This window comes from Schistocerca americana, chromosome X, assembly GCF_021461395.2.
Source record: "Schistocerca americana isolate TAMUIC-IGC-003095 chromosome X, iqSchAmer2.1, whole genome shotgun sequence".
Classification (NCBI taxonomy): Eukaryota; Metazoa; Arthropoda; class Insecta; order Orthoptera; family Acrididae; genus Schistocerca; species Schistocerca americana.
In genome coordinates, this window is record NC_060130.1 from 957,544,556 (window position 1) to 957,832,913 (window position 288,358).

At 39.8% G+C, this 288,358-nt stretch overlaps 1 protein-coding gene and 1 pseudogene across 1 annotated transcript; one reads left to right on the forward strand and one right to left on the reverse strand.

Annotated features, from left to right (window-relative positions):
* The first annotated feature begins 9,703 nt into the window (after positions 1-9,703).
* On the forward strand, positions 9,704-198,322 carry LOC124555269 (ATP-dependent helicase brm-like). Its single transcript, XM_047129138.1, has 23 exons — positions 9,704-9,830; positions 21,318-21,456; positions 30,985-31,140; positions 31,321-31,517; positions 37,325-37,469; positions 39,962-40,070; positions 52,181-52,354; positions 69,066-69,204; positions 69,680-69,761; positions 81,332-81,489; positions 95,035-95,212; positions 108,447-108,689; positions 126,564-126,730; positions 126,864-127,052; positions 136,108-136,438; positions 140,147-140,377; positions 145,080-145,268; positions 154,287-154,289; positions 154,343-154,453; positions 171,359-171,588; positions 180,144-180,270; positions 180,595-180,784; positions 198,145-198,322. The coding sequence occupies exons 2-23, from the start codon at positions 21,373-21,375 to the stop codon at positions 198,216-198,218; spliced, it is 3,507 nt and encodes a 1,168-aa protein (XP_046985094.1). The 5' UTR covers positions 9,704-9,830; positions 21,318-21,372; the 3' UTR covers positions 198,219-198,322.
* On the reverse strand, positions 55,146-55,263 carry LOC124557587 (annotated as a pseudogene).
* Positions 198,323-288,358: the final 90,036 nt, after the last annotated feature.

A 288,358-nucleotide genomic window follows, 5' to 3' on the forward strand; every position in this document is an offset into this window, starting at 1 on the left:
TGCAATTCAACTTCAAACAGATCTTGATTTAAAACTGTTCTCAGCTGATGTATAATCTGAATCCTCATCAAATACTCAGTTTTCATCATCTGAAGACTCACCAAGGACTTTGTAAATAATTCGCTCCAAATGTTTATCCTATTCACTACACATTTCAACCACAAAATCAACAAGAAAGCACACAAAATACACGAATCAAAGAGAACTCTAATGTCAGATAAAGCCTACAAAGCAGGTGACAATACCAAAGGTTTCAGTAATGATGAATGTTTACAGTAAAGCTGCTGCTGCCAGTTTTTAAAACTACAAAGCCTGTAGAACGAACACACTTTGTGGGTGTTTTAAATATACATATGATGCCATGGAAAACTGTCAAAATGGGGGTGACATAATATTACACCACCAAACATTCTTACTTCCTGTTGTTGCCGTAATATTATATCAGCCACACGGTAAGTCTTATACAATAGAAACCTTCAAATGCCTCTAAATTGTTAAACCCCAGGGGCATTGACCAGCATGGTTGAATATAGCTTGCCTGTCAATGGCATTGTTTTTGTTAGCTGCTTTTCATTATCTATGACTCACTTTGACATTTTGCTCAGACAAACCTATGGTAACTACACTGATAAATGTATTTTTATTTCATTTGTATTGCTCTCTTTCTGAAGGCATTACACTATCAATACAGGTTTCTGCAGGAACACCTAAAGTCAGGTACTTCTGACTTCATTTCCAGTTGGTAGATGGTGACGCAATTATGTAGTATGATACTATGCAGTGCGTACATTTTCTCTAATGAAACCAGGTTGTATTGTGGTCAGTTTGTAAAATGCTTTGCACTTCCAGTATAATGGAAGACTTTTATTCCACATGATAAATGGCAGATATGATCTTCTGTTATGGTCTGGCAAATGGAAGCAACCCTCTGCCATTTCCCATGTGGCATTATAGACTTCAATTATGCTGGTAAATCCAAAGATAAAACTATAATGTAAAAGCATGTCACATCCTTATCTCAACACAATCTGGTTCCGTTAGAACTGATTGATGCATTGCAATTACCCAGAGCTGTAAATACAGTTTACAGTAACAACACTGAACAGATGTTTACTGCATGCTTTATCTGTGGACAGAAACAGAGGAATGTGTGGGCATTTGTTTCGTGCAGCCTGTAAGTTGTTCATAATATTGAAGTGCTTGAGTAGAAGAGATGTGCTTCACAATAGTGAAGATGAACCACATCATGTCCCGAGTGTGGGTTTTGTCAGGGATTGAGTGAAAAGGGTTCATGCTACAGGCAATTCAGTTGGTTGATCGAACTGAAAAGCAGACATGATTGTCTGACTTAGGTTTCTTATATGGCTATTGAATTCATCGTAAGCCTTTCATTGGCTTCTCATGACATATTGTAGTTTCTGCCACAAGCCACTCTCTTTTCATCTGTACAGCTTTTTTTCTGATGTGGATGTAGGAGATGGGAGGCTGATGAAGAGAATAAGCACTCAAAAGGAATAATTAACCTTGAAGCTTATTCTGAATCTTGAGTACAAATTAACCTCCCTAGCTGAGGTGCCTTCATGCAAAAGTCAAATCCTTGTACAGAGAGAGTGACTAACACTGTTCTGTCTACAAACTGAAACCCTCGTCTGAATCTTTGTTCACCTTTTCCCTTAGCCCCTACTAGTCCCAGACATGAAGCAGTGTCTAAGGCTTCACATCACTTATTGGCTATATTCATTCATTATTCTTCAGTTATCCTTCAAATGCTGTTTGGAGCGGTTAAGAAGTCTGTCTGTCTGTCTGTCTGTTTGTGGTCATTGAATTCGTCGTAAGCTTTTCAATTGGCTTCTCATGACGTATTGTAGACCTCACCACAAGCCCCTCTCTCCTTCTCTTCTACAGCTTGTGTTCTCTGTCTTGTAGTTATTGCCTAAGGACCTTGTCTCATTAATTCTGTTACCTAATTTATTTTTGTTGTCCGAGGCCTTCGCTTCGATAATTCTGTCAAATAACCCATCTCTTATCTCTATAGAACTCCCAAGCCACTACCTGTAGCCCAACACATGTGGCCCTTATGGCTTCTGCCAGAGAAAAGTTTTGTCTTTACTATAACGTACTTCGTACTATCAGTATTTTTTCATAGGACTTTTTGTTATAAGAATATGGGACAAGTACTCAGAGCTCTCAGAGTATGCATTTTAGGGCCAATATTTACTAGACAGTTTTGTTTTGGCCCGTAGTGCCACATCTCTGAATATGGGATACTTTTTTAACACCCTTTGTGTGTGTGTGTGTGTGTGTGTGTGTGTGTGTGTGTGTTTCTTACCATTTCTAATTTCAAGATGGGCCATTGACAGAAGTGCGCACACACACTATGACCTGTTTGTAGAACAAAAATCTCCTTTGTAAAATTCAACTGAATTTTGCAAATAGAGATTTTGCGAAGCTCGGTTTGCTCTGTTCATTTATGAGATCTCGAGTGCTGTGGACAACGATGTCCAGTTTGATGCAGTCGTTATGGCTTGGCACGACATACTTTCAGTGCCTGCTGAGGGAGTTACTTCACAGCTGGTGGCATTCCTGGATCACTGGCCACCTTCCATATTACAGTGGCCTTGCAGCAACCTGACATGCAGGGTGAGATGATGGCAGGATACTCCTCATGTTCAATACCAATTAAGTAACTGTCAAGGTCACCAACTGCCACTCATTCACTGGGACCTAGGGTTCAAGGCACTCACCCCATTGCCCAGTACTATGGTTTCAACCTGCGACATAACCTAGCTTTGCTGGCATGGTCACCAGCTGCCTTCATCCCTGCTGACTCAGTGTCAGCAGCACTAACATAGCACTATCACAGCCTGGATTGAGCACCACAGAGCAGCCTTGCTTTTGTATGAGCCAAAGGTCAGTCTTACATCTCCGGCAATGTATGTGAAAGCTTATGGTTAATGAAGAGTTCAGCACAGCTGTTGGTGTCGTACTGATGGGTTCTCATTCTCCACAACCACTGATTGAACCTGGAATACGTAGGTGGGAATTAACCATGCCATCCTGATGGCAAAAGAATGGCTTCTCACCCCTCCAGTAGCGAGTTTACTAATCCCAACCTCGACACAGTGTTCCTTGAGTTACATAAAGCGTTTGATACAGTTTCTTACTGTTGCTTAGTAAACGAAATAATAGCTTAGTGAGTATCTCGCCAGGTGTATGATTGTAATTGGCAGATGTGATGGTGAGTTTAGGTTACCCCAAAAGTGTGTGTTAATGTTTACAAGATCCACCACCAAAGTCAGAACAAATTTAAATTTCCCCCACGTTGTTCTTCTACCAGAGGCAATTACTGGCATTGTGCTCTATCAATTACTGGTAGTTAACAGTTGAATGGTGAAGATGTTGAAATGAAATGCAGAATATGATAAAAGATTTGAAATTATTGAAGACCATTGTCCTGGGCGCTCAACATCAGACATAATTCGCTCCTTTAAATACATGAAATCCACAGTTTGTTGTTCTGGCAAACATTTGGCTTTAGTACACTCAAATAAATATTCTAGTGTTCCAGTGAAGAAGGTTCAGCAAGTTAGTCATGGTGATCATTGCTGAAGTTTCTAAGTGTAAGTGGGCAAGCAACCCATAGAATTTCTAAGGAGGATCTTCAAAACAAAACCTATGTTTTCTGAGACTAATAGGGCAAAACAATGAGAAAATAAAACTTAAGTCACAAAGGAAATGCACCATATACAGCAACAAAACACAGTGCTCATACAAGTGTCTGCCAACCAAAGTGTGTCAAAGGCTTTAGGAAGAATATGCGGTGCTTCCTAACAACAAATTGCCTCCGATGAGTGTGACTTGACAGCTGTTTATATTAGATTCATTTGAGCAGTTGCGGGCGGGCTCTTGCGCATGCACAGTTGAGTCACGTATTAGTAGTACCTTCTCCCACTTCTGGCTACAGATGTGCGGCTGGGTGCCACTATCTAAATTGCTCCGGTTCGGAAATATCGTAGATCTGGGGCGGATGCACAGAGCAGTCCGAGTTGTAGTGGGGAGGTGGGTAGTCTCCACGTGACCTGTGTTCACGTTTAGTGATTTTGCTGTTTCCTCTTAGTTTATTGCTCTCACATTAAATGAAAACAAAACAGATTTCTGTAGCCGGGAGCTACCAAATGAATTAGAATACGTTCGAATAATTATGGAAGGCTAAAATATGTTTTTAGTTTCAGGTTTTATTTCCACCTTTCTGACAGTCAAGCATTAATCACCTTGCAGAACAATAAAGTTATTTTTGTCGGTTTGCTAAAGAGCTTTGGCTTTTATTAATCTTTTGCGCTGAGGCAGTCAATTTAATTTCACACTGTTGGCTAGTTTCAACTTCGCTGCATTTCAAGTGCACGTTTTCCATCTTCTCGCTCGTATGGCATTATGCCATAATAAAAAACCAAACATGAGATAATATAGTAGTGGTACTCAAGAAAATTTACATCTGAATCTGGACATATGATTGTGCACTTTAAGCCGAATTATGCATTTTAGGATGGTTCACGAAATTCCGATGCTGTTGAAGTATCGTTTGGTGTCTTGTTTCTTTTATGACCTAATGCAAGATCTTTTAATGTTTTACACATACGAACATGCGGGCTTCCTGCGTCATCGTAGCTGCACTGGCGCAGTGATGTCTGTTATTTGGCGCTCTCTGGCAACTGCTGAAACAAACCAATTTCTAACAGGTCACCGGAAAATATTGCGAATGGTGGTTTGAAAAGTGTTACTTTCAAAGTAAATTTCGTTTTACGCAAGATGAACTATGTGCAAGAATGTACAATGAATTTCTTAAATCACAGAGCGTTTGACTCTCATTTAAAAATCAACACTTTGAGGACGACCATCTAGAAGAATTTCGAGCCTAGAAGATCAGACATTTACATCGTTAATAAAAATTTTACTGGCACATTTGTGTGATTTATCTTAGTGTAACACGCGCAAAAAGATCAGCATTATATGTGGAAGCTGAGCTTCTCTTGCAGCTTATTAATCTTTGAGAGAAATATTATTTGTGAAAGCTTTGTTTTTCTCGTAGCAACACTATGTATATTAATTTAAACCACTAACTTTTCTTTTTTGTGTGTTTGTGCTACTTAAGAGTGATCTTGCTATTGGTTGACTAAATAACATGTCTTATACTGTCATCAGCTGGCAAGATCACGTGACATGAGCTATGACTGGCTTACAAAAGCGCATCGCAGTCTCAATTTCGTTGCTTCGGAAAGTAACATGCAGCATTTGGTGGAATTCGAATTTATACCTCTGTAACACGAAAAAATGCAGTGTACATGTTGCTGCACATCAAAGATCTTTACAAAATGTTTTTTTTTCCCTGGGTTTCATTTTATAAAGTGCCGGAAAATTCTACGTCTGTGTAGAAAACCATAAACATTCTAAAGATTGATAAGTTTTACAGTGCCGAGGAAAAGTATACTGTCTCTTAAGATGGAAAAAGTGTATTTTCACCTGGGAGAAAGTGTATTTTCAACCGGGAAATCCAGGAAAAATCCAGGAATTTTTTTCCTTGTCCATGTATACACCCTGTGTTAAATTTTTCTTGATTTTGGATATACATTCAGAATAAATGATGATGTGGAAAATGTTGAAACTCGATGGGGCTGTTTGCGGACAATGCTGTTGTCGGTAGGAAGGTTACAACATCGGAAGACTGTAGTGAAATGCAGGAAGAATTGCACAGGATTGATGACTGGTGCAGGAACTCAGTTAAGCCTGAACATGTAAAATACTGTATGAAAATGGGCAAAGAGATCCACTACCACTAGGTTGAGATTCATTGGAAGAAACTTACAGAAATGTAAAAATAACTGGTGTGTGAAACCTGTTTGATCATTGTGTATTGCTCATCGGTTGGGACCATTATAAGGCTGAGTTAATAGGAAGGGGGGGGGGAGGGGGAGAGAGAGAGAGAGAGAGAGAGAGAGAGAGAGAGAGAGAGAGAGAGAGAGAGAGAGAGAGCACGGATTTGCTCAGCAGGCTCCAATGCAGACACTAAAAGAGAGGTGTTGTGCATCACTGAGAAATTTACTGCTGAAATTATATGAATGAGCATTTTAAGAATATCCAGGAAACATAATTATTTCTTCACAACTATGTCTTAAAAAACAATCGCAATGAGAAAATCTGAGAAAGTAGAGGTCATATGGAGGCTTACCCAAAATTTTTATAAAGAAGGTCCACAGTAGCTGCATTGTAATTATCAGTCTTTATTTCACAACAGATCTGTTATAGCTTACGCTGGTATTTTCAAGTAATGTGTGAATACAGTGTTGGTGAGATCATTTATGTACATGATTACACCTTGCACGTTTGGTTCATTGCGTATCGGTACTTAGGTCTTGGTGAACTTGAAATCCATATTACATCAAGAGTAAACTTTCATGTTACTGACAGTGTTCAGTTGCTGAGAAAATTACATAGTTGTAATATTTCTTATGCAGTGAATGTTTTGACAGTAATTTGGCAGTTGTCTTACTATGATGATACATGTTTACAGAGTATAAGAAAATAATAGTGATGATATTACCACTGGTTTGATTTTGACATAGGTTGTCTTTGGTTGTCGTGTGTTATTTGTTTTTAGTTTTATCGTTCTCATGTTCCAGTATATTTATAAAGTTTTCTAGGTTATAATTTATGCTTAAAATCTGTATGTTATTTACTATGTCTTGTGGATAGTTTCTCGTGTGTATATAAATTTATGATTCTTTAAGAATGTTCATAGTGGGACCTTTTTTATCCTATGTGGTATTTGCAATGCATTTTCAGTTTTATTGACCATGTGGTGGTGGTTTTTCAGATGAAAGAGGAAGCTCATTTGATTATTGTAAGTATTTCTGAGGTGGTATTTGAATTGGATGGTAAAATTTCATCCTGTTTGACCGATGTAGAAGTTATTGCAGTTGCTACACATGATTTTTTTTATATATGTAGATATATAATTTTATTCTAGGTGGTTGATAATAGGAAAGGCTAGCAGTATATTTGTGATTCTGAACAATACATTTATTTTGTTGGATATTTGACCTAGGTAAGCAGCCAGTATATACTTTGTGTTATGTATTATGTACATAAACGATCTCACCAACATTGTATTTGCAGATTACATGAAAATGGCAGTGAAAGTCAAAACAGATCATTTGTAAAATAAAGACTGATAATTACATTGCAGCTGTTCTGGACCTTCTTTATCATAATTTTATTATCTGGTGTATACTGTGCGACTGGCCCAAATGAATAAAACATTTCCCACAGTAGTTTTTCTCAACACACTGTTTGCGAGTGGAACAAAGAAGGTGGAAAAAGAACAGCAGTACCCATGACACATTGAGCAGTACATACTTCCAGGCATCAGAGATTGTGGATAATAGTACTCCCTAAAAGAAAGGAAAACTAGCAACAGATTGTGTTCCATTCAATGTCTTAATTTGGGGAACAAATTATCCAGCTTATGTTGACCTGTCTGTGAAGTGATGAGCGCAGTGTACTGAAAGTGCCATATGGATGTTTGTACTAGTTAAGTACAATTAATATGTAACGAGACTTAACTAATCAAAAGTTGTAATATTCTGTCGCATGCATGTTGGTATTGTGTAAATTTAGATGAAAACATTTTAGTGGAGGTAAGAAGCCTTATGGGGAAGGTACGTGGATTTATATCTACTGTGCATGCTGGAGGCACTGTAGACCAAAATTAGTGACTTTGTTCTATTCTACTCACGTATGAAGTACAGTAAAAATAATGTCTCTATACTTTGATGCACACTCCAGTGTCTATTATATTTACATTAATCATATGTGGTATATGCCATACAGGGAGTAAATCTGCTGCACCATCCTTGATGCCAGTTTCCTACATTTAATCAAGGGTGTTTGCTTTTTTTTCCTTAAGATAACCCATGTTGACTTTCAATGAAGATGTGTTATCTTAACAAAAAAAAGGCATATCATTTACTCCAGTGTTGGCCATGTGTCTTATCTTATGAGATACTGGAAGGAATATAGGTAACCATGTACCATACAACTGAGACATTGAGTACTGGGCAGATCCATAAAGAAAGGCTGAAACCATTGTGAAGCACCGAGTGAGGTGAGGCAGTGGTTAGCACACTGGACTCCCATTCGGGAGGATGACAGGTCAAACCCGCATCCGGCCATCCTGATTAGGTTTTCCTTGATTTCTCTAAATCGCTTCAGGCAAGTGCCAGGATGGTTCCTTTGAAAGGGCATGGCCAACTTCCTTCCCCATCATTCCCTAATCCGATGGGACTGATGACCTCACTGTTTGGTCCCCACTCCCAAATAAACCCAATCCAATGCATTGTTAAGCTTTAGGACAATGTCGTCCTTACTTGTAGCCCTGACACACACACACACACACACACACACACACACACACACACACACACACACACACACACACACACACACACACTCTAGATGGAGTGAGATAGGTTGTTTCATGAGCAGCAGGGCGGGGGGGGGGGGGGGGGAGGGAAGATAAGATAAGATAAGATAAGATAAGGAGGGTACCAAGGGGATAAGGGAATGGGGATAGGGATGTGTAGTGAACTTATCGTGGCACAGGTCAAGGAAGCTGCATGTGGCACACATGGAAGTAGAGGAATGGGGTGGAGTGAGAGAGAGGGAAGGGTAGAACACAGGAAAAAAAGACTGTGTAGAAAGCAGTTTGGGTATAGCTTAATGGAGTGGTGTGAGAAACTTAGTGGAAGGGGGAGATCAGGGTCTTAGGTAGGCTGTGAAATGAGTAATTTTCATCTACACGGATCGGTGGTGGTGGTGGTGGTGGTGGTGGTGGTGGTGGAAGATAGGAGTATGGGGGAGGGGGAATGGAAAACGGACGACACTTGTTGTGAAGCTGCCCGTGAAGTCAAGCATGTTGGGTTCAGTGCATTAGTGTATTTGCACTGGGTGTTATCTTTGCCCTTGACCACAGATTGTAATCTTTCATTCTGGCTGACAGGTGTTTGGTGCTCATACGCACATAAAAAGCTCTACAGATGTTACACCTCAATTGGTGTATGACATTAAAACCTTCACTAGTGGCCTTTCTACCACTGGGAGTTCACTGGAGTGTCCACTGCTAGCAGGGACATGAATCTACACTGCTGGTTACAAGATGTGCCACTTTTGATGTCTCCTTTGAAGAAATATCTGTGTATCACGTAATTTTCTGAACATAAGGATATGTATATTTAGTCATGGTTGATATCCTTCCCCTTCCTTGTCCAATCTGAGCAAGTGGTTCGTCTCTAAACGCCCAAAAACTGACTCAAGACATCCTGCCTATATATGTCTTTTAGCAGTATTTGTTGCAGTTCTTAAGTGTAGGGTAAATGTTGCCTGAAATTTTATGTAAATTTTAAAATGTAGTCATTATTTTTGTCATAGAGTTTTGTTGTATATGCCATAATTGTGATTTTATGACTGACTGACTGTGTGTGTGTGTGTGTGTGTGTGTGTGTGTGTGTGTGTGTGTGTGTGTGTTGTTACTGTTAAGCATTATGTTGGTTGATTGTCACAGGTACTACGTCTACACCTTTAAGCTCACAAGCTTCAAGTAGTTTTGGACCAGTTGCTGGGCCCAGCAATGTTCAGTGTGCTGATGTTACCAGCACTAACACTAATACTAGTGCTGCATCATCCATTCCACAGCAACCACAGATACAAAATCGTATTACTCCTGTTTCAAGGCCGTCAAAATTACCACCTGAACTTTTAACAGCTGAGCGTGAACGCAGGTTAGTTGAATCCTTTTCTAAAGCAATCATCATTGCGTTATACGAAATTGAGAAGCCTTGCACTTGTAACCCTAATTTAGTGTAAGGCAGCAAAATACAATTTGTTTAAATATCTACTGAGAATATTTCAGTGAGTTATAGTTTTACTGTATGCACAATGTATAAATAATTCATAACATTATCATTTTTCAGCATTGTATAGACTACTTTGGAGAACCAGTGAATACCACAAATTACATTAACATGTCTCCCCCCCCTCCCTCCCCCCCCCTCTTCCCCATTTTTTATTTCTCTCTGTTGTGCATATGTGCATATCTTAAATTATTAGACACTGATTTTGAGAATTGGTTAGAGAAGGTATTTTGCACAGTAAACTTTTCTGCCTGGAGCTGTTCGTACTTTTACAAGAAAATGAATGAATGGAGGAGAATGTATGAGAAAATGTGAGAGAGAATGTTAAACCTCTGAGACTTAACAGTGAATTGAAATCAGTCACAATAATACAATTAAATCACTCTGATATATAATTGCAGTAAATAGAAGTAACATGGCAAGACTTCGTTTTCTTGAGCTTGAATAGGAAATATTGCATTACATCTTGATTCTACCTCCTCATATTCATTGTATATACTGCACATCTTGGATCTGAACACCAGAATCCTCAGAACAACCCATATTTTGAAGTGGTGCTAGGGTATGACAGTTGGAGCAAAAAGAGCTAACTACTAGGATTTCGTAAGGCATTTGTACTTATCTGGCATGTATATATAAAATTACGAAGGGGCTGAATGGTTGGCCTGTATACCTTCAGTAGGTGAAACTCCAGTATTGTTAACAGGCAAATTTAAAAGTAAAAACACTAGTTCTAGCTTTCAGAACTATTAGTTCCTTCCTCAGGGCAGGAGGAGGTAAGGTTCGGGAATATAAGAAATGAGTGGCAAGTCACTCAGACTCTAGGATGAGACGGGCGTACCTGTTGTGAGGATAAGGGGGAAAAAAGATAACTGAGGGAAGGTGTCAGTTTCAGCTATTTGCATATTGCATGGACCATAATTGCAATATCTGACTATGATGTGGTACAAGTAAGTTGTACAGTTACAGTACACTTTCTAAATGAAAATGTGGTAACATGCTGATCGTTTACCTATCTTAAGTGTTTCCAATAAAACACACACACACGTATATATGTGTGTGTGTGTGTGTGTGGGGGGGGGGGGGGGGGGGTGTTTCATTTAGTGTTTGAAGATAATTTTACTAACTGTTAAATTCTTTGCATCGGTGGGTAGGTGGTCAAAGATTATTGTGGCTGAATGTCAGTCCTTTTTGTTCCACACTATGGTTGAATGAAATGACAGCAAAATTCGTTTCCCCTTCTGATATTATAATCATGAACATTACTGTTGTTTTCAAATTATGATTGACTGTTAACAACAAACTTCATGAGGGAGTAAATGTACTGTGAGGCTGTTGTCAGTGTTCTACTTCTTTCTGACTTTCCTGACGTGTCCCTCTCTTCTCCCTGAGGAAGGCACTAATTTAGTAAGTGCTGGTCAGCTTTTTTTTTGTAAGTTTGCTGTTGGTGTTGCTAATGCTGCCTTTCATTCAGGTAACACTACATGACCCATTAGTCATTAATCTGACATAGATACTTAACGTGAATAACATATGAAACTACAGTTAAACTGATGTGTGAGGTATTCATATTAGTGCCCATGTTTACTAGACTTTTTTCTGGTTGTGGTTTGTGCTCTCACCTCTCACAATATGGAATACTTTTTTTAATGACCTATGTATAACTAATCCACCCACTGTGAAAGGATTTTTCGAAATTTAACTCTTGAAGAGATGAAATGGACATTTAAATTTTGTCTAGGACATTGATGTAGAGTACTGCCTGTCCGATAGGTGTTCCTGTATATTTGGTGTGCTATGCAGATTGCATCTTGATCCCTGTACAGATTTAACAATGTCTTTAGAATCCACTATGAGAAACAAACATGTCATTGGACATTTGAAGTAGAAAGTATATATGACTTACATCATTATAACAACTTTGAAAATAACACAGACTTCCTTTCTCAGAAGCAGTTAGTGAAGGAAGGTTGATAAAGTGTCAGTCTTATTTTGATGTTTTCCACTCTAACAAGTAAAATTTTTCTGAAGTTTCAAATAATTGTACTTGAAAAGTAAATTGTGTAGTGAATATAAAATTACAAACCACTGTATTGATGTGTCGTCGTCATGTGTTTTTGTCAAATTATGATTGGCCCCTTTCGTTGAACCTTCTTCCAAGCAGTCTAATGTTCATACACCTATTTCCATGTTGGTATGTTCTGTGGTTTCTCTGCAGTGCAGGGCTAGATGCACAGACCGAACAAACTTAATGATTTGGAAATTTTTCACAAAACAAATCTGTAACACCATAAAGTTGCATCTACAAATATCAACATAGTTATCCAGTAATGCAAATAACATCATATTCTACTCTCTTGCAGTGTTGGGGGCTGTAGTAAATCCATGATTCCTTGCGTGTCGTAAGAGGAGTCTTATACCTAGTCCTGCTTCTACAGTTACGACTTGGTTAATATTAAGATACCTGTCAGGTTTAGCTCAGTTCACAACCTTTCCATCAATCTTTTTGGCTTAATCACTTATGGTCACCTTTCCTCCTCTAAAGCTTTGACCTTCACTTTTCTAAATTTCGCAGAAGTACGAGCTGTTTGGGTGTGGACACTGTAAATGATGCATAATATATTTACTGTGCACTGTTATCTTCTGCATGTACTACTAGTGTGAATTCATGTTTGAATTCATGTTCGCACTCTAAATCCAGCATGGTAGCCAATTTTCCGTGGGAGATGTTATGTACCCTCATGGTTGTAGCCCCCTGACAATGCAGGGATCACACTGTAACTTCCACATCTATACTGAAAAGTAGCTGCCCATCCAATCCAGGGCTCCAAGCTCCAAGCAACAGTTATTATGCCAGATAGCCTCTGCCTTGGGAGTGTGGCACCTGTGAGGACAGGCTCTTGATTAGAGTGAGTGTCATCAATATCCGTAGTGTAATAAATCAGACTCGCCTTTACTGTTGACCATGCCAACACAGCTGTCTCAGCAAATAGGAAGCAAGATTTTAATGCAGAAGCTGACAATCCTATGGTCTTTCTGTCTTCGGCTGTGCCATGGGATGAGAGTCAAGCAAGAAGAAATGGAAGTGGACAGTTCACCCAGTTCCTGGTATACTCCAGAACTTTTGGAGAAACTTTCGCAACATGAAGCAACTGGTTTTCATTGAAGATATTGAGGATAGGTTCAGAGCAGCATTGCAGACTGTTAATGAAGGTACGAGTGAGCATATGGAATAAGTTCACAGATACATGAGTGGCTCGAAGACTCATTAAGTAATAGAACCTAGTATGTTGTCCTCTATGGCGAGTATTCAACAGAGACAGGGGTATCATTAGGAGTGCCCTCCAGGGAAGAGTGATAGGACCATTGTTGTTATCTGTATACATGAATGATTGGGCCGATGGGATGGGCAGTAATCTTCGGTTGTTTGCTAATGATGCTGCGGTGTCAAAGTTGAGTGACTGTAGGAAGATGCAAGGTGACTTAGACAAAATTTCTGGTTGGTGTGAAGAATGACAGCTAGCTCTAAATGTGGGGAAAAGTAAGTTAATGCGGATGAGTGGGAAAAACAAACTTGTAATGTTCAGATACAGCATAAGTAGCGTACTGCTTGACACAGTCGCATCATTTAAATATCTGGACTTAACATTGCAAAGTGGTATGAAATGTAATGAGCGTGTGAGGACTGTAGTAGGGAAGGCAAATGGTTGACTTCGGTTTATTGGGAGAATTTAAGGAAAGTGTGCTTCATCTGTAAAGGAGACCACGTATTGGGTGCTGGTGTGACCTATTCTTGAATACTTCGAGTGTTTGGAATCCGTACCAGGTCAGATTGGAGGAGGACATTAGAGCAGTTCAGAGTTGGCCTATTATATTTGTTACTGGTAGGTTTGAACAACACGCAAGTCTGCGACGCAGCGTACAGTGGCTTGCAGAATATCGGTGTAAAAATGTAGAACTTGCTGCAATAGAGAATGTGAGCAATGGATCATTGTTGATCAAACCTTTGATTGCTAACCAGTCACAGGCACTTTAGTCCTGAAGTAGCTCAGAGATATACCAGTTACCATCTCTTCTCATCATAAATTCAACAAGATTCAAGGTGTCCTCTTCCATTGGGACCTAACAGTACAAACATATGAAGTGTATGCTAACCTGTAGGGGTATGGAGTACATTTTGTTTGTTGTTTTCAGAGAGGACCTAAGGACAATAAGGTGGATACTGGAGCTATAATCCTAGCCTTCAATTGAAGAGCTCTACCTGAGAAAGTTAAGATCGTGGTTTATAGATGTGATGTCAAGCCCTATTTTCCTTCTCCTGTCAGGTGTTTTAGGTGCCAGACATTTGGACACACGTCCTCCTGCTGTAATGATGAAGCTGCTTGTGGGACATGCAGAGGAACAACACATGTGGTTAGCCATTGTGAACAACCCCCTACATGCGTAAACTACCCAGAATACCACCACCCTCTTTCATTGACATGCTCAACTTTCAAGAGGGAGAAGAAAGTCCAGGAATATAAAATGCTTGACCACCTATCTTTATCTAAATGCTGAGACAAAGTTTGAATGACTCACTCAATTGATGTGACATGAAACGTTGCAGACATCCTCGCCTAGCACAATGGCAGGGTCTCAGAAAGCAACTCCTGGCCATAGCCACATTCATATACCTGCTTTTTTATTGGAGAAGGGACTGGAGCTTACGCGACCCCCAAGTCCATAGCACCCGTGGTAACCACCCCTTTGGTGCAGCCAGAGATGTCTCATCCTTCTCTAGCACTGTCAAGGAAGAGGACACCTGCCAATATGGGCCTCTCCCAGAACAAAACAGACACTCAGTCTACCACCAACCAGTGGCTGACAAAGCCACAAGCTGCAAGCTGTAGAAAAGAACAGTCTTCTTCTCTCACACAAGTCGAGATAAGAAAATCGTCACAGAAATCGAAACCTTAGAGATGAGAAGAAAAAATTGAGAAGCTTAATTCTGCTGCTGTGGTCGATCTGGCCCCATCTCCACATAGGTTGAGCCTGTGAATACTAATGAAAAATTACATGTTCTGGCAGGACAGTACTCATCAGCAAAGTAATTCATACTGCTGTTGCCCCTACACGGCTTTCTCAGATCTCAATCTGATGTTACTTCATTGGATCTACCATTGCCACAAGGCCAAACTTAGTCAATTAAAAGATACTTACTCTGCAGTTAGTGTGGAACTCCAGGGGACAGAGTTCTCAGAAACCAAACACTCTACTATTAAAAACTACAAATCGTGTGCTGTAAAAGTTATGTTAATGGTGAGAGGGCATCCAGAGGAGTCTGCACGCTCATATGCCCTGACACTTTCAATAAGAAAATGCCACTAACCACTGAATTAGAAGCTGTTGTTGTTTGTCTCTACCTGTTCGAGTACTGTATTTACTCGAATCTAAGCCGCACTTTTTTTTCCTGTTTTGTAATCTGAAAAACCGCCTGCGGCTTAGGATAGAGTTCAAAGTAAGCGGAAGTTCTGAAAAATGTTGGTAGGTGCCGCCACAACTAACTTCGGCTTTGAAGGCACAAAGATAAATACTGGCGCCAAAACCTCTGCGTCAGTAAATAAATTAAAAGAAAAGGTAGAAGAATGTAAACATTATGCCATGTATTCTTTCGTGTTTGCTGCTATCTCATTTAAATTCTTTATGCCTAATAAACTACGAAACTAGAGTGATGACAACAGCAAATGCGGAAGAATATACATATCATTTCATGTTTATATTCTTTTTATTCTTATGCTTAATAGTGATACAGTCAGAAATGAAGGACGGCAACTGACTAGATTTTTAAATTTAAGATGACTCTAATTTCTATGCAGAATGTAATGTACTAAAGAGGTGTCTGCAAAGATTTTCAAATGGAGAAAAAGTTTCGCTAAACTCTCATTCAGAACATCATCTATCATATGCAGTCTATTATTTGGTTCTTGTTGATCATCATCGAAGAAAGCAACGGTGTAAATAACAACAAATAGCAGTCTCTTGCCATTGTTTCGCTTATGAGACAGTTCCTCTCTCTCTCTCTCTCTCTCTCTCTCTCTCTCTCTCTCTCTCTCTCTCTTCTTTTTTTTTTTTTTTTTTAAAAAAATTGAAAGCCGTGGTAGCGCGCACAAAAGCAAGCCATGCCGCGAGTGGCAACAGGTCGTAAACACTCATTATCAGAATGCGACAAACAATGCATGACACAGTACAATAATGCATTTTCAGCTTCGAGTGACGTAAACACCTATAACAAAGAGAATGGCATTTATCAGATCGAAGCAAAATAAGCAATCGATTCAAACCAGATGAAGCACGTGTAAAAGGAAGGAAGGGGGCGGACGGAGCGCCTGACACATAGTAATGGCTACTTGGTAAAGCTTAACTGTTAAGCTTACGACTCCACCCAAACTACTGTAGCTGTATCTTCATCCATTAGACCTAAATTGTGTCTCGTGTTACAATGGACCAACTTTGTTTCGATTTGGAGGTACGGTCTAAAACTTCTCTGTCCCCTTGAATTTCGAGTCTAAAATTTCAGGTGCGGCTTAAGTTCGGGAATTCTTTTCCCCACTGATTTCGAGTCTCATTTTTCAGGTGTGGCTTGGATATGAGGAAATACGGTAACTGTATGTGATATCTATCCACCCCCAGACAGATCTAAATTGTATCACAAGTTGGGGGAGGTAGTGGAGCAGTTGCATTCACCCTTCCTTCTACTGGTGGACTTCAATTCTCACAGTCCTCTGTGGGGCAGCGAAACAACATCTGCGTGGGGCCAAATATTAGAACAATTAATTTCAGAACTGGAAGTCTTCCTACTGAAGACTGCAGATGCAGCACATATCAGTATGGCTCATGGAACATGCTCAGGTATAAATACACTGAAGAGCCAAAGAAACTGGTACACTTGCCTAATATCGTATAGGGCCCCCACGAGCACACAGGAGTGCTGCAAAATGACATGTTCTGGGCTCTACTAATGTCTGGAGTAGTGATGGAGAGAATTGACACCACGAATCCTGCAGGACTGACCATAAATCTGTAAGAGTACGAGGGGGTGGAGATCTCTTCTGACAGCATGTTGCAAGGCATCCCAGATATGCTCAATAATGTTCATGTTTGGGGCAGCAGAAGTGTTCAAACTCAGGAGAGTGTTCTTAGAGCCACTATGCGCAGTGCACAATGGACATGAATGGACACAGGTGATAAGACAGGATTCTTACGTACGTGTCACCTGTCAATCATATCTAGATGTATCAGGGATCCCATATCACTCCTGAACACACCCACACCATTAAAGAGTCTCCACCAGCTTGGATGGTCCCCACCTGACATGCGGGATCCATGGATTCATGATGTTGTCTCCATAGCCGTTCATGTCCATCCGCTTGATATAGTTTGAAACAAGACTTGCCCGACCAGGCAACGTGTTTCCAGTCATCAACAGACCATGTCAGTGTTGACGGGCCTAGGCGAGGCTTAAAGCTTTGTGTCATGCAGTTATCAAGGGTACACAAGTGAGCCTTCGGCTCCGGAAGCCCATATTGATGATGTTTCGTTGAGTGGTTCGTACGCTGACACTTGTTGATGGCCCAGCATTGAAATCTGCAGCAATATGCGAAAGGGTTGCACTTCTGTCACGTTGAACAATTCTCTTCAGTCATCATTGGTCCCGTTATTGCAATATCTTTTTCTGGCCACAGCAATATTGGAGATTTGATGTTTTACAGGGTTCCTGATATTTGCGGTACACTCATGAAATGGTTGTACTGGAATATCCCCACTTCATTGCTGCGTAGGAGATGCCATGTCCCATTGCTCGTGTGCCAACTGTAACACCATGTTCCAACTCACTTAAATCTTGATAACCTACCATTGTAGCAGCAGTAACTGATCTAACAACTGCACCAAAGATTTGTTGTCTTATACAGGCATTCCTAGCCAGAGTACCATATTCTGCCTGTTTACATATTTCTGTATTTGAATACACATGCTTTTTACAGTTTCTTTGCTGCTCCAGTCTATTGCAGTTCACAATCTGAGCATATCACCCTTGATCCAGTCGTATGTCAATGGCAACCTTTGAGGCAACAATTATCATTTTCTTATCACTCTCCCTTTCTCAAACTACCAACCAATGGAACACCAACAGTATTGGACACTTTGAAAAGCCAGCTGGCAAGCTTTTACCTATAGAGCAACTTTGGATCCAGTCAAGCAAAAGATATCAAAGGAGAGGTACAAGATACTATTGACATGATTATACATACTGTGGAAGCATTGATACCTTATTCTTCAGGCCCTTGCGCCCCCCCCCCCTCCTCCCCTCCCTGAAAACCTGTACCTTAGTGGTCTGATTAAATGTCTGCAGCCATCAGAGAGCGTTGAAGGGCACTTCAATGTCACAAATGCCGTCCTTCTACAGAGCATTTAAGAGACTTCAAGCAAAGGCATGGTTTGTAATAAAAAAAGAGAAGGTAGAATGTTGGGAACAATATGTATCAACTATCAGAGCCCACACCACAGTGTTTAAAGTGTGGACTAAACTCCACTGTATTTGCGGCCAACCACCATCCACAATAGTTCTCAACATGTTCTTCTATGGCGACATCTTTACTGATTCGTGGTCACTGCTGCTTGCATCATATCACACTTTGTCAAAGTGTCTGCTTACAGTAACTACCATCCTAATTTCCTGACCCGGAAATGTAAGGTGGAGCAAAACTACTACTTCTATTCACAAGGCTTTGAATCATACAATGTTCCATTTAGTGAATTGGAGTTCCATAGCAGTTTAATAGTGTGTCATGACACAGTCTCTGGACCTGATAAAGCCACAATCAGACGACGACTGCATAAAACACGTCCTTGGGTTTTTCAATTATATTTTACAGGAAGGGTGTTTCCCTCAGTGGTGGGACGGTGTTGTGTTCCTATCATAACACCAGGAAAAGATCCTTGAACTTTGATTACGTATTGGCCAATCTCTCTGATGAGTGGGCTGTGTAAATTATTCTTAAGATTGATCAACTGACAGCTGTGCTGACGCCTGGAAGCCAGAAGACATTTATCACAATTTCAAAGTGGCTTTTGTTCTTTATGCTCCACCACAGACAAATTGATTCATCTGGAATCCACAGTGCACAATACTTTTGTGCATCACCAATATCTTATCGTTGTATTTTTTGACGTACATAAGGCATAGGATACCACTTGATGTCATCATATCTTGTCTTCTCTGCATGAGTGGGCCTTCGTATCTCTCTGACTGTTCTGAGTTTGGTTAGGTTCAACCCTTTGCAACCAAAACATACAGAAAACTGGGGTCTCTCAAGGATCAGTTCTGAGTGCAACTCTTTTCGCTATTGCATCAATGGTATTGTTTATATATGCAGACTGCAGCAACTAGTGGAAATATGTACCAAGGCTGGGATCGAAAGATGGGGTTCCTGCTGACTAAGCAGATGCGCTAACCACTATGCCGCCCAGGCACAGTGGCATTACGCAAATGCACAGGCTATTGAAGCATGTGCCATCCAAGCCTCAGTCCACTTGGTATTCCCCCTAAACTCGAACAGAATTGCAGAGGCTGTCCAACTGTACTTAAATAGCACCTTAGCATTGAACAAAAGGGGCATCCTGCTTCAAACGCAGGCATAGGGGCCTCACTCAAATGAAACTATATGGTTCCAGAGACCTTTTCAAGTCTCTGTGATGTGTGTGTAATGGTATTGTGACATCAATGGGATCCACCTTTCCCCATCTTACAGCTCCATTTCATTGTGCACCACAGGATACTAACTTTAGGAGTCCATACAGAAAGTATGTAACTTTATTCTGAAATATGGATATCAGTTTTCTTGCACGAAACCTGATGTCTTACACTTTTGTGGACCCAAGACTGTGCATGTGCACCCGGGACTTTACCTCAGTAGCCAATTGTGTGAAGTTGTAGAATCTTCAAAATTTTTGGATCTTCTATTTCACAGTAAGTTAACATGGTATCCATATGGATACCAGCTCAAGGCAAATTGCATGAGGAAACTTAATACTATCAGATCTCTCAGCAGCACATCCTGTATCACTGACAGCACAGTTCTTCTGTGAATAAAAATAGATACGCTGACAATGAGATAGGTTGAGCACTTCGTCCCAGAAGAAAAGCGTCTGACAACATTCAGCAACAACAAACGTCAGCTGGAAGAGTTTTTCTTCCATTTATTTGCAATATTACGGACCATATTGGGAAAGTTCAGGCCAAGTTTCAAGTTGAAACAATCTTTAGACCCACCAAGAAGGTTAGTGAGTGTTTAAGATCGGTGAAAGATGCACGACATCCCTTAGCAACTGCTGGGGAGTATAAAATTCCTTTTGGCTGTGGGAAGGTTTATATTGGAACAACAAAAAGAAGTGTCAGTACCCATGTAACCGAACACAAAAGGAACTGTCAACTAGGACATACCGACGGCACATGTTTTTAAAGATGGTGATCATGAAATAAAATTTAGCGAGACAAGTGCTAGCTAGGACATCACTTTATTATGCACGTATGTATAGGGAGGCTATAGAGATTCAGAAACACTGCCACAATTTTAATAGAAAAGAGGAGGGTTTAAAGTTAGACAAGATATGGTGGTCAACTTTGCAACAACAATGTGACAGTTGATTACCTTTAATCGAGAATAATGATGTTTGTGAGAGATAGACTTACAGTTAGCCCCCAAGTGACGTACAGTGGTGCCCTCTGTGTGATCCATATAAATGGGACCTCCACGGCTTGGCAGCCAGTCATTGACTCACCTCGGAAGATGTTGCCAGCAGTTGGCAACGAAATGTCAGGAAGTAGTAGTTTTACTGATTGACCATGGCCTCTCAGCCTGGCAGCCCGGAAGTTTTAATTAATGAAGACGACGGCCGTAAAAACCTACATGTTATGAGAAACCGTTCATTAGTCTTTCGATTTACACTTCATATATGACTCGACACAAGTAGATAACCGTGTCCTCAGTCTAGATTCATGATATGCCAACCAATGTTAGTCCTGCAGCTATTTCCCATTATGACATTTTGGAAAATGGATCTACCATAGTGGGCAAAAGTATCAAGCTATAGCTGTAAGTGAAAAGTGCAAAACCATGTCGCTGGAGAAACAGTATACACTACAGTTATTTAACTTCTGCGGAGAAAAATAGATATTCAACTAGTTAATTATGTTCTTGTACCCTTCACTTCAGCATTAGTGTAGGTCTTTGTCTCATCCTTACCAATATCATCAGATGCTGGAATTTTTAGTATAGCATCTACTTTATTGAATGACTTTCTTGTGTTTATTTACAGGTTGAATGCTCGAATAGCACTGAGACTTCAAGAATTAACTAGTCTCCCAGCATCAATGCCAGAAGATTTGAGAATTAAGGCTGAGATTGAACTGAGAGCTTTAAGATTATTAAACTTCCAGAGGTCACTAAGAGCAGAGGTTTGTTATAGTTTCAAATCATATTGAAATACATTTCTATAATAAATGCATAATAATGGAGGAGGCTTATACTTCACATCCTGTTGAAATATTGTAAGTGTATTTGAGTGGTTGAAAAGGGGCGTGATTAAGTGCAGATGGTCTCCAGATAAGTTAATATTCAGGCTAGTTCTGAAAGTGTTAAACTGAAGTATTATGAGTCAGTAATTTCCAGTATTCGTGAGTTATTCTGTAGTCGAATGACTATACAGTACTAAAATACTGTAAAATCTCAAAGAAATTATCATAAGAACATTAAACCAATGCGTTATATGCATGAAAGTATGCAACACTGTAGATCTCTATATGTTTGGACTGACAGTCACTACCCCCCACATTTTCACATGTGTGATTTTTTTGTGTTAACTGAGTAATTACATTATATTACATTAGTAGTATGCCATGGGTACAATGGAGAGTTTTCTGTGAGATGTGGAAAGAAGTCAAAGATGTATATTTTAATTGCAGTACAGTGAAATGACTTTACATTAGTAAAGACTATTGTTTTACAGTGTTAATCATAATTATAAAAGACTTAAAATGATAAATTAAAGAGTTTCTGTGAAGACACTGTTCAATGAAGTAAAGAGTAGGTTTCCAACTGAAAGTTCTTTAATTCACTCTTAAATACCTCCATATTATCTACAGTACATGAAATTTAATGTGGTTGGGTAGGTTGTTGAATACATGTGTACTCACGTATCTGACTCCTTTCTTTGTGAATGTTAATCCCTAGAAGCCTCTCTAGATGTTGTTTTGGTCCTAATGCTGTATTCATGCTTTCCACATTTTATTTATTCATTTTAGAAAAGAGAAATATTGATAATGACTAAGCACCTGAAAATGTAGCATAAATTTTTGCAAATTTCACATCTATCTTTAGTGAAATTGGTATCTAATCTTTTTTTCTTTGTAAATGATTAAACATAGAAATTTAAAAGATTGTTAGTCTATGTGCCTGAAGATGAAGCCTTACAGTTTTGAAATTTGCTGTGAAAAGAAAAGTGATGACTGGGGACCTTTCTGACTGGAAAGTTTGCTTTTTCCAAAACACCAATAGTTTTTCCAAAATGGCCTTTTCTTGTTTTCTTCTTTTGGCTCTGTCTAAGCTTTCAACAAATAATTGTTTCTGTTGGGAAGCAGCAGCATTTTCTCGTTGTTGAACAGAGTACTGGTCTGATTTAAGGGGTATCTCGACATTATTTTTCTTTCCCCAACAGATTTAATAGTTACAGAGTCTGCAGAATATTGATTTAGACCTTTTGTAGGTATTTGTAGCTGTGTGACCCATACGTGATTATGCTACAGGTAGAACCAACAAGGTACTTAGCATAGAAGTAGAACCAAAAATAACTCTCTTCACATTTGTGGATAAAACTTTTGACATTGTCGAAAGTCACGAACGTGTTTTATTTTGAGATCACTAAAGTGCAGAGTGTGAACACTACAAATGGGCAATCAACCAGTTTTGTAAATGAACTAGAATTATCAAAATGAGAAAAGAAAACCCTCAGAAATGCACAACACAAAGCATTCTGTAACGGCTACCGAGCAATTGCTTGCTAATCGGCAGTGTCCTAAAAGAGGTAGTTCAGGCCTGACATCTACCAGTACTTGATGTAACCACAGTTCAAAACGTCTGCCACCTAAAGCTGCCACATTAAACTGTCTGCCTTATACAAACTTTTGAGCTTTAGCTAGTAGACACACAGGTTTCTTTGTTCTGTGATGCTAGGTCCAATGGCTGAGTCCTACATTGCATTACGCAGCATGTATCTTATACAGACAGTTGAACCACCCACAATTGGTCTGTCACCAGAGCATCAAGAACATTGATATATTGGTGTATTTGTGCACTTTTGATTTTGCAAACACAATGTTACACACATGATCTTTCCAATGTGGACTTCATCAAAAGATGTGCACAGGGTGTATACAACCCGGGAGATCCGGGAAAAACCTGGGAATTTTTTCATCCGGGAGAAAACTGGGAAAAACTCGGGAATTTGTTAGAATTCCAGGAATTTTTCGTTGTTTTAGTTTTCAGTTAATTTTTAGTAATTTTCACTGGTAAGAATCAATACTCTAACAAAGGATATTACTGTATCCTGCTACTGCAGAATAATACTGCAACAATAGAAGGAGAAGGAGAATGAGAAAAAAATATGAAAATTAAACATAAATTGGATGGGAAATGTGCCATATACAACAACAAAACACAGTGCTCATACAAGCTGTTTGCCAACAGCAAAATGTATCAAAGGCTTTAGGAAGACTATGCAATGCCTCTTAACAAAAAATTGCCTCCGATGAGCGTGACGTCACAACTGTTTACATTAGATTCGTTTTAGCAGTTACGAGTGGCCTCATGCGCATGTGCATGAGTGGCATATGAGTTGTACCTTCTCCCCCTTCTGGCTACAGAAATGTGGCTGTTGGCTGTGTAAGCAGCCGCAGCAAGCAGCTAGATGCAACCGGGAAAAATTTTCCTGCTGCGCCCAAGCTGCTAGATTCATGCATGCGCAGTCTCTATGAGGGTGGCGGTGGGGAGGAGGAGGGGGGGGGGGGGGGTCAGACAGAGGTATCTGACCCGGGAGACAATTGCGGGGCGGGGGGTGTCGCCAAATTCACATTCATAAGGAGAAAAAAAACCTTGTTTCACAAAGCGCCTAGCATCCAGCGCACTCATATGATTTTGAAACGCATCAGTGTTGGTTTTTGAACACACTCTAAGTTGATTTCTGAATGATTCATAAGTTGATTTTTGAATGCGTGCATAATGTACGTGATGATCATCAGGGGAATCCTCCTCGCATCTAGAAATAAACTTTCCAGCAGGCAGAAGGGGATCGGGCTATACGTGCTGAGCGGAGTAAAGCCGAAAGCATTAATGCCAATCGTTGTCTGATTATGTTGTTGATTGGGTTTGCAAGTGATCAGCGTTGTTATAATTACCAGGTAAATCCATAGTCAGACTACCAGAGTGGAAATAAACGACTAGCAGAAATAACAGGTAACAAAGATTACGTATTATCTTCTCGGTGTATACAAGAAAATGAAATTTTGTCAGAAAGTTTTTGGCCAGATCGCTACACTGGTAAGGGCCAGTTGTACAGTCCCCGTCTAGCAGCAGCGTAAGTTCTATTCTGGAAGTAGCACAGAAAAGGATTTGTACGAAAATAACAATGCCTAACCGGAGACTAATCAGGGATAACTAAGCCGGTGATTCTGGCGGGGTTAGTGAAGTTAATCGGCGTATAAGTTTTGACAAAGTCAAGAATAGTTCCAGAATTAGTCATGACAAAATTGTTTGTTAGAACAGGTTTGGAAATATCGTAGATCTGCGGCTGATGCGCAGAGCAGTCTGAGTTATAGTGGGGAAGTGTGTAGTCCCCACATGACCCGTGTTTACATTTAGTGATTTTGCTGTTTCCTGTTCGTTTACTGCTCTTAGGTCAAATGAAAACAAAACGGATTTCTGTGGCCGGGAGCTATCAAATGAATTAAAATACATTTACATAATTACGGAAGGCTAATGTGTGTTATTAGTTTCAGATTTTATTTTATTCCCACTTTTCTGACAGTCATGCGTTAATTGCCTTGTAGAACAAGGCAGTCAATGTGTTTAAAACGAAGTGTTTAGTATCATACTATTGGCTAATTTCAACTGCTCGCTGCATTTCATGTGCACTTTTCATCTTCTAGCACATATGGCATTATGCCGTAATAAAGAATCAAAAATGAGTTAATACAGTACTGGTACTCCAAGAAAATTTACATCCCGAAACCCACTCTGAAAAGCTTAATATCAGGTCGAGGCCTACTTCATTGGGAATCTGGATATACGAGTATGCACTTTAAATGTGCCATTTTAGTATGGTTCACGAAATTCTGATGCTCTTGGAGTATCCTCTGATGTCTTGTTTCTTTTATGACATAATGTAAGATCTTTTAATGTTTTACACGTACGAACATATGGGCATCCTGCATCATAGTAGCTGCCAAAGCGCGGTGGCGCCTGTTATCTGGCACTCTCTGACAACTACTGAAAGGAACCTATTTCTAACAGGTCATGGGAAAATATTGGGAATCGTGGGTTGAAAAGCGTTACTTGCAAAGTAAATCTCCTTTTACGCATGTTGAACTATGTGGGAGAATGTACGATGAATTTCTTAAATCACAGAGTGTTTGATGACGAGCCATTTAGAAGTATTTCGAGCCCAGGAGATCAGACATTCATGTCGTTATTATGAACAAATTGATGTAGTGCTATGGGATGTTCCCTCTCCTCTGCGGTAGCTAATTTATTTGTGGAAAACTTTGAGGACAAGTCACTGGACTCGGCTAAAAATTTTCCTGGCACATTTGTGTGATCTATCTTAAAGTACAACACGCGCAAAAAATATCAACATTATATGTGAAAGCTTAGCTTCTCTTGCAGCTTATTAACCTTAGAGACCAATATTATATGTGAAAGCTTTGCTTTTCTTGTAGCAACACTATGTAGGTCTATATTAATTTAAAACATTAACTTTTCCTGTTTGTGTATCCGCGCTACTTAACAGTGATGTTGCTATTAGCTGAGTACAGCACGTGTCCTGGGTTCTGAATATCTGGTGTCAATGGCTGACGAGATCACGTGACATAAGCTATGACAGGCTCCTCAGTTCAGGGCACAATGATAGGTAATCAAAGCCTTGGCGAAGGATTTGGTTAAGTTGTTCTAGTTCAGGGTGGTATTGGGTGACAAAATTCCTTTGTGCCTGGTTCTTGCGGGTGGTGGGAGGATTGGTGCTGTGAGAGGAAATGGCACAGATCTGTTTGTGCACTAGGTCTGCGGGCTAGTGCCTTTCTGTGAATGCCTTGACGAGACCCTCAGCGTACTGGACAAGAAAGTTCTTGACACTGCAGATACACCGTCCCAGGGTGGCCATGCTGTATGGGAGGGATTTTTAGGTGTGAAATGGCTGACAGCTGTTGAAAAGGCAGGTACTGTTGGTAGTTGTTGAGTTTAATGTGAATAGAGTTGCAGATGGAGCCATCAGTGAGGATGAGGATGAGGTCAACATCTAGGAAGGTGGCACGTGTGTTTGAGGAGGACCAGATGAAGCGGGTGGGAGAGAAGGTGTTGAGGTTGTGAAGGTATGAAGATAGGGGTGTCTTGGCCCTGAGTGCAGATCATGAACGTAAGATGTCATCAGTGTACCTGAACCAGACTAGGGTTTGGCATTTTGGGAGTCTAGGAAAGTCTCCTCTATATGGGCCATAAAGCGTGCCATGTGGGTGCCCATGGCAGTTTCATGGATTTGTTTGTATACTGTCGTTTCAAAGGAGTAGTAGTTCTGGGTTAGGATAAAGTTAGTAAGATATATGAGGAGTGAGGTGGTGGGTTTGGAGGCTGAAGGATGCTGGAAAAGGTAGTGTTCAATAGCGTTAAGACCATGGGCATGAGGGATGTTGGTGTATAGAGAGGTGGTGTTAACAGTGATGAATAGGGATCCAGGTCTGGTTTTCGATGCTTGTTTGACTTGGCTTCCTCATCTTCATCAGCTTAAATGGAAGTGTTGGCTGCACCTCCTCAATGCCCTCCGCTGCCTGAGCAACACCAACTGGGGTTTAGATCGCTCCATGCTGTTGCAGCTCTACAGAGCCCTTGTTCAATCCCACCTTGACTATGGGAGCGTGATTTATGTTTCAGCGGCGCCTTCAGCATCGCATTTGCTCGACTGATTACACCATTGCGTAGTTCGACTAGCAACAGGAGCTTTTAGGATGAGTCCGGTGACAAGCGTACTGGTGGAAGCTGGAGTCCCTCCATTGAAGATCAAACATTCACAACTGCTCACCAGCTACGTTGCACACATTCATAGCTCTCCTGAACATCCTAATTACCGTCTTCTTTTCCCAAACCACGGCGGTTCACCTTTCACATAGGCGGACGAGGTCAGGCTAACGATTGCGGTTCGCATGCGATCGCTTCTGTCTGAACTGGCGTCCTTCCCTTCACCACCTCTCCTTGAGGTCCATTCACATACACCTCCGTGGTGTAGCTGTGGGCCAAAGCTTCGTCTGAACCTTTCGCGTTGCCCTGAGACTCCCTTAACCCTGCGGCTCTCCGCTGTCACTTCCTCTCAATCCTTGAAGTGTTCCGTGGCTCTGAAATGGTTTACACCGACAGCTCGATGTCTGATGGTCATGTTGGCTTCGCCTTTGTCCACGGAGGCCATATTGAACAGCATTCCTTGCCTGATGGCTGCAGTGTATTTGCTGCATAGCTGGTGGCCATATCTCCTGCACTGCAGTATATCCGTTCATGCCCCGAGGAATCGGTTCTTCTGTGTACTGACTCCTTCAGCAGCCTGCAAGTTATCAACCAGTGCTACCCTCTGCCGATAGGCTGGCCAAACAGGCTACGTGGAAACCGCTTCTGAAGATGGGCATCTCTGAACCTGACCTGCGCTCTGACTTACGCCGCAGGGTTTTTCAGCTTTGGGAGACGGAATGGCATAACAGTACGCACAGCAAACTGTATGTCATTAAGGAGACTACGAATGTGTGGAGTCTTCCATGCGGGCCTTTCGCGGGGAATCAGTTGTCCTTTGCCAGCTCTGCATTCGACACACTTGGGTGACCCACAATTACCTCTTGTGCCGTGAAGACCCGCCTCAATGTTGGTGCGGCGCCCAGTTGACAGTGGCCCATATTCTGGTGCACTGCCCTTTTTGACTGCCCAGCGATGAAATCTTGGGTTACCGGGCTCGTTGCCGCTCATTTTATCTGACACCACCACATTGGCTGATTTAGTTTTATGTTTTATTCGTGAGGGTGGGTTTTATCATTTGATCTAAGTTTCAGCGCATGTCCTTTGTCCCTCTGTGGCCTCCACCCTAGTGCTTTTAGGGTGGAGGTTTTAATGTTTTGCAGAGTGGCTGGCTTTCCCGTTTTATTCTCATGGTCTGCCAGCCACTGTGATCTGCCTTCTTGTTTTACTCTCTTTTGTTTCTAGCGTCTGTTGTTTTCTTGTCCTCTTTTGTTCCTTTTAGAGTTTGTTGCCTTTCCTTTGTTCTTGTGGTTTTTCCTTTCTTTTGTTTTATGTGTCTTGTCTGTTTTATTCTCACACTTGTGGCATTGTTTTATTAGGATCAAGGGACCGGTGACCTTGTAGTTTGGTCCCTTCCCCCCCCCCCCCCCCCCCCCCCCCCCCCCCCCCCTCTTCTAAACCAACTAACGAACCAACCATAAAATCATCTTGGATTTTTGGACAGGAGCATTTTCATGATACAGAAAATGCTTCATTGTAAACTGTTGAAGCATTGTGGAAAACTTACTGCTGTTTAAAGTTTTTATGTGAGAACCTTTGTTTTGATTTTTCCACTGGCTAAAATGTAACAGTGAAGATGCAAGCCAGAAAAATCAACCGAAGGCTGCCACACTGAATCCTCCAAATTTTTCTGTTATTCCAACATCTCTGGTAACTACTGTTCTCCAGGCATCCGGCAGGTTCACAAATGCTCATCTGAATGGCACATAAGGCATCATTACTAATCATTCCATAAAACTTTCCCCTGCCCCCACAAACAAATTACAATAACATGTGGACCACCCTAAGTGACACTGCACATTTGTTCATGTGAGTAGCGGCTTCTGGATGACAACAGGATCATGAAAGCAAGAGTCATTTGATTTCTTGATGGATAATTCTTTCTTTGACATCAGTACCTGACCTGCAGTGAGACTTCAAAATAGATTTTATTTGATATCTGCCTTGTACAGTTGGTGTAAGAATTCTACATTCCTTGTGTGTTAATGTCTTAGGCATGCAAGAGTGATGGTTCGATTTAGTGTATCCTCGATGTTCTCCCATCAAAATAACATTGTAAATGATGGACTACGGTTCATGGAAGTTCTGTGAAACTCGTCTGTTGGAATGCCCAAACTCATAACAGACCTGTAAGTGTGTGCTATCTGAGCTCTTACAAATTCTCTCCATTAACTCATTCTAACAGAAGACATGTTTTTCATGTTGACATGTTGCACCTGCATTAATAAATTCTTCTTTCATGAACTGACTTCACAAACAAATTTTTCGGTGGGGTGACCAGAAATTTTTGTACGTATGGTGTGTGTTTATGTTCAAATGTTGCACAACTGCTTCATTTTTATTAATGTATGAGGCAAGGCAACATTTGGTTAGCTGCTGTTGGGTATTTATTGTAAGATATACTTTATTTGTTCTTACTTTTCTTTTCTTTGTTTCCTCAGTAGTAACAGTTACAGAATCTGATAGGGATAGGATAGGTTATAGGATCTGGTAGGGATAGTATACGTCTGTGCATTAGTTCTCTGCCCCCCCCCCCCCCCTGCTCCCCCCTTCATGTGCAATGCAAAAGACCTCAAAAGACCTAAAGCTTTCGTATTGAAAAAGTGACCACATGTATGAATAATAATGTAAACCTAGAACTTTGCATAGACAAGACACAATGAAAGAGTTTTAAACACAACTGCAACCATCTTTCTGAAATGATGAACTGTTCATAATAATAATAATGGTGATTGAAATTTATATGTATAGGAAATGTTTTGAATTCTTCACGGGGGCTGCTTTTTCGAAGCTTTTCTGTAATACTGAGTTCTTGCTTAACTTGTTACACAAAATTCAAAAAATGTTTCAAACTTCCAACAATTATCCTTGTTTGCAGTCCGGAAAATCCAGAGACTATCAGAATGCGGATAAAACCTCTTTTTTTAAGATATCTCAATAACATAGTGTCAGAGACAATGCAAATCTATAGATATAAATATGATAATTGTGTCCCCTATACCTTCTACCTACATCTCAGCTTTCCAGTCCGGCCGGTTTGGCCGAGCAGTTCTAGGCACTTCAGTTTGGAACCGCACGACAGCTATGGTAGCAGGCTCGAATCCTGCCTCGGGCATGGATGTGTGTGATGTCCTTAGGTTAGTTAGGTTTAAGTAGTTCTAGGGGACTGATGGCCGCAGATGTTAAGTCCCATAGTGCTCAGAGCAATTTGAACCATTTTCACCTGTCTGGATAGCCATTTGTGTTAAAGTGCTCACTTCCGGGATGGGGAGGCATGCCAGCCTGGGATCGAATCTGCCCGGCAGATTAATGATGAGAGCTGGTGTGCTGGCCAGCCTGGATGTTACTTTTAGGTGGTTTCTCACATCCCTATAGTTGTATACTGGGCAGTTGTGTGCATCTCACCTCAGATACATGCTACACAAACATTTAGAAAATTTTCTCACACTTGCACATGGAATTCATTCTAGGTGCAGATTTCATCCTGGGGAGCAGATACGAGATTGATGCCCTAGATTTTAGTCTCCTTAAACTCGTAATCAGCAGCAGCAGCTTTCATCTCCTTCAAGAGTTTTCTTAGTGATTGTGCTATGTTTTCATGTTAAAATCATTTTGAAATTGCATGATAGAGCAGACTGTCAGTTTCATAGTTCTTATATTGGTTTCAGGTTATTGCATGCATGCAAAAGGACACCATGTTGGACACTGCTTCACTTGCAAAAAAGAGACCAAAAAAATTTAGTTTACGTGAAGCGAGGGCTACGGAGAAATTGGAGAAACAACAGAGGCTTGAGGCAGAACGAAAAAGACGCCAGAAACACCAGGTAAATAAAGCAGATTATACTATTCCTCACTTTTTATGATTTTATCAATTTTTCCTTTTCATTAACCCATTCCCCATATGTGAATGTATTTAGATGCATGTCAAGCAACGCAATTACAAGCATCTTAGTCTGTCTGCTATGTAAGTATGTAAAATATCTATGCATCTTTTATTTTTCAAGGAGTTCCTAAATGCTGTTCTTCAGCATGGTAAAGATGTGAAGGAATACTTCCGGAACAATTATGCGCGGATACAACGTCTTAATCGTGCTGTCATGACTCACCATGCTAATGCAGAGAGGGAACAAAAGAAGGAGCTAGAGAGGAGAGCAAGAGAGAGATGGAGGCGGCTAATGGCAGAAGACGAAGAAGGCTACAGGTTAAATGCCTTACTTTTAACAAATAATTTTATATACAATGTGTAGACAGTTATTTAAATGTAATCTTAAACTTGTTTAACCATTATGCTATATTATTTATTTTTCTGCAGTATACAGAAGTCTCACTTGAAATATTTTTATCACATGATTTATGTGGTAAAGCATTTTTCACACAATGCGAAAAGTCTATTTTAATTAATGAAAACTGAATGCTGAAACCAAAAGAAACCACTATGATTCCCTTATTGCATATGTGTAGTAGTTTTTGGTGCTTATCGAGAAAGGTCCTCTGCTTTCACAAGTAAACTGTAGCATTCTTAGACCTTTTCTCAGTGACATATCTACATGTATATCTGTAATCCGCTAGCCATTGTGTGGCAGAGGGTACTTAAGCATACCTGTCATGTACTCACTTCTCTATGCCTTTTGCGAATAATGTCCATGAAGAATAACTGATTGTGAGCCGTGGTATGAGCTTAAATTTATTGGACTTTACCACCCTGGTTGTACTGCTAAAGAGGCTGATGACCACATAGTTTGGTCCCTTTCTCCCCAAACCTACCAACCAATCATACGCCACCAGAACTGGATGAACATCTCCAGTTCACTCTTCCAGTTACTAAACGAGTCCATGAGAAAATGCACCACCCTTCTTTAAATCTGTCTCTATTAATTTTTCTTGCTGTGGACTAACAATTAATACTCAAGAACCATTAAATACAAAGATATTTATAAGCTACCTCTTTGATGGATGAATTAAAATTTCCTTATGATTTTTCTAATGACTCTGTGGCATTTGATTTTTCTAGAACTAATTTTATGTGACTGTTCCACTTTGTAATTCTGGGCACACACTTGTATATATTTAACTCTCTTGATTGTTCCCAGCGAGTGGTTTCGATTTGTGTAATCACGTGAAGTTTCCCAGTAATTGATGGCAGATAGTTTACTCAAACAATAATGGTTCTTACTAACTATTTTGTGCTATACAGTGCATTTGTTTATATTAAGAATTAAACACCAGTTCTTGTACCAAGCTCCTATCCTATGCAAGATTTCTATCATTTTGCTACAATTTCTGGTGTTGTGACTTACACCACAGCATCATCTGGGAACATCTTCATCCAGGTTCTGATGTTATTTGCCAATGTAGCCAAAAAAATTGTGTGTGTGTGTGTGTGTGTGTGTGTGTGTGTGTGTGTGTGTGTGTGTGAGAGAGAGAGAGAGAGAGAGAGAGAGAGAGAGAGAGAGAGGCTGGACTGAAGTCCATGGGCTTCCATTTTGGTGGGAAATGCAGAGTGTTCAGGTTGAGCAGCAAGTTATTCCTCAAGTACAGTCATGCCACATTGAAGGAAGTGTATGGAAATCAAAGTTAATTGTGAACACGTTCTGGATTAATGCAAAAGGCTTAAGGAGAAACATGAAATGACTGAAGATGATTCATGCACAGGATGACCGTCAGCATCAAAATCGATGATGACACTGCGAAAATTGGTAAATTAATCCATGAAAATCATCCTCTTAGGTCAGACAGTCAGTGAAAATTATTAAATCACGGTTCTGACTGCCGATCATCAATGAGTGAGGAGACAAAGTTCCTACTTGCAGAACAGTAAGTCCTGGATACTTCACGAAGATGATGTGCCAGCCCATTCTGCCTTGTGTCCTTGTCTGTAAAGACATTTGTTGCGAAACACATCACTGTGTTGGACCACCCAGTGTATTCGCTCAACCTGGCTCCCTGTTACTTTTTCTTATTTCCTAAGGTCACACTGGTGCTTAAGGGGGCAAGATTTAATAGTGTGGAAGGGGTGAAAGCAAAAGCGATGGAGGTTCTCAACAAGCAGAAGCTTGATGACGATGATCTCAGATGAAGACGATGATCTCAGATGAAGACGATGATCTCAGATGATGATGATGACGATGATCTCAGATGATGATGATGACGATGATCTCAGATGATGATGATGACGATGATCTCAGATGATGATGATGATGATGATGACGATGATCTCAGATGATGATGATGATGACGATGATCTCAGATGATGATGATGATGATGATCTCAGATGATGATGATGATGATGATGATGATGATGATGATCTCAGATGATGATCTCAGATGATGCTCTTGTGTAGATCACAACACCAGAAATTGTAGGAAAATGCTAGAAATGTTGCGTAGAATCAATGTTTGGTGCGTGGGCTGATATTTGATACATGAATGAGGTCTATTGCACAAAAATATTTGCAAAGAATCGTTATTGTCTGATTAAACTATTAGTCAGAAAACTCACTTGATTACACAGTTGGCCATCAATTACTAGAAAAAATCACATGATTAATCAAGTGACAACCAGTTGCTGAAAACAGTCACAATATTTAAATATGTACTAGCGTGTGTCCAGAGGGACTTAAAGTGGAACAGTCACATAAAATTAGTGCTAGAAAAAGCAAATGCCACAGAGTTACTGGAAGAATCATAAGGAAATTTTAATTCATCCATCAAAGAGGTAGCTTATAAAATCATTGTATTTGATGGTTCTTGAGTATTACTTGTCAGTCTACACAAAGTGGAATTAATAGAGGAAATAGAGATTTAATGAAGAGTGGTGCATTTTGACATGGGCTTGTGTAGTAACTGGGTGAACTGGAGATGTTCATCCAATTCTGGTGGCAGGCACTACAAGAGACACTGTATGTTCATAGTGTGTACATCCCAAGAAGAATCAGTTACAAATGACCATGTTGGCAAAATCTGAGAAATTTAAGCTTATACCAAGACGCACCATCAGTCATTCTTCATGCACACTATTTGCAAAAGGATAGGGAAACGAGTAAATGATAGTGATGCAGAAGTAATAATATTTACATGTCCAATAAGCTAGGTAAAGACCTAGCTTACCGGACATGTAAATATTATTACTTGTGTTAATTGCCATTTGTACTTCAGTAATAATTGCTGCTACAACTGCCTCATAGTCACTGATACCAGTTTCAATATGGATATCCTCAAAGAGATAATGTTTAGTTGTTGCCCTTAGGTGTATTATATGTACATTATGAGTGGGCTTCTGTCTGTTGTAGGTCATTCTCAGAGAATTTAATAAAGTTTCACAGGATGCCTTGTCACACCCACCACTTCCAAACTGTAGCTTTCCAAATTGATTGTTGGATGGTGAAAGGCTCCTCCAGTGATGACAGTACAATTTGGAGCACATACAGTCTTGTGAAGTTTTTTCAAAGAAATGTGTTAATTCGAAGGCGGGGGTGGGGGGGGGGGGTGGGAGAAGGGGGAGGAGGTTGAGTCTGGTGGTTCATAGAAATATCCATTTACAATTTTGTATCCGTCCTTAACACTGAGTCTTGTCCAAAAAGTCTCACGTGCAATCTCAGTTTCTATTCCGATGGCTTTGGTTTTTTTGTCTGAGAGAAATACACCACTCCTATGTCCTTTGCTATACTCTTAGATCTTCCTCAAAAATCTCACTGCTGTCAATTTCGAGATGTTGAAGATGTTGGTAATTGTAATAGAAATGAAACAAGAATAGCCTGGCTATGTAACCAGACAACTGGCAGAACATGGACTTAACGCTTTGCACTCCATAATGCACACACAGGGCATCTCCATGCACTCTTACTTAAATTGCCACCACCCGGACGACAAGCTTGCCATAGAGAATTGCACAAGTCTCTTTGTGGAAATTATGTCAGTGGCCAACAGTTAGGGTATACATTAAAACAAAAAGTGAGCTTTCATTAAGATACTTTTACATAAGAATAACAATTCAAAACTTTTAATTCTGTGATTTAAAAATTTTTTTTTTTCTTTTCGAAACTCTTCAGGGTGATATTTTTTGAAACTATTCAGGATAGACTCTTTTCATCATTGTTTCACATGAGTTGTTTACAAGAAAATCACTGACATCATCTGAATAATTACCACTCTCGTTTTCATTTAGATCTCATCCTCAGAAAGAACTGCAGATAAAAAACTAGCCATTTCACACCAATTAACGTGAACATAATAATTATAACCTTTCTCTCAACATAACTGCCACAGTTACACACTTGAGTTAACACAGGCTTCCCTAGATGGCAGTACTGTGCAGCATTGATGTCTAATACAGTCAGATTCAAGATAGAGCATGTGAGCTATGAAAAACTGTGTCTAATGATGCTTGACATCTGAGTGGAAAACAAAATTGACAGTTTTGAGCACCACTGGACACTGGAGTGGAAATGTTAAGGAACATCATTGTTCGATTCCTCGTAATAAGAAATGACACTGATTATGATCAAATACAAATATAAAGCTGTATTTACTGAAACTGTTCGTCATGTCATGTCTAGCTTTTGCGTATATGAAGTCTGTCGGCCAGTACTTCAGGAGAAGCATTAGTTTTGCGTCTGTGATCAGTGTGTTTATTAGACATGACATCAACATTACATTGCTGAACATTTTTCTAGCATGCGATAGCTGTGAAGTCCACCCATTACGTCTCAAGACTGATAATTATAGTTTGCTGAGTGCTTTAACATAAGAAACAGGCATGCCCGGTGCCTCATTATAGAGGTAAGAGTAATTATTTCAAACTACTGACATATTTATCTTTGTTGAGTGTACCGAACTCCCTGCACACCAGTGACAGTGTGTATAATATGGAAGATGTCATGTTTCTAATGAAAATGTTTCCACTGATTTGTGAAACACACTGTTGACAACACAGTTAACTGCCGTCTTGTCTGTCTGCTCTGAGATTTTAATTGTGATTTGCTTAATTCTCATGGGTTTTGTTTCCGTCAATGTTAATTGCAGATAAGAAGTGGTACAGTCAGGATTGTTTTACATTATCTCCTGGTTATCAAGAATATGAAACAGCTTATGGTGCATAGGCGTACAGTCTGTATGGTCACTGTAGTTAATGTTTTCAACAGCTTCTGTAAAGAAGCAGTACTGTATTGTTACACGCTGTATTGTAACATGTTCGTTGAGTTTACTCACCGTTTGTAAGTGTTTGGTACTTGTTACTGTGCATATGATAGTGTCCTACCACTGTCCAAGTTTGGGATGCCATGATTCAGAGGAGATCAAACCCCTCCAAATTTTTTACCAATGTGAATTACATTCTGTATTATATATACCTGCCATGGTCTGCATGTAATCTCAATTTAGTAAAGTCAAAAAGGAACTTGACTAATAAATTAAATGAATTATTCTGTAACAAGTCACCGGAAGTCAAGTGTTCAGTCTATGAAAACAACAAACAGTCATGATCAGTTTCTGAAAATCTATTGTTAGAGTTTGAATTTACTCTGCATGTAATTAATGTGGTACTGGGAAGTCATGCAAATCTGGGAATACAAATAATGCAAGGAGTAAAGATACCAACCCACTGTGTAATTAAGACATTGCCTGATCAGCTGGCACATAAACAAGATTGAAAGCACAATAATTTCAATCTTGTTCAAGTGCCTGTTACCCACTCAGTGGCTTAACTATATGGTGAGTGGGTACTTTTACTTCTATCAACATCTGAATAATCATTGTGTAGGTGGTATCTGTTCATTTCGTGGCCTGTGAACAAATATTAAATTTGTCTGAACTCATTACTTTGCTGGCCAATCCTGGAAAGTTTCTAGTAAAAATACTAGTAGTTTTCCCTCTTATTAAAGCTGTTAATTGCACAGTTAAGTGAAACTGTTTACACAAAGATGCCTGACACTAGCAAAAATTTATTAAAGAAAAATAGCAGCTAGTGAATGTTTGAGAAAACTTATTTTGTACCTTATTTCTGCCCATAGAAAGCTGATTGATCAGAAAAAAGATAAACGGCTATCACTCCTCCTCCAGCAGACTGATGAGTACATAGCAAATCTAAAAGATATGGTGAAGCAACACAAAGCCGAGCAGTATCGTAAACGGCGTGAAGAAGAGATGGAACAGAAGGTAAGTACAAAATTGTTAAGACTTTTGTGGCCTATAAGTAATGTATTGCTTGTTGGCTTTTGTTTCGGGATATTTGGCTGATGTTTCTTCAATGATTTTTCTCATGTTTTGCCAGCACAAGTAACTGGCATTGTCAAAGGTTCACCCTCCATTTGCTAGTGGTGGACTGGAGTCAAGGCTGCAGCTGGAGATGTAGGTACTATCACACCTAGGTCTGAGGGCTTTTCCCTGGTCGTTAATGATGTAGTTCTCCCCTTGTTACTCGCAATGGTAGTTTAGTGCAACATGGGAATCCAATATGAGAACCTGTGTCTCAGTGAATTTTATCATGTGTCGATCTCGCATGGCATGTACTCTGCCTTTGCCGATTTCTTCACCTGTCCCAATCAGCCATACATTTTGCATTTGATGAACCTGGTATTGATGGATCATCCAATCACTCCAGCATAGACTATTCCATGTGTACACAGCATGCAGTATATTCCCAACATTGCGAGTTGGTCCGTCTTGTCCTTTGCCAATATGAGACGCTATCCTATCTTCTTGGTTGGTTTGTAAATAGACTCAATGCTGTGTTTGCACAATATACGATCAATTCTGCCCATCACCATGGGGATGCATGGCAGCAAGGCCATCCACAACATTTTTTTTCTGATGTGTCACGTCATCAGGTGATAGGTTTCCTGAAACTTCTCGTGCAACTGGTGGAGCATGCTTTCCACTCAGAACACATTCCAGGTGTTGTATCTTACATCTGTCATAATGCAGGTCACCTTTCGTCTTGCGCATTTTGCGAGTGTATTGATTATTCTTCTTTCCTGACTTGGGTGAAACTTTCAAATTATCAAGTTTTTGAATCCATAAAATTCATTGTGATGATTCCTTTATTGGATCACCAGTTTCCTCAATATGATACTGGTGTTTTCAGTATTCCTGTCTTTCCAATGCTAGATGACCAAATTGTGTATACACTCAATGACAAATACTTACATTTCAGAAAAATTGGATGATTTATTCAAGAGAGAGAGCTTCACAAATTGAGCAAGTCAGTAATGTGTTGGTCCATCTCTGCTGATTATGCAAGCAGTTGTTCAGTGCACTATTGATTGATTGAGCTGTTGGATGTCCTCCTGAGGGATACTGTGCCAATTTTTTTCCAATTGACACATTAGATCATCAAAATCATGAGCTGCTTGGAGGGACCTGCCCATAATGCTCTAAATATTTTCAATTGGGGAGAGATCCGGTGACCTTTGGTGGCCAAGTTAGGACTTGGCAAGGACAAAGACGAGCAGTAGAAACACTCGACAGGTGTGGACAGACATTATCTTGCTGAAATGTATGGCAAAGATGGCTTTCCATGAAGGGCAACAAAACAGGGCCTAGAATATCGTAGATGTATCACTGTGCTGTAAGGGTGCTGCAGATGACACCAAAAGGGTCCCTGCTATGAAAAGAAATGGCACAATAGATTGTCACTCCTGGTTATCGGGCCGTATGGTGGGCAGTAGTGTCCCATTGCTGCCTGGAGTGTCTCCAGACACATCTTTGCTTTTCATTGGAGCTCAGGTCAAAGTGGGACACATCTCTGAAGACAACTCTACTCCAGTCAGTGAGATTGTCTGGATTCACCCTTGACACCGATGGGATATCAACCTGACTGTCGCCTGCCATATGGCCTGACAACCAAGAGTAATGGCCTAGGATGCCATTTCTTTTCATAACAGGACCCCTTTGGTTGTCATCTGTGGCACCCTTACAGCACAGTGGTATGTTGATGATATTCTACGCCCAATTTTGTTGCCCTTGATGACAAGCTGTCCAGGGCATACATTTCAGCAAGATAATGCCTGCCTGCACATGATGCGCATTTCCACTGCTTGTCTCCTAGCTCTCAGGGACATTGTTGTTGTTTTTTTGTGTTAGTCTATAACTAGAGATTACGATTGAATTTTTAATGCGGGCGTAATGATTTTTCTATAAAAAAAAAAGGTACAAAGTGAAGAAGAAATATGTAAATTATAATATTTTTGAATGTGGGTACTACCAATGCCAACAACAGTACCGCAACATGTGATTATTGATTTACAATTTTCCATGAGTGTAAATGGGTATATTGAACTATATTACTGATGTTTGTGAAAGACAGGGTATTAAGAAAGTTATCCTTTGAAAAAGTGTGATAATATTGAAGAGGTCTCTTACAAAAGGTATACAACCTTTAATCTTATGAAATACCAACTTCCTTTGCTTACAACTTTTTAACCATATTTTTCTATGTACTAGTAAGAAGTATTGCTTACTCATATTGGGGCAAGATTTGTTTGCTCTTACACAGAAGAGAAATTAATTTTTGTTTCTTTGTAGTTGATCATTAGTGTGATGTGCTATTAAATTCTCTCTAGATAATGGCAAAATGTATAGAACTACATGAGATTAACATATAACAAAGTGTTGTGTACATAATGTATGCATTGACTAAAATGTTTCAGAAGAAACGGAAGAAGTGGAAACGTGTTGTTGAACCAGAAATGATTGACAGTCTGCTTGATGAGAGTTCTCAGATGGCTGATAGAATTGCATTGTTACATACAGCTACTGGTTAGTAGTTCTAAATATATTAACTTAACATTATAACTTTGTGTGTTTTGTTTGTTTTTATGCACTTGAGTGTTACAATCTTTCTGGAGGCTGCAAATATCTGCTATAAGATCATGTTAATCCCAGCTCACTCTGTTCATTTATGAGACAGGAATGCCTAGGATGATACTGTGTTTCTTTTGACTTCTGGAAAGCATTTGGCACAGTTTGACACTGTCACCTAATTAATAAAATAAAAGTGTACTGAACATCAGACCAGCTTTGTGCTTGGACTGAATAGTTTATACCAAATACACCACAGCATGTTGTTCTTAATGGTGAGAGATCTTCAGATGTAAAAGTAATTTTGGGCTACCCCAAGGGAATATTATAGGACCAACACTATCTAAAATAATGGGCATTAGAAAAAGTGTCCCATATTCTGAGAGTTGTAGTATGGACCAAAACAGAACAAAAATGTCCAGTAAACTTGGATGCTAAAATGTATACATTAAAAGCTAAGAATTTTCACTATTGGGAAATGCTCTATTGCAAACTCTTTATTACAAATGACCTACAGAATGCAGTAAACAAATGAGAACACACTATTCTCTTACTGTGAAACAGCAGAGCTTCTAAAGTATCTGCTTGCTATTACATAAGACCTGCACTTGTGGGCCATTGCTAAAGGAGGTGCTCAATATGCTGTCCGTTCAAAGTAATTCATGTTTATGTCAGTCATCATAGGGAATGAGTACTGCCTGAAAAACTCCACGTTGGACACTGATGCAATGCCGGACATTGATTATGCATTCTTATAGTGTTTATACATACACCGAAGATTTCAAGTGGCCACATAACCAAAATTCCACAGGATTAAGATTGGGATACTAGCTAGCTAACACACTGGATCTGCCCTATCAATCCATAGCCCATTACATGTGTGTGTGAGGTGTTTTCGGACATTCCAGAGAAAATGAGCTGGTGCTCCATCGTGCATGAACCACATCTTCAGCTATTGTTGGAGGTACCTCATAGGAGATTCATTTGATAAGAACTGATGATATCTCGCACCAGTCAACCTGTTTGGTAGTATGTAAGATGCTATTAGTCTGCTGCCAATAATTCTTGCCACACACCAATTGAAAATTGGCACTAATGCCTTGCTTCTTCAATTGCTTGTAGATTTTCATCAGCCCACATATGTTGTTTATGAATAGTGCTGATCCCATTTGCCTGAAACAAGCCTCATATGTCAATATTATCTTTGTTCTGAAAAGTGAATTACCACCACCACATCTTTGCAACTGCCATTGGCAGAACTGCATTCTGACAGGGTGATATTGTGGCTGAAAGGCTTGAACAGGATGTCCATGATGTGGTTATAGGAATTGTTCATAGAGGATTGTTCAGACTAGAGGATGACTAACCCTGATAAATGATGGAATTCTATGTACACTATTTTCAGGATCCTCTTCCACTTCTTGCAATGCTCCCGCCTCCACAACAGGAGTATCAGTGGTGAGAGGTCTGCCACACACTGTTGTTTTGTATCTACAGAACCAGAGTCTGCTAGTATTTGGAAAAAATAACTAAATAATTGTGCAAATGGGACCCTGCATTCTGGATATTTTTCAGCATTTGACAGTTGCTTCTATTTGCCAGACCATAACAGATCATCATGTCTGCTATTTTCCTTGTGGGATAATAGGTTTCCATTATGCTGGTAAGTGCAAAGATGAAACTAAAATGTAAAAGTGTTTCACAAACTTATCAGAACACAAACTGATTCCATTAGAATTCAAGAATGTGCTGAACTTACCCACAACTGAGAATATGATTTACGGCAACAATGTTAACAGATGTTTACTGCATACTGTATCCATGGACATTAACAGAGGAATGTGTTGTCATTTGTTTACTGCATTCAGTAGATTATTTGTAATAACAAAGAGCTTGCAGTAGAAGAGATGTTTTGCTGATATGTCATAAGGTATGTATATAGAGACCATATTTACTGGCCATTTTTGTTTTGATTTGGTCCATACTACTACCTCTCAAAGTGTGGAATACCCTGTTTATAAATGACCAAGTGGATAACATTGGAACCTCCATGAAACTGTTTGTGAATGGTGCTGTTGTATATAGAGATGTTGCAATAATAGAAAATTATAGTGGATGCAGGAAGACATGATGAGAATGACACTTCATGTAAGGATTGGCAGTTGATCGTCAAGATACACAAATGTAATGTATGATGCAGAATTAGGCTGAAGACCCATAGTTGTAAGGTAACACAGTCGTTGAAAAATCCCTGGAAGCAGTTGTGTGCGTTAAATATCTGAGAGTAAATGTATAGAGCAATTTAAAATGGAACAACAACACAAAACGATCTGAGGAAAGGCGGATGCCAGACTGGGATTTATTGGGAGAATCCTCAGGAAGTGTTTTCTACCAAGAAATGAGGTAGCTTACAAAACCCTTGTTTGATACTTGACATGTGGTAGACTCCTCAGTCTGAAGCTGTAATCAGATGCTAAATGGGATTTACAGGTGAAATAGAGATCGTTCAAAGAAGAGCAGAAGTCCAAAAGTGTCACGGAGATTCTCAGAGGTCTTCCAACAATCATTCTTCCCATGCACCACTTACAACTGCTGCAGGAAAGGGGAAAGTGACAGTGGTATATAAAGTAAACTTTCAGAAAGGTGAAATGAATGACACAAATTTTGTACATTTTGGCTCTCTCCTCTGCCTCGTGCAACCAGCCATTCCTACCAAGGCTTTGTGTGTACACAAACAGGCAAAACAGTGAACATGCAATAGTAGAGTGAGAACGTTTATTGGATGGCAACTGGCCCCTACCACTCGTCTCTCAGAAATGCCAATCACCATGCTAATTTAATTGAAGTCTAGATGACAACATGATACTGAAGTAGTGGACAGCTGACACGTGGTAGACTTGTTTAAGGTCTTGTGTGTGTGCGTAAACTATTTGTCGTGTCTTCTAAAGGATGTCCTAAATGAACACTGCAGATGAGATGGCTATACATGGCTAAGTTGTAAGGAAGAGAGCACTTAGTGTAGAACGAGTGGCAGTTGTTGAAATGGAGGTATTGTTGCTGTTGATGAGATGGATTTGGATGAAGGTACTGATAGAGCCATCCCTGAAATGGAGGTTTGACATTGAGAAATGTGGCTTATTGGACCGAGAAGGTCCAAGTGAAGCAAATGAGGGGGAATGGGTTGAGGTTTGGGAGGAATGTGTACAGGGTGTTAAAACGTGTTTACCATTATACTCTCATTCTGTGCCATCTCGTAGATTTCTTCTTTCTCTCTTGTCTTAAAGGTGGATGTGGTATGAATGACAAAACTGACTTAATTGTCTTATGCAAGGTTTCCAGTTTATAACAGTTTCTTCTGACAGTAATTTTTTTCCGCTATAATCAAACTTCACAGAATACTGTATTCCACCACTTTTGTATCAATCTATATGTTTCAAAGCATAATTAAACTTTGAAACATTTCGCACTATCGACTTTCTTATCGTGTTCATGCAAATTATCTCATAGTCAAATTCTTGCTACCTACCCATGCAGTCATTTACTATGTATGACTCAAGCTGTCAATAGTGATAAACACAGGGCAAGACCTGGCCATTGTTGTGACCAGAGATAAGGTCTTACCTATCCTCACAACCCACTAATGCATATTGCTTGTTAGAGTCATATGCACATATTGATATTCACACAAGCTGAGAGAACAGTAACCTTACACCCTTGGAATAAAAAAGAAAATGTGGCCTTGTATCTTTCATTTAGATGAATGATTTAAAGAACAAAAACAAATATAACGTAAAATGGTCTGAGGTGTGGGACTTGTGCTGTGAGGGTTCTGTATGATCTTAATTACGTGTATTGATGGTTCATCCATAGGTTTTGATGAGTGAGTCTACAACTATAAAATATGTGGCATAAATGGCCATATCTTTTGTGTACATTGAGTTAGAAGCTTAATTTTTTTTGTACACTGCCAACAGACTGTCTACCTTAATATTTGACACAAGTAGAGGCATGATTTTCTCACATTAATTTCTGTATGATTTTGTGAGAAGGATACTGATTGACACGTTATTTCACGATGTAGATATTCCCATATCGCTTTAATTTCATTTTGATGCAATTCTAAAATTAATCATTAGAGGTTTCATTTTTGTGGTTCTGAATGATTTACATGAATTGTAGATGTACAAGTAAATGATAAACATGTAATATTGTTTTACTAGATTCCTTATTATGAGTACATAACACTTAAATTACATTGTCATTAGGCCATTCTGACCATGCCTTACTTTGTGAAAGATAACGTAGCACATGTTATAATCAGTCACTGACAATGAAATTATACTTGGAGAAAAAAAATCTGCTTCAGTGGGTGAATAGGGAACCCAAGCAACTTTAAGAGAGCATTTGCTAAGTTCAGTTGCATTTTTTTCAGTGCTTGCAGTGACTGAATTATATCAGCCTGTTGACTTTTTCCCCCCTAGTTTCATTTAGCAGAATATCTTCAAGAGTAAGATACCCAGATAATATATCAGACTGTTTTAACATTTTGAAGACAGATAATTTTTGTGCTTTTTCACTTACTGTGGAAATGTTTGACTGAATGCATTAACTGGATGAAATAACTCTGCCTCTGTGTACTAAATATGAAGTGTGCAGTGAAGGCAACAGAAAGTTGTGTTTTGAGCTTCTACAAACTCAAGATAATCAATTTATTTTTCCCAACTGCAGTAGAAGGTAACCGTGCAATGCACCAGCAACTGCATCATCACTCATTTTTGAAAAACAAAATCACAACAAAACACAAACAGTGACATTACAGCTCAGCAGTCAGCAGCAAAGCAGATGATAATGCAGTTAAAGAAGTTGATGGCACACGGCCCAGTTGTCAACGCATATTTACAAATCACTATGGCACAAACTCTACTGACTGTTGCCAACTGCTGCTGATCAGAACTACAGAGTTCGCAATTCCCACACAGTACTGACTATGGTCACTTTATTTATTTTAGCTGAACCAGGACGCCGAAATACACCAACCATTCGCGTGGTCAGCCATGCACCAGTAGATGTCATTAGGGATTTCCAAGAGTATTAGCACTGTAGCATGAGGAGATAGGCTGAGGTGGGATTATCTGTTGCCTCGAGAACAACATTCCAGACATTTCATTTTGCAGGAAGAATGGAGTCAGTCAACAATATTTGCACTGAATTACTTAGAAAGCACCTGGCCCTCCCTAAACCCTTTCAATCATCACTTACAGAGATTTTCGAGAATATTAAAGATAACAGGTATTTGTGTCCTGTTTGTTCTCTCCCCCATTTCTCTTAGTACATATAATCTTGGAAAAAAAAAATTTGAAGCTCATTATTCTCTACAAATTTTGCTCAAATATCATGTTTATCATGAAATAAGTATTTCATTTTAAAATGGCCTTATCACTTCAGTTCACAGAAATATTTTCTTAACCAGAAGCATATGATTCATAAATGCATCACAAAAAACACTTCGAAATACCTTTTGTAGTGTTTATCATTAATGCAAAAAAATAAATCATGTCTCGAGACAAGTTTCCAGAGGGAAAAGTGTATTGACAGACAGGCAGACAGATGGAGAGATGGAAAACAAAGTGATCCTATAACAATTCCATTCTTAATGATAAAGATATGGAAAATAGTAACTGTTAACCCAGGAAAAATGTGATGTTTCTATCACCTAAGTGCATATACAGTATAACCCCACTTTTACATTCCCAGAATTAACATTTTTCTGCTGTTTATGACACTTTTTATTGGTCTTCTCAAATTTCCTGTGCCTACAATGTTAATTTGCACCTGATTTTGCATCAACATATTTATAATTTTCCTGCGATTTACGCGTTATGAAAAAATGTTTGTGGAGAAAAAATGATGCTGGCATGGTGTTGGCCATCCAGTAGGGTTTACAAATATTACGTGGTTAACATTCTTGACACCGGGGCACTCTGCTCAGCGGACTTGAACTGGTAAACGTGTAAAAGTTGGAACAATTTGTGCCGTATCTCCCACCGCTGCTAAGCTCTACTTGGTGTGGTACCTAATGGGAGTAACTAGATTCAAATGGTTCAAATGGCTCTGAGCACTATGGGACTTAACTGCTGAGGTCATCAGTCCCCTAGAACTTAGAACTAGTTAAACCGAACTAACCTAAGGACATCACAAACATCCATGCCCGAGGCAGGATTCGAACCTGCGACCATAGCGGACTTGCGGTTCCAGACTGCAGCGCCTTTAACCGCACGGCCACTTCGGCCGGCGTAACTAGATTTGCTCAGATGAAGATATCATGACCAATGACAACCATTTTCAAACTCTCTCTACTGTGCAAACAGTTTTGTGGTTGTTGTGATCATCGTGACACTTTTGTTGAACCATATTTAACGTGTTTCGGCGTATGGCCATTTGGAGCACTGGTTGACACCATCATGCACTTTTGAGTTGCTCAAATGATTTTAGTGTAAACACAGTGCCGGTTATGTATTTTATTCATGCTGAGCAAAACATGTTTCGAGAATTTTTCTCATTATCAGGTGCGGTTTTTTCGTATGTAATTTTTTTGTGATGTTACAAACAATCAATGTGAGTGATAGTGTGTGTGTGTGTGTGTGTGTGTGTGTGTGTGTGTGTGTGTGTTTTGCAGGTTGGGTTGCTCAACACTGGTTATCAGTGCCCACCAAATAGTGGTAATGCATGAGTAGACCTAATAATGAATAAGACAATAGAAATGTGGGTAAGCTACTGTTAACAGCATCGCTATCCCATTATCATAGCCAAGATATACATGAAGCCAACACTCACCACATAGTACAAGTTTATATGCCAACTAGCTCCACAGATGATGAAGAGATTGAATGAATATAATGTAAGATATAGAAAATTATTTAGATAGTTAAGGGAAACAAAAATTTGTATGGGTAACTGGAATTCAGCTATAGGAAAAGGAAGAGAAGGAAAAATAGGACGACATGGGTCGAGGGAAAGAACCGAAAGTGGAAGCTGCCTGTTAGAATTTTGCATAGAGCGTAATATAATCATCATTATCGCTTGGTTTAAGACTCATGAAAGAAGGTTGGGTATGTGGAAGAGACCTGTGGACAGTGGAAGGTTTCAGTTCGATTGTGTAATGGTAAGACAGAGATATCGAAACCACATGTTAAACTGTAAGACATTTCCAGGGCAGCTGTGGGCTCTAACCATAATTTATTGTTTATGGGCTGCAGATTACAATGGAAGAAATTATTTTAATTGAATCAACTGTGGGTTCTTGGTGAAGCACATAAATTAACTAAACAAACAGTTGTGGAGGTATGTACTGTCTCTGCAACTAACTGCCTTCACTTCCACTACATACCTCCACGAATTTAGAGCAACTAAGGGAAAGATGGAAAAAAAAAAAAAAGACAATAAAAAACACTGTTTTTTGGCTTGTCTCACAAATTTTATTATGGTTACTGCACAATCTAGGTTTCAGGTTATAAGTCCATTTCAGTAATCATAATAAAATTTGTGAAACAAGGCAAAAAAAACTGTTTTCAGTTAATGGAAGAAATTATGAAAGTAGTTAAGGAGATCAATAAATTGGAGAACCAGAAGTTCTCGAGAGTTTCAGTGTGAGCATTATGTAACATTTGACTGAAACAGGGGAAAGGAATACAATAGCAGACATAGCTAGTAGCTTTGAGTGATAAAGTATGGAAGACAGCAGGGGACCACATAGGTAAAAATACAAGACCTAGTAGAAATCCCTATATAACACAGGAGATATGGAATTTAATTGAGAAAGGGAGAAAATATAAAAATCCAGGAAATGAAGCAAGTGAAAGGGAATAGGTACATCTAAAAAATAAGTGTGTAATGGCTAAGCATGAATGGCTAGAGGATGAATACAAGGCTGTAGAAGCCTGCATAACTAGGGGAAAGACAGATACCACCTGTAGGAAAATTAGAGAGATACTTGGAGAAAACAGAAGCATTTGTATGAATATCAAACCTCATATGGCAAACCAAACTAAGCAAAAAAGGAAAAGGTGGGAGTTAATATGTACAAGGTCTGTATGAGAGAAAGCAACTTGAGGACATTATTATAGAAAGAGAAGAGGAAATATGTGGAAATGAGATGGGAGATATGATACTGCAAGAAGAATTTGACAGAACACTGGAAGACCTCTGTGAAAACAAGGCACATGGAGTAGATGCTATTGAATCAGAACTACTGAAAGCCTTGGGAAAGCCAGCCATGGCAGAATTATTCCACCTGATAAGTAAGATCTAGGAGATTGGTGAAATACTCCCAGGAAGAATGCAATAAAAATAAATCCAATTTCAAAGAAGGCAGATGCCGACAAGTGTGCATACTTACCGAACCATCAGCTTAATAAGTCATGTTCAATAAATATTGCCACAGATTATTAACAGAATTATGGAAAAACTGGTAGATGTTGAACTCAGAAAAGACTGTGTTCTGGAGAAATGTATGTACACACAAGGCAATACTGATCGACCCTTTGGCTTACTGTAGAAGATAGATTGAAGAAAGGCAAACCTTCATTTTATAGTATTTGTAGACCAAGAGAAAAGATAGATAATGTTGACTGGAATGCGCTCTCTGATATTCCTAAGGTATCAGGGATAAAATACAGGCAAAAAAAGGTTATATACGTGCTGTACAGAAACCAGATGAGAGTTGGAGACCTGAAGAACATAAAAGGGATAGCCATGGTTATGAAGGGATTGAGACAGGGTTTGTAGCCTATCCCCACTGTTATTGGATTTTTACATTGAACAAGCTGTGGAGTAAACCATGAAGAAATTTGGGAAGGGAATTAAAGTTGATGGAGAAGAAATAAAAACTTTGCAATTTGCTGATAATGTTTTAATTATGTCAGAGATGGCAAAGAACTTTGAAGAGCAGTTGAACAGAATGTATACGGTCTTGAAAATAAATTATAAGAGGAACATTAAGAAAAATAAAACAAGGTTTATGGAATTTAATTGAACTGTGTGAAGCAGTGCTGAGGGAATTAGGTTATGAAATGATACATTAAAAGTAGTGGACGTGTTTTGCTATTTTGGCAGCAAAATAACTGATGATGACCAAATGTAGAGGGGTGTAAAATGCAAACTAATAATAGCTAGAAAGGTATTTCTGAAAAAAGAGTAATTTGTTAACATCTAAAAATAATTTAAGTATTACAAAATTCTTTCTGAAGCTATTCATCTGGAATGTAGTCTTATATGGAAGTGAAATGTGGACAATAAGCAGTTCAGACAAAAGGAGCATAGAAGCTTTTGAAATATAGTGCTAAAGAAGAATGCTGAAGATAAGGTGGTTAGATTGAATGACAAATGAGCAATTACTGAACTGAATTGAGGGAAAAAGAAATTTGTGATGCAACATGATTAAAAGAAAGGATGATAGGTGACAACCTGAGGTATCAAGTAATTGTCAATTTTTAGATGGGAGGAAGTGTCATGAGAGGGGGAGTGGAGGAGTTAAATATTGTAGAGGGAGACCAAGGCTTGAATACGGTAAACTGGTTGAAATGAATGCAGGTTGTAGTAGTTAAGCAGAGATGAAGAGGCTTACAAGGGATTGTCAGCATGGAGAGCTGAATCAGATCAGTCTTAGGACTGATGACCTTAACAACAGCAGCAAGAACAACACCACATGTACATCATGTTTTTACTAAGTTAACACAATTTTATTTAACGGCCTCACCAGTGTAAGTTTTATTTATCTGCTTACTTTGGATCACTCGTCTACTTCAAGAATCAAAGTCCACAGATTTTTGGTGTGGTTACTTTCTGTTCTCACATCCCATCTGAATATCAAAGTGTGCATACAAACCTAAGGAGCTTCAGCATCAGCAAGTTGTGAGAATTGCATTTCTGGGCAAAATGATTGATGGATGTTGTCCCGTGTTAAGTGCTGTGTTCAGTTGGATTTGGTTGACACAGTCTTTGGTCAGTGGTCATACTGAAAAATTATAAAGCTCGATTGTGAGAATTTGACTTACAGATGATTCACCTGTCAGAGATGCAGGCCTACATGCACATATTGATGTTTGAACTAATTCTGTGAACAGTAATCTTATAGTCTCCTCACTCTTCGTCTAGGTTATAAAAATGTCATCAGCGACTCTGGAGTTTGTATTCTGGGCGTCTAGGAAGGATTCCTATAGATGACCAATGAATAATTTGGCATATGTCCTGCTCCAGAAGTGATAAAGTTAGTTTCGTGCACGTGGTGTGCCCCCCGCCCCCCCTTTCCCCTTTCATGTCAACTGGCTGTTTCATAGTTATGAAAGGCTTTCTTTTGATACTGTGGGTCGCAGTGTGGTGGGATACACACACACAAATCATTCCTTTTTAATTCTTCTCCACGATGTTCTTCACACCAATCGCAATCAATTGTGGCCTGGTGACATAGCACATTGTCATGCATAAAACTTCCACCATTGTTTGAGAACATGGAAGTTCGTGAATGGCTGCAAATGATCTGCAAGTTGCTGAAAACATAACTTTTTCCAGTCAATGATCAGTTCAGTTGGACCAGAGGACCCTGTTCATTCTATGTGAACACAGCCGACACTGTTACAGAGCCATCACCAGCTTCCACAGTGCCTTGGAGACGACTTGGCTCCATGGCTTTGTGGGGTCTGTGCCACACTTAAACCCCAACATCTGCTCTTACCAACTGAAATCAGAACTCATCTGATCAGGCCACAGTTTTCCAGTCATCTAGGGTCCAACTGATACAGTCATGAGCCCAGGAGAAGTGTTGCAGGCATTGTCGTGCTGTTAGCAAAGGCACTTGCATCGGTCATCTGCTGCCAGAGCATGTTAATGCCAAATTTTGCTACACTATCCTAATGGATATGTTTGTTGTGTGTCTCACATTGATATCTGCAGTTGTTTCATGCAGTGTTGGTTGTTAGTTAGCACAGTTCTATTCAAACAACACTGTCCTTGATTGTTAAGTGAAGCCTGCTGGCCCCTGCGCTGTTCATGGTGAGAAGTAATGCCTGAAATTTGACATTCTCGACACACTCCGTACACTGTTGATCTCGGAATAATGAATTCTGTAACAATCTCTAAAATGAAATGCCCCATGCATCTAGCAAGAACTACCATTCCACATACAGAATCTGTTAATTCTTGTTGTGCAGCCCTAATTGCACTGGAAACCCTTTCACAGGAATCTCCTGAGTACAAATGATGTCTCCACCAATACAGTGCTCTTATATACCTGTGTATGCAATACAACCACCATCTCTGTATGTTCATATTGTTTTCCCATGACTTGTCATTTCAGTGTTATCTCTAACTTAGAAATAAAACAGAATCTAATACTGTGTTAATATTGTTAAATTGTCGTGCTAAGTTTTGTGTGTTTTTGATAGTATAAAAATTCTTTACCATTTATTTTCTAGTATTGTTATGGTATATTTCTAGCTTTATTTGTCCATGCCTCCCACAAATGTGAAGTGTGAGAAAGTATGCAGATGTTACTTCATCTCTCAAACAGTTAGTGCTCCCAGCTGAGTCTCGAAGCGTTTTAACATCTAAATTATGTAGCAGAATAATGACTTTGCTAGAATGGCAGTGAGAGAAACGGCACAATGAACTTAGTTTCAGTGTGGGAAATGGGGCTAAGAGTGCTGCTGTTCTGTCTTCGTGATTAAATTAATCAAATCAAGCATTTGAGCCAGTAGGACTGAAACCAAAAACATGGACACATGCATGCACACGCACGCATAGCTGTCATGTTCTTTATGCTTCTTTCACACTTAAATCTCCATATAAGGATTCTGTTGGTACCTGATAGACATATTCAAAATGATGATGAAAACGAACAAAAATTTTACACATTCAGATATCTCAGCCTTTTAGTTATTTTTTGTAAAACTGCATTACTATGTCTTGTTCTACTAATAATTACAATTATTTATCCTTATCTTTTTTGTTTTTGTAGATGTTAGATCTCTCTGCCATTATTTGTGTCCTTTCAATATGGAATCTTTCCCTTGCAGGTCAGATGTTGCGTGGGGACCAGATGCCATCAGGTGGTCAACTACAGACTTGGTTGGAATTGAATCCTGGATGGCAAGTTGTATATGACGATGAGAATGGTGCCGATGATGATAGTGACAATGACTCACAGCAAGATGAAGATTATCGAGGGTTGTGTGATGAAATTGTGCCTGGTTTGTGAAAATATACCAGGCATTTCTGTTTTAACTTGAATTGTCAGCTAATGTAAAAAGTTGGAGGGGCCATATTTTATCATAAGTTTATCTGTGGGTTAAAAGTTATCAAAGTGACTCTTTGTTGGTAGCACTGCGGTTTCTGATAGTAACCTTGTCTCCTACGTTTTACATACTTTGATAGTCTTTTATCAAATGACAAAAATTACTGTTCATATCTGTGGTGGGTTAAATACATTAATCAAACTAGTTTCCCATGTAGCACATACACTGGATGGTGTTGAATTATGTTCAGTATGTGACTGATTCTCAAAGCATTAGTGGGGTATATCATTGAAAGAGCTTCATATACAAGTGGAAATAACTGCTACTTGTAGTGCCATTTTAAAATTTTATATTATTCATTAAGTTATGACTATTGCTGTGTACCACATTAATTTCTAAAGCTCTCAAAAGTTCATATTATCTTACTCTATAAGGCCCATGGTATTTCCTGGCTATCATTAAAGTAAGAGGTTAACTACAAACAGTTTTTTAAGTTGACCTCAAAGCTGGGGAAAGACTGGAGATGTTAGCCTCCTTTATCATTCTACAGCAGCATTTCTTAGCCTCTTTTTAATGTGTACATTTCTCGTGGAACCCGTGATTTGTCCCTATAATATGTTTCCCTAACTGCATAGCGAGTAGAAGAGAGGAAGTACACTGTCTTACCTCATGTTAATACACATAGCATAGGATAGGTGGTGTGCCCACAAGCTACAAGCAGCCATGTCACTTGAGACTCAGCTTAGTACAATTCTGCTTTATCAAGCATTGTATTGTGTCCTCTTGTTTTGTGAATTTGCTAGTGGTGGTGTGTTTGAAGATCGAAGAGTTCAAATCCACAGCTTCTAGTTACTCAGCTTAACATGAGAAGCAGCAAAAGAAGTCTTCATGTTTAATTCCAGCGTACAGATCTGGTTTCAGAGAAATTAAAGGCAAAACATTTACTAGACCTGCAAAACTCAAAGAAGAATTTTTAAAATCTATTAGAGCAATTCCTCCTAAATAGAGAGGTCTGACTCACAACTGTTTCGTTTGTGACTTAAGTTTCATGGAGGAACTTGTTACAAAAACACACATGGTTATCATTGACCGCAACCTAGTTGAAATTCCGAGACAGAGATGGTCTCTAAAAGCCAGAGTTTTTCCTCATTTATATCCTTCTTACTAAAATATATATCCAAAATACTATAGAAAATAAAATCGCCAGTAAAACACTCACAGAAGGGAAGTTGTAACACAAAAGTTGGTAAACCATAAGAATTTGCATGTATGCCATTCTATCATTTGTCGAGGACAATATACAGAATAAACCAATACCAGGTGTAACAGCTATTCCATTAAAAAATCACATTGAAAATTAAGAAACTGAAAATTGTGCAATTATGTGATAAACGGAGAAGAGCAAATACCCAGATCAGTCTACTGCAAAAGCAGCTCACAGATAAAAAGTGAGAGATGAATCAGTGAGATCTACGTAATTCTGAAGTTAGTAAGAAACAAAAAATCATATGCGACACAATGTTAAAGAAAAACCAAATGAAAAATAATAAAGGATCGTGGTATGATTATATTTTTCTTGTGGACAGCGTGCTCTTAAAAATTAGTTGCCCAAAGAACAACTGTGCTGATATGTCACAAAGTTAAGTTTCAAGAAAAACTGCAAACGACTATAAGAATAAACATGCAAATCATGCTCTAGTGTTTATGTTTGTTCCTCTGCTGCATAATTGGATCCAACCAGTCATAGTGTATGCGGTGCAACACAACCTCTGGTGATGTCATCTTGCAGATACCGATTCAAATAATTATCCAGTTCTAACAGGCTGGAATTAGAATTATTGTATTCAATTCTGATATCAGTCAACTGAATAAAAAGGTTTCGTGATGTCTAACAATTTGTGACATAAAAAATAACTTGTTTTACACTGAAATCTAATTGATGAAACTTTAAGTTTATGGGAAGTTTCAGGTAGAATTCATTTGCTAAAGTGCTTAAAAATTTTTTTGTGATAAAGTAAATGTACTTTATAATGATAAAGTGTCAACTATAAATTCTTTTATCTACAAATTTAGCAACAGGATAATTTCGCTGAATTCATTAGGTTAAACATTTGCCCCCAAGTTAACTTCCACTCATTTGGATCTGATGTCACTTCAGTGAATGAACATAACATTAGCTTTGCAGTTGTTCAGTAACTCACTAGCAAATGTCAATATTCTTTAGGATGCAGGGAGCCAAGCAGAGGTGTGTGAAGTCAGGTTACCTGTTGGGAACTTGTGAAACATCTTCAACACTGTCGAAACATTATTAGAGTTCAATCATTTATTCACAGGGATTACAGTTTGTTGCTCTCCCACACCAGCCTTGGCTCTTGGGCATTCAGCTGCATGTTGGATTCTAACTGATGCCTGCATAGTCATCTTGGTGTCTGCATGCCCAGCAACCATGGCACGTGACGGGTTGCTGGCAAGCAGGCACGGCTGTTGCCCAGCATGAAGCGAGCTTGTGCTGGCTGCTGGAGTGTCCTCAGTTCCACTCCAAGTTCTAAGATGACCCTTATGTCCCACGGTACCGACTGGCCGCCTTGTCATCCTCAGCCCACAGGCGCCACTGGATGCGGATATGGAGGGGCATGTGCTCAGGACACAACTCTCCGGGCCGTATGTCAGTTTAAGAGACCGGATCTGCTACTTCTCAATCAGATAGCTCCTCAGTTTGCCTCACAAGGGCTGAGTGCACCCAGCTTGCCAACTACGCTTGGCAGACCGGAAGGTCACCCATCCGAGTGCTAGCCCAGCCAGACAGTGCTTAACTTCGGTGATCAGATGGGAACCGGTGTTACCACTGTGGCTAGGCCGTTGGCATGTTCAAATTAAGCTCCATGTTAATGACAGCTTTCCCCTACTATGATTTTGATAACTTCAATACCATTCTTGTAACTGGGGAATAATATTTTTTTTTACAGAAAATGGCTTCAGGTTGACCATGCAGTAGCTACCAGCTAAAACGACAGTTTTTGACAATTTTTAATTAGCTGTACAGCCTATTAATTTTGCCATTTGTGGTCTCCATCATTGCAAATACAATTGCAGCTGTCCCATTGTATTTTATTCTATAGGAGAAAATAATTTGCAAGACCAAATACTTCAACTTCAGTAGCACATTTTGGTACAATAGATATTAGCATGAAAGAAGATCCTCCAGTAACATTTTTCTTGCTGATACCTAACTATCAGAATGAATGCTGCAAGTCTAGCTATGTCACTGGGTTCTCCATTTGCAATGAAATTTTGAATAATTTGAGGTGAAGAGTAAGTTCATTCTCTATACTGGTTGCCAAATCTGTGGTGCAATAAGCTACTGTGTCTTACAAAAGCAGGATGTTACATATCTGTTTTGCTAATCTTTGACCTAAAATATTACCATTCCCTTGATGGAATGTTTAATAAGATTTTGTACAACTGAGAAGGCCTCGCCACATTGAGCTGTTTGACAGATCACTAAGAAGCCTTAGTTGCTTTTTAATTCACAATTTTTGTGGTTTGAACCATAAATATTGTTAATTTTAAGAGTTCTTTATGGTTTTGAATGTAAATTTCAACATTTTTTTTTCCTTTATATTCTCCACAAACAGATCCCAAGTGACAATACAATTTAGCTGTAATCATTGAGCTACTTGGGAGAATTTGTCGCAAATAATGCAGTGAGAATTATAATTGTTGTTCATGAATCCTGAAGATATATAACTTTTGTAATACTTCCTAAACCTTTTAGTAACTTCTCTGGATTGATTACTTGTAGAAGCAATAACTGGCCTAATTTCTTTTAAGGTAATTTCATGGCATCCTTGTGATTGCTGTCTTAATTAAGTCTCAGAAGAGCTAGTAGTTGAATGGGAAGGAGAATAGTCAAGTTCCCCAATAGAATGTTCAACAAGAGTGCCTTTTTTAGGTCATCTCAATGAGTCTTACAACAAAATATCAAAAACAGTTTGAAGAAAAAAAAAAAAAAATAAATAAAGTGGCAGCTACCCTTTAAGGCAAAGTAAAGTTTAAATGGTTACTTACACTGATCAGCAAAAACATTATGACCACCTGCCTAATAGCTAGTATGTCCATCTTTGGCACAGATAAGTGACAACGCCTCGTGGTATGGGAGCAGTGAGGCCGTGGTAGGTTGCTGGAGGGAGTTCATACCCCATCTGTGCACACAAGTCGCCTATTTCCTGCAAATTCTGGGGAGAGGATCAGTGAGCTCTGACACCACATTCACTCACTTCCCAGATGTGTTGACCGGGTTCAGATATGGTGAGTTGGGGACCAGCACATCAATTGGAACTTACCACTGTGTTCTTTGAATGACTCTTATCACACTCCTGGCCTTGTGACATGGCACATTATCTTTTTGCAAAATGCCACTGCTGTTCGCTGGTCTGCAACCAGTGTATGATACTGTGAATGTTCCCCAGAGTGTAATGGAGCTGCCCCCAGTACAGGTATCAAGCAGCTCTTCCCATGGAAGACGATGGATTCGCACCCTCCCATCAGCATGATATGGAGATATCAGGATTCATCAGATCATGCAATGCTCTGCCACTGTGCCAATGTCCAGTGCTGATGGGCATGTGGCCACTTGTAGTAGTTGCTGATGTCATGCTCTTAACATTAGCACGTGCATGGGTTGTTGGCTGATGAGGCCCATTGTGAGGAGTGTTCGGTGCAGTGTGTGCTCAGACACACTTGTACTCTGCCCAGCATTAAAGTGGGGTGATAGCTCCATCACAGTTTGCTGCCTGTCCTGTAGTACCAGTCTGCCCAGCCTACGATGTCCAACATCTTTAATGAAGGGTGGTTGCCAAATTCCACGACGTATTGATGTGTTTCACCTTGGTTTCGCCATGTGCTGAGGCCACTCACGACAGCAGTCCTCGACCACCTGACAAGTTGTGCAGTTTCTGAAATGCTCGTGCCGAGCCTCCAGGCCATCACAATCTGCCCCTGGTCAAACTTGGATAGATTGCGTGTCTTCCCCATTCTACACATGGACATCATGCCAACTGATACTGCACCCACCGTTTGTGTGTCTGTCTGAGTCACAGGGTGTATATGTTCCGGGACATCCAGGAAAATCCCGGGAATTTTTTCTTCCTGGAGAAAACTGGGAAAAACATGGGAATTTTGTAGAATTCCGGGAATTTTTCATTGTTTTAGACTTGAGTTAAAGTTTGGTAATTTTGACTGGTAAGAACTGATAAACAGCAAAGTGTGTCAAAGGCTTTAGGATGAAGGCTGTGGAATACTTAATGACAACAAACTGCAGCTGATTAGCATGACGTCACAACTGTTTACGTAAAGTTCATCTGAGCAGTTGCTCATGGTCTCACGTGCATGCCCAGTTGAGTTGTGTATGGGCAGTACCTTCTCCCACTTCCGGCTACTTGACATGTGGCCGTTAGCTGTATCAGCAGTAGCAACAAGCAGCCAGATGCTATCTGGAAAACATTTTCTGGCGCGTCCAAGCTGCCAGATTGCTGCATGTGCATAGCAGTCTGGGTTTTGGTGGGGAGGGGGTTAGTCTCCACGTAAACAGTGTTTACATATAGTGATTTTGCTGTTTCCTCTTCATTTACCCATTTCACATTAAATGAAAACAAAATGGGTATCTGTGGTCGAGAGCTATCAAGTGAATTAAAATACATTCACATAATTACGGAAGGCTAACATATGTTGTTAGTTTCAGTCTTCTGATTTTATTTTATTTCCATGTTTTTGACAGTCAGTCACCTTGCATATCAATGAAGTTATTTTTGTCAGTTTGCTAAATAAATGTGGCTTTTATTAGTCTTTCCACAGTCAGTCAGTTTATTAGAAATGAAGTGTTTCATTCCGCACTATTGGCTAGTTTCAACTGTTCACTGAATTTAAAGTGCACATTTTCATTTTCTGGAATGTATGGCATTATGCTATAATAAAGAACCAAAGATGAGATCATACAATACTGGTACTCCAATAAAATTTTCATCCCGAAAACAGCAATGAAATCTTAATATCAGGCTGGGACCCACTTCATTTTGAATCTGGACATATGAATGTGCACTTTAAGCCGAATCATGCGTTTTAGTATGGTGTACAAAATTCCGATGCTCTTGGAGTATCTTATTTCTGTTAATACTACATATGTATGAACATATGGGCTTCCTACATCATTGTAGCTGCCCACGCGCAATGACACCTGTTTTCTGGTGCTCTCTGGCAACTGCTGAAATGAGGCTGTTTCTAATAAGTCGCAGGAAAATATTGCAGATGGTGTTTTGAAAAGTGTTAGTTTCAAAGTAAATTTCCTTTTACGCAAGATGTATTATGTTATGTGTGTTAATGTGCAATGAATTTCTTAAATCACAGAGTGTTTGATACTCATTTAAAGCTTAACACACTGAGGACTAGCCACTTGGGAGAATTTTGAGCCCAGAAGACCAGGCATTAATGTTATTATTTAAAATTTCTGGCACGTTTGTGTGATGTATCTTAAAGTGTAACACACGAAGACCATTATTATATGTGAAAGCTTAGCTTTTCTTGTAGCTTGTTAATCCTCAAGACCAATATTGCGCATTACGATCTCTACTTCAATGCTTCAGAAACTAATGTGCTGTTTTGAATCTATACTATTGTTACATGAATACAAAAATGTGCAGTGTATTGTAATATGAAAATATGCAGCTAAATGTTGCTACACATCAGAGCTTTTCAAAACTCCCCCCAGAATTTTTTCATTTCCTGAAGTTCCACAGTGGTGTATAAAACATTCACCATTCAAAGGATTGATATTTTTACAGCTCCAAGGGAAAGTATACTGTCACATATCATGGAAAAAGTACATTTTTCACCTTGTAAGAAGTGTGTTTTCACGTGGAAAAAAAATGCATTTTTAACTGGGAGATCCAGGAAAACTCAAGAATTTTTTTTTTTTTGTTGTCCGCATATACACTCTGACTCATTTCTCACCACGTGATATAGCTATTGCCTGGATGGGTTTATATCAATAATAGGTCAGTGGTCATAATGTTGTGGCTGATCACTGTACGTTGATAACACTATTAATAGCATAACAACACTAAAACAAACTGTTAATAGCGGCAAATGTTCCATTTTATACAATTAGTTTGAAGTTACGAGAAAGGTACGGGAGGGGGGTGTCCAAATTTTGTGTAGACAATGACCTCCCTCTCCACCTAAATCCATGCTCCACAAGCCATCTTACAGTTTGTCATGGAGGTTGTCATTTCCCCCAATTCCTGTTACAGTTGTGAATGTCCATGTGCTTGAATCTCTGTACTTTTACATTCATGATCTTTTCACAATAACATCATCTGCCATTGGAGTTGGCTGAGCATCCCTGTAACACATTTATGCTTACTGAATGAACCTTTGATGAAATGTGCTGCTCATCTTTGGATCTTGTGTATTTCCTCGATCAATTATGTCTGATATGGATTTCAGACTGACAAGAAATATTAAAGTATTTGTCAAATGAGGGATTTTTAAGCTGCCTCCTTTGTGGGTGACCTACATCTTCTGAGGATTCTTCTGATGAATCTGTCTGGCATCCGCCTTAACCGTGTTTAGTTTTATGTGCTCATTCCACTTCAAATTGCTCAGTATGCATATTCCTACACATTTTGTGTAACATACTACTTCCAGTGACTGTTCTGCAGTCATGTAATCAAACAGTAATGGGTCTTTCTGCCTATTTCTACACTACATGCTACACTGAAGCACCAAAGAATCTGGTATAGGCATACATATTCAATTACGGAAATGTGTAAACAGTCAGAATATGGTGCTGCAGTCAGCAATGCAAATATAAGACAAGTGTCTGGCACAGTTGTTAGATCAGTTACTGCTGCCACAATCGCAGGTTATCAAGATTTAAGTGAGTTTGAATGTGGTGTTATAGTTGGCGCACGACCGATGGGACACAGCATCTCCAAGGTAGTGATGATGTGGGGATTGATGAATTATTCTCGGGTTATCAGCCAAGTGGTGGCGTCGTCTTGTCGCAACGTTTCAATGAGTTTCGTACCGATCATCTTCGCCAGAAGAATTCATCAGTGGAATGTGCCGAGAAAGACCGAAATTGCATAGATGTGGGGATTTTCCCGTACGACCATTTCACAAATGTACCGTGAATATCAGCAATCTGGTAAAACATCAAATCTCTGACGTCAATGTGGCTGGAAAAATACCCTGCAAGAACGGGACCAATGATGGCTGAAGAGAATCGTTCAACGTGACAGAAGTGCAGTCTTTCAGCAAATTGCTGCAGATTTCAATGCTGGGCCATGAACAAGTGTCAGCATGTGAACCATTCAACGAAACATCATTGATACAGGCTTTCGGAACAGAAGGCCCACTCGTGTACCCTTGATGACGGCACGCCACAAAGCCTTACGCTTCACCTAGGCCCGTCAACACAGACATTGGATTGTTGATGAGTGGAAACATCGTTGCATTGTCGGATGAGTCTTGTTTCAAATTGTATCGAGCGGATGGACATGTATGGCTATGGAAACAACCTCATGCCATGGACCCTGTATGTCAGCAGGGGACTGTTCAAACTAGTGGAGGCTCTGTAATGGTGTGGGGTGTGTGCAGTTGGAGTGATGTGGGGCCCCTGATATGTCTAGATATGTCTCTAACAGGTGACACATACGTAAACATCCTGTCAGATGACCTGCATCCATTCATGTCCATTGTGCATTTCAATGGACTTGGGCAATTCCATCAGGACAGTGCGACACCCCACACGTCCACAATTGCTACAGAGTAGCTCCAGGAACACTCTTTTAAGTTTAAACACTTCCACTGCCCATCAGACCCCCCCAGACATGAACATTTTGAGGCATATCAGGGATGCCTTGCAACATGCTGTTCAGAAGAGATCTCCACCCCCTTGTACTTCTATGGATTTATGGACGGACCTGGCACTACTCCAGACATTAGTCAATTCCATGCTACATTGTGTTGCGCGCACTCGTGTGTGCTCACGGGTCCTACACGATATTGGGCAGGTGTTACTTTTACGTCTGGAGACTTCTCTGTGTTGATAATGACATACTTTGGTCTGAAAAATACAGCCTTATTCGCTGTTGGTGTTGCATTCATGCTGGCTATCAAGTTAGTAAGCAGAAGCAATGGTTTGGTTTTTATTCTATTTTTTAATTTTGTATAGGCATATCTTTTTGTTTCGTTTTGTAAGTTACTTCCTTGGAAAAAAGATACATACGTTTCGAGGAATGTTTGAATGGCATCTTTGGGCCCCAGGGTTCCATAAAATACAGTTCAAGAAATGCTAGTCTATAATATTAAACTTCAACAACCAGAAGTATCAATTCTATGTTTAAATCCAGCTAGAGTCTTCTTGTGTCCAGTCTGCTTGTTACATCCTTCCCTAATTTTTATTTATTTTGAAACCCATTTGTGTTGTAGGAATAATTAGAATGAGTTGCATACGCCATGTTCATCCAATCAATTTGATTATTATGGGATAACATTTTCTTGGAACAAGGCAACCATCATAGTAAAATGCAAAGACATGCCACGCTAGTCATAGTTGCAGATGTGATTGCAAGGAGTTTATTCTCTTGTAACAAACTATGATTAGAAACTGAACTACTTCTGCACCTGGCAATGAATATGTAGTTCCTTTCAGTAAGATAATCAAGATAATTTCAAATACATTAACCTTAATTTTAGTCTACACAGTTTAAAAAAAGAGAGAGAAAAGGTGACCAGAAATCTTCTGCTCTAGACATATCCAAAGTGTCTGGAAAACAGTTATTGTTTCTGTTGTAGGATTAAGAAGCACTTTTTGTCCTTTATGGAATAGTTACAACTAACAATACTCAAAACTATGGAATCACACAGTGTTGATAAATGTTGTTTGGGGAACAAGTTGGTCAATTTTTCTTACTTGATTGTTTTCATTACACAATTAACAAGAGCTCAACAAATATGAGTAGTCTGTTATTTGAAGTAAACAAGAGAAACTGTTATGAAATAACTAATTTATCCACAATGATAAATTTCTCCTAGCTTAACTGATTTTCTGTCTGCTATTAGTAAGATAATTGTAGTGCTTATTTCCATAAATAACTTGTAGAACTGTTGTAAAAAAATATAACTGAAGTAAAACCAAATAATGCCTCAATATTGAGTAACATACATAAGGTACATTTTCATGTTGATCAGTTTTCAGATGGTTTAAAGTACACCACATGAAAATAGACACTGCAAAATTATGAGCTTGTGCAGAGAATTTAGTTGCAACAGATTCCACAGCCGTGATAAAGTTTTTGAAAGAAATTAGGTTACTGTGACAGCTGTTACATATTTCCATTTTATTATTTTGCGTACTATACCATTTCAGCTGTGTAGTCATTTTCAAGTAAATTGGGTCACAGGTTAAATATGTTATTTGAGAATTGCCTCAACTGAAACAGCATAGTACGCAAAATAATAAAAGTGGAAACAAATAACAGCCATTCCAGGAAACTTACGTCTTTCAAGAAACTCTTACAGAGACGTGCTATTCATGATAGAAGAGAAAAGGGGGAGAAAGATTGTGGCATTAGAAGCACCCTCTGCCAGGCACCATTAGGTGGATTGTGGAATATAGGTGTAGAAGCTGATGTAATACTTGGAATTGGATTCCTGCTATTTTAAGACACACAGAAGGCATTGTTTCTTTCTTCTTGTAGTGTGTTAAGTTGTTGGTATTTAAGCAAAATGGGTTGGCATGTAATTAGTGCTTTAGTTCGTCCCAAATAAATTGATGGAATCTGAGCAGGCAGGTCTAACAAAACTATTGGCTTTTCATTGAACTTTGTTGTGTTAACATCTTCCAGTTTTGTAGTCCTGTTGTCCTCAGTAGCAGGTAATATTATGGTATGTTGATAATTTTTTACTTTTGGCTGTCTAATTGCAACTGAATGAGACACAGTTTTCGTACCATATGCATTTTACCTTTATTCTTTGAAAGGTATCCTCAGTGGCAGGTTCCGTGGATGATGTTTTAAATGTTGTGTTTTTGTTCCATTTTTGGTGCTGTTCTTCTTCTTCTTATCATTGCCATTTGAGTTTTCGTTCTCCAGACTTCACAACATTAGGAATTGAGCATGTATTTCATTCAGCTGTAATTAGAAGGTCCAAAAGTGAAAATTATCAACATACTGTGCATTGTGTTAGTCTGTGTGCAGGGGACAGGAACTTTACCACATTGATACTGAGAAGGCCTGATTCTCAAATTCTATCACAGTATGGTGTGAATGCTATTGTCTGAAATATTTTCATAAACATCAACATCAGCCTAGAACAATCACCCAGCGCATTCAAGGAAAATCATCCCCAAATTATCATAACTTCTACAAAAAATTTCAGTGTTGCTCAACATTCTCGGGTAAATAAAATTCATCATACATCTGGGAGTGATACATACACTTAGCTGAGATCTACATCATGTATCACAATTCATCACTCCATAAAACTTCATTTTGTTGCTTCACTAAACAATGTTGCACCCTTTTTCTTGTGATATTACAGTAGAAGACCCTGATACAAAAGTGAAAACATACACTTTTTTGCAGCATGGCAAAAGTATTATGTTGTGTAAGGCATAACTTCCAGTTGTCAAAATTAGAATATTATTTGGAATTAGGAAAACAATTTAACAGCTGGTTTCTTTTCAGTCTAAAAAAATAAGAAAATGAGGTTGGGTTACAGTATTATGATGTAGGCAAATACAAATATTCCACTTTAATTCAAAGAATGCCACAAAACACTGAACATAATTTTTTGTGCAACACGTGTGGGTTTACATTAAGTTCAACTACTGGTTCAAGAAGTTTGTTGTTTACTTGTGAAATGAATATTTTTAGTAACAGTTGGAGTAAATGACTGATGGGATCACAATGAATATTGTGCATTTTTTACAGAACACGACTAATTGATGACACACTAAAATTTCTACATATAGTTAAAGATTTTGTTAACTTAGTTGATTACTAGTAAATGTGGTTCTTGTAACAGTTTTGTTCAAAGTTGAAACTGGTGCATTATGTAGTTGTTTGCTGACATTATCGTGCAGTGATAAAGTTCTGTTATTTCAAGAAGTGGGTTGCAGTCTGATTGTAAAATAGGTTGAAGTAAGTTTATGGGGATAAAATTGTACAGCCTATAAGACATTTTTTTATTTAAAAGAAGAAAAATGATTTATGGAGGCTCTCCACCAACATTTGACAGGTTTGCTCTTCTCTCTATGTATAAACTGAAGTTCTCTGCTCCATTCTGTCTGTATGTATTGGCTAATTTTAGGAAATACAGTAGGGATTTTGATTCGGTTATGACTTTCTTTTTACGTAGCAATTACTTCTCAATGATGTGAAAATTTACCAGAAATGAAACTTGTTTAGGATTCCACTTAAACTTTAGATAGCTTTTTCATGGATGTATAACTGGCTAGGGAGATGCAAGTCGCTGAAGTGGCATCCAGTTGAAAGACTTGCACCAGAACAATGAGCCACACAAAATTATAAACACAACCTGTAAATACAGTATTCTTCAGTATATTTTATAAATTAAGTCTGCCACCCTTTTCTGCCTATGTATGAAGGCTGATCTGAGGAACTACTGTAGGAATTTTGATAACATTTTCACTAACAGATATGTTGATTCAATAGGAAGGTTTGTGTGCTAATCACACACTTTAAATTGGCCCCTGTGTGGAGGCATGCTGAGAGTGGAAGCTTTCCATCAGCTTGCAGCTCATTTGTTGCTTGGACAAGCCCTATAACGTACACCTAGGGCAACGAACTTACAGCTTATGAAAGAAACAAACATGTAAAAGGTTAATGCATTGCAGAAGTGACAAGAAAGTTAATGGCCAGTCACTAGAAGTACTAGGTACCAGTAAAGCCTCTTCACTCATTTATGTAAATAATATCTACAATCATTAAACACAATGTCGTACATGAATCAACTCTAATCACACAATGGCTACTTATCACTACACTGCACTAACGTGTTATGTAGCTAATGTTTTTAAAAACATTCCGGAGCAGCTTGAAATCAGCTGACTTTTCCTGATCAGAGAGGGACCAAGTAAAAGTTTGTGATTAGTATTTAATTTATATATATTTGGTGCAAATTGGGTGAACTATGACGAATTATGGTCCCATGCTGCGTTTTGTGTCTGTATGTGAAGGATACTATCAGGAATTATTGTAGACATTTAGATACTCCCGGCAGACTGGCATGCCCACCCAGCTGTCAAATGAGTGGTCACGGAGGCACAGCACCTTTGATGCACAGTTTGCAATGTTAGCAGGTTGGCAGTCCACTCATACCCTTCAGCACTGTAGTAAACCTGCAAGTATCATGTGCTGCTTAAATCGTTTAATTTATATGAAAGTGATGCTATTCAGTTACATAACATTGTTCTCTTATTTTTAACCATAACTGTATGCACTACCCTGTCAACAAAATTGCCACTGTCACACACATCATCTGGCCATAGATACTTATTGCTACCTGTCCAAAGCTGGGACAGGTTGTAAGTTACCATATAAATAAAACTATTTTTTTCTATACAAACCTGTGAGTTTGTTGTGTTCTGTATACCAGAAGAGATTGTTTTAAAATCCATCATGTCATGAGAGACGAATTAAGAGAGACGATACATTAAGATTTGTGATATGATGAAGCTCAGCGCATGATAGATTTTGCAATTGGTTGCACAATGCCAAAATAGATTGAGCAAGGATCTTTTGGTCATGTGTTTAGGCAAGTTTAAGATATAACACAAATTATTTGTTTCATATTTATGTAACTAGGTGAAATGGGCATCTGCCATTACCTTGTGGAGGCACAACTGCTGTCAAAACAGTGGACTGGTAAAGGTGAAAAAAAAATGTGGATATAATTTTATTAGCAGGTGATAGTGTCTCTTTCATGGAAATTGTCAGGTTGAAACAGGAACAACGAAGATTAGTACACAAAAAAAGTGCATATACAGCATAACCATTTGCTATTTAAATGGTTAAAGTATATCTACAGAACTTTAAAATAATTTCACACTAACCCTGTTCTCCAGATATGACTTCATTCTTTAACTTAAAGACAGTGAATAGGAGGAATACTTGGAGAATATTAACCAGTCTTTGGTTGCAAAAGTAGTTCCTTTTCTTTAATAGTTGAGAATGAAAGTTACATCTGGTGACAGTTTCATTGAGTTGGAGGAAGGAAATTTTTGTCAAATGAATAAGCTATTTTTGTTCTATTTGATTATGCAGTACATAGGTGGATCCTTATAACTTTTTGGATTTTGCAGTTTCACATAGGAGCAGTAAAAAGAAAAAACTATTACTGGGCTGGCAATTGAAACGCACATTGCCAAGTAGAATGCAAAATATATAGTGCGAGTGTGATGCTGTTGATTCACACTTGAAGCTCCTTTCAGGGCAAGTGGGAGATGGAGGAACTGTAGTGATGTGCACGTAAGAAGGTGGCTATGTGATGTGTTCTGTGCAGAGAGGGATGGAGAATACTCTGTGGCATCACCATTGTGCTCTCCATCTCTGTTCCATGCCTCACACTTTAGTTGTTTCCTACCCTGGTAACTGGTAATGCTGGTGGTGAGAGCTATACTGGGCCACAGCTTCTGGTTCTGACTCTTCCTAGTAGAAAGTATAATGTGGCAGAATAATATTTAGAGGAATCTAATCAGAATGTCTAACGGAGAGGGAATAAAGGATTGGTGGAAATTTTTTGGCATGTATTTTGTTTTTAATAGCGGTCTGACATGATTTGTTGGGAATAAATAGGGCATAGCAAAGAAATGAAAGACCTGGATGTTCTTTGAATTTGAATGGTACAACAGACAAGCATAGTTGGTTAATTTCAGTTAATGATTTATTCATTCATTCATTCATTCAGCAGGGCTCATCTAACAATGATATAGTATTTGTTGTCACAATACAATGAAAATAAATAGCTCAAATATGCATACTCACAGAATAAATAAGTATGTTTATTCGGATGGGACAGTGGTGAGCCTTGTTGTTGCTGAAGGAGCCATCCTGGATTTTATCTGAAATAACTTAGGAGAACCACAGTAGACCTAAATCAGAGTGACCTGTCAGAGCAAACTCCATCGTATCAAATATGAAGTTTGTATCCCAACAGCTGCGCAGCATTATTCAGTTGATTGCTACTTTACAATGTTCATACAAAATGTGCACCAAATATCTTATAATAAAAACATGGTTTTGAACTTCGCTACTGCACACACAATGGAATCTTCTGGTGACTCAAGAACCACAAACATACACATGTCCATTTCCTCCCTTCAATTCGTCTGAAAAACTCTTGTCAGCATCCAAAGTGGCTCTTGTTCCATGGTTATTAGTAAAATAGTGTTTTTCCAGGTTTTTAAAGTATTTTTTGACAAGGACTTCAACTGATACTTGTAGTTATTATTCTTATGGCCCTTTTTGGCAGTTTGAAAACTGTGTCCATGTTTTGTATCTTTGATTCATAGAAGAAAATCCCATAACCAAGAATTGAGTATGTTATGTCACCAGAAGACATTGACTGTTACTAACCATTGCTAGAACCTTATGGTAGTAGAATTAGCAGGTGTTAACATTTTCCCACATTTTGATGCCACAGTTGGTATGTACCTGGTTGTCACAGCCTCCAAAAGTGATGTCAATATACATTTTCTTTTCATGAATTTGTCATGTATGTGCGGCTTGGCTGTGATCTAATTGCTATATTGTCAGACTTGTAACAGACAAACAGAAATTATCTGTAAGGAAGTGACTAAAACATGCATTTGTTGCTACATGGTTAACTTTGTGTGTTAATACAATGGTGAAAGAGAAACAATAATTAATTCAAGGATGGTTAGAGTCTGATGAGTGGCAGATATTAAAGTAATTGTGGTCACTTGAAGAGTTGCATGTAAGATATATGATGAAAAGAATGTGTGTATCTGGATTACATTTGCCACTGCAGAGTATGGAAGGGAGTGATTTTGTGTGAAGTACATTTTAGCTGTCTTTTTAAATAGACTTGTTTTAGTAATTTTTTCATCTCATTGGGCAGCTTGTTATTGTGTTTTTTCCCCCCTCTAGCTAAACATGGATCCAAGCTGACACTCTGACTGGATAATTGCTCCACTTTTTCTTGAGGGACAAAGTTTTTCCACATTTAATTTTACATTCCTCTCCATTAATGCTCCCTTGATTTATTTGTCATCATCCTCAGTATGTAATCTGCAACCATTATTGTTCCCCATTTCATTCCTTTCCCTCTGCAGTTTGTAGTCTGTGGCATGCTTCTTCCATATATCTGGACATGTCATTTGGTTCTCTCTTGGCCACATAGATCCTATATTCGGCCTAAGAAATGATTGGACTCACATACATATAGTTCACTGTAGATTTAGAGTCTTAAAAATGCTATTTTTTGTTGTGCCTTGTTAATCAGTCATCTATGTTCACGTTTTATCTCAATAGCTTATGGGGTCTGATGTATTTTGAATTAAAAATTTGAAAATAAAAGCATAGAAAGATTTGTTTCTTTGATATCTGTAAACATGTTCTAGATTTACACAAGAACGAAAACCAACACATGAGAACTGGAGAGAATTTATCAGATGAGGAGATGATGCAGGCAGTGATTCAGAAAGCTAAAGCTGAAGATGATGAATATAAGAACACTACCGAAGAACAGACATATTACAGGTAATTTAACTCAGTTTTTATAAGCCGTTGGATGGCCACATGCACGTGTGTGTGTGTGTGTGTGTGTGTGTGTGTGTGTGAGAGAGAGAGAGAGAGAGAGAGAGAGAGAGAGAGAGAGAGAGAGAGAGAGAGAGAGGAGGGGGCGGGATTTTTTTCTGACAAGCTGCTTTCTAAATGTGCCTGTCTGTCACTCAATGCCTCCTGTATGTGCTGAGTAGCAGTCTGTCCCGATCATAAAAAAACAATGTCTCTCATGAAAATAGTCCCCATTTAGAGAGTTAATGCAAACCAAATTTCACACTACTTGTGTGATGTGAGTATAAAATGAGCAAAGAATGATGGAATGGATTATAGAGTACATCTAGGATAATCATAAAGCATTAGAAATGAGGGTTTTGTTTCATTATTTATAATATAATTCTTATTTTATCTTCTAATTCATATGTTTAAATATATGTGCATTTTTCTTTTACAGCATTGCTCATTCAATTAATGAAAAAATTACGGAACAAGCATCCATAATGGTGAATGGGAAACTAAAAGAATATCAAATACGAGTGAGTATTTGTTTTAATGTTTAATGTCTACATTCTTCGGTTGGATGAAAAATCAGTGACCATTATATGAAATGTGATTAGGTTGATGTTTGTGAACCTATCTTTCCAAACAACCAATTTTTTAAAAATGTACCTGTAGTGCCAAAACAGTTCCTTTGTATACAGTTATCAGCTATTTTTATAAATTTTACAACATTGTAAATAATAGCTTGCATTATCTCTCACAATATCCTACAAACCATAGATAAAGGTCAGGTAGATTCCATACTCCAATATTTCTGGAAAGTACTTTATACAGTTCACACTGCAGACTATTAACAAAGTCCCAAGCATGCGAAATAGGTTCTCAAATATGAGTGGCTTGAAGATTTTTTTAGTAATAGAACCCAGTATGTTGTCCTGCATGGCAAGTGTTCTTCAGAGACAAAGCTATCATCAGGAGTGCCCCAGGCAAGGATGATGAGACCACTCTTGTTCTCTACATACATAAATAATTTATCATACAGGGTGAGCAGCAATCAGAAACCGTTTGCTGGTGTCGCTGTAGTGCGTAGGGAAGGTAGTGATTTGTAAACTTTCCGACATACATGATGTCTTGGATAGAATTTCTATTTGATGTGATGGGGGAGGGGGGGGGGGGGGGATAGATGGAAACAAAGGCTTGAATACAATAAACAGATGCAAGTGAATGTAGCTCTCAGTAGTTATGCAGAAATGAACAGATTTGCACAGCATAGAGCACCTCCATGAAACTAGCTATTAGATTAAATACCAAATTGACTTTTCCATCTGTCGTCTCAAATGATGAAATGTGATGTCTTCCAAAAATAAATCCCCTTTCTTGTTTTCCTTATGTTCTTGTTGGTTTTAGTTGTTACTTTTTCAAATTTTCATTATCTCTTCTCACATCTGCGTAAAATAAATTTTTGAATATTTTATGGAACTCAGTATGTTCTGAGATATAAAAACAGTTAAGGGGGGAAAGGAACATGAATAGGTAGCACTGAAAGTATGTTTATTGTGAACACCAATGTATAGACAGAACAGAAATGACCTCCTGGGCAAAAAGTGTCAGTGCTTATACAGACATTGAATATTCCACAATGCTGGTATTACACAAACATGGACTACTCCGTAATATACAAATGTTACAAACACAAGATATTTCAAGAACTTAACATAAATGATTTTTTTAAAAAAAGCTTGTGGTCAGGATTGAACTGGCTATCTGCAGTATGACAGTCATTGACGCTAACTATTACGCCACACAGCATACATGATGACTTGTGGCATTGCTCCCTCTCTTGGAGAAACAGCGACTTGCTGTTTCAGAACTACTCATTGGAGACAAATACAGCACCCTGGATTTAGATTCTGTCAGTGGTTCTTTGTATGGTGGTGTCGTCGGATCCTCATGTTCCGGTTGTGTTGTTACATCCTCTTCAGTATGATGAGCATCGAAGATAGTTCCTCCCGTCGAAGCTCTGCAATCGTTGAGTGTATCTTCAGTTTCCCTGAGCCTCCCATCATCAATCTGCCCCTCAGGAGAGTAGTAGGGCTTCATAACAAGGACATGACCAATGTTTCTATCATTTTTGTATTCATGAAGAGTCATAATCCTCAACTTCATAGGTGATATTCAGCAAGATACAAAAGATATGATACGGATCAAACGAACACTTAAGTAAGTGTCCTCGATTGCCACTTTCCACACAGGTGTAAAAATCCATACCAAGTCTCCTAAGTTGTATCTCACTAGTGCTTGGCATTATAAAGCACTCGGCCTGTCTCCTGGGCATCAGGGATCCGTATGTGACGCTGCTGCGTTGCTTATTACCTCTTGATGATGAGGTGTTTCATGTCGTCATCTTGAGTATCAGGAGCAGTGTAATGTGTCCATTGTTGTTTCGGCCTTACAAGTGTAGAGCAGAAAGAATGATGTGAAGCCTGTAGTGTCATGTTTTCCCATGCTGTATGTGAATGTCACTACAGGCGATATTGTGTGTGTGTGCTTCAGAATGATGTCCGCTACACGGAACCTCGCAATTTCCAGTGTTTCGGCAGTCAGCACAGCTTTGGTGACAGCGTAATGGGTGAGGTGGTCAGTACAGACCATTGATTCCCGTTTGGCATCTTCAGGAACTGCTCTAAAGATCAGTTGCATTTCAGTCGAATGGCACTGTGGGTGGGATTGGTACCAGATGCCCTAGAGGTAACTGCAGCATGTGCTGCTATTGTTGTCATTCCTTACAGTGGATTACACGGTGTCTTAACAGATTGATAGAAACCTCGCCAGTCATACCTGTGTCTGATTCTGTGTAAAGTCTTCGCAAATTCCAGGTGGCCTGATGTTTGAGCAATGTGGAAATACTTGAGGGTAGCTGGGCGTAGCTTAACTGGGATGGCAAACAACCATTTCTGACCCAGTGGCTCTTAGTTCCTCTTACACAGTGTTCTGTTTATTAATGAGACTTCTTCTTTGGTCAGTCCCTTTTCCTTCAAGGCTTCTATGGTTTTAAGCAGTGTTGGATCTTCACTCTGTTCAGTAGCACTGTCATTTAATGCAGCAATGACTAAGATTTCATCCATGGTGCTTTATTCCACCAAAGAATTTATAAAAAGGGTATTGGTGTCCTTGTGTTTATGTCCACATTTTGTACCATTATGACATCGTATTCCTGAAGTCTGAGTGACCATTTCGCCAGTCGACCTGCAGATCCTTCAGGTGAGTCAGACAGTATGGGGAATGGCAGTCCATCAAAGTGGTTAAAGACTTGTCAAATAAATACAGCCAGACCTTGCTGATGGTCCAAACAACTGCAAGGCACTGATTCTCAGTTGTAAGAGTAGTTCATCTCAGGCTTCAAGAGTACTCTGGAAGCATAAGCTATCACATGTTCAGCACCTTCCTGAAATAGCACTAGTACTGCACCTATCCTATTACAGCTGACACTGATGCGAAGTTGTCTCTTGGTATTTTTGTCGTACAATGCTGCGACAGGAGAATATGTTAGTGCCACATTTAGCACAAGGAAAGATCTTTCTTGCGCCTTGTTCTAGGGAAATTTAGGTCTTCTCTGCAGTAATTCTTGTGAGGGATGTGCTTTGGTATTAAAGTCCCTTATGAATCACCAGTAGCATGAGCACATTCTGAGAAAACTTTTCACATCACAAATGGGATGAGGTACAAGAAAATCTATGAATGCTCTTATTTTCTCTGGATTGGTATCGTCTCCATTAACTAAATTCAGAGGGAGGCTTGCAGTCTGAACTTGCTTCAGCACAGCTATCAGGTGGTCTGGATGTTCTTCAAATGCCTTTGAAAAATTGACTATGTCATCCAAATAGCAAAGCTACGTCATCCATTTAAGAAGTCAAAGCAGGTTCACCACATTCATTCAAAGGAGGCTGGAGCTTTACACAGTCCAAATTTCATAACTGCCAACTGATAGAGGCTGTCAGAAACTATGAATACAATCTTTTTTTTCAACCTCAATTTGCCAGTGGCCTGCTGCATGTCCACAGTTGAGAAATACTTTGCTCCGTTCCAGCAGTCTAGGGTATCATCAATGTGTGCAAGTGGATAAAAATCTTTCTTACTGATATTTTTCAGTTGTTGGTAGTTGATGTAGAAATGTTATGTGCCATACTTCTCCACAAGAACTACAGGAGAGGACCAAGGGCTCTCTGAAAGTTCAGTGTCATCATCTTGCATCATCTTCTCCATCTCCTCCTGGATTATTTGTTGTTCATCCAGCAGATGTCTATATGAGCACTTACAATTGGTGGTGATCCTCAGTGTCGATACAGTGTTTTACTATGGGCCACTTGGTCTATCTGTTCTTCACTGTGGATTTGAAAGCATCTGAAACTTGATGCACAATGACAATCACTCGCAGACAGACATTGTTCGTTGGTATATTCCGGAATATCCAAACATTATGAACATAAAATATTTCAAAAACTTTCCAGAAATGGTGAATACTAAATAATAAATGATTTCTTGTGGTGGGCTTTGAACTCGCAACCCACAACATGCCAGCTGGTGATGTTAACGACTACGCCACTCTGCATGCACCATAACTCATAGTATAAATAAAAATCAACTGTCAAAATCACAGTTTGTGTATCTTCTGCTGTGTCTGACACTGATGTCTGTACTAGCACCAGCAGGCCATCATTTGTGTGTTCATCTTACAAGCTTCTAAATAGAAGTGAGTTATGCATTTAGATTTGTCTGTGTGCTTTTGTACTTTAATCGTCAATTTCTTGTGTGGTGAAGTGTAGTGAATTTTTTCACTGTGTTTAATATGAATAGGGAGTTTGAATGCCGTGTTGAGATGCAAGCCGAGTTCGTGACCCTTCGCTCACTCCTCTGTGGTGCTGGATTTGGTAATGCAGCTTGAGGCTGTTGCCAATGAGCATCACTGTGGGGTCTCAGACATGGGAATCCAAGGGGTGCCCAGCATGTCCCACGTCATTTCCCCCCCCCCCCCCCCCCCCCCCCCCCCCCTCCCCAATCTATCCACTACTGTGGTGGGCCTGGTTTCTGCCTGCATTGAGGTTGAACTCTCACTTGTGGTCATGTGGGAGGTCATTTCAAGGTTTGACAAGCAATCAAAGATTTTTGTATCTGCAGAATGTGTGCATCTGCAGAAGGCTACTTGACACATTCAGCATGGGTACTTCACAGGCCAGTGGTGACTTTGTAACAACTGGGGAACAGATCCCCATGAGTGGAACAAACTCACCTTGTGAATTGAACTATGGGAAGTGGACCATCCGAACCCAGTTAGCTATGTGCATGGCAATACACACCATGTAGCTGGTGCAGGGAGCCAACAACAACTAACAACTGAGCACATGATGACTCACAGCATGAGTGCAAAGGTAGGTCCACAGTGGTTTAAATCTGCAGGAGCACTGGCCTGGTCTGCTTACTGCCACTCACGAATAAACACTTCTATCAGTAGGTCTGCACATATGTTGCAACATACGCACACCTTCCATGGAGGGTTTTTGAACTCCTCTACTATTCTACCCATGTCAGCTCATCTGCCTCCATTGGGACATCTGATGATGGGGATACTAAATTGCACCCCCCCCCCCTTTCCTGAAAAAGGCCACTTACGTCGAGAATGGCCAGGTTTGAGTCGCGACCTGTAGCATAGCTCCGGAGAGAATGCCATAGAGTCCGGCAGTGGACAGACTACAGAAGGAGGCAACACTGACACCACTGGCTCTGCCACAGAGCTGCACGGAGGCTGCAGGTTGCGGTGGGGTTAAGGCCACATCCATCAATGAAGGGGGAGAGGAAATGAAAAGGGAGGGGAATGAGTCGAAATCTGTGGGCTCCACCGTGGCAGGCGGAGGCATGAGCTATGCTGGGGCTCAAGGTTGCAGGCAATAGGAAGGCAGCGAAGGTTGCAGAGGCAATGGCAACAGTGAGGAGTGCTGCTGCAAGTGGGAGCCTGCTCCGGGAACAACGTGTCACAATCAACCCTGCTCTCTAGCTGACTGGAAGGCTGCCTCGGTGATGCTCCAACACAATGTGGGCACAACTGATTGACATGACGAGTCAGCTGTTCCCCACAGACATCCACCACAAACACGTACTGAACTTGGCAGCCCGCTACAACATCCAGCAGCCACCCCAGCTACTGACCCAAGGCCCAAATGTCAGCTCCAGGAGGAAAACGCGACGGGCCACAGTGGTCCGTGACATGCTACTCGGGGAGCAAAAAATCAGAGACTTCACGGCTGGTACCCATGTGAATGTTCTGCAAGACTGCACCAATTTACTGGGACACCCAGTATTTAGTCAGAGAAGTCGACATTGCATTGTAGCAGAAAGAGTCGGACACAAACTTCCTCATCTGGGTTTCGAACATATCCACAGAGTTCTCCACCTCAGAGCTGGGTGAAACAGGGCGGCAGTCAGATGCCGAATACAATTGCAGTTGCAAAAGTCTTCAAACTCCTGCAAAGCAAATTGCCTACTGTTACCAGACATGAGTGTTTGAGGGTATCCCTCAATGACAAAAAATAACAGACAGTGCGTGAATGGTGTGAGTCGACAGCGTGGATGACAGCTTGGCTGCTTACGGGAAATCTGACTACACGTTGACCACCAACAGCCACATGCTGCCCAAAAAGGGACCCGCAAAATAGACGTGCACCCAGTGTGAAGGTGCTCCAGGAGTGGCCAAGAAGATAACTGGCATGGTGGTGCAGCCTGGTTCTGTGCACAAACACGTACCAGATGTTCTATGTCACGATAGATTGTCGGCCAGTAGATGTAATGCCACGTCGATGCCTTCATCTGAGTAACAGCTCAGTGTGATGCATGCTGCAATTGGAGAATGCGAGAATGTAATGCCAGGGGGACAGTTGCTCGACGGCATTGCTCCTCTGTGACAAGCATGAGGACCCCCTGAACAATGTTGTAGAGCACCTAGGGGAAAAAACAATGCAACACTGGATCCACACCTGAACACACACTCCGGTCAACCCATCTGTACCGCTGAAATGATTTTCATGAAAAGTTGGTCAGCAGACACAGCGATCACAATCTTTCATGCTGCCAACAGAAAATCTGACAGGGTTTGCTGTAAGGCAGCATCCAATATGATCAGGAGAGCCTCTTGCCAGTCGGACTCTGGATCGAGCCTCCTTGATAGCTGTGAAAGTGCATCAGCATTGGCATGCTGGGTGGTGGAGTGTTAATGAATGTCAATAAGAATAGCTACTGAGAAAGAGGGCCCACCACTGCAACCAAAACGTAGTCCTATCCAGCGGGTTGGAACACGGGTCAAGTAAGGAAACCTATGGCTAGTGGTCAGTGATGAGGAGGAATCTCACCCTATACAAAATGATGCGAAACTGTTTAACCCTGAAAATAATAGCTAGCACCTCCTTTTCCACCTGCAAGTAGTTCCACTGCACAGCAGAAAGGGTCTTTGGTTTGTAAGTGATGGGCTGTTCGATGTCGTACAGGTTCCGATGGGACAGGGCGGCACCGACACAGGCAAAGATCAAAGAATTACCTCATGTAATGGAAGACAGACAGGGAGCAGATCACAAATGCTGCTTGAGACACTGAAAGTCTCATTGATAAGCCACAGACCAGACAAACTTAATGCCCTTCTGGGGAAGCCGGTTAAGAGGCTGGCAGTTGTGCACAGCCTGGGGAATGAACTGACCTTTATATGAAATGTTGCCCAAAACCGACTGAAGGTCCTTCAGGTTCTTGGGCGCTGCTAGGCTGACAATGGCCTTGATGTGGTTGTCCGTGGGGATGAGACCATCTTTATTAAGCACATGACCCAAAAAATGCATCTTTGGGAAGAAAAATTGCACTTTTCTAGCTTGCAATGAAGGCCATTCTGCAGAATGCGTTGGAAAACCAACTGAAGGTGCTGTAAATGCTACTCCCAAGTAGGGAAAATGACCCAGGTGTCATGAAGGTAATTTATGCAACAGGGAATGCCCTGAATGAACTGCTGCAAGTATCATTGGTAAAATACCGGTGCAGACGATATTCCAGAAGTCAAGCGATGAAACTAGTAAAGCCCAAAGGGAGCATTGAGGACCAGGAAAGTCCGGCAACTGCAGCCAAGTATTGCGCAAGTCAATGCGAGAAAAATACTGACAATGCCGCCCCCCCCCCCCCCCCCCCCTTCCTCCCAGACAACTTTGCCAACAACTCAGCCTGCTTTATAATGGGGAACAAATCTGTTACACATTGCATGTTGACTGTCTGTTTAAAATAGCCACAAAAGTGTACAGTGCCATCAGGCTTCTGAATCACCACCAGAAGGGTGGCCCACTGTCTCAATAGTATAGTAGAAACAACCCACAGATCCCGCCAATGCTGCAACTTAGCCTTTACCTTGTCATGTGTGGCAAAGGGAATGGGGCAGGGGTGACAATATTTTGGGATCGCCGATAGCTTATGAGAAACGTGTGCCTAGAAATTTTCTGCCCAGACCAAGCTATTCTCAAACAAAGAACTGTAGGGTTGCAGAAAGGAGTCAAATCATGAGAAGGAATGGATTGGAGCCCAAATTGTGAAAAAGTAATGGATTGAGACACTAAATGCTATACATCAGTGATCTGAAAGCTGAAAAATGAAAAGACGGCGAGCCCAAAGATATTTTGTGCGAACGGTGAAGTGACCACTAACAATGTAAATTGCTGTTCCACATTCTTGTAACATGCGAAGACAAAGAATTGCCCTCACAAGGAAATCTATTATTTACTAGAAGACACAACCTCATGGAGTGGCCATGTCCGGTGTGTACTCAATGTGCATACTGAGGGAGCCATTCCGCATATGGGTTGGGTTGTGCTGGATGCCATGAAGAGTACAGAGTGCAGCCAACAGCAGGTGGTGACTCTTTTCAGTATTAATGATGTGCTCGGATTTGGATCAGAAGAGATTCTCACTGGTTTCTGGTGGCTATCTGAAGTGGTCAATACTGCCAGCCTTGTTTGTATGATGGTGGCAGACCTCGCCACCTGTAGCATTGTTGACAGGACTGGCTGCGGACCTGGAGCTGAGTATAGGGTATGAATAAGAGGTTTAGACTGTTCTACTGTGTAGGGTGGTGATTCCTCGACTTGGCAATAGGGTGGTGGGATACTGGGTTCCACTTCTTAGATTAGGGGGTCCATTACTCAGAGGAGGGACAGTTATGTGGTTAGTGGGTGCTGTGTTGAGTGGACTGGGCAGTCTGTTATAAATTCAATGGTTGCAGAAGTGTAAAATAAGGGGTTCAATCTCAAGGTGTGTAGGTCAAACACAGGATGAGGGTAGACTTTAATTTAAACTGTCGTAGTTGTGTAAGGAAAGAACCAGAGCTCCAAGCATTAATAGAAAGCACTGAAGCTCAAATCATAATAGATACTAAAAGCTGGCTTAATCTGGACATAAGTTCAGCTAAATTTTTTGCAAATAACCTAATGGTGTTCAGAAAACATAGATTAAATATAGTTGCTTGTTGCGGTTAGAAGTAGTTTGTCTGCTAGTGAAATTGAAACGGATAGTTCCTTTGAGCTAGAATGGGCACAGGTTTTAGTTGGCAACCAGAATAAATTAATAATTGGTTCCTTTTATGACACTCCTGAGTCAGATGATACTGTTACTGGAAGGTTCAAAGAAAACTTGAGTATCATCTCAAATAAGTACCCCACTCATACAGTTATTGTTGGCAGTGACTTCAATCTACCCTTGATACATTGGTGAAAATGTGTGGTAGATGTAAAACATTGTCCAAAATTTGTACTACATGCTTTCTCTGAAGATTATTTTGAACTATTAGTTCAAGAGCTCCCTCAAAGTGTAAAAAAATAATTCTGAGCAAATAGGGAGCATTATGACAGATACAGGGATTAGAGCCCACCAGTTAATTGTAGCAGGTCTGAATACCGTAACATCTATATCCATCAAAAAGAAACACAAAAATTGCTGTTAAAAAAGTATAAAAATTCTCTCGGCGGTCTCCATTCCTTCTGAACTAATCATGTAAGTGTAGACCAGATGTGACTTTAATTCAAAGTAGTAGTATTGATAGCAATTAGGAAATCTACTAGGGTAGGTCAAATGACACCCAGACCAATCGGACAAAAGGCTATGCTTCAGCAATTTGGTTGGGAAACACTGCAACATCCTCCATGCAGCCTGAATATTTCAGTGTGTGATTTTCACATCTTTAGCGATCCGAAGAAAGACATTTGGGTGTAAGATTCAGTTGGACGAGGAAGTGCGAGAGTTGGTATGGTTTTGGATCCATCAGTGTCCGACTGCATTCTATGAAACAGGAATTGATCGTCCTGTCTCCCAGTGCGATAAATGTCTCAACACATGTGATGATTACTTTTTAATGGAGCCATCCACGGTTACATTGTGGCTGGTGTTCATTTTTCATTTTATTTCCCCTTATGTACCAAATAATTTAATGAGAGATAGAATACATCGCACAATGGTGCGTAAAACAGGTCAGAACACTGTTGCAGAGGTAATGAAAAAAGCAACTGAATTTAAAAGAATGCAATATGCCAAAGATTGTTGATGTTTTAAAGAAGTTCAAAATTTAGTGCAGACTTCAATATGAGATGATGTGGAATTGAATAGACAATTTTAATAGTTTCCATAACAAATAGCAATGATAATGTTACCGAAGAGAGTGCCACAAAACTGGAGTTATTAAACAGTGTCTTCCGAAATTTCTTCGCAAAGGATATGAAGTAAATTTTCCAGGATTCGAATAAAGAACGGCTGCCAACATGAGTAACTTCAAAGTATATGTCCTAGGTGTAGCGAAGGAGCTTAAATCACTTGATAAATGCAAGTCCTCTTGTCCAGATTGTATACCAGTTACATTCCTTTCAGCTTAAACTGGAGCTCCATACTTAGCAATCATATATAACTACTCCGTCAATGGACTGGACATTTGCACAGGTCACTCCATTACACAAAAGAAGTGGAAGTAAACTGCCAGATTACAGTTCCATGGTACTGACGTCGATTTGCAGTAAGATTTTGAAATATATGCGGTTTTCAAACGTAATGAATTACCTGGAAAATGCTGATCTATTGACAAACAGTCAGTTCAGAGTCAGAAAATATCATTCTTGTTCGATGCAACTAGGTCCTCATTCTCATGAGGTAATGAGTGCTATCGACATGGGGTCTCAAGTTGTTTCATTATTTCTGGATTTCCAGTAGTATTTTCGTCTGTTCCTCACAAACAACTTCTAATCAAATTGCATGTCTTTTGAATATTGTCTCAGTTGTGCAACTGGATTCGTGATTTCATGTGACAAAGGCTACAGTGTGTAGTAACTGGTGGAAAGACATGAAGTAAAACAGAAGTGATGTCTGATATGCTACAAGAAAGTGTTAGAGGCACTGTGCTGTTCCTAATATATGTAAACTATTTAGGAGACAATCTGAGCAGCCCTCGTATATTGTTTGTATTTATTGTATTTATCCGCCAGCACTGGGAAAAACACTTGTAATTGAAATGTCTCCCCTGTATGAGAATATACACAATGAATGTGGAGACACATTTGACAACATACAGAAGTTTGGGTCTGGCTGTGAATTGTTTTTGGCTAGCGTAATGGTAAGGTGACTGCTTGCGATAAGTGGGAAATCCAGGTTTGAGCCCCAGTATGGCATAAATTTTCATTGTCGTCATCCCATTATACAGCTAATGGTTGCCAATAAATCATGAAATATGAAAAACCAATGAAAAAGGTAATCAACAGAAGAATACATTTGAATGTGTAAGAGAGGACAGAGGGAAAAAAAAAGGTCCAGAAATGTAGTTGTAGGGAGAGGAAGGGGGTTGTGGACGTGGTGTAAACATGATTACTGGTGGACCCCTAGAAATAATGATTTGTTGCCTTTGAGTGTATTTTCTTTTAACTGTGGCCATTATTTCTGTGCTTACCTCATTTAGCCTGTTAATGTTTAGTAGTATATTTTATTTGTTGAGGAATTAGGCTATACAGTAACAATGACACTATTTGTGTAGTTTAATTTATTTATTTACTTTTTACAGGGTTTGGAATGGCTTGTGTCTCTGTACAACAACAGCCTGAATGGTATATTGGCTGATGAAATGGGTTTGGGAAAAACAATACAAACAATAGCATTAATAACATATTTGATGGAGAAAAAGGAAGTTCATGGACCGTTTCTTATTATTGTCCCACTTTCGTAAGTATAGTATACTGTGGTTTGATTCTCTTTCCCATATACAGCAAACTCCCAATTGTAAGGGAGCCGATTATCTGGATTGTTGATTATTCCGTATAGTTCAGTGATTTCTGAGAAAATAAAAATGTGAAGCATGAAGTATTCCGTTGCTATATGGATATTTTGTTTAGAATTCACTACGATGCATGTGACTCATCTTTTATTTCTGGAAAATGATACGTGTCCCAGTCTGGCTGTTGGACATCTCCGAAATATATTTTCTTTGTTTCCCATTTTATCTTCAGATAACTGTGGGGATTCTACCCATGTAACATATCTGTGACCAGTTTCTAGTCTACATGACTGCCTTTCTCCTTCCATAAGAGCTCAGTGTTGACAATCACCAACTTACCTAAAGCTGATAGTAAAAGAAAGTGATTTAGGATTTCCTCTGGTATGGTGCCCTTCAGAATTTTTGTTGTGCTATGATACAAAATGAAAATGCACTGTTAAACCTCATGAGGAGAAATATTGTTGATCATACTTTTCCTTTCCCTGTGCTCATTGCAGTCCAAGATGTTTGTAAGGGTTGGGACAACACGAAGATGTCTACAATAGCTTGACTGTGGAAGAAAATAGTAACACCATTCACAGAAAGGAGTTTTTGAGGTCATAATAGTGACGAATGTATTACTATTATTTTTCTGACTGATTTTGTAAAGCAAATTTCTGGTAGTGAAAACATAAACAGTGATTCATGTGAACTGGCATTTGAGCAGTTAAGTGCCACAGATGTAGTGAACAAATTGTGCTTTGTAGAGGAAGAGTGAGGGGAATGTGTTATCATCGACACTCAGGCACAGAAATGTGTTGAGCTGTTAGTAGAGCATATAGGGCAAAATTTGTTGGACTGAATCAATGTTTTGACACTCTGAAAAATGAGCACTGTTGTTAGAGAAAAAGGAATGGAAAACAGAGACAGAATAAGTTGGCTGATTATTTCCTGAAAGTGAACTGAAGGCAAGTGATACAAAATACAGCGTGTTCAGAGTGTAAATATTGGAAATAAATTGTCAGTTTTTGACAAGTAGTGTTAACTACTGTAGTGGGCTTTCAAATATGACCTGTAGCATGTTTTGTGAAGACAGTCAATTTTAATATCTGATATAAACTTGTGTTTTTGGTTATCCATGGTTTTTTTTTTTTTTTTTTTTTTTGTTATCTTTGTAATCCTGGCTCTGCATTAACCTGGATAACTGGGAGCTTTCTGTATGTCATGTATTCAGTGGTTCGTGAAATCTTCTCGGGTGATCAGCCGAGTAAAGGCGTCATCTTCTCGCAACGTTTCGAGGGGTTTCATACCCATCATCTTCAAGCGAAGATGATGGGTACGAAACCCTTCGAAACGTTGCGAGAAGACGCCTTTACTCGGCTGATCACCCGAGAAGATTTCACGAATGGAATACGCCGAGAAAGTCTCAAATCACATATTCAGTGGTTGTTTTTGTCTCCTTTTTGCAGTGATACATTGCCTGTCTTCCATATTTCTTGCTACTGTGTCATTCACACACAGACTAAGAAGTGTAGTAACAAATATGAAAGGTGGCTATTGACCTAGAGCTGTATAAAACATGAAGGCTGTGGCTTCCATTTATTGCATCTGATTCCTTCTCAGTTACTTTTTCATGCTTATTAAATAAATTAATAAACTATGTAAGGTTTTTAACTTTTTTATTGCTATCCACACTGTCATTCCTCAGTTTACACTCTCTCCTCCGCTCTCTTATCCCATTTGCACTCTTATGCTGCTGTGTTATTCTGTACCAATACCTCATATGTACTAAGCCTGTCTGTTTCTGAACACTTGTTTTTTTTTTTTCAATGCTTTTCTAATTTGTTGTTAAAGATGCCATTTCATGCCCATCTGGTGGTTCCTAATATGATAGTAACAAACATTTTCATTATGGCAAGATCACGTCAGTTTTTTCTACATTCACGTGTTCTCCGAATAAATTTATATCAGGGATTCACTGAAGTACTGTTCCAACATCTTGAACAATAGTTTTTCAACCTGTAATTGCTGATCTATGTTCTTTTCTTGGTCCATAGGTAACGTGTGCTTCACAAAAACTGTAAAAACTCCAAGATGTAAATGTTTATACATTCGTCTGTACAAGTTTGTTTACAGACAATGTTTCGCACTGCAGTAGGGCATACATTGTAATGAAACTTCCAAACTAATTAAAGTAATGTGATGGACTGGTACAGCTTGTGGTACAACTAAGAGTTCCAGGGTGCTGTTGGATCATTAACCACCCTCCATAAATTATGTTCTTCACATCATTTGAATGCTCTTGGCTAATGAAGACAGGCATAGGAGGAGTTAAATTTAGCGAACTGTGTGCATGGTTTCAAATGTCTTATAATACTTACCATTGGAGTTTACCTGTGAATTATTTTGATTGTTGAGAAATTGGTTTTGTTTAGATACTCTCCAGTTGATGCTTGTGCAAATTCTAAGTTTTTCACAACTTCTCTTAACTTCCTTTAACACACACTGCAAGTCAATCATTAACATTCTAGACTATGTCCATATGAACAGTCTGTATTACTAAACAGTCACCACCTGGTCACCCAGTTTCAGTTGCAGGTTGCCTGTGGAGTAGCTTTCAGGGAGAGCCAAAATTTAATTTTGATTTTTCAGTATTTCATATAACTGTTGACCAAATTTAAAATGCTATATAATGTATTCATTAAGGGGCATAGTGTAACATTAAAGGTTTAACACAATAAGGCAAGTATGAAAGTTTGAAACTTGTGCACATGTCTTGAGGCAGTTGAGCTCATGGTGCGTGTATTATGCAGGCTATATTCATCCAGTATTTGAGAACTAGGGAACTTGGCAACTTCTGATGGATGGTACACACTATTTCAAACCTTTTTTAAACTTTTTCTTGCAGAGACATCACTCACAATAGTGAAATGAAAAAGTTAATCGCTCACTGCATTTTTGTTCTTCAAGCAGTAAAACTTCAGCATTAGGCATAATGGAATAATTTATTAGTTCACATTTTGCAGACAGTATCTGCATATACCTCTGAGTGTACCTACTAAATTATATTGGTGTATCACACACAGTTCTCGAGATACACATGATAAACATTTGGACACATGGAAAAACTAGCTTTTTGTAGAACAATGCAAAGTACTAATACTATAAGTGTCAAGCTTGACATTTTAATGTGTTTAATACATGGGAGTTAAATCCTTTAAAAATCTAGTGTGTGTGAGTGTGTGTGTGTGTGTGTGTGTGTGGGGGGGGGGGGGGGGGAGATATAGTTGTGGGTCAAGAAGAGTCATTTACAATGTAAGTCTCTCTGACTGACAGTAAGTGTCAACTTTGATGTAGCTTCAGATACTAACCACAGTTGATTTTGATTATGCACTGTTAAGGTCAGTTAGCACTCTGTGGATATAGTCCCTATAGATTAAACAGCAGCACTTACTTATTGTCACAAGACTGGAATGACAATGTCAAATATTGTTGTAAGTAGTTTAAGTGCTGATGGTCACACTCACAGAACAAAACTGTGTCAGTCTCGTCAAGTAGTTTTGCCAAGAATATTTTGATGTAATATGTTTCCATATCAGTCCATCAGTGGTGGCCTGACTACTCTGTTCACTGCGAAATTTTTTTAGTGTCAAAATCCATTGTTCACTTGTTTATGTGATTGTGCTCTCATAATCAGATATGCGTTTAACTTCAGCACACTTATTTTTGTTGTTAGATTTTGCTACCATGTTTATTATTGTTGTTGTTGTTATTATTATTGTTATTTATTCTTCTTCTTCTTCTTCTTCTTCTTCTTATTGTTGTTGTTCATTTTTGTATAAATTTTTCTTGGTAGATTCATCACTTCAGTCATTTGAGCAAATACTGAGTATCATAAAGTATCTCTCTGTGAATAAATGCTTGTGTTATTATACAGGGTGTTTAACAAGAAGCGTTCTGTATTCTTACAGGAAGTGGTGGTAGTGAAAACTAAAAAAAGGTCATAGATGTACACTGAGGAACAAATATGTGTTGAAATAGGATTCAATCTGTCCTATGATAACCATCTGTCTGTTGACACTACAGGAGGTGTTGAATGTGGTTACAACTCATTCTTACACATCCTTAGCCCCCTTCCTCAAAGAATCACAAACTTTAGTTCACACATCTGGTTACCCTCCTCTTTCAGCATGTGCATATTGTTAATGGATGCGGAGTACTCCAATTCCTTTAAAATATTGCTAGAGCTAGAAATCTTAGTGGATTAAGATGAGGTTAACTGCCAAGCTATGCTACTGGACCCCCTTGGCCAATCTGTTACTCATTAAAAATTAATGCTAGGTACTGTTCAATGAAGCATAGAGTATGAGATGTAGCCTCACTGTGCATGAACCACTTTCATTGTCTTCTGTAAGGGTAGTGTTCTGTAGTAACATGGAAATTTGTTGCATATAAAACTGATGGGAAGAAATAGCACCTGTTAATTTGTCTTGTGAAGTGTTTGAACCTATAAGTCTACCATCATCAATTCTTGCCTACATATTGATAGTAATGTGATCTTGATGCTTTGCTTTCACGATCACTCAAGGATTTACATAGCTGTTGTTGTACTTTATTATCCCACTTTATGTCAATACCGCCTTTTCCCTAAATAGAATTCCAACTGTGAACTGTGGATCTTCACTGCTCCATGTTGGAATTCATTTGCAGAACTTTAAGCTGATCTGAGAGCTATAGGAGCTGTGGGTAAAGTAACTCCTCGTCCAGAATTGTTTTCAGAAGCTCCTTGTTGCAAATAATCACAGAGCTGCTTGTGACGTCACAAGAGTTTGGCTGTTACTTCAAATGTTGACACTCCCCGGGTCATTCCACGTCAAGTCATCCAGGTCATGGCTCCCATTATCTAGTTGTAAACCAAGATTTTGTGTAATGCTTTTATATCTAATATAATGAACTTTTGCTAATTTTTATTGCTTTATATACATTCTGTTGGTAAAAATTACTGAAAGTTCGATGCAACACATTACTTCAAAGCAAACTGTAAAAATTTGAAAACTGGGTGCAGTTTTTAAACAAAAAATAGTATGCTGACAGTTTTTTTCCTGAATATCCTTTCGGATACGTAGTTTCTGAAAACATGTTAGAATTGTCCAATAAAATTTTTGTAAATTAATTTCATTTAATTTTATTGTTAAATTAGTATTGCCCCCCCCCCCACCCCCCACCCCCCACCCCCTCCCGGAAAGTGATCTACAAATAATAAAGTTTCATCACAGAAAAAATCAGTTTTGAGTTTTGAGAAATGAATGGCACTGGGGGGAAAAATTAATTTACAATTACTAACGAAGAGACATTAACAACATAAGTGCACATAACAATATCGAAATTGAACAAAAATTGCAGTATATGAAACAAAATTACACATTATAAAATGTAGGGCAGCTTGTACATTACGACGTAAGAACACTTTCTTACCTCTGCCATAACCAAATTAACTCAATGTAAAAATACATAGCATTTTGTTTATAATATTTAAGCATTCTGTCAAAAGCCAATATTGTAAACACTTCACAAAATGCTGGTGCTGCAATATGCATTCAAGTTGATTTGGAACTACACATGTGAAAGACACTTTGATGCTTGGATAATATTTTTTTTGCATGAGAACTACTTTTCTTCCATCAACTTTGAGGACTCTTTGCTCAGAGAATAAGTACGACCTGTTGCTGTGGTGACATCAGCTTCACACAGACTATAAAGAAACATCACAAACATCATCATCAGGCCAATAGGAGGATACACATGGTCCATGAGGATGCATGAACCTTACTGTAACATCTCCTCCTTCACAGTTCACGTTCTCAACAATTACCGAATACCAAGAAGAGTCATATGCACATGCAACATAGCAGTTGGGCTGTACAGTGCATTCTGGCATTAGTGGCGGAAGTGCACCTGAAAAGTCATACACAGTACTAAAATCTGTATCACAGCTCAGCCTTTTTGCACCAATCTTGGTTAGTGATATTGGCACAATGTGATACATAGATCATGTTGCAGGAATTGTTTTTGCATTTGTGAAGTGTTCAGAAAGATAATGTCTGACTTGTACCATTTCATCTCTTGAAACAAAGAGATTTAAAAGATCTTGCAGGTTCTCATGACAGAATTCAAATGCCTGTGAAGCTGTAAGTATTTGATCTTTATAAACTCTCTGCAAACTTGTTTTTGTGACAAGTCTTTTAACAATGCCACCAATACCATCACAGGGAGATTTGCCATGGCTGGTAGCAAAAAAGGACCTGCTGCACTTTATGTAGAAGTCGTGTTCATGGTAGCAGATATTTCTGAAATTGTTACAAGTTTTATATTGTGCATCACAACCATCAGTGAAATATTCAACATACGCAAGATGAATTTCTGAAAATTCACACTTAAAATAATTCAATACAGTCTTCTGAGTCTGGTACACCAAGGCAACATCATGTTCCAGATCATCAGAAACAATACAAATACTTTTTGCATGCAACTGTTTGTTCTTTTTGTGATATGTATGGACAGTGTGAAGAGTGTAGTTGACATTGTTCCAATGGTACCCCTGTACTTCATCTTGAACAACAAAATTGAGATTTTCACTGAAATCCCTTAAAATTAACACCGATCCTTCATCAAGTTTTTCCTTCTTCATTTTCAGATATCAGATTGTGATTGAGAAATAAGAGTGTGGAGTAAGTTTTTCAATTTCCTTAATTAATGTGTCATAGAATTCTGATAGAGATGTGATTCGAACACTTAAAGTCATTCTATCAGTTGATACCCATTGACTGTACTGAGCCATCTCATCAGGATCATAGTATCTGTTTCATTTTCTAAGTGGGTTTGAAGCAATGAACTGGTGGGGCATTTTTCACACAGACGAAGCATACAGGCTCAGTTATTTATATCACATTTATTATTTTAATTAGATCTTGGTATGTTTCTTTAATAGAAATAGAATTTAGAAGCAATTTAACGTATTGGTGGTAAATGCACACACCTACAGTATGAGTTCCTGATGATCCTGCAAGTATACATTGTTTTGGTCGAAGAGAAGCAAATTTTGAGAATCCTACTTTGTCTTCAGGATACTTTTTTTTTTTACAGAGAGAATACAGTTCAGTCAAATTACTTAAAACAAATCGCTTTTGTTTGTATGTATTTTTGCTGGTGCTCACTTTGTCTTTTTTCTGAGGCATTATTCTTGTGTTTTCATCATCCAAATAAAAACTCTCTACTGTTTGCACTGTATCGTGTTGCAATGTCTTTCCTCTTTTCTGCTCAGCCATTGATAAAATACCCTTCTCCATTAAAAGAGCTCTTGCTTGTCGTACCAAATATTTAGAAACTTTCTGTCGAGACCAAGTTGGCGACACAAGAGTAAGTAACAGATTGTTTTCAGGATTCTTTGCATATTCAATTTTCTGTTTGATTTCGTTTATGAGTTCATCATGATGTTTTGCCGTTTCTTCCAGTTCTGTTAAATCACTGTCAGTGATTGTGCTTGCATCAGCAGCCAGCTCAACTTGATATGTTCGTGAAATTTTAGTTTTCAGAGCCCCAGCTGCTGATTCCAGTTTTCGTTTGGCTGCTACGTACCGACTGTGCCAAACAACTGAATGCAGCTTTGCAAGAGATACTCCTAAGCTAGTTAAGCTAGTATTGAGCACAGATTTTTCAGGAGTCTGCACCTTCACACTACTGTCATTTGTATAGTCTGGTGATGAATCGTCACTTGCTTGTTTTTCATTAATAATTTGGTACAGGTTGGGCACATTTTTCTCCCCAGGAATAATGCTAAAACCTCTCATTTTGAAAGTATTTGCCTTTTCTAAACTAATTTCACGCAATCCAGATGAAACAGATCATCTATGGCGCTTGAAGGGATTACAGCAAATTTTCTAATGCAGAGTGAATCTGTGCAGTTACCTGTCTTTGTGTTTAACACACACACACACATGAAACACTTAAATCACAGTACGAATGACTGTTGCTTCACCATAATAAAAGTTCTTGTTCTTCACTGGTCAGTTCATTCACACAAGTCAGGGCATTATCACATATATCTTGCAGATACTGTCCAAGAAAACACTGCCTACTTCTTCTTTCCATACTGCTTAAGTCATGAAACCAATATTTGTTGTAAATAATTCAAAAGATGATTGGTGTAACCTAAAAAGTAATTAAGTAATGAAAAATCACCCTATCCCATTGTTTCATTACAAAAGTATTGCACATTATTATTGTAACATTAGGGGGCTTACTTTTGTTTTGGAATGAATAGTTAAAAACTGCAACAATTGAATTTTTAACCAGTAATTGACTCTGGGTACAACTCATTACAAGAGCTCAGAACTGCATGCTCATTGAACACTTGACACAAAACAAAGGAACTAGATGATGCAATACATGTAGTGGCGATAAAACATATGATTTGTTCCTAAGGAAATCCTGTGTAGCCAACTTCAGCAATTTAGTGGTGACATGATAATCATGAACTAGCAACTTCAATATTTCTTTTACAATAATGTTATTTTTCACACTTCCCATTATTTCTACATACTGATTCTTTCTCTTTTGTATAGTCCACGTAGCCTCAATGCTGTTGAAGTAGAAGTCCGCTATGTTCACTAATGGGTTATTATGTGCTGCTTGTCTGTGCCAGAGGCTAAGTCTGTGACTCCGTCTCAGGGACACGCAGGAACTCCACAGCATATAGACTCGAAGCAACTGGTGTAACAGGATCGAACTGGCTAAACTGGCCCTCCAGTCCGTCCGTGGCGGCAATCCTAAATACTGGCGACCGAGAGGGCATTGGCAGCATGTTTCCAGCAAGTCTTGTTGTTGGCCTCTATCGATACTCGTGTAACCTCTGTGCCACATGGTATGCTGGTGCCAGCATACACCAGCACAAAACAAGTCAAGCTGTAGTGCTGGTGCAACTTAGTCAGCTAGGACAATGTAGCCTTACAGATGTATGTATGTACACGTATGTATGTATGTATGTACGTATGTATGTGTATTGTGTTAGCTCGGAAGGAGGATTCTTCCTAAAGGTTAGCTATGTTCTCAGAGTATTTAAATGGGTAGACGTAAATGTTATGAGGGAGTAAGAGTTCTTGTGTTAATGCTAATTAACAAACGAACAAGTGCTATTTACCATGCAATGTGCAAAGCCTTCTTTATCATTGATAGACATGCTGTTTCAGATGTTATGAAGTACATATCCCTTTTTGAAATCAAAGAGGTACTTAAGATAGGTGCCACATTGATTTGATACAACAGAAATAAATTTCGGACGTATTATGTTATTGTTTCTGTTTCATATAATATTATTCATATTTGAGTGAGGTACATGTTCTGTAGCTTGTTTGACTGATCCTTTCTTCAAAATGATGTGGAATGAGTCAGTTTATAGGATATGAATACATTATCATTGTTATCATTAATGAACATGTAATGTTTTAGTCCTATTCACACAAATACACTTAAAAAACCCTAGGCTTTTTTTTACAGGCTACTAGTTTTTTAAATAAAAAAATTCTCCTTGAAATCGGAGGAGTTGTCCGTGAGGAACAATTTTAAGTTAGATTTAAAACTGTCAGACATTTTAGTTTATTGGGCAAATGATCATACATTTTGGTTGCTTCAAGTTGAACTCCTTTCTGAGCCATTGGCAACATCAATAACTGATAATAAAGACCATATTTTCTTTTAGTGTTGCTGTTATGTACATCGTTCTTCTTCTCAAATTGTGATGGATTATTTATGATGAATTTCATTGGTGACAATATGTATCGTGATGGTGCAGTTAAAATGCCTAATTCCTTGAAGAAGTGCCTAAATGATGGCAATGGGTGAACATCACATATTTTCTTACTGCTGACAGCCTAGGGGGAGGGGGGAGGGCAATGCAACCCCCCCCCCCACCACCCACCCCAGGGCCTGCGTTCAGTGACACCAGGGTATAATATACACTGAGGGGTTGTAGTGTTAGTAATTCATTTGTCAAGATCATTGGTGATCAGGTGGCACTCGGGAGGCCTGTCTGTGCATCCTGTGTTCTGACTCTGTAGGCAGTAACTGCTCAGTTTAGTGGTGAACAATGTTTGTGACATTGAATCTGGGGTTCAACAATCCACTGCTATGTACTGCTGTTGAACAGCTTCATCCCTGTGAATGGGGATGCATTGTGTACCTGTGGGAAGCTGTATGGACGTATCAATGGATTGCTGTGCATGGTGGGCACGGTGTATTGACGATGTGTCATTGCTTTCACCAGTGGTCTGTGGAACATTCCCATACCTGTAGACCAGGTTCCACCCATTGAGATTGACACACTGTGTGAGCATTGGTGGCTGATTGAACATCATTGGGGACAAAATCTGGACACATATTGCACCTGCTGTGTTATCAGGGACCATTAGGTACCATCTGTTTCCAGCAGGATTGAGATCTTTGTGCCTCTGGCCAGGCTGCTGCAGACATCATGACACTGCCAAGCATGTTTACTCTGGTGTCATGAAAGTGTTGACTGGAGAGTAGAATTATACTTTGATGTCTTCAGTGATTTAGAGTAGGTTCTGTCTGCATGCAAGTGATGGATGTAAATGTGTATGGCATAGACCTGGTGAGCTGCCTATTCCAGAGTGCATTCACTCACAACACAAAGGTCCCACCTCGGGCTTCATGGTGTGGGGAACTGTTATGTACAACTCGTAGTCACATTTGGTGTTTCTGCTGGGTAAAGTAACCACTACACTGCTCAGGTAATTATCCCCATGCCATTGCCATATCTTTTATAGGAAGGTGGTGCTCTTTTTCAGCAGGACAGTGCACATCCATATACAGATCTGTGAAGAAATTTGCTTTCATTGTGTAAAACTACTGCCCCAGCCAGCTAGACTATCAGATCTCTCTTACCAATTGTATACATATGGGATATTATGAACTTACTCGTTCTCCAAGGCCTGCAAGAATCATTGCTGAATTACAAAAAAAAGACAACAGATGCTTGGGACAGTCCATTGCAGGATGCCATTCGGCACCCTTATGGTCATTTGCATGTGAGAATACAAACCTGTGTTGTCGCAAGAGGGTGGGTATACTGTGTATTGAGGCAACTGTTGGGGCACCAATTACTGTGACGTGTGTGTCGTTTGGTCTGAATTTTTTATCATATATTCCTGCAGTGATGAAGTACCTGTCACTTCACTTGTCAGTAAAATGACCTTGTCCTTGAGCTTATTGGATTTTTTTTTTCTGGCAGTGTGTGTCACGAGGTTGATTCTTGTTTCCAAGACGAGCAATTATATGGTTAGAAAAAGTCACTGAACTTAATGCTTAAGCAGTTCAGTGATTTGCTTCTTTTCATCAATATGTATGCCCAAAAATTTGGAGCTTTCTACCCTGCTTACTGACTCATTTTCATTTGTTATATCAATTTTGTGTATGACTCAATTTTTTTATGCAGTACTGAATATAGTGTGGTTCCTCAAAATCTAGGGGGAGTCCATTTTAACAGAATCAACAAATAATTGTTTGAAACACATCATTAACAGTCGGTTTGATGCTTTCTCTCTAATGGGATTTATTGTAACACTTGTATTGTTTGCAAAAAGTACCAGTTCTGCTTGAATGTTAGGTGGAAAGTCATTCACATTTATGAGGAATATGAGTGGACAGATTATTGAACCCTGTTGTACCCCCACTGTGATTTCTCACCAATCAATAAAATTTTATACTTTTGAAACATAATCTTAATTACCCAGCACAACTTCTTCCAATCTGTTGTTAAGTATGGTTCAAACTGATCATGTGTAAAGCCCTCTATTTCATAAAAGGTAAGTTTTTCTACAAGAGTAACGTGATCTATGCAATCAAACACATTGGAACAATCACAAAAAATTGCAACTGGGTGGTATTTTAATATTTCAGAATTGTAATATTTTGAGAGTGAATGTATAAATAGCATTCTCAGTTGAACAGCCCTTCTATAATTCGAACTGTAATTTGCTAAGTAAATTGTTTCTACTTAAATGTGTGTTTACTCTTCAGTACATTACTTTTTCAAATGTTCTAGAAAAATAGTCAGTAAGAAAATTGGACAATAATTATTTACGTCTTTCCTGTCAACCTTCTTATGAAGAGGTTCAACAGTCACATATTCTTATCTCTGGAAAGATTCCATGTGCTAGTGAAGCATTACATATATCAGGAAGGCCATTACTTGTTAAGTTGAGAAACTTGTAAGAATTCTTCAAAATTCCATTGTCATATGAAGTTTTGTGTTTTAAATTTTTTATAATTCTGTTAAATTTCAGTGAAGGTGATTGTTGTTACTTCTGGTTACTCAGTTTTGTAGAATGACATTTTAATATGTTCTTGTGCTTCTTCAACTGAACCATTTAATCCTATTTTTGCTACTACATTTAGAAAGAGATTGTTAAAAATTTTTGCAACTTGTGAATTATCAGCAACAACATTGTCATTTAGTTTAATTGTTGTTGTATCTTGTGCACTGATGGGTTGTCCTGTCTCGTGCTTCACAATTTGCATATATTTTTAATCCTATTACTTCCTGTGAGACAAGCATATTTCTGGAAATTGTAATTACTTCCCTTTAAAATATTACAGTATATTTTTTTTTTTTTTTTTTTTTTTGTAGAATCGAAGTAATACTGGATCTTGACTAACTCTGGCCTCTCTATAAATTTCCTTATCAATCGTATATGAAATTTTCATACCTTTCATTAACAGTGACTTACTAGTTTTTTAATGGACTTTCTGGATAATTTTGGAGGAAAGCTGCTTTCAAATATTGTCGCAAATTTAGTATGGAATATATCAAATATCACATTAACACCTCTTTCTGTGTATACCTCATCTCATACCACCTCTTTAACTTATTATTAAAACATTGTATCCAGTTCTCAGTGATAATCCTTGCTGCTTTGTGTGAATCTACGTCAGGGCTTTAAGGTGCTCTATTGTTTATTATTGTTAATTGTGCATAACGATCTGATATCCCATTAACAATTCGGTATACATTAGTTGTTTCAGTCTGGGCACTGTGTGTAAAAATATTATCAATCAGGCTGCATGCTTGTTGGGAAACAAACTACTGAAACAGCCAAATAATGATCCCAGTTCATTTCTCCAGCCAGAATCTTTTAAAAAATATACATAGAAGTCTTCACAAACTACTAACTGTTTTTTGTTGCCTGACAACTAGCTCAATATTGCACCTAGACTTCTCACAAATGGCTGAAAGTTTCCAGGAGGGAATCTGTAGACAGTTCAAATTTGAAGAGAAGTATTCTGCAGTAACAACTCTCAAGCACATGATTCTATGTTCTGATCTACACAAAAACTGCTTGTTTCGATATTTTTGACTTTGTGTCCAATTTCATATTTGTTAATGTTGGTGTTCAAATTGTAACAACATAGCCTCTGATGTACCATTGTATTTTCTAAAGCACGCTGTCAAATTGGGTGCTAGAATTCGAGAAGTGGGCACCATCAGTGTGTGTGGTAGCATACAAAGGATCCCCTTCCATTCGACGCAGTCTGCAGACCAAAATGCGAACTTCAAGATTTAATGTACTGCTAACAACCTATGAATACATAATAAAAGATAAATCAGTTCTTTCAAAGGTAATTATTTTCTAATTTGCATTTGTTAAATTATTATATATTTAAAAATTAGAACTTCACTTGATTGACAGAAAAGATTTTTATGAATTTTATCAAATGTTTTATTTATACCAGTCTCTATTTTGGTTTGTCTTATTGTCTCCATTATTGAATGAACAAATTGTAACAGCACAATATCATTAACTTTGTTGACTACTGATTCAACCTTTATTTTTGAACTTAAATGAAAATGTTGAAATAGCAAGGAAAGTAACAGCAGCTCATGTGCTTTTCAAGGTGCTGTTGCAACACATCAAATGGCAGGATGCATAGCTAATAATTTTATCGATACATTGAATGAGCGACATTTACATGTTTCTTTGTAGGCATCATTCTCAGTTTTTTCTATATAGTAGTGGAATTAGATGAGATTGGAAAATGATATCATAATGGTTGCCATTAGTTTTGAGAGGTGGTAATAATGCTGACTCTGATCATCTTTCAGTTTTAATTTTTGTACAACTGTTTGCAGTTTGTGCAGTTCTTGTATCCTTTTCTTTGTTAGCAACAAAACTCATTTTGTTGTTGTAACAAATTATCTTTGATTGGATTCCAGTGTTGTTAATTTCCTCTCTTACTTCCACGACTGCTTCTGTTTCTATGAGGTAATTTTAATAATAGAATATGTTTTCTATGTTTCATGGTCATTTTATGACATAAAACCAATTATTGCTTGTGTTTGTACAAGACACACACATACATACACATACACACAAAATAACTGTAAGCAATAAGGAGACAAACAGAGACCTGCACAGCTGCCTACATTGAAGTAGGAATGGTCATTATAGTGAGGGGCTATCAGAACGAATGTAGCACCAGTGATGATACTTAAGTTCACAAAGCTAAATGTATCTGTTTAGTAATAGAGAGAGACATGGTACATATACATGAAGACAGTATTTCCTTTGTTTCATCTTACTGACTGAGGCTATTTTACAGTTGACGCAAATCTGCTAGGCTTGTTTAACAAGAGATAACATCATAAAATTGTGTTAAAAACTTTACAGTAACATGTTCTTCATTATTATTATTTCTTCATATCAACTGAAAACTGTTAATTGTCAACAGTTTTTTTTTATCAGGAAAAGATGTACATGTCAGAGTGATTTTTTGTAAGTGAATGAGTGGTTACCCTGCTGAACAGGAGTAACTAAGTAAATATTGTCATTATAAGTTAGTTATTGCCTAATAGATTGTCAGATACTAATGTAAGTGTTGAGTTTTCATGTTGACTGTGTACAAATGGGATTGTTAAGAATCCTGCCCTGAAAAATATTGTATGTAAATGTCATGAAATGAGATTGCTTGGACCTGCGGTGGAGTTCATGCAGTTACATTGATATTAACATAGATTTTGATTTCTAATAATATGTTGAGTAGGGTGCCTTTTTCTTTGCTGTGTAAAATTTTTAAATCGGATTAAATGCCATTCGTAGTGTTAAATGCCGTTCGTAGTGTTCCCTGTGGCGATGATGTAGCAGCCATTTGCTGTTGTATTATTTGGTTTATAAGTGTGTTCTTTATATTGTGTGAAATAATTTCTGCCTATTTTACCAATGTATTCTTCATCGCAGATTCTGTACTGGAATTTGTACTTCCCAGAGTTCAAAAATTTCTAATTTTTATCACGTTTCATTAAGCTGCAGCTTGTTCCTTACTCTGTCTGTGACTTTTATTTTTATGTTCATGCGTTGTGCTAGTTTATCAAATATCCGTCCATCTGTTGTAAGTCAATTCACCAAATTTTTCACATGAAAAGTGTGTGTGTTCAGACTACATTAAAATGATAGTTCCTGTTAACTGTTGTGTGTGTGTGTGTGTGTGTGTGTGTGTGTGTGTGTGTGTGTGTTTTGTCTATTTTTTAAAAGGGCTTGTTGATGGAAAGCTAAGTTTCCGACAGTCTTTCTGTTGGGCCTTTCTGTGACTCAGCATCTCCGCTTTATGGTGAGTAGCAACTACCCATCTCCGCTTTATGGTGAATAGCAACTATCCTTTTTGTTATATTCTTACATTCCAGCCTGGATTTTTCGTTGTTTGATAGTTCATTGTTTTATACGTACTGGCTTCTTGTTGGTTTCTAGCAGTGAAGGCCTTAAATTTCTATTAATCGTGGCTCTATAAAGTGCACTCTTTTATACTGCTATGGGTGGCATGGTTTTGTGTTATTAACATAAGTACTCCTATGCTTTCTAAAGATTTGAATATGTGTTCAATATTCCGTTTATTTATAGCCGTGCTAGTGAAGTTAACTTAACTATTTGTTTCAATGTAAATAGTAAATTTAATTTGGGGGTGCATGGAAGACATTCTGGGCTGCTACTTCCACATCTATTTCATCATTTTTATGTAATAAAATTGAGTCATTAGTGTATCCGTAATACGGAAAAAATTCTTTGTGCAGTACAAGAAAATTTCTTTAAAAAAGCTATACCTTGGTGTTGATAAAAATTTCCTGCTTACAGCCCCCTCTTGCTGCATATACTGTATTTTACTAACTATGAGACGTACTTTTTTTCTTTGAAAAATTGCCTCAAAAATTCAGGTGCATCTTATATTCAAAATTAATATATAAATGTCTAGTGTTTGATTTAAAATTCCTGCCAGTTATAAAAATGGCGATACACTCGAGGCAGCAGGAAACCTCTCTCTATCTGGCAACATTGAATTCAACTCGCAGCATCAGTCCACCAATGCGATGAACATGAGTAGGGAGGATTCACAAGCTTGCTAACACTGTCTCCCTCCCACCCTGCCATCACAAATCTAGAACACTGTGTAGCCCATGATGTGTCACGGCAGTCTATGGTGCCAGTGAACTTGAATTGAATGTGATTTGTGTTATTGGTAACAGTACAATATTGTTGTTAGTAGCTAGTTTTGCAATGGAAAAAAATAAAAGGTATGGTATTCATATGATCCGGGCTATAAATCGAAAGTAATATCATATTCAGAACAACATGGAAACAGAGCAGTTGAGTGGCATTTTGGTGCTTCAACAACAGAAAAAAAACCATTTGCGATTGGCAGGCTGATAAAGAAGAACTGAAAAAATGAGGAAACCTAAATGTGCAAACAGATGAGTGAATGCAAAAAATGGCAAAAACTAGACGATGATGATGATTTTCAGTGATTTGAGAGGTCAGTTTGGTTTTATAAACTAAAATGTTTTTAGTATGGCTTTGCAGTCTAATAATAAAAATGATAATTTTTTAAGCAATTAAAAAAAAATGGTGCGTCGTGTAGTCCATAGTGTTAGAGTTAATAAAATACGGTAGATTCTTCTGTTAAATTCAAAAACATTCTATGACAGGACTGTTTCTAAAAGTTAACAGATTTCCAGTGCTTCATCAATCCTTACTTTTTTGTGTTGTAGACCATGTCAAATTATGAAATGACCTACCTACATTGCAGCTGCCATTGCAAGTGGCTGAATTGCTGATACTTTATTTTACAACATAATGTCGTCCAAAACACACAAGAATTTTATTGACAGCAATCGAGCCCATTAAGTCTGCAATGACAATTGACTGGACAAAGTTTGAAAATATTTCAGCACATAAACATTGTCTTTACTGGGCACAAGGGAGATGTACTGAGTGATATAGCATAGTTTACTGTTTACAAACTAAGCTGATACATAGTACACGACATAGAGCCAGGCACAAGCATGGTAAAAATGCAAATCAAGATGTCAGATTTATTTAAAGTGAAATACATCAAATATATACTGAAAATTGTAAAGGACGTTCATGTTTTTCAAATTTCTGTGTTTATTGAGAACTTTATTCTCTTTATGGTGTACATAATTTACATTTCAGTTTCATCGACAATGCCCATATGGTCATCTTTTCGCTTTTATGTGGAATCGTAAGATCAGTTTCTATACTCTTGATACCATACATTATTCTCTTCTATTTCAGTGTCTTAATGGTATATAATTATGATGTTTCTGCTGGTTTTTCCAGTATAGTGTGCTTCAACTTCTGTGTGTTAGATTTGATATGTACATGCTGCTTTCAAATTATTTCTTTTAGTATTTTATATTAGTATTTTACCCAGTGTGTTAGGCAAGAACATTTCACTAAACTGATTGTAACATTAATTTTGCAAAACACTGTGTTTCCTTTGTTTTTTCACCATAGAAAAAACATGATGCACATTAAATTTTGTGTATAATAATCCTTAACTGGTTAACAGTGTTCAGTATGAGCGTTGACTACACGTATTTCATTGACATACCTCTTGTAGTTCACTATCTTCTGCGTGTCTTGAAAATGCTCATCAAACAATCTGATTATGAGATAATTAGTAAATATGGTTGCAGTAGTGCTTGTGAATGAGAGTTTGTATTCGTATAAGTTTTCCATAAATATTATGACGAGTTGTCATGTAATATTAGTCATACTTAAAGTTGATTCACATTGGGCGTCACGGAATAGAGTGTGAAAACATTCCACAGTGAATTTCAAATGACAGCATTCACACAGACTACCAGTGATACAGAATGGGATGGAACAAAATGGAAGGCCAACATCAGGGATTCTCGGGAAGAAAATTTTGATCGTTTAACATTGATTCTGTAAAGCACAGTTTTCAGGTTGACTTGAAAATAGCCTGATATGAAGGTAAAATTGGTTAATAAAGTTCTTATTGCCAACTGGAGCAGTTTTGCGGTAATTAATAAGAAAATTTTAACATTTAAATTGATCGTGAGAGATAGATATCTTGTGGTAAGATCAGATGTTCAACAAAAAAATGTTAAAATGTGTGTGAAATGTTATGGGACTTAACTGCTGTGGTCATCAGTCCCTAAGCTTACACACTACTTAAGCTAAATTATCCTAAAGACGAACACACACACCCATGCCCGAGGGAGGACTCGAACCTCCGCCGGGACCAGCCGCACAGTCCATGACTGCAGCGTCTTAGACCGCTCGGCTAATCCCACGCGGCAAGATCAGATGTTAAACTACTCTCACTCCACTTACTCATGTTACTCACTGGTGTGCAAAACTTACGGACAGAAGTAACTTCCACATTATATGTCACTGCGAAGTAAGATAGCTTGATGAAATTTGGACCATACATAGAAACCCCGTGTACTACAGAAGATAACTTTAAGAAGTATGCAATGAGACAAACAGAAATTACATTTTTATTCAATGACAGCAGTTACACTGAAGTCACCATCATTTCTGATGGTCCCTTGAATGTTACAAAAGATGGGACTAGGTTCTTGAGGCTGTGATTACTGCATGCAGCAATGCATGCTCTGTGGTGTGCTCCCATGCTGGCCACAAGGTTGGTCTTCCCAACACATCCCACATATGCTCAGTGGAATTTGTTGGTGTTGGGCCAGGGGGAGGAAAGAGAGGAGGGAGTTTCTGGGCAAGTCAGACCGTTAGCCAAATGTCTTCTCATTCCAAGAGCTCATCCACCAGTGCAGTTCAATGTGGTCACACATTGTCATCCATTAAAATGAAGTCAGGGCTGAATGCACCCCTGCAAGGACACACACAGAGAAGATGTACACTGTCACAGTAACATTGACCAATGAATTTATCTGTCTATAATGACCACGATTTTGACAGGACATTAAAACCTAATCTTCTTTCCTTTCTTGTGCTGGGTGTACCATGTTAAAAAGTTTGAAGGTCAGTAATCCCATGCAACATTATGCCTCTAGACATTATAACACCTGACCCACCAAAATGATTATGTTTGACAATGTTCCTGGGTGCATTACATATTGTCATATGACGAAAGGTGTGAACACGTAATGCACACAGGATCATAATTGAACGTGATCATTTTGATGATTCAGCAGTTAGGATGTGGTGAAGCATAATGTTGCATGGGCGCACTGACCTCCAAATCTTTTAACGTGGCACACTCGTCAGTTAACATCATTGCGACAGTGTACTTCTTCCCAATATGCCTTCAGCCCTGACATCATTTGTATGCATCACAATGCATGACGACATTGAACAACACAGGTGTAGGGGGTCATAGAACGAGACAGCATTTGGCAAATAAACTAGCCTGCTCATTCTCCCAACTTAAATCACATTGAGCACGTGTTACATGCATTGGGGAGATATATTGCAGCGCATTCACATGCATGAACGATCATCCAACAGTTTTCATCTGTGCTGGTGGAGGAATGAATACTTACCACAAGAATTCCTTATCTACCTTGTCATCAGCATGGAAGTACATTGCAGAGCATGCATTGCCATCTGTGATGATCACGCACCCTATAAAGAACCAAGTGCTACCTTTTGTAAAGTCGTGGGAAAATTCTGTGCTATACCGTAGCAGTTCTTCCTTTTGTTTGGTCTAAGTTTTGTTGAGCTATGTTATTTGGCAGTGACATATCATGCAAAAGCTACTGTAGGGAAGCAGCCTACTCACGCTGTAGTAAATTCACATTAGTTTCCATCGTGTGCCAGCCAGTCTGCTGTAACTAGCTCTGACTTCATAAATGTTGCGCAATACCTTAAAAATCAAGCAAATGAACTAAAACTTTTCTAGCATGTCAAAAATAATACTAAATTAATGTGTGTTAAATATCAGTTCGATAACTTCAGCCATTTCCGAGATTTGGACGTTTTTCTGGAAAAATCATTGGCGCAACAGAAAAGAGCTAGAGACTTCAAAATTTATATTTAGATTCATCTTTCATAATGATTTAATAAAAACAGTACTTTGGATTTCACAAATTAAGACTTTAGTGGAAATTCATGATTTTCTGGTTTTCGTCTCAAAACTGAAGGAAGCAAGATAGATTAAGTAGGTTAATAAATAAGGCTAGGATGTTTAGATTTAAATAGGTTGGAGGTCCGCTATGATTATGAAGATGTGTAAAGTTTCTTTTTAATACCTATAAAATTATAGCGATAGCGGATCTCAAAAGGGACAGTTCAGAGCTCATCTGCTGCGTGCAGGGCAATTAAATTAATTCTCTCGCCTAAAGTATTTAACTTAGCCACGTCAAAATTTTATTATCAATACTTACCTGCGTGCTGAATGCACGTTTAAATTAAGAGATTCTTCGGCCATCAGCCAAAGAAGCTATAAATTATTATGTAACTTGAAGTGGTGCGTTACTAGCCCAGCGGCTAGTTGGGAGAGCGGAATTAATCAGGCGTTCCCTCAGCCGTCCGCACCGCGGCTTTATATATAAGAACACTGCGCGAGGAAGCAAGGCCCCAGTTCTCTCCAGACGCTGAATGACACGCCATCTGTGTCGGTAGTCGCGTCGCATCAGTGTATCTGCTACAAACAGCCTCGGGTGCCGTATTAAGTTACTAGAGATACGCGGAACTATGAAAACATTTCATGTGAAGTGTTAATTCTGGAATGATTTTCATTAACTAGCTTCAGTTTGCGTATTGTCGTATTTTCACGTGCCGTCGCGGGACAGACATTCTACCAATTATTTAGCGTGGCGTTTGATGAAATATTTTCATCAAATTATGGCGAGCATTCTTTTTAACATTTAATTCGGACATTTATAGTTGCATCAGCGCATTAGACTCTGAACTGTTCTGTTAGTTAGGTTGTAGGGATACTTGTGGTTTTTATTAGTGAATTTCAGAATATACTCAACTATTTTGGAAAACCGTTTTTGATTAGAAATCCCGGACAATCTCCTAATTCCTCAGAGCTATAAGCTGCAGCTATAAGAACATTCTCAGGTAAAGTGGGCACTAGGATATCTATTTACTGGCTCCAAGTTTTATTAAATCACTTTCTGGGGGTCACGGAGTAAATAGAGAGCCAGTGTTGAGAACGGCAAAAGACAGCAATAACAACATTCTAAAAGCTAGAAACTGATTCAACACGCAAGCGTTTATCCAGCAATAGATTAATTATTATTACAAAAACCATCCGCCGCCCCACACTACTTCTGTCATTTAGTGTTGCAAACAGGTTCAGTAGTAAGTATTGTGCTTCCGAATCCTTTTTTTTACAAATTGCAGAAGGTGCATGAAGATTTGGAAATTTTTCCTATTTTTTCCCTATGATTTTTCTTCCACAAAAGAGGCCAAATACATGAACAATGAAGAAGCCTGAACAATGCATAAATAAGAATATAAACAGATAAAGCAATTTCCTTGTGAAGGAAATAATAACTTATTGGTTAAGCACTAGTTAATTACAGTTATTAGAAGGTATATTACATACAAAATAAGTACAAAATGTTTAATTTGGTATCTTATAATGACAATTTTACTGCTCAAAATGTTACTGAAAAAGAATTTGTAATTTATGTTGCCCACTAGTTACAAATTATAGTTATTATAATCTCAAGAGTAGTTTATGCACAATGTGAGTAGAGTTTTCTGCTTTATATAGTATTATTACAATCTAAGCATGACAGTCTTTCACAATCACACAGGGATTTTTCTTCAGATTCTCCATTTTCCGCATTTGCTACCTGAAAGTCTGGGTTTACATCACTGTCATTTGTACACACAATGTTATATGTTTCAAGAAAATCTTCGTCTTCACTAAATTCTCCAATGTTTGTGTCATTAGCAGCTTCTTCAAGCAAATCACCCAGATTGTTAGTGTCAAAATCAAACTCAGCACCATCCCAGTTGTGCTAATTTCAGTAGCAAAAGATGAAATTAGAGCTGAAAAGGGGCAATTTGATACACAGTAACACTCTCTTAACTATGATTGTGTGATATATCACCTAAAATGCCACCCTAAGATAAATTCTAAGCAATAAAACAGTTATGCCGAATATTAAAAAACAAGCACATCATTACTACACATTTGTAATAGTTATGACAAAAGCACCAGTGTCTGCAAACTACTGGAGTTGGGTAGTAAATAATTCAGCCATTGTTAACGGTGAAGTTTCTTGTGAAAGTACTGAAGAGCACATGTCGCCCATGTGTCCAGATTCAGAGGAACCGCAAAGAGATTCCAACTACAATCGCAAATTTTATGAGGATTTAGTAATGTAGGGTTAAAAATGGACTATGCACGCCTTCAAAATTACAAGAATGTAAATCAATGAAAAACATTTTTAATTAAAATTGTTTTAAGGGGGCCTGTATTGTAGAATAGAGATACTGTTCTTCGTTGTTTCTTGACCCTCTTAGAAAGAAAACGGCATAAAAGAATTAGCAGAAAGGCATGATGTAAATATTGTATGAACATCATTTTGAAATGTCTGACATCATCATCTTTCTTCTTTCACAACTCAGGAATATGGAAACTTAAGAGCTTTCATCAAAAACATCCTTTATTAATTTTTTTTCACATTAAAAAATTGTACTATCATTGCTAATCCATTAATTCTGATATTATATTTGGATTTATTGTGTCATGGATGGTATCTCGTAACTTCAGTTTCACCGTTTGGTACTGGGCTAACCGAAGTGGTGGTGGAGGTGTTAAGGTTCTGTCAATGGTGAACACAGCTGCATTTGATGGCGATACTCTTTTCCATTCTATTCTATTCTATTGACATCCAGTGTGAATTAACCATTATACTGTGTCCAGCTGCTATTAATTTGTTTTGAGATACTTGTATGTTTTTATATTCAGTCTAATTAATGGTCTAGGGGCCAAAACTAGTTGTTACTATGAATACATTGGTATAAAGTTGGATCTGGTATGTATTCATATTGATTTTTAATAACTGCAGATATCCTATGTGCAAGAGGATGAGTATCATGAACCAAATAATGTTTTATAAAAGTTTTCGTCTTGCAGAGCACAAAATGTGATTCAGTAATTTTGCATGTTGTCCAGAGTCGTTTAATTGCTTTTAGATGAGACTTTGTAAGCCGTGCATCATGATTTCTGAGAATATGAATCAAGGAATCAGCGTATGGCAGGAAGAACTGGCACTTCTGACTGTTTCAACACAGATGTGCCTGCTGCAGTAGTGGGAAAACGTTTTACAAGTTGTGAGATAATTCACACAATGGAATATGTCATATAGATGATGATCTGTAACTTGCTGAAAAAAAAATGGCAACTGCTCTGACAATGCTGAAAGGCAGCCTGCAGTATTGGTACAATATGAATTCAGTGTTGATTCTTGTATGCTTCGGTGAGTCAAGGTTATAACTGAAAATATTATTCTGCTAGATCAAAAATTGTGAAGTGTTGATTGACTGCCGTACCGAAAGCGGTATTGGCAGTGGGGTATGAATTGATGATGGACTGTGTACTGACTGTAGTCTTGAAGTGGGTCTGAATGTGCAGTTTTAAACACATTTTTGACCTCCACATTTTATTTTTACTTGATGACCTGTTTTGTGGACAAACCAACGGTGTGGCCATGAGAGGTCCTTGTCCCACATTGTCACTCAACTTTTTTATGGGAGGATTTTCAAGACCAAGTCCTTGAGTCTACAGTTATAAAACCTTGCTTTATCAGGTACATGGAACATTAAGACTTCTGGTTTTTAGAAAATCTTATTATACTGATTTGAACCTGCGTGCTGACAGTTGCCACTACGTGGTCCATTGTATAGGGGGTTACACATCATTAATCCACCGTTCATGCTTACATGCTGGGCAAGGGTTCATAGAACCACTTTTGGACTATTTCTTGATTGAACCACTTAAGAATAGCACATGGTAAGAACAAACATCTAAATATTTCGATGCAGGATGTGATTTATTCTATTCAATGAGAACAGTCATTTCTTATTATATAGGTGGGAGTCAACAAAATATTTTGGCATTAGAAGGAGAAAGTTGTTGATTGAAATATTGGGAAAAGATCTCACCATAACAGATAATTACACACATCAAAAAAAGTTTTCCATCACCCCATTTCCCAGAACTCCTGAAGATAGACGTTGCCTGTGGATATTGTATCACAGACACAGTCCCTTTGAAAGTTTAGAGATGTCACTAAACCTGCCCAAAGATGTAAATAACCATGCATGAGGAGCACTTATTAGACAGAGGGTGTCCGACAGCCGATCAGTTCCAGTAATTCCACCAGGAAGGACGTACACGGCTCGTGTTGTCTGTAGTTCAACCACACCTAGACGGTCAATACCGTGGTTCGATCGCGTCCGCAATTTTAGTTTGTGCCAAGAAGGGCTCTCAACAAGGGAAGTGTCCAGGCCTCTCGGAGTGAACCAAAGCGATGTTGTTCGGATATGGAGGAGATACAGAGAGACAGGAAATGTCGATGACATGCCTCGCTCAGGTTGCCCAAGGGCTACTGCTCCAGTGGCTGACCTCTGCCTATGGGTTATGGCTCGGAGGAACCCTGACAGCAGCACCACCATGTTGAATAATGTTTTTTCATTCAGACACAGGATGTTACGTTACAACTAAAACTGTGCGCAATAGGCTGCATGATGCGCAGCTTCACTCCCGATGTTCATGGCGAGGTCCATCTTTGCAACCATGACACCATGCAGTGCGGTAGAGATGGGCTCAACAACATTCTGAATGGACCACTCGGTATTGGCGTCATTCTCTCTTCACCGATGAGTGTTGCATATGCCTTCAACCAGACAATCGTCGGAGATATGTTTGGAGGCAACCCTGTCAGGCTGGGGAGGTATCTATCGAAATATTGGTTAGACTTTTACGAGTATGTCAGACTTGAATACTGAAGCCAGGAACATATATATGTAGCTTAGATGCATCAGAAGAATACTCAACTTGTAATAGGCACAGCAAGATAAAAAAAAAAATAATAATCACAATTCATCAGTTGATCATGCTGGTTATAGCTCATCTTGTATACATTAGCAATTTACATATTGAATACACATGGAAAGTTTTGAAATGTGGTCTTAATTTGATAGTTCACAGTATAGCCTCTTATGGATGAGGAAGGAGGTCTTTCAGATTTTTTAAGTCCAGATCATTCTGTTTCTGTATCTGCTGATTTCTTTACCAATTCAGGAAAATGCAATTTTAGCAGTTTTCTTGGGAAATAACCCTCATAGGAGGTTCATCAGTCATCTGTATTGAGATTCATTGTGTGAGAACATTTGTTTGTGTAGGATTTCTCCTTTCATTTTGTCCGCAGCTCATGGTCTAGTGACTGGTGTTGCTGCCTCTGGATCCCACGGAGTCCTGCGTTTGATTCCCAGCCAGGTCGAGGATTTTATCTGCCCGGGGACTGGGTGTTTGTGTTGTCCTCATAATTTTATCATCATCATCATCATCATCAATGACGGTGGCTAGATTTGACTGTGTAAAAATTGGAGTGTGTGCGCACGAGTTGGAGTGTGTGCGCAGATCATCATCATCGTCATCATACTTTCATTTTCTCACATGGCTCACAGAACATAACCATCTCTCACGACCTCAGAGCATGTTAATACAATATTGTTACTGAGGGTTGTCGTGTACGACACTGACTCTTAGTATCTCAGTGTCTTGTACAGCAGAAGAACCCACCAGTGGCCTGTGATTTGCTGATCTCATTATGAAGTGTGTTCTTTGTTTGCTTTTAAGAAGGTAGCAGTAGGTTTTTCTATTATTATTTATGTTGTCACAAGGCAAACGTGATGTGCATTTGTTCCACTATTGTCCTGTGGCATCATTCTCCATTTTTTCATTTAGGCAGTGTACGCCATCCGTCCATAAATTTGCAAGACTAATTTTGTTCCTAGCATATAAGCTTCATTGTTCAATCACCTATGGGAGCAGCTTGAACTAACAATTGTAAACAATAGACATGCATTCGACAAGTCAGTCAGGAGCAGCCAGTGTTCAATTGTAGATGTGTGGCTGTAATATTGTCACAAATCGCTATGGAGCAATGTCTCTAAATAAAGTATTCAAGGCATTTTTCGGACTGTTTTTGAGAAAAGAAAATTGTGCACAAAGCTTGTCCTGCACATCTTGACAACTTACTAAAAATAATGACCCATGGGCACCTGCTGTGACTTGATTGAAATGAAAACTATGGACAGTGCATGTGCCCCCATGGTTGTTTTCATGTGGGGAGGGGTGGGGTACAGGGGTTTCTGTTCCTCCTGATGGTAACCTTATCTACAGAGCTCGCACATGATTTACACATCAGAAATTGAGGAAGGTGAGTGAGATAGCATAGTGTATTGTCCATTTTCTTTTGCTATTGGTCTGTAAAGTTAGAAAGTACTACAAGTTATAACAAGAAGTCTTCTTTGTCAGCTGGAAGTGTTACATAATTGATTTTATTATTTGTGATTTTTGTTTTTAGTTTCGGTGGAGGTTTATGATTATTGATGAGGGTCATCGCATGAAGAATCATCATTGCAAATTGACTCAGATTTTGAATGCGCATTATAATGCACCACACAGACTCCTACTGACAGGAACACCTTTGCAAAATAAGCTGCCAGAATTGTGGGCATTGCTTAATTTCTTGCTGCCATCTATTTTCAAGTCTGTGAGCACATTTGAGCAGTGGTTCAATGCACCATTTGCTCTAACTGGTGAAAAGGTAAGTAGCTTTCAAGATGTGATTTACCTTACAAATTTTGAAAGTTAACATTTTTATATCACACTAGCGAACCTAGAATGCTTTGCAATTGCTGATTATGTGTGGGAATTGGATATATGTCCTAATCTCCTATTGCCCCCTCACTCGGTCTATCACTTTATCCTCCCCCACTTTCTTTGTCTATCTCCTTACCCTCCCTCCTCTTTGCTTGTCCATCTCCTTACCCTCCCTCCTCGTTGCTTGTCCATCTCCTTACCCTCCCTCCTCTTTGCTTGTCCATCTCCTTACCCTCCCTCCTCTTTGCTTGTCCATCTCCTTACCCTCCCTCCTCTTTGCTTGTCCATCTCCTTACCCTCCCTCCTCTTTGCTTGTCCATCTCCTTACGCTCCCTCCTCTTTCTTTGTCCATATCCTTACCCTCCCTCCTCTTTCTTTGTCCATATCCTTACGCTCCCTCCTCTTTCTTTGTCGATATCCTTACCCTCCCTCCTCTTTCTTTGTCCATATCCTTACACTCCCTCCTCTTTCTTTGTCCATATCCTTACCCTCCCTCCTCTTTCTTTGTCCATATCCTTACCCTCCCTCCTCTTTCTTTGTCCATATCCTTACGCTCCCTCCTCTTTCTTTGTCCATATCCTTACGCTCCCTCCTCTTTCTTTGTCCATATCCTTACGCTCCCTCCTCTTTCTTTGTCCATATCCTTCTGCTCCCCCCTCCTTCTTTGTCCATCACCTCCTCTCCCCACTCTTTGTCCATTACCTCCTCTCCCCACTCTTTGTCCATTTCCTCCTCCCCTGTATCTCTCTCCACCTACTCCTCCAACCTTTCTCTGTCTATTTCCTTCTGCCCTCTATCTGTATCCATTTCCTTGTTTATTATTACTTCCAATGAATCCTTGATTGGTAACTGAAGTAGCTTAAAATGAATGGGTAAATTGGTTCAGATAATTGATGTATGGGATATGGGAGACATCAGCTGCTAGATCTGTGTGGATAGTAGCTTCATTGACAGTATTTCACATAGTTTTAATCTGCAAATTGATATAATTACAAAGTCTGACAATTCAGATTCCATAGTAGTATTATAATCATAAGACGATAAGTCATAAATACAACATTCCTGTTCTCTGTGAAAACCACCAAAACTGCACATTTTTATGGCTTAGCATTTTTCTTTCTTGAGGGATGTTTTAACAGAAAACTTGTACATGGTTGTTTAAAAAAATATGTGATCTTTCTTTGTCTGAATATTAATTAGAATGCTGTGAAGTAGCGTGTAAAAATTTGAGGTAAATGGGTAGAGATTTTTTCTGATGACCTTTCCCCTTTATATAGTGTATACAGTTGTACACTAACAAAACCGTAAAACTGCAGGGGTGGATTCCTACCTGGTAACGGAGGAAAAAAGGTCCTATGAACATGTGTCCAAAAATGGACTATGTGTATGCAATGACAACATATTGTCCCGGAGCATGGCACAGAACTGCATCACCTCCACGTCACTACAGATGTTCAAAGCGGCTTCCATGGTATTGGTTGTCCTGCAGGGTACACATAATCATACTTTAGTTTACACCATGATGGTGGGCAACTTGTCTGGAGCTTGTGCTAAGGTTTGTCTCAATATTATGTAGAACCCGGTCCTCCAGAATGTGGTGTATGTGCAATCCACTGCCTCCCTGCACATTCATCTGTCTGAAACGGCCCATGATCACACAAACACGCAAAAAGGGCTTGAAATGTTGTGTGATGTGGTTGATGTCTGTAAGGGTATTTGCTTTGGCGTCTACATCTACATCTACATTTATACTCCGCAAGCCACCCAACAGTGTGTGGCGGAGGACACTTTACATGCCACTGTCATTACCTCCCTTTTCTGTTCCAGTCGCGTATGGTTCGCGGGAAGAACGACTGTCTGAAAGCCTCCGTGCATGCTCGAATCTCTCTAATTTTAGATTCGTGATCTCCTCTGGAGGTATAAGTAGGGGGAAGCAATATATTCGATATCTCATCCAGAAGCGCACCCTCTCAAAACCTGGCGAGCAAGCTACACTGCGATGCAGAGCGCCTCTCTTGCAGAGTCTGCCACTTGAGTTTGCTAAACATCTCCGTAACGCTATCACGCTTACCAAATAACCCTGTGACGATACGCGCCGCTCTTCTTTGGAACTTCTCTATTTCCTCCGTCAACCCGATCTGGTATGGATCCCACACTGATGGGCAATACTCAAGTACAGGTTGAACGAATGTTTTGTAAGCCACCTCCTTTGTTGATGGACTACGTTTTCTAAGGACTCTCCCAATGAATCTCAACCTGGTACCCGCCTTACCAACAATTAATTTTATATGATCATTCCACTTCAAATCGTTCTGCACGCATACTTCCAGATATTTTCAGAAGTAACTGCTACCAGTGTTTGCTCCGCTATCATATAATCATACAATAAAGGATCCTTCTTTCTATGTATTCGCAATACATTACATTTGTCTATGTTAAGGGTCAGTTGCCACTCCCTGCACGAAGTGTCTATCCGCTGCAGATCTTCCTGCATTTCGCTGCAATTTTCTAATGCTGCAACTTCTCTGTATACTACAGCATCATCCGCGAAAAGCCGCATGGAACTTCCGACATTATCTACTAGGTCATTTATATATATTGTGAAAAGCAATGGTCCCATAACACTCCCCTGTGGCACGCCAGAGGTTACGTTGTCTTTAGACGTCTCTCCATTGATAACAACATGCTGTGTTCTGTTTGCTAAAAACTCTTCAATCCAGCCACACAGCTGGTCTGATATTCCGTAGGCTCTTCTTTATTTATCAGGTGACAGTGCGGAACTGTATCGAACGCCTTCCGGAAGTCAAGGAAAATAGCATCTACCTGGGAGCCTGTATCTAATATTTTCTGGGTCTCAGTAGGTTGATTCCTACAGAGTAGATTCTGGGTTTCCGGAAATGACATGATATATGAGCAAAAAACATGTCCTAAAATTCTACAACAGATCAGTGTCAGAGATACAGGCATATAGTTTTGCGCATCTGCTCGACGACCCTTCTTGAAAACTGGGACTACCTGTGCTCTTTTCCAATCATTTGGAACCTTCTGTTCCTTTAGAGACTTGCGGTACATGGCTGTTAGAAGGGGGACAAGTTCTTTCGCGTACTCTGTGTAGAATCGAATTGGTATCCCGTCAGGTCCAGTGGACTTTCCTCTGTTGAGTGATTCCAGTTGCTTTTCTATTCCTTGGACACTTATTTCGATGTCAGCCATTTTTTCATTTGTGCGAGGATTTAGAGAAGGAACTGCAGTGCGGTCTTCCTCTGTGTAACAGCTTTGGAAAAAGGTGTTTAGTATTTCAGCTTTACACGTGTCATCCTCTGTTTCAATGCCATCATCATCCCGGAGTGTCTGGATATGCTATTTCGAGCCACTTACTGATTTAATGTAAGACCAGAACTTCCTAGGATTTTCTGTCAAGTCAGTACATAGAATTTTACTTTCGAATTCACTGAACACTTCACGCATAGCCCTCCTTACGTTAACTTTGACATCGTTTAGCTTCTGTTTGTCTGAGAGGTTTTGGCTGCGTTTAAACTTGGAGTGAAGCTCTCTTTGCTTTCGCAGTAGTTTTCTAACTTTGTTGTTGAACCACGGTGGGTTTTTCCTGTCCCTCACAGTTTTACTCAGCACGTACCTGTCTAAAATGCATTTTACGAGTGCGTTGAACTTTTTCCATAAACACTCAACATTGTGAGGGTATTTGTTTTGGTACAGTTGGCTCGACCGTTTCCATCTGCTTGGCTTTACACTAACACCATCTCGGCTTGTTCCCGACATGAATACTGGACCACTCTGCTGCTTACAGTACACTGTGTCAATCCCACAGCCTGCAACACACAAGGGGGACACGGCATGTAGTCAGAGGAACATTCATTCAGCAGCACCATCTACCGTGGAAATGATGCTTTGTGGTCACATGTTTCTAGAAACTTTTTTTTTCCTCCAGTTTTGGTCAGGAATCCGTCCCTGTAGTTTGCCGGTTTTATTAAAGGTGGCCCTGTATATTTATGTACAATGTCGTCTTCTTCTTCTTCTTCTTCTTCTTCTTCTAGTGTTCAACCCAGAGGTTGGTTTGCAGCAGAGTCTGCCTTCCTCTTCATTTCCACATATGTGTTACATCCAACATCATTCATGACCTATTGCATGTTTGATATCCTTGGTTGCCCCCGCCAATTCCTTCGCTCAATAGCTCCTCCTGCTATTGTTTCAATGATGTTGTTGTGTCTTAGGATGTGCCCTACAAGTTTCTCTCTTCTTGTTTGGCTGTGCCTCCACAGAGATCTGGTTTCCTGTACTCTTCTAGGCACCTCTTCATTTGTTACTTTGTCTCTCCAGCTGAACTACATCGTCCTTCTATAGCACCACATCTCCAGGGCCTCTAGCTATCTTCTCTCTTCTCTTTCAACTGTCCAAGTTTCACATCCACATTGGGCCACACTCCAAATGAAAACTTTCATGATACAGTTCCTTATTTTCAGACTGATGTTCTTGCTGGTGAGTAAGCTCCTCCTCAGATTAAATGCAATTTTGTCCTGTTGTAGTCTGCTCACAATTTCTTTCCTTCTTCTACCATCCCTTGTGATTTTGCTTCCCAGGTAGGTAAATCCACTTATCACTTCCAGGTCCACTCTTGCAATTTTCATTCTTAGATGTTCACATTCTGCTTCTGTACTGCATACCATCACTTTAGTCTTTTTCTAGTTTATTCTCATTCCACACTGATAGCATAGAATCCTTTTCATTGTCCTAAGGACTTCCTCTAGATGAACTTTTGTCTCTGTGACTATAGCAATATCATCTGCAAAACGCAGCATGTCTCTCTTCTGCCCATTAATTTTGATCCCCACCTCAGTAGTTTCTCGAACTTGGTCTATAGTTTCCTGGATGTAAGCATTGAATATAAGAGGAGAGAGAGCACATTCTTGTCTCACCCATTTTCTAATATTTGCTTCTTGTTCCTGGTGATAGTTCCTAATCACTGCCACCTCATTCTTATAGAAACTGAGTATCGTGCAGATGTCATTGTACTTCATTCCACTTTTCCTCTGCACTATGAACATCTCTTGCCAGATAATGTTATCAAATGCCTTTTACAGGTCTACAAAGGCAATATAAGTTGTTTTATTTTTCCATAATTGCTTTTCGATTAGGAGTCTTAGTGCCAGAATCGCTGCTCTTGTTTCCAATCCCCTTCTGAAACCAAATTGATCTTCACTCAGCGTATCCTCCACCTTCTCTTCAATTCTCTTCAGTATTATTTTTATGAGAATTTTTGATGCATGTGATATTAGGCTTAAAGTTCGGTACTGTTCACATTTTGTAGCCACTGCCTTCTTTGGTATAGGAACAATGATGCATTTCTGGTGGAGTGTAGGTATCTCCTGTGTTATAGATGGACCTAACAAGTTTAAGCAGCATCATTTTCATGCTGTCACCAGCTTTCTTTATTAGTTCTCCAGGGATGTCATCATTACTCATTGCTTTGTTGCCATGTAGTTCTTGTAGAGCTTTGTCAAATTCTTCTTGCAGAATGTCATCTCCATTGTCATCTTCATCTACTTGCCCCTCATCCATAGTTCTCAGTATATCGTGTGAGCAAAGGGCAAGCTGTGTTTCATATTTGTGGTGAGGCTGTAAGTAAGGGACTTTTTGACAGAGTACTGGTGACAGCGGTCAAAGTAGAGGTACTGTTGGTGCACTTGACATGAATTAACATGTTTATCGAGCCATCTGAGAGGTGGAGATTGATGTCTAGGATGATGGCTTGTTGAGTTGAGAAGGACCAGGTGAAGTGAATTTGAGAGTAGGTGTTGAGGTTATGAAGGAAAGAGCGAAGGTTGTTCCTGCCATGAGGCCAGTTCATGGAAATGTGATCAGTAAATCTAAACCAGGCAAAGGGTCTTAGGTGTTGATTGGATAGAAAGGATTCCTCCAAATAGTACATAAATAAATTGCAAAAGTGGTGCCATTCAAGTGCCCATGGCAGTAGCATGGATTTGTTTATAGATTTGGCTTTTGAAGTGAAGGAGTTGTGGATCAGGGTGGTGTTGTCTAGGAGGATTACGGGAGAGGTAGTGAGTTTAGTATTAGGACGACATTTGGAAAGGTAGTGTTCCATGGTCACAACACCATGGACATTGGGAGTTTTGGTGTATAAGGAGTACACAGCTGCAGTGAGCAAGAATGAGTCTGGTAGTAACAGGATGGGAATTGTGGGAAGATGGTGAAGGAAATGAGTGGTGTCTTGAATGTAGGATGGGAGGATATAGACAATAGTTTCAAGGTGTTGGTCAACTGAGAGAAAACTAAGGGAGAGGTTTGTTCTGTGTTAACGTTGTACCAAGCCAGTATGGGATGACCAGTAGGAAGACCTGTCAGGGGTAGGGTTTTGAAAGTTCAGTGAGTAGGTAAAATGTTGGAGGAAGGGGGGGGGGGGGGGTTCCACTTCCTGGTGTGAGTAGGGAGGTACATTCAGGTGTCACGTTTTGGAATGGATCTTAGATCTTGAAAAGCTGCTGAAGGTCGTGTTGGACTTCGGCAATGGGATCATGGTTGTAAGGTTTGTATGTAGGGGTGTCAGAAAATTCATGGATACTCTTAGCCAAGGCACTACGGTTCATGAGCACAATGATGAAGCGTTAGTCTGTGGGAAGGATGATAAGGTATGGATCGGTTTTCTGATTAAGGAGAGCTGAGTGTTCTGTAGGAATGATTCTGGACTCAGCATGGAAGGATCTGAGAAAGGAAGATGAGGTGAGGTTAGAAGGAAGGAATTCCTGGAAGGTTACCAGAGGTTGACTGGGTGGAAGGGGAGGAGGAACTATTTTAAATAAGATTGTGTATGAGATTTTGGTTGGCTGTTGTCAGTGGCAGAAATGTTTCCACTGTAGTGAACAGGTAAAGGGAAAAAGGTCCTTTACAAGTCTGGCATGGTTGAATTTAGATTTAGGGCTTTAGAAAATGCTGAGACTTTTCCAAGGGTCAGGGTTTTGAATGAAGTGTTGACAACTATGGTAAAGGATGGGTTTGCTGGAGCAATGTGTTTCATCGAGGGCAGAGGAAGATTTTGGGGATGTGGAAGGAAGAATAAGTCAGCAAGGCAAAGTCAGGGAACTATGAGTGGTTGATGGGGGAGGAAGCAGATCAGTGTGGTAGAACCTTTCTTGACTGTAGGTTATCCCACGTGGGTGTAGCACGGGAGTAGCTGGGACAGCTTCCTCGATGGTACATGGGATACTGTTAAAGTGCTGAAGGGCAACAGTTTTTATTGCAGAAGTAGCATACATGATTTTGTGGTCACAGAAAGGATTGTACGATAGCAGTACAGGCAGTCAAGTGTGGTTTTAGCATGGATTGTATGATTATGAAGGACCAGATTGGTGAATGTTAGGGACCGGTGGAACTGAAAACAGCGAAGCTTCTTATGGTAGGATGGGTGCTCATTAAGTGGGATATCATGTGCCAGACAAGTTTTTAGAAAGAAGATATGTGGTTAGAGTTTTGCTACAGTAAAGGAGAGTTTTTGGAATTGGCAGAGTCATTAGAACGAGCAGGGATTGATGACTGGGTGGACGGGAGACAAAAGGAGTGACTGAAAAAATAGTAAAAGTAGTTTAAAAAGGTTGAAAATAAGCAGATGAAAATTAATGATTAACATCTTATAATGGAAATAAATCATATGTATTATATAGAGAACTCTATGGGAAGTTGGAAGGAAAGTCAGAAAATGTTTTGAAAAAGCATGAAGTAGTAGGCACACTTGAAAATCGGTATTTTCGATCGCAAATTGGCATGCACAATGGTAAATAATTGTGCGTGTTCGGCTAAACAGTCAAGTTGGGGTCCACAAGTTGTTAGTGGAGAATTTGTTAAAAAAGTCACTTGAATGAACCTACAGAATATCGTTGTCCATCCCTATTCCAGTCCTGTCCCAGTGCTGCACCCCATGGGTCATTTCCTTGTGAAAAATTGCCTGTTGGCTTTTGCCGCCAGTTCCTCAGCTGGCACCATAGATGGTGGTGTAAGCATCTTAATGTAACTGGGGTTGGCTACAAAAGACAGTGAATCACAATACAACAGCTATGGTTTGAGTTGCATGTTACACCATCCATACTTTTCAATGTGCATGACTGCACAAATTCAGCAGTCAACAGTTTGGTAAAGTCATCCACCGTGGCAAGGTCATACCACATTGAATGGGAAAAATGGATTTCTAATTCTTCTGATATGCCAAAAACCACATAAAAAGCAAAATGACATCAGTTTTTAATTCTCCTGGGGCCAAAAACTGCATAGAAAGCAAAATGACATTGGTTTTTAATCATTGTGAGACTGGCACAAGACATGTTCAGTACGCTGTCCAACACTTTCTGCCACAAGTTGAAATTAAGGAAGAGCATGTTGCACAGTAGATCGGAGTGTCTCGGGGGTCATGTTCAGAATGCATTAAACAATGTATGTTTTCAGTTCGGTGACATTAGTAATTGGAACACTGGACACATCTTTCAGATAACCCAACAGCCAGAAGCCACACAGATTAAGATCAGATGATCTGTATAGCCAGGCTGTAGGGAAATGATGGCTGATAATTCTAACACTTCCGAAATGCCTCTTCAGCAGCCACGTCACTGGCTGTGGAGCAACGCCATCGTGCATAAAAATGATCCTGCCCACACATCCACGCTGTTGCAGGTCTGTTACGGCTTTGGTGCACAAAAGACTCTCATAGCGTTTACCGGTGGTGGTACAGGTGACAGGGCCTGCTGGGCTCGTCTCCTCAAAAAAATACGGGTCTATGACAAATGATGCCATCAACCCGCCCCACACAGTCACCTTTGCAGAATGAAGTGGTACTGGTTGATGTGTGTGCAGATTGTCTGTTGCCCATATTCTGCAGTTCTACATATTGACATATCCTTGAAGATGGGAAGTGGGTTTCGTCTGTCTGTGGAATCTATTGTGTCAGTTCATTGTCCTGTTCAATGTGAGCCAGAAATACCATTTGTGTTGCTGGCGGGTCAGCAAGAAGCAAATCTTGAACGTTGGTGATTGTGCATGGATAGCAGTTCAGGATGTTTCATAGGATTTTATGCACTGTGCTCACGGGCATGTCCAATGCTTGGGCAGTTCCCTGTGCACTGCATGTTTGCACACCACCAATCAACCTCTCCTGCAAAGATGGGCCACATCTTCAACAAATGCTGAATCAACTGCTTTCCGCCCTCTACCGCAATGAACTTCAATAGAACCTGCCTTTTAAAATGTTGTAATCATTTTCTCCAGACCCTTAGCAAACATTGGGCCAGAGCCTTTTTTCATACCCTTAAATGTATGGAACTTCAGCAGGGATACTGGTACACTGTCACTGTTCTTGTAAAAAATCTTTGCCAGCAGCACATGATCCTTCTTAGAGACAATTGTGTTGGTTGTCTTTGACACAAACTGAGGAACAATTGTGTGCCTTTCATCTGTTGGTACGCTTATTCTGACGCTTGCAGCACCATCTATTGATCGAATTTTCATTAATATTTTTTTCATGTTGTGTCTCCCTGCCCTGTATATGCTGCAAGCTAACTACATACAGTACATTTTGAACATGAATTTAACAATGATGAATTGATAAATTATATTTCAGATGTAAATTTTGTCTTAAAACTAGCAAGACCCTTCTTGGAGAAAATGTTCGTGTGGACTTCAATTTCCTCTGACAAATATACTCTTCTGTAACTGGGATGTGGCTTCACTCCACTGGCCTATGAAACTTAACAAGTATAGGTCACGACGCTGGGATCACAGATTTACCTCAAACTTTGTACACCTTTAGTAGGCCATTACAACAACATAATGTGTAAGTAGTAACATGCATTACATCAGCTGTTCCAAGAAAATCGCAAAAGAAGTTTCATGGGTCTATTATATAGCTGATGTATCTGTGAGTGGGTGCCAGGCGTTAGTGTTGGAGTTTCATAAAATGAACAAATATGGAGTGACAGTTTGGTTCCCGCCCAGACCTTAATTTTTGTACTGAGAGTGTAACTGTTGTGATAGTCAAAAACTTTTCACCTGCACTATTCATTCTTGCTATGTTAGCAACATCTTACCACTATGCAGGTTAACTGCCAAATGAACCCTGCTTCTGTGTGTGCAGCTCAAAGCGTCGAGGTGGAACATAGTTCCAGGTACCTTACCAGAATTCATGTATAAGGGATTCTGCAAATCATGACAAGCATACATTCTCTGGAAAATTCAGTGTGTTTCTTTTTTTGTTTGTCGATAACTATGACTATGTTTGTCTTAATAATTTCATTAAAAATAGTGAGTAGTAAAATTACATGAAATTCACTAAAATTCATGCCAGTACACGTTTTTTAATTATATTGCTTCTCAAATATCATATAAATTAAATAATATGACCAGCGATGAAAAAATTATAGATTAAATATTAAGTTTGAGCGGTCAAACTGTCGTCTCATACACATTCATGTTATGTAGCTCGAAAGCTAACCACTTGACCACCAAGAACTCGGACATCCTGCACCAATGCACAGACACAGCTTGTACATAATACATGTGTAAAACTTCTCTTGAGTTTTTCTAGCAATTGTCAGAGTAGTGAACCTTACTATTTGCGCATTATGTTGTTTTAATGGCCTAGTGAAGGTGTACAAAGTTTGAAGTAAATCTGTGATCCCAATGTCGTGGCCTCCTCTTGTTAGTAGTTTACTTGCACTGGCATTGTTCTTTATGTATTTGTGTCTGTAGCTAGAGTATTAGTGTATTCACAGACTCTCTTGTTGTAATTTATTTGTTAGCTCCTTTTAAGTTGGTAATAAAGTCAGCAATATTAAATCAGATGTGACTACTTTCAATTCATGTACAAGAAGATTCAAGGCTGAAACCTAGTGAGGTGTTGCAGTGATAACCCATCTGATAGTCCAGATTTAGGATCTCCATGAGTTCTCAAAATCACTTGCAGCAAATTCTGTTTGTTTCTTTGAAATGAACATGGGCTATTTCCTTTCCTGTTTCTCGATCTGTGTGTGCTCTCCTGTGTTGTTTATGTTGTATGCAGACGGCTTTTCACTAAACCTACTTCACTTACAAGGCTTTGGGGTTTTTAAAAAAAACTGTCTGTACCTTGTCTGCCCACTTTGGGCAACAAGCATTACCTACGTAGATTCTTCTAGGTGGGCAATTATGCTCCCACAAAATGTTTCAATCTCCTGATGCCTGTAATAGGATATGTTTGATACACTATTTATTCTTTTAAACTGCTTACCTTTACTTGGCACTTCCAACAATCCCTATCTTTTTGGATCCTGGCCTCACTTGCCATGAATTATTGTTATTTTCATTTGAATATTTTCTAGTTCTCAAATCCAGTTGCAGCAGCTTCCTTGTTGTGTCCACCGGTGTTGCCTTTATCCTAATAATTATTGTGTTTACTTGAGTTTCCTCTTGTTATAACCTTGGTCAAGTGGTGTGATTGGTAGCAATTAAAATCACATGTTGCAGTAACAACTCTTTATTTATTAACCTTGAACTAAAGTCAGTACAGGTTCAGAGGACAAAAGTCCACACTTGAGTACAATTGAAGTCCATCTTGACGATGTGTAGTGGGTACCCATTAAGGTGAAGTCTACAGTCGTTGGAAGTGATGATGAAACAGGAGGTATCCTGGATGATCAACAACACTGTACTACGAGGTTGTAAGCTCATTGGCCCTTGTGACCCAGGTCCAGGTCCAGGTCCAGGCCCAGGCCCAGGAGCAGCTGATAGATGTCCAACAGCTGATGATCCCAGGGAAGGCATGAGATGGCACTGTCTGATGAGTAGCAAGTGATAGCGTTGTGGTCTGAAATGTAGAATCGAGGTGACTGATGGTTGGTCTGGAGCTCGGAGTGGAACTGGCTGTCGAGCGGCGACTTAAGTACTTGTTGGTGGGGGGAATACAGGCAGTGCGTCATGTGGACATGTGATTTCTTGGATGCAAATAAGTCTCTGCAACTGCATATCTGATTACCACGACCTTTGTGCTACATATTGGTGCAGCTTGTGCCTGCAGCCACTGTGGCAGTTGCAGGAGGCTTGGCGGTAAACAGCCCAGCAAAACTTCTGTTGAGGAACCACCTCTAGAGTAACAGCAGGGGCCATATCTGTCCAGTGAAGCACCATCAGTGAGTGCGGTGGCTGAATATGCAGGGCTTAGCCCTGCATACATTACGCATTCCTCACTTTTATTTCTTCATTAATTCATTAAAGGACGTCCCGATTCTTCCTTCCATTACTTCTCTCTGTCCATCATTTCTACTATCCTTTGCAGTGATAAAATTATAAATTGTGGTGCACTGCAATCATGGAAGTATATAGTAACCAAATAGCAGCTCCAGTTAGTAATCATATATTTCATAATTTAGCAAGATGTTGCTACTGCATAAACATTTTAGAGTTGAGTGTAAAATACTTTCAGATGACTGGATGCGTCATCTTACTATACAGAGGCACCAAGGAAAGTAATATTAATAACACTTAACTGGCATCTGCACTCGGTGTGTTTACTTTCGTTTCATCTGCTAGCAGTCCTTATAAGACACAAGGCAACAAACATCCAATGAAAAGATTGACATCCAAAGACATAAAATGTTTATAAATCCTCACATCTACTGCTCGCCACCACCCATAATGCTTGTGTGGTATCAACTTGGAGAATACCAACAATGGCCCAACTTTGCCAGAATTATGAATTAATCAGTGTCTGGCTGGGCCTGCTGTTTGGTTACTATATATTTACACCATTGCAGCACACCATGTGACAAAGTAATCTTGCACTAAACAGTTTATAATTTAATCATTGCAAATTATATTAGAAATGATGATCTGGGTTAAGTACTGGAAGGAAAATTTGAAACATTTAATGAATCAAAGCAGAAGTAAAGATGAGGAAGGAAACCATAGTAAATGCAATAATTAGTAAAACAAAGGAGACATTGACAGATAGAACAGAGAAGTTGCAACAACTGAATGTAAGAAACGTAACATGTTCAAATTAAAATCAACACTATTTCACAGCAATAGAGGTCAGGTTTCAAAAACAAATAGTGTGTTTATGGGCATGTCAAGGAAAGGTAACCACTTTGAAAAGATAAATAGTGTACCAAATGTAGTATACCACAGGCATTAATTCTTTCGGGAAACTTCAAGATGTTTAAATATTTACTGAGAAAAAAAGTACCCACCTGTAGCGATTTGTATAGGAATTCCTTGTTTGCCCAAAGTACATGGGTGAACAGATGAAGTGCTGAACAGTTTAGTATTGAACACTGAATATATTTTGTGGAACATGCAGTGCACTGTGAAGTTAACCTGTAAGAAGACTTTGTTTACCTTTGCTAATACTCATTTCTCTTCTTGCTTTCAAAATGATGTTCTTCTGTCAGTATTGTGTGGACACTTTAACATGGAAACTTTAGGTGGAAGCCATTTTGAACTATAGTTGCATAAGATACTGATAAAGTTAGACCTGTAATGCTTCATTTATGCCACTGACAGTCTCATTAAGCAATTACAGTAACCATTATCAAATGCTTTGTGTACTTTGCCATGTATTGTTTGTTGTTTTTTCTGTTCCATTTTGAAATGAGTGAAGAGATATATAGTAGAATTTGAGTACGATTCCAAAAAAAAAAAAAAAAAAAAAAAAAAAAATAATATGGCGAACACTATTGCAATGTGTTTCGTTGAAGTACAAGATGTGGCTGTAGACTGCCAGCTTGCTGAGAGTGAGGCGGCACTTAATTCCTCACACTGCTTCTCTCCCCAAGGTGGTCCTAAGCCCTTCTTTGTTCACACTTGCTGCCCATTGCCATGTTAAAGTGTTCACAACAAATCAATATTGTAACTGAGTAGACAATATGCTAGTTGCATTATGTCAGTACTACCTTTAGGGTCACTCACTACATCATCCCTCAGGAGAAATGTCAGTGTAAGGAAATATAAATGACTGGTATAACAGCATCAACTGGATTGAATGTTTGCCATTTGTCTGCCATTAATCTGGGAAGATTACCATACAGGGGGGTATTGTGGCAGATCCAAGACGAACACAAAAGATGACATTTTCCTTGATTTTTGTTTTCTTCAGTGCTACAGTTTTGCAGCAGCTCCAGAATTTTTGGATAAACCACTTAATTTCCATCCTTTCCGGTCTGTCACCGCAGCCATGTTCACAGCTCATGAGAGGTGCTATATTGCCATACTCCTGCCCATACAGTGGAAAGCCAGTGAATGACCCTTGGGGCGCAGGTGGTGGCACACAGTGGAAAAGGAAAAGTGATAAACTGCTCTTGAAGTCTAGTTGTATATGACTAATTTTTCCAGAATCATTCATGGGTTTTGTGGGGAAGTTAATTTATTTCATAAAACAATAAAATTCTACTTTTGTATCAATCACCGTGGTAATAATATTGTTAAAAAAGCAATGAATATAGAATAGCTGTGTAAGGTAAATGATAATCCCTTATGACTGTTACAGCCTTAAATGAATAAAATTGCTCCAAATAAAGTTTCTGCTGACATCAACTTGTGTTTTATAGTCACTGAATCTCCGTATTGAACATAAGAATTCAATATCTTTTACTTTTTAGTTCATTACTGATTCTGATGACCTCATATTCAATGGGATGTTAAACCCTAATCATCCTTCTTTCTTTTGGCACAAGTTCTTGAGCTTTACTAGTTAAAAACCACTTTTAAACTGAAGTCTTGTGATGAGCTTTGTGAGGAAGATTTGTTTCCACTCACTGCAGAAAAGATATCGTGCACATGCGTGTGATTTTGAATGGGTGATCAATATTACACAAAAGGTTGTTATCCATATATATCTATGGAATTATTTTCAGTCAGGCATCAACAGAAAATAGAACTGAGAACATGTTAAACATTTTCTTTGACTTGTGGATGTCCTGAAAATGTTTCTGAAGTGGCCGGAAATATCATTTAGTGTGAATGGTTATCTTTCAAAATTTCTCTATGTTCAATGTGTGTTATAAATTTTGGAGCTCTAACAAATTTAGTGCCTCTCATAAAAATACCAAGAAACCAGTGCTTTGTCTGACTATAGCCAATACACCATCCACATCTACAGATATCTATTACAAATCCACATTGTCAGTGAGTAATGCATAAATGCAAGAATATCTGCTTCTGCTCTTGTGTCTTTCTTTGAAACTACTCCATTGACACAATTGAATGATTAGGCTTCTATCAGCTCTGTGGATATAAACTACCAAGTAAGCAATGCTAGAAGGGATGACACATTAATTCAAATCTAAGAAACTGCCATACAATTTTATGAAGGGTGTACAATTTTCTTTGTAATGTTATTAGACATTTCTTGAATTGTGCACTGTAAGAGTTTGACAGCTCATGTTTGATCTAGTGTAGATAAAGAACATGTTTTTCACAAATTTTCCCCTACTGTGATGATTCTGTGCTGTATTCTTGCAATCTGCTGAATTATTTCTATATTTTGGTGAATTGTAAAATGTGTCATTTTTGTTTGTCATATTTGGAAGAAACGGCCTCATTTTTCTCTGTTGACTTTGTGCTGGGATTGCAACCTCCCCGTCACTTATCGACCTTAATGACAGTGAAAAATTAAACCGCGTGTACCTAATGGAAATTTGGGAAAAGCAATCGTCACCGAAGTCAATTTGTCGGTAAAGAGGGAGGAAAGGGTTACATCTAAATGAAAGGAAAAATGCAAATGAAACTGGCGGAAATTAATTTTGAAAAGGGGTAAAGTTAATAAAGAAAGTAAATGTGCGGCCGTTACGTTAACAATTAACTAGCGGTAATTAGATATTTGAGATTTGGGGGAAATTACGGTCGCCAGTCCTAAGGACAATTACTATAGTAACTGAAAAAAGAAAGGTTATTACACATACAATTAGCACTAGAAGCATGGCAACTGAAGGTTGACACGTGTAGTGTGAAAACTGAAAATTTGTCAGAAGTAGTAAATTTTGCTACACTCTGACTTGATTTAGCAAAAGAATTAATAAAACCGGAAAATCGAAAGTTAATTTAGTGACTGAAGTTAATAGTGAGCTTTCTTTCTGAAGCACATCGAAATTCAGTAAAATACGGTTAGTCTTGGACTACCTCAACAATCATTTCAAAAGCTACTTGAATCTACGCAATTTAGAAATAAGAGATTTAACTTTGAACTTGAATTAAATGATTCTGAACAATTAACAATAGTAAAATTTAGTACATACCAAGCTGAGCTGCAGTCACAGGTAACTAAAATACGGTAACAAAACTCACACTCTTAATTTGTGCTTGTGCAATCTAAATATTGTAGCCAGCTATGAATACCTTAACTGAACTTTGAAATTAAAGCAGTGAAATCGAATGATGCTGGCGTTTGAATTTCAACAACACTCGGGCTCATTTCAGAAAAGGAAGGGACCCTGCTTGGCAATGCAATTGGGACAATGAGCAACAAAGGTTCATGCTAAGTTGCTGTAATTTTGTGATGCAACAATTTTAAAAGTTTGAAAAGCTGAGGTCTGCCATACAGTTCTAAAACTTGACGTGCTTTTAGTCTTCCTTGTTGGCTGATTGAAGGTTTGAAGCCGTCGATTGAGGAGGTGGCGACAGTCACTCATTGTCGGCCGTCGCTGTTGCAGAAGCTGGATGTTGGCGCGCCTTCTTCTCGACACGGTCACCAGACGAAACGGGCTCTTGATGTGCACCAGCTAATGCTTCCCATCAGCGACACCATGTCAGAAACTATCATCGCAAGTCGAGCGCAATTACATGCTGCCAAACCCTGAAAGTGCGGCAACTCGCGGGAGCTTCACACCACACACCTGCTCCACTGCACCACCCCAGCCAGACTCCCTCTGCTCTGCCCACGCTCCACGCGGCAGAGTTAACACTACCAAAGATCCTAAACACTTTGGTTCTCCACACGACCTATCGGTGTAATGGTTCGATAGCATAGTTTCCCTAGGCCAGACCCAACGTAAAAATACAAATAATCTTTACACAACAAACCAATTATGCATCGACATAAATGCATATATATACAAATAGTAAAACAATTACAATATACAAAGACACAGAAACGTCATATATTCAGGTAACAAAATAAGGAAAAAAAAATTATACTACCATAGATGGAAATACGAGGATATGCATTTCCGGCGTTACAGGATTACCAATTAGTAAAATTCTTAGATGGGAAAATACATAAAATAAGGGAAAGGCAGCCATTCAAATATAGCAGACAATGCGTGTAGGCCAGTAACACAGAACAGAAAACAGCATTCACACTAGCTTTTGAGTACTTTTTCTAGCAGTAGTACACACACACACACACACACACACACACACACACACACACACACACACACTGTGTGTGTGTGTGTGTGTGTGTGTGTGTGTGTGTGTTATTACTAGACAAAGAGCAAGTGCTCGAAAGCTGATGTGAATGCTGTTTTATGTTGTGTGTTACTGTGCTCCATGCATTAATCTGCTGTGTGAGATCGGTTGCCTTTCCCTTATTTTATGTAATTAGTCTAATTCATAAGTGTAATAGTGAAAGAAGCTGTCATATTTTAAGGAGTTGGTTTTGTGTAGTTGATATGTGACACTTCTTGGCACTCATTGCACATACATCGCTGTGATAAATGTTTCAATTTAGTTGATTTTCAAAATTTGATTCATGAATGAGTTATTTGTGCAAGACTACTCTATAACAGATACATTTTGTGGGTTTTATATATTGTAAGAAATACTTCTTTGACAGGTTGAATTAAATGAGGAAGAGACAATACTAATTATACGTCGTCTTCACAAAGTTCTACGCCCATTTTTGTTAAGACGACTGAAGAAAGAAGTGGAATCTCAGTTACCAGATAAAGTTGAATATATAGTTAAGTGTGACATGTCTGGACTTCAGCGTGTTTTGTACACGTAAGTAAAGTTCACAAAGTGTTTTTTTGTAGTGTAATGGATATATGCAATGAATGAGCTGTGAAAGTATATTTTCATATTATAGAAATTCATTTTTACTACATTTTTTAAAACTGTTTTATTTCTTGTTCAGTCACATGCAGAACAAGGGAGTGTTGTTGACAGATGGCTCAGAAAAAGGAAAGCAAGGTAAAGGTGGCACAAAAGCACTTATGAACACCATTATGCAACTTAGGAAATTATGTAATCATCCTTTCCTGTTTCAACACATTGAAAAGGCCTACTGCGATCATATTGGTTATCAAGGAAGTGTTATAGTAGGGTAAGTAGTTACAGATTTTGTGTCAATTGTAGATCATTGTGACATAGTTGGTCACTTGCAGTGGTCTGTCACGTGATAGAAAAAATCAATTTATGTTTCATTAACTGAATTTGTGTTTAAATATTAAATTGATGTACACAAGTTGAATCTGAACTTTGATAATATATCAAGAGTTTGCCCAAATATTTTTCCTGAATATTTTTATATCTACAACACTGATCCCTTTATGTTATTGTTATGCAATTTTTAGAGTCTTGTATCCTTTTAATTGTTGTTTTCAAAATATAAACCATTACAATGTCAGAAAAAGCTGTGAGAGTATTGAAATACTCTGTAGTATGCAAATTCCCTCATTTGTTGCTGAACAGTGTGTTGGGATTACAGAGATCAGGATTTTGAATAGCTGCTAGAGAGACAATCATAAATTAATTTGTAATATTTTTCTTTATGTTGTAATACAACTGATCTGACATAGACAGAGGGTACAGTAAACTGAAACGTTTTATTGTTGTAAGGTATCTAAACAATTGGTCTACATTCCTGTATAACCCCACAAAATTTGGTGGTCAGGTGTGTGTTTACCTTTATTATTTATTTAGATTATACGTAGTTATTATTTTAGTATCCGCATTAGAATGATGTCAATTTATTCCAGTTGTTGCTGTTTGATGTTTATCCATGATTTAACTATGGCATTAAAATAACTTATATTTTAGCACTAAAGGTGATTTGTATGGAATAGATCTAGATCCTTGGGGTTTTTTTTTTTTTTTTTTTTTTTTTTTTTTTTCCCCAGCATATTTTGGTGAAAGAAGTTGTCGCTGTAGCTGGCTGGTATAAGTTACAACTGAGTGATCTACATTACACGAGGGAAAGATGATCAGTTCCTTGCACAATTGCAGCAAACCGTGATGCAACACACTCCTTTTCATCTTCTTCTTCATCATTGTTACTGCAAGCTCTTACCTGCATTCCTTTATTAGCATTTCACGTACATCAGACTCAGGTGTGGAAGTCAAGATGTCCTCATCACGACAATATCCTGGAATATTGCATTTTTTAGAAATATCACTTTTGCTACTCCATTGTTCTACTTGAACAATGTCATCATCAACAGCAACTGATGTACCACACCTAGCCCTTGTGAAACTATGTAACACATTCTGCTGTGTTGAGAAATTCCAAGCAATAACAAACATATGCATAGCCTGTACTCTGCTGAGCCTCATTACTTCCTTCCTCTCAAAGAATGAAACTGACTTCTACTCAACTGCTACGCTGTATTTGGCTTTAACAGAATGTATTCTGCGAAGGTCCAGAGGCTGCAGATGACTTGTGCAGTTCCATGGGATATACAGAGGTTAGGTCAATAATAAGTACAGTTTTCCTTCCTGCTGCACTCTTCTTGGCATCCTAACACCTGAAAAGTTGTGAAGAGATATGATGTCTCGGGGGACTTAGAAGTACAAAGTAGTATTTTTATGTTTTGCAAACATCTGGGAATCAATAGCACAATAGCATTGTCTCGATTTCTTCAGTTTTTTTACCTCCATGGGATTTTCTTCCCTTGACAGAATATGATTTTGCAGAGGTGAAAATGTATGAGGACTCATAACCCTGTATCAATTGTGGCAATGTAATGCTCTTCCAGTAGCTCACCTTTTCTGTCACCAGAGCCTCACTTTCTTCTTTGAAACAACATATGGTGGTGGTGGTGGTGGTGGTGGTGGTGGTGGTGGTGGTGATTTAAAAAACCAGCTGTTTGATGCACTGAATGTTTCAGTGACAATCTTCAGAGTTATTTCATGAGACTTCTCTTGCAGTATGTTTCTACTTATAGGAATTCTTCTGCTTCTTAGTCCTTGCAACTACTTCAGAAGAATATTTTCCACATAATTGAATCCAAACATATGAGTGTTCTTCGTCTCTGTATCCACAGGAATTGTTAGCTTCGCTGTTTAAGAATACTTCATTAGTTTTGAAGGTGCCACACATGTAGATGTGCTAAATTGTATTCCTTCACCATGTTGTATGATTTATTTTACAAGTGTAATTGACATGACGGATGATTGTCAGCTTTTGCTGAACTGTAAGCTTTCTACATTTGCTGATCACAAAAGTAAAATCGATAACTTTGACACTTCAGTAAACAAACAATTACGCCTTTAGCCTTCATACCTATAGACTCAGTGACTGTGATGTCAGATCACGTGACCTCCAAAGTCACATAGAAATCAATTTCTGATTCTTTCAATGCGTGTGCTTGTAACGCTACAAGGGAAGTGACAGTTACTGCCTACGATCTAGGTATGTGTTGACTACTGAATCGATTGGCATTTACTGCATCACACGACAAAAAATATGACCTTTGTGAAATGAGGAACTCTCAGACATGTTAGGAATTACGTAAAAGTTGGATTTCAACTTGCAGAATGTTTCGTGTTTATTCCGTAAAAGTGACTTTTTCTTGAAACAGGGTTTGGTAAAAGCAAACGGAGATAACATTATTCTTACGGAGTTTTGCTGGGACTGACAGAATTATTTGTTAAAAGTGGGATTTATTTAAATGTGGGTTCATTAATTCAGGGTTTTACTGTACATGTTAATTTACAAATGGCTCGTTTCTATGTCTTGCCCAAATTCAAGCCCCATCTGGAGCAAATTTCAGTTTTCTGACTTTGAGTCTATAATTGCCATTCCCTATACTCCTATAATTCAAATTCCTCCTATCAGTTCTATTTCTGTTTGGATCATTTGCCTCAGAGTTATTCCTCGGACCTCCATTATTTGTTCCAGAACCTAGTCTACTCACTCTAACAACATACACTCCTGGAAATGGAAAAAAGAACACATTGACACCGGTGTGTCAGACCCACCATACTTGCTCCGGACACTGCGAGAGGGCTGTACAAGCAATGATCACACGCACGGCACAGCGGACACACCAGGAACCGCGGTGTTGGCCGTCGAATGGCGCTAGCTGCGCAGCATTTGTGCACTGCCGCCGTCAGTGTCAGCCAGTTTGCCGTGGCATACGGAGCTCCATCGCAGTCTTTAACACTGGCAGCATGCCGCGACAGCGTGGACGTGAACCGTATGTGCAGTTGACGGACTTTGAGCGAGGGCGTATAGTGGGCATGAGGGAGGCCGGGTGGATGTACCGCCGAATTGCTCAACACGTGGGGCGTGAGGTCTCCTCAGTACATCGATGTTGTAGCCAGTGGTCGGCGGAAGGTGCACGTGCCCGTCGACCTGGGACCGGACCGCAGCGACGCACGGATGCACGCCAAGACCGTAGGATCCTACGCAGTGCCGTAGGGGACCGCACCGCCACTTCCCAGCAAATTAGGGACACTGTTGCTCCTGGGGTATCGGCGAGGACCATTCGCAACCGTCTCCATGAAGCTGGGCTACGGTCCCGCACACCGTTAGGCCGTCTTCCGCTCATGCCCCAACATCGTGCAGCCCGCCTCCAGTGGTGTCGCGACAGGCGTGAATGGAGGGACGAATGGAGACGTGTCGTCTTCAGCGATGAGAGGCGCTTCTGCCTTGGTGCCAATGATGGTCGTATGCGTGTTTGGCGCCGTGCAGGTGAGCGCCACAATCAGGACTGCATACGACCGAGGCACACAGGGCCAACACCCGGCATCATGGTGTGGGGAGCGATCTCCTACATTGGCCGCACACCACTGGTGATCATCGAGGGGACACTGAATAGTGCACGGTACATCCAAACCGTCATCGAACCCATCGTTCTACCATTCCTAGACCGGCAAGGGAACTTGCTGTTCCAACAGGACAATGCACGTCCGCATGTATCCCGTGCCACCCAACGTGCTCTAGAAGGTGTAAGTCAACTACCCTGGCCAGCAAGATCTCCGGATCTGTCCCCCATTGAGCATGTTTGGGACTGGATGAAGCGTCGTCTCACGCGGTTTGCACGTCCAGCACGAACGCTGGTCCAACTGAGGCGCCAGGTGGAAATGGCATGGCAAGCCGTTCCACAGGACTACATCCAGCATCTCTACGATCGTCTCCATGGGAGAATAGCAGCCTGCATTGCTGCGAAAGGTGGATATACACTGTACTAGTGCCGACATTGTGCATGCTCTGTTGCCTGTGTCTATGTGCCTGTTGTTCTGTCAGTGTGATCATGTGATGTATCTGACCCCAGGAATGTGTCAATAAAGTTTCCCCTTCCTGGGACAATGAATTCACGGTGTTCTTATTTCAATTTCCAGGAGTGTAGTAATCACTCCTTGGTTGGTTCCCATATTCAAAATTTCTCACACTGTCTGCTACTATGGGTCTCACCCATTCTACTTTTCACACATGGTTCAAAAAACCATTCCTCCAAAAATAAGTTTTTAAATTCTTCCAGTGAATTACAAGTGCCTACAACTTCAGCTGTGCTTTTACGAAACCCCTTATGAAATCAGTTTACTCTTTATAACTCCAATTTTCAGCCAAATCATTAAAGCTGCTGAGAATTTTTTCGGGTTGTATGGCCGTGGTCCATAGAACTCTCCAATCCGTGACATTTCATCCAAGGCTACGCTGGACATCTTCAGAGGTGCTCCTGGTTGTGCTGGAGTCGGCAAGACTCAGCATAACCAGGAGCACCTCCGAAGATGCCCAGAGTAGCCTTGGACGAAACGTCAGGGATTGAAGAGTTCTATGGACCACGGCCATACAACCCGAAAAAATTCTCAGCACCTGAAACATCTGGTCATAAAAGCCTCCATTGTACAAATCATTAAACTCTCTAATAAAATCAAAAAGATGTACATTACCCTATGATTCATAATCATTAAACTTCCTACACCTGATAAAAGAAGCTGCTGTGTAGACACAATAATTTTTTTTTTTTAACCTTACTGTCTTAATAAGTTTCAACAAATTAAGGAATCTACATTTTCGTTGAAATCTTCCATTTTCTCTTCAATAGTAATTGGACACTTATTTTCTAGTTCTCTTCTTACTGTCCGTATTTTATTATCCAGATCTGTTTTGGTGTGTTCAGTTTCATTCTCAAGCTCATCTCTATTGTCAGAACCAAATTTCTTTTCACAACTTACACAATTTTGCATCTCTTATCTTCACATTTTTGTAACAGTCTTCATTTTTAATTTTTTTCTTTTTTTTTTACAAATTTTATGTTTTTGTTACAATTTTTAAATTCTTTTTTGATGTCACTATTACATTTGTCCATTTGTGCCCTTAAATTATCGACGTTACTGTTCTGTTTGCCCAGTTTTACACTTAGACTGTCCATTAATGACCCTGTAATTGACTTAATGTCATTGGTCCCAGACTTGTCTTTGCATACCTTGCTTTTCTTCACGATTCCTGTTTTAACATTAACTTGTTTCACCAACTCTGCCCTGTCCGCTTCCTCATTCAGACTACAGTGGACAGTGGGCTAAGCCCATCACAATTCATCCATGATTGGCTAGCAGTAGCATCACTACAAAAACTAGATTCCTCTAATTTTACTCCACTATCATCTTAAAGTTCACTTTTAACAGCTACTTTATGTTCCTTTACAGATTTTAGTTCCTCCTCTCTATCTTCAAACACACCATCGTTATATTCTCATTGTTTACTTCTTGTCCCTGTCAAACTCACTGTCATTTCTTTCCTTGTCACTCATTTCAGTTAATAGTTAATTACATTCACTGACAAAATGTTTTACCTTCAAATTGTTGCAGCGCCAGTAGCTGCTGCTGTCGAAGTTTGTTGCTGCTGCTGTCGAAAATTGTTGCTACTGCTTGTGCTAGCAAATCCCATGCTGCCTCATTCTTAATTCTGCACCAGGCTGTTTTGTTTATTGTTGGACTCCGCAGTTTTGTCTTCCCATTGGTGGAAGTTCTCTCTGTAATGGTGTCTGCTTCTTGCCATCTTTCATTCAGTGTAATTCACACTGTCCCAAAAATTGTCCATCCACTGACTTGTTTGCATTCAAAACACAGTTTTAGTTGCTTTGTACCATGCAAAAATATAGTTCATTTGTCAACAGTCTCTCCACCACTATCAATAAAGAGTTCACTACCCTTAACGGTTTGAGTTCTTTTTAATTGTTTCAGGATACAACAATCCTCATTCATGAATGTTCTAATTGTGCCATGGTGGGACAATTCCTCGCCTGATAGGGGGCCAGATGTAGTGTTAGCAGATGTAGTGTTACTAACCTAACGTTCATAATGTCTCCTTATTAGCACAAACTTCTGATCACCTCAAAGGTGAAGGTCTAAATAAGTGTAGGACAGAACCAAATCAATACCTACACCTACCTACCAATACTTCTGTGACAAAGTTTATTATTCTATGTTAGACACAAAAAACTGTTCACATTTCCATGAGAAAGTCACAGCTCACAATTAACACTATCTTGTTGTAATTTATAAGAGAAAAATACGCTGTGGTTGTTCAGTTAAGTCACTCTATAATGAGAATATCACCATGTCCAACAATAACTTGCTCCAGTGACAGTGACATCACACACCCTCTTGTAAGTTACAGCACAGTTAACTTAAAATGTTCATTCATCTGATACAGAAACAACTCAAAAGTTATTAAACATTAATGTTACCCAGTTTTGTTGATATTGGTGCACGTATTTTTGTGTGCAGAATGTGGATGACAAAATCAGCAATGGAAACTGGTAATAGTCTGGAGCTTTAATGTTAATCATTGTGTATGATAATTAATTTCAGATCTTTCAAAGTACCTTACAGGAAAGTGTGACTCCCAGACTTACTGTTGTTGTGTGTCACCTTTCTCAAATATCCTGATTAGTTCATGGAGTTTTGCATTTTATGAACTGTAGTACTGACATCAATCAGTTATCAAATTATGAGTGCCCTAACAAAAATTAATTACATCCATGGAAACAGAACAATGAATTCAAGTGAAATTAAGTCTAAATCAGATACCGAGAGTTCCATGTGTTACGTGCAAATAGATATATTATTGAAAATAAGATAAAAATTAGCAAAAAAATGGTTATTTATGGGTGCAGAAAAACATAACAGATGGGAAGAATTCACCTTGTTTTTGTTGTTTCTCCATGCTACTCTATCCCATGCAAGCTCCTTCATCTCCCAGTACCTACTGCAACCTACATCCTTCTGAATCTGCTTAGTGTATTCATCGCTTGGTCTCCCTCTGTGATTTTTACCCTCCATACTGCCTTCCAATACTAAATTTGTGATCCCTTTAGATCTCAGAACATGTCCTACCAACCGCTCCCTTCTTCTAGTCAAGTTGTGCGACAAATTTCTCTTCTCCCCAGTTCTATTCAATACCTCCTCATTAGTTATGTGATCTACCCATCTAATCTCCAGCATTCTTCTGTAGCACCAAATTTCATAAGCTTGTATTCTCTTCTTATCTAAACTAGTTATCATCCATGTTTCACTTCCATACATGGCTACACTCCATACAAATACTTTCAGAAACGACTTCCTGACACTTAAATCCATACTTGATTGTAACAAATTTCTCTTCTTCAGAAAAGATTTCCTTGCCATTGCCAGTCTACATTTTACATCCCCTCTACTTCGACCATCATCAGTTATTTTGCTCGCCAAATAACAAAACTCATCTACTACTTTAAATGTCTCATTTTCGAATCTAATTCCCTCAGCATCACCCGACTTAATTCAACTACATTCCATTATTCTTGTTTTGCTTTTGTTGATGTTCATCTTATATCCTCCTTTCAAGACACTGTCCCCCTAAACTCTCTACAACCTCTGGTTCTGTCAGTTCATCCAGGTCCCATCTCATTAAATTTCCACCTTGATATCTCACATAATTTGTGAGGAAATGATGTTTACGTGAAGTTGGCAGGCAATTTAACAAATCACTTCATCTTTAAATGTAATTTCACCGCAGAAAATTATTGTGTGTCTATACTGCCTGATTATTTATAGTTTTTCTTGAGGTTTTTGCCTTCATCTGCATGTTTCTCTCTTGCAGGAATGTACACAAAAATGCAATACATGTTTTTAATGAACAGCACTCATTAGTTCAAATATCAAACGACAGAAAACAGTGTTGTTTATGTTCCTGCTGGGTTTTTTGTTCCTGTTCCTGTTCAGCTGTTTTCCTACTCACCCCCAGGCACCAAATTTGAACTTCGTTTGCAGTGTCTTTTATTGTATAGTTCCTTTAATGTGCCAAACACTGTGCTATTAGGTAGCGACTGTTTCAAGAACCATATGTACACATAAAACAGCTACATGGCAACATCAACAATTTACGTGTGGAATTCCATCTCACAAGAGAAACAAACAGACAACACATTAATTTTTTTAAAACCTTGCCATACAAAGAGTAATCAGCACTTGTGTTTTCATAATATATAGAAAACCCAAAATCACAAGCACCAGTGTCCACAACCAATCAAACCACCCATTGACACAAATGAAGAAGATCCAGGTTCATGCTCCATTAAACAGAACACCCATGTAACTCTTGACAGTCAGTATTCATAGCACAGACAGCAGAAATTTCTAAAAAAGATATTCTGAAGGCCTTGGAGGCCTAAGAAGTAATATCTGACGTAACATAATTGCCAGCACTCTGTGGTTCACAGCCACTACCCGACTAAACCGACACAAGAACTAAAAATACAAAAATATAGCTACTACTTATACCAAAAGCTTATAATAGAAGAAAACTTCTCTTTATTGGGGACAATAACAGAAGGATAACTGACTATAAATGTTTACATTCTACAATGCAATGGCACACTATGTGGCACATTAAAGGAGATATACAAAAAGCCAAAAGATATTTTCTTTTGTTGTTAAAATTAAGTGTGTTTTACCTCTGATATGAGCTGTGTGAAACACCAATATGTTCCTTTGTATTAAATTTAGGTGCTGTGCTGCTTAATAATCTCTAAAAGACGAGAATGTAGCTATTGTAACTATCCATTATATGTAACCTGTAAACAATTCGTTCTACATTTTGATAGATATTGTGTCAATGATATATGTAACATGGTAATAACTAACTTAATAAATTAATTTCCTTTTTATTTCAGACCAGATCTTTGCCGAGCTTCTGGGAAATTTGAACTTCTGGATCGTATCCTGCCAAAATTGAAGGCAACAAACCACAGAGTCCTTCTGTTTTGCCAGATGACACAACTCATGACAGTTATGGAAGATTATTTGGGATGGAGAGGTTTTCGTTATTTACGCCTAGATGGAACAACAAAGGCTGAAGATAGAGGAGAACTTTTACGGAAATTTAACGATCCTGGATCAGACTACTTCGTCTTCCTGTTGAGCACTCGAGCTGGTGGTCTCGGCCTCAATTTACAGTCAGCAGATACAGTTATTATCTTTGACTCTGACTGGAATCCTCATCAGGTAGGAAAAGTGTTATTACACTGAGTGGTTATAATTAAAGTGCAGCAACTCGTGAAGGTCCAGTGTGGGCTGTAATTATCATGTTGCAGCAAAACTTGGTAGATATGTGGCAGCAAAACTTGGTAGATACGCTAATGCTTTAATGCGGAACTGATTTATGTTTGAAAAAAAATTCGTTTAAATTTTGGCCACCAGATGCAAATCTGTTGCTGTACAGAGTTTGTATGACAGTATGACATCCACACTATCATTTGATTAGTCGTAACATGAGTGAAACTGTTTCATCTGAACGACGGCAATCGCAGTCCTGCATTGGGAGACTGTTGCTGATTGAAAGGTCTGAGGAGAGGCCTTATGTAATTAAGTGGTTTACAGAAGATGGTAACAAAATTCGAAAACATGGGAGAACAAGCTCTGTCACATGGAAGAGGAAGGCATTATATTTCATTGGAATTTATTGGTGAGATTCCTGTTGCTGTAACTAAACATTCAGCACGTGCCCTGGGTGGTGCAATGCTTCTTCATAGGTTTTGCAGATGCATGGTCTTGCAAGATCATCTGATTTGAATCCGTATGATTTCTGGCTCTGGGGATCTAGAACAAACATATGCTTTCCCTGTGGTAAATGGATTATCTGACCATGATGCACAACTGATTAACTTACAAAACTGAACAGGGTGTACACTTCAGAAACCATTAAGTAAAAGTGTGAAGGTGCTCAACCCAGTATCTATAGATCACTTCAGAGAAAGTTTAGGAAATTGGGAAGATGTATATAATGAGCCAAATGCTAATGATAAATGCAGAATATTTTTGATAAATTTATATCCCTTTTTGAACATTGTTTTCCAAAGAAAATTACTAAATGTAACACCACAAACTTTTCAAAGAAACCTTGGATTACTACAGGTATTAAAATGTCTTCAGAAAGAAAAAGAAAACGGTATGAGACAGCAAGAACTAGTAACGATCCAGAAGTAGTTTTACACTATAAAAATTATTGTAACATAGTGAGAAAAGTTGTAAGGAAATCAAGAAATATGTATGTTAGAGAAGAAATTAACAACTCCAGCAATAAAATCAAATCAATATGGAATGTTGTTAGAAGGGAGACGGGAAAAGTAACCACTGGGGTAGGTGGTATTACTGTTAAAGAGAATGAGACCATCTTAACCAACAGTACAGAGGTGGCCAATGTATTTAACAGTCACTTCTTAAGTGTAGGAGAAAAAATTGGTGAGAATAGTTCAAAAGAAAAAGCCAGGCAGTACATGTTAGGGTTAGTTTTGAAAAATTTTAGTCAGATTAAGTTTCATCTAACCACCTCTTGTGAAATAAGGAAAATTATTAAATCTTTGAAAAATAAATGTTCTGTTGGAGTAGATGACATCTCTAATAAGATATTAAAACAATGTGGAGCAATTACAGCTGATGTTCTGAGTCACATATGGAATGCATCACTAACTCGAGGTATTTTCCCAGACAGGTTAAAATATGCCATTGTCAAGCCTCTCTACAAAAAGGAGGACACCACAGATGTCAATAATTATTGGCCAGTATCCTTGCTTACAGAATCTTCAAAAATCTTTGAGAAAGTAATGTAATCAAGAGTGGTTATCCATCTCAACAGTAATGGGATACTTAGTAAATCACAGTTCAGATTTCAGAAATGCTGTTCCACTGAGACAGCAATATAAAATTTCACTGTCCACATAATAGAGTTTTTAAATAGTAAAATGTCACCAATAGGAATTTTCTGTGACTTGTCCAGAGCATTTGATTGTGTGAACCATGACATTGTGTTAGAGAAATTACAATTCTATGGTATAAATGGAACAGCATATGAGTGGTTTAAGTCATATCTACAGAACAAGAAGCAAAAAGTCTCTTTATATGCTTCAAGTGATTCAAAGGAGTTAGCCACATCATCTAACTGGTGTGAAATTACATTAGGTATTCCACAAGGTTCGATCATGGGTCCCCTCCTGTTCTTGATATATGTGAATGACCTCCCTTCTTATGTGAAACAAGATGCTGAACTGACACTGTTTGCTGATGATACAAGTATAATTATTAAAACAGTAAAAGAAAGTCCAATAGAAAATGATACAAATAAGGTCTTTGGAAAAGTTATTAATTGGTTTTCTGCGAATGGGCTTGCTCTGAACTTTGAAAAAACACAGTACATCCAATTTTCTGCTACAAAAAGTATAATTCCTTCAATAAACATAACGCATCAAAAAAAGTCAGTAGCCGGGGTAGAGCATACTAAGTTTTTGTGTGTACATATAGATGAGAATCTTAATTGGAAAATTCATATTTTGGATCTCCTAAAGCGACTAGGTTCAGCAACTTTTGCAATTGGAATAATTGCTAATTTTGAGGATGTAGAAATTAGTAAGCTAACATACTTTGCATACTTCTTCTCTCTGATGTCGTACAGAATAATATTCTGGGGCAACTCAACACGTAGGCAAAAGGTATTCACTGCTCAGAAGTAAGTAGTTTGAATAATGTGTGACGTTCATAGTCGCCAATGTTGTAGGCATCTGTTTAAAAGGTTAGGAATTCTTACAACTGCTTCACAGTACATTTAGTCAGTAATGAAATTTTTTCTCAACAACATGGACCAGTTTAAAATCAACAGCGACAATTATGATTACAATACCAGAAAAAAGAAAGACCTACACTGTCCTTTACTTAACCTGTCTTTGGCACAGAAAGGGATAAAATATGCTGCTATAAAACTTTTTGAAAAATTACCAGATGAAATAAAATGTCCGACAGACAGCAGTAATAGTTTCAAAAACAAATTAAAATCTTACCTCCTTGACAACTTCTTCTATACCATAGATGAATTCTTGAATATGAGTAAATAAATCTGGAGATATAATATATGCATTTTGTGCCATTTAAGGGAATGGGATAGATAATAGAAATATTTAGGTATAACTCTATAATGTAAAAAAAAAAAAACCTTGTTTCCTGTGCACATTTCTTGTGCATTTGACACATTCCACATCATAACAGTTTTTCCATGCTATTGATCAGTGGAACATGTAACTATCTATCTAAAAGAATGCCATCACCAGGGACATGTTCGTTCTCTACTTCATCTGAATGTCAGTATACCAGAACACGTTTCTCTGATTCCACCTGACCAGCTATGAGCAGCTGTTGATCATTCCATTTTGTGGATGCAGCATCTCGTCAACGTCTCCAGTGCTCATATTGAACAAATTGTGTAAGCATTGTTTTATAATAAAATCAGTATTATGCCTTTTCATTTGTTTGACTTTTTTACCTTTTCTGCCCACATGCTTTTCCTAATCCATTACACGTGAAAACATTTTTATACATATTTCTTGCATTCACGGCACCAAATTTGTGCATGGTTGCCAAAATTGGAACTAATTTTTTCCAGTGTAAATCAGTTTTGCGTTCATGCTTAAGAATATTTATCAAGCTTCACTGCCATACAATAATATCAGACACACACTGGATCCCTGTGTGTAGCTGCACTGTAATTATAACCACTCGGAATTATTAAGACTCTCCAATAGTTCAATGAATGGCAGTAACAAATGTTACATTAAAGAGACTGAACTTACAACCTTTCATTGTATTTAAATATTGATACTAAGTTAATACTTTATAAGCCTGATTTTTAATGCTGAAATTTAGTTGTTTATAAACTGTTATTTGTAGGATTTGCAAGCTCAAGACAGAGCACACAGAATTGGTCAGAAGAATGAAGTCCGTGTCTTACGTTTAATGACTGTTAATTCTGTAGAAGAACGTATCTTAGCAGCTGCTCGTTACAAATTGAATATGGATGAGAAAGTTATACAAGCAGGGATGTTTGACCAAAAGTCCACAGGTTCTGAGAGACAGCAGTTTCTGAAGAGCATACTACATCAAGATGAAGCAGATGATGAGGCAAGTGATAGTTTAAACATTTAATAATTGTGAACTGTAGGTGTTAATCTTCCCAAGCAAAAATTGCATATTATACATAGGAGTGAACTAAACAGTGGTTACTCGTATGTCTCGATTGTGATGAATTCGAGGAGAAGCTAGCAAAACACACCTTTCTTTGGAGTCTAGTGTGAGAATAAACACTGTAAATTTTCTCCTGCCAGATGCATGCTGTAGCTATTCTATCCAGCTTGTCCACCCAGGTCACAACTCTTCACAGTTACCTACTTTATGAAGAAAATTTCTATTGATTATTGTGATGACGTTGAGTTGCAATGGCAGAGTAACAATAACAACAGCTGCTACAATCCAAAAAATATTACACTTCCTGGTTATAGTACAGAACAATCAATCTAAATTGGTCAGATGATTACTCAATTCAGAGTTATACATCATTTAATGTATACATGCAGTATGATAATTTTCAGATATATGAGTCATACCGTATATATTTTTCATCATATAGACAAACATCCAAAACTATAAATATCTTTTTTTAGTTAAAAAAAAAGCAATGTGGCACAGTGGTTATCCCTCTGGACTTGCATTCAGGATGACAATTCTTCAAATACCTATCCAGCCACTCAGATTGAGGTGTTCCGTGATTTCCCTAAACCAGTCCAGGCAAATGCTGAGATACATCCTTTGAAAAGGGCCTGGCCAATTTCCTTTCCCATCCTTTCCCACTCCAAATCTAATTACCATACTGTCAATAGAACATTAGGCTCTAATCTTCTTCCATTTTCTGTGAGTAAATTTAAAATATGTTCTAATATTAACATTAGAATGAATTTTTGTCTTCATTTTTCTGGGTGCCTGCTATTATTCTCTCTGTCCACGTGCTAGTGACAATAATACAACCAAAGGAAATCATATTATTAGATTTAAATTTTAGTTGATGCAAGAGATAATGTAATTTGACAAATGAACACTTTGCACTGGTAAACATATGATAATATGTCTAATCTTTATTTATGAGTTTGATTGATAAATTTTGAAATATGCATGAGGCGAAGGGGAAATACTTAAGACTTTATGTTCAGTTGGATAAACATTGGATTAATAGTGTCTGAGTACATTTTTATTCCCCTAATATATGGCCAAAGTATTTTGGCTAACAGAACTAGAATCATGTTGACTAGGCCTCAGTTCATATTAATTTCTGCATTGCAAGTGTTAATCATGGCTGTCTCTTTATTGGCAAAAATTGCTGATGATGCCATGAAACCAGTAGATTAGTGGTGAGGTCCGATGTGCTGACCAGCCTGTAGATGGTTTTTAAGGTGGTTTTCCATCTGCCTCGGCGAATGTGGGCTAGTTCCCCCTTATTCCGCCTGTTACACTGTGTCGGCGATTGCTGTACAAACACTGTCTCCACATATGCATACATCATAATTACTCTACCACACAAACATTGGGGTTACACTCGTGTGGTATGAAATGTTGCGGGGGAGGGGGCATTGATAATTACCGTTGGGTGAGGAAGGAGCTGAAACTACTCCAGCCTCCTGGTATCAGTCCATGAGCAAGACTGATAATGAAGACAACTCTACAACTATCTGGCTATTAAAGTGCGTGTGAACGGCCTAATATCTCTCATCCTGTATTTTCAGCTGATAATTGTATGGTGACTTCATTACTGACTCAGCAGTTGATGTGACTTTCATTGAAGTGTATTGTTCTGTTGATGGCTTTGTTGCACAAAATCTCCAGTTCACCATCTATTCTGTGTCTGCAGGGATGGCAGATTTGCTGTTTACCTACAGAACTTTACTACAACTTGAGGAAGAGTAGTTTGTATCACTTACAGCTACTAAAAAGCATAGTGTCAGTGGTTTTGCATTTGTGTGAACCACTTGTAATTTTAAATAATACAGTTTTTTTTTTTTTTTTTGTTACCCAAGTAATTCTGTACCTATGGTTACTATGTTTCCTTTTCTCCATTTGAAGTTTTGTACCATTATTTCTACTCCGTTAAAAACACTGAATATATTTCAGTATATTATACGACAATTACTATCTCTCACTGCAAAATATGCTTCACCCACATGGCTGGCTTACCTTTTCTACTGAAAGTAGATAGATGGATCATAACAACTCACAAATACTAAATTATTTTATTGGAATGTGTATGCTCAGTTGTGATTTCAGATTCCTGGGATACCAACCATGTATAGCATACAACGTTCTGTGCTTATTCTGCAAGTGCTGAAAGTTTCATTGGATTGTCTTATGTTTAATTTTGATCCACTGGATGTATCTGGAGATACAGATTGGCTTATGGAACTTGTTTCATATCACAAGTAAACAAAATCCAAATGCTTGGTATTTGTGTCCTCAATATGAAAAATCAATAGTTATTTAAAAAATTGACTGAATGCTTCTAGTATGAAAGGATGTAATGGTAGAAACAAGGAGAAATGTTTAAAGAATGATCTCAAAATTTTGAGTTAAAGAGCTAATGGTTGCAGTTTAAATAGGTCTGAAAAAGAGGCTGCACCTATCAAAATTTAGAGCTAATATAGAGCTCAGAATAACTACTTGTTCTTAATGATTTGAACTAAGTTTTATCTTTCTTCCACACTATTCCATATTCTAGGTAGTTTTTAAACCACTAGGTGTGTTTTCATAAGGGTACTACATTGAAGTGCCAAAGAAACTGGTGTAGGTTTGTGTATTCAAATAAATAGATATGTAAACAGGCAGGATATGACGCTGCGGTCAGCAATGGCTATGTATAAAACAAGTGTCTGGTGCAGTTGGTAGATTGGTTACTGCTGCTGCAATGGCAAGTTATCAAGATTTAAGAGAGTTTGAACATGGTGTTATAGTCAGAACACAAGCGATGTGTGACAGCATCTCCGGGGCAGCGATGAAGTGGGAGTTTTCCCATACGACCATTTCACAAGTGTACCACGAATATCAGGAATCCTGTAAAACATCCAATCTCAGACATCACTGTGGCCAGAAAAAGATCTTGCAAGAATGGGACCAATGACAACTCGCGAGAATCGTTCAATGATACAGAAGTGCAATCCTTCCGGAAATTGCTGCAGATTTCAGTGCTGGGCCATCAACAAGTGTCAGCGTGTGAATCATCGAACGAAACATCATTGATATGATCTTTCGGAACCGAAGGCCACTCATTTACCCTTGATGACTGTTGATGACTGGAAACATGTTGCATGGTCAGACGAGTCTCATTTCAAATTTTATCGAGCGGATGGGCATGTATGGGTATGGAGACAACCTCATGAATCCATGGACCTGGCATGTCAGCAGGGGCTGTTCTAGCTGGTAGAGGCTGTGTAATGGTGTGGGGCATGTGTAGCTGGAGTGACATGGATGCCTCACAGGTCTAGATACATTTCTGACAGGTGTTACATACGTAAGCATTCTGTCTGATCACCTGCATCCATTCATATCTGTTGTGGTGCATTCCAATGGACATGGGCATTTCCAGCGCTACAATGCGACACCCCACACGTCCAGAATTGCTACAGAGTGGCTCCAGGGACACTCTTCAGAGTTTAAATACTTCCGTTGGCCATCAAACTCCCCAGACATGAACATTATTGAGCATATCTGGGATGCCTTGGTACGTGATGTTCAGAAGAAATCTCGACGCCCTTATACTCCTACAGATTTATGAGCAGCCGTGCAGGATTCCTGGTGTCAATTCCCTCCAGCACTTCTTCAGACATTAGTTGAGTCCATGCCACATCATGTTGCTGCACTTCTGCGTGCTCGCGCGGTCCTAGACAATATCAGACAGGTGTAGCAGTTTCTTTGGCTCTTCAGTATATTTATACCAAACTCAATTATTACAATATTGTTTCAATGTAGTGGCTTTTGAAACTTCCTGGCAGATTAAAACTGTGTGCCCAACTGAGACTCGAACTCGGGACTTTTGCCTATTGCGGGCAAGTGCTCTACCATCTGAGCTACCGAAGCACGACTCACGCCCGGTACTCACAGCTTTACCTCTGCCAGTATCTCGTCTCCTACCTTCCAAACTTTACAGAAGCTCTCCTGCGAATTTGGCAGAACTAGCACTCCTGAAAGAAAGGATATAGCGGAGACATGGCTTAGCCACAGCCTGGGGGATGTTTCCAGAATGAGATTTTCACTCTGCAGCGGAGTGTGCGCTGATATGAAACTTCCTGGCAGATTAAAACTGTGTGTCCAACCGAGACTCGAACTCGGGACCTTTTTGAGTCTCGGTCGGGCACACAGTTTTAATCTGCCAGGAAGTTTCATATCAGCGCACACTCCGCTGCAGAGTGAAAATCTCATTCTAGTGGCTTTTGTTTTTCTTTCGCTCTGTGTTACAACAATATTATTTCTGTTTTCTGTATTATGCAAGTTATCTGAAATATTACAGCCTCACCAACTTGTGCATTTGTTTTAAAAATATAGATCCCTGCCTTTAAAGTGAAATAGCAATAACTCATATTTTTTTATGTCTAAATTTAAAAATCACAATTTGGTGAAATATGTGCCATAGAGGTTTATGAGATCAGCAGACAAAAACCATTGAGATACTCGGCTTTCCCTTTTGCTTTGTGTAATTTCATGGAAGTTTCAGTATAGATGAGTGTAAATGTAATAAGCCAATTTTATAAAGATGATAACCATTAGATAATTGATATTTGTTTCTCAGGAGGAAAATGAGGTACCAGATGATGAAACAGTCAACCAAATGATAGCACGTGGCGAATCTGAGTTTGAGCTTTTTCAAAAGATGGATGCAGAGCGAAGGCAGACAGAAATGAGCAGTGGTGGACAGTGCAAACCTCGACTGATGAGCGAGGATGAACTTCCTGCTTGGCTTGTGAAAGAGAGTGATGAGGTAAGGAATTGAAGGTGGTGGTTCATGTATCAGTGCTTATACATCATTATCAATGAGTTAAATTTTAGTAAGTGGGAAATAAATGAACAGCAAATGGAATTTTTATTGTTAAGTTTTTACTATTGGAATTCCATTTTATTCAATTAAGAGTGCTAATTCACGGTTTCAGAGAATTCATCTGTGCTTTTATCAGTTGCATTAATACCCTATAGGTTTCCAAGATCAAGTACCAGTTATGACATGTGAAGTTGCAGGACTATATTCTAATGAAATCAAGACAGCAGATAAAATGATAAAATGGAATGCTGTAAGGAACAGCTTTTACAAATTAGGGATGAGGAGAATGAAATATGATTTCATCTACATCTACGTGATTAGTCTGCTATTCACAATGAAGTGCCTGGCAGAGGGTTCAGTGAACCACCTTCAAGCTATCTCGCTGCCATTCCTCTCTCGAACGGCGCACGGGAGAAACGAGCACTTAAATTTTTCTTTGCGAGCCCTGATTTCTCTTATTTTATTGTGATGATCATTTTCCCCTATGTAGGTGGGTGCCAACAGAATGTTTTCGCAGTCGTAGGAGAAAACTGGTGGTTGAAATTTCATGATAAGATCCCGTCGCAACGAAAAACACCTTGGTTTTAATTATTATCACTCCAATTCACGTGTCATGTTTGTGGTACTATCTCCCCTATTTTGCAATAATACAAAAAGAGCTGCCCTTCTTTGAACTTTTTTTCGATGTCAACTGTCAGTCCCACCTGATGCGGATCCCACACCACACAACTATACCCCAGAATAGGGCGGACAAGCATGGTGTAAGCAGACTCTTTAGTACACCTATTGCACCTTCTAAGTGTTCTGCCAATGAAGCACAGTTCTACCCACAACATTATCTAAGTGATCATTTCAATTTAGGTGATTTGTAATTGTAATCTCTAAGTATTTAGTTGAATTTACAGCCTTTAGATTTGTGTAACTTATCGCATAATCAAAATTTAATCCTGCCTCGGGCATGGATGTGTGTGATGTCCTTAGGTTAGTTAGGTTTAACTAGTTCTAAGTTCTAGGGGACTAATGACCTCAGCAGTTGAGTCCCATAGTGCTCAGAGCCATTTGAACCAATCAAAATTTAGCGGATTTCTTTTAGTACTCATGTAAATAACTTCACACTTCTCTTTATTCAAGGTCAATTGCCACTTTTTGCACTATATAGATACCTTATCTAAATCATTTTGCAATTCGATTTGGTCATCCGATGACTTCACAACAGTAAATGACAGCATCATCTACAAACAATCTAAGACGGCTACTCAGATTGTCTCCTATGTCATAAATATAGATCAGGAACAATAGAGGACCTATAACACTTCCTTGGGGAACGCTGGATATTACTTCTGTTTTACTCAATGACTTTCCATATATTGCTACGAACTGTGACCTTTGTGACAGGAAATTACAAATCTATTTGCACAGCTGAGGCGATATTCCATAGGCACGCAGTTTGGTTAGAAGATGCTCGTGAGGAACACTGTCGAAAGCCTTCCGGAAATCTAAAAATATGGAATCAGTTTGACATCCCCTGTCAATAGCACTCATTATTTCGTGAGTATAAAGAGCTCGCAGTTTGGTTAGAAGATGCTCGTGAGGAACACTGTTGAAAGCCTTCCGGAAATCTAAAAATATGGAATCAGTTTGACATCCCCTGTCAATAGCACTCATTATTTCATGAGTATAAAGAGCTAGTTGTGTTTCACAAGAAAGATATTTTCTAAATCCATGCCGACTATGTGTCAATAAATCATTTTCTTCGAGGTACTTCATTATGTTCGAACACAGTATATGTTCCAAAACTCTACTGCAAATCGATGTTAGTGATATGGGCCTGTAATTCAGTGGATTACTCCTACTTCCCTTTTTGGGTATTGGTGTGACTTGAGCAATTTTCCAGTCTGCAAGTACGGATATTTCTGTGAGCAAGCGGTTGTATGTAATTGCTAGTTATGGAGCTATTGTATCAGCATACTCTGCAAAGAACCTGACTGGTATACAATCTGGACTGGAGGCCTTGCCTTTATTAAGTGATTTAAGCTGCTTTGCGACACCGAGGATATCTATTTCTATGTTTCTCATCTTGGCAGTTGTTCTTGATTGGAATTCAGGAATTTTTACTTCTTATTTGGTGAAAGAGTTTTAGAAAACCATGTTTAATAACTCTGCTTTAGTGGTACAGTCATCAGTGAGTTCTCCATTGTCATTGCTCAGTGGTGGTATTGATTGCATCTTGCCACTGGTGTGCTTTATGTATGACCAGAATCTGTTTGGGTTTTCTGCCAGATTCTGAGGCAGAGTTTCACTGTGGAAATTATTAAAAGCATCTCACATTGAAGTATGCGCTTTCTGCACAGCCCCCGCTATCCGTGTAGCAACTTCCTGTGTGTAGTAGGCTCCTGACCTATTAAGCGGAACCTGGAAACCCACCACCCAATGGCCCAAGTCAAGGAATCTGCAGCCTACAGTGTCACAGAACTGCCAGAGCTTCTGACTTAGACGCTCCACTCAGCTCTGCACCATAGGACCACAGTCGGTTCTATCGACAATGCTGCTGATGGTGAGCTTTGCCTTAATCTCACAAGCAAGACTGACAGTCTTTACCATTTCCGCTAGCAGCCCGACACCAGAAAGAATCTCCTCCGATCCAAAGTGACATGTCATTGGTACCGAGATGAGCTACCACCCGCTGTTGGCTGCACCCTGTACTCTTCACGGCATCCAGAAGCACCATTTCCACATCTGGAATGACTCCCCCAGTATGCACGTGGAGTGGACACTGGCTTCCTTCCTCTCCTTGGCAGCCATGTTCCTAAGGGGCACCATTATGTGCCTAATATTGGAGCTCTCTTGTAAAGAAATTTGTAGTTGTTGGGATGAATGACATTTATGGTGAGTGTGCCAGCAGTCAGCAAGGCCTGCAGTTCACCACACGAGGTGTGATTGCAGTGGTATGGTGGACAGATACCAGATGTCTATCCAATGTACTGTCATAAAAACAGCAATGACATGTACTTACTTATTCCACGTCAAAATACAACATTTGTAGTGGTACTAGATGGTGACCAATTCCCTCAAAATGGGCTTCAACTCGAATGGTGATGCGTGTTCATCTCTGCAATGGCCTGTTATCACAGTTAGTATGTGGCATCCCCCTGGGCAGCAGGCAGTGCCCAAGCAAGGCATTGTGGTTGGCACTGCAGCAGTGGCGTTGACTCTGGCCAGGGCGGTGAGTGACGGCCAACTGAGGCAGCCGTGCAGGCAGACACAGATATGCAGCTCAATGCAAGAAGCACTGGAACTTGTGGAACCAAACCCCAGTGTGGATGGCGGCAGCTCACAGTAGTGATGTGTGCCCACACAGGCAGTGATGGCTGGACAGCTAGATGGTCCAGGCTCAAACCATTGGCCCCCAGAGTAGATGGCCAGCAGTGGTTAGAAATTAGTCAGCCAGGTGACCCACCAGATGCAAGGCATCAAGCTGACAGCATTCAGATTTAGCGTGGACAGCAGGTCTGCAGCTAGTGAAGACGGACACTGACAATGGCAGCTTGTTGGCCCATTTCAGCTTGTAGACTGGTATAGATCTCCTCTTGTTACTGGCTGGTGGTGGTGATGACTGCGGTAAATATGCAGGCCTGGCCTGCTTTGGTTTTAAAACAGTAGCGTTTTTGCCAGCTTTTTCATAACAGGATTGAGGCAAAAGGCTTGACGTTGAGCAACCGTGACATTATAGTTAGTCAGCTTTTCTGTTCTGTTGGCAGCCACAGAGCCCTGGCTGTGTAGTAATTTAGCCCTCCAGGGTTGGTTTATATAGTGTCAGCATAAACTTCTTACAGCGCTTCATGCAAAAATACCTAACAGGCATTTACTGTGGCTTCTTGCGTCACCCTGGTGTGATGTCTCCTGTCAGTCTTAGAAATCTTATGCAGGGAGAGATGGAGCTGTGGCACAACAAATATTATGAATTATAAGGAATGCCCAAGCAGTATCAAAAGTTCTCTGCTGCTATTAGGTGAGGAGTACTGTGAGTGAAATGGAGTACAGATCACCATGTGTTCATCTTGATTAAAGTTTTCTGTGATTTCTCTGAATTGTGTTGGTGAATTGCCTTTCCCTTATCTAACTACACTACAGTCATTTCTGCAAAGGCAGTTGTTTAAGACACTCTTAATTTTATTTTCAGAGCTTCCATTGGTGTTATACATAGATAACTAAAGATTATTCATAGATTTTATCCTGGTGACTAGTTTCTAAAGGTGTGTGAGATGATATGCATTTTGAGGAAGATGTCTGTCATTTGAAATTTTTCACCATAATTACTCTCTCCCAACAGCCAAACAAGCTCCTAATTCATGGAAGTATGTTCAGTTTGTGTAACTAAATGAAAAGCAGTTTGTTTTCTGCCATATGCATTTTGCTTCTGTTATTTTTGAAGCATCTTCAGTGGCATGTAATACATGTTTCTTTTTGTACATGTAATAAATGTGCTATTCAGTAGTTACAGTTTGTTACTATTTACAGTGTGTTACTATTTACAGTGTGTTACTATTTACAGTGTGTTACTATTTACAGTGTGTTACTATTTACAGTGTGTTACTATTTACAGTGTGTTACTATTTACAGTTTGTTACTATTTACAGTTTGTTACTATTTACAGTTTGTTACTATTTACAGTTTGTTACTATTTACAGTTTGTTACTATTTACAGTTTGTTACTATTTACAGTTTGTTACTATTTACAGTTTGTTACTATTTACAGTTTGTTACTATTTACAGTTTGTTACTATTTACAGTTTGTTACTATTTACAGTTTGTTACTATTTACAGTTTGTTACTATTTACAGTTTGTTACTATTTACAGTTTGTCACATTTCCCTTGTTTTTCAGATTAGAGACAAATTTTGTAGCACAAATTTCATGAGGTCAAATTATTGTGTGGTGGTACTTAAGATTTCCAGTGTTGTTAGTCCATATAGGTGGTCCTGGAGATGTGTTCATTCGGTTCCTGTGTTCCAGCTGGTCAATTCCAGTTTTTCACCCACATTTATCACAACGCATCACTTGCGCTTTTTGTTTTGTGATCAACATGTGTGTGAGTGCGTAGTGTTGCCAGCTGGCGCTGTGTGTTTATCTTACATATTGTGTGTGTGTGTGTGTGTGTGTGTGTGTGTGTGTGTGTGTGTGTGAGATGACTTTGAGGGCTTTGGTTATTTCATTAATATATCTGCAGGTAGTTTGTTATATGTAAGCAAATGTTCTCCAATCAGTTTTATTGTGTCTACAGTGGTTATCAAGGTGTACATGTTCTTTGTGTTGAAAGAGATGAGTGATGCTGTTTGTGGACTGTGTAAGTACTGTAATGGTGTTAGGAGTTCATTTGTGTTATACACTGTTCTGCTGTTCTTCATTTTATAATGTTGCATTATGATTTTGTTTACATCTCACAATTACTTCAAATTTGAAAGTAATTTTACTTATAAAAAGATAAGCTTCCAGTGGGATCCCCAATATCAGGAACATTGGCGACATATTCATCAGCCACATAGAAAACAGAATCATTGATACAGTCATCACAAAGAAAGGATATAAAATTGTTTACTGGTGCAGGTATGTGGATGAAATAATCTGCATGGTAGATAACCAACAGAGAAAATAGATAACCTTCGTGTAGACATAAACAGTCTATATAAAAATATTCGATTCACCATGGAAAAAGAAACACAAAAGCAAACACATTTCTGGGATGTAACAATAAAGAGAGACAGCAAGAAGCACACATTTGACATATTCAGAAAGCAAACAGCCACAGATAAAATTATACAAGCTTCATCCAACCATCCACAAAATCAAAAAGTAGCAACCGTATGACACGTGTTACATAGACTAAATAATATTCCACTCACCAAAGGAAACTACGAAAAAGAGTTACAACCAATACAGGTCATATCCAGAAACAATGGCTACAACACCCATATAGTACAAAAGACTGAACTGAAAAATCAAAATGCAGCTAAAGAAAAATGAAAACAAGCAGAGAACACAAACACCAAAGAACCCCACAGACACTACAGACCACACAGAAACACAAAACAGTAATGCTCGTGACATGACTAACAGAAAGAAAAGGTACACTTTAACATACACTATGTCATCAAAAGTATCCGGACACATGGCTGAAAGTGACTTAAAAGTTTGTGCGCCCTCCATCGGTAATGCTGGAATTCAATATGGTGTTGGCCCACCCTTAGCCTTGATGACAGCTTCCACTCTCACAGGCATACATTCAGTCACGTGCTGGAAGGTTTCTTGGGGAATGGCAGCCCATTCTTCACAGAGTGCTACACTGAGGAGAGGTATCAATGTCGGTTGGTGAGGACTGGCATGAAGTCGGCGTTCCAAAACATCCCAAAGGTGTGCTATAGGAGTCAGGTCAGGACTCTGTGCAGGCCAGTCCATTACAGGGATGTTATTGTCATGTAACCACTCCGCCACAGACCATGCATTACGAATACGTGCTCGATCGTGTTGAAAGATGCAACCGCCATCCCAGAATTGCTCTTCCACAGGGGGAAGCAATTAGTTACTTAAAACATCAGTGTAGGCCTGTGCTGTGATAGTGCCATGCAAAACAACAAGGGATGCAATCCCCCTTCATGAAAATCATGACCACACCACAACACCACTGCCTCTGAATTTTACTGTTAGCACTACACACACTGGCAGATGATGTTCACTGGGCATTCACTATACCCACATCCTGCCATCGGGTCACCACATGGTGTACTGCGATTCGTTACTACACCCAATGTTTTCCTACTGTTCAATCGTCCAATGTTCACGCTCCGTACCACAAGCAAGGCGTCATTTGGCATTTACCGGCATGATTTGTGGCTTATGAGCAGCTGCTTGACCATGAAATCAAAGTTTTCTCACCTCCCACCTAATTGTCATAGTACTTGCAGTGTATCCTGGTGCAGTTTGGAATTCCTGTGTGATGGCCTGGATAGATGTCTGCCTATTAAGCATTATGACCCTCTTCAACTGTCGGTGATCTCTGTCAGTCAACAGATGAGGTTGGCCTGTTCACTTTTGTGCTGTACATGCCCCTTCACATTTCCACTTCACTATCACATTGGAAACAGTGGACCTAGGGATGTTTAGGAGTGTGGAAATCTCATGTACAGATGCACGACGTAAGTGACACCCAATCACCTGACAATGTTCGAAGTCTGCGAGTTCTGTGAAGAGCCCCATTCTGCTCACTCGTGATGTCTGATGAGCACTGAGGTCACTGATACGGAGTACTCGGCAGCAGGTGGCAGCACAATGCAGCTAATATGAAAAATGTATGTTTTTGGAGGTGTCTGTGTACTTTTGATCACATAGTGTAGAAACACAAATCAACATACTGGATAGCACATTGCTTACAGAACAAGAAACACGCTCCAGGCACATTTACAAAGAACAACAGACAAACGACATAAATACCAAGGAACAGGTGTATACTTGTTAGAATGTCAATAATGTGCATCTGTACATCTGGGGATGATAGGCAGTTATTTCAAAACTAGGTATAAAGAACATGTAAGAAGTTGGAAGTATGAAAATAGCCATTCTACCTTTGCTGAACACCTGATAAAACAGTCATGAACCATCCAAAATGGAACAAGACATGGAAATTATTGGAGTGCCCCCCCTCACCCCCTTCTCCCTCTCTCCCTCTCTCCCTCTCTCTCCCTCTCTCCCTCTCTCTCCCTCTCTCCCTCTCTCCCTCTCTCCCCCTCTCCCCCTCTCCCCCTCTCCCCCTCTCCCCCTCTCCCTCTCTCTCACACACACACACACACACACACACACACACACACACACCCGCGCGCGCGCTTAGAAAGCAACAACCCTATCAAACCACACACTCATAACACAAACAAAAGATGAAAGATAAATCACAGCAACAGCTGGCTACACTTCACACTGTAAACACAAAATGATAGTTTAACCTCATAAAATTTGTGCTACAAAAGTTGTTTCTCATCTGAAAAAACAAGAGGAAAAAATGACAAATGGAACATACTAACATATTGTAACTACTACACCGTATGTTTGTTGTATGTATAAAAAGAAACATGTATTACAGGCCACTGAAGGTGCATCATAAATAAAAGAAGTGAAATGCGTATGGCAAAAAACAACCTGCCTTTCATTTAATTGCATAGTTGGAACATATCTCCATGAATTTGATACAACTAAGGAACGGCAGATAACAGAAAAAATGACAAACCTCCCAACGTTTTAGTATATTCTACTTAACATACCCTTGATATACGCCATTAGTCTGACTTGATTTAAATGCCATATTATGCTCCATCTCCAGTGACCTGATCACCGACAGGACATCAACCCTTAATCTTTCTTTCCAACCTCCCTTGAGCAATATTCTGGTGGGATTTCAGCTGTTTTCTATAGTTTCCAAAATACAAACATTTCTTCTACAAGCCGATGGCAGAATTCTTTCTTATCTGCGTCCATTTGAGTTCATGATGTATGTTGTGGTTTTCAATGAGACATTAAACTCCAGTATTCCTTCTTCCCTTCTAAAGACTTGCCATTGCTGAGTCATCAGATCCTAAACTTCTTGCATTTAGAAACTGACACTCCCTATACTGTCCCCTTCATGCATAAAATTTGAGCAGTACGTTGGTAGTCTTCTGGTGCAGAAGTGGACTGATTGAAGGCTCGAATAGCCAAAATCATACCCCAGAGTAAGATCAAGTTTTTCTCTTAAAATACAATAATTCTATGTTCCATGCAAGGTTTGTATCCAGTGGGGCTATTGAAGACATTCTAGAATGTTCATATCTTGGTGCCCTTAGAACTACATCTCTTTGACCATGTGAATGAACACTTGTCAGTGGTATATTGTTGTACACTCTGTATCTGTTGTATTTTCCATAAAGATAGGTTGAGGAGGGGGTATTATTTATACACTGGATTTATGTGTCTGACATTTCTTTTGATGTTAACAGGTAAAATGGACTGAGGAAGAGGAGGAAGATGAACATAGTTATGGAAGAGGTTCAAGACAGCGTAAAGAAGTTGATTACTCTGACCGTCTTACTGATAAAGAATGGCTTAAGGTAATTATTCAGAAAGTCACATGGTTTTCAGGCTTGAAATTCATGGAGGTAAAGCTGTCATCAATAATAATGAAACTTCTTGGCAGATTAAAACTGTGTGCTGGACCGAGACTCGAACTCGGGACCTTTGCTTTTCACGGACAAGTGCTCTACCAACTGAGCTACCCAAGCATGACTCATGCCCTGTCATCTCAGCTTTACTTCTGTCAGTACCTCATCTCCTACCTTCCAAACTTCACAGAAGCTCTCCTGCGAAACTTGGAGAACTAGCACTCCTGGAAGAAAGGATATTGCAGAGACATGGTTAGTTCTGCAAGTTTCGCAGGAGGGATTTTGTGAAGTTCGGAAGGTAGGAGATGAGGTACTGGCAGAAGTAAAGCTGTGAGGATGGGTCATGAGTTGTGCTTGGGTAGCTCAGTTGGTAGAGCACTTGCCCGCCAAAGGCAAAAGTCCCGAGTTCAAATCTCGGTCCGGCACACAGTTTTAATATGCCAGGAAGTTTCATATCAGCGCACACTCCGCTGCAGAGTGAAAATCTCATTCTGGGATCAACAATAATGTTGCACTGAACACCATAGTGCTTTACTGGCATCATTCTATTGGAGTTAGCATGTCCTTGTCTTCCTCCAACCATTGTACTGGCTTACCCAGTCAGTTATTTGGGGACGTACAGTTTAACAGTGTCTTTAAATCATGCTGCAGCTCTTCATTTTTCATATTAACAATGTCAAATGTCAAAGAAGCTGTAAGTGACAAATAAAAATTCTAAGATTGACCAGGGACAGAACCCCAGACATTTGGATCCTAACCTGGCACTTAAATGAGTCACATCAGAGCCATAGAAAGTAAAGTATTAATTTGCTGTTTCATTGTTACACCTGGCTAAAACAAAGAAACTGTATATATACTTGCTATCATTGTAGAATCTCTGGTTATAGTTGATGTAAAATGTTTTAGGTTGGTAGGTTCTTCAAAATAGCGGCATAAATCAAGAATGGCTGTGATGGAAAGCTGGCCAAGAAGGAGGTATGGAACTGCGTTTAAAATAATTTGAAGAGTCAGTAGCCGTACTAGAAACAAGGTAACAGAAGGAAGTGGGAATTATGAAGGACCAAATGTGTAATAGTCTTCAGTGAGTGAAAGACCCACAATGCTACAGCAAATGAAAAATGTAACTCCGGGAATTGACAGCCTGGTGATAGAACTACTAAAACAAGATGGAGAAGTGTGCAGAAAATATGGATTGGTTCTGCAGTGTTGAAGAAATGAGAAGATGGCAGAAGTAATCATATATCCAATATAAAAGAAAGGAGAAGAATTACAGAGGGGTATTATCATGATGCAGTGTATAGATCATCTTCATGCACATTCTTGTGGAGCAAACCTGTGAACAATACTAGCTCAGATGTTGAAGAAACACGTTAGTGTCAGACTAAAATATCCATACTCACAAGGAGATCACACAGCAATTGAATTTTTATGATTCTTTATGTTTATGGCACATCAAGTTCAGAACTGGAATATCAATATGCCAAAGCAGTTTGACGCAACTCTCAAGAATTCTCTTGAAAATGGACTTTGAAATTTTTTTTAGCTTCTTGAATTTGCTAAATCTAGTTCAGCTTTTTATTGGACCATGTGGCGCAGTAAGCAACTGCTTACCTGTAAAGTGTGCAGCTCAGGTTCAGTAATATAAATTTTCAAACAAAGATTCTTGCATTTCCGGGAGAGTAAAGTATGTAAAGTTGCAATAATTTTTTAGTTTTTTTTTAAATTTAAACTTTCTTTACTAACAATGTTTTATAAAATATCAGTACCTAATCAAGAACTTATATTTGAAATGAAAACTGAAATTTTGTGTGCAATATGTAATTACAAATAAGATGACATGTATTTTTCATAGTAAATGACAATTAGGTATTTGTTAATTAGTGTATATTTGATAAATTATATACTTAAATTATTAGTCATTTGAACTGAATGGGGGTGGAGAAACAACAACAACAACAAGAACAAGAACAACTTGAACCAGCAATTACCAGTCTCAAGCACTACCACCTCTGCCTCCCCCCATCTCTCTCTCTCTCTCTCTCTCTCTCTCTCTCTCTCTCTCTCTCCTCTCTTCCTCTCCTTCCTTCCTTCCCCCCCCCCCCCCTCCCCCCTGCTCATTCTTGTGTGTTTTATATTTCACATAAATGATCACAGAACATCCACTTTTGTTTAAAAATTTGCACGGACTGGGTTCGAACATGGGCTGCCAACATGGCAGGTGAGCGTTCTACCATAGAGCCATGTGGCCCATTGAAAAATCCTCCTACCTTTAGCTTAGAAAATTTTAAAGTTAATTTTCTTGAGAACAGTTGAGAGATGCATCAAACTGCTTCATGGGATCAATATTTGAGTTGTGAGCTTCACGTACCATAAATAAAAAAAAATAATTCAAAATTCTAATTGCCATGTGGTCTAAGTGCCAAAGAAGTGATTTAAAAGATGTTAGGATTTTAAGAAGGTATATTGTATATTTATAGACATGAAGAAATCTTATGATAGTATCAACTGTGAATTCGTATCTAAGATAATGCAGGAAAGAGGAATACTTTTGAAACTGATCAGTACAACAAGAAAATGCATCGAGGAAGCTAAGTGTAAAGTGAGGCTTGAAGGCAGTGAATCTGAATGTTCTATGGTTGAGACCGGTGCAAAGCAGGGAGACTACATATTCAAAAGTCTGTTGAACTTCATATTGCAGAAGGCACTAAAAAGGCATCATTAATTGGCAGAGGTATGAGTATAGGTGATTGGGTGAAATTACTATCTTTTGCTGATGATAGTATTCTTATAGCAGAGGAAGAAAACAAATTAAGAAGGGCATCTAGGAAAAAAAATATAATTCAAAATATGACCCCAAAGCTGGGAATAGAAATGACAAAAGTAGCCGAACCTAAATTTCTTAGCGGTCTACCATATGGTTGTTTCAGTGTAAGTTTTCATCAGTATGTAACCAAGAACTTAGAATTTTATGCTTGTTTAACAGTTCTTGTTCGTATTTAGTATACTAGGTTAATAGGAAAGGGGGGGGGGGGGGGGGTATATTTTTGGCAGTACAAATCTGAGCGAATTATTATTATTATTTCAAAAGTTGAAAGCAAGCGTATTTTTGCCACACCATTCAATAACTTTCACAAAAACATCATTTTCTACTTTCTCTGTGACATTTCTTTGCTTGACTCTACATTAATGCTTTTATAATCAGCAAACAGGACACATTCTACTTCCAGATTCAAATAAAATAGCAGATCATTAACATAAAATGAGAACAGTAGTGGTCCCATGATCAAACCTTGTGGCACTCACATTGTAATTTCTCCTCATGCATGTGGTGGAGGGTCCCTCTTTGTATTACTTGTTCAACCTAAGGCAACTTTGTACATTCTGTTTCTTAAATAAGATCTAAAACAGGCACTGCTGAATTATGTAACCCATAAAAAGCTCACTTCAGTAATAGAATATTATTATTATTATTGGTGCAGTCAAATGGCTTCGATAAATCACAGAAGATCCCAACTGGTGATTTTAATTATATACTTGATAAATGTATAAACGGCTGACTCAGTGGAATTGACATTTTAAAATGCAGACTGTTATTGGCTAAGTGTCTCATTACTTCACATGTGACAACCCTGGAGTACATTACCTTCTCAAAACTTTTAGAAAATGATGTCAGTAATGACACTGTATGGTAGTTACTGATGTTTGTGAGCCACTCTGTTTATAGGCAAGTCTAACAATGGCATATTTCAGTCTTTCTGGGAAAAACTCTGAGTTTACATATTATAGGACCACACACTTTTAGTGTCTTCCCAGAGACATTATCCATCCCATAAGACTTCTACTTTTCAGTGTCATGATGATGATCCTTATTTCAGAGGGATTGTGAGATTAATTTTTAATTCACTGAATGTTTTCTATATTGCTGCTTTGGTGTACTGTTTTGCTTTCTCTTCTGAGTTTCTTGCACCACTTTCCTTACCTATTTCTAAGAAGCAGTTACTAAAAAAATCTGCTACAGTTGGACTTCCTTTTACTATGTTCCCATTGTCTTTAACAGAAATAATGTCTTCTTCTATGGTTTCTTTCTGTCTCTCTTTTAACAGTATTCCATGTCGATTTTACTTTATTATCTGATCTGTCAGTTTCAGACAAGATGTGAATACTGCTGCATTTTCTTTCAACTTTTCTTAATATGTTAGAGTACTGCTTACAATCAGAAAGTGTCTCTGGGTCATTTTTACTTGTTTTGGCTATTTCGTACAACTCCTTTTTTTCTTGTGAAGAGAATGATAGCTGTAGTGATCTAAGGTTTCTTTAATAAGTTGCTGCTATTGCATTTAATTAGTTTGTTTCAGGAAAGTTGCTTTCAAAAATGGATAGAAACTCACATTGCTGTTTAGTCAGAACAAGAAGCCATGGTTAGCGTGGAGGGTGGGGGCATTCTTTCTATAGCTTACCTTATTCCATTACTGAGATGGGAGTAGGAGGAAGGCCACTCTTACATGTCTTCACAAAGACAGTGGACAACACACTCTGATGCTTGGCTTTCCGCCTATAATATGCATGTCTATTTTACTAATGGAAAAGAGATTTTAGATTTTTTACAAAAGATTTCAGTTGTTACAGTTTATACTATGGATGTAATTTTGTGTTAAATTTCTTGTTTTTTATCTATGCTCTTCCTGGTTGACTTTAGTCCCTAATATTTGTATGTAATGAGTAATATTACATAGACATGGGCTACATATGTTCTTATTGTAATCTAGACCTCAGGCATGGTATTGCACTTTTCATCTTATATCTTGCTGCAACCTAGACCTCGAGCTAATATTGAATTTTTCATGCCGGCCGGAGTGGCCATGCGATTCTAGGCACTACAGTCTGGAACCGAGCGACCGCTACGGTCGCAGGTTCGAATCCTGCCACGGGCATGGATGTGTGTGGTGTCCTTAGGTTAGTTGGGTTTAATTAGTTCTAAGTTCTAGGCGACTGATGACCTCAGAAGTTAAGTCGCATAGTGCTCAGAGCCATTTGTATTTTTCATAGATAGGCAGTGTCCCCCCCCCCCCCCCCCCCCCTTTTTTTTTTTGAGTCATCAGTCTTCTGACTGGTTTTATGCAGCCCACCACGAATTCCTCTCCTGTGCCAACCTCTTCATGTCAGAATAGCACTTGCAACCTACATTCTCAACTTTTTGCTGGATGAAACTTCCTGGCAGACTAAAAATGTGTGCCGACCGTGACTCAAACTCAGGACCTTTGCCTTTCGCTGTGAGGACAGGTCGTGAGTCATGCTTGGGTAACTCAGTCGGTAGAGCACTTGCCCGCAAAAGGCAAAGGTACCGAGTACGAGTCTTGGTCCTGCACACAGTTTTAATCTGCCAGGAAGTTTCATATCGGTGCACAGTATGCTGCTGTGAAAATTTCGTTCTATTTGCTGGATGTATTCCAATCTCTGTCTTCCTCTACAGTTTTTCCCTCTGTAGCTCTCTCTAGTACCATGGAACTACTACTTGTCAGTGTTTTCCACAAATTCCTTTCCAATTCTGCACAGAACTTCCTCATTCCTTACCCTATAAGTCCACTTAATTGTCAACATTTGTCTGTAGCAACACATCTCAAATGCTTCCATTCTCTTCTGTTCTATGTTTCACTACCATACAATACCGTGCTCCAAACATACATTCTCAGAAATTTATTCCTCAAATTAAGGTCTATGTTTAATACTAGTAGACTTCTCTTGCCCAGCAATGCCTTTTTTTCCAGTGCTAGTCTGCTTGTGATGTCCTCCTTGCTCGATCTGTCATGGGTTGTTTTGCTAGCTTAGCAGAATTCCTTAACTTCAACTAGTTCGTGACCATCAATCCTGATATTTAATTTTTCGGTGGTCTCATTTCTGCTACTTCTCGTTCTTGGTGGCCAGGGTAAGTGTTTAAACTCAGAAGAGGATTCCTGGCGCCACTCTGTAGCAATTCTGGATGTGTGGGGTGTCGTATTGTCCTGTTTTAATTGCCCAAGTCTGTCGGAATGCACAATGGACATGAATGGATGCAGGTGATCAGACAGGATGCTTATGTACATATCACAGTCGTATCTAGACCTATAAGGGGTCCCATATCACTCCAACTGCACACACCCCACACCATTACAGTGTCTCCAGCAGCTTGAACAGCCCCTGCTTACATGCAGGGTCCATCGATTCATGAAGTTGTCTCCATACCTGTACATGCCCATCCACTCGATACAATTTGAAACGATACTTGTCCAACTAGGCAACATGTTTCCAATCAACAACAGTCCAATGGCAGTGTTGGTGGGCCCAGGTGAGGTGTAAAGCTTTGTGTTGTGCAGCCATCAAGGGTTCACAAGTGGGCCTTCAGCTCCGAAAGCCCATATTGATGATGTTTCATTGAATGGTTCGCACGCTGACACTTATCGGTGGCCCAGCACTGAAATATGCAGCAATTTGTGCTAGGGTTGCACTTCTGCCACGTTGAATGATTCTCTTCAGTTGTCCTTGGCCTCATTCTTGCAGGATCTTTTTCTGGCCTCAGGGATGTCAGAGATTTGATGTTTTACCCAATTCCTGACATTCGTGGTACACTTGTGAAATGGTTGTATGGGAAAATCCCACTTCATCGCTACCTCAGAGATGCTGCATCCCATCGCTCATGTAAGGACGATAACACCACGTTCAAACTTGCTTAAATCTTGATAACTTGCCATTCTAGCACCAGTAACTGATCTGACAACTGCACCAGACACTTGTTGTCTTATATAGGCATTGCTGCCCCCTGTGCCGTACTCTGCCTTTTTGCATATATCTTTGAAAACGCATGCCTATACCAGTTTCTTTGGCGCTTCAGTGTATGTGTTAGCCCAGTCAATGAAGACCAAAAAATGTTGATTGGGGAAAAAAATTGTACAGTCGCAAATTTTTGCAGAGTGCTAGGAGGAAGTGTCCTGAACAACACAGTAAAAGCCCTGGTACGTGGGGTGTGAACATTGGGGTGGGGGTGTTTAAAGGTCACTTTAATGTTTTCTCTTGAATAACACAAAAACCACAGCCTGTAGCAAAAATGTTTCCCAGTACAAAATTAAACTACAGTACAAATCCTACAAGAAACATCCTGTACAATTTTTCTCAAGAAAAAGTAGTTTCTGCACTGCAGGTGATGGATAAATTGCAGATTAGTAAAAATATTATTTTAACTAATGTAATGTTTATCTTCAAATGAAGTGGGATTACAAGAAGTTTTATATGTGTGTATCATATGTAACTTCAGTAGAACCATATTATGGGATAAACTGTGTTCTTGGGGGTGTAACAGGGTGATATGGGTAGTAGCACAAGGGAAGGTACGTCACCAGATTGTGTTCATGAACATCCCTCCTTCATACGTCTGCACATTGAGGATTGAGCAAGTGATTTCCCACTCTTTCTACGCCACAAAAAAACAACTACAGGGTGTCTCACAGTGTGATGTTGAACTACCACAGTGCATCTCATGGATCACTGGGAACCATGCCTGGGGAATGTTTATTTTCCACAAAATGTGGATACCACTAATGCAAGAAATGCATATGGACAGGATCTACGTAAATCTCCACACACTATTCTACACTGCTAGAGAGGAAATTCATTGTTCGTCGTCATGTATGGCAGCTGTGGAGTTCTTCCGGGAAAGGCAACGTACCCCACTTTGAGCACTGCTGAATTTTCAGTTTACAGACAACTATATCTCTCCAGCATTTTCTGTCCAGTTCTCTTACAGGAATAGGCAAAATAAATCCACTGAACTTTTGTTCATACAGGGTGTTTGTAAACTGCCATTACAAATTATGGGACTTGTAGAGAGGAGCGAGTACATAATATTTTGAGTAGGAACCCATGTCCATTAATTTACCGTTTCTATTCTACAACAGTTTCAGTTCAGATGTGTAATGCATCCACGAATGTTGAGGTGAAAGAGAAAAGAATCAGAGTTGCTTGTCGCAGCATGAAGTAGGGTATACGACATGATGTATACTGTGTCAGACGGTCACCTGATGTCACTGAATGTCTGCCTTGCCGTGAGACCTATCCAATGCCTGTGCATCTCCGGTAAAGTAAACATGGTGTGGTACATGTTTTCAGAATACACAGTGATGCTCCTTGTGTACGACAAAGTTCAAGGTAACAGAAGATCTGCTACAATCTGTTCATCATAAGAATAAACCTGATGTAAACATTGCGCTATGTATTCTCTTCCGTGTTTGCTGGAACATCATTGGATTTCCGTTTCACGTGGAACTGCAGCCAAGCTGTCTCAAATACTGTTTAGTACGATAATAAGGGTACATTTTGTGCTGTGCATTACGCGCACATCAACTTGGTGATAATAAGGGACAACAGCTTTACTGGCGCATTTAACTTGGGCAGCACTGGTCTGCAGTGACATGGCCAGCTGCAATTCACACTTAAAAAGAGTCAAGCAGAGGAGCAATACAGCTGTGAATGTCATTTAATTTTTAATCAGAATTAAATAACACACTGCAAATTTCCCACAATACCCTCCTTAGACTACTAGGCGAAAACCGCAACACATTATCATTTTTACCTAACGTACTATTGTAATTAAAAACAAGAATGATGAAAATTCCTGACTTAACCACAGGGTAATTTTTCTGCATTAGCTGTGTGTAACGTAAGAGAGTATTGAAGGATTTCACCATATGTTTAAATATTGAAGCCACTGAAGGTATTACTTACAGTCAGTCATCTTGTAATCTCTTAGCTCTTTCCCTATCAGACTCCAATAAATACATGTCAGTTCTGGAAGTGTCACCTTCTATGTTGATAATGAGCCTATCAACAACAGAATCGTTTATGATGAGCCATTCTATATCCTGCCAGCATTCGGCAGTGACACGTGAAAAAGTTGCGTTCGTTAGTTCCAGTACGTCTGACAGCTTAACAGTCTTGTTACTTCTCGGGCCAAATCCCGCAGCTTGGCTCCAGATCAGTTCTGTTGGGTTCATATTGTGATGGTACAGTAGAAAATGTAAAAATGCAGCATTTATATGATGTGCTCGATGCTGTGAAAATGATTTTTTTTCATGTTTCTACGATACTTATCTACCTCTGTGGACAATGGACATAGTCCAAATAAAGAGGATTTGGTTTTCATTTTTGCCTTAAAAATTAAATTGTTATGTTTTCTTAATTTAATCAAATTTTGTGAACAGTCTTTCATAAAATATCGATAATTAAGAATTTGTATTTGAAATGGAAACAGGAATTTCGCGTCCAGTATGTAATTAGAAACACAAATATGTGCATTATGCATAAAAAATGATGATGAGTTTTATAATTACGAGATGTAGGTATTTAAAATTGAACGAGAAAAAAAATGATACTGAGGAGATTTGAACCAACGCACAAATTAACGGAGTAGCTTCACATGCCATTACATGACAGACTGGACTACACATTCAATATAGATTTGATAATCAACTGCAGTATATACAGTGTAGGGAAAACTTCAAAGCCGATTACCTTCGTAAATTTATGAAAAACATTAAGAGAACAGCCTATTTCTTGGCGCTTTTTAACCATTTTCCATGCCCGTGTTTCACTACAAAACAGAAAGCAGCCTCAGCCATTTTCATACTGCGTATTAACAGCGCGACAATCAGAGCACAACGTTGCAGAGGCTGTGACTGTACACAAATTTTGAAAAAACTACGTAGCTAAAGCATGATTAAGAAAAACGTAGATGGCTGTTAATACATTTGAATATCTTAAAGTTTCATTTAATGTAACTAAGTAATAAGATATCTAATTCATAAGCAGGACCTACTTCCAAGAGTGTAATACCACCAGTGTATGTGTGCTATGGCTTCTGACCAATCATCACGTTTGTGTTTGTTTACATCAGGTTTATTCTTATGATGAACGGATTATAATCAGCTGTATCATAAATGTTTTGTGCAATATAGAACGTCACTACACAAACTTTTTGCCCAAGTTACACAGCTGCTCTGAGAAACAGGTACCTTCACCATGAAGAGGCAGGACTGTGGAGCTTCACGGCAATGCTGCATGCCCAAATTTGAAGCTAATGTACTGCATTGTGTTGAAGAGAATGTGGCAATGACTACTCTAACAATTGCTTGTCACAGCATTGTTTGCGATGTTCTGCATGAGCAACAATTACATCCATACCATTTACAAAGGGTACACACTATGAGTGCAACTGATTTTTCCACAACACGTTGCTTGCTGCATGTGTTTTCTGCACCACTGCATCGACACACCTGTTTTTCCGCATCGAATTCTGTTCACGGATGAATGGACATTCACTATGGACCATATTCCGAATTCGTGAAACAGCCATGTCTGGGCAAATGAAAACCCTTGTGCCATGCATGTTCAGGGATCTTGGCACTGGTTTCGTATTAACATGTGGGCAAATATTCTGGATGGGCCATACTTCCTGCCACTCAAGCCAACTGATCGTACATACTTGATATTCCTACAAAACGTATTACACCTGTTCTTGGAAGCTGTGCCACTGAATGTCTCTCAAGAAATAGGGTTTCAGCATGATGGTGCACCACCTCACTTCTCACATACAGTTCGTAGACATCTCAGCAGACAATATGCTGGAAGATGGATAGGTGGAGATGGTCCAACCACATGGCTGCTGCGATTACCAGGTTTAACTCCTACGGACACCTTCTTTTTGGGCAATATGTGAAGTTTAACTTAAGAGACTCCTGTAGAGACTGAGGAAGGTCTGCTGGTGTGGGTTCTGGCCAGTGCACTATGAATTGAAGAGACACCAGATGCAATGGAGAGTGCGTACCAGAACAGGCTTCATATTTACAATGACTGTAACATTGTTGGTGGTCGCCACATTGAGCCGCTATTGCAGTGCATCAGTACTTTTCTCTACGTACAATATGCTGGGTTCTTTTTTCTTTTGTTTGTATTAATGTGAAAATACAATGTTGCCACAAGAAAATTTGTTTGAGTGATAAATTGATGTTTTGTTACTCTTCCTTTCGAATTGTTACCTAATAATTGTGCTGTGTCACGCCTAATCCAGTTCCTCAACGAGAAGTGGCTGAGTTAAAGATCTGAATTGAAAGTATCATAAAATGGAAAGTGTTATTTCTGAACATGGGTTCCTACTCAAAATATTATGTACACTCTCCCCTCTGCAAGTCTGAGAAGTTTATAATAGGAATTTCTGAACACCCCATATAGTGGAGTTATTTTCAGTTTATTAATTGTTAAGTCAGCTATTATGTAAAAAAGCTAAACAGCAGGAGTTGTCAGCTGTTTACCACACTGAAGAGCCTGTCCCAAATGTAACATGCTGCTGGTATGTCTTTGACAAAATCGATTTCATTATGTCCACTGTCACTGTCAGAAATACTTTCCACAGCATGGGGGGTATCCAGTGCGTCACCCCAGCCTCAGCTCTCCCAACATCTGAAGAGACCCAGAGGCTTAAATTGCACCCCTCTAGAACAGAAGTAGGTCCATAGCCATTATAAAACTTCAGATAGTTCAACATAACTCAAGGATTGTATTGCAGCAGATTACTGTTTTAGACTTGGAACATGACCGGTCACATTCCACCAGAGGCATTCACACCCATCTTGGAAGATAAACTGTGCATTGGTGCAAGTGGTGATCATGTATTTCAATACCTCAGATAACTGGTTTACACCATAGTACATGTACAGGGTGTTCCTTGATAGTGACCGGGCCAAATATCTCCCGAAATAAGCATCAAACGAAAAAACTACAAAGAACAAAACTCGTCTAGCTTGACGGGGAAAACCAAATGGCGCTATGGTTGGCCCACTAGATGGTGCTGCTGTAGGTCAAACAGATATCAACTGCGTTTTTTTTTAAACAGGACCCCCCCCCATTATTTACTACATATTCGTGTAGTACGTAAAGAAATATTAATGTTTTAGTTTGACCACTTTTTTCGCTTCGTGATAGAGGGCGCTGTAATAATCACAAACGTATAAGTACGTGGTATCACGTAACATTCTGCCAGTGTGGACGATATTTGCTTTGTGGTAAATTACCCATGTTAAAATGGACCGTTTACCAATTACAGAAAAGGTCGATATTGTGTTGATGTATGGCTACTGTGGTCAAAATGCCCAACGCACGTGTGCTATGTATGCTGCTCGATATCCTGGATGACGACATCCAAGTGTCCAGACCGTTCATTGGATAGTTACGTTATTTAAGGAAACAGGAAGTGTTCAGCCACATGTGAAACATCAACCATGACCTGCAACAAATGATGATGCTCAAGTAGGTGTTTTAGCTGCTGCGGTGAGAATTGGGAATCTCAAAAACATCGGTGTTGAGAATGCTACATCAACATCGATTGCACCCATACCATATTTCTATGCACCAGAAATTGCATGGTGACGACTTTGAACATCATGTAAAGTTCTGCCACTGGGCACAAGAGAAATTACGGGACGATGACAGATTTTTTGCACGCGTTCTATTTAGCGACGAAGCATCATTCACCAACAGCAGTAATGTAAACCGGCATTATATGCACTATTGGGCAATGGAAAATCCACGATGGCTGCGACAAGTGGAACAGCAGTGACCTTGGCGGGTTAATGTATGGTGCGGCATTATGGGAGGAAGGATAATTGGCCCCCATTATATTGATGGCAGTCTAAATGGCGCAATGTATACTGATTTCCTACGTAATGTTCTACCGATGTTACTACAAGATGTTTCACTGCATGACAGAATGGCGGTGTACTTCCAACATGATGGGATGTCTGGCACATAGCTCGCGTGCGGTTGAAGCGATATTGAGTAGCATATTTCATGACAGGTGGATTGGTCGTCGAAGCATCATACCATGGCCCGCAAGTTCACCGGATCTGACGTCCCCGGATTTCTTTCTGTGGGGAAAGTTGAAGGATATTTGCTATAGTGATCCACCGACAACCCCTGACAACATGCGTCAGCACATTGTCAATGCATGTGCGAACATTACAGAAGGCAAACTACTCGCTGTTGAGAGGAATGTCGTTATGCGTATTGCCAAATGCATTGAGGTTGTCGGACATCATTTTGATCATTTATTGCATTGATGTGATATTTACAGGTAATAATGTCGTGACAGCATGCGTTCTCAGAAATGATAAGTTCACAAAGGTACATGTATCACATTGGAACAACCGAAATAAAATGGTCAAACATACCTACGTTCTGTATTTTAATTTAAAAACCCACCTGTTACCAACTCTTTGTCTAAAATTGTGAGCCATATGTTTGTGACTATTACAGCGCCATCTATCACAAAGCAAAAAAAGTGGTCCAACTAAAACATTCATATTTCTTTATGTACTGCACAAATATGTAATAAAAATGTGGCTTCTTATTTTAAAAAAACTAAGTTGATATCCGTTTGACCTATGGCAGCACCATCTAGCGGGCCAACCATAGCGCCATCTGGTTTCCCCCTTCAAGCCAGACAAGTTTCGTTCTTTGTAGTTTTCTCGTTTGATGCTTATTCCGTGAGATATTTTGCCCAGTCATGATCAATGGACCACCCTGTATATGGTGAACCCATACTGCACTGACAGAATTTTTTAGGTTGTTCAGGGACATTTTCTTAGGATTTTGGTATAAGGGGCCATGGTTTCTGGTGGCTCATTATAGAGTAATTATGTGTTAATAATTTATACAGGTACCTTTGTTCCTGTGAAAATACCTTCATAGCAGTGAAAGAACCTGTAATATGCACTCACCAAAACATACTGTTTATTACTGTTAACATACAACTAAAAAACAAACTTGATGCAGACTGTGCATTGTTGAATCCCAACTTGAGAGCAAATAGTAAATTGAGCATTACTGTTGTCAGCAGCAAGTGCTGTCAGTGGTTTGTTCCCAAACAAGACACACAACTTATACCGCTTACATTTGCACTGTTGAGCAGATACTTTCAGTGCAATATAGATACAAAGATAAATGAGGGTAAGAGATCAAACAAAATGCAATTACTCCATAACAAACCACCGGAAAATTTTCATATACCAAAACATTCAGAAAGTACCCATGTCTACATACAACTTCCAGAATTTTGTCTGTGTACAACCTACAATATGTAGGTGCTATCCCTAATAACTTCATTGTTGATGAGACATTAAACCCAAATCGTCTTTCTTCTTTTTCCTCAGTTACTTATGTTTTACTCATTTTGGATGTATTCATACTCTGTTACTGTGATTCCTTTGTATTTAATGTGATGAGTTTGCTTCTTCTACAAAGCAGATGTTATTAAGTGCATATTATTTACAGATAAATCACAGAAAGTAATAGTTCGGGACTCTTTTGAAAATGTTAAATGTGAAAAATTTCTGGGGGTGGATACCTCTTGGCCAACACAATATTCTAGAAGTTTGTTGAATAACTCTCATGTTAGTCTAGGTTTCAGACCCCTCATTTGCTGTTATTGGTCCTTGGGGCAAGTGTGGCAGATCCCTCCTGCCAGTATACGAGGTGCTATCCAAAATTTTTGGGACTGGTGCTGCCATCTCTTAAAAACCTTACCTTTGGACTATGGTCACCATCACCCTTGAAGTAGTTCCCATCCGCATGTAGACACCAGTCCCAGCACTTCTGCCACTGGTCAAACATTTTCTGGAATTCCTGTTCTTTGAGGGTGTTTATCTCCGCGATGCTTATTGAATCCTCTCTAGAGTGTTGAACTGACAGCCTTTCAACTGGAGTTTCAGTTTTGGGGATAACGCAAAGTTGCAAGGTGCCAAATCAGGTGAGTACAGTGGGTGGGGTACAACCGCCATGTTGCTTTTTGCCAAGAAGGTCCTGGTTCAGCAAGGACGTGTGACAGGGCGCATTGTCGGGATGCAGCAGCCAGTTCCCTTGGCGCCAAAGTTCAGGCCGTCATCACCGCACATTTTCACGGAGCCATCGCAAAACGTCACAGTAGTAGGCGGAATTCACTGTTTGGTTGGGTGGGACGAATTCTTTGTGGACAATTCCCTTGGTATCAAAGAAAACGATGATCATGCTCTTCACTTTGCTCTTCACCTGTCTCGCTTTTTTGGGTCTTGGAGAGCCTGGGCTCTTCCACTGGGACAGTTGTTGCTTAGTCTCTGGGCCATAACTGTAAGTCCGGCTCTCGTCACCAGTGATAACCCGTGGCAAGAAGGTTGGATTATCAGATGCGGTCTGCTGAAGGTCCGTGCTCACTTCAACATCCTGTGCCTTCTGATTGGCAGTCAAGATCCAATGGTTCGACGTTGATCCGCACAAACCAATTGTTGAAGTTTGCCAACAATGTCTGGCATTGTGCAGCTAACAGGTCTTCCAGTGTGAGTATCATCTTCGACGTCTGTACGGCCGGCCCTGAACCGAGCATGCCACTCACACACACATGCATGGCTCATGCTCTGTCCTCCAAACACTTGTTGAATCATTGCAAGGGTCTCCGTAGCACTTTTCCTGAGATTCACACAGAATTTGATACACACGCGCTGTTCTGTTCGCGGACCCGTTGTAAAATCGCCACACACCAAACACAGGGTATTATGGAAATCACTGTGGACACACAACACGTCCTCCCAGCTGAATGCCACTCCGCACACTAATTCATCAGATATGCAGCTCTTGCCACCTAGTGGTGCAAAGATCTACTACTCCTACTTTCCAGATGGCAGCACCAGTCCCGAAAGTTTTGGATTCCACCTCGTATTACCTAGAGGCAGAGTGTACCCTGTATGGCACGAGTGGAGTTGGTTCAGGTGCTCACAAAGGATGCCTTAAGGTGTGATCGCCAGGACTAGCTGGCAGCCTTGCATTGCACTGATGGTTACAGGTATCCAGCCAGGTATACTTCTGAACATATGAGAGCAGACAGAAATGCCAACTGTGCAGGGCAGTGGTTTTTCTATCTGCACTGTAAACATTCGTGAAATACATTCAGCCATGCCATTGAGGCAGGGTGAAATGGAGGTGCAGCAAAATGTTCGATTCCCTTCAGAGTGCAAAACCATCAAAAACCAGTGGATTCAAATTGTAGTCCATTATTAGTGGCAAGAACTCGTAGACCTCAGTAGATAGAAAACTCAGTGGCTTGGGCCTTAGTGGTATTCTCCATCGCGGTCTGTTGCTTTTTGATGATGTACGGGTAATGAGAAGAAGCTTTTATTAAAACCAGCCATGTAGCCATATGGAATACACTCATGAACCTGATCTCTCGGCTCTTTAGTGTGGGCTGGTAGGCTTGGGGTCTGTACTGGCTGCTGTGTCTGACGAGCTTGGTGGTGTTTGGCCATGTGTGTGATATTCTCATTGACTTATGGCCAGATGATTTCTCCCATCAATTTTATCATCATCATCATCATCATCATCATCATCAAACAACAGGGTTGCTTGTCATATTATCATTCCTGAAAAAAAAATCATTTGTGTTTTCTGATGAGTACCTGTCATTTGTTTAAGCTAATGTGAAGAAGAGTGTGGTTTGCATTTTGAAAATATGTGTTGTTACTCACTCTTCTAAGTTTTTACACTTCACCTTCTAGTGTGTTTGCAGAGTGACTGCCTCAGCCTTTTTAATATAGTGGTCATCCAGACATATATATCTGTTACGGCAGTTTAATTGTCCCTTTCTCAACTTCCCATTTTCTTTTGTTATATGCCTGTCTCCTGCACATTTATGTCCTGTGTCTTATCAGATATGAGTCAAGTAAATAGAAAACTTGTAGCAGTGTAATTTTGTGAAATGATTGGTTCATCTGTACTACATGGTAAAATAATGTGAAATGTTTTCGATAACAGGCCCTGGAAGAGGATGAAGAAGATGGTGAAGAGGAACAAGCAGTGCATCGATCAAACAAGAAATCACGCAAACGTCAGCGGCTTGACCTTCCGGTCTCACCAGCACCCAACATTTCAGGGGAACCTCACAAGAAACGCCGTAATCGTGATCAAGTCTCCAATTTAGAATCAGTAAATCTGAAGTTGCAGATGAAAGAATTACTTGATGTTGTTATAGGTTATGCTGATAGGTAAGTCTTTCCTTGCTACCCAAAAAACTGGAGTTTAGTTTTTGGATTTAAGTATCTGGTACAATCAGAAGTTAGACTGCTGTTCATTTTCTTTTGTTTATCAACAGAAAAAATATTGCGTAGAAAAAATAATCCCAAAAACATTTAGCTAGCTGTCTGGATATCATTCAAGAAACTACTTGTGCTTGCCTTCACCTTCTTTATGACAATCTTTGCTCAGTTGACATACTACCAGTGGAATAGCAGAAGGGGTGTGATTAGGAAGGTATGGATTTGTTTGTAGTTAAAAGCACATTATAACCTCCCACAGATATGCATTTCTGTTGTGGTGGGCATCAAAATTATGCTTTGTTGATAGCCATTTGAGGCCCTGAAGATGAAGATGTGCTTTGAAATGCGCATTTACAAATAAAATACACTATTGTAAAGACGCTAGACAGGCTTTATTGTTAAGTTTACCAGCAGACATTCTTGTTTTTGAACTTCATCAAATGTTTTATTGTAAAATTTCATTGTGATACTTGTATTATAAAGTGTGATAAGTGTGGGTGTGGATGTAGGTTACTCTGCCAGACAGTTGCACGAGTTATGGGTTGATGTTTCAATTAGGTGATTGTTGTGGGGACCTTGACAGGGAACTCGTAGAGGCTCTCACATAAAGCTGTAGACTACATAGAAGAGGTAAGACAATCCAGGGGGAAAATATTTGTATCTAGGGACCTGAAAATGTAGCGCCTATTTTTGGTGAATTTCACGTCTTTTTTTGCCAAAATTCATGTGTGTGTGTCACTAACCATTGCCACCAAGAATAACTCCGAAAGTATGATAGTAGCTGAAACATTTGTGGGACAAATGTTGCATGGGACAACGGGGGCCATAATATGATGTTGGTTTTTTTTGTTGCTAGATGGGGCTGCTTCAGAGATGTGAAGGTCAACGTCGTTGTTTTTTCTTTTTTAAAATGTGATGCTATAGTTTGATACCTATTTTCTGATAGTGGCTATTGAGACAAATCCAATGATGTGTATCAGTAAGGTCTTTGAAGGTCAACAAAGGTGGCATGAGTGTCCATTTACAGAAGGTGTTCGAAGTGATGTCCATTGGTTCAATGCAGTGCTGCAATCATCTTATCATGGATTGAGTTATATTCCTTATCACATCAGCACTTATTGAAGCACATGCTCTGACACTTCTCTCTCACATATCTCCAGGTGTAGTTTGAACATCTTTATAAACAATGTCTTTTATGAATCCCCACAAGAAAAAAATCCAGAAGCGTCAAGTCTGGCGAACGAGCTGGCTGTGACACATCTCCTCCACATCCAATTCCACGTTTTTGGGAATTGTGTCTGCAACTGATTTCTAGCCATCAATGAAAAATGTATCGGACACCCATCGTGTTGATATCACATTCTGTTCTTTGTTCCTAAAGGTATTTCTTCCAATAACAGACCTAATGTTTCTTGCAGGAATGTAGTGTAATTCCTAACTTAAGATTTTCTGTAGTTCTGTCCTCCAGAATCCCCCACCATACATTCACCGACTATGGTTTTTGGTGTGCAACTTGCCGCAGCCAACATGGGTTTTCAGTTGCCCAATAATGCATGTTATGTGAATTAACATTTCTATGGTTAGTGAATGTGGCCTCGTCAGTAAATAAAATCAAATTAATAAACGTGTCGTCTCTCTAATCTGAAGTTGAGCCCATCGGCAGAATTCAATGCGATGTATACAATCCGTACCAGTTAATTCTTGGTGGAGACTGATATGGTAAGGATGATATTTATGGTGATGCAAACATGAACAACACTACTATGGCTCATGCCTGATTCCATTGATTTGATGTGAACTACCACAAGGATCTCTAACCACAGTGGTGAGAGTACCAATTTCGGTTTCCTTGTTAGTAACTTTCCTTTGTGGGATATGTTTCTGTTGTGTTAAAGATGCAGTTGTTCTCAATTTATCATACACATATTTAAACATACGTTTTGTAAGGTGAGTAAGTTGAGGATATCTTTCAGCGTAGAAGTCTCTAGCTCTCACTGAATTTCATTGCCATTCTCTGTAAATGACTCGTATCGACTTGTTCTTTGAAGGAATACGTCATTCACATTCGCTTGATTTGACAATACTAGTCTTACTATTCCTATCAGTGTTGTATTGTGAAACTGTCAGATGGTGTTTACATGTCAGTGACATGTTAGATGGATATGTCGTATTTGGCAAATCTTTACTATTTGCACAATACACGAGAGAGATTGTCAGAGCATGTGCTTCGATAAGTGCTGAGGTGATAAGGAATACCACTCAATCCCTGATAAGAAGATTGCAGCACTGCATAATTTTGTATATTTGCATCTTGAGTCAGAAGTTGCATCTACTTTCACATTTATTGCCAAATGCAAATTTTTTGGCGATGAATGTTTGGGTGGCAATCAGCATTCCAATCATTTACATACTTCTATACTAGTATTTACTACAAAAATGAAAGAAAGTGCACCTCAAAATTAGTTCAGGAAGTTCATCACTATAGAAATGGTAGTTCTGTTGTGTAGTGACTCGATGTGTAGTGACATCTATGAAGGAGTGAAAGTGCTGTTCTTTAGGTTAGTCAGGAGACATTTGGCTCTCCCATTCCAGCATATCTGGGTCGTATGGCTGGTGAGGGAGACAGGAACAGTCAGTGTACATGAAAATATTATTCCATTAAGCTCGAACAACTGCAGGTGCATGCTTTCATCTCGGGCACAGCCTGGCATTGGCCTGTTATGTCCCCGTGTCAGTACAGTAGGCATGGCAGACATAGCTGAAGTTTACACATGCTACTGGAAAGCAGTGTCTTATTCGACAATATTGATGCACTGGGTGCTGGAATGGAAGTGGCAGCCACAGCCCCGCGGCTTTGGTGGCAGCGGCCGGAAGAAGACCTCTGGTGTAGTGGACAGGTGCCCAGTGATGCGGCAGATGCAGTGCTGCCCAGAGTGACGAATGCTGGGATACTACAAGGTGTCGGACCTCAGTGATGCAGAGGTAGGAGGACCTCAGTTTGTGCCTTGGACCGTGAGGCGGCAGCAGCAGGATAAATCGGCAGGTGGTCTTGTGGAGACAGAAGCAAAGTGAAGGTGACATGATGGTTAGGTCATCAGGCAGCAGTTGTTAGTTCACACCCTAACTGTGTAGAAGAATGACATTAACCCCAAAACGGAGCCAGATGTGTGACCCACACATGTCGATACCTGCTCAGCTGGCCTATATATGCCCAAAGGGGGCTCCTTAACACGAAAGAGGAGTACTACTGCGTGCTTCAGTACTGTCAATACTTCCTGAAGGCTGGTCATTGCCTGGAGAACTGGGTCCTTATTGAGGAAGCTGCCACTACTGTGGAATGCTGCATTGGCTGGCTGCGACTTACGCCCTGGAAATGGAACTGGACTTTTATCATGGCCTAATTGCTGCAGTAAAATGCTCTTACTAAAAGCCTGCCCTCTTTAAATTTGAAATAGTGCAAAATAGTGCATGTTTACAACCACCTCTACATGGAACCATATACCCCAGGAGTATATCAGGAGGTCTTACGTAATGGGAATATCTGTTTCATTGGAACAAGTGCATTTCGGAACTCCTATGGTGCCATCCTCCAATATTGCTCTCTCTCATATTATGCTTTACCACCTTTGTAGAATTTAGTAAGTGGAGAGTAGTCAGTTATTCACACTGAGGTAAACGTAATCAGATCTGCACATGCCTGGCAGATAGAGCAGTGCTGAAAATCAGATGTCAACATTAGTGCTCACGAAGACAATCTGAATGTTTTACAACTGATTTGATATGTTTCAGTGTAGTGATGGCTTTCAAAAGGGGATGTATTATGTTACAAATACAATCCACCAGGTTGTTGAAGTGTGCAGTCCAATCTTCCAGTAGGCTCAAAGACACCATGATATCAGAAATACTTCTCTGTAACAGTGTGTGTGTGTGTGTGTGTGTGTGTGTGTGTGTGTTTTTTCTTTGTGTGGATGGGTGGGTTGGTGAGAGCACGCTTGTTGCACTGTGGGTATACAAATGCGTGCCAACTACAGAGAACCTCACAGCGTTTCAAATAACAAGTGTGAAATGTTGCCAAATTATTGCTGAAAGTAACCATAATATCATTCACTTGAACTGGGATAGGGAAACCATGAAAAACCTTATTCTGGATGCCCTGCTCGAGGTTTGAGCCAAATGCAAGGCCCTATAGCAAGAAGGGCCACAGTGTGAGTACGTGAACAGCATCAACAGTCCCACCAAGTTAACAGTGCTGTGGGAGACATTCAAGAGGCTTTAATTGCAAGGCAGGCGGTGCCATACAATTGCTGCAAGATGAGTGGCCATCTCTACACAAGCCTAAAAGATGCATCCTAGAAAAGTGTGGAGATTTAGCGAGGATTACAGGCAACTGTTAAACAGAATTCAGTTTTCCGTAACTACAGAAATATTCTTAAAGTGAGCACTTGGAGCTTCAGCTCCATGAATTACATTCTAACTGTCCCATTTCTACACAGATTGATTCAACATTGTCTGTGGCATGTGACACAATAAGATTCATTACAGCTTGCTGTGGCAATTCAGAGCGAAGCTCAGGAAATTCTACTTAACGTTTTAAATGTACAATAAGAGGGAGGATAATCTTCTAAATTGTGGAAAGGAGCTCTTTTCTGTTCCCTCACTGGAACCCAGGAGAAACAAAATCAACTTTACAAAGTATCAATCTACTGTCTTCAGTAGTTGTGTAGGGAATGTCACCTTGTCTTGCTCATAGTATACAGACAATGACACTCCTTATTTGCTTTCAGTGTGGGTGCAGGAGATATATGAACAGATCCTCATACCTGAAGGGATTTAGTCTGGTCAAAGTAGAATTTGGGACTAACCCCATTTTCACCTACTATGTAGGAGTTGCTGAGCTGCAATTTAATATCAGATGGCAACAGCACCTCATGTTTCAGCAAACATACAGAATGAATTCTGTACCTCCAGGCACCATGCTCCACATGCATCCATGTGCTCAAAAACCACAGAGTGATGTGACATCGTGGTAAAGATACAGAACTCATATTTGAGAAGAAAAGGGGTTCAAATCTCCATCCAGCCATCCATATTTAGATTTCTCTTGAGTTCTTAATTCACTTGATTAGATTGCTAGAATGAGTCCTTAGAGAAACCCACAGCTATACCAGATTCATTGCCTACATTTTTGAGTAGAAACCTAACTTTGTAATTCCAATTCCCTATTATCTAACTGTCAGTGCTTGCAGCAGTTCCCACACTGTACACACAGGGTCAAGACATAAATTGCTTGATAAAACATACAAAAGAAATCAAAGTCAATTGCAGTTGATTTTACTAAAATGTACTTTGTGTTTTAACCTTCCATATTCTAGACAAATTTTTACGTGTTTACTTTTATTTTAACAATTACAGTTTCAAAAGGAACCTTACTGTGTACTGTCCTATAACTGAAGAAGGAACAGTTTGCAGGAAGCACATTGACAGATGTGACTTGGAACCATGAAATTCTTTTCTAGCATATTTGCATAAAATTGTGAAAGCTTCAGGTAACTGTAATGATAAGAACCAAGAAGGTCTCTGCCCCTGCAGTGGGATTTTTTTTGATGATATCAGAGATCATAATTGTATTCCTGAGTATGAGGACACAAAGTGGCCCTTTAAAGATTCAATACTAGCTGTAAAAATAATACTTACGTGCAGATATAATCTGACAATCATGTTCAAATCTAATCCATTTAACTTTTTACTGATATTTTTCATTTTGTAGCCTCTAGTAAAGATGACATAGCTACTAAAAATAAATGAATCATTATTGACATTCTCAAAACAAACATTACTTCGTTATATGGCATTTGATTTCGTCCGTTCTTCTTTTTGTCTCAAAATGAATAAATTTTACATTAGTATTTTGAACAAAGAAACCCCCCCCCCCCCCCCACCAGTATCTTAATTTCGTAGAAGAGTGTGGTGGTTTGTCTGTCCATATAATTTTAATGTCAATTTACTGGCATACCAGAATACATTTCAGATAACAGTTCAATGAAAGGTTTGCAGCAAGATTAAATTTATCTTTTGCATAAAGATAATGAGTTCATTTTGCTATCCTTGCACCTCAGCAATACAAAGCTGTCTCTCACATCACACCTCAAAGGTAACACCTCTGGTGGTGATCTGTTCATAAAGGGATGGGCTCTGCAGCCTTCAGTTACTGCTTTGTTAGCCTTGAATTCCATCTATATCTTCTTGCTGCATCCATTACCAGATCCTCACTATGTACTTGTTTTCTTTTGAACTGCTTTTAACTCTAATATGAAAACTTGTATTATAGACATAAACTTGCTTGGAATATACTCTTTAGCCTATGCTGCTCTAGGCTCATCATTGTTTGTGTCTGTATCTGCTCCTCTGTATTTTCTACTTGTAATAGACCTCTGTTAGTACTGACACAAAATTTATTGAATTTGGTAGATATCAGTTGAAAGAAGTTGAGTGATTTCAATCCATGCCAGCAGATCATCAGTACTGGGTGTCCAAAAGCACTGCTAGTAGTTAAGTTACAGGAATGCTCTTCTGCCTGAATATCTCGGTTTTCTGTCCCCTATCTCTCCATCCTTTCCTTCCAGTTTGTGACTATTCAGTTTCTTAGTCCCGTTTGTTTCAACGTACCCTCATAATACTGTGTGCTTGTATTACATGTATTTTGGAATTTTAATTTATATTTTGTCCTGACAAAAATCTACCATCTGGTGAGCAAGATGTATGAAACAGGCGAAATACCCTCAGACTTAAAGAAGAATATAATAATTCCAATCCCAAAGAAAGCAGGTGTTGACAGATGTGAAAATTACCGAACTATCAGTTTAATAAGTCACAGCTACAAAATACTAACACAAATTCTTTACAGACGAATGGAAAAACTAGTAGAAGCCAACCTCGGGGAAGATCAGTTTGGATTTCGTAGAAACACTGGAACACGTGAGGCAATACTGACATTACGACTTATCTTAGAAGAAAGATTAAGGAAAGGCAAACCTACGTTTCTAGCATTTGTAGACTTAGAGAAAGCTTTTGACAATGTTGACTGGAATACTCTCTTTCAAATTCTAAAGGTGGCAGGGGTAAAATACAGGGAGCGAAAGGCTATTTACAATTTGTACAGAAACCAGATGGCAGTTATAAGAGTCGAGGGGTATGAAAGGGAAGCAGTGGTTGGGAAGGGAGTAAGACAGGGTTGTAGCCTCTCCTCGATGTTGTTCAATCTGTATATTGAGCAAGCAGTAAAGGAAACAAAAGAAAAATTCGGAGTAGGTATTAAAATCCATGGAGAAGAAATAAAAACTTTGAGGTTCGCTGATGACATTGTAATTCTGTCAGAGACAGCAAAGGACTTGGAAGAGCAGTTGAATGGAATGGACAGTGTCTTGAAAGGAGGATATAAGATGAACATCAACAAAAGCAAAACGAAGATAATGGAATGTAGTCGAATTTAAGTCGGGTGATGCTGAGGGAATTAGATTAGGAAATGAGACACTTAAAGTAGTAAAGGAGTTTTGCTATTTGGGGAGCAAAATAACTGATGATGGTCGAAGTAGAGAGGATATAAAATGTAGACTGGCAATGGCAAGGAAAGCGTTTCTGAAGAAGAGAAATTTGTTAACATCGAGTATAGATTTAAGTGTCAGGAAGTCATTTCTGAAAGCATTTGTATGGAGTGTAGCCATGTATGGAAGTGAAACATGGACGATAAATAGTTTGGACAAGAAGAGAATAGAAGCATTCGAAATGTGGTGCTACAGAAGAATGCTGAAGATTAGATGGGTAGATCACATAACTAATGAGGAAGTATTGAACAGGATTGGGGACAAGAGAAGTTTGTGGCACAACTTGACTAGAAGAAGTGATCAGTTGGTAGGACATGTTCTGAGGCATCAAGGGATCACCAATTTGGTATTGGAGGGCAGCGTGGAGGGTAAAAATCGTAGAGGGAGACCAAGAGATGAATACACTAAGCTGATTCAGAAGGATGTAGATTGCAGTAGGTACTGGGAGATGGAGAAGCTTGCACAGGATAGAGTAGCATGGAGAGCTGCATCAAACCAGTCTCAGGACTGAAGACCACAACAACAACAACATTTTGTCCATTTTGCTATTTTTAATTGTTGAAGAGTGTGAATTCCTCCTGCTCCTCACCCTCTCCCCCCTCTCTCTCCAGAACTATCATGTATTATTTTGCTTGTAGTGTAGCATATAGTTCTGTCAGCAGTGATAGGGCTGAATGTCTGTCATAGGTTCTCCTCTACGAATCCAATCACAGAGAGTGAATAACGTTAAAGTTAGACGGCTGGTGTGTAGGTTGGTGTGTTTCTAATGTTTTTGTGTTGAGATTCAAGGTGTTTCACATATTTATTAACTTGACTGTTTCATTAGTTGCAAACTAACAACATGTATACGTTGCCATCAAAACAATGACAAATTCTGTATACACTGTGTGCGTATCTTTCCAGTGATGGCCGGTACATAAGTGAGCCATTTATGGAACTGCCTTCGAGAAAGGAACTTCCTGACTATTATAAAATCATAAGGCGGCCTCTCGATATTAAAAAGCTTAAGCAAAGGATTGAAGATAACAAGGTGTGTATTGCGGAACAATTGTTTCCTGTTTATAGTTGCTTCTCTTATAAGTAATTATAATAATTATTTTCAGTTTCTTTTGTATTACTTTCCAACAGGATTAGGTTCCTTTATCTCTTGAATCTGTTTATGTAACTACATCCTGGACAGAATTGCTGCTACTAGTCTAGAATTATGCCACAGTGATTGTGTTTATAAATGGAATTTTCTTGAAATTATACAGTAAGACTTGAGAAAGTAATTTGTAAAAATGGTAGAATGCATTTATGATCCATTTGGAAAATTATGATTACATTTTGTGTTTATTATTGTGGTTTTTTTCAGTATGTGTCTATGAATGATCTAGCTAAAGATTTTATACTGATGTGCCGTAATGCCCAGAAATACAATGAAGAAGGTTCATTGATTTATGAAGATTCTATTGTTCTTGAAAGAGTGTTCACTGTGGCAAGACAGCGAATGGAATCTGGTGACTGCAGTACTACACAAGTAAAACACGAAGATAATGATATTGGTAATGGATCTTTATACTCGATGAGCGTTCCTAACTAAGTAAGTTTCTGTAATAATAGTTAGTCATAACAAAACTACCAGGAGCCCTGCTAGTGCATGATGGAGTATTTTGGTAACTCGCTTTATTCATTTTACCAGCTTATCTATTTGGAACGGATTGCCCAGAGCTTGAACTAGAATTGATTGTTAGTTCTTCCAAACTATTTTTTGTGGACACAGCTGCATTGTAGTTTCTGTCTGAACATATAGATGTTCATTGTGAAATGAGACATCACTGTGTAGAATATAGACTGTGACTCCACTTGAAACTAGATTACATGGTGAAGAATGAATTGACATTGAAATAACATTCCATTGTTATTGCTAAGACATGAACTGCAATAGAAAAAGAGAGTGGACCAATATATGTGCGGAAATAAATTCAGATTGCAGAGGAATCTCAATTGCAGATGGAGAAAGCTGTGCAGAACAATCAATCTGTTTTTCATTTGAGTAATCATCCACAATGTTGTAGTTCCTTGTAAGGCTGCAGCCTACTTTTTTCTTTTCTTTTTGCATGTTTGCGGCATATTGGGACACACATTTCACAATGCTGAATTTGTGATAGCTAGATTATTTCATTCGTATTGTACCTTGCATTCTGTAGTGTAGGATTAGGATTAGTAGAAAGGAAGCTTCGCTTGCAATTTTCTGTGCAGACAGTATTACGAGGGTGGTCCCGTAAGTACCTGCCCCTACAAAGAAAACACACAAATTTTGGGAAAAAAGTATTTATTTTTCAACTTAGTTCGATACCCTTTTTATAATGAAAACTGTCTTACTCCTCAAAATAGTCCTTAACTGCAGACATCGCGCCTTCATTTGTTGGAAATCTTCGACTACCAAGCCATTTTTTCAAGTTTGGGAACAGAAAATAATCGGAGGGTGCATGAGGTAGCAATTTAAACTTTAATTCATTAATTTTGGCCATTGCAATAAGGGACTTGGGAGCTGGTGCATTGTCCTGTAGAAACACTTTCTTCTTGGCCAAATGCGGCTGTTTCTGCATGATTTTTTTGCCCATACATTGCAATAAGTTTGCATAATACTCGCTGTTGATAGTTTTTCATTTTTTAAGGTAGTCAATGAAAATTATCCCATGCGCATCCCAAAAACTGATGCCATGACCTTGCATGCAGATGAAACGGTCTTTGCCTTTTTTTGAGTTGGTTCTCCAATTTGTGCCGATTGGTTTCAGTGTTCTTTTGTCTCGGGGAGTGAAGGGTCCAGTGAAGTGGTGGACCCGTGTTTCATCCGTGGTTATGTAACGACGCAAAAAATCAGCTTTGTTGCTGAGAAACTTTGCTAAACACTCAATTGAAATGTCTTCATGTCACTGTTTTTGCTTGAGTGTGAGCAAACACGGCACAAACCTTGCACACAGTTTTCTCATGCCCAAATTGTCAGATACCACACTTTATGAATGGCTGGCCGGAGTGGCCGTGCGGTTCTAGGTGCTACAGTCTATAGCCGAGCGACTGCTACAGTCGCAGGTTCAAATCCTGCCTCAGGCATGGATGTGTGTGTTGTCCTTAGGTTAGTTAGGTTTAATTAGTTCTAAGTTCTAGGCGAATGATGACCTCAGAAGTTAAGTCCCATAGTGCTCAGAGCCATTTGAACCATTTGAACTTTATGAATGCATACTATGTCTACTAGCTCGTGCACTTTCAGTCAACGATCATCTAGTACCGCTTTGTGGATATTCTTCACCATTTCTGGAGTAGTCACCTCATTTGGTGCAACATTACGATGCTCGCCTTGGCAGCTTGTACAGCCTCATTTAAACTCAGCTACCAAATATTTTACTGTTGTCAGTGAAGGAGCAGACTATCCCGAAGTAGAATCTAGCTCAGCTTTAATATTGATAGCACTGAGGCCTTTCCAAAAAAAAAAAAAAAAAAAAAAAAAAAATTGTATCAGATAACGATGACCAATTTTCTCCATTTTCACAAGTTCACACTCAATGTTCACTATTGGTGGCTGCAAACAAATACTAAACAATGTGGCATCTTCAGACTTGAAACATATGCTTCATAGATTGTATACTTTCTAATCTAGAGATATTTTTCAACAGCGACTGCTATCTCTCGGTCAGGCTGGGTACTTACAGGACTACCCTTGTATGTATATGTTGTGTGCTTGCTTCTGAACATTTTCATGAACTTAGCCAAGTACATGTCTACATATACATGTACAGCTACATGGATACTTTGAAAATTACACTTATATGCCTGGCAAAGGGCTCATTGAACTACATTCACAATAATTCTCCATTATTCCACTCTCGAATAGTGCCCAGGCAGAAAAAAATAAACACCTATATCTTCCCGTGTGAGCTCTGATTTCACAAATTTTATTACGGTGATGGTTTCTCCCTATGTAGGTCGTCATCAGCAAAATACTTTCACATTCGGAGGAGAAATTTGGTGATTGAGATTGCAGTGCAATGTAAAACGCCTTCGTTTTAGTGGTGTCCATCCCAGCTCCTGTATCATGTCTGTGACACTCTCCCCCCCCTGTTTTGTGATAATACAAAATGTGCTGCTGCTCTTTGAACTTTCTTGATGTACTCTGTTAATCCTATCCAGTAAGGATCCAAGACCATGCAGCAGTACTCCAAAAGAGGACGAACAAGCATGGTGTAGGCAGTCTCTTTAATAGATCTGACATTCTCTAAGTGTTACGCCAATAAAGTGCAGTGTCTGGTTTGCGTTGTCCAAACAATTTTCTGTGTGTTCTTTCCAATTTAAATTGTCCGTAATTGTAATTCCTAGGTACTTAGCTGAATGTATGGCCTTAAGATTCGGTCCGGAACCGCACTGCTGCTACTGTCGCAGGTTCGAATCCTGCCTCGGGCATGGATGTGTGTGATGTCCTTATGCTAGTTAAGTTTAAGTAGTTCTATTTCTAGGGGACTAATGACCTCAGATGTTCAGTCCCATAGTGCTCAGAGCCATTTTGGCCTTAAGATTAAGACTGATTTATCATGTAACCAAAGTTTAATGCATTCCTTTTAGCACTCATGTCGATTACCTTGCACTTTTCATTATTTACGGTCAATTGCCAATTTTTGCACCATTCAGATATCTTTTCTAAATCATTTTGCAATTTATTTTGATCTTATGATGAGTTTACTAGGTAATAAATGACTACATCATCTGCAAACAACCTAAGGCGGCTGTTCAGATTGTCTCCTAAATCATTTATGTTCATAAGGAACTGCAGAGGGCTTATAACAGTACCTTGGGGGATGCCACGAATCAGTTTTGTTTTACACAATGACTTTCCAATTACTATGAACTTTGACCTTTCTGACAGGAAATCACAGATCCAGTCACATAACTGAGACGATATTCCATAAGCACGCAATTTCACTAAAAGCCACTTGTGTGGTACAGTGTCAGAAGCCTTTTGGAAATCTACGGAATCAATTTGAAATCCCTTGTCAATAGCACTTAACACTTGATGTGTGTAGAGAGCAAGTTGTGTTTTACAAGAATGATGTTTTCTAAGTCTGTGTTGACTGTGTGACAATAGACCATTTTCTTAAAGGTAATGCATAATGTTCAGACAAACTATATGTTCCAAAATCCTGCTGCATATCGATGTTAATAATACAGGCCTGTAACTTAATTGATCACTCCTACTACCTTTCTTGAGTATTGGTGTGACCTGTGCAACTTTCCAGTCTTTGGGTATGGCTCTTTCATCGAGCGACCAGTTGTGTATGATTGTTAAGTATGGAGCTATTGCATCAGCATACTCTGAAAGGAATCTAATTGGTATACAGTCTGGACCAGAATACTTGCTTGTATTAAGTGATTAAGTTGTTGCACTACTCCAAGGATATCTACTTCTAAGTTACTCATGGTGGCAGCTGTTCTTGGTTCAAATACTGGAATATTTATTTCATCTTCTTTGGTGAAGAAATTTCAGAGGGCTGTGTTTAGTAACTCTGCTTTCACAGCACTGTCGTTGATAGTACACTCCTGGAAATTGAAATAAGAACACCGTGAATTCATTGTCCCAGGAAGGGGAAACTTTATTGACACATTCCTGTGGTCAGATACATCACATGATCACACTGACAGAACCACAGGCACATAGACACAGGCAACAGAGCATGCACAATGTCGGCACTAGTACAGTGTATATCCACCTTTCGCAGCAATGCAGGCTGCTATTCTCCCATGGAGACGATCGTAGAGATGCTGGATGTAGTCCTGTGGAACGGCTTGCCATGCCATTTCCACCTGGCGCCTCAGTTGGACCAGCGTTCGTGCTGGACGTGCAGACCGTGTGAGATGACGCTTCATCCAGTCCCAAACATGCTCAATGGGGGACAGATCCGGAGATCTTGCTGGCCAGGGTAGTTGACTTACACCTTCTAGAGCACGTTTGGTGGCACGGGATACATGCAGACGTGCATTGTCCTGTTGGAACAGCAAGTTCCCTTGCCGGTCTAGGAATGGTAGAACGATGGGTTCGATGACGGTTTGGATGTACCGTGCACTATTCAGTGTCCCCTCGACGATCACCAGTGGTGTACGGCCAGTGTAGGAGATCGCTCCCCACACCATGATGCCGGGTGTTGGCCCTGTGTGCCTCGGTCGTATGCAGTCCTGATTGTGGCGCTCACCTGCACGGCGCCAAACATGCATACGACCATCATTGGCACCAAGGCAGAAGCGACTCTCATCGCTGAAGAGGACACGTCTCCATTCGTCCCTCCATTCACGCCTGTCGCGACACCACTGGAGGCGGGCTGCACGATGTTGGGGCGTGAGCGGAAGACGGCCTAACGGTGTGCGGGATGTAGCCCAGCTTCATGGAGATGGTTGCGAATGGTCCTCGCCGATACCCCAGGAGCAACAGTGTCCCTAATTTGCTGGGAAGTGGCGGTGCAGTCCCCTACGGCACTGCGTAGGATCCTACGGTCTTGGCGTGCATCCGTGCGTCGCTGCGGTCCGGTCCCAGGTCGACGGGCACGTGCACCTTCCGCCGACCACTGGCGACAACATCGATGTACTGTGGAGACCTCACGCCCCACGTGTTGAGCAATTCGGCGGTACGTCCACCCGGCCTCCTGCATGCCCACTATACGCCCTCGCTCAAAGTCCGTCAACTGCACATACGGTTCACGTCCACGCTGTCGCGGCATGCTACCAGTGTTAAAGACTGCGATGGAGCTCCGTATGCCACGGCAAACTGGCTGACACTGACGGCGGCAGTGCACAAATGCTGCGCAGCTAGCGCCATTCGACGGCCAACACCGCGGTTCCTGGTGTGTCCGCTGTGCCGTGCGTGTGATCATTGCTTGTACAGCCCTCTCGCAGTGTCCGGAGCAAGTATGGTGGGTCTGACACACCGGTGTCAATGTGTTCTTTTTTCCATTTCCAGGAGTGTATTTCCATTACTAGCATGCATAGAAGGCAGTGATTGTGTCTTTCCACTAGCGTACTTTACACATGACCAGAATCTCTTTGAATTTTCTGCCAAGTTTTGAGAAAAAGCTTCATTGTTGAAAGTATTATTAGCATCTCCCATTGATGTCAGTGCTAAATTTCGAGCTTCTGGCCAATCTTGGAGATTTTGCATTCATTTAAATTTGGCATGCTTTTTTCTTTGTTCCTGCAACAGTGTTCTGACCCATTTTGTCTACCAAGGGGATCAGCTCGGTTGTTTGTTAATTTATTTGGTGTAAATCTCTCAATTGCTGTCAATACTATTTCTCTGAATTCGAGCCCCATTTGGTCTACACTTACATTGTTAATTTGGAAGGAGTGGTGAATTTTTATCTGCTATTTGGATAGGTATATTTTTCGTTTCGTTTTGGAGGATTTGGGAGTTACAATATTCAGTCTCATGATGATAACCCTGTGTTCATTAATCTCTATATCTAATGATTATAAAGAATCCACGTCGATTGCAAATACAATATTCGCAATCAAAGCATATTCTTTATAATCATTAAATTATTTACAATTGCTGATGCGGTGCAATGTTAAAAGTTCTCAATCCCTATATCCATTTTGATGCTCGTTATTAGCTCAAGATTATATGTTGCTAAGAGGTAAAGTGTGTTTTCACAACCGTTTACTATTCATGTAAGCTCATGAACGAATTGCTCAAAATAATTTTCGGAGAATGCATTTAGTACAATTTCGGGTGATGTTTTACATGTACTGTGGATTTAAACATGTATTGTTGACAATATATTGAGGGTAAATTAAAGTCACCACAAACTATAATTGTATGAGTTGGGTATGTCTTTGAAATTAAACTGAAGTTTTCTTTGAAACTTTCAGCATTTATATCATCTGAGTTGGGAAGTCAGTAACAGGGTCCAATTATTATTTTATTCCGGTGGCCAAGAATGATCTCTGCCCATATTAAGTGCTTCAATTTTGCTACGAGGTAAACTACTTCTAACAGCAACCAATGCGCCACTGTTTAGCCTATCCTTTTGGCACACCATTAGTTTCTTCACAAAAGTTTCAGCTGGATTTAACCCCAGCTTTAGCCAGCATTCAGTGCCTATAACGATTTGAGCATCAGTACTGTCTATTAGTGCACGGAGCTCTGGTACTTTCCCAACACAGAGACGACAGTTTACAACTGTTACACTGGTGGTTCCCATATATACCGTATTTACTCGAATCTAAGCCGCACTTTTTTTCCGGTTTTTGTAATCCAAAAAACCGCCTGCAGCTTAGAATCGAGTGCAAAGTCAGCGGAAGTTCTGAAAAATGTTGGTAGGTGCCGCCACAACTAACTTCTGCCATCCAATATATGTAGCTCTACAACAGGCATGTCTTGCAGGCACAAAGATAAATACTGGCGCCAAAACCTCTTCGTCAGTAAATAAATTTTAAAAAAAAGTAGAAAACGAGCTTTTTTCTCCGCCCCGAGTTTCGACCACTGCACTTTCATACAATATCCAACGAAGTAAATAGAAATTTCGTATTGTTCATCTTCTAGCAGCATTTCAATGTACTATGAAAATCCGACTGGCAAGACTGGAGTGTTTGTCAATATGGGAAACTTTACGTCCTGAATTTTTTCCTACCTGTGAGAAGAGATAATTGCTACTAGGAACTTTTATGAATTGTGAATCACATGCAGTATTCTCTTCGCCATAAGGATAATACGAATATAAACATTTTGCCATGTATTCTTTCGTGTTTGCTGCTGTCTCATTTAAATCCTGTCTGCCTAATAAACTACGAAACTAGAGCGAGAGCACAGCAAACCCGGAAGAATACACAAATCATGTCATGTTTATATTCGTATTATTCTTATGCCTAATAGTGATACAGTCAGAAATGAAGCACGGGAATTGACTAGATTTTTAAATCTAAGATGACTCTAATTTCTGTGCAGAATATAATGTACTAAAGAGGCTACATCCTTCCGACTCTGCTTAGTGCATTCATCTCTTGGTCTCCCTCTACGATTTTTACCCTCCACACTGCCCTGCAATACTAAATTGGTGATCCCTTGATGCCTCAGAACATGTCCTACCAACTGATCGCTTCTTCTAGTCAAGTTGTGCCACAAACTTCTCTTGTCCCCAATCCTGTTCAATACCTCCTCATTAGTTATGTGATCTACCCATCTAATCTTCAGCAGTCTTCTGTAGCACCACATTTCGAAAGCTTCTATTCTCTTCTTGTCCAAACTATTTATCGTCCATGTTTCACTTCCATACATGGCTACACTCCATACAAATACTTTCAGAAACGACTTCCTGACACTTAAATGAATACTCGATGTTAACAAATTTCTCTTCTTCAGAAACGCTTTTCTTGCCATTGCCATTCTACATTTTATATCCTCTCTACTTCGACCATCATCAGTTATTTTGCTCCCCAAATAGCAAAACTCCTTTACTACTTTAAGTGTCTCATTTCCTAATCTAATACCCTCAACATCACCTGACTTAATTTGACTACATTCCATTATCCACGTTTTGCTTTTGTTGATGTTCATCTTATATCCTCCCTTCAAGACACTGTCCATTCCGTTCAACTGCTTTTCTAAGGCCTTTGCTGTCTCTGACAGAATTACAATGTCATCGGCGAACCTCAAAGTTTTTATTTCTTCTCCATGGATTTTAACACCTACTCCGAATTTTCCTTTTGTTTCCTTTACTGCTTGCTCAATACACAGATTGAATAACATCGGGGAGAGACTACAACCCTGTCCCACTCCCTTCCCAACCACCGCTTTCCTTTCATACCCCTCGACTCTTATAACTGCCTTGTGGTTTCTGTACAAATTGTAAATAGCCTTTCACTCCCTCTATTTTACCCCTGCCACCTTTAGAATTTGAAAGAGAGTATTCCAGTCAACATTGTCATTGATGTAGGTTTGCCTTTCCTTAATCTTTCTTCTAAGATAAGTCGTAAGGTCAGTATTGCCTCACGTGTTCCAATATTTCTACAGAATCCAAACTGATCTTCCCCGAAGTTGGCTTCTACTAGTTTTTCCATTCGTCTGTAAAGAATCTGCGTTAGTATTTTGCAGCTGTGACTTATTAAACTGATAGTTCGGTAATTTTCACCTCTGTCAACATGCTTTCTTTGGGATTGGAATTATTATATTATTCTTGAAGTCTGACGGTATTTCACATGTCTCATATGTCTTGCTCACCAGATGGTAGAGTTTTGTCAGGACTGGCTCTCCCAAGGCCGTCAGTAGTTCTAATGGAATGTTGTCTACTCCCAGGGCCTTGTTTCGACTCAAGTCTTTCAGTGCTCTGTCAAACTCTTCACGCAGTATTGTATCTCCCATTTCATCTTCATCTACATCCTCTTCCATTTCCATAATATTGTCCTCAAGTACATCGTCCTTGTATAGACCCTCTATATACTCCTTCCCCCTTTCTGCTTTCCCTTCTTTGTTTAGAACTGGGTTTCCGTCTGAGCTCTTGATATTCATACAAGTGGCTCTCTTTTCTCCAAAGGTCTCTTCAGTTTTCCTGTAGTAGGCAGTATCTATCTTACTCCTAGTGAGATAAGCGTCTGCATCCTTACATTTTTCCTCTAGCTATCCCTGCTTAGCCATTTTGCACTTCCTGTCGATATCATTTTTGAGATGTTTGTATTCCTTTTTTCCTGCTTCATTTACTGCATTTTTATATTTTCTCCCTTCATCAATTAAATTCAATATATCTTCTGTTACCCAAGGATTTCTACTAGCCCTTATCTTTTTACCTACTTGATCCTCTGCTGCCTTCACTACTTCATCCCTCAGAGCTACCCATTCTTCTTGTACTGTGTTTCTTTCCCCCATTCCTGTCAATTGTTCCCTTATGCTCTTCCTGAAACTCTGTACAACCTCTGGTTTAGTCAGTTTATCCAGGTCCCATCTCCTTAAATTCCCACGTTTTTGCAGTTTCTTTAGTTTCAATCTACAGTTCATAACCAATAGATTGTGGTCAGAGTCCACAGCTACCCCTGGAAATGACTTACAATTTAAAACCTGGTTCCTGAATCTCTGTCTTACCATTATATAATCTATCTGATACCTTCTAGTATCCCCAGGATTCTTCCATGCATACAACCTTCTTTTATGATTATTGAACCAAGTGTTAGCTATGATTAAGTTATGCTCTGTGCAAAATTCTACCAGATGGCTTCCTCTTTCATTTCTTACCCCCAATCCGTATTCACCTACTATGTTTCCTTCTCTCCCTTTTCCTACCCTCGAATTCCAGTCACCCATGACTATTAAATTTTCGTCTCCCTTCACTACCTGAATAATTTCTTTTATCTCATCATACATTTCATCAATTTCTTCTTCATCTGCAGAGCTAGTTGGCATATAAACTTGTAATACTGTAGTAGGTGTGGGCTTCGTGTCTATCTTGGACACAATAATGCGTTCACTATGCTGTTTGTAGTAGCTTACCCGCACTCCTATTTTTTTATTCATTATTAAACCTACTCCTGCATTACCCCTACTTGACTTTGTATTTATAACCCTGTATTCACCTGACCAAAAGTCTTGTACCTCCTGCCACCGAACTTCACTAATTCCCACTATATCTAACTTTAACCTATCCATTTCCCTTTTTAAATTTTCTAACCTGCCTGCCCGATTAAGGGATCTGACATTCCACACTCGATCTGTAGAACGTCAGTTTTCTTTCTCCTGATAACGACGTTCTCTTGAGTAGTCCCTGCCCGAAGATCCGAATGGGGGACTATTTTACCTCCGGAATATTTTACCCAAGAAGATGCCATCATCATTTAACCATACAGTAAAGCTGCATGCCCTCAGGAAAAATGATGGCTGTAGTTTCCCCTTGCTTTCAGCCGTTCGCAGTACCAGCACAGCAAGGCCGTTGAGGTTAGTGTTACAAGGTCAGATCAGTCAATCGTCCAGACTGTTGCCACTGCAACTACTGAAAAGGCTGCTGCCCTTCTTCAGGAAACAGGAAGGTATGTTCTCGAAACTTCAACAAAAGCCCGTACCGAGCTACTGTGCGTCTCTCCTGCAGAGTCTTCCACTGGAGTTTATCTGTCATCTCTGTAACGCTTCCGCGATTACTGAATGGTCCTGTAACAAAGTGCGCTGCTCTCCGTTGGTATGGATCCCACACCGGTGAGCAGTATTCAAGCAGTGGGCAAACAAGTGTACTGTAACCTACTTCTTTTGTTTTCGCACTGCATTTCCTTAGGATTCTTCCAATGAATCTGTCTGGCACGTGCTTTACCAATGATTAATTTTATGTGGTCATTCCATTTTAAATCACTCCTAATGCCTACTCCCAGATAATTTATGGAATTAACTGCTTCCAGTTGCTGACCTGCTAAATTGTAGCTAAATGATAAAGGATCTTTCGTTCTATGTATTCACAGCACATTACACTTGTCCACATTGAGATTCAACTGCCATTCCCTGCACCATGCATCAATTCGTTGCAGATCCTCCTGCTTTTCAGTACAATTTTCCATTGTTACAACCTCTCAATATACTACAGCATCATCCGCAAAAAGCCTCAGTGAACTTCTGATGTTATCCACAAGGTCATTTATATATATTGTGAATAGCAACGGTCCTACGACACTCCCCTGCGGCACACCTGCAATCACTCATATCTCGGAAGACTTAACTCCATTGAGAATGACATGCACCTGTAGAGATCAGTTCAGATATCTGTGTTGTGATATATTTTATGAATTACTGGTGTAATTGATCATCTTTTCCTTCCCAAACTGCTCCTTCAAGAGCATGAGCTGGTGGCAATGGCTCAAACACATCTATTTAGCACCAAGAAAGATTACTTCATTATCGTGGCAGAAGTAATTGTGGATCCATCATGTTTGAGTCATCATCAGATGACAAAACTACAGATTTTGTGTCAGCAGGTGGGACAAACGTGTCATCACCCTCATCGCCGCTTGACATTTCATCAAATTTTGATAGATTTCCATCAGTTGAATGGCTTCTCCAGCTCATGAAGTATCCCATCTTCCGACACTAAGGAAAAATGTTTCCTTATTTTTCCCCTCAATAGAGCCATTGTTATGTTACTGTTAATGTTATTATTATTTATTCTTATCACTCAACAATAGTACAATGAGCCAAAACTGATAGGAATTGCTGCTGAATATTTGTAAATGAACAAACGTTTTTACAAGGTACGAATCAACTGTGTCATATGACACACACGTAAGAATTGTGCAAAAGAAAGATTGGGAAGTGCTAGCTTAATGCTACAAAGAATATACCATTAACAGTCTGTTCACTATAAAATAACTTCAGTTCAAGGTAGTTACGATGTGAGGAAATGAACAAAAGTACACACTTACAGAACCTCGACAAAGTGCAGTTCATCCACTGGGGATGTTATATAATCAGTAGCTGGCTTCACTATTTGACCACACAGAGAACTGAAACTTGCTGTGGCAGATCATTAGCAGTATATTGGCACGAGTATCTTTGGAATTATGTTGGCTCTGTACACAGACAAAAGTACCAGTTCCATGTGTTGTAAACAATACATGGGATGTGAAGAGGTTACGTTGTTCATAATTGTAAATCCTAGGCATTTAGTTGAATTAACAGCCTGTACATTTATGTGATTTATTGTGTCACTGAACTGTAATAACAGATTTATTTTAGTACTAGTGTGGATGACCTCGCACTGCTCATTATTTAGGGTCAATTGCCACTTTTTGCACCCTACAGGTATCGTGACTAAATAATTTTGAAATTGGTTTTTTTCATCTGATGACTTTACAAGACAGTAAATGACAATCATCATCTGCAGACAATCTAAGGTAGTTGCTCAGATTGTCTCCTAAATATTACTATAGGTTAGAAACAGCAGATGGCCTGTAACACTTCTGTTTTACTTGATAACTTTCTCCATCAAGTACTACAAACTGTGACAGTTTTGACAGTAAATCATGAATCCAGTCTGCATAGACACCCAATTTGATTAGAAGCTGCTTGTGAGAAACAGTATCAATAGCCTTCTGGAAAGGTAGAAATACGGGATCAGTTTGAGATCCCATATCAATACCACTCATTACTTAATGAGAATAAAGATGTAGTTGTGTTTCATAAGAAGGCTATTTTCTGAATCCATTCTAACTTGGTGTTAACCAATCATTTTCCTCGAGGTAATTCATAATGTTCAGATACAGTATATGTTCCAAACTCCTACTGTAAATTAATGTCAGTGATAAGTCTGTAATTCAGTGGATTACTTCTCCTTCCTGTCTTGAGTATTGGTGTGTCCCGTGAAGCTATTATATTAGTGTACTCTGAAGGGAATCTAATTGGTATACAGTCAGGACTGGAGGTTTTGGCTTTATTAACTGATTTAAGCTCATTTGCTACATTGAGAATACCTACTTCGAAGTTACTCATGTTGGCAGCAAGTGTTCTTGATTTGAGGTCTGGAATGTTTACTTAATCTTCTTTATTGAATGAGTTTCACAAAGCCATATTTAGTAACTCTGTTTTAAGGCCACTGTCATAGGTAACATTATCAGCACTATCGTACAGTGAAGTTACTGATCGTTTCTTGCTGCTGGTGTACTTCACGTACAAGAAGACTCTCTCTGGATTTTCTGCCAGATTATGAGGCAGTTTTGTTGTGGAAATTAAACTGAAGTGCCAAAGAAACTGGTATAGGTATGCGTATTCAAATACATAGATACATAAACAAGCAGAATATGGCACTGCTGTTGGCAACGCCTATGTAAGACAGCAAGTGTCTGGCGCAGTTATTAGATCAGTTACTGCTGCTTCAATGGTAGGTTATCAAGATTTAAGTGAGTTTGGGTGTGGTGTTGTAGTTGGCCCACAAGCGATGGGACACAGCATTTCTGAGGTAGCGATGACATGGGATTTTCCCATACAACCATTTCACGAGTGTACTATGAATATCAGGAATCAGGTAAAACATCAATTCTCTGACATCCATGTGGCTGGAAAAAGATCCTTCAAGAACAGGACCAACAACAACTGAAGAGAATTGTTCAACGTGACAGAAGTACATCCCTGCCACAAACTGCTACATATTTCAATGCTGGGCCATCAATGAGTGTCAGCATGCAAACCACTCAACAAAACATTGTAGATATGGGCTTTTGGAGCCGAAGGCCCATTCGTGTAACCTTCATGACTGCATGACACAAACCTTTACACCTCGCCTGGGCCCATCAATGTCGACACTGGACTGTTGATGACTGGAAACATGTTGCCCGGACAGACGAGTCTTGTTTCAAGTTGTATCAAGCGGATAGACGTGTACAGGTATGGAGACACCCTTATGAATCCATGGACACTTCATGTCAGCAGGGGGCTGTTCAAGCTGGTGGATGCTCTGTAATGGTGTGGGGTGTCTGCAGCTGGAGTGATATGGGACCCCTAATACATCTAGATAAGACTGCAACAGCTGACATGTATGTAAGCATCTTGTCTTAGCACCTGCATTCATTCATGGCCATTGTGCAGTGCTACCGGCTTGGGCAATTCCAGCAGGACAATGCAACTCCCCACACGTCCAGAATTGCTACAGATTGGCTCCAGGAACACACTTCTGGATTTAAACACTTCCGATGGCCACCATACTCCCCAGCCATGAACATTATTGCACATATCTAGGATGCCTTGCAACATGCTGTTCAGAAGACGTCTCCACCCCCTCGTACTCTTACGGATTTATGGACTGCCCTGCAGGATTCATGGTGTCAATTCCCTCCAGCACTACTTCACACATTAGTGGAGTCCATGTCATGTCATTTTGTGTTACGGCACTTCTGTGTGCTCGCAGGGTCCTACACGATATTAGAGAGGTTCTATTAATTTGGGAATGCTTTTTCCGTTGCTTCTGCAACAGTGTTCTGCCCTATTTTGTGTGTACCATTGGAGGATCAGTTCCATATCTTATTAATTTATTGGGTATAAATCTTTCCATTCCAGTCAATACTATTTCTTTGAATTTAAGCCACATCTGGTCTACACTTAGACAGTTAGGAGTGGAGGCTCTCTCTTAGGAAGGCATCAAGTGAATTTTTATCTGCTTCTTGAAATAGATATATTTTGTGTTTGTTTTTGATGGTTTGTGTTTTATACTATTCAGTCTCCTAACAACGACCTTGTGGTCACTAATCTCTGGATATCCATTGTAATGCTCCCTATTTGCTTGGAATTATTTGTTGCTAAGAGGTCAAGTATGTTTATGCAATCATTTACAATTCGAGTGGGCTCCTGAACTAATTGTTCAAAATAATTCTGAGAAAAAGCATTTAGTATGATTTCGGGCAGTGTTTTATGTCTACCACTGACTTTAAACATTCAGTTTCACTGACTTATTGAGAGTTGATTGAAGTTATCACCAAGTATAATTGTGTGAGTGGAGTACTTACTCAAATGGCAGTCAAGTCTTGTGTGAACTGTTCAGCAACTGTATTATCTGAGTCTTGGAGGTCAGTATAAGGAACCACTCATTATTTTATTTTGGTTATCAAGTATAATATCTATCCATACTGACCCACAGTTACCTATTTCAGTCTTAATGCAAGGTAAACTACCTTTAACAGCAACAAACATGCTGCCACCCACTGTAATCTATCCTTTCTAAACACTGTTAGGTCCTTTGCATAAAAATTTTCTGAACTTATCTCCAGCTTTTATCCAGCTTTCAGTACCTATAGTGATTTGAGTTTCAGTGCTTTCTATTAGCAGTGGGAACTCTGGTTCATTCCCAACACAGCTGCAATATGTTACTGGCATAATGCATATGGTTCCTGGGTCAACCATTGTCTTGTGTTTGCCCTGCACCCTTGGAGACTGAAACCCTTGTTCTTTCCCCAAGACCTTCTAACCTAGAAAACAGCACAGTCCATTCCACACAGCCCCTGCTACCCATTCAGCTGTCTCCTGTGTGTAGTGAACCCCTGACGTATTAAGCAAGACCTCTACTCTGTTGCGCAAGTCAACGAATCTGCAGCCTACATTGTCAAAGAACTGTCTAGGCCTCTGATTCAAACCCTCCTCTCGACTCTTTACCAAAGGTATGCAATAGGTCCTGTTGACAGTGTTTCAGGTGCTGAGCACTGCCTTCATTTTGCAAGCAAGACTCTCAGTCTTTACCAATTCAGCTAGCCGCGCACAAAACCAGAGAGAATCTCTTTCGATCAAAAGTGGCGCATGTCATTAGTTCCAACATGAGCCATCACCTGCAGTTGTCTCCACCCTGTGCTCTTCATGGCGTCTGAAAGGACTGGTTCCGCATCTGGGGTGACCGCCCCTGGTATGCTCGCAGAGTACACACTAGACGTCTTCCCCTTCTTGGCAGCTGTGAGCCTAGGAGCCCCCATTATGCACCTAACATTGGAGCTCCCAACTACCAATAATCTCACCCTCTGTGACTGCTTGGATCTTGCAGGCAGATAGGGTTCCACTAAAATGGGATAAGTGACTGCATCTGGCTCAGGATCATTATCAGCCACAGATAGCACCTTAAACGTGTTAGTCAGACGAACTGGGGAAGCCTTCCGATTGGCCTCCCAGAAAGTCTTTCACTGTCTGCTAAGCCTTGAGATGACCTCCCACGCAACTACTGGTGAGGGGTCAACCTCTGCCTAGGCAGTAGCTGTGAAAACAATAGTAGTGGACTGAACACAGAGGATGTGCTGGATGTCCCTCAGATGCCCAGTGTCCAGTCCTCCATGATGGTGCCCATTGGCAACAACCCCATGCTGTGTGACCAAAGCCTGTACCTTTTGGAGATGTGAGTGAAGGGTCACCAATTCAGCCTGCATCTGAAAACAGCAATCACAGTTCCTATCCTTTCTAATGACTGGGGAACTCTCCACTACAGAGTTATTAAAATGCTTGACTATGCTCACTAAAGCACACAAACATGCAAGAAAATAAAAAATTAACCTACTGAGCACACAGGTAACCTGAAAATAAGTCAGTCTTGTTTGAAGCTTATAAAAGAAATAATAAAAATCCTTGTGTATGGTTCGCATGTAGAGAACAGTGAATATTATGTATGTTGAATTTGTGAAGGGAATGAAAGCTCAACATTTACTGAGTGGTTAGTTATGTCAGAGTCAATTTTCTACGCTTAATATAAGAAATGTTTTTAGTGATTGTAGAAGCATGTTGCGATATGCAAATAGTCTAAATCATACGTGGTTTTAGTATGAGGGCTGCAGAGGGAATTACTTTTTATTAATGGAATATTGTTCAAGTAGCATATGCAGAAAAGAAGAAAGGAATAAATTATATGGTATATGAAAAATTTGGAACCCATTTAACAAAGATGAATCTGCACCTTGTGTGTCCATTGTTGGCACTCCAGAGCAGCTGTCTTCCGTGGTTTCAACATTTCTCTTTTGATTGTGTAACCATACTATTTTTATGCCAGTTATGCTACCCATCCTTGTAGAAATACAGAAATTAATGTGTAGCAAAACAGAACTGTGTCTGCAGAGTAGAATAGATCTGCCTGGGTAGTAGCTAGAGTTTGTTTAAAGCATTTTACTAACATTAGTACCTGAATCCTAGTGCTTAAATCTTTCAGTACTCAGTCTTATAGTCTCCCTAGAACTTTCACGCATCGTAATAAGCACATAATACATTGACAGTTATCACTTACAAAATTTATTTACCTGAACATTGAATTTCTTGTTTATACTGAATCCTTTGGTTTGTAGTCAGTGAGAAATGTAGTTCTTTAGAGTTACCAACCATATTGGAAAGATTTTGCTCTTCTAATGCACATAAATATTCAGATACTTAGCAGTACTCTATAATAATTTTGGTGTATCTGTTTATTTGCAGTTGTTGTCCAGCCTGAGGAAGAAACCGTGAAACTCCGTATAAAGTTGAAAGGGCTTGGAAACAGCATAAATTAAGCCGCTGAAATTGTGATTTCAAGACATCCATGAAAAAGCTTATTGACGCTAAACAGGAAGGAGCTTTTGAAATAAGGAAGAAGATACAAAGGAAAAATGAGCAAATAAAGACTTACAGCACTTTTTTATTTTATGTTTATCAGTTAGAAAAATGCTGAATAGGTGAAACAGTTTAAATAATTGAGCACAGGCATGTTCATTTTCATATTATGAGCAAAATGTGAATTTCAAACAGGTATTTTGTCTGATCTCAACAAATTTTTTCTGCTATTGCCCAGACTGAGTGAAAGTATTGTGAAAATTGAGAAAAGATCAGATTCGTACAGTTTCCCTTATAGCTTTAGTTTTCTGTTCTGGTATGAGAGCATAATGCTAGTTGATCCTTGCTTTATTTTTTGTTTCTTTGTCTGTTAATTAGATGATACTAATAATTCTCTTCCAGTATTATTTTCTATGTGCGATATATCTATCAGCATGAAATTACTTCATTTATATCTCACTTTATAATATAGTTATCATTGTTTTCATCTTGAACAATATGTCATCAGGTTTTCATTTAGTTAAGAGAGTCCCTGAACATCATACTGTGAGTGACAATGAAGAGGATGACATAAGCACTGTGAGCATTCAAAAACAGAACAACATACATTTTGCTTTACTGCTCTGTTGTTATTACAAAGAGTATTTTGTATTTACTTAATTTTCATTAACTACTGTGGAAAAACTGTGAAAATATATTTTGATAGGAATTAGTATTTTTATACATGCTGACTATTTCAATATCTTTTTTCAGTACAAAGGAAGAAGACTGTGCTTCTCTATGATATGTACATGAGCCATAAAAAGATTCTTCTCTTCGTGTTATTAATGACAAGCTGTGCAATAGCCTTTAAGTAGAGAAATTGTATTACACATACTAGAAATGGCTCTTACTTGAATTGATTATTGTATACATGGACATTGACTTAAGATATTTAACAAAATCTGAAGTTTCGTACCTTACATGACATTTTGATATTGTATATTAATTGTTAATTAACTCTTTGTGATGTCTTAGTGATAACAAAAAATTATTACTACTGCTTGTTGAATTGGTGTGACTGGCATGGACAGGTGTATGGGCTACGTAAATATGGTTTTGTGTGTGTATGTATGTGTGGCAGAGATATGCTAACTATGCATTTACTTTTCAGTATTACATACTAGGTTTTTCTTTGACTGACACTCTTCTATATTTGTCATTATTTTATCTGTTAATTGATGTTTGATGTTTCTCCTGTCATCATGTTTCATTAATGGAATTTCATTTGATGAGTTTCCAGAAGAGACTTGAGCACTCATTCAATTGAAACTTGCTGACAGGTTAAAGCTGTGTCAGACAAAGACTTGAACCTGGGACCGTTGCTTTATGTGGACAGTGCTCTACTGACTGAAGCATCAAAGCACAACTCACGACATGCTCTCATAGCTGTCTCCCACCAGTACCTGGCTCCAACCTGCCAAATTTGACAGAAATTCTGTTGCATACCTGGAAGATAGAACACTGTGGATAAATAACTTAGCTGCACGTATGAAATTGTTTCCTGAATGAATTTTCACTCTGCAGTGGAATGTGAAACTTTCTGTGCAAATTAAAACTGCATGCTGGACACACAATTTTATGCCTTCATTCTGGACTTTCATTTGACAGGTGAAGTGAGGAAAAGGATATCGATGTGTCAACCATATTGGAAATCAGTAAGGTCAAGTTCAGGTTTTTTTAAACCAGAGATGTGTTTTGAGCAGGTTATGGAGGTTAGTAGGAGATTAAGGTAACTGATAGAATTAATACTGTGTGTAGATAGATAAATAATTATTTAGAATTTATACTAAAATTATTTCATGTATTATATTAAGGCCTGAATGTAGGAAACTTTTTTGTGGTGTACTGACTTGCGGCCAGCAAAATTTTCAGATATGACAGAACGTATAAAAAGTAAAGCACCTGTAACAGGCTTCCAGAATAACATGTCCACTTTTAGGGAAAGACAAAAAGATCTCTGTAATCTGCCCATCTACATTCATGATGTCATTCACCACCAGCCACATTTGTCTAGAGGGTTTTTATTGTTGCTAAACATGGTGTCATTAATTTGGTGACCTCTTTTATGTGCTCCCCTATGAAACTGTACTATGTTCATATCGCAAGCATATTAGTTCCTTCCCATATAAAATGAGCACAGATAAAAAAAGACAGCATATTTTATGGTGAGCTTATGTATTGCACCTAAAAAACAAAAGCATCCAGTGGTGTAGACTCACAGAGTTACTTCACTGGAAAAGTGCTGGGAATTTCTCCTTGGTAGTGTTTTGGAGGTGAAAGAGGAGGGAGAATGTATGGAATTATATACACAATTCACCCTGTTTGTAGACTTCATAAGGATCTGTTTGCAGATAGATTACTAATCACTGAGTAGGGGAGGTATTGAGGGCAGTTGACAGACTTGTAGAAAAGGTTGATAATGAGCTGAGATTCCTGAGATCTGACACACGACACACTATGTATTTATCTCCCTATCATTGTTCTTTACCCCCCCCTCTCCCCCCCCCTTCCTCCTCCCCCCTTATTGTTACAGTTGCTAGCTTTCCTTCTGCCTCTATGTGTAGCAACAATCTCATTTACATGTTTATACTTTTACCTCTCCTCTGCAAGATTTCGAACTACTCTTGCCCGAAGTGCAAAATATGTCTTCTAATGACAAAATTGTTATGAATACAGCCAGCTATACTACTCTTTAAATTATTTTTATTTATAAATCACTCATGATGAACCAATTTTGGCATATTGCCATCATCAGAAGCTCTGTAAATACATAAGTAAATAATGGGTTTAATGTAATGGTCTGTAACTGTGACCAGAAAAGTTATAGTACTTCCATTACGTGCTTTTACCTTCCATGTAATATCGTTGCTGCGATCTCTTGTCTTTCTCCTTAGATGCAAACAGCAACCTCACAAATTTACTGAATGAAAAAACTGACCTGAAGCACGAAAAGTACATACAAAAGTTTATTCACATTGTAAAGCAAGAAAACGGGTAAAGTAATAAATCAGAGACACTAAATGACACGTATCCATAGTAACAGCGATAACTACATGAAGAGTATAGAACAAAGACATAAAACCAAGAAAACATGACAAAACAGATAGTAAGAAATTATTACAAAAAAATACATACACGTGTGTAGGCTCACCGGCCACTTGACCATCTTCTTCTTCTGTGCGAATGCACAAACAGTGCCCGAACTCTTACGGGAATTGGCAACGCGCCGCGAGTAATGAGTATAATGGGCAGGGGCACTATGAATGTAGTGTGGGACAATATGTTGAGAATGTGGGTTTCGCGGGGGCGTGCCAGAGATAAATCCCTGCAGTCGCGCTATCCTCTGTGCCCTCGGTGGCTCAGATGGATAGAGTGTCTGCCATGTAAGCAGGAGATCCCGGATTCGAGTCCCGGTTGGGGCACATATTTTCATCTGTCCCTGTTGACGTATGTCAACGCCTGTAAGCAGCTAAGTGTGTTCATTTCATTGTAAATAAACACACGTATCCATAGTAACAGCAATAACTACATGAAGAGTATAGAACAAAGACATAAAACCAAGATAACATAAAAATCTCAAATAAAACTAAAATTAATTCCAGGCAAAAACATTATTAGAACCAAACCTATAAAAATAACAAAACAGTTGAATTTCCACACATCACTGATTTATAATGGTAACTATGTAAACATGTAATATTGCTGATCCACTGTCATCCAATCTGTCAAAAGAAAAACAGCGAACACAAAAACTGACTAAAGTGGGATATCCATCTTCAGTGTACATCTAAGGAGAAAATAATAATACTACAAAAAGACAAGACATGGCAGTAACGGTATTGCATGGAAGGTAAAAGCACCAAACAAATGTATTATAACTTTTCTGGCTATAGTTACAGACCATTATATTAAGACCATCACTTACTTATGTATTTACAGAGCACCTGATGATGGCAATATACCAAAATGGGATCGTCGTGAGTGACTTATAAAATAAAAACCATTTAAAGATCAATGTATCTGGCTGACATTCATAATAATTTCTAACTTCACTTGTCAAGTGGGTGAGAGTCTATTTCTCTCTATTAGGTCTTTTAATCAATTTCATACTGACTAAATGCTGTTCTCAGCTTTCAAATCTGTACATAAATTTTGTAATCCACTTCCCTGTCTTTACCGGATTATTATTATTGGTATTATTATTATTATTATTATTATTTTATTACTTTTTTTACAAAAATATTGCAGTCATCTTCCCTGTATTTATTGATTTTTTTAAATTGATTTTATAAAAATATTTTACTCATCTTTCCTGTATTTACTGAATAGAAGTACATTTCTTGATATGTCACATAATGGCATTAAAACTAAAGATAAGTTGAGATCTGGTTCTTTTAGGCCATGATGATGCAATTGATCTCTCCCTGTTTGCCCTCTCTGCTAACTGTACTGTAGTTTTAGTTTTTATGTTAATGTGTTCATTAGTGTTTGTAATGTAACTGGTGCAGGTCACCAAATGAGGCAGTGTTGTTGTAATTATTTAAAATGCAAGGAATTGTGTACAACTGTGTTTAATATTAGTTTTTGAGTCCCATTTTAAATTTTATGCTGCTCTGCGAGTTACCAGGATTTTGCTGTGATCAAAATAAATACAAAAGCTTATTTTGCACAGTAAACACAATTTATAGACATTGTGTAGAAATGTATAAAAAGATCATTTCTTGGTGAAACTGTGTGTAATTTTACATTTAAAAAAGTTGTAATAAATCTCACTGATGTGACTGAGCCAGTCAATTCTGTTTCTGTTGAGGTTGGTGTGAATAAAAGACCTGTCAAATTGTTTCGACAAGTACCTTTAAAGTGCCATTCCGAGAACTGTTCCTTTAAATGCTTTCTAGTTCTAAAACTTATTCTGATTGCAGTGAAATATCAAGATTATAATGTGATTTTTCTGTTTAAGTGGCTAAGAAAATTGTTGTATTACTTACTCTAATTTGTCTAAAATGTGTAACACAAGTATGTGTGAACAGCACATTGGTTATGCCAGTGTGAGTACAATGACACTTTTTCTTATAAAATAGGAACAGAAGGAAAAAGAAGAAAATTATAAATGTTGATGATAATTAGCAGATAACATACTGATTCATTGAAAGTAACTGAAAAACATTCAGATCTGTGGCATTAGGCACTGAGGTCACTATTTGTAGCTGTGGTTGATTGGCCATGTTGCAGCTGGTATACTGATGGAGCTTATTATTATTATTATTATTTATTGTAATTATTAGTTACCATTAGAAACTGATACCTGGGCTGATAATGGTATATTGTGACTACTTAGAGGGGAAAAAACTTAAAATCTACCCGTGATAAATTTGTATGATAACACAGTACTTTTATGATGTTACCACTCAGGGTTTTAAAGGTACCATATACCTCAAACTGCTCAGTATCATTTGAAAACTGTGGTCCATAATACAACCAAATATCCGGTAGTATTTTTGTTCTGTATTCATTGTTCAAACTGAAATCATAACAAAATGCTGAACCTTCATGTAAGTCGAAAATTTGTGGTAACTTTTACATATTTTTGATTAAAAATAGCCTGGTTAGTTGAGTGAACAAAGCAGCAAAAACAGCCAGCAAGTGTGCTGACTGCTAACTGCTAACTTTTCTGTGAACTTCTGAAACTATTTCTATTTTTTTGTTTAAAAAGAGAAAAGTTTTTAATTACTGAAACACTTATCCAGCACCTAATGTGTTTTAGACTCGCAGATAACTGAAGTGAGGCGTGTTTACTTAGTTTAAATGAGAAAGAAATGTAGTGCATTACCTCTCTGATACTGAGTTTAAAGTCTGATGGTGATCTCAGCCTTTTTCATTTTTTTTATAAATAATTAGATTAGTGCTTAATGTAATGAAAGAGCATGTTAAAAACCTTTTTAATTTGTGTACAATGTCTTTCCAAATGCCGAAGAGACTTTCATGTTGTTGAAATAAAGAATTTTATAATTACCTACAATTTGCATTTTGATTTCTCAGTGAACAACATTTGTAAGCCAGTTTTTAATCAGTATGTTTAGGATGAGTGATTGTAGTCTTTTTATCATAAAACAGTGACTAACTCTTGGGTGAAATTATTTATTTAAATGGTGGTTATTCATTTATTACTAGAAAATGGAAAATGAGAATAGATTGTTCGGACAGATTGTCACTTGCCAACATGAGGTGTTAGTTGGCAGATAGCTGCTAAAAATGTAACCTATAATTTGTAGCTTCAGTAGCTGAACATTATTCTTGGAAGTTGAACTAAGAAAATTATTTATGAGCAAGTCACATACTTTCTCAAGAGCATGTGTAAAAGACTATTTGTAATAGTTGTTGGTGCTACAAGTGTCCACTCTTACGCTGAAATGAAAGAAATTCAGCACATTCTTTAATGTTTTGCATCCCGTTCATCTTATGCTTAAGCATCCATGTTAAACTGTGTCCAGAGTGGCTTGTGGCCCCACCCCCTCTTTCCTGCTGTCACTTGTTCACTAGTTCTAACCTCTCTTTTTCTACCATCTTAAACAAGGAACATATGATTCTGGTCTCTTACAGTACTATTTATTTATTGACAAAGATGATGTGACTTACCAAATGAAAGCGCTGGCAGGTCGACAGACACACAAACAAACAAACACAAACATACACACAAAATTCTAGCTTTCGCAACCGACGGTTGCTTCGTCAGGAAAGAGGGAAGGAGAAGGAAAGATGAAAGGATGTGGGTTTTTAGGGAAAGGGTAAGGAGTCATTCCAATCCCGGGATCGGAAAGACTTACCTTGGGGGGGAAAAAAGGACAGGTATACACTCACACACACACACACACACACACACACACACACACATATCCATCCGCACATACACAGACACAATGTCTGCTTGTGTCTGTGTATGTGCGGATGGATGTGTGTGTGTGTGAGTGTATGCCTGTCCTTTTTTCCCCCCCAAGGTAAGTCTTTCCGATCCCGGGATTGGAATGACTCCTTACCCTTTCCCTAAAAACCCACATCCTTTCATCTTTCCTTCTCCTTCCCTCTTTCCTGACGAAGCAACCGTCGGTTGCGAAAGCTAGAATTTTGTGTGTATGTTTGTGTTTGTTTGTTTGTTTGTTTGTGTGTCTGTCGACCTGCCAGCACTTTCATTTGGTAAGTCACATCATCTTTGTTTTTAGATATATTTTTCCTACGTGGAACGTTTCCCTCTATTATATTTATTTATTGACATATACAGGGTGATTCAAAAAGAATACCACAACTTTAGGAATTTAAAACTCTGCAACGACAAAAGGCAGAGCTAAGCACTATCTGTCGGCGAATTAAGGGAGCTATAAAGTTTCATTTAGTTGTACATTTGTTCGCTTGAGGCGCTGTTGACTAGGCTGAAAACCAAACTACCCGAGGCAGCTCGTGACAGAGCACTTCATCACTGGCCTCCAAGAAGCCCTGATCTTACCCCCTGCGATTTTTTCTTATGGGGGTATGTTAAGGATATGGTGCTTCGGCCATCTCTCCCAGCCACCATTGATGATTTGAAACAAGAAATAACAGCAGCTATCCAAACTGTTACGCCTGATATGCTACAGAGAGTGTGAAACGAGTTGGAGTATCGGGTTGATATTGGTCGTGTGTCTGGAGGGGGCCATATTGAACATCTCTGAACTTGTTTTTGAGTGAAAAAAAAACCTTTTTAATTTCTCTTTGTAATGATGTATAACAGAAGGTTATATTATGTTTCTTTCATCAAATACACATTTTTAAAGTTGTGGTATTCTTTTTGAATCACCCTGTATTTCTACTAGTCACACTGGATGTTGAGTCGCCTGAAGTTACTGGAAAATTGTTTATACAAAACTTTACAAAGAGACCATGGCAAACCGTGCAGTATATGCCAAATGCACTTGTTTGAAAATTAGTTCATCTTTTACCTCCAGCAAATTTGAAATCATGGCCAATCTAATATTCCACTTGGTTGTTACTCATACTAATTGCAGTCTTTGCCCACCATTCATATTTTGCAAATTTAATAATTTGTTAGCATTATTTCTCTGCTGTAAGTGCATTTTTAAAAATATATTTATAAACTGCATATAGAAACAGCAAAACAGCTGTTTCATGTTCCATGCATATGATTGGACTAAAATAATATTCACATAACACTCAATCTGTGTTTAAAGTAATTATTGGAATGCAAACACTATATACATTCAGAAGAGCTGTAAACTAAGGATAGTTATTAGCAAAAATGATTTTAATTTGCCTTTTGTCTATCATTGTCTTTAATTGTCTAAAGAGAAGGTAAAATATTTTTAAGGCTGCATAAGTTTGCTCTTTTCTGCACCAGAAGCTGGTTATGCTGTGAACAGTTCAAATCAGTTTGTTCCAAGTGTTGTAACAATGAACACTGCTCTAGTTTTCAAATTGTATTTGGTTCCTAATGATGATGATCATAAAAAGAGAAAATTCGTTGTGAATCTGTTATTAATATGACTAGTTGCTTGAAGATACTTAAGTTAATTCATACAGTTACCTCAAAATCAGTAAAAATTGATAAGAATGCATATGAAAATAATTATGATAGACCAGCGGTTCACAAACATGTTTTGGTGATAGAGCCATTTTCAGATAGTAAATATTTTATGGAGCCCTAAATAAGCAACACGTGGTTTTGTGTTCATTCTTTAATTATAATTATTTAATGAAAACATACAAAAATAGATTCATTATATGCTACTGACTTCAACAATAATTTACAAAACAACACACAATAATACAATACACAAAATAACACTGTATTGATTCCAATGTAAATTGACAAAATTGTTTCAATTTAATGGGAGGTATGAGGCTGTTTTTTTTATTTATTTATTATTTTTCATCAACTGTTTAATGCTAGGCATAAAAGAGAGTTGAAAATGCTTGTCAAATTCAGCATCCAGTCTGTTGCCATATTTTGTCTTTGTAGCTGAATACACTGAGAATCCTGTTTCACCTAAGTGTGTTGTTGGGAACGAGAGACCAACAGTCGGAGCCTGTATACCAAGTTGTGGATATTCGTCACAAACTCTGCATCAAAAAGCAAGTGACATTGTTTTCAACTGTGATTCAATGCTTGAATCTGATGTCATTTCTAAAATGGATTCATAGGTTTTTGTTTGACGTGATTTCTGGCTTATGCAAATTTGGTACAAAATGATTGTGAACCCTTGAATTCATTATTAATTTTGTATTCTCTTCAGGGAAATACATTTCAAAAGATGCACGCATATAGTAGAGATATTCTACCAATTCTTCAAATATTTCATTTGGTAATTCTGTTGTCACTCTGATGAACACATTTAGTGTTACAAAGCTTTCTAGTTTTCTCTTGCTAACACACACAGTCCTCAAATATAATTTTTTTAGGCAGTTATTTTGTTATTGGCACTGAAGACTATTGTGTTTTTTCCTTGTAAAGATAGATTTAACTCCAAATATGTGTACCAAAAAAAATAATGTGGACAATCAAGTCACATCGCTCAAATGATCTTTTAACTGAAAATAAATGTCAGTCATAAAAGCTTGTAACTCAGCTCTCAGTTCAAATAATCTTGTTAAGATCTTATCCAGAGATGAGCTTCTAACCTCGGTGTGGAGCAGTTGTGTTTTATGTCAGCTCCCATAATGTTCACACAATATTTCAAAAATCAGCACTACAGAGGGTGTGATTTAATGTAACTAGTTATTTTTACTTCTTCATCCAGACCAAATTTCAGTGTTGGCAGCATATTCTTTATCACAAGTGTTTATCTATGCAGGATACAATGGCTGGAACTACAGTTTGGTGTTTTAATTTTTATAAGTGATACCGCTCCTGCTGTTTTATCAATCATTGCTTTGATCCATCTGTAAGAACATCAATACAATCATTCCAATTGAGATGGTTTGTTTCAAAGAAATTGTTATTCATGTTAATTTCCTTTCCGGTAGTGTTAGTTGGCAGCTACATTCTCATAAGCAAGTCTTCTTCTGGTGAATGTTCATATGGATCTCGTACAATTATCAGCAAGGTGGTCAGGCTAGCAGCATCAGTTGATTCATGCATTTGCAAGATGAATTTGTTGTGTTGAAGATGATCAAGTAGCTCTTGTGTGATATAGCCTGTGAGATCATTACTTCAATGTGAAACTGTGTCATCCAAAAACAGCACTGTAGAAAGATGCTTTGCAGATTTTTCATTGAGCATACATTGTATTATGTCTGCGACACATTGTTTTATTAAATTCTGTGTTAGTGTATGCTTCACCAGCTTATACAATGTGGTATCTGACCAAATACGATGACTCTGTGGCTTTTTTAATCACAGTTTGGGTCCCGTACTTAATAGTTTTTTGACTTCTTAATAATTGTTCTTTCTTATGTATAAAAATTCTTCATTCTTGTCTTTGCGATTGGGATGTGTAGTTTCTAAATGTTGGCACATCTTAGCAGATACTGTGGAACTATTCAGAAATGGCTTACTACATAACATGCAGATAGGTGAGACATTAGAATTTACAAATCTGAGATTGATGTAAGATTCATCATACTTTTTTTTTCGTCCTTTAGTAAGTCATTAGATATCTTACTGCTTGAAACCATGGAGATTGAAGTTGTTATGCCACCTTGAATTTAATAGTCTTGAGCAGAAATTTTGAGTTTGATGCAGCATCTTCTGGGCAAGCCACCTCTGAACTTTTGATGCAATATTTTGTTGCAATACATTTAAGCCAATGATTCTTTTAAAATCAATAGTTTAATTTTACAATATGACAAACATAAAATATCGCCACAAGATACTGCATATTTACAACTGTAGTCAATAACAAACATGAATCTAATATGCCATACTGCAGTGGTGCATGGATTCACAGTGCTAAACTGGAGTGCACATTGCACTCTCAAGCTTAAAAATAAAACCAACATTGATATGATATTTATAAGAGGTTGTCATTTGCTCTGCTCACCCCAACCCCACCCCCCCCCCCCACCCCACCCCACCCCCTCTGCCCTCACAGTGCATGACAAGACTTGATGTGCTTTGTTCTTTATGTCGATATTATTTTAGTGGAATCCTTGCAGAAGCCTGTGGTGCCACAGGCTTCTCAGAGCACACTTTGATGATGGCTGCCATAGACAGTTTTATGTTATCCAGCTACTTCAGAAGAAATTAATTAATTCTCTAAAAAACAAAAACCCTCAAGATGCTTATAATAGTTTGTGCAAAATGTTAAAAGATTATCTCTAGACATATTGTGTAAAGACAGCACTCAGGTGTTTGCATGTTTCTCTACAATGCACACTCTGTGTAGGAGGTAGAATTACCTGATTAAATTACTCCATGCAGCATTAAAGAATGAAAATACATGAAGCAGACTAACCTTGTGACACTTTCTCAGAATCATCACATGCAGAGGAAAAGCTGCCTAATGTATGTGTGTTGTGCGATCTAAAATGGGTGACAACTAGAGAAAATTCTTTCCAGTGGGCACACAAGATACTTTGAAGATTTTGTCCCCTTGATGCTGCATCCAGATTTATAAGTAACTATGTATCCTACGTCTTTGGAAAGTTAGGAGGTAGCTATTTACAGAAAACCAGTTAATTATTTTACTCCTTCATTTACTTTTTGTCGTGCATAAAAGGCCGCATCAAATTTCGGTAAAACCTTCGGCTTTTGATAACTACCTCCATCACTGTTATCAGGGGCTGAGCCTGACCATAGTGAAACTGATGAGGTTTTCACTTCTGTACCCAGAGGATAGCATCTGATTGGCTGGATTATGTCGTGATAACATGGGAGTGGCGCGTATTGAGATATCACCCTCTAAGCCCATAGATTTTATTTGCGCACTCTATCCAGCATTGTGTGCAGCGCCGTCTCTTGCATCAGGCAGTGAACTGTGAGAAGTCTTCCTCTGTATTGCTTCCAGATATTGTTAAGTGCATAGCCAGTTTCTCTATTGAAGTTGTTTTCACAGTCTGATTTAAACTGCTTTCCTTATCACAGAGCCCCAATAGGAGTAAGTATTCTCATTTGTTCAAACAAAATCTCGTGTTTATTTAACAGGCTATGTTCAGCCACTGCCTATTTTTCAAATACCTGAATTTAAGGTGAGGCTGGGCCACACAGTGTTCGCCACACTTGCAAGGAATATTATAAATTCCAAGCAGTTTCAGGCTGAGATTATCTTTAATAGGTCACAACATTTCCTTAATTTTCATCGGTGGCTGGAAGACTGTTCTGATCCCTTGCCTGTTTAGGAATCTATCTATCTCATTAGTTGTTGCATCACAAAATCGAAGCCATGCTGTATGTTGGTCTTCTTGGTTTGTTTGGACAGTGTCATGTATTGGTTTGCTTCAAAGCATTGACCTAATATCACAGAAAGAATACTCATTCTTTCTGAGAACTGGTGTCAGGTCATTAATCTCAGAGCCGAGGTGGCCATTGTCCAGAGTAGTCCTTGCTGTGTGTACTAAGGTGTTCAGCATAACTCTCTTTAGAGCTGGATAGTGTAAGCTACTGGCATTGAGGTACAAGTCTATACGAATCGATTTTATATGCATCGGTTTTCTGTACACGGAATGGTTGAACCATCTGTATTATTTCAGTTCAACCAGCACATCTAAGAAAGGTAAGTTCTCATCTTCCTCCACCTCTGTTGTAAATTCTATGTTAGGATGTATACCATTCAAATGATCAGTGAACTGCTGCCTGGCTTTCCTGCCATGTGACCAGATTAAAAATGTAACGTTAGCATATCTGAAGAAGCAGAATGGATCGAAGGAAGCGATGTTTAGTCATTCTTCAAACAAAATCTATTGATGTAGGGAGCCATTGTACATGCCATTACTATGTTCTCATCATGTTGTAATCCAGCCAATCAAATACTGTACTCTGGATATAAAAATGGGAGTCTTGCCAGTTTCATGATAGTCAGACTTATCCCCTGGTAATGATGATGGAGATAGTCATCAAAAGCTTGGAATTTTATCCAAACTGACATGGCAAATAAACTGCGAACTTATTATGTGAGGACTCTGTTGCAAAAGACTTCATAGCCATACTTTTTGCCTTGTTGGTGTATCTCCTATGAATTTAATTACGATGATCCTTTAAGAGAAAAAAATGTACATTGTCTATATGAGGTAGGAATTCATTAACAGGCAATGAAAACAGCTGTAAATCCAGTAGTGAACCCTGTATCACACCAGCAGTGGTACATACCCGGCCAGATCATGATGATTTTACCCAAACTTGTGTAGCTGCTCAACTTGACTTGCTTTGTATTAGTTAAATATGAAGTACACCTGTAACTATTTGTGCCATCAAGGCCATAAAATTTAAGTTACCCCAAAATAAAGTAATTTGTACATAAAATGTTTTACATAGACTGCAGGAAATTCCAGTTTGTGTTATTTTGACACACAAATGTTTTATAAGGTAGTGGGTGAAACTATACATGGCATTTTAAAGGGAAAGGTCCTTCCAGAATCCTAATTACGAATAATTCAGAATCTTACTTTTGCGGAAGTGTTCAACTATTTTTGAGTGTACAATGACACACTTCAGTCACCTTGGGAAGATACACTGAGTGTGTGATCTATTAAATATGTGATGGAGTATGATAATAACATGAAAACAAATCTCTAATGTTTTGATAACATAGTTTTCTGAGATGACATTCTTGAATAAATGTTCACAGTGTAGTGTTCTTGTGGCATCAAATTTGTATTCAGTCTTGAGTTTTCAGTAACTTCCTCCATTGTTGATGAGCAATGTGCTGCAGTGGTTAGCACACTAGACTTTGGGAGGACAGCAGTTCAAATCTGCCTTCGACAATCCAGATTTAAACCCAAATCTGGATTGTCGGAGGCAGTGTGCCATTGTACTCTCAAAAATAGTTGAACATGATTTCACTAAGTCACTTCATGCAAATGTTTGAGTGGTTCCATCTTGTGCTCCATTTCTACTGACCTCATCGACAGGACATCAAAACCCCAAATCTTATTTTGGGACTGATGACCTTAGTTGTTTAGTCCCATTAAACAACAAACCAACCAACATAATCTTCCTTTCTTTCCCCTATGTTATCCATCAGGAGATTTCAATAGGCTTTTTGGTACGTAATGGCGTACTGAAATCTCCTGACGATGATGATGGAGGAATTTGTAGAAAGCTGGAGATTGAATACTAATAGGATGCAGCACGAACTCCATGACACTTTGGTCTTCGGTGTTAGACTTGAAATCCTTACCACCTTCTCAGTTAAAAAGTTCAGAATCAGGAGCAGCATGAAAACAACATGATCCTTCTGACTGGGACAGTAGCCCTCAATTAGGCAGCCATTCTCTTCCATGGGAATGGCTGCTGATAAGGTGGCTTCATATTAGATTGTGAGCATGAGCATGACTCACCTCTTCAAAGTAAGGCTAACTATGTGGCAGTGCATTCCCCCTTCCTCTAGTTAGTGCACAGCATGCAGACGGGCATGTTACAAGTCGACACATTACACTCAATGATATGGTAATTGCATCACTGCAGACACAAAAATCATAAATAAATTAACTTCTACAGTATAGTTTTTTGGAAATGGGAATGGAAAGGATCAGTTGAACACCCTAGCTGTTGGTACAGTACAGGTAGGGGCAACCTTTAGTGACCCATGGGCGTGATTCAGATACTTATTTAAGCTTGCGGGCCACTTCGTCACAAGATGGGACAGCACCACTCTTAGCACATCACATCAAAACTGTAGCACCCCTGACATTAATATTTATGCATAATACATTGTTACGAACGGCAACCATTTCCCAACACACCATGCCAACAAATTATAACTCAAAACATGCAATTTTGAAAGTACATTCATTTTATGTTTACCCAATTTTCAGATGTTTACATTTATTTACCCTTTGGGAACATTGTTTCTTTTGGAATAACTGTCTTAAAAGTTTCTGTTGCAAAATCTTTTAACACCTTGCTCCACAAATTTCTTCTGCAGTTTGGATTGAAACCAATCATGGGCCAAAACTGTACCATGGGTCACCAGTTGCCCACCTATGGTCTAGTAGATAGATCTGAAACATTTCAAATGCACTGCAGAATTAGTACACTCATCTACAACCTTCAGTGACAGGTATGACCCTGCCAGTATTATTCATCTACATACATATACTCTGCAAGCTACTGTACAGTGTACAACGGATGGTATTTCATACCAATATTAGTAATTTTCATTGCCATTCCATTCTCGGTCCAAGTGAGATAAAAAAATGACTACCCGTATGCCTCTTTACACACCGCAATATCTCTCAACTTCTCCTTATGGTACCTACAGGAAAAACACAATTATGGCAGCAGAATGGTCACATTAAAAGGGTTTTGCGAGAAGTATTTTGTCTTCATTTAAATGATTTTCATTCAAGTCCAGAAAGCATTTCTTTTACACTTCAGATGGGCTATACCATAATGTTAGGATCCTATTAGTGTGTTTCTTAATTCCTTTGTTGCCTATTATCATGCCTGCTTCATAAGGATTGCAAACACTGCAAAAGTACTCTAGAATTGGTCACACTAGCGTCTTGTATGCCATCTCTCTTACAGATGCACTGCTGTTACCATAACCTTTTGAACAAATCTAAGTCTTCCATTCATCATCCCTTATACTGCTTGTATGCGATTGTCCCATTTCATAGAGCTTCTTAGTATTTCTTCTAAATGCTCATTTGATGTGAAGTCTTCAAGATGGTCACCACTAATTTTGTTCAAAAAATGTGTGTGAATTCCTAAGGGACCAAACTGCTGAGGTCATCGATCCCTAGACTTACACAACTTAAACTAACTTATGCTAAGAACTAATTTTGTAATGTAATAGTATTGTCTTATTCTTCTTCATTATAGGCATTATCTCACACTTATCCATATCTAAATGGAGATGCTGTTCATTAAATCAAGTGGAAATTTTGTCGAATCTTCCTGCATTTCTATATGACGGTCCATCGATGACACTTTTCCGCAGACAACAGCATCGTCAGCAAACAATCTGTTGATCGTATCTGATACATGGTTGATATTTATTGAGAACATTAGAGATCCTATTACACTTACATGAGACTCACCCAATGTTACTTTTGTTTCTGTAGAAAATTCACCATCCATTATAACATACTGGGTTCCATCAGTCAAATATTTACCAAGCCAGCAAAATATCTCTGAGGTTACTCCATACTATAGCCTCTTTGTTAGTAGTTAATCATGTGGTACAGTGTTTAAAACTTTTTAGAAACCTAGTAAGAAGGACTCTACATTTTCACCACCATCTACTGTCTTGTGAGACTGCAAAAGGTGGTTTCAGTGATGAAGGTCCATAACTGGTTGCATCCAACATTTTACCATTTTTATAAACACGAGTGACCAGCTCTCTTCTCCAGTCAGGCAGATGAACTAGGAAAGAGGCTAATTCTGCAGCTTATTCAGAGCAAAATGTATCTAGAATTTGATCAGAGCATAGTATCTTGTTAACTTTAACTGCTTTTCAGTACCAAGGTTGCCAGTAACAGTATCTCTCATTTTTGAGTCTCTGCAATGCACAGTAGTATTGCCAAAAGCCGGATGTGCCATGAACACAACCTCTTGCTCATCAAGTGCACTGTGGGTATGTAGATAAACTGATGCTGAATCTATCACCCCAGATAATATAAAATGATAGATTACCCTCATGAATCTAATAGGCTACTTGAAAATTCAACTGCTGCACGTACCAGAAACCATTATTGAGTAAGTTCCTGAACTCATCGGGAGCCGCCTCTTTCGCTTATGTTTGGAGGACCTAGGTATTTCAGTTAAATAATTGACTCTAGTGGTTGCTGAATGAGGGAGTTTGATCTGGTAAACAATATTTATTCACATAGTGTGTAAAAATTATTCATGACACATAAACATCAAGGTCAAAAATAATTTGAAAATTAATTTACATAATTAAAATAGAAAAATGATAAGAAAATAAAAAGTTGTAATTGTCACCACCAGCATGATTCTGGACAACTACGGTTGAGATGAGATGACGCTCAGAGAAAAAAAGGACATGAATTATGCTTTCAAATGTGACTGCAAAGCTTTAAAATTACACAAAAAAGGTATGACTTCAAATAGAGAATACAACTGCTCTGAATAAAGGAAGAATCAGAAAGAAACATCACTGGGCTGCTAAGCTCCAATGAGTTAACCCCATTGCGATACAAACTGGTGGCTTCTGTACAAGTTTGCAGGTTTGTGTTACCTCCAGAAATAGTTTTGTTCAGCTGTGTTTGCTTTTTGAGTTTCCTGTACAAGTGGATAAGTAGCACACCATTTTTTGATTTTCAAATGTTGGGACTTTGGCTCTAAGCACCAAATGCAGCCAAGTGGGACAGAAATGTGCTGAAAGTGAATTAGGGGTTGCACTCTGCTTGAAAATGCAGACTAAGCTGTCTCAGGAGGGCTGCGGAGGCAATGCTTGGCAACATTATAGTTGTATACGGGCCTTGAGTGTATAAAAATCTCACCCAAGCCATCCTGCCAGCTGCAGAAACAGGGCCTAACTTTCCTAAAGAGAACTGGAACTGTTAGATCTTCAGACAAGGTGGGATTATCAAACTTCCTTACTAGTTCACATGTAGCTGCATGTGTGCATTGTTTTCGTTATTTTAGCTTGTGCTATAGCGAATTTTGAGGCTCAAATAACAAGTGATTACTAGAAATTATAAATCAGGCAATTTCTTGCTCCCTCCACCCTTCGGTTTACACAAGTCTGAAGAAAAATTAGAACTCAAGAGGCTAAGAAGGCTGACTTTTAACAGTTTCACAGACATTTAAAATGAAAAGTCATCATTTCAATAGAAAATTTGACTCCAAACTGTACAGTAGGCATGAATGGATGGGTGGATGTGATTTGAAAAATGTCTTTTTCTTTTTTATTGTTTGGAGAAGAGCTTGTGCATAATAAACACAGAGCCTATGACATTCAACACCTCTGTAAAAAAACACTAGAAAGCATGAACTTTCTTTGGTCTATGAGAATAAAGTTTTGAATCTGGCAAGTCTAGTCAACATAAATATAACCAGCCAATTAGGAAGTGGGTACGGAAGATCTGCAAGATCTAGTTATTAACTATATATGTATCTGTGGTGCATTGGATCCTGCCCTCAGAGGACATGATGAGACTGAATCATCTTTGCATTTTTCATTCCTTGATTAATTTTAATGCAGAATTAGATCCTGTATTAAAATTGCATTTAGGAAACTCAACAGTTTTCAAAGTCAACTCTAAAACCACCCAGAATGAACTCTCCCAATGCATGCTTCAAGTCTACCAAAAGGAAATTCAGGATGCAGAGGTTTGGCTGTAACAGCTGATGAAACCAGTGATGTGGACTGTGTTTTACAGGTTGTTAAAGTATATAGGTGCATTGTTAATGGAAGACTAGTTGAAAGATTTTGGGATTTCATAGCAGCAAATAATGACACCCAGTCTTCGTCAATGTAAATTATGGAGCAGATAAACCATCACTTGGAGAATTGTCAACACAGACAAATAGCACAAACATATTATGTTGCAGCAGTCATAAGTGGGTCACATGTGGAGTGCAAGCTCCTGTTAAGGAAAAGTTTTCCAATGCTTCATTCATTGATTGATATGTTCACTAGTTGAATCTTATTATGCTGATAGCCACTGTTATAGTAAAAATGTGTGAATATTTTTCACTAAGCTTCAGAGATGTTGCAGCTACTTTTCAGCATCTTTACAAAGAATAGCAATTCTTGATGAGGCAGCACAGAAATGACTTCCCTGTGCAGTGTCTACTTGATGGAATTCCTAGTCAAGGAGTGTTAATACTGTTTCCAGATACAGGGAAGATACTATCGACTGTGTGAATAATATGAGCAATAGGGTAAAACTGTGTAATGAAAACACAATACTACAAACCTTTGGTTTAGTAAAGATTTTAAAAGCTGATACGTTGATTTTCTGGCTCTCATTTTTTCATAAAATTATGATCCATGTGGATATATTGTTTAATCAGCTACATCAAAGGGATATGGACCCTACCTATGCACGCAATCAGCTGACAGATTTTGATTGTGAAATAACAAAAATTAGGGAAGGAGGGAATGAGAATTCATCATATATGCACTAGTATCATAAAAGAGGGAGAACTGAAGATGGAGGAGTGATGTTTAATCTACTGTGGGAGGCAGAAGAAGTACCGTCAAACGGGGTGATTCCGGACACCTTTGCTCTTTGCCACTGCATAGAAACAAGGAGTTACTTATTTTAACGTCCGTGCGCCAGTTATTTTAAGCGCAAGATTGCATTTATCGCTTTCCCCAACTTTTATTTTGCGTCAATTGTTTCCCTAGGTGAATAATTGACGAACAGTCTCAGTGTTAAAAATCCATGCATTATCGTAAAGTGGAAACTTTCTATTGTTGCGCCGAGCGGGAAGTTATTGTAACAGTAATTGTCGACGCGCTCTGTAGCTAACAGCGTTGAGACAATTTCTATACAAGTTTGTCGAGTTTCTCGTGCAAGGTTATAAAATAATGACGGTTTTTGTAAAACTGTGTACTGTGTGGGGTGATTTTGAACAATGCCAAGAACGTATAAGAGCAGGAGATGTGCTACAGTACGGCGTAGGCCTAATTATGACCCGGAACTTTTAGATAAAGCTATTCGTGATATTCAGAGTGGTAAATTATCGTACAGAAAAGTGTGTGATTTGTATGGTATACCTAAATCAACCCTACAAAATAAATTGCAGGAAGCACATCCGAAAAAAAAGGGAGGACAGCCAGTGCTAAATAAAGAAGAAGAAGAAGAAGAAATGTTGAAGCAAGGTATCTTGAGGGCTGCACATTGGGGATTTCCCTTCACTAAATTGGATATTAGATATTTAGTTGAAGGCTACCTTGATAAACTGGCCGAAAAGAGAAGAAATTTCGTAATAATTTGCCAGGAGAAGAATGGGTGCATTTATTTCTCAAACGACAGTTAGAAGATCTTTCCGTTCGCTTAAGCGAAAATATTAAACGAGCTCGTGCAGAAGTGAACAAAGAGACTGTTAAGACGTTTTCCTCCAATATCAAGGCAAAGCTGGAAAAGCTCCCACCTAGCAACATGATAAACTACGATGAAACCAACATGTCAGATGATCCAGGCAAGCTGCAGATAATTACGAAATGAGGGAGTAAGCATGCTGAAAAAGTGATGGGCTCATCAAAATCTAGTGTCTCAATAATGATGGCAGCTAGTGCTGATGGCGAACTGCTTCCTCCGTACGTACTTTACAAATCAGAGCATTTGTGGGACACGTGGCAAGAAGGTGGACCACAAGGAACCCGTTTCAATAGGAACAAAAGTGGATGGTTTGACCTGCCAGTATTTGAAGACTGGTTCTTTACAATCGCTTTGCCCTATTTGAAGAGGCAAAACGGGCCAACAGTCATGATTGGAGACAACTTATCCAGTCACGTGTCTTCACGTGTTTTTGAAGAGTGTGAGCGGAACAATATTTCATTCATTCTCCTTCCCCCCAATAGCACAAACCTCCTCCAACCGCTCGATGTAAGCTTCTTCAGACCAATGAAAGCAGCGTGGCGAGCTGTATTAACTGATTGGATGAAACACACTCGTGGGACCATTTCCAAGGATGCCTTCCCATCTCTTCTGAAGCAGACACTGACTAACATTTCAGCAAACTCCAAGAAAAACATAAAGGACGCATTTTGCGCTGCGGGCCTAATGCCTTTTGATCCATATCATGTCTTACGAAAATTGCCTGATAATGAGGAGAGCCAGCAAAGCGACGCAGACGCATGGTCTTCCACTTTTGAAGAAATTCTCAAAGAAATTCGTTATCCTCCAAATAAGCTTGGTAGCTCCCGCCGCCGCTGCAAACTAGACGTTCAGCCTGGAAAATCAGTCACTGGCCGAGATTTTCAAGGAAACGAAAACAGTGCTGACACAAGTGACAGTGCTTCTAGCAGCAGTGAAAGTGAAAACGACACATCATCCAATGAAGTTTTACTGCTGAAATAAGAGGCTTTTCTTGTTGCAGAGTACAAATATAAACGTGGAAGCAAGGAGCAAACAAGGCAATATGTTGGAGTGGCCACAAATGTTGGTGCTACCGAAGTAAGTATGAAATTCTTGCACCCACACGAGAACACTAAAAACGTATTTGTGTTTCCTAATGTCCCCGATGAAGACAATACAAATATTGCAAATTTCGAGAATACTTCCCACACCAGTTGAGAAGAGAGGAATGATCATTTTTCGAGAAGATGTGCTTTAGACTCTAAGACAATCGTTGTTTTCAAGTGTTTGCAACTTAATTTAGAATGATGAGTGAGAAAAATTATTTTGACCTTTTAGTTAAATTACTTTGTTTGTTTCTGTCTGTTTTTAATATTTCAGTTAGGAACTGTAAAATTTTTTTATTTAAATTCTTGCAAAATAAAAATTATCTGTAATATTTAAAATTCATTAGGCCTATATCATTCCATATCACTTATTCGTAACAAAGGGTTACCTTAAAATGTGTAAAATGTCACCAAAATCAAATTAAAAGCATGTAGAATTTTAAAAAACGCAGTAACTGTCTGAACGGACAGAGATTTAAAAAACACATGTGTCCAAAATCACCCCAATCCATGGGATGACTTTAGATACTTTATTTAACTGCCTCAGATAAATATACCTACACATACACTTTCTGGTTCTGGGATATTTTTTTCGTTACACATATACCCTACCACTTCCACAACAATCAATTAAATCTAACAATATATACAAAAGTTACAATAAAAATAATGAGAAAACCGTCTGAAATCACCCCGTTTGACGGTACGTGATGTTATAAATTACTACGCTAAAGAAAGAATCAAGTTCACTGGACATCTAGTTGCAGACACACTCTTTCCGCCAGAGAAATGCACCACTTACTCTTCAAGTTTTTGAGAAACTTCTTTCAGAGCTCTTTTTTGGAAACGAAGACACTTCGAAAGGAACTATGTTATTTATGGAAGAGAGGAGTTCTAAAGCATGTGTGGTGCTTTGAGCTTCCTGGGTTACATATCAGACAGTACTCTTTATGACACACTGAGCAAATCTGTGAAACTCTTGAAAGCAATAATTACAATTATTATGGCCACATCAGCAACAATACCTTGTTTTTCATCAAAATCTTCTAACGAAATATTATGGACTAAGAAAGACCATCAGCACTTGCAATGCTCTCTATTGAATGAGATCTTGTTTTAGCAATTCCTGACTTCAATCAGAGTGTGACCGAAAAATTTGCAAATACAAAATAAGGAAGAAAAGCTCCCATAGAAGTAATCTCCACCACATAAAAACACAGACATACAATTGAACAGCATTAACATCATTCCTTCTGAAAATGGTTAGTACAGCAGTCCTATTACTTTTTGTATACATAGAGTTGCAATTCATCTTAATTTCTTTCATCCTGCAAAGTAATACTTTACTCTGTGTACACATTTTGGTGTTATTATGTGTAGATGTCATAGTGACAGAAGCAAGCAATCTGCTTATCTCATGCATTACATAAACATGAGCAGTGTGCTGATTTTCTCTCCCTTGCTAATGTATTTCTTGGTGAGTAAAGTACACCACAATCTTTTTCGAGATGGCCGTGGCGGCCAAGTGGTTCTAGGTCCTTCAGTCCGAACCACGCTGCTGCTACGGTCGCAGGTTCAAGTCCTGCCTCGGGCATGGATGTGTGTGATATCCTTAGGTTAGTTAGGTTTAAGTAGTTCTAAGTTCAGGGGACTGAGGACACTTAGAGCCATTTGAACCAATCTTTTTTGTCACGAGTCACCTCTGGAAACAAACGTGAGTGGTTATGACAAAAATCCCCTTTGAATCAGGAATTGCAGGAAAACTTGTATACCAGTGCATGAAGCATGTAGATGAAGTTAGGAAGACCAAAAAATGGAAACCAAGAATGAACTCCTCTTCTCCCACTATACCACGATTTTCAAAGACAGGGACCGAGCAAGGTGGCGCAGTGGTAGCACACTGGACTCGCATTCGGGAGGACGACGGTTCAATCCCACGTCCGGCCATCCTGATTTAAGTTTTCCGTGATTTCCCTAAATCGCTCTAGGCAAATGCTGGGATGGTTCCTTTGAAAGGGCACAGCCGACTTCCTTCCCCATCCTTCCCTAATCCAATGAGACTGATGACCTCGCTGTTTGGTCTCTTCCCCCCAAAACAACCCAACCCAACCCAAAGACACAAGTGTGCACTGCCATGTGATCTTACTCATTGCCATTGAAATGGTTGCCGATAAGTCAGTGCATGCTGAACTGCAGCTGCTGTTAACTATTCCTGGGCTGAGCTGACACCATGAGATTGTGGGTCACGGATCTCATCATCCTCCTGATAACCCACCAGGGATGTGCCTGAGTTCAAAGTGAAACTTTGAAGACTTAGCAGAAGGGAAAGGGGGGGGGGGGGGGGAGAGAGACATGTGAGTGCAGAGTCCAGAGTAGTCTGACCATGCAGAAGTTCAAATCAGAATATCCATATGAATCCCAATACAATTATGACAGCCTCTCTAAACTTTTGGTAGCTTTCCTTCAGTCCTCAGAAAGGCCTGCCACACCATCTTTTCTAGCCAATCCCAGAAAGAGTGTAAGTGCTCTTCCAATCAGAGATCTGGAAGTCTGTTCCATAGCTTCCACTATAAAGTTGAAGATGTATCCTCCAATGAGATATGTGTATGAGGAATACAGACTTGTGTGTCAGAAATCCTGGAAATTTTGTTGTGCTTTTCACAGAATTCCCATAGAAAGGGTAAAGTCTGGAAATTTCCAGATGCACGAGTGGCTATTTATATTACTTGAGGAGAGTAGAACACACACAGCAGGATAACAAGTGGACAGCTGAGGACTCCACCCAAAGGTGTGTAGCGGGTCGGGATTTAGTGACACTAGATATTGAGCATCAGTGACAGAGGGGAGCAAAGTTCATTATTTTTTCAAGGATGGTGGGAGGGAAAACGACACTTTGTGGGTAGTTGAGTGGGCATTTTCCTTGGCTCATTGAGTAAGGTGTGAGTGAAACATTGGTGGTTCCACTAACAGTCATTTATTGAGACATAAGGCCCTTTAAGCAAACAGAGTAATACAATGTGTTTTAACTCGCTCAATTCCTTGTGGCCACAGAGCAGCGGAGTCATGGCATGCAGATTCCAGTGATCACTGGTGCAGCGACGGTTCATGTTGCAGCAGCAGCGGTGTGTTTTTCATTCAGTACCATACTGGTGACTCACTGTGGTGACGGCATGGACTACTCCTTGTGAATCCGCTCGTTGCATTATTAATTATGGTATGGTGCAGAGTGCTCTGTCCTGGAATCGAACCAGCGACACTCAGGTTCAGCATCTTCTGGTGGAGTTCATCAACCCCTAGGTTCACAGGTGACCCATTTGGTGAGGTCACAGTCCCTTCATCCTCACCAGCCACTTAGGTGAGTACCACACAAACTTCTTTCTGGTAACATCTGGGATGGCATCATCTGCATTGACCTATTGGCACACTATCAACAACTTCTTTTGTCGAGCAGCGTAGCGGCTAAGTCGTTGAAGCGAAGTATGACGTCTGATGACTAATCATCAGCCTGTCCATCCAGGCGACATTTCTTCATTCTTTGTTCCAATGCTGCGCTTCTGAATATTATGGCTTAACATGTCAAAGTCTCTAAAATGTTCACTTAATTTGTAGTAAGTCTTCACGTCTTTTTCTGCTTTGAACAACTGTAAATAACATATAATTATTATACACCCTACATAACAAGTCGAGTTCTCACTCCTTCCACCTTGTGGCTTCCACCAGTCTTCCATTCTGTTGCTCATTGTCTGTATAGGCTGAGCAATGAGGACAATCCCTGAAAGTCTCAATTGACTGTCCATGTGGTCTGCTAATGCACGAGCTACCTTCTGAGTGACCAGAAGTTCCTCCAAAGTGTATGAAATTTCCTCTTGTTTTCACCCAAGAGAAAAGGAGTTCCCCTGGTCAAGATGAGATGCATTTAATGGGGAGAATCTACTACAAGAATGAAATGTTAGGTTAGGTTCAGAGATGTGGGTAACACACATTGCTGCAAGCTAGCCCTAACCACTCATGCAGTCAGCTTACAGTACTGGTGAAAAGTTGAAAAGTAAAAACTGGATCAGAAAGTAAATGTAGCAAGAGAGTCTTTTATGCAAATTCAGTATGAAAATAGCAAAAAATGTGAGGAGAAAGGCTTGAAATAGCCTGGTGCCTCACAGTGTGCTTTCATAGATACATTTTTTAAATGCAGATTAAATAACAATGCTTTCTGTCAGCTGTCTTCCATTTCAGCATCAAACAGATCCACAAGAGACTGAATTGGAGGTTTGCTTTTGTTGAGTGCCTTTATGTACAACCAGAACTTCCTAGTATTTTCTGATAGATTTTTTGCTATGGCATGACTTATAATTATTGCACACCTCATGCATGGCCCTTCTTAGAGGTGCATTGTAGACCCAAATATTCCTTTTGTGTGTTGGCAGTTGAACTGGTTGGTTCAGGCAGTTGTCAAACAATATATTTACTATCAGGCACAAATCCAGAGGAGGAGGGGTGGGGTGGTGGGGATTTGGGGGGGGGGGGGGGGGAAGAGATCATGACTACCTACCCACGCAACAAAAATTTAGTACAAACATTTATATTTTTATGTATGTCAGTTTCAAATTCCTTAGCTAACTTTTAGAGAATACAGTAGCATGAGAACTAAGAGTCTTGAAAATGGCAAGGAGTTATGAAACCTACAAGCTAAGTTTAGCACAGTGTGTAATTTTCAATTGGTTGTATGAGGATCCATCCACTCACATTAATGGACATGCAGCCTGACATGTAACATTCCAGCCATGTAAAGTCACACGTTCACAGGCTGGCTGTATCTGCTGCCAACAATAAATTCAACATAGTTCGAGAGTCCACAGGCAGAACTAGAAAACCACTGGAAGTTGAGTAAGGAAAGACAGAAAGGGAAAGACTCTCCACTAGGAAAAGAAAAAATAACAGATAAACTGACTTTCCAAATGTAGGTGGAAAAGACAGCATTTCCCTCATTTCCACACTCCTTTAGCCATTATTTGCAGGCCAGTGTTCACAATTGTGTTCGGTGAAATACTTATAATTGGGAATACACATTTATTATTTTATATCATGTTAATTAAGGTGTTACTATAGTTGTGAGAGTTTCTTGTTATTATAGTTCTTTAATTAACTGCGAGACACATGTAGATCTCAGATCTTTTCAAAGACTATATTTTTCTGAACTGCAATTTCTTGGATGTTGTGCTAAAGCAACATACATTTCACTGCTGTCGATAAATTATTACCATTCCATTAAAAATATTTCTTGTATTTTATGATAATTAAACAATTTATTATTATGATATTGAAAACCTTTTACATATTTTATTGTTATTGGTATGTTAAAAATTGGGTTAATGGCAAGCTATATTTGATTTGGGGGGAAGGGAAGATGGAAACTGTAACAAATTGTGACACCCACAGAGCTCAATAGCGAATCTTGGATGCACACCTGTTCAGTATTACTTCGCAAGACTGTTTGTTCTTACTACTGATAACATTTACACAGTATTCCTAGTTGATACTGCATATTAACCTGCCCAGTCACCACCTACTACCATCACATACTCTGATGTTTCTCTACTGTCAAATTTAGGCTTTCTCTGAATGACTCTCTGAACAATGTGTCTGAATTCAATGGTCGGTAGAAACACTTCATTATCTTTCAAAGGCCACTGAATTCAGTTACTATTACTGAGTGATACAGCACAGTGGTTAGAACACTGAGCTCGCATTCAGGAGAATGATGGTTCAAATCCCCATCTGGCCATCCTGATTTAGCTTTTTGTGATTTCCCTAGATCACTTAAACCAAATGTCAGGACAGATGTAAGGACATGCCAGTTTCCTTCCCCAGCCTTCCTTAATCCAAGCTTGTGCTTCATCTCTAATGACCTCAGTGCTGACTGGATGTTAAACATGAACCTTGCTTGCTTCCAGTTAATATTATCCTTCATAGTTCCCAGTCTGATTCATTTTGGATCTCCCTATATCTAATGCTTCTGCTAAACTCTCCATATGGGGATTTTAATCTATCTTTCCACTATATGTTTCATCTGCTGACAAAAATTTCCCACTTTTCTATGTCGAATTTAAACACAGTCAGTAAAAATAGCTTACAGTATTTCATGGCAGGGGAAAGGAGTATCATGTAATTTGTTATGCTGAAATGCAATTATTGACAAACTCAAAATGAAAGTAGATAACATAAGTGAAATATGCCTTAAATGAGTAATTAGTGTGGGTATTTAATCATTTTTGATCTTATCAGCAATGTTAATTAAAATGAAAAGGTGACTGCAAAAACATTCTTTATCATATCATACGCATCTCAAGCAACAGTTCTTTTTGTCAACACATGCTAAGCATATGGGGATGAATGAGGCATTGTCAATAAGGTTTCTTAACTGGCTTCTGACTTTGCGTACTGATGCCGTGCTAAAACTTCGGTTTGTGGAAAACTTTGACATAATACAGACTTTTAACTATCATCAGCAAAAGAGCATGTGAGTGCCCAGCTTCATACTTACGAGCTGGAATCCAAAATTTTTGGGACTGGTGCTGTCATCTGGAAACTAGGAGTAGGATCCTTGCACTGCTAGGTGGCGAGAGCTGCATATCTGATGAGTCAGTGTGCGGAGTGGCATTCAGCTGGGAGGACATGTTGCGTGTCCACAGTGATTTCCATAATACTCTGCATTTGGTGTGTGGTGATTTTATGATGGATCCACGAACAGAACAGTGCATGTGTATCAAATTCTGTCTTCTTGTCACAGGTTATCACCAGCGATGAGAGCTGGATTTACGGTTATGACCCAGAGACAAAGCAACAATCCTCCCAGTGGAAGAGCCCGGGCTCTCCAAGACCCAAAAAAGTGAGACAGGTGAAGAAAAAGTGAAGAGCATTATCGTCGTTTTCTTTGATACCAAGGGAATTGTGCACAAAGAATTTGTCCCACCCAACCGAACAGTGAATTTTGCGACGGCTCTGCGAAAACATGCAGCGACAACAGCCCGAACTTTGGTGTCAAGGGAACTGGCTGCTGCATCCCGACAACGCGCCCTGTCACATATCCTTGCTCACCAGGACCTTTTTGGCAAAAAGCAACATGGCAGTTGTACCCCACCCACTGTACTCACCAGATTTGGTATCTTGTGACTTCACGCTATTCCCAAAATGGAAATTCAAGATGAAAGGCTGTCGGTTTGACACTCTAGAGAGGATTCAAGAAGGATCACTGGTGGTGATAAACACCCTCAAAGAAAATGACTTCCAGAAAACGTTTGACCAGTAGTAGAAGAGCTGGGATCAGTGTATATGTGCGGATGGGAACTACTTCGAGGGTGATGGTGACGATTAGTCCAAAGGTAAGGTTTTCAACAGATGGCAGCACCAGTCCCAAAAATTTTGGATAGCAGCTCGTATATTTTATAGAGAAAACTTATTAATCAGAATAAGAGTCTCCATTTTCATATTATCTGATTAACAAATACAATTTTATTCATTTTAGATTACTTATTAACTGAATAATTTATATACAACATTGTCATAGATAATAACAGTAACCACTGCAGTAGTCTGTTATATCTGCCTGTCATATAAGTTGACTTTTCTAAACGAGTAGACTTTCTTGAATGACAAACATATTTGCCATGGTTGCCAGCTACCCTTATCCCAATGACTGTCATTATTTACAACTATAAAAGTGTGAAATTTTTGAATGGGTCCCATGTTTAAAATTAATGATCAGCTGATTGACACCAGGAAATCTGTTCTAATACCATGGATAAACTTAACACCATCTGATGCAAGTACGCCTTTTCACTTGAGAAGAAGACAGTTGCCTATTAGGATTGCATTTGTGATCACTATAAACAACTTGCTGCGGCAAATGCTTCAAACATTAGGATTGTATGAATGGTGGTGTCTGTTCTTTCGGACATGTCTGAAAGGACAGACATAATGTATTTATATAACTGAGTCACCTCAGCGGGCTATAAATCCACCATCCACCATCCAGCAACCTCCTGTACAAATCTCAAAGTAATGAGCATGAAGGATATGGACGGGGACTGCGGATAGGAGGCACTAGGTGGGAATGTGTGTTGACTGAGGGACATGCTGAAATAGTTCGTGCAGTTGCTATAAACACATGTCTGGGAGGCACAGTATTTAACGCAACTGTCTAGTAAGCTGGACATCCCAGTTTAAAATCCTGGTCCAGCACATGTTTTTATTCATTGCTGCTGATTCCGCATAAATTGTTGATGCAGCTGACATAATGAGTTCCTTTCCCTCCCTTTCCTTTCCTTTCTCTCACCTCCACCTTCAGTTTACATGATCAGGAATGTATTTGCCAAATCCTGTCTTTACTCACAAAAGAGTGTATGTAGCCTTTTCAGGGGTAACTAAATCGACTAACATTTGTGTATCCCTTAAAGAAAATGAAGAACAAAAAGTTCTCAAATATTACATTCTTACATCAACTATTGTTTACACTGAGGCACTGTAATGCTCTGTAAAGAATTTTGCTCTAAATTATGTGCATGGAAATGTGTATACAAGAATGTATCATAAATTGATGATTATTATTTCATGTCACTCAATTCATTTTTAACCTAGATATGGCTGTTGTCCTTCAGGAAGGATTTTTCAGAGGAGCTTAAAAACTTCTTATATTCATTCCTTATTCTACCTTCCAACAGATGCCATTAGTACACACTTCATCCAGCTGACACATACCGTAGTTTAAAACAACATTTAGCTTTCATTGCTAAGTCAACATTACCCTGTGTACAAAAGAAAACTTTGTTTGCTGAAAATTGGTTACCTGCCTGACCTGGTTGATGGGTAAGATTAACTTCTCTGAGCACATAAGAATTAGAGAAATACCTATTCACGTATTCTCTCAAAATTTCATATTAACATAGTAAGGGATAATATGGGTATTTGCATGCCTGATACAACATGAATGATTGTCAGTTGAAGCACATCCTTCTAGAGGGTCATTAGCTGTATGCATACAAAAATCAGATACAATGTTTTCTGCCATATCTCTTTGTCTGTAATATATGTACACAGGTGCTTATACTATATTGCTCAACAAAAGCATACTATACCAATATGAATCACTAAAATGTATATAATATGCTCATAATCATATTGTCATCATTCTGTGCAAATCAGTTTTCATTGTTTGTTATACTGGAATTGAGAACCTAAATGTATGTTACTGTTGTTACATATGTACCAATATAAAAATCCTGTGTGTGAACATTTGCTGGAAAAAGAAACTCAGGGGGACAGTTGACTTCAGATCTGACAGTTCAACAAATACTTTAGTAGCTTCATGGGATGATGACAGCATGGTGACAGTGGCAGCAAACTTTGGTACTATAAATCCAACTCATTGAGAAAAGCAATATTCACATGAGCAGAAAAACAAGTTTATGGGTGGAACTGATAGAGCTGACTGAAATATTTCAGTCTATACTGCATTTATCAGTGTTAGGAAATGGCAATTCCCATTTACTGCACATTTTGTCAATGTAGTGGTACACTGCATGACAACTGTACAGGGAGGATGGTGGTAAATTGGACCACATGAAATTTCATCAAAGAACTGTCACTGCAATTCTGGAATCAAATTGCTGTGCTGCTATGCAAAGAGGAAGACCATCTAAAATTACAAAAAATGATTTTTGATATGAAAACTGGAACATTATGTCACAGATTTGCCTCTAGATTCTGTTTCAAGAAAGAAGAAACAACATCACTGTTTCCAATGTCAGAAAAAGTCTATGACACTGTGCATTAAAAGCAGTGTACCACTTCATGTTTCTTATTTCATACTATTTCATACAAAATAGCAAGACAGCATTGATTTGATGCTTTGAGATTGTGTTAAGTGCATGTATACACAAGGTGATTTTTTCCACCATGTACAAATTCTAGGGATTGATCAGTGAGAGGCTACAGAACATAAAAGGTCTAATGAACTTGTGTCCAGAAATGTATGGTTTCCACACTAGAGACCATTTATTCAGTTATACATTGTTACAGAGACTGTAGTCTAATATGCGCTGTACTACACAGCCACTGTTACAGTATGCATGGTTTCCTTGTAGAGGGTGGTACTGTTTCTCACATTTTATGTCCTAGTGCCCTCTCCTGCCATAGTAATCAGTAATGCTGTGTCCAATTCATCTCTCTTGCTGACTCTCCTTGTAGTGGATGTGATACAGCATTGTACACAATGGTTCCATATTTGAATCAAGAGCTTGCCGACATGGTGTTTACTTGTGGAAAGGCAAATGGCAACAGGTAGTGGGCAGCAAGGTTGTATCAAGAAACCTATCCCTGCCAACAACAACCACAGTGTTCGATGTTTGCAACAGTGTTTCACCATTTGTCTGAGTCATGGTCATTTCAGGAAGCACTAAATCCTGAAGGACGTACCAGAAATGTTTGGACCCCAGACTTGGAGGAAAATGTGATTAACATTGTGGAAGGTGACGTGGTGTCAGTATCAAGCAGTTAGTCCACCAGTGCACGGTAAGCCAGACGACCATGTGGAACATTCTCCATGACAATTGTTACTACCCTTATCACTTACAGCGTGTGCAGGGCTTACTAGCGACAGACTTTCCACATCAGGAGTAATTTTGTCACTGGATTCTTCACCAAGCAACCATGCTACTGGGATTTGTGTCATCCATCCTATTCACAGATGAGGCCATCTTTACGCGGAGTGGTATCTTGAACTTTCGTAAGTCATTTGTGGGGCAGTATGCAGAATCCCCATGTTATGGTGACAGCAAATCATCAGGATCAGTGCAGCTGGTATGTGTGGGCTGGAATAATTTGCAACCATATTTTGGGACCAGTCTTCCTTCCACATCACCTAACAGGCCACAACTATCAGCGTATCTTGTAGGTGACTTTGCCTCCTCTGTTGGAAGAAGTTCCATTGGTGATTTGAAGGGTTATGTGGCTGCTACATGGTGGTGCTCCAGCCCACTTCGTGATTAATGTCTGGGCACATTTCAGTTGTATCTTCCCTGGCTGATGGATCAAATGAGCAGGTCCAGTTGCATGGTCTGTTCATTCACTGTATCTCAACCCTTTGTGATTTCTGGTTATGGGGCCATCTCAAAAGTATCATGTATGCACAGCCCATTCCAGATGTGGAGACACTGGAGCAGCATATTTATGCTGCCTTTGACACTATCCAGATGCAGCCGGGCTGATGTGAATGTATGAGACAGAACACATTATAGCATATGCGTTGAGGCACATGGAAACCATTTTCAGCACATACTGTAACAGTGGCTGTATAGTACAGCTCATATTAGACCACAGTCTCTGTAACAATGTATGACTGAATAAATGGTCTAGCACGGAAACCATGCATCTCTGGACATAATATCATGAGACTTTTTTGTTCCATATCCTCTCATCAGTCAATCCCTAGAGTTTGTACACTGTGTAAAAAATCACCCTGTAGAGCTGAAGTCCTTCCAGAAGGATGGGATACTCTTAAAAAACTGTGCAAATAAAAAGTGTGGCTTACTTGACTTAATTCCTTTTACTCCAACGTGGAGCATAGGGCACATATTAGAGCTCTCCATCTGATCTTGTTCATTGCCATTTTCTTGATGTTACTCCAGGAGTGGCCAACGGCTGCCACCTCAGCTTCAACAGTCCTGCACCAGGTCGACCTTGGTCTGCCTCTCCCCCTTGCTCCCTGTTGGTTCCATTCTAAAGCCTGCTTTGGAATATGTTGTGGGCCTCTTCTCAGGGTGTGTCCAATCCATCTCCGTTGCCTTTCTTTTACGGTTATCTCAGCTTTCCATTGTTGGGTGCATTGCCATAGTTCTTGGTTTGAGATAACATTTGGCCAGCATACTCCCAGTGTAGTCCAATACAAATCCTGATCCTCCAGGCTGGGGGTTAGGCATGGGGCTAACAACCTTGCCTTGTAAAAATTTTATACCATTACTGAAACACATAAGAGAGCAAACTGGATGGACACTTTGTTGATGACCTTTGGCTAGAAAACAAGGACAAGGATGGGGTTTTGGAATGTAGGAATGATGTTCGATTCAGGAAAACTGGAACAAGTCTCTAGGGAGATGGAACGATACAAACTGGCGATACTTGAACTCAGCGAAACATGATGGAATGTTTTTGGGGAATTCAGGTTGAGAGATGGGAAGACACTTCTGTATTCAGGGAAAGAGGAAAGAGAAGACCATGAAAATGGAGTGGGTATACTACTGACAAGAGAATCAAGGTGAAGCTTATTAGAGTGGAAGCCAATCTCAGGTCGGATTATTACAGCACAATTCAAGACTTGAGTAAAAACTATATCTTGTGCAGTGTTATGCACCCACAAAACAAGCAGACACCCAAGAAAAGGACATCTTCTATGGACAATTGAGAGAGGTTCTAGCCAGCATTAAAAAGAAAGACATAAACATTGTGGTAGGGGACCTCAATGCCAATATTGGTTGTGAAAATGAAGGGTTAGAGAAAGTTATGGGAAAACACGGGGCTGGAGTCCAAAATGACAACGGAGAGTGTTTTATTGATATGCACCTTAACGACAGGCTGGTTATTGGAGGATCAGTGTTCCCACACAAACTCTGCCATAAAATAACATGGCTCTCACCAGATGGCAAGACACAAAATCAGATCCATCATTTTGCAATTAGCCAGATGTGAAGGCGTTCCCTTCTTGATGTCCGAAACAGAAGAGGTCATGATTGTAGAAGTGACCACCATCTTGTAATAGCTGAAGTACAGTTAAAGATTGCTGCTACTAGTCATCAAGACGCAAATTGCAGGCAGAAAAGGTTCAATATTAGAAAACTTCAAAACAAGGACATTAGAAAAGAGTTTGTGCTGGAGTTGAAAAAACGATACAGTCAGTTGGAGGTGGAGGATCGAAGTGAGGAAGAGGAAAGTATACAAGTTGAGAGGAAGTGGAATAAAATCAAGAAATAAAGTGTAAGAATATTATATATTATTATAATTAAGTGATTATTCAAAATTTTCATTAAAATGCAAACCAAAAATTATTCAGCCTTTTCTGGGTTAAAGACATGTTCTCTTCGTTCCCACAGCTACCCTTACCCCAATGACTACACTTATTCCAAATACTGTCATTATTTAAAACCATTAAAGTGCTGAAGTTTTGCATGGGTCCACTGGTATAGAACATAATACACATTTCCATTAAAGTCCTTTTGAAAGTGACAGACAAAGAAGACAAACATTATGAAAGGAAGAGACAATTTGACATCCTTTAAGATCTGCAAATTATCTACACTATATAAACACAAAAGTGTTCAAAATTTTTCACTTATAAACAGGAACAATACAAGACAAAGAAGAGATTTATACATGAATCATGATTCTCACCGCCAAAGATAATGAAGGCTGTGGAAGTAACTAAGCTGTTAGACACATTAACATTCTGCAGGAGACAATACTACACACCAAATTACTGTATCATAAGGAAACATAATGTCATTTCACTGTGAAAAAAGTCCTTTTTTTAAAAATACTCCTGTTTCCAGTTAAATTATTGGTTACTGTATATTTGCCAGATTTTTTGGAAACTGTAGTCTAGGTTAATTCTTTACACTGGGTAAATGATCACAAACCTGAACTGTGACACAGTTATGTCCTCCCCCCCCCCCCCCCCCACTACCCCTCCCAATAAATGGATAAACAGCTTTTTCTTCACATTGCAAACTTAAAATAATAATAGTGGAAAAGTAAGTGAAATACTAAGAGTTTATTGAGAACTGCCTGATGTTATGGATATGATAAAACTTATTCTTTCAAGAGATCAGTAACATCATTTAACAACAAAACTGATGGGAGGAAAGTAAACAGCACAAACAAGACATCAGCCTGAAAAGTTTTATTATGAGAAACTAAATCAATACTCCTCACTTGGTAGATAAAGTGGAACAAGTGAAATAATAGAATAAGATCAGACAGAGGGTGAATCACAATAGGTATTAGGTCACCATAATTTGACCTGTATATAACCAAAAATACACAACTAAATGGTGGGAAGATGAACTTCTAGTGGGACAGTCTCATTGTGTATAGTAGGACTCTAGTGGCAGCCTGCCAATGCAATATGACTGTAGTGGTGTTACTGAAATGGAAGCACATTGCCTGATACGAAAACTGAATACATAATAAAATTAGTTCTGAATAAGTTAAGTGGAGAAACGAATTGTACAAGCGGTGCTTTGGTACTCCTCCAAAAAATTTAGAATGACTGGCAAATTCACACAGAGTGAACTGCCACTACCACCTGTATTGCACATCACAATGAAAGGGAGCTAAAAACCACACCAAGCAGCACTAACAAAGAAGTGAAAAAAATTGTTTAAAAAGCAGAGATGCATATGATGAAATACCATTTACACATTCTAGAGACCAAAGTTTATTTTGCAAGAAGAGTGACTAAATAAATACAGCCACAACTACTTAAGACATCATAAATATTTTTATTTTATTTGTGCATAATACAGTTGAATTTCAATACCAGTTGAATTGCCATGTCGATATAACTGTTCTATCATCTCACAATTTTTTGTTTCCTCTTTCTTCAGTATTATATTGTTGTACAACGAATTCATTTAGGTATTCCTAAATACTAAATCACTTAAGATAGAGAAACCACAAAAAGCGAAGAATTTATTAAAAAGCATAGAGAATCAAGTGAGATGCAGGAAAATGAATATTAAAATGATCTAGCTGGGATTTTGATGCCCATGAATGATTTCGCAATGACAGAATGTGCCTCAATCTCCCAACATTTAGACTAATATGTGTGGGACTATATTCCATACATAGCAAAATGAAAACCATTCTTACCATTTCTCTTAAAAATCCTGTCTCCATCAAGGAAATGGAGAGTAGAGCAGCATAGTTACCATAGATGAAAAGTTACAATTCTATAAATTTGATTTCATACATTATGCCATTACTTATTTCCATCGTACACTGCTTAGAAGCTGAAAATGTAAAAACAATAAACATATTTGCATCCTAAAATGGTTTCTTTTTTGATACTGAAGGTTAATCTTATAGTTTTTGCAGTGTTTACTTTCAAGATACAGTACTTACATCAATATGAGGCTCACAGTCAAAATATTCCCTCATAATTGATAACTGAATGGTTAATACCTAAGTGTATTTCTATCAGCACACAAAGCTGCTTACCTCTCACTCAGCATCACTGCTTTCATGAACATACAAAAAATACTCAATACCATATTTCATTACTCAACATTGCAAAAATTCTACATCTCTGCTTTGCCTACAAATTAGCTAAATTAATGATTTTTTTATTTTTATGGAGTGCATTTTTAGAACAATTTTATCCACAGAAATCTTAACCTTGTGGCAAAAATTCTGCTTGCAAGAACATCAGGCTTAAAGCACAATGTTACTATTTTACTCTACCAATGTGGTATTCAATTAACATCTAAAGCATATAAGGCATTAATATCATATAAGATTACTATATTTGAGGCAGTTGACACAGTAAATGCATGAAACAGCTGGGCTAAGAAAACATATTTAGAAAAACAACATGAAGTGATTAATCAATGTTTTTATGATGTGATATTGCTCTTCTGATGAACTAAATATTGTGGTGGCACCTCTAGAGGCATTTATTTGCAGATGGCAGCCTTCTTCATCTGCAATGAAAATGCTGGCTTTTTAGCACTATGTACAAAACATATTCCAGCCACCCTGCCATGGAAAGTCTGTTCAACCAAGCTGTAGATGCCCAGCCTACCATGATGAGAGGCGTAGGGACATGCTTACATTTCTGACCAGGCAATGCACCAAAACCCTTGCTGACATGTAGGAATGCACAGCACAGGACATTGCAACCAACAACTAGCTCCATTCCAGGACTAATAAAGCACTTTAAAGGTGAAATATCATGTTGACATAGTGGAAGTAAAATGACAGGGTGACTTGGAAGGGTGAGTGGCAGCTGATGATGGTATTGTAGAAAGATTGCAAATCAAACCTTTGCTTGCTACATATGTTTAGAATCAGAAAGAAGAGTGGGACCTGTGTGAGATTTGTGTATGTTAACTATGGATCTTCGTTTAGGCTGGTGTGCACTTTCATGAGATTGGCTGCTGAAGGAGTGACGTGGTGTTGGGCTAACAGTATAGCATGTCTGGGCTTGCATTTGGCGTAGGTGCGTACACAGTACATGGTACCTGTCATATTTTCTCTTGCCAGAATCTCAATAAAAAAACTATGAACTAATAATGAAAAGTGAAAGATACATGAATCTGTAAGTAAGGCTAACTTCCTAGTGGTACAGAAAGTACTTCTTATGACGTTGTGATAGTATGTCTGAAGAGATGAGTCCCTCATGTAGGCAATAAAATAGCTGACAGTTAAATGGGCTCTTACTTTTCAGCTATGGTTTTTCTTTGTGCTACCCCCCTGCCTCCCCCCTTCCCCCACTATCATTTAGTTCCATTGTACAAAAAATGAGTTTTGTGCAATTTGGACTCAATAGGAAAAGAGGAAAGGGTGCCACTCAGCACTTAAGGGTTGGAAAAAATGATAAACCATATAAAAAAAATCAACTGCTTTTAAAAAGGGAACATGCCTCGGATCACGGAACGGATTTAAAGGAAACCGACCAAGCAATGGAAAAGGATTACGAGATGGTTTACGACTGGGCACCTTAAACGTAAGGACTCTAACTGGGAAGTTAGAAGAAATTGTAGAAATGATGGAAAGGAGGAAATTGGACATCTTGGGACTTGCTGAGACTAGGTGGAGAGGAGTTGGTGAAAAACCACTAAGTAAAGGATGTAAACTGTACTGGATAGGGAATGAGAGGGGAAGAAATGGAGTGGCAATAGTGGTCAGAGAGGGTCTGCAGGAGGAGGTGGAAGGTATCAATGATCGAATGATAAAAGCCAGAGTACGAGTGAAAGGAAAAAGCATTGAAATCATCCAAGCATATGCCCCACAGGTGGGGTGTACAAAAAAGGAGAAGGAGGAATTTGAAGATGACATGCAAAAGCAGCTAAATGGAGGAAATCAGATTATAATAGGGGACCTCAATGCACATGTTGGCACAGACAGGAAAGGATTCAAGGAGGTAATGGGACCAGAGGGCTGGGGGAACCGAAATAGAGAAGGAAAATTGTTGCTGGAATTCTGCAAGAGGAATGGGCTGGCGATCGCAAATTCCTGGTACAAGAAGAGAAGTAGTCACAAAATAACTTGGTACAGTGGGGACTGGTCCCAAACTTCAGTAGTAGACTATGTACTAGTGGATAGGCAGATGATGAGCAGCCTCACAGATGTTAAGGTCATTCCATCTGAGGCCTTAGACAGTGACCATCGGCTGTTGGTAGCCACCTTGAGAGAGAAAAGAGATAGGAGAGCAACAGATATACAGGAGAAAAGATTGAAGACATGGATGCTGAAAGAGGACGAACGGAGGACCCAGTACCAGACACTGATCAGGAAGAAGCTGCCAAAGGAAGATCAGAGAACAGTGGAATAAGAATGGGGAGATTTTAAGAGGGCTCTAGTTGAGGCAGCTGAGACTGTGTGCGGAAGAACTAGCACAAAGAGGAGAAGTAGGGAAACCCCATGGTGGAACAACATATATAAAGAGGCAGTACTTCGAAAGAACAAAGCCTTCAGAGAATGGTTCCAGACCCGAACAGAGGAAGCTAGGGTAAAATATAAGGAAAGCAAGAAAGCGGCACAGACCATAGTAAGGGCGGAGAAGAAGAAGTGGATGGAAAAATGGACAAGAATGTTAGAAGAGGACAGTGAAGGGAACAAAAAAGTACTTTACACCATGGTAAGAAATAAGAGGAACGACAGAAGCGAGTGCCTGAGGATCATGGATAATAATGGAAGAGTTGTGGAGGAAATGCATGAGCTCAAAAAGATTTGGAAGGAGTACTTTGAAGATCTGTTGAATGCCGCCAAGCGGGTAACTAACAGCGATGGAGAGCCTAAGGCAGCAGACGATTATAATAGTGGGGAAATTGATGATCTAACTTGGAATGAAGTGGAAGAAGCCATAAAGAGGATGAAAGGGGGCAAGGCACCAGGTTGGGACGAAGTAACAGTGGATATGATACGAGCAGCAGGAGAAGTAGGAACCCAGTGGCTATACAGAGTGCTGAGGGTGGTGTGGAAGGAGAACAGAATTCCTGAGGATTGGAAGAAAGGAATTATAGTCCCGATCTTCAAGAAAGGGGATAAAAGGAGATGTGAGAACTACAGAGGAATCACCCTGCTATGCCACTGTGGAAAAATCTATGAAAAGATCCTGGAGAAGAGAATAAGAAGCAGTATTGAAAGTAGACTGCAAGAGGAGCAGTACGGTTTCAGACCAGGAAGATCAACAACGGACCTCATATTTGCGGTAAGGCAACTGCAGGAAAGGCACTATGAGTACGGGAAGGACTTAATCATGGCCTTTTTGGATATTGAGAAGGCGTATGACAGTATCTGTAGGGACAAGCTCTGGGATGTGCTGAACGCAAAAGGGATAGATGAAGAGATAACACGAAAAGTCAGAAAAATGTATGAGGGAAGTGAGAGTTGTGTGAAAGTGGGGAGGGAACGTACTGCATGGTTCAAGCTGGAAAATGGGCTGCGACAGGGAAGTGCACTTTCGCCTTTATTGTTTATTATTGTTATGGATGAAATCCTACAGCAAGTATCAGATGCAATTGGAGATCATAAAATGAAAGCAGTGCTTTTTGCCGATGACCTGATGTTATGGGGAAATTGCGAGAAGGAGGCGCAAGAGCAGTTAGATGCATGGGAGGCAATGGCAGCACAATATGGAATGCATTTCTCTGCAAAGAAAAGTGAAATAATCGTCACAACAAGGAAGAAGAATAGGCCAAATGTGGATATAACTTGTGGAGGGGAAAACCTACAAGTGGTAGAGAACTTCAAGTACCTGGGAAGCGTGATTGAAAGTAAGGGGGGAAACGCAATGGAAATAAATGAAAGGTGCAGAAAAGCAGGGCAGTTCTACAAATGCATTAGGGGGCTTATTTGGAGCAAGGAGGTGCCACAGAAATCCAAGGGAATTATATACCGAACCTACTTTGTCCCCATATTGGCATACGGAAGTGAGACATGGGTAATGCACAAAAGCGACAAAAGTAGAATACAGGCTAGTGAAATGAAGTTCCAGAGGAGCAGGTTGGGTGTAACAAGACGAGACAGATTGCGAAATGTGTATGTGAGGGAAAGACTAAAGGAGGAACCAGTACAGGACAGGATAGAAAAATCAAGACTGCAGTGGTATGGACACATGAAGAGAATGGATGAGGGAAGAATTCCAAAGAGGATGTTTGATCTGCAACTGGAGGGGAAGAGACCCAGAGGAAGACCAAGAGATAGATGGGTGAAGGGAGTGAAGGAATGTGTGATGAGAAGAGGAGAGAACTGGACGAAGGTGGAAGAGGGGGAATGGTGGAAAGACAGAACACGATGGAGAGGCTTGTGTTCCCGACAGACCCAGCCAGTGGCTGGAAACTGTCCAAGATGATGAATGATGAACACAATCTATAAAGCAACTGTTTACAATGCTTGTGAGGCAAAGATGGTGATAAAATACATTTTCTTTTAAACAATGTTATTCTTTGATGTATCTTTTTATGCTCTGGAACTGTAAGACAATATTCAGATAAAATTTAAATTATTTATTGGTGTCCTCCACAAGCTTGCCACCTCTCTCAAAGGGCTCATCTACATCTCAAATTAATGAGTAAGTGTATAGCATTTACAAAATATTCATTTTCATCCCACTGTGACAATCTGTCTTAAAGAATTTATCATTCAATCAAATGTGGTTGAAATTTAATATAAACAAACTGTCAGTCTCATTATTAATCATTTCTGTGATTTCATTGACTTCTACTGGAATCATTTTAATATTTTATTCTTATGATTGTGCCTCACAGCTCAACAAAGCAATCATTTTGAGCTTTGATTCATAAGACTAATTACACTGTAAGCCTTTGTTGTTATTTGAATACTGGAATCTCATGTATCTGTTTACATATGATTTAGACTGTAAGCCTTACAACCATTTACATATGATTATTATTGTAATAATCTAACATGCTCTACGTCCTAGTGACACACTTGCATCAAGGATCTGTGGGACTCGAAAATAAATAAATAAAATAAAATAAATAGGAACAACCTGGCCAAAGTGACAGAACTGCAAACAGGTCTCATCAAATAGTTTTACTTTCATAAAGCTAGACAAGAGGTATTGCAATTGACAACCTGATACTGATGAAGTTTTCAGAGAATACTGAAACTGAAATATGGTGCTTGGGATTCAGGCTCATGCTTTAACATACACAATGACAAGGAAGCTATAAACATCACAAAGTACATTTGTTCTTGTGGTGATAGTTCATATTCATCATGGCACATAAACATTTTCAAGCAATAAATAGCTTTTGCCATCCACCTCCCTTGGAGTTTGGTACTTCAACAACAATTCTAAAAATCCAATATAATCCTTTCTAAGATGCTGTTCTCTCAATCTATCTCAAACAAGTAATAAGATTCAAGATTTATCAACTTGTACCAAGTATTTCTTGAGCTTACTGTGCCAAATATCAGTTTGGAATTTACGAACATTGACTCCGGGAAAGGGCTTTGCAATTTCTTAAAGATTGATACAGCTATGTTGCCTATGTATCTACAATTTATTTTTTTTTCAAAAAGAACACTTTGCCTTTATGACTGCTTGAACTCTGCAGGGAACACTTTCAGTGAGGTGTCTGAATGTCTGTGGAGGAATAGCAGCCCATTCCCCCTAAAGAGCTGCAACCAGAGATTGTAGTGATGTTGGGTGCTGGTGTCTGCAGCAAAGTTGATCTTCTAACTCATCCCTAAAATTTTTGTTAGGGTTCAGATCAGGACTCTTGAGCAGGTCAGTCCATTTTAGCAATGTTATTGTCCACAAACAATTGCCTCACGTATACTCCTTTATGACAGGGTTTACTGTCATGCTGATACAAAAAAATCATCTCCAGAATTCACCTTTACTGCACACAGCACACAATGCTGTCAAATGTGTTCATATATTTCTGCATTTAGAGATTTTTTAAGTGTAATAAGGAGAGCACGTTTTAATCATGAAAAACACCCCCATACCATAACACCACCTCTCTCACTACTGGCACTACACATGCTGGTAGGTAATATTCTCCATGCATTCACCTAATCCAAACACTTCCATTAGACTGCCAAATATAGCGTGATCCATCACTCCAAATTACTCATTTCCATTCATTCACTGTGGAGTGGTTGTCACTCTTTACACCACTTCAGGCATAGCTTAGCATTGACTTCAGAACTGTGTGGTTTATGAGGAGCTGCTTGACGATTTCATCCCAATATTTTTAACTCTGTACACACAGTCATTGTGCCGGTTGAACTATTGGTAGCACTTTTGAACTCATGGCTGATTACTTCGCGGTGGCCGTGCGGTTCTAGGTGCCTCAGTCCGGAACGGCGTGAATGCTACGGTCGCAGGTTCAAATCCTGCCTCGGGCATGGATGTGTGTGATGTCTTTAGGTTAGTAAGGTTTAAGTAGTTCTGAGTTCTAGGGGACTGATGACCTCAGGTGTTAAGTCCCACAGTGGTCAGAGCCATTTCAACCATTTGATTACTTCACTGATTTCATGCACTTTTTTTTGCAGTTACTCTTTAAAATGTTTGATGGCCCTGTCCATTACTACATGACTCTCAGTTTAGTAGTGGCAGTTCCTTCACATTTCTACTTCACAGTCACAGCAACAACTGTTGACCTTGGCAGCTTTAGAAGGGTTGAAATGTTCCTGGTTGATTTGTTACTCAGGTGACATCTAATAATAGTCCACGTTTGAAGTCACTGAACTCTCTCCACCAATTCATTCTACTGTTACTGCTTCTCTACTGCAACACAATACTCCCTCCCTCCTTTTATACAGTGTAAATCACCACCTGCAGCCAGCTACAAGGTGAAGACTATACCAGACATCATTAACAAGCTGGCTCTGCTGGACTCTTTCTCTATTAGTTGAGGGTCTGCCATACACCCATAACTCTGAATACAGCTGACTTGGTGCTTTCCAGCTGGGTGGCCATCTGCTATCTAACTTTCCTCCACAGCAGGCTGCCTATCTTAGGTGTCCACGGTTCATGCTTGGGCCACTTAGCTGCCCATCTGCCATTGCCTGTAAAGGCAAAGTTCACTGCTGTTAGTCACCCCACATGGGTGAACCTCGCCTGTGTTCACTGCTTGTGTGGGGACATTGCACAGCTGCAGACCACAGCTGTTTGTGTTGGGGTTCACAGTTTGGCCCTGCACATGCTGATGCATCCCCCAATAAGCTGTGCATTAGTGTACAGCTGCCTTCTCTGTCAACTGCATACTGCCGTGCCTCAGAAACAACTGAATGCCACACCATTGTGCAGGGCAGACAGCCTCGCCTCAACTGCTGCCTGCCGGACAGGAGCGATGCTGTACACTGGTCTTGACAGAAGGCCTCATGTTGATCTGAACACACTTCACAGACTGAGACCAACGTGTGTTGGGGGCACTGACTGACACTCATTACCACTTCGACTGATGTACTGTAGCATGAAATAATTCGTATATGAGATTGCTGTTTTTATGACTGGATGTCAGACATCCACCCAGCACCTGCCCACCACACTGCTGTAACCGTGCGCGGGATGGAGGGTAGGAGGCCTTTCTGACCACTTGGAGCCTAGCTCCGTGACACACCATAGGGATCATTGAACCCGGTCTGTACATTTGGTATCAGAAGTGGCCTCTGCAATGTTTACAAGTCCTGTATGTGGATGAAGAAATAGAAGAAGCTTCTTCTACATTTGGTGAAATAAGTCATAGCTGATGTCCACAGATGAAACCAAGACCACGTCAGCAGCCACATTGGGCAGCATTGAGAATGCAGTGGGGTGAGTGCGTAATGGTAATGTGAAATTTTTTTATGTTATACAGGGTGCATCATAATTAATGGAATAAACACATACAGTTGAAAGTACACAATACTAGAAGCAAAAAAGTCTCAGTAAACATAGGGTCGAAAATGCTTACCTTAAGAGCTATTAGCAATTTTTCGTCTTCGATACTGTGAAACAAATATCTTCTACTGCGATCTTTGCTTTCCATATGGCAGGCAAGTAGAAATTTCTAGATTTGCCAGATAAAAAACTTCATTACATTTGAAAGCAACAATTATAACAATAACTGAATAATTATGCTACTTAATTAAATGTTTAAATAATATGATCTTAGTTCATAACTTTAGTAAGAAGCTGCAAATTGTTCAGAATGTTATTGAAATAACATACATTTCTGCCAACTCAATATTTAGTATCAGAATTTCATAAAGTCAATGTATGCATCTGTACAGCCTTAAGGTTCTTCACACTAGCATTATTATACATTACATTATAGAAACAGCACTACTTAAACCCAGATTGTTTGTAGTCTTTCTTTAGCATTCATAAGTGCAGCAGTAAACTGACAGCTAGGTAGCCAACATCTAGTCACTATGAAATAAAGTAACCAGACTCTGCAGTAAGGCAAAGTTAGTTTCCTGATCTCACAACTGAATTTGATAGCACATGATCTGTTTAGCACGGTAAGATTGCTCTTGAAAGCCTCTGAGTTTATGCTTGTTTTGTACAACAAAGTATTGTTTCTATTAAAGAGCTTTAACAGTAAATCTAGATTCACACACCGTATAACTTTCTTACTAAAAGCAACATTTAGAATGCCTACGGTTTTCAAGTTTCTAAATGGAAACATTTATGGTGAGTAATTGTTCCTGTGTTAGCAGTGGTTGATGCACGGTCCCAGTAAAGTGGAGCTTTGAAGAAGAAATAAATGAGTGGGTAGGAAGTGATATTGGTGTGAAATGAGTGAAATTACAATGGTCATTTGAAGGGTCTCTTCGTGAGCCTCTTCATGATTTTGCCATACCATGCAGCTTCATCTGTTTGACTCAGGCACCTCAATTGTTGGTGAAAATGGGAAAAGGGAAAAGACTGAGTAGCTGAGCGTGTTTGTGGTGGCCACAGTATATTATCCATATTTAGTTTTAACATTTCATTAGGTTATTGGCACTTGTCGGAGCCCCACACGCATGTTTGATACATTTAAGTGCCATATTTCAAAGTATCTATTCTTTCCTCTACTTGTCCGATCAGTTGACTATATGAATGAGAGTGTGCAAGGATTTCAGTGTGTAGATCCACAGCAGTGCATTAGTCTGCACTGTATCAGAACAGCCAATTGTAGGAAATATGTATCAGGTAGCAAAGAGGTTTCTGTTTGCTTGGATAAACCTTTTGTATAGGTTGGCTCACAATACCGTTTCCTCTGGCCACTTCCGTAGGTTTTTGGTTGGGGAGATAATGATCGTGGAGTGTTCCGTCGGATGTGAGACGGGTGAGACATACTGGCAGTAACTGTGCCTTTTTGATGAGAAGTTAATGTTGTGTTTAATGTAAGTTTTTCAAAGCTAGTCAAAGTAAATAATTCATTTCATTGCTCATAGTTTATTATGGTGTGTGACAGATTTTACTTGCTAATTCGCAAGTGTTAAACGCATTAAAATCTAGGGACGGTGTAGGCTGTCGTTCAGTTAAACTGTTAATCGAACACGTGGAGCTGTACTGTTTCTTGTGATTCAGTTCATTTTGTTACACTTAAGACAAACTATAGTTGTTCAGTTATTATCTGGTTAGTGATTGTATGCTTTGCTAAATTAAATCTCACTAGTGCCATTATTCAGGAGCCCAACAACAAAAGTTATTTATTCATTTATAACAGAAGTTTAGTGTGCAAATAAATATTAACAAGGTGATGGTTTTCTTAACTTTATAAAAAGATATTAGCATTTTAAATAGAATACTGATCTAATTAGGTAATTGTTCTTTAGAGATTCTTTCCAGATTATTTAGTAAACATTAAGCCGAGTAGAAGGCTTAAACCAGGGGCTCAGACGATTCTGCGGAGATCTGGGGTGCAAATTTCTCGGCCTCCGCTATCGGGTGGAGAAATGTAGGGTCCACCTGAATAGGTCAGGCATGCACTACATGCAGGAAGCGGCTACAAGGGTAGCGGAGTTCGTGTGGAGTGCGCATGTGGGTTTTTTAGGTTAGAGGATTCCCTCCCTAGGCCCGACAAGGCGCCTCCTGAGACGCGGCAAGGTAGGAGTAGGCAAAATGCAACAGGGAATAACAATATTAATGTGCTAATAGTAAACTGCAGGAGCGTCTATAGAAAGGTCCCAGAACTGCTCTCATTAATAAACAGTCACAATGCCCACATAGTACTAGGGACAGAAAGTTGGCTGAAACCAGACGTAAACCATAATGAAATCCTAAACTCAGATTGGAATGTATACCGCAGAGACAGGCTGGACAGTGAAGGAGGAGGCGTGTTTATAGCGATAAGAAGTGCAATAGTATCGAAGGAAATTGATGGAGATCCGAAATGTGAAATAATTTGGGTGAAGGTCACGGTTAAAGCAGGCTCAGACATAGTAATTGGATGTCTCTATAGGCGCCCTGGCTCAGCAGCTGTTGTGGCTGAGCACCTGAAGGATAATTTGGAAAATATTTCGAGTAGATTTCCCCACCATGTTATAGTTCTGGGTGGAGATTTTAATTTGCCGGATATAGACTGGGAGACTCAGACGTTCATAACGGGTGGCAGGGACAAAGAATCCAGTGAAATTTTTTTAAGAGCTTTATCTGAAAACTACCTTGAGCAGTTAAACAGAGAACCGACTCGTGGCGATAACATATTAGACCTTCTGGTGACAAACAGACCCGAACTATTTGAAACAGATAGATTTTTCTCTTTAGCAAAAGTGACAAAAAGCTGATTTCAGGGTACCTGACGTCTCAACACAAAAGTTTTGTCTCAAGTACAGATAGTGTTGAGGATCAGTGGACAAAGTTCAAAACCATCGTACAATATGTGTTAGATGAGTATGTGCCAAGCAAGATTGTAAGAGATGGAAAAGAGCCACCGTGGTACAACAACTGAGTTAGAAAACTGCTGCGGAAGCAAAGGGAACTTGACAGCAAACATAAACATAGCCAAAGCCTTGCAGACAAACAAAAATTACGCGAAGCGAAATGTAGTGTGAGGAGGGCTATGCGAGAGTGCTCAATGAATTCGAAAGAAAAGTTCTATGTACTGATTTGGCAGAAAATCCTAAGAAATTTTGGTCTTATGTCAAAGCGGTAGGTGGGTCCAAACAAAATGTCCAGACACTCTGTGACCAAAACGGTACTGAAACAGAGGATGACAGATGTCTTTTTCCAAAGCTGTTTCACAGAGGAAGACTGCACTGTAGTTCCTTCTCTATATTGTCGCACAGATGAGAAAAGGGTAGATATCGAAATAGACGACAGAGGGATAGAGAAACAATTAAAATCGCTCAAAAGAGGAAAGGCCACTGGGCCTGATGGGATACCAGTTCGATTTTACACAGAGTACGCGAAGGAACTTGCCCCTCTTCATGGAGCGGTGTACCGCAGGTCTCTATAAGAGCGTAGCGTTCCAAAGGATTGGAAAAGAGTACAGGTCATCCCCGTTTTCAAGAAGGGACGTCGAACAGATGTGCAGAACTATAGACCTATATCTCTAACGTCGATCAGTTGTAAAATTTTGGAACACATATTATGTTCGAGTATAATGACTTTTCAGGAGACTAGAAATCTACTCTGTAGGAATCAGCATGGGTTTCGAAAAAGACGGTCGGATGAAACCCAGCTCGCGCTATTCGTCCACGAGACTCAGTGGGCCATAGACACGGGTTCACCGGTAGATGCTGTGTTTCTTGACTTCCGCAAGGCGCTCGATACAGTTCCCCACAGTCGTTTAATGAACAAAGTAAGAGCATATGGACTATCAGACCAATTGTATGATTGAATTGAGGAGTTCCTAGATAACAGAACGCAGCATGTCATTCTCAATGGAGAGAAGTCTTCCGAAGTATTATTGACCGGTCTCCACTAGAAAATTCCTTCCAAATTCAAATTCCAACACGATAATGGCTGCAAAACCTTACTTTTGTTTATTATTATTCATTATTATTTATTAACATTCATTATCATTCATTGTCATTTATTATCATTCATTATAATTTATTGTCATTTATTATTATAGGCCTACCTCCACTAGAAAATTGCGCCCAATTCAAATTCCAACACGATATTCCCCCGAAAACTGTACTTCTATTTATTATTATCGTTTATTATTTATTCAAGATGTCCGATTTTCTCGGCGAGAAAGCCATTTTCCATACATCCATAACAAAAATGTATCACAAGTTCAAATACCAACACCATAATTGATCACACGTAGGAACTTTCTCCCTCACTTATCTTTTTTCAAAGGTAGCCTATCATAATCGTGTCAAATAATAAACTGGTCTTGTAGTAACGTACGCCACGTCCTTTGATTTTGCAGGGGCAAGGGACTGAAGACTTCATTTCAAGCAGTACGGTCATCACTTGTACTCCAACACAGTCAGCACACACATCTTTGATTTCGCAGTACTGTCACCACGACATGCGTGCTCCAACTGAATTAGTTCAAATCCTCGCCACCCCCTGGCCAGTGCGCGGAGACACTGCCTACGCCTGTCACCTGAGGCGGCCGGCCACTAGCGCTGGGGGCGAGCCCAGCGATCGCTCCCACGTCGTAAACATGATTTCGCTGGACATGCTGGAACTTGCCGACTTTGACGTCACAGCGGCCCCTTGTCCGCTCACCACGTGTATTCGTCGCCTCCACAAGTTTCCCGCCAAAATTGTCTGCCTCGGCGCTGAATCACACAACGGTCGACCGTTCGCTGCCACACTTTGGTGCCACGTTCAAACCTGTCGATGCCGACCGCTCACCGTCCACCACGTGTCCCTGTGCGAGCGAGAACGCAGTGCTACAGTTTTGGCGGCAAAGTTTGCTCGACAGTGGAATTCGCCATGACTATATAACAGCACATTTGGACCGCACTAGAACGCCCGCTAATTGACTTGCTCTCGAGCGCGCGTAATAACTGTACAATCGCTGCACCACCGCCCCGCTTATGTCACACACCCTCCATACAAGCGACGGACATAGTCTTCTGTAAATACCTGGAAAATGACTCTTTATTTCAGACATTACGGTCATGCAGGTGTGTCCCAAGTGACTTCTCCATGCTCACACAGCGAAACTCCAGAGAGCAGCTGACGTACGCGCGGCCGGCTGAGCCCGCTCCATCGCCAGCTCCCTGGCCGACTGACGTCAAGCGACCAGCAGTGGCCGCACACCCCCACGGCCAGTGTGCCAGGTAGGCGGCGAGCGGCGCCTGGGTCACGCCACAAACGGTCAGCCGCGCTGGCCTCAGAGTCCGACTATGTAAACATCTTTCCGCGCCCGCGAGCACTTAACCCTGGACAGGATGGAACCTGTCGACCGTGTGCCGGACAAAGGATACGTTTGGCGCCAGAGTTTGACCGACAGTGGAATCCACCATGACCGTATAACAGCGCGTTTGCTCGTCGCGAGAACGCTCGCTAATTCACTCTCACCACCCCGCTATATTAAATAATTCAATTTACAACTTCATATACGTATGCAAACGTGTTCAACTCCCTAATTTCAACTACTTTTTGAGGACCAGACCGCCACCTCCTCCTCCTAGGAACCAGCGCCAAGTTTGAAATCTGCCAGTAAACAAAGCTCACCTGCGCTTCCGTCACCAACCTAAGAAAATTGTTTCAAACTAAGCCACCAGCACTCAACATTTTCCTACACGTTTCTGGTAAACGGACTCATCCTGCACTAGGCCCATGGACCGAGGAACGAATTTACTTTATTTAGGAATGGAGTATATGAATCACATCGAGATGTCTCACATCATACAGACCTGCAAAACACTCCTACATAACTCATTTATAATGTTCTAGACACACGCTTGCTAATTGTAAACAGTTATAAATAACTCATAGCACAGCCTACAGACATGCGGACCGCTCGTAATTAATGCAAAACATTTACCTCCAAATAGCCAAACAACTGCTAATTTTCGGAAATAATTTCAATGCATAGGCTGATGGAAGGAAGAACGAGTGTACTTTATTTATTTGCGACATATCTTTTTGAAACTTATACTTCTCATAGGTTTCGATATGTAAGGCTGACATAAGGCAGTTTCAGAACTCCAGTAGTGCACTACACTTGGCAACACAACCACACCCACCAAGATATTCATTCCAATCCAGACCTGTAACTCCTCTACAGATAAATTTGTCGAGTTATTTGTCTACTCACTCACATCCTGACCAGAGTGCCGTTATTGCGCAAAACCAGCTCAGACTGCGCCGTGCTGCTCGGGGAAGTAAGGAAGGGCTGCACTCTATTTATTTGGAGCCCTTTTATTTAGTCGTGGAGTATATTTGTCACAAAACACCCGCACTGATCCGACTGTGGTCATCTGACACAGGCCACAAACACGTAAACAGCTCCTAATTTCACCACACAATAGCAAACAGCTCTTAAATAATGCAGTACACAATATCAGCAGACGAGCACTGGATATCGCGAATGCGCCTTAGATTACGCTCCAAGGCAGGCCGCGCGCGCGTGCAGACGGCGGGGAAGGGGATTCCAGAGTCTCCGGCCAAGTTCAGCTTCATTTTTCTTCTCATGTATACCGCCGGCGTCTCAGGTCTGGACCTGCCTTGACGTCTATTGGCAGAATAGCTCATAGCTCGCTGACACACTCGATTAACGTGGCCGGGAAAACACTTACTACGGTGACGGAAAACCAATCACTCTGATCTGCGTTGCAGGTGCGTGTAATCATTGAGAACACTCTATTTTTTTCGAACAACTTATTTAACCATACAGTATATCTATCACCAATCCCAGATGTGCCCGGGGCCATGTTGCACAGCCCAAAGACACGCACCCAATCATAATTTCAGTACACACTATAGCAAACTGCTACTAAATAATACATCACACAGATGTGTAGATACGCTCAGTACTCGTAAACTATCCTAATAACGCATAGCAGAGCCTGCAGATCCGCTCGCAAAATAACTCAGCAGACGTGCGCAGGTACCCCCACTCTGCACCCTGCCCACAGGATCGTGAAGTCACCCATCCGTCTGATTTCAGACCTCGCACAGCCCCTGCTCGGCTTCCGCAAGCGCGAGTTGGCGCGGTCAACGCGCTCGTCAGGGGTCAAAGCACACACATACGTCCGTCCAGGGTGGCGATCCCGAGCCGCGACCACCGAACGCGGGTGAAAGTCAACTTTATATCAGCGTAGCATAATTCCAAAGCGCAGCCTCCATACGCTAGACACATCATAGCAGCCTTTAGCTCCTATGACACTGTAGCAGACAGCCTTTAGCTCCTATGACACTGTAGCAGACTGCGCATTGCTCCTCACACGACATTACACGTCCCTTTAACTGAACATAACTACACATCCCTGCTCTCGCCTCGTCGCGTGACCAGCCTTCTCAATGTTATTCTTACTTTACAACATTTTTTTAAAAATAAGATCTAATTTACACCTCCCACCACACCTAACCTCACACCCATCCCACCATCAACATATGCAAACGTCCTCAACCCTATCTTGACACTCATACATCACCCCACAAACCATGCCCATCAATCAATTTACCATTCTCATCCCCTCTCTTCGAATTACAAACGTAGCCTCTATCTAAACACCAATCAACTCATCTTTCTTGCACTTTCGACAGTAAAATTAATTTTACACACACCCAGAAATACCAAACGCAATTAAAGACTCAATCATTTATACAGAGCATCAAGCACATACGACACTCACACCAATATTCATAGCCTGGTCCATATTTACCACCTCCACCTTCAATTAAATATTATTACCATTGCCGCATCATTCTACCAGCGCTCGATTTGTAGCATTTTTTCCACTCTTAACTGTTGTCACTAGCGGTCGAATATCACTATCTATAGATTGCATAAATTTCCACATAAAAAAAAATCTCGCCCCGCCGTTTAGAGACTCCTATATCCGAACACACAGCATCATTCAACTATCACTTGCTCTTACCTAATAACTCATCCATCAGGTCTGGGGGCAAGGTCATACCTTTCTTTCTTTATTTCTTTCTTTCAGCAGCAGACAGCTATTTCTTTACAGTGGTAGCTAAATTGCACCATCAACTTAACATCACCATTCACGAAACATATCTTCAAATACATAAACACACTTACTCAATTACATAGCGGTCTCGCTGAGGACATGACCTTCAATATTACACTTGTTAATCCAATAACCACCGAAACAAGTACTAAATGCTCAAACTAATCACATAGCGCCATACAAAGTGAGTGGCCGAGCACCGCCGGCGGCATGTCAAAGCCACATAGCCACATAGCTGTCCATCTAAACAAGCGTCCACTCAGCCGCAGGATCAGAATGCTGAAGTGGGCTCTCCCTATACCTGCTCTCTAGCTATTGTCTAAAGACATACAGTGCACAAATGGATTCCTGAATAGCGCAGATCTCTATCTCCCACTTGCATCTCCAACAGGACATGTAAACAGTGTCCCCCCCCCCCCCCAGCCAGCAAACCCGACGTCATTCACCCTTCGCTGCTAAATTCCACTCACATATATAAAACCATATTTGCTCCTGCCAAAATTCACTTAATAATAAAAAAGCATTCTCCCTTTCTAAGCATAGATGAGTATGCATTTATCTTCACCCATCTGATCTCTGCAATTTAAGTCGGAGAAAGACATATCTATTACCTTCTGCAACCTGTCTATAAACAGAACGATCTCAGTTACTACAACAGGAACTTATTTTGACCATTCGCCAGAAATGCGCGCAATGTTGTACGCCTCAAACTAGGTACAAGTACAACAGATCCTCAACACCCTATCATCTTTATCCACACCATCAAACAGTGAAAAAGTCACGAGGGCACCAATGCGATCCACCTCCAGCGCGGACAAACGGAATTCACAATACTCCCCCCGAACAACTCAGAGTGCAACCATCCAAGAATTCCTAACAGCTCACCAAATCCAACACCTCAAACTACAAATGCCTATGTGAACAAGATCATATTAAATATTCGCACACGCTGCAGAGGCCCCTTTAAAGTTTGATCACCCATACTCTAAGCGAATGAGAAGCTGCCTCTGGCCCTTGTTCAAACAGTGTTTTCTGACACGATTTTGCACACTACCGAGCATTTCGTCTTTCTGCCGCGACTTCGAAGTCATTGTCTGATTCTAAACTGACATTAACATGGACTGATGCACGGTCTCTCACAGGAAACTATACCTTGCACCTTATAAATCATATTCTTACAGTCGATAGCATAACATTGAATGATTTTAAATAAAGGACACCCACAACACAAGGAAAATAGAAGAGCCTGCTGGCGTTGTAGCCACTTCCCTCGAAAGTGATTGACCACCTCTACATTTAAACTCATATGTCGCAGTGACCGAATAGTTTATAACTCTGCATTCAATTTCTAGTGATTGGTCATTTTTGCACACAAGTGCAGGATCACCGTTTTCGGTGCTAGCAACCCTGGAAGTTGCGGTCCATCAACCAAAATTTCTCCCCCAACTCAAGCAAGCGTTGTTAGTCAATCATTATGTCGTAGCCAATGCACAGATGCGATGGATAAGACACCACCGACCTACTGTAATATTATCCATCACAGCTGATATCGCAAAAAATTTTACAGTAAGTCCAACACTGGCCAATCATGTGACAGCTTGTTTTCTTAATTTCAGTATGATTGCTAAACCATACATCCTCTACTTTGCAAGTATCATTGCGACCATTCATAGATGACTGCTCAGCACGTCCACTCACACTTAATTCTCGAACACATAAAGACGATCAAATTATACCAGACAACGCTATACATATTTCTAAGACCTCGCGCATAGTACTCGATCAATCTCTCTGCGTATGGCGGTCACAGACCTATCTAGTCCACTTACGTTAAAAGACCATCCTCACCTCGGCATTGAACTACCTAACCCGCAACATCGCTACTCTGAGGCCAGCGCGGCTGACCGTTTGTGGCGTGACCCTTAGGCGCCGCTCGCCGCCTACCTGGCACACTGGCCGTGGGGGTGTGCGGCCACTGCTGGTCGCTTGACGTCAGTCGGCCAGGGAGCTGGCGATGGAGCGGGCTCAGCCGGCCGCGCGTACGTCAGCTGCGCTCTGGAGTTTCGCTGTGTGAGCATGGAGAAGTCAGTTGGGACACACCTGCATGACCGTAATGTCTGAAATAAAGAGTCATTTTCCAGGTATTTACAGAAGACTATGTCCGTCGCTTGTATGGAGGGTGTGTGACGTAAGCGGGGCGGTGGTGCAGCGATTGTACAGTTATTACGCGCGCTCGAGAGCAAGTCAATTAGCGGGCGTTCTAGTGCGGTCCAAATGTGCTGTTATATAGTCATGGCGGATTCCACTGTCGAGCAAACTTTGCCGCCAAAACTGTAGCACTGCGTTCTCGCTCGCACAGGGACACGTGGTGGACGGTGAGCGGTCAGCATCGACAGGTTTGAACGTGGCGCCAAAGTGTGGCAGCGAACGGTCGACCGTTGTGTGATTCAGCTCCGAGGCAGACAATTTTGGCGGGAAACTTGTGGAGGCGACGAATACACGTGGTGAGCGGACAAGGGGCCGCTGTGACGTCAAAGTCGGCAAGTTCCAGCATGTCCAGCGAAATCATGTTTACGACGTGGGAGCGATCGCTGGGCTCGCCCCCAGCGCTAGTGGCCGGCCGCCTCAGGTGACAGGCGTAGGCAGTGTCTCCGCGCACTGGCCTGGGGGTGGCGAGGATTTGAACTAATTCAGTTGGAGTGCGGACGTCGTGGTGACAGTACTGCGAAATCAAAGATGTGTGTGCTGACTCAGTTGGAGTACAAGTGATGACCGTACTGCTTGAAATGAAGTCTTCAGTGCCTTCCTCCCCTGCAAAATCAAAGGACGTGACATACGTTACTATAAGAGCAGTTTATTATTTGACGTGATTATGATAGGCTACCTTTAAAAAAGATAAGTGAGGGAGAAAGTTCGTACATGTGATCAATTATGGTGTTGGGATTTGAAATTGTGATAGATTTTTGTTATGGATCTAACGAAATTGGCTTTCTCGCCGAGAAAATCGGACATCTTGAATAAATAATAAATGATAATAATAAATAGAAGTACAGTTTTCGAGAGAATATCGTGTTGGAATTTGAATTGGGCGCAATTTTCTAGTGGAGGTAGGCCTATAATAATAAATGATAATGAATGATAATAAATAATAATGAATAATAATAAACAAAAGTAAGGTTTTGCAGCCATTATCGTGTTGGAATTTGAATTTGGAGGGAATTTTCTACTGGAGGCAGGTCAGTAATAATAAATAATAATAAACGATAATAAATAATAATAAGTGATATTAAATGATAATGAGTGATAATAAATAATAATGATTGTTAATGAATGATAATCAATGATAACAATAAAGACAAGTACGGTCTTTGCATGCATTATCCTGTTGAAATTCAAATTTCCCGCCATTTTTCCTTCTGGAGGCTTAGGTCAGTGGACGTAGCACAATTGGACTATTTTCCCGCCAAAATTCAAAATTCCCGCCATTTTTTCTTGAGGTTAGGTTAGTGCACATAGCACAATTGGACCATTCTCCCGCCAAAATCCGCCATCTCGGATGACGTCATCGCCGCCATCTTGAATAAATTTGGCAACAATGGAGAATGGGGTGACGTGAACCTTGTCCCTCTATTCACGTTTCCGACTTTGATACAGGTCGGATTGTAGCCTATCGCGATTGCTGTTTATCGTGTCGCGACATTGTTGGTCGCGTTGGTCGAGATCCAATGACTGTTAGCAGAATATGGAATTGGTGGGTTCAGGAGGGTAATATGGAACGCCGTCCTGGATCCCAACGGCCTCGTATCACTAGCAGTCGAAATGACAGGCATCTTATCCGAATGGCTGTAACGGATCGTGCAGCCATGTCTCGATCCCTGAGTCAACAGATGGGGACGTTTGCAAGACAACAAACATCTGCACGAACAGTTCGACGACATTTTCAGCAACATGGACTATCAGCTCGGAGACCATTGCTGCGGTTACCCTTGACACTGCATCACAGACAGGAGCGCCTGCGAGGAGGATGCCAAGTTCACCCAACCTGGATATGATGTGACGTCATTATGACGTATATACGCTTTAGTCGATTAACACACCTATCGACTTTTAGGAACGTTCGAGATTCTAAACTGTCGTCAGCTAGTGGTTTATTTTGACACGTGCGACTCTGATAACAGCTCAGTGTGGCAGCGTATATGTATTTCGCCAAAATAAAAGTAAAAGAGCTGGATATTAATAGAAATATTCCTGACCGTGGCCTTGAAAACACCACGGACGACAGGTTTCGTAAAAAAGTGAAGTCTTCTTGTGTCCCGACCAGATTAGATTGTGTTATTGTTGTATTGAACGCTTACGCCGAAAATAATATTTATTTATTATCAATATTTTTGTATGGTTTCATACAATTGGTCTTGTCAGTACATATTAGATTGTAGCAGCATACTCTTGCTGACTTTTTTTCTTAATTTATATAGCTGAAAGAGAACTCGTGCAAGTTTGTTAGCTAAGTAATTTATATGTCCATCCCAAGATAGTCTTTTATCAACCGTAATTCCAAGTTGTTTTACACTCGGAACGCAGAGACAGGTACCTTAGTGTCTAGTAATGACTGGTGTGTAGAATGATTGAATTTCGAACTTAAAAAGAAAAATATGAGGCATTGTTGAAGAAAAATCGTTGACCGGAGATGAAATACGAAGGGAAGTGGATTTCTCAATGTAATCTGAACCAAAGGTTAGTGTCTTGACGCATCTAAAGATTTTGGCTGCTGAGTGCTTCTTCTCACTGAGTACGAATAACCGGCGCACTTCAGCTGGGTCAGAAGTACATCAATTTCTGCTTGAGATTCACAATAGCCACGCAATTGCTCGTCGTCATCGATCTGAACTCTTTCAGCTTTTCTCTCATTAGTATCTCGAATGCTGAACACATAATTAGAGACGAGCAAACGAAAAACAACGCACAGGACACAAACACAGTACAATACACGTTTAAACGCAAGGAAAGCAAAACACATTTAAACGAACGGCACAGAGCACAGCGCTACCCTGTCACAACCTCTCGAAAGTCCATAAAAGTCGAATAGTCGATATACGGTTTCTATCGTTTTCGATGTAGCGTGTATACGTCATAATGACGTCACATCGTATCCAAGTCCGGTGAACTTAGCATCCTCCGCGCCTGCGATGGTGTACTCAGCGATGAACCTGCGTGCACGAATGGCAAAACGTCATTTTTTCGAATGTATCCAGGTTCTTTTTACAGCATCATGATAGTCGCATCCGTGTTTGGCAACATCGCGGTGAACGCACATTGGAAGCCTGTATTCGTCATCGCCATACTGGCGTATCACTCGGCGTGGTGGTATGGGGTGCCATTGGTTACATGTCTCGGTCACCTCTTGTTCGCATTGACGGCACTTTGAACAGTGGACGTTACATTTCAGATGTGTTATGACCCGTGGCTCTACCCTTCATTCGATCTCTGCGAAACCCTACATTTTAGCAGGATAACGCACGACCGCATGTTGCAGGTCCTGTACGGGCCTTTCTGGATACAGAAAATGTTCGACTGCTGCCTTGACCAGCACATTATCCAGTTCTCTCACCAATTGGAAACGTGTGGTCAATGGTGGCCGAGCAACTGACTCGTCACAATACGCCAGTCACTACTCTTGATGAACTGTGGTATCACGTTGAAGCTGCATGAGCAGCTGTACCTGTACACGCCATCCAAGCTCTATTTGACTCAATGCCCAGTCGTATCAAGGCCGTTATTAGGGCCAGAGGTGATTGTTCTGGGTACTGATTTCTCAGGATCTATGCACCCAAATTGCGTGAAAATGTAATCGTATGTCCGTTCTAGTATAATATATTTGTCCAACGAATACCCGTTTATGATCTACATTTCTTCTTGGTGGCCAGTAGCGTATTTAAATCTATTTTCTTGTCGCTGAATCAACTAGTAAGTCTTTTCTAATGCCTTCGATTCTGAAGCAATCTTGTCTGGTGCACTTAGTGCTATGTGCTCTCAAAGGGTGGCCTCTGCCTTCCCGCCTGCTCAAACTGATGACACAAAAGAAAGCACGCTCGCATACGCCAAACCATTTGTGTACAGGGAGCACTCTAGCAAGTCATGGATTTATCCACGGCCATCTCTTTGCTGCTGGCGGGTTTTTCCGGGCAGAAATTACGGCTGGATTCCTTTATTCCACGAACAACACTTCCCACATGGACTCCAAGTAAGCTGCACCTCAGCCGCCATCACTGAGTGCTTCGTGCTGTGTGTAATCGCGTCACAACAGGACTTATCGGCTTGCCGCACAGTGCTGCCAGATAGGTGCGTCTGTAGAGATAACTATCGTGCTCTCCCTATAAAGGCGGCTATTCACCGAGTAAACCCTAAGAGTAGTATGGGTCGAGCCCGCTACAGTAGACGGACATCCATACTACAAACCATTTGTAGTCGTTAGGATCAGAATTCAGTACTCCATTTTCTTTGTATAGAACTAAATTTTATGTAAGCGTGACCTCAATATAATAACGCTATGATCAAAATATTGTACTTTCTGTTCGCCATGTGCAGATGTAGGTTGTACGTATATGTCCTATGTAACGTATGGATTTTGTTTCCCTATTCTGAGAGAGTGAACTTTTACGTACACTGATTTTGGCTGCATTAGTGGTGGATCAACGTGTACATTTGTCCACTTCTGCATATTTGTTTAACCTCCTGTCGACAAATTGTCGTCGTTATTCTAGTATGTTAATTTGCTGTATAACCTCTCTGTAGGTAGATTTTATTCCAATAAATGGATAATTTGTATGCCAATGCGTTTAAATTGATTTCACTCCTTCCATACCCGACATACCTACTCCTTAGCAGCCAGTTATGTGGCAGACACTAGCAATACAAGTGAGGAGTAAACAAATTCCGATACACTCTTTCAATTATTTATTGCACAAGAACCAAGCATTGTGCAGATATCATACGTATGTCATTCTGAAGAGAAACCCTGAAAGCTTTTTTCTTTTTTTTCCTTTTCATCATGTATACCGCCACAGCGTAGTTTGCTAATTTGCCGATAGTCAGCGCTAGTCGCAAACATGGCGGGTTCAGGTGCGGAGCGAGCTTTCTGTGTTGGGAGTTCGAAATGGCCTCACCGATCGCCAGATCTCACTCCGTGTGACTTTTTTCTGTGGGGACACATTAAAGATGTGGTGTGTGCACGGTCTCTACCATCTGATGTAGCAGAGTTAGGGGAGAGAATACGAGAAGCGACTGCCTCAGTCGACGACGCCATGCTGGGACAGTTATGGCAAGAATTCGATTATCGTATCGCCGTATGGACGTCTGCCGGGTCACTCATGGTTTGCATATCGTATGTTTGTAACAAAAAAAAAAAAAATATATATATATATAAAATTCAGAGTTTCTCTTCAAAATGTAATATGTATAACATGTGTACAACGTTTAGTTCTTGTGCAATAAATAGAGTGTTACCGGACTTTATGAACACCGTGTATACTTGTTCTTCTTTCACTGCTTGATAACCGTCTCTCTCTCTCTTCGTTCCAAATTTTTAAGCCTCTTTCTTCTTCATATTCCTTTTTTCTCAAGAACCTCGTCAGCTCTTCTCAAACCTGCATTTTTAATGGTTTGCCATTCTTCTTCAATCGAATCTCTTGCACTTACTCAGAACTTCTACTTTGTAGATATCCATGGAGCACGAACCACTCTGAGAAGCCAAGTTAAGCCGGATTTCCCACTTAAAAAGGAATTCAAATATATAAACATTGTCACTTTCAGAAGCTGCAATCATTATCTTTTTGAGGCTTGTGCTGTAGATGTAGAAATTCATGGGAAGTTAACAGTAATAGTTTGGATATACTGGACACCAACTGGTGATTTTTAGTTGTTAATGAAACTACTACACGCATTCTTCCTCATAAGTTTAACATCAAAAATTGTGGAAATAAGAACTGCTGCTAATGATAATATTTTCAAAGACGCATTGAGATTGCAAAACCATTGTTTAAATACTTAGTTAAATTACAAGACTAATGTAGGAAAAAGGAACTGAGGACTAATAAATGAAAAATGAGTTGTATTAGCATATTCGAAATATGTATACAACTCACTTCGCGTCAGTGAAAAATTTAATGCATTTTGGAAAAAAAATGTGAAAAATTTTTGAAAACAAGTGTAATAAATTTCAGTTACCGTTATTTTTTAATTTTTATGTATTTTGCTAGTATTAATTGAGATAGGGAGATTAATTGCCATTGCTGGAAACAAAACAGTTCGTTTTCCATGGCTGATCTTTACGACAGAGTGCTTTCGTAACACCGAATGAAATTGCTTATTAAATTGTTCGTGTGTAGTGGGGTCGAAATGAGCGACAAATTGCAGGCGATATTGGTAGCGATCCATTGCTCGTTATGGGTCCGTTAAGACGTTTCCCATGCAATAAAGGCGACGCCAAACTTATCATTAGGGACAGCTATATCATTTCACGGCGTTTGCGTCAGTCACGTGACGTCCCTGACTTGCCACTTCGGAGACTCCATATTGGATTTCATCATTTTCTGTTGTTTCTGTATTATAACTTCTGTTTTATGACTATGCTGCTTCGAAGCAATGGCGCATCAAAGATTTACTACAAACGTCACTACTGATACGATTTTTTACAGTTAAATGTCGGTTAATGACACATTGTCGGTAAAAAGCCTTTAGAAGACCCTAAAAAGATAAAAAAAAATTCTAAGGATCCAGTTTGTATACGAAAGTTTGATCTTAAGGTGAGAGGCATGTAATTCCAGTGTGGTTGGAAGCAGGCTCTCGTCCAAGTGCAGAAAAGTATTTTTTTCTCATTATCGCTTTTGTTACAGATTCTGGTTCTTTCATGCCCATGTAATTCAAGTGTGTTATGCAATATTCGATGTTGTTTACGTATAAAAACATGCTCGCTCAGAAGAGAGTTTCTTGGATTTTGTGACTTCACTCAAAAACGAAAGACTGAAACTGCTGCAAGTGAAACGATTTGCAGTTACAGTTTATTTATTTATTTATTTACGTCCTGAATCTTTGAGGTACATATACTATACCCTAGATGTTGGACAAAATAACATTACATTAAGATACTGTTACATTGATTGTATACATTACATTTACAAATTGTTACATTGTTATATTGCTATATTGTTACATTACATTTTTATATTGTTACAACTGAAAGTAACTTATTTTTCAAGATACTTTGTTACTGAGTAAAAACAGTTTTCCAAGATATATACCGAGCGAGGTGGTGCAGTGGTTAGCACACTGGACTCGCATTCGGGAGGATGTCGGTTCAATCCTGCGTCCGGCCATCCTGATTTAGGTTTTCCGTGATTTCCCTAAATCGCTCCAGGCAAATGCCGGGATGGTTCCTCTGAAAGGGCACGGCCGACTTCCTTCTCCGTCCTTCTCTAATCCGATGAGACCGATGACCTCGCTGTTTGGTCTCTTCCCCCAAACAACCCAACCCAACCCCAAGATATATGAAGTTACAGATTTTTTTAAAGCTATGGATTTTGTTTATGGCCTTTAAGTTACTTGGCAGCTTATTAAACAAATGTGAACCTGAGTGATATACACCTTTCTTGCACAGTGTGGTATAACAATGATGTCTGTGTATGTCACTATTTGCCCTTGTATGGTGTTCATGTACAGATTTATTTTAAATAAGTACATTTCCATCTTTTAGCATGCTTTTTTTTAGGTACATGAAAACTTCTAGTATATAGATACATGGTAGGGCTAGAATCCCCATGTCTTTAAAGAATGGTTTGCATGATTTTCGGCTGTTAGCATTTTTCATTATAGTCACAATCTTTTTTTGTTTCCGGTATGTTGTTATGCTATGAGGAGAATTTCCGCAGAATATGATGCCATATCTCAATAGGGAGTGTATGCAAGCGTAATACACCGCTCTAACTGTTTCAGGACTTGTGTTGTTCCATATAATCCTCATCGCATAAGTCATTTTCGATAGTTTAGAATTTAATGATGTGATGTGGGAATTCCATTTAAGATTGTCTTGTAAGAAGATGCCAAGAAATTTTGTTTCAGTGACACTGTTAATTCTTTGGTTTTCCATGGACATGTTTGGTTTTAATGGGTGTTTATTTTGTTGTATATGGAAGTGTAAGATGACTGTTTTTTGAGGGTTTATGAGTAATTTATTCCTCATAAACCACTCTGTGACATTTTCATTTGTGACTTTAGCATTTAAACTTAGAGCCATTTCGTTTTCACCTTCAATTAATATGCTCGTGTCATCTGCAAACACCACTGGTTCGGAGTGTTGAACGTGTAGGGGGAAGTCGTTTATGAATATTAAGAAGAGAAAAAGACCTAAAATTGAGCCTTGTGATACACCGTGGGTTAATGTGGAAGGTTTCGAGTGATAATCTTGGAGTTCGTTTTTTCCCATGTGTTTTACTTCTGTTATCCGAAAGCGATTTTCTAGGTAGGATTTCAGCCACTTGTGAGGCAGGCCTCTTACACCATACCACTCTAACTTTCTTAGGAGAATTTCATGGTCTATTAAATCTAATGCTTTTGTTAAATCCTGGAAAATCCCCGAAACATTTTTGTGACTATCCACTGAATTTAAAATACGACTTATGAGGCTAAAAGTGGCTGTTTCAATACTGCACTGAGGCCTGAAGCCATGCTGACATCCTGAGATCATATTTTTTTGTTAAAGAAATCAGTTAATTGAGACAGAACTAGTTTTTCAATGAGTTTTGAAAAACTTGAGAAGAGTGACAACGGCCTATAGTTGACCATCTGCTGCCGATCGCCCTTTTTGTAAAGGAGTACAGCTTCTGCAGTTTTTAACTGTTGTGGGAAAATACCACTTGATAGTGAAGAATTGCATATATCTAGCAGTGGTGCGAGTATCTGTTCAGCTGATATTTTTATAATATAGTCTGGAACATCCTGAACTCCGGCTGAATATTTATTTTTTAATGACTTTATGATGTTTAACAGTTCTTCCCTAATATTTTGTTTGATGTTTTTCCCATTTGTTCCTTCACTAGCTCACCAGCAATATTGGTGTAGTAAGTATTGAAGTGGTTAGCAATTAAGTTTGGATCAGTGATCTTGTTGCCCGCCGGTGACAATACAATATTTTTGTGTGTTTCCACCTTTCCAGTAAGTCCCTGTACCGTGTTCCACATTGTCTTAGCTTTGTTTGATGATTTCATGATAAATTTGTAATTTTCCCTTAATTTTGCTTCCCTTATTACACGACTCAGAGTTAACTTATATTTTTTGAAGTAGTGAGTTGTAGCTTGTTGCAAATACTTTGTTGTAGGTTCCGAATATGTCGCAATTTCCGAGGGTTCGGTTAAACCGAAACCAAGGAGCACAGCTTAAATTGCTGCATGCGAAACGAGCAGCAACGACATCGATGTTTTTGGTTGTCACAAGTCTTTACCTGTGATCCAATCGGTAACAACACTTTCGTAAATTCAGCGGGCAAGACAAAGATCGCACCACACAGTGAATGATGATGAATTTTACGCAAAGTTGAGAATGGATGGTATGTTCATAATTATTACTTTGAGACCTTGTAATCACAAATGAAGTCAGTTGTGGTTACATGTCCCAAAGTAACAGTTATCATCTTACCGTAACATTACACACAACTGAGGAAGTCAGGACTACAAAAGTTGAAACTGTAAGATAATGGACATTGATGTTACAGAGTCCGACTGTGATTTGTACCATAATTTCATGTTTTATGTCTCACTAAATGACCATTTAAGGATAAAATATACCCTTAATTGTACCAAGTAACACTGTTCGCTAAAACAACTACCGAGAGAGGTGACCCAGTGGTTGGCACACTGGACTCGCATTTGGGAGGAAGACAGGTCAGATGCACGTCCGGCCATCCTGATTTGGGTTTTCCGTGATTTCCCTAAATAGCTTCAGGCAAATTCCAGGATGGTTCCTTTGAAATGGCACAGCCGACTTCCTTCCCCATTCTTCTTGATTCGATGGGACCGATGACTTCGCTGTTTGGTTTCCTCCTCCGAATCAATCAACCAATCAAGACAACTATTCAGTACACTGAGTGTATATATTGCGATCAAGTTTTCGGTGAATCTATACAATACGTGAATGTTCCAGAGGTAGAAGCAACATATTGAAAATATGGACCAAGTTTTATATCCTTCCGCCTTTTCACTAAAATAACTGCAGTGAGAAAATATACTATTCCAAGAATAATTCACTGACAAACTATTCCCGCAATGTTTCACATGTAAACATTCAGCCTCTGCAGCGTCTACCATAGCGCCCACATAACGCCAAATATAACGATATCTCCGCCAGACCACACGCAGACTCATCCGAAACGAAGAAATCCTATTCGCTCTCGCTACTCTGAAATGCTGTTGGTTATCCACGTTTCGGGTCGAGATGCTGCTGTTTCCCCAAGACCCTATCAAAATTCATTGTCACAAAATTTCAGTATGGCGTCAGCTGGGATTATTCGTACGGACATTGGTGTTTCGAATTTTGCAGTTACGGTTCATGCATGTGCACTCAAACACATGTTATAGAAATGTCATATACTGTCACCACATAAATTAACTATTATATCTTCATAGCTGCAGTAGCCAAACCTTTGTCTACCAGTAATCTTGAATGTCTAAAAAAAAAAACGCGCCTGTTTAAATACCATGTTGTCATGCCACATAACATAAATAATCAGGTTCAAAACACACACATCATCTTGTCAGAAGAGCTTGGTACTCATTGTGCATAATGAAACCATTCTCCGCATGACTTTGTTCTCATAACAGGTTTGCACTTACCATACAACACAAAATCATGGATTTTTCTGTATTAGCTTAAGTGCAGAAATATAAAGCATATTTATCAAACTTCCACAACTATCGCACTTGTATTTGAAAGAAAATGCAGGATTTTTTTATGTACTCATAAAAGAAAGCAATAAGTTTGCTTTAAGTAGGCTACAATTCATTTTATTTACAACTATACTAAATTTTTAGAAATCAGTCAGTCTAGGTACCAAATGAACCTGGAGATGCAGCACTCTTAAAAGATTTTCAGTTTGTTGTGTTCGTGGATGTAGGCATTGCGAATGCTTCTCGTTTTAGCTTTTTTAGTATGTAAATCACAACCAGGGACGGGAATGCGACACAGTTTCAAGCAATGCTTGATATCTTAAAAGTTAGAGCAATTGTTTTTGCCTTTCCACTAAGTTGCTCATCGTACACTTCAGTAAACTGCACAACGCTTCTTAACGCCCACTTTTGAGATATTAGTTGGTACAGTGAAACTCACACACACACGATAAAATTACTAACACTAAAGTCAAAATATTGTGATGGTTCTTCGAAATTCATCCACGAGGTAGCAGGGGAAAAATGCTACTCGCCGGTGTGGGAACAAAAGTGGTGACACAAAGAAATATTAACTTGTGTGGCATGGATAAAAGTGGCTTTATTCGAGTTTTGCCCAAGAAATTTGGGTGTCTGCACACGTAACTTCGGTAATGCCACTCGACTGGCGGCCAAATGGAATCACTTTTGTCACATGTGAAAACCCAACTTTAGATCTACAGTGCATCAAAGTATTCGGTAACTTGTAAGTGAAATGGATAAGTATCTCACATGCTAGCATCTCACACCATTTGATTTGATCTTAATTTCCTGTTAGGATACAGCTTAAGTGGCGGTGCTCTAGATTAATCTTGAAACATGCACAGCATATTTTGGTGCCAAATATAGCAGAGATAATGGTACAGGCGAGCTAGTGAACGAAATAGCTGCTGTCAAGTTCAGATGAAAGAGCCGAAGAAGAATACTGACACGGCTTCCCATTTGGTTATTTTTAAGGTTTTTTTTTTTTTTTTTTTTTTTTTTTCAAAGTACGGATTATCCAGACATCGAAACAGCTTTGACGACATTTACGACAATCTCAGTGATTACAGCTCTTGTGAACGCAATTTCAACAAAATAAGATCGAGTACGGAATGGACGGAAGCAGACTGTCAAATTTTGTTATCTTGTCAATAGAATACGGAAAAACTGCTAAAATGGACTTCAGTGGCATAATCAATGAGTTTGCTTCGCTCAAATCAAGGAAAAGTAAAGTAAAATTTTAATAGCAACAAATTTTTTGGAAAGGAATATTTTCCCAGGTCTGTGTTACAACCCTTTTTCTTTCATTTCTAATGAGTAATTATGCACAACTGATAGTTTATGCGGTACAAATGAATTCTGTTTTTCATTAAACTTAACGCTAAAGCCAATGTACAGTGGCTGCCGTAACCAATGACACAAATTTTGTTTTACTTTCAATTTCTTTTAGAAAGTTTGCACAACTTCTAATTTATTTAGTCTAATGACAGATGTAATTTACTGGTGGTAATATTTTATATGTCAATATAGTTCATTTAAGTATTAGTTGATCAATAATGCTTAATTCTTATTAAACCTATCTAAAGTACAAAATTTGCTAAATATGCACAGAAAAAAATACAGAAAGGTAGTTTTAGAGTGGGGCGCACTTTTGCTAGTTCTGCAAAGATCGCAGAATTACATCGTCACAACTCCGCATGCACTAGATTATTTTCTAAGTCAAGAAGGGCAAGGTGCAGAGCATTCAGTTGCTTACACTTCACAGCAATTGAACAAAACTGGGGGAAATTACTCTACCAATGAGAGGAAGCTGTTAAGTTCTCTCTCTGTCTGTCTGTCTGTCTCTCTCTCTCTCTCTCTAGAGGTTATACACTATTATTTGCTCTGTATAGATCGTCACTAGCTAACAGTCTCCTTCTCTCCCATACTTAGAATTTCGGTAGACTGCCTATTGTACCGTATATTGGTGGCTCGACATGGAGATCTGATCGTCTTCGTAAAGAAACATGTCTGCTGCAACTTAGGGCACATTCCACATTCCAGACGCGCCATAGGCTTGAGATTCTCGCCTTGTGGGGCGGCAGATAGAATTTATGTTGTTAAATGTTCCTATTATTTAGAATGTTATTTATGCTGTCTTTCGCCATTCTCAACACTGGCTCTCTAACTACAATATTGGCAACCAGAAAGTGATTAGTAAAACGTGAAGCCTGTAATTAGAATTCCTAGTGCCCACTTCATCTGAGAATACACTTATAGTTACAGCTTATAGCTCTGAGGAATTAGGAGATTGTCCGGGATTTATAATCAAAAACGATTTTCTAAAATAGTTGAGTATATTCTGAAAGTCACAGATGAAAAACAAAAGAATCCACACAACCTAACTAACAGAGCAGTTCAGAGTCTAATGCGCTGATGCAACTATAATTGTCCAAATTGAATATTTAAATGAATGCTCGCCATAATTTGATGATTAGTTTCATCAAACGCCACGCTAAATAATTGGTAGAATGTCTGTCCCGTGACGGCACGTGAAAATACGACATACGCAAACTGAAGCTAGATAGTTAAAATCATCCCAGAATTAACACTTCACTCGAAAATGATTACATGGTTACGCGTATCTCGAGTAACTTAATACGGCATCCGAGGCTGTTTGTAGCAATGATACCGACGCGACGCGACTCCCGACACAAATGACGTGCTATTCAGCGTCTGGAGAGAACTGGGCCCTTGCTTCCTCGCGCAGCGTTCTTATATATAAGGCCGCGGTGCGGACGGCTAAGGGAACGCCTGATCAAATCGGCTCTCCCGACTAGCCGCTGGGCTAGTAATGCACCACTTTAAGTCATTGAATAAATCATAGCTTCTCTTGCTGATGGCCGATGAAGCTCTTAATTTAAATGTGCATTCAGCATGCAGGTAAGTATTGATAATAAAATTTTGACGTGGCTAAGTTAAATATTTTGGGCGAGAGAATTAATTTAATTACACTGCACGCAGTAGACGAGCTCTGAACTGGCCCTTTGGAGATGCGCTATTGCTATAGTTTTATAGGTATTCAAATGAAACTTCTCACATCTTCATAGTTATAGCGGATCTCCAACCTACTTAAATATAAACATCCTAGCCTTATTTATTAGCCTACTTAATCTATCTTGCTTCCTTAAGTTTTAAGATTAAAACCAGAAAATCATGAATTTCCACTAAAATCTTAAATTGTGAGATCCAGAAGACTGTTTTTATTAAATAATTATGAAAAATGAATCTAATTATCAATTTTTAATTCTCTAGCTCTTTTCTGTTGCGCCAATGATTTGTACAGAAAAACGTCAAAATTTCGAAAATGGCTAAAGTTATCGAACTGATATTCAACACATGTTGTTTTAGTATTACTCCTGACATGCTAGAAATGTTTTAGGTTATTTGCTTGATTTTTAAAGTATTGCGCAACATTTATGACGTCAGAGCTAGTTACAGCGGACTGGGCTGGCACACAATGCAAAGACTGATGTGAATTTACTACGGCGTGAGTAGGCTGCTTCTCTACAGCCTGACTGAAACGTCTAAAATATTGGTTGTGAAAAAGAGCCGTATTCTATATGATTTTGTTGGCGGTATAGCAGAGCTCGTTTATTACCTACATGACGTTATTTATGCTGTCAGAGGATGTTACTTTGCTTCTCACTACAGCACGGAGCCCTTGAATGGTTGATAAATACTACAGGTACTGTCGACCACAAAATTACTCTTGAATGTTGACGTGATGTTGCATCGATCTGTGACAGACGTGGTCTGATTGTTTAAGTATCTTTTTTTCGACGAAATAAAATTATTTTGTTGTTGTTATAACGAATACCAGAGTTCTGAACTAGAACGGAGAACATATTGCTCGAAGTACACACAGCTGACATAATTCCGGTATAATCATCTAGAGTTTGTTTAGTTCTTTTTCGCGGTTTGACTTACTATCAATTGCCGGATGTTGGTGCCACTCGAATAACATTTGCTTTGCAGATTATGTTCTGACATCATTTTTTCAGAAGGTCATGTCTTGTATGAGGACAGACTTTGCTACTGCCAACGTAAATCGTTCATTTACTGTAGCAGTCTGTTACATGAATTATTGCTTCCAACGGGTGGGGGGGGGGGGGGGGGAGGGGAGGGGGTCAGGAGGTCTCTCCCATTCGCTTCTTTAGCATGTAGCAGGATGTTATGATTTATGGTTCCCTGCATGTAAGGAAGTGCTGATGCTGGCGTCAACGAAATACGACACGTGCAGTAGTCACAGCTGTGATATCACGCCACAGATAAGAAAGCGCTGATGCTGATTGCTGATGTCAGCGTTTCTTGGATTAGTACTCCTAACGCATTACTACTGTCGTGTTAAGGAAAGCATATAAGTGGAGCAGAGGTGAATCTAACTACGATACGGACCGCAAGTGGAGAAATCCCCTGACATAAGCGTCATTGAAGCAAGGAAAAATGTATTGCCTGGAGCCTGGAAAAGAATATGTCGGAAACGGCGAAGGTGATTTGCTGCTCGCATGGTACTGACGTGAGCACATGTGAAAACTGGTTGAAGAATGGTGAAACGATAAGAAGGGGACAAGACGTTGGGCGTCTGCGCCTTATCACAGAACGCGGATGCCGGAGGCTTGCCTGCTCTGTAAAGCAGAAAAGACGGCGATTTGGGGCGGATCTGACAGTAGAGTGCAATGCTGGTGCAGGTACAATCGTTTCATAGCACATCGTTCAGCGTAGATGGGACTCTGTAGCAGACAACCACTAAGTGATCCATATTGACCCAATGACGTTATCAATTACGATTAAAGTGAGCCAGTATCATCGAGGCTGTATCACGAGTTAATGGAAAATTATTGCTTGAACAGATGAATTCACTTTCTTGTTGCATCAGGTGGATGCTCGTGTCCGGATACATGCTATCGGGGACGTTCATCTGGGCTTCCATAGGACCTGTGATAGTAATCAAAGGCGTAATGACGACTGTGAGCTACGTGAACATTACTGCTTATCAGCTGCGTGACTTCATGCTTGACGTCTCCCGCATTGCAATAGCATCTTTCAGCAGTATAACTGTCCGTTCCAGAAAGCCAGAATCGAGCTGTAGCGGTTTGAGGAGCATGACAGCGTATTCATGTAGATCTCTTGGTCATCAAATACGCCTGATATGAACGGAAAGGGAGACGTGTGGGACGCTATCGTGCGGCAGCTCCGTACTTACAAACCACCAGACCGAAATTTACGGGAATTGCGTGAGATGTTCATATACATCTGGTGCGTCATACCGATTCAAACCTATGAAGGACGTGTCCGGTCCATGGCACGCAGAATTTCTCCTGTACTAATTTCCAAAGGTGGGGCAGTAGGATGTTGAGCGGGCAGTCTCAATGTTTTGGATCACCAGTGCACATAACTTACTGAATTGTTGAATTTCTTATCCGCTTCACTCTCGCCTTTTCACGGCTGCCCCCGCTCGCTCGTAAACTCTTACCTGTTTCACAAATAACTGGTGATCGATACCATGTATGAACCCTGACCTTCCTTTCACTCGTCGATCCATAAAATAGTGGCTGTCTTCTACAATAGTAATGGTATACAAAGCGTTAGCATGAGATAATGCCCTCATGTATTTGTAAAGCAGGCTGGATATGAAGAACGAACAGCTCGACTCGCTCTTTACATTTCTGAGGGTTGCGAGGTGCCGGGGAGGAGAAGTGTGTGTAACACTTGGATTCATCTGAATTTGCGTTTGCATGAGAGCTGCTCAATCACTCAATCTCACCCCCCCCCCCCCCCCCCCCCCGCCCTCCTTTAACTAGTAAAAAGGGTTGCACACACGCTATAATTTAATAAAGTTACTAATTAATCTCTATGCTCAATAGTTATAAAAATGGACAGGAAATGAAATTCATCATCTGACTACTCAATGATAAACAAATTAAGTATCACGAAGACATTTAATTTACCTAATAAATATGTAAGTATGCGATTTACTGAACAATGCTTTCATAGAACAAGGGCACAAATTAACGGTGTTGATAATAAGTAGTTGGCAGGTTTTTCTTTAAAGGGGCACACACTCTGAAGTATTGAATATGGTAATCTATTGTGCATGGGTCAGTCAATAGAGGTAATAATATACCCTGACTGTGCGACAGAATGCCGATCAGAAATGAGAATTCTGTGAAAAATCCTCATGCAAAATCGTGGATACTGTGGCGCCAAACCGAGAACATGCGCTGCTGGGGGCGTCAGAGTAGAATTACAGATCTCTGTTATTCCAGTGCTGCAAATACTTTACCACCAAGATCTCAGGCAGTGTGCAGACAGCAAACATCAGTCGGTTGAGGCAGCCGCTGATCTCTCTGATGATCAATGTCTACGGATAAAACCTAAATTCGGGAAATACTCTGAACTCCTGTCCGGATCACAGGGATAGTCTTATTCCTAAGTCTGCGCAAGCTATCTCCAGAAGTAGACGCTGTCAATATACCTATTCTCCCTGACAGTCCACAGTCTGACACCGAGAACTAGCGCTTGGCAACCCCACCACGCTCGAATGTTTCCAATCGTAGGAGGCCGCGGGGAACTGCCTCAATCATCGGTGTTCAATGCACTCCACAAAATCCCACCAAGGTAGACAGCAAAATTTTTACACCTACCGTGGTCGTTGCCACCAGTTTCCAGTAGGGCTCTCTGACGTCACATCACGTCTTCTTGAGTTGCCCAGTCAAAACTCCCTGCATTTCGCGGGACGCGCGAAACCAACTGTGCAAAGCTAAAAAATCTCAGCCTGAACAGGCCATGAAGGCTCAGCGGTACCGACCGGCCGCCGTGTCATCCTCAGCCCACAAGCGTCACTAGATGCGGATATGGAGGGTCATGTGGTCAGCACACCGCTCTCCCGGCCCTATGTCGGTTTACGAGATCGGAGCCGCTACTTCTCAATCAAGTAGCTCCTCAGTTTGCCTGACAAGCGCTAGGCGCACCCCGCTTGCCAACAGCGCTCGGCAGACCGGATGGTCGCCCATCCAAGTGGTAGCCCAGCCCGACAGTGCTTAACTTCGGTGATCTGACGGGAGGCGGTGTCACTACTGCGGCAGGGCCGTTGGCCCAACAGTGAAACCGGCGCCAAAAACGAACAGTTTTAGGCGACAGTGTGTCGGGCGGCCCATGGCTTCAGACCTCAGATTCTGAAAACAATACGAACACTTGGCTTCGGCCAAACATAGCTCCGACGGCAAATATCAATGAAACGCTTGACACTGGCTCCTGAGAGTCGCGCTCGCCATCGCATCATGACTAATATAGTGGCCAAGAGCTCTAGAGGTTGGCCGCCCTGAGGAGCCGGCACTTGCTTTTGTCCACCCCCCCCCCCCCCCCCCCCACGTTTTTGCAGAAAGACTGGCCCGGCCTGATCTCACGTTTTTCTGCCACACTCGACGCAGGAGGCCCTCTGCCATCCCCAGCTCATCCACAAAAGAAAGAGAGAAGAGCAAGCAATATCCCAACACCAGCGAAAATATTACGAAAAAAAATCAGTTTTCATTACCGGTTTCGTTTACAACCATGACCTTTCTCAGGCTGCGCTCACTGAGACAAATTAATAAAATGATATCATATCAAAAAAACTGAGGAAAATGAGAGGAGACAAGTTGCAACGGTACTTTCGCGTCCCCGTCAATACGGTACCAGAACGTTTAAGTTCTACCACTGTAAAGACGCAAGATTCTCGATTCGGAATATCAGAACTGTGTAGCAAGTAGCGGGCGGAACACCACCACAAAATTACGCAGCACTAACACTCCAAAACAATCGACTCTCGGAGAGAGATTTTAACCGTGTTCAACCCAATGCTAAAGTATCGAACTATTTTTCTCCAAATCATACAGTTTGTGGGAAAAGCAGTTAGAATAATTACTTTTGGAAACCTTTTATCAGACAAAGCCTGCTATCACAATAAACTGTTTCGCTTAATAAAACGGCCGCCAGCCCAACTCGGGCACAGTGTCTACACAAAAAGATGAAGTCAATGTTCGACACTGAATAAATAACTATTTTCACTTACTACGGTCACTTAGCAATAAGAAGATACTATTAATCCCACTTTCTGTTACTTATGGAATTTATCACTATACTTCAGTAATTATTTAAAGAAGACACACATATGGTTCAACAAGGATACAAGAAAATATTAAACTTACAGCTATCATTCATATGACCAAAACTATTAATTAACACGACTAAATTTCATTTCTTTAGGACTGTTATTTGTTAACGTTTTACTAACACCAATATTTGCTTGGCTTTCTTTGAGATGGAGAAGCAACATGAACGATTACTGTTAAGATTGTTGCAGTTAAACAATTATATTACTTTACCTTCAGAAATACTATTGAAAACTTATCCTCATGGTCACGCAAAGAGCGGTGGCCCTTAAACGTGCAAACTTTAGTATTTAATAATGATTTTCAGAATTTCCTACCAACCCCCCCCCCCACCCCCCACATGAACCATGGACCTTGCCGTTGGTGTGGAGGCTTGCGTGCCTCAGCGATACAGATAGCCGTACCGTAGGTGCAACCACAACGGAGGGGTATCTGTTGAGAGGCCAGACAAACGCGTGGTTCCTGAAGAGGGGCAGCAGCCTTTTCAGTAGTTGCAGGGGCAACAGTCTGGATGATTGACTGATCTGACCTTGTAACACTAACCAAAACGACCTTGCTGTGCTGGTACAGCAAACGGCTGAAAGCAAGGGGAAACTACAGCCGTAATTTTTCCCGAGGGCGTGCAGCTTTACTGTATGGTTAAATGATGATGGTGTCCTCTTGGGTAAAATATTCCGGAGGTAAAATAGTTCCCCATTCAGATCTCCGGGCGGGGACTACTCAAGAGGACGTCGTTATCAGGAGAAAGGTAACTGGCGTTCTACGGATCGGAGCGTGGAATGTCAGATCCCTTAATCGGGCAGGTAGGTTAGAAAATTTAAAAAGGGAAATGGATAGGTTAAAGTTAGATATAGGGGGAATTAATGAAGTTCGGTGGCAGGAGGAACAAGACTTTTGGTCAGGCGAATACAGGGTTATAAATACAAAGTCAAGTAGGGGTAATGCAGGAGTAGGTTTAATAATGAATAAAAAAAATAGGAATGTGGGTAAGCTACTACAAACAGCATAGTGAACGCATTATTGTGGCCAAGATAGACACGAAGCCCACGCCTACTATAGTAGTACAAGTTTATATGCCAACTAGCTCTGCAGATGATGAAGAAATTGAAGAAATGTATGATGAAATAAAAGAAATTATTCAGATAGTGAAGGGAGACGAAAATTTAATAGTCATGGGTGACTGGAATTTGTAGTAGGAAAAGGGAGAGAAGGAAACGTAGTAGGTGAATATGGATTGGGGCTAAGAAATGAAAGAGGAAGCTGCCTGGTAGAATTTTGCACGGAGAACAACTTAATCATAGCTAACACTTGGTTCAAGAATCATAAAAGAAGGTTGTATACATGGAAGAAGCCTGGAGATACTGACAGATTTCAGATAGATTATATGATGGTAAGACAGAGATTTAGGAACCAGGTTTTAAATTGTAAGACATTTCCAGGGGCAGATGTGGACTCTGACCACAATCTATTGGTTATGAACTGTAGATTAAAACTGAAGAAACTGCAAAAAGGTGGGAATTTAAGGAGATGGGACCTTGATAAACTGACTAAACCAGAGGTTGTACAGAGTTTCAGGGAGAGCGTAAGGGAACATACGGCAGGAATGGGCGAAAGAAATACAGTAGAAGAAGAATGGGTAGCTTTGAGGGATGAAGTAGTGAAGGCAGCAGAGGATCAAGTAGGTAAAAAGACGAGGGCTAGTAGAAATCCTTGGGTAACAGGAGAAATATTGAATTTAATTGTTGAAAGGAGAAAATATAAAAATGCAGTAAATGAAGCAGGCAATAAGGAATACAAACGTCTCAAAAATGAGGTCGACAGGAAGTGCAAAATGGCTAAGCAGGGATGGCTAGAGGACAAATGTAAGGATGTAGAGGCTTGTCTCACTAGGGGTAAGATAGATACTACCTACATGAAAAAAAGAGACCTTTGGAGAAAAGAGAACCACTTGTATGAATATCAAAAGCTCAGATGGAAACCGAGTTCTAAGCAAAGAAGGAAAAGCAGAAAGGTGGAAGGAGTATATAGAGGGTCTATACAAGGGCGATGTTCTTGAGGACAATATTATGGAAATGGAAGAGGATGTAGATGAAGATGAAATGGGAGATATGATACTGAGTGATGAGTTTGACAGAGCACTGAAAGACCTGAGTCGAAACAAGGCCCCGGGAGTAGACAACATCCCATTAGAACTACTGACAGCCTTGGGAGAGCCAGTCCTGACAAAACTCTACCATCTGGTGAGCAAGATGTATGAGACAGGCGAAATACCCTCAGACTTCAAGAAGAATATAATAATTCCAATCCCAAAGAAAGCAGGTGTTGACAGATGTGAAAATTACCGAACTATCAGTTTCACGACTGCAAAATACTAACGCGAATTCTTTACAGACGAATGGAAAAAGTAGTAGAAGCCAACTTCGGGGAAGATCAGTTTGAATTCCGTAGAAATATTGGAACACGTTAGGCAATACTGACCCCACGGCTTATCTTAGAAGCTAGATTAAGGAAAGGCAAACCCAGGTTTCTAGCATTTGTAGACTTAGAGAAAGCTTTTGACTATGTTGACTGGAATACTCTCTTTCAAATTCTGAAGGTGGCAGGGGTAAAATACAGGGAGCGAAAGGCTATTTACAATTTGTATAGAAACCAAATGGCAGTAATAAGAGTTGAGGGGCATGAAACGGAATCAGAGGTTGGGAAGGGAGTGAGACAGGGTTGTAGCCTCTCCCCGATGTTATTCAATCTGTATATTGAGCAAGCAGTAAAGGAAACAAAAGAAAAATTCGGAGTAGATATTAAAATCCATGGAGAAGAAATAAAAACTTTGAGGTTCGCCGATGACATTGTAATTCTGTCAGAGACACCAAAGGACTTGGAAGAGCAGTTGAACGGAATGGATAGTGTCTTGAAGGGAGGATATAAGATGAAGATCAACAAAAGCAAAACGAGGATAATGGAATGTAGTCGAATTGAGTCAGGTGATGTTGAGGGTATTAGATTAGGAAATGAGACACTTAAAGTAGTAAAGGAGTTTTGCTATTTGGGGAGCAAAATAACTGATGACGGTCGAAATAGAGAGGATATAAAATGTAGACTGTCAATGGGAAGGAAAGCGTTTCTGAAGAAGAGAAATTTGTTAACATCGAGTATAGATTTAAGTGTCAGGAAGTCGTTTCTGAAAGTATTTGTATGGAGTGTAGCCATGTATGGAAGTGAAACATGGACGATAAATAGTTTAGACAAGAAGAGAATAGAAGCTTTCGAAATGTGGTACTACAGAAGAATGCTGAAGATTAGATGGGTAGATCACATAACTAATGATGAGCTGTTGAATAGGATTGGGGAGAAGAGAAGTTTGTGGCAGAACTTGACTAGAAGAAGGGATCGGTTGGTAGGACATGTTCTGAGGGTATCACCAATTTAGTATTGGAGGGCAGCGTGGAGGGTAAAAATCGTAGAGGGAGACCAAGAGATGAATACACCAAACAGATTCAGATGGATGTAGGTTGCAGTAGGTACTGGGAGATGAAGAAGGTTGCACAGTATAGAGTAGCATGGAGAGCTGCATCAAACCAGTCTCAGGACTGAAGACCACAACAACACAACAACTACCAAAACAGTACTCTTGCCAGTAATTTACTACTATTCAAGCTTCAATAAACATTAGGATACTCGGAATAAATTCGTTTAGGTAAGGACCCTACTGAGGTAAATGACATAGGAAAATCACGGTAAACACAAAGGTATATTTAACACTTATATTCCACTGATTGAAGATGGATGGTTCATACTGTGATACACTTCTAAATAAAGTACTTTGCCTGTTACTGATGTCGAAGGTGGCTTGAGGCGGTGCTGCGTAGTAACAATGCGCAGGTACGGCTCTTGATGTACATAGTTCTGTCTTCCTCTTGGTGGCGACTATAAAATTGCAAGTTTCAGAGCTATTAATTTATTGCCGTACTGCGCCAATCATGTAGAACACGTCCGAGGCCAAAAACCCAGTCTTGCAGGTAAATTCGGGGCCTCTAGTGCTTGACCAACGCAATGCGTGTTCACTACTTGCAGGGCAGCTACCGATTATATGCTATTCGCGCGCCAATTCTCACTCGCGCGCCACACCACCTTTTCCATTCCACTACAGAACGGAGTTCCGTTCTACCTATGATCACTACATCTTTTCTATTTACACTTCTGCTTACAAAAACCCTAAGTATGAACCATCTACAATTGCATGACAGCATATACATACAAAGTTGAAATAATTAATTGCAGTTGTACTTGAAATATTACATAATTATTTACAAAATATGTTTTAATACCTTTATTCCACCTACGTCAAAGAGGTTATTTTAAACAGATAAACTACACTTAACAAAAGCTTACTCTCGTTATAGTATTTTCTTAATTTTTCAAAATTATTACGGAACAAGAAAAAAAATTTAAAATATACAGATTAATGGCAGTATTATATTTACAATAACATTATAAAGTGACAAGAGGCTTGTAACCTCTCAGGGTCATCGGCATTTACATACATTCCTTACAAACCACTGCTACATATATGACAGAGATTACTTAGTATGTAAGAGTTTCTTCCCGTTCTACTTCCGAAATTTTGTAAGTATGCTTTCGCGCGATAATTTACGTCTTGAAGCATCTTCCAAGTCAGGTTTTCAACATTTCTACATCTACATCTATATACGTATTCTGCAAACCACTGGATAGGTCATGGCAGAAGGTTCTTCACACTGTACCAGCTATTAGGTCTTCTTCCCATTCAATTCGTGTATGGAGTGGGGGAAGAATTTTTAAATGCCTGTATGCACACTAACATTAATCTAATCTTGTCTTCACGATCCCTACGGAGGCGATACGTGGGGCATTATACTGTACTCCTACGGTCATCACTTAAATTCGGTTCTTAAAACTTCGTGAGTAGGCTTTCTCGGGTAATTTAGGTCTATTTTCAAGTGTCTGTCAGTTCAGATTCTTCAGTATCTCCGCAACACTCTCTCATGCATCAAGCAAACCTGTTACCATTCATGTTAGCCTTCTATTTATACGTTCAATATCCCCTGTTAGTCCTATTAGGTACGGGTTCCAAAAAGCTGAGAAATATTCAAAAATGGGCCACAAGAGTGATATGTACACAATCTTCCCTGTAGGTTCCGCCTGCCTTACCCATGACAGCCTACGCGATCGTTCCATTTCATATCCCAGCTATGTCTATCAGTTGACTGATTCCAGCTGTGACTCATTTATACTGTAATCATATGATACTACTTTTTTCGTTTTGTGAATTGTACCCCTTTACATTTTGGAACATTTAAAGCTAGTTGTCAGTCTATTCACCACTTTGAAATTCTTGTCAAGTTTTGATTGAATATTTGTGCAGTTATTTCCAGACAATACTTCATTATAGATAACTGAATCATCTGCGGACAGTCTGAGGTTGTACATCTCCACCTACATGTCTACTCTACAAATCACGCTTATCTGCCTGGCAGAGGGTTCATCGAATCACCTTCACAATAATTCTCGAACAGCGCAGTAGGAGGACAGAGTAACACACTCCCGTGGGGCACATCCAAAGTTACTGCTACATCTGATGATGACTCTTCGTCCAAGATAACATGCTGCGCCCTCCCTATCAAAGCATCCTCATTACAGCCACATATTTCGCTACATGCACCGGAGTATCGTACCTTTGATAATACGCATATATGTAGTACTGAGTAAAATGCTTGATCAATTGCTTTCAGGATGTCATGTGAGAAAACTGCAGTTTGTGTTTTACATTATCGATGTTCTTATAATCCATACTGGCTGGCGTGGAGGAGGTCATTCTATTCAAAATACATAATTACGTTTGAGCTCAGTATGCGCTCTAAGATTCCGCAAAAATGGATGTTAGGGATACTGGACGGTAGTTTAGTGTACCATTTCAGCAGGAGGGCAAAGTATGTTTGGAGAAGCCCATTAATTAGGTAAGGGGTTTTCTTTAAAATCTGGATCTCTCTCTCTCCTTTGTTGAGATTTGGTGAGGTGTGGTGGGATATGCCAATCTCCTCACGTAGGTTTACCCCATAGTGTGTAAAAATGGAATCTTTTTCATTTGTTTCAAACAATGATTAAATTAGTTTAATAAAATCATGTTTCATTTTAGAAGTGTATCAAACAGTGTTTTTAACACGTGATTAACATTGTATTTTAAACATGCTAACCCTGAGTAGTATTTGGATGGACAGACACACAGAGACAGATGGACAAAAAGGTTCTGAATGATCCCTATAAAATTAATCATTTTTGGTATATTACATACATTAAATGTTGTTGAACCTTTACTTACTTTGCAGATGAAAGACAACATTGTTTGTACCTTCCTTTGAACAGTATGATTACGTAACTTTTCAGTCTCTTGATTTATGTCATCACTAAGAGAGTACTTGTTGGTGAACTTCTGCTGACGTTTTTCCACAACTTCTTGCTCACATGTGAGGTTCTATCTGTCGGCATGTCACTTAACGTAGGCATTGCAAAAGCTTTGATACAAATTCATGTTGAACACAGTAACACCAGCTTTATATGGGTGGCAGAATATCACAACTGACTCACTGATTGACATGCAGTGTGTTCTACCAGCGCAGACGAGAACTCTCTGACTGATATCTAACACTCATGTAGCACTCGTTTCAAATGGGAGAATCCCGGGCACGCACACATGTGAAGCATCATGTTCTGTTCAGAGAGCTCATAAATACTTGTGGGCACTTAAATTTCTTTGCTCGGTATTAATTATACAAAATGAAATCTCATCCATTGTAATAATGTGTATTCTCTGAATTAAAAATTGGTCGTAGGATTTTCATTGACTCCCCCTCCCCCCCCCCCCTTCAAATGGGTTTTGGTGAGATTTTGCCGGTCTCCACGCCCCATTTAAGCTCACTTGACTAATGGATGTCCCACTTCAGCACAGCCTGGTTTGTTGCCAGATCCTTCCCCCTTACTTCTCCCCCTCCATTCTTGTCCAATTGGTTTAGGTATAAAAGATAAGAAATTCAAAATGGGGGTGGGGCACTATCCAATTGACTGGGGACACTGGCACAGTCTGCGTGGTTGCCAGATTTCTAATAATTTTGATGACCATAATTTATGACCTGCCTTATCTTTAGCGATATTATTTATGACCCAATATGGCCCCCAGATGCTTTTTCAAGATATCCTTACCTTAATTAGTATAATTTGTGTCCCAAACATAGCATCACAATCAAACATAGCTGTGCAGGGTAACTCAGAAACTTTGACATTACAGTAGATGAGTAAAAATGGCGGGACTTTAAAAAATACAAATGATATATCGTGGTCTATGACATGCATCAACAACTCACGGAGGTCCACTGTGAGCTGTAATTATAGTACGGCTGCGAAACTTGGTAGATATTCTACTGTGTTAATGCAGTAACGATTTACGCTGGAAAACAAATTGTTTCAACTGTGGTCATCAGGTCAAATCCACACTCCTGGAAATTGAAATAAGAACACCGTGAATTCATTGTCCCAGGAAGGGGAAACTTTATTGACACATTCCTGGGGTCAGATACATCACATGATCACACTGACAGAACCACAGGCACATAGACACAGGCAACAGAGCATGTACAATGTCGGCACTAGTACAGTATATATCCACCTTTCGCAGCAATGCAGGCTGCTATTCTCCCATGGAGACGATCGTAGAGATGCTGGATGTAGTCCTGTGGAACGGCTTGCCATGCCATTTCCACCTGGCGCCTCAGTTGGACCAGCGTTCGTGCTGGACGTGCAGACCGCGTGAGACGACGCTTCATCCAGTCCCAAACATGCTCAATGGGGGACAGATCCGGAGATCTTGCTGGCCAGGGTAGTTGACTTACACCTTCTAGAGCACGTTGGGTGGCACGGGATACATGCGGACGTGCATTGCCTGTTGGAACAGCAAGTTCCCTTGCCGGTCTAGGAATGGTAGAACGATGGGTTCGATGACGGTTTGGATGTACCGTGCACTATTCAGTGTCCCCTCGACGATCACCAGTGGTGTACGGCCAGTGTAGGAGATCGCTCCCCACACCATGATGCCGGGTGTTGGCCCTGTGTGCCTCGGTCGTATGCAGTCCTGATTGTGGCGCTCACCTGCACGGCGCCAAACACGCATACGACCATCATTGGCACCAAGGCAGAAGCGACTCTCATCGCTGAAGACGACACGTCTCCATTCGCCCCTTCATTCACGCCTGTCGCGACACCACTGGAGGCGGCCTGCACGATGTTGGGGCGTGAGCGGAAGACGGCCTAACGGTGTGCGGGACCGTTGCCCAGCTTCATGGAGACGGTTGCGAATGGTCCTCGCCGATACCCCAGGAGCAACAGTGTCCCTAATTTGCTGGGAAGTGGCGGTGCGGTCCCCTACGGCACTGCGTAGGATCCTACGGTCTTGGCGTGCATCCGTGCGTCGCTGCGGTCCGGTGCCAGGTCGACGGGCACGTGCACCTTCCGCCGACCACTGGCGACAACATCGATGTACTGTGGAGACCTCACGCCCCACGTGTTGAGCAATTCGGCGGTACGTCCACCCGGCCTCCCGCATGCCCACTATATGCCCTCGCTCAAAGTCCGTCAACTGCACATACGGTTCACGTCCACGCTGTCGCGGCAAGCTACCAGTGTTAAAGACTGCGATGGAGCTCCGTATGCCACGGCAAACTGGCTGACACTGACGGCGGCGGTGCACAAATGCTGCGCAGCTAGCGCCATTCGACGGCCAACACCGCGGTTCCTGGTGTGTCCGCTGTGCCGTGCGTGTGATCATTGCTTGTACAGCCCTCTCGCAGTGTCCGGAGCAAGTATGGTGGGTCTGACACACCGGTGTCAATGTGTTCTTTTTTCCATTTCCAGGAGTGTAGCTCAGAACACTGTATGACGTTATCACATTCACGTTGTCATTTGACAAGCCATAGCGTGAGTTTACAGTATGGCTATCGAAAAAGAGAGACCTTGCTCTGTTACAGTGCTGCAATGAGAGAATATTGCCGATTGAAAGGTGCGAGGAGAGACCCGCCGTTATTAAATGGTTTGAAGAAGATGAAAATGAGATTAGAAAACACGGGTGAGCTTGGCGTGGCGGCTGGAATAGGGATGCGTCCTATCCCAGTGAAAGTTACTGACAAGGTTTCTGGTACTGTAACTGACCATGCAGCAATTGCCCTGCGTAGTGCTATCGCTCGTGCAGTTTCATCAGAACTGTCCGTCCCATGTTCAACAGTACGGAAAGTTTTGCGGTTTAACTTACACTGGTACCCGTACAAGGCCCAGATGCTGCTGCAACGGAAACCTCATGATCCGCAGCAACCTTCCAAATTTGCTCTTTGGTTTCTGCAATGCATCGAAGTTGATAACATGTGGCCGGGCAATATTCTATGGAGTAACAGGACACATTTTACACTACAGGGTCTAGTGAACACACAGAACTTCCGGATATAGGATACTGTTAAACTGCGTGATGTGCACGATGACCCATTGCACGCGCCATATGTGACTGTGTTGTGTGTATTCAGAAGCACTTTTGTTCTCGGTCCGTTCTTTCATGACACAATCCACCCAGAGAGCCTATCAGATGCAACGTGAAGTCTGCACGTTATCGGAACCTCCTTGTGCAGTATGTGATTCCTGTTTTGCAAGAACCCAACTGTGTGGAAACCACTGTTTTCATATAGGATATAGCAACACCTCACGTCGCTCGCCTAGTGAAATATCTGCTTAGTGAAACTTCCACGAACGTGTTATTTCCAGAGATTTGCATGACCTGCAAGATCACCTGATCTGAATCCATCTGACTTTTGGCTATGGGGACATCTGAAAGAACGCGTTTATCAGGGACGCATTCAGTCTCTCCCTGATCTGAAAGTCAGTATACAGGAACACATAGAACGTGTTCCACCAGAACTGTTGCAAGCAAATGTTGATCATGTTTTTTTACGAAGCATCACGTCGACGTCTCCGGTGTACATACTGAAAAAATGTGTAATTGGCAGCCAATAATAAAATTATGCCTTTCTCACCTGTTCGACCTTCCGTGTCCACGCCCCCCCCCTCCCCCAAACTATTTCTATATTTCTTTCTTTCATTCACCGCTCAAGACTTCCACCTGTTGACGAAACTTGGAACAAATTTTTTTCCAGGGTATATCGGTTCTACATTAACGCATTAGAGAATCTACCTAGTTTCGCTGCCACACGGTAACTACAGCCCACACCTGACCTCTGTGAGTTACTGTACTGTAGTTATAACCACCCGGTACCAATCGGTATTACTTTAAAAAAAAAACAAAAACATGCTGAAGACACCACCAGCACTGCACTTAGTATAGAATGTAAGATACCCACAGTTAAGTTATAACTTGCCTTAACAGTGTACCTTACTTAACGTTAAAGTACATCGTGCTGTACTACTCAGTGACGTTTTATAATTTTCTAGTGCTGTTAATGATGTGTCGACAGAAGTGGTGACACAGTGTGGTTTGAGGGGACCGCAATGCACGCTATAAGCTCACGAAGGATGGCGTGAGGTCTGAAACAGGATACGTAATGAATGCCATAAAGAAAAGTACGTAGCTTCTGGAATACTTAACTTTAATCCATCCTTGTTTACATCTGGAGATTGTGGCGATACAAGTGAGACTCTTTAGATACAAACTATGTTACTAATGGCGCCTTGCTAGGTCGTAGCCATTGACTTAGCTGAAGGCTATTCTAACTATCTGCTCTGCAAATGAGCGAGGCTTCGTCAGTGTGCATCGCTAGCTACGTCGTCCGTACAACTGGGGCGAGTGCTAGTAAGTCTCTCTAGACCTGCCGTGTGGTGGCGCTCGGTCTGCTATCACTGAAAGTGGCGACACGCGGGTCCGACATGTACTAATGGACCGCGGCCGATTTAAAGCTACCACCTAGCAAGTGTGGTGTCTGGCGGTGACACCACAGTTAATGATGAATCAGAAAACATAGTCACTGTAAGGTGCACTTGTCAAATACGAGGGCTGTCCAGAAAGTAAGTTACGATTGATCGCGAAATGGAAATCACAGTGAAAATCAGAAATGTTTCATTTGTAACAGTTAGCTACACCTTTCAGCTACTTCTCTACGTAGTCGCCGTTCTGACTCAGACATTCGTCGTAGCGTTGTACCAACTTTCCAATACCCTCATCATAGAAGGTCTGTGCGAAAAATGTTGTCTTCATAGCCAGCGGTTCGTTTGAGCAGAAATGAAACTCAGTGGGAGACAATTACGGGCTGTATTGTGGGTAACCAAACATTTCCAATTGAAACGATGCAGGAACATCTTCATTGCCCCTGCAGAATGAGGTTGAGAGTAGAGTCCTGCATGACCGAGTAAGCGAGCACAAAATACGAGATGGGGCGAGCACATCCTAACTAGATAGGCTGCCCGCACTAGTTCTAGTGACCGAGCATAGATGCCGTGACCGAATACGTAGCACGTAACTTCAAACACATTACACGTGTCATTATCCGTGTGAGACCGCAGCCAGTACGGGATTCTCATTTGTGGTGTGTGTCTCTCTCTCTGTAATCATGCAGTGCGAGGAAGCCAGTGCAGTAAGACGTAAGATTGAAACCAATGTTTACACACTGAAGAGACGGGAAGGTCTAAAAAGCTAAGTATGGAGCACATTTCTGTTGGTTGTAGACGAAAACAGTGCGTCTACTGGGTACGTATGGTTCATAAACCGCTCCACATTATTGTGTTTCCAATCGGGAACCACTCATTTAAAGAAACACAGTTGCAAGAAATCTCACAAAGATACAGTTCCTTCAGGTTCAAATGGCTCTGAGCACTATGGGACTCAACTGCTAAGGTCATTAGTCCCCTAGAACTTAGAACTAGTTAAACCTAACTAACCTAAGGACATCACAAACATCCATGCCCGAGGCAGGATTCGAACCTGCGACCGTAGCGGTCTTGCGGTTCCAGACTGCAGCGCCTTTAACCGCACCGCCACTTCGGCCGGCGGTTCCTTCAGGAATAACGGCAGTAATAAAAAATAGTATTACAGCAAAGTGTGTTGCAATGTGTGCTAAAGATATGAGACCTTTTAATGCTGTTTCCGGTGAAGGTTTCAGAGAAGTAGGCCAAGAATTAGTACATCTAGGTGCGCATTATGGAGGGGTTAACGTGGCAGATGTCATGCCACATCCCTCTATTATAAGCAGACATGTCAAAAAACAAGCTGATGCAACACGAAACAGCATACTGCCTTCTGTTATTGCGGAAGTGTGCAGCGACAGTTGATATGTGGACTGATTCGCATAATCAGGTGCACTATTTGACGCTTACAACACATTACATTAGCACAGATTGGTCTCTTGTGAACAATGTTTTATTTACAACAAAATTCCCGGACGTTAAGAAGACAGGAGTAAATACTATAAAAGAAAGTGCTCTATGAAGTTAGCTGTGTTACGTACCCGTTTTTGGAAACGTTACTTTTGCATTAAAAGAGAAAGAGAGACAGAGATAAATACATTGTGTGTGTGTGTGTGTGTGTGTGTGTGTGTGTGAGAGAGAGAGAGAGAGAGAGAGAGAGAGAGAGAGAGGCGTTGGATTTGTACAGCACAGTGCAGCGAGCCGGGGCGAGGCGAGCTGAGACGTCAGCGGTGACCGGTCATGCTCGGTTATCTGCGTGTCCGGAATCCGGACAACAGACATGGGGCGAGTACGTGACCGAGCCGAGTCGTGTGGGGCCGGACACGAGCGGCTCGGTCCCCCCCGTCAACAGGCGAGACGTGACCGGTCAAACATTAAGCGTTGCAGCACTCTAGTTGAGAGTTGTCTTGAAGAAGAAACCGCACGACAGTTATGTAATGTCGGTTGCATAGCTTCAGGGGAAAATTCTCACCAGGCCCTCGTATTTGGCGGGAGACACTATTTTCTATAACATCTTTACGCGCTCACTAAGAGCTCAGGAATGAAAAGAGCGACATAATTCTACCTAGAGTCATACTAGAGACACTGCCCAACACATCTTTGCAAAGCTTTATCGGATTTTCATAGTCGTTTCCATCTCGCGACCGATCTAACTTACTTTCTGGACAGCCCTCCTACTTCGCTCTGCACGAAGACTGTTGGAGAGCACCGCACTGCGCCAAATTTGGAAATTTGTGGTAAGGTCTTATGGGACCAAACTGTTGTGGTCATCGGTCCCTAAGCTTACGCACTGCTTAATCCAACTTAAACTAACTTACGCTAAGGACAACACACACACCCATGCCCGAGGGAGGACTCCAACCTCCGACGGAGGAAGCCGCGCGGACCGTGACAAGACGCCCAGACCGCGCTGCTACCCCGCGCGAGCGCTGCTCAGAGAGAGAGAGAGAGAGAGAGAGAGAGAAAGAGAAGCTTTGTTCTGCCACATTGTGATCAAGTGGTCTGCCGTCTTCTGCAGTGCATGGTCTCCCCAATGTTTACACGGGACCCCTGGCTACATAACGCCTGTATTCTATATGCACCAGGGAACCGTAAAACAACGCCCTGATAGTAGCATCTGGTAAACTTCGTGCAGGGTACTTTTGCACTACACATTTACGACAAAAAAAAAAAGACTCGTTAGGAAGAAGTTATGCGAATTGGTCACAAATTTGAGATTCATACAGGTATCGATAGCAAATGCAAAATTATTAACTTCGGCGGCCGATGAATGAATGTGTGACTCTACAGTGCTGTATCACTGCGCAGCTGGCAAGGATAATAAACAGGGGACAAGACGATACCAGGGCATAATGTCTTCACGAATTTCATTTCATGTATTCAGTTGGACAATAACTATGCTTCACAGACGAGTGCGTGACAAATATACTCAGTATGATGAGGGTATCTGTTCTTTCGGACATGTCCGAAAGAACAGATACCCTCTTCATATAGCTAAGGCTAACCGGCCATTGGCCTTCTTCTTGTGTGCCGGATTCACACGCATTGACCGAACTCTTACGGGACTCGGTAAGTTTGTCTGCCTCGAGTAATGAGTGTAATGGGCAGGGGCACTGCGAATGTTGTGTGAGGACATTAAGTTGGGAATGTGGGTCTCACGGGGAGCGTGCAAGGGATAAATCCCTGCAGTCGCACTTTTCTCTGTGCCCTCGGTGGCTCAGATGGATAGAGCGTCTGCCATGTAAGGAGAAGATCCCGGGTTCGAGTCCCGGTCGGGCCACACATTTTCAACTGTCCCCGTTGATGTATATCAACGCCTGTCGACAACTTAGGGTCTTGATTTAATTATCATTTCAATACACTCAGTTGTCAGCATTTGAGAGAGGTCGAGTAGTTGGGCTCAAAGAAACCGGTTGGAGTAACCGGCCAACAGTTCGACATTTGAAGAGGAGCGATACCACTCTTCAACGATGTTGGCAGGGATGGGTGAACCATCGCCGAACGCAGCGTAAAGAAGGAAGCGATCGACCGAGAGAGACAACAGAACGTGAGAACCGAGCAAATGTCAGAGGTACTCAGAATCCCGGTATCATCCTTTAGCGTAAGGAGGGCTATGCGTGAAGCGTTCAGTGAATTCGAAAGTAAAATTCTATGTACCGACTTGACAGAAAATCCTAGGAAGTTCTGGTCTTACGTTAAATCAGTAAGTGGCTCGAAACAGCATGTCCAGACACTACGGGATGATGATGGCATTCAAACAGAGGATGACACGCGTAAAGCTGAAATACTAAACACCTTTTTCCAAAGCTGTTTCACAGAGGAAGACCGCACTGCAGTTCCTTCTCTAAATCCTCGCACAAACGAAAAAATGGCTGACATCGAAATAAGTGTCCAAGGAATAGAAAAGCAACTGGAATCACTCAATAGAGGAAAGTCCACTGGACCTGACGGGATACCAATTCGATTCTACACAGAGTACGCGAAAGAACTTGCCCCCCTTCTAACAGCCGTGTACCGCAAGTCTCTAGAGGAACGGAGGGTTCCAAATGATTGGAAAAGAGCACAGATAGTTCCAGTCTTCAAGAAGGGTCGTCGAGCAGATGCGCGAAACTATAGACCTATATCTCTGACGTCGATCTGTTGTAGAATTTTAGAACATGTTTTTTGCTCGAGTATCATGTCGTTTTTGGAAACCCAGAATCTACTATGTAGGAATCAACATGGATTCCGGAAACAGCGATCGTGTGAGACCCAACTCGCTTTATTTGTTCATGAGACCCAGAAAACATTAGATACAGGCTCCCAGGTAGATGCTATTTTTCTTGACTTCCGGAAGGCGTTCGATACAGTTCCGCACTGTCGCCTGATAAACAAAGTAAGAGCCTACGGAATATCAGACCAGCTGTGTGGCTGGATTGAAGAGTTTTTAGCAAACAGAACACAGCATGTTGTTATCAATGGAGAGACGTCTACAGACGTTAAAGTAACCTCTGGCCTGCCACAGGGGAGTGTTATGGGACCATTGCTTTTCACAATATATATAAATGACCTAGTAGATAATGTCGGAAGTTCCATGCGGCTTTTCGCGGATGATGCTGTAGTATACAGAGAAGTTGCAGCATTAGAAAATTGTAGCGAAATGCAGGAAGATCTGCAGCGGATAGGCACTTGGTGCAGGGAGTGGTAACTGACCCTTAACATAGACAAATGTAATGTATTGCGAATACGTAGAAAGAAGGATCCTTTATTGTATGATTATATGATAGCGGAACAAACACTGGTAGCAATTACTTCTGTAAAATATCTGGGAGTATGCGTGCGGAACGATTTGAAGTGGAATGATCATATAAAATTAATTGTTGGTAAGGCGGGTACCAGGTTGAGATTCATTGGGAGAGTGCTTAGAAAATGTAGTCCATCAACAAAGGAGGTGGCTTACAAAACACTCGTTCGACCTATACTTGAGTATTGCTCATCAGTGTGGGATCCGTAGCCCGCATCTCGTGGTCGTGCGGTAGCGTTCTCGCTTCCCACGCCCGGGTTCCCGGGTTCGATTCCCGGCGCGGTCAGGGATTTTCTCTGCCTCGTGATGGCTGGGTGTTGTGTGCTGTCCTTAGGTTAGTTAGGTTTAAGTAGTTCTAAGTTCTAGGGGACTGATGACCATAGATGTTAAGTCCCATAGTGCTCAGAGCCATTTGAACTATTTTTTGGGATCCGTACCAGATCGGTCTGACGGAGGAGATAGAGAAGATCCAAAGAAGAGCGGCGCGTTTCGTCACAGGGTTATTTGGTAACCGTGATAGCGTTACGGAGATGTTTAATAAACTCAAGTGGCAGACTCTGCAAGAGAGGCGCTCTGCATCGC

What these genes read in the sequence shown, in the direction of transcription:
- LOC124555269 (XM_047129138.1), top strand. Translation starts at nt 21,373, where the DNA reads ATGCCAGAAGATTTGAGAATTAAGGCTGAGATTGAACTGAGAGCTTTA. An exon ending in GAAGAACAGACATATTACAG is followed by an intron (nt 69,205 to 69,679) that starts GTAATTTAACTC and finishes TTTCTTTTACAG; the next exon opens with CATTGCTCATTCAATTAATG. An exon ending in CTGATAAAGAATGGCTTAAG is followed by an intron (nt 154,454 to 171,358) that starts GTAATTATTCAG and finishes TTTCGATAACAG; the next exon opens with GCCCTGGAAGAGGATGAAGA.